At 40.3% G+C, this 287,400-nt stretch overlaps 14 protein-coding genes across 29 annotated transcripts in view; 3 read left to right on the forward strand and 11 right to left on the reverse strand.

Moving 5' to 3' along the window:
* tln1 (talin 1) overlaps positions 1–70,153 on the reverse strand; it is an 85,311-nt gene extending 15,158 nt beyond the window's left edge. The window contains exons 1-51 of one of the 3 annotated variants that reach the window (XM_040158436.1): positions 69,958–70,153; positions 50,282–50,355; positions 46,843–47,005; positions 44,613–44,710; positions 44,020–44,149; positions 43,633–43,785; positions 42,774–42,916; positions 41,704–41,831; positions 41,506–41,566; positions 40,974–41,078; positions 40,205–40,360; positions 39,427–39,528; positions 38,388–38,464; positions 37,834–38,014; positions 36,609–36,722; positions 36,387–36,495; positions 34,985–35,193; positions 34,788–34,886; positions 32,566–32,733; positions 32,095–32,389; positions 31,244–31,410; positions 31,000–31,128; positions 28,703–28,816; positions 27,978–28,091; positions 27,190–27,324; positions 25,695–25,823; positions 25,443–25,545; positions 24,075–24,283; positions 23,419–23,538; positions 20,089–20,286; positions 19,376–19,515; positions 19,187–19,280; positions 18,704–18,793; positions 17,800–17,922; positions 17,491–17,634; positions 17,230–17,391; positions 16,690–16,830; positions 16,115–16,296; positions 15,558–15,690; positions 15,262–15,363; positions 14,776–14,946; positions 11,222–11,470; positions 8,523–8,642; positions 8,276–8,422; positions 7,710–7,876; positions 7,277–7,460; positions 5,849–5,974; positions 5,407–5,523; positions 4,979–5,164; positions 4,184–4,291; positions 699–701 (exon numbers count right to left, since the gene is read on the reverse strand). In XM_040158436.1, coding sequence (XP_040014370.1) covers positions 699–701; positions 4,184–4,291; positions 4,979–5,164; positions 5,407–5,523; positions 5,849–5,974; positions 7,277–7,460; positions 7,710–7,876; positions 8,276–8,422; positions 8,523–8,642; positions 11,222–11,470; positions 14,776–14,946; positions 15,262–15,363; positions 15,558–15,690; positions 16,115–16,296; positions 16,690–16,830; positions 17,230–17,391; positions 17,491–17,634; positions 17,800–17,922; positions 18,704–18,793; positions 19,187–19,280; positions 19,376–19,515; positions 20,089–20,286; positions 23,419–23,538; positions 24,075–24,283; positions 25,443–25,545; positions 25,695–25,823; positions 27,190–27,324; positions 27,978–28,091; positions 28,703–28,816; positions 31,000–31,128; positions 31,244–31,410; positions 32,095–32,389; positions 32,566–32,733; positions 34,788–34,886; positions 34,985–35,193; positions 36,387–36,495; positions 36,609–36,722; positions 37,834–38,014; positions 38,388–38,464; positions 39,427–39,528; positions 40,205–40,360; positions 40,974–41,078; positions 41,506–41,566; positions 41,704–41,831; positions 42,774–42,916; positions 43,633–43,785; positions 44,020–44,149; positions 44,613–44,710; positions 46,843–46,972 — 6,765 coding nt within the window. In that variant the 5' untranslated portion in view covers positions 46,973–47,005; positions 50,282–50,355; positions 69,958–70,153. Of the gene's footprint in view, positions 1–698; positions 702–4,183; positions 4,292–4,978; positions 5,165–5,406; positions 5,524–5,848; positions 5,975–7,276; positions 7,461–7,709; positions 7,877–8,275; positions 8,423–8,522; positions 8,643–11,221; positions 11,471–14,775; positions 14,947–15,261; positions 15,364–15,557; positions 15,691–16,114; positions 16,297–16,689; positions 16,831–17,229; positions 17,392–17,490; positions 17,635–17,799; positions 17,923–18,703; positions 18,794–19,186; positions 19,281–19,375; positions 19,516–20,088; positions 20,287–23,418; positions 23,539–24,074; positions 24,284–25,442; positions 25,546–25,694; positions 25,824–27,189; positions 27,325–27,977; positions 28,092–28,702; positions 28,817–30,999; positions 31,129–31,243; positions 31,411–32,094; positions 32,390–32,565; positions 32,734–34,787; positions 34,887–34,984; positions 35,194–36,386; positions 36,496–36,608; positions 36,723–37,833; positions 38,015–38,387; positions 38,465–39,426; positions 39,529–40,204; positions 40,361–40,973; positions 41,079–41,505; positions 41,567–41,703; positions 41,832–42,773; positions 42,917–43,632; positions 43,786–44,019; positions 44,150–44,612; positions 44,711–46,842; positions 47,006–50,281; positions 50,356–69,645; positions 69,787–69,957 lie in introns of those variants that run through there. The other 2 variants (XM_040158437.1, XM_040158438.1) reach the window with 2 other exon arrangements.
* A 5,984-nt stretch (positions 70,154–76,137) lies between these two features.
* Positions 76,138–91,365, reverse strand: hmgcs1 (3-hydroxy-3-methylglutaryl-CoA synthase 1 (soluble)). Of its 6 annotated transcripts, none has more exons than XM_040157299.1 (11): positions 91,224–91,365; positions 89,349–89,806; positions 88,773–88,898; positions 88,237–88,401; positions 87,093–87,261; positions 86,028–86,198; positions 85,381–85,487; positions 85,130–85,255; positions 84,368–84,525; positions 82,317–82,418; positions 76,138–77,129 (listed from the first exon to the last, which is right to left on the reverse strand). In XM_040157299.1, exons 2-10 carry the CDS (start codon positions 89,794–89,796, stop codon positions 82,341–82,343), a joined length of 1,548 nt encoding a protein of 515 aa, XP_040013233.1. In that variant the 5' UTR covers positions 89,797–89,806; positions 91,224–91,365; the 3' UTR covers positions 76,138–77,129; positions 82,317–82,340. The 6 variants fall into 6 exon arrangements, with proteins under 6 accessions (XP_040013233.1, XP_040013231.1, XP_040013235.1 ...); XM_040157297.1 differs by lacking the exon at positions 76,138–77,129 and adding an exon at positions 78,120–78,160; XM_040157301.1 differs by lacking the exon at positions 76,138–77,129 and adding an exon at positions 90,057–90,078 and having other exon boundaries at positions 81,122–82,418.
* A 4,341-nt stretch (positions 91,366–95,706) lies between these two features.
* LOC120806526 (3'-5' RNA helicase YTHDC2) lies at positions 95,707–130,441 on the reverse strand. 5 transcript variants are annotated; one of them, XM_040157796.1, is made up of 33 exons: positions 130,099–130,440; positions 129,535–129,596; positions 128,060–128,225; positions 127,764–127,854; positions 126,236–126,432; positions 125,433–125,635; positions 125,142–125,308; positions 122,857–122,959; positions 122,298–122,454; positions 120,739–120,846; positions 120,498–120,646; positions 118,830–118,965; positions 118,016–118,142; positions 116,302–116,367; positions 115,795–115,973; positions 115,495–115,591; positions 115,006–115,093; positions 114,217–114,297; positions 114,037–114,119; positions 113,785–113,890; positions 111,585–111,704; positions 111,179–111,451; positions 109,526–109,652; positions 109,056–109,261; positions 107,482–107,671; positions 106,552–106,643; positions 105,708–105,827; positions 104,330–104,481; positions 101,973–102,144; positions 99,974–100,180; positions 99,606–99,788; positions 96,574–96,648; positions 95,739–96,409 (listed from the first exon to the last, which is right to left on the reverse strand). In XM_040157796.1, the coding sequence occupies exons 3-32, from the start codon at positions 128,217–128,219 to the stop codon at positions 96,577–96,579; spliced, it is 4,212 nt and encodes a 1,403-aa protein (XP_040013730.1). In that variant the 5' UTR covers positions 128,220–128,225; positions 129,535–129,596; positions 130,099–130,440; the 3' UTR covers positions 95,739–96,409; positions 96,574–96,576. The 5 variants fall into 5 exon arrangements, with proteins under 5 accessions (XP_040013729.1, XP_040013730.1, XP_040013731.1 ...); XM_040157797.1 differs by lacking the exon at positions 130,099–130,440 and adding an exon at positions 129,960–130,087; XM_040157795.1 differs by lacking the exon at positions 129,535–129,596 and having other exon boundaries at positions 95,707–95,806; positions 130,099–130,441.
* Positions 130,442–133,650: 3,209 nt separating this feature from the next.
* Positions 133,651–146,407, reverse strand: dcp2 (decapping mRNA 2). Of its 2 annotated transcripts, none has more exons than XM_040158233.1 (11): positions 146,132–146,407; positions 144,474–144,625; positions 143,459–143,586; positions 142,294–142,392; positions 142,034–142,186; positions 141,838–141,950; positions 141,302–141,406; positions 139,255–139,363; positions 137,289–137,378; positions 137,021–137,072; positions 133,651–134,535 (listed from the first exon to the last, which is right to left on the reverse strand). In XM_040158233.1, exons 1-11 carry the CDS (start codon positions 146,197–146,199, stop codon positions 134,405–134,407), a joined length of 1,200 nt encoding a protein of 399 aa, XP_040014167.1. In that variant the 5' UTR covers positions 146,200–146,407; the 3' UTR covers positions 133,651–134,404. The 2 variants fall into 2 exon arrangements, with proteins under 2 accessions (XP_040014167.1, XP_040014166.1); XM_040158232.1 differs by having other exon boundaries at positions 137,274–137,378; positions 146,132–146,405.
* Positions 146,408–149,255: 2,848 nt separating this feature from the next.
* LOC120806809 (histone H3.3) lies at positions 149,256–159,990 on the reverse strand. Of its 2 annotated transcripts, none has more exons than XM_040158270.1 (5): positions 159,884–159,990; positions 157,867–158,007; positions 156,251–156,377; positions 153,439–153,513; positions 149,256–149,410 (listed from the first exon to the last, which is right to left on the reverse strand). In XM_040158270.1, the coding sequence occupies exons 2-5, from the start codon at positions 157,938–157,940 to the stop codon at positions 149,282–149,284; spliced, it is 405 nt and encodes a 134-aa protein (XP_040014204.1). In that variant the 5' UTR covers positions 157,941–158,007; positions 159,884–159,990; the 3' UTR covers positions 149,256–149,281. The 2 variants fall into 2 exon arrangements, with proteins under 2 accessions (XP_040014204.1, XP_040014203.1); XM_040158269.1 differs by having other exon boundaries at positions 156,251–156,372; positions 157,814–158,007.
* A 3,842-nt stretch (positions 159,991–163,832) lies between these two features.
* psmb10 (proteasome 20S subunit beta 10) lies at positions 163,833–170,318 on the reverse strand. Its single transcript, XM_040158268.1, has 8 exons — positions 170,138–170,318; positions 169,104–169,197; positions 168,169–168,266; positions 166,998–167,138; positions 165,997–166,112; positions 165,680–165,738; positions 164,588–164,739; positions 163,833–164,099 (listed from the first exon to the last, which is right to left on the reverse strand). Exons 1-8 carry the CDS (start codon positions 170,200–170,202, stop codon positions 163,988–163,990), a joined length of 837 nt encoding a protein of 278 aa, XP_040014202.1. The 5' UTR covers positions 170,203–170,318; the 3' UTR covers positions 163,833–163,987.
* Positions 170,319–175,499: 5,181 nt separating this feature from the next.
* On the reverse strand, positions 175,500–177,240 carry LOC120806810 (histone H3). Its single transcript, XM_040158271.1, has one exon. The coding sequence runs from the start codon at positions 176,960–176,962 to the stop codon at positions 176,552–176,554; it is 411 nt and encodes a 136-aa protein (XP_040014205.1). The 5' UTR covers positions 176,963–177,240; the 3' UTR covers positions 175,500–176,551.
* A 21-nt stretch (positions 177,241–177,261) lies between these two features.
* On the forward strand, positions 177,262–178,578 carry LOC120806812 (histone H2A). Its single transcript, XM_040158272.1, has one exon. The coding sequence runs from the start codon at positions 177,322–177,324 to the stop codon at positions 177,706–177,708; it is 387 nt and encodes a 128-aa protein (XP_040014206.1). The 5' UTR covers positions 177,262–177,321; the 3' UTR covers positions 177,709–178,578.
* Positions 178,579–178,698: 120 nt separating this feature from the next.
* On the reverse strand, positions 178,699–179,582 carry LOC120806014 (histone H1-like). The gene has a single exon (XM_040156634.1). It carries the CDS (start codon positions 179,332–179,334, stop codon positions 178,732–178,734), a length of 603 nt encoding a protein of 200 aa, XP_040012568.1. The 5' UTR covers positions 179,335–179,582; the 3' UTR covers positions 178,699–178,731.
* A 2,239-nt stretch (positions 179,583–181,821) lies between these two features.
* Positions 181,822–182,297, reverse strand: LOC120806434 (histone H2B 1/2-like). The gene has a single exon (XM_040157629.1). The coding sequence runs from the start codon at positions 182,278–182,280 to the stop codon at positions 181,906–181,908; it is 375 nt and encodes a 124-aa protein (XP_040013563.1). The 5' UTR covers positions 182,281–182,297; the 3' UTR covers positions 181,822–181,905.
* Positions 182,298–183,647: 1,350 nt separating this feature from the next.
* LOC120806458 (histone H4) lies at positions 183,648–184,054 on the reverse strand. The gene has a single exon (XM_040157665.1). It carries the CDS (start codon positions 184,011–184,013, stop codon positions 183,702–183,704), a length of 312 nt encoding a protein of 103 aa, XP_040013599.1. The 5' UTR covers positions 184,014–184,054; the 3' UTR covers positions 183,648–183,701.
* A 12,211-nt stretch (positions 184,055–196,265) lies between these two features.
* Positions 196,266–212,846, forward strand: ndor1 (NADPH dependent diflavin oxidoreductase 1). Its single transcript, XM_040156509.1, has 15 exons — positions 196,266–196,387; positions 198,943–199,082; positions 199,290–199,367; positions 200,257–200,354; positions 200,441–200,539; positions 202,614–202,715; positions 202,892–203,095; positions 204,117–204,244; positions 204,861–205,072; positions 205,338–205,445; positions 205,616–205,730; positions 208,689–208,835; positions 208,952–209,070; positions 210,539–210,633; positions 212,015–212,846. Exons 2-15 carry the CDS (start codon positions 198,948–198,950, stop codon positions 212,157–212,159), a joined length of 1,785 nt encoding a protein of 594 aa, XP_040012443.1. The 5' UTR covers positions 196,266–196,387; positions 198,943–198,947; the 3' UTR covers positions 212,160–212,846.
* Positions 212,847–213,522: 676 nt separating this feature from the next.
* Positions 213,523–221,307, reverse strand: ntmt1 (N-terminal Xaa-Pro-Lys N-methyltransferase 1). Of its 3 annotated transcripts, XM_040158134.1 has the most exons (6): positions 221,149–221,232; positions 220,436–220,628; positions 218,706–218,869; positions 217,995–218,154; positions 216,167–216,419; positions 213,523–215,936 (listed from the first exon to the last, which is right to left on the reverse strand). In XM_040158134.1, the coding sequence occupies exons 4-6, from the start codon at positions 218,151–218,153 to the stop codon at positions 215,680–215,682; spliced, it is 669 nt and encodes a 222-aa protein (XP_040014068.1). In that variant the 5' UTR covers position 218,154; positions 218,706–218,869; positions 220,436–220,628; positions 221,149–221,232; the 3' UTR covers positions 213,523–215,679. The 3 variants fall into 3 exon arrangements, with proteins under 3 accessions (XP_040014068.1, XP_040014066.1, XP_040014067.1); XM_040158133.1 differs by lacking the exon at positions 218,706–218,869 and having other exon boundaries at positions 213,525–215,936; XM_040158132.1 differs by lacking the exons at positions 218,706–218,869; positions 220,436–220,628 and having other exon boundaries at positions 221,149–221,307.
* Positions 221,308–276,745: 55,438 nt separating this feature from the next.
* On the forward strand, positions 276,746–279,904 carry ier5l (immediate early response 5-like). Its single transcript, XM_040158421.1, has one exon. It carries the CDS (start codon positions 276,988–276,990, stop codon positions 277,864–277,866), a length of 879 nt encoding a protein of 292 aa, XP_040014355.1. The 5' UTR covers positions 276,746–276,987; the 3' UTR covers positions 277,867–279,904.
* The last annotated feature ends 7,496 nt before the right edge of the window (positions 279,905–287,400 follow it).

Consider the following 287,400-nt stretch of genomic DNA (forward strand, 5'->3'; position numbering starts at 1 on the left):
CTTTAAAAAGTGCATAGTATTGTTTCTTCACTTTTGATCAATGTTAAAAAGTTGTGTCCACTATGAACGAAAGCCTCAGGAATACTGGGCCGCGGCTTCACCTGAATGTTAAAGCAGAAAATTAACATTCATTTCAATGTTTGCTACAATTGTACCACACAATTTGCAATTTTGATATGTATAAATAACATTTCAAATTTGATCGCCAGGCCGCAAGCCTCAGCAGGTCGATTTGCTCTGAACCAGGCAACTCTGAAATACCATGCACAAAACAGACGCATGGAGTGTGGAAAATCTCTCACTGTAGCTGACTGAGAGGTCACCAAAACACCACCAAAACAGCAGTGGAGACCAACACACATACATGTAATCTGATCTTCCCAACCCCGGATGGTCAGAACAGAAAGACAATCAGCTGACAGTGTGACTGCACAGTCAAGTCTAACATCAGTCTAAATATATATGACCACTGGTGACTCAGAATGTGTTCAAATACCTCCAGCTGAGTCAGACTCCTTCAGTGTCTTGACACTGACAGCCTGTGCCTACCACTGCTGCCTTATAAAAAAATGCAGCTTATCCAAATATCCCCTTCCTGTCCATAAGCAGAGCTGGTCTGACATCTGCTAACATGCTGCTGACGGTGTTCAACCAGTGCATCCCCACACTTGTGCAGGTCAATCATGCAAGGTACTCACCGGCTTGCACCGACAGCAGTGAGCCACGAGTTTAAAAGAACATTGACAGAGCATTGGGAAAAAGAAAGAAAAGAGGTTATCAAACACGATAGCTAACATCAGATGCACAGAGGGGAGATTTGTGAGCATGCAGCCATCATGCTCTAAATCCTATCACTGCAAGCTCCAAAGGTTTTGTTGATTTTAGGGAAATGTCAGCCACGAGATTGTAAAAAGACATTTTAAAAGGCTTTAGCAAGTTATGGTTTTCACATTTTAAAATATTTTGCAGACGTTAACAGACATCCTGCAATAACCACACGTGCAAACAGTTTCATTCTTCAGTGACATGTTCAGGTAATTTAGGACTTGATATTATTCAAAACTTTGAGACTCTTGGCTAGAAGGTTCCCAGTTTGATGCCCGAACTAGTGGAATGAATTTGTACTAGTTATTGCCATTAGCACCACTGAGGTGCTGCTGAGCAAGGCACCCACACAGTGCTCAAGTGATACTCTTGACCACTTGCTAACAGATAAAGACAGCTGTAATACAGGACAGGGCTTTCGTGTGAATGTGTGTAGGTGTCAAATCGTAGTGCATGATGTTGCTGAAGAGAAAAAATAACTCAGGATATTAGGAAAAAGTGGTAAGGAAAAGTCGTGGCTGGATTTTTACCATATAGGTGTTTCTATACAACACTTTTGTTAGTGCTTTTAAAAGGTTCATTTATGGCACAATTGCAGTGACCAGCAAGAAGGTCATATGTGCAAGGTCAATGGCATTACTCATTTCAGACCCTTTGAACAGCTGTGCCAGTCAGTTTGGTATGCTACACTAGTAGTTGTGGTGAGCCCACAATGACTTCTCCCACTAAGTAATATAGCTGTCTGAGGTGCAGAGTGGCAAAATGTGAATACAGCGACAAACCCGAAGATGTGAGGTTTCAGTCACTATGATCAGCACAATAACCGATTTCTGACACTATAGTAAAATAAAATCTGAACAATCATGTGTTACACATTATTTTTCTGGGTAGGTGACGTAGTTTGTTTCAGTCATTTCGATGACAGGCTATAGAGATACATTTTCCAAAAAGCATGTTGTTTCTAAATGTCTGTTTTGAATTTTGTTGTTTTACCAAGTGATACAGTCAGTCAGACTGACTGACTGGCTGACTTACAGACAGACACCTGCCAAAGTACTCAAAACCACCTCTGTGGTAGTTCCCCCTATAGTAGGTGTCTCCAAGGCCACATTTTGCCACACATTTTTAAAATATATCCGCACACATACACCGTGCACAATGGCTTGTTTTTTCACACTTTATTGTGTCGTAGATTTAATTTTAAAAATACAGAAAGATCCTAGAACAAAACGTGCCCTGAGACTGGGGTGACAGTTCACCTTTCACTACGAAAATGAACCGAGGCATACAGCCAAGACAACTCTGGAGTGGCTTGAGGACAAGTCTCATGTCACCGAGTGTCCCAGCCAAAGCCCAGACATAAACCCTGTAGAACATGGCCCCACCATGTGGAGAGACCTGGTGATGGCAGTTCAGAGATGCTCCCCATCCATTCAGATGGAGCTTGAGAGGATCTGCCAGGAAGATTGGGGTAAACTGCCCAAATCAAGTGTGTAGAGCTTGAAGAGACTTACCCAAGAAGACTCGAAGCTGTAGCTGTGATTCTTTTGCTTCTTCTTCAAGAACTGAATTAAGGGTCTGAATACTTTTGTCAATCAGAGCTTTCAGTTTTTGATTTTTAATTAATCTGCATTAATGTATAAAAACATGTTTTGACTTTGTCATGCTGGGTTACTGGGTAGAGATTGACAGGCAAAAAAAAAAGCAATTTTATCCATTTACAATTAAATCAACAACATAGTAAAGTGTGCAAAAAGTAAAAGGGTCTGAATACTTTCTGAAGCCACTCTGACCCTTAGGAGGGGGCTTATCCAATACAGGTCACGCCCAACTTCCCACAGAAGACTGCCCTCAGACCCTTCAGGAAGAAGCATGTCCACTGAGCTACAATATTATTAAATTATTTTCTTTCTTCTTTCTCTGCATTGGTGGGGCAGCATGGGTGGAGACTCAGCTCTATCAGAGCCCACTTCACCTGATTCAACACAGGTGTGTTTGTTTATTTACTATGTTATAAGTATGGCTGATATCCACTAAGACACTACTGATCCTCTTATTGAGTGTTTTATGATGGAGGTGGTTCTCCATTGGATCCACTGACAGCTGGTTTGCATAAGACAGAGGACATTTACATGTATGGACCTCCATTATTATTTAGAAAGTAATTGCTTGATGCTCATTGCCAAAGAAATAATTTTCCATTCACACTGGGGTCATTCCACTGTTGAGTGTTCAGCGTCTTTTTTACCCTAATTTTCTGTTTATAGAGGCTGACTTTTGGAATGAGGTGCTTTTTATTTTTCAGGGCCGGCTCATAGCATAGGTAACATAGGTGGGTGCCTAGTGCACACAGAATCTCAGGACTGCGCCACAAGAGTGGAATATGCCACTAACACAATTTCATTAATCATCATTCCAGTCACAATATTATCAACAAAAACAGCCTTTTAATCACAATACTAAACATACTGCACCCGAACTGCCAGCCATTTGACACAGCGCACCACTGCACACTGAAAAGGTACCATTTGATGCACAATTCTGCATCAGTCAGCCCAAGTCCGGGATGTAACACTGACCCTCTGATGGCAAATGCTACACTGGATCAGCCAGAGGGACGCTTCAGTTATTGACAGCTCAAATTATTTCCTATTGAAAAGGTCCAAGCCTTTAGGTGCGCAAGGATGAAAACGGAGAAAAGAGGAGGAGGAAAAGAGAGCCCAATATAGAGGTATGTCGTCTTATGTTAACATTAAAATGTAGCAATGGTAGCAATTGCTACGAAGGCTGCTGAACTCAGATTGAAGGATATGAATCTGAACGGCCTAAAACAGCCTGTTTTAAACTTTGTGACAATGCATTTTCCAGCTAATCCAAGACGGTTTTTAAATAGTTTATTTAGCTTAAGAAGTAGGAGAATTTTCTCAGCCGATGCAGGAACAATTAATCTTTATCACAAACTTTCAAATCAACACATTTGGAGTTACATGGTTTGGAGTGGACAGGAAGGATATGAAAAATTGTAATCTGAAAAGTAACTAGTAACTGCAGCTGCTGTTTGCCAAATCCTAAGGGCACCAAAATGGCTAGAGCCGGCCGTCTTCTAAGTACCCAGTTCTCCATGTTTATTCCAACTACACTAGTAAATGATCCCTTAGTCACAATGGCCATGTCCACTCTGTGTTAGTGGTTGTGATATGGTTGCTGTCATGCGGGGCTGCAGAATTTCTACATTTCAACTACTCGTCTCCAAGTCAGGAAATGTTTTTAGGAACTGCTAGGACAAATGGGTAGCACTGTAAAGTCCTGAAAGTAAAGTGTTAGTGTGTATTTGTGTGTGTGGGTAATGATGTCTTACCACCAACACATGCTCCAGCAGTCCCAGATATCCAGAAGCACATTCATTGCCGTAGCGCAGAGCTCTCATCTGGACCTCTTTGCTGACCTCTGGGTGGTAGGCAGCTTGCTGAAAGAGCAAACAGACGGAAATCAACATCTGAACTAAACACTGAGAACTTAGGCAGTAGGGCATTTTGTATGTTAAAATGCATTTCTTAAATTGAAAAAGGGGGAAATAATTTGACCTTTCATTGGAAACATGACATTACTGAATGGTATTTTTGAGTTGATGAGATTTACAAGCTGGGAAGAAACCTTACCAACCTGACTTGTATTTGATAACGACAATTTAACAACAACAAAAAAACACTACAGTAATGTAAATCTTTGTTGGTTAGTTGGTCATTTGATGCAGAGACAGCTGCTTTTTCAAAGACAGATACCGTAATGACTGAATAGATGATTTTTCCTTCACAACCAAAGTAAGAATTCCTTATTGAAATTATAAAAATTAGCAACCAACAACTGCAAGAGAATGTGTGTTATAACCAGGGGTTACAGAGATGGCTGATATGTAATAATTATCCCTGCATTATCTTAATATCAAAACATTACAATATTTTAAAAATTATTCAGAATCACGGTCACTCAAATCGTCAACCCTGTACTATTTCTGAGTAATTTTTGTTCTCAAACATTCAAGATCTCAGACTGTGACGGATTTTGGGCTAATTGACTGTTAACAGTTTCTCTGATCGCCAGTTGTGTGGACCAACAGATAGAGTGTATCTCATGACATGAAGCTCCTGTGTACCTTGCAGGAGTGCAGCATGTCAGCGATGGCCCTTCTGCTGAGGTTGGCTGTGGCAATGATGTCTTCCTGACGACAAGAGTTCCCAGCAGCCACTGCCTTTGCTGTTGCCATAGTGATTCCTTTAGTCATGCGAATGAACTCCTCTGGTGTGGTTGTCTTTGGTGGTGGGTCAGAACTGCTGAACACCTGTATGGTAAAACCAAGGGACTGTAAGTGAACTAACATATAGCTAAGTGAATTTTATACTACAGAATTAGCCGCAGGATTAGCATTCTGAATATATCCTTCTTGCTAGAAGGAGCCTAGTTTCAGTTGGTACTAGGCTACAGCATCTGCTACTGGTTGGAGTAGTATAGAAACATTTATTCCAAATCTTGACAAAGATATTGATAACACAACATTTCCATTTCAAGATTCTAATTACTCACAGCTAGCTCCTGTTTGATGTGTTCAATAGTGGCCTCTAAAGCTCTGGTCCCCTTTGTGGCTTCATCCTCCACTGCCTTCACCGTCTTCAGGAGGGATGTTACATTGGTCACCATCACCTATAACAACAGGTCAGATCATATGACCGTAGATTAGACTGTTGGCAAGAATAAAAATGCTCACTGATAAATCTTATATTGATACAAACAGATCTTATCTGACAATTTTTCAAAGTTATAAGAGTTGTTCAGAGTTCCAAACTGACAATCCAGCCACCATGCCTACTGCACACAGTGATTGGTCAGCTGTGCATAGGTAAGAAAAGTCTGCAGGGTTTGAACCTTTCTCTCAGCTCTCATTTTTCATTCATACACCACCTTACGGGTAAAGCAGGGTGTTGCTATAGAGGATGAGTCTCATATGACTTTGTGTTTTGCATCTTACCTTAGCGGAGTTCTTAAGCTGCAGCATGCTGGGGTCGTCGTGAGGTTTGCCTGCAGCTGCTTTGGTGGTGCTGATGAGGTTAGCCAGAGCTTTGGCCACATCTTTCACTGCATTGATCAGGACCACCTGCAGAGTGCAGAACACAGTGCCTTACAGTTTTACTTGATGCCTTCACGTTGGAAGTGATTGTACCTAGGCACATCAAGAAGCAGCTGTCTGCTAGGTCAGGGGCTTCAAGAGTGTTTATAAAGTTGTGTCCTTTAGAGGACAGTGGTCTCTGCCTACCCCCACGTGAGACAGACTATAGAATTCACCATAGATAGCATCATTGTCAGTTCCCTCCCATAGCTTAAAGCAGTGGTTCTCAACCTGAGGGTCCCAACCCCCAAGGGGATTGTGAGAGTAATTCCAGGGGGTAGCCAAATGGTTGCGGAGAAAAAAATAAAATAACAGATTATAAACAAAATAACATATTTTAGACTGGGGAATGGTTTATACATTACATTGCCTGTATCAGTGGTATATATGTTTGTGAGAGTCAGTGAGTTTCTGATTGGACACACAAAAAAACTGTTTCATTTTGCTACTTTTGTGCCTCAGTATTGTGCTTAACCAAGCAGCTATAACCTGTTTTGCTAGCTATCATATGGAATGACTATGGAGCGATGGCTTCAAAGAAATAGTATTCAAGCTCAAGATTTGGGCTAACAGGAGTTGTCTTAAGGTGGGTTGCCTTAAAATCCCACAGCAGCACCACCGACTGAGAAATGCAAGGCAATAGTGCCAGTTCCAACAGAACCCTGAGCTCCCAACAAGCTTCAGAAATATCTGCCTGACTTTCCGCAATATTAATTTAGATGCATAGCCAAAAACAACATGGAACATCAACAGTGTGCTATTTGCTCAGAAGTGCTTGAACATGAAAGTTTAAAATCAGTTTAACTTGAGAAGGGGGTCATGAAAACCAACCTGATTATTCTGGGGGGTTTTTACCTTGAAAAGGTTGGGAACCCTGGCTTAAAGGAGAGCTAAATGAATGGTGTTTGATTTGTCTTTGAAAACGTATAAAATGGGGACTTAATAGGAACATCCACAATCCCATTTCTACTTTTTGTATATTTTGTTGTTTATTATTTCTCATTTTTATGCTTACTATTCATTTTCTTTATAAATGTATCTGTTGTTTCTATCACAGTACCCAAACCTAAATCTGTGTGAAAGTTGTTCTTGAACCAGCCATCTACTTATTGGCTGATCTTTGGTGCACAGTGATGTCACTCTATAGCTTTAGGTTTGGGTATTTGGTAATGAACATTGAGCTTTGGTACAAGAGGGATGTATTCAGTTGAAACCAGAGCCAGGATTTTCAAGCACTTTTTGTCAGTCAACATGCAACATGTTTTCTGAAGGCAGTTCTGCGGCCCATACCTGGGTCTCTGGATCTTCAGAACCAAGGCTGGCAGCTCCCAGTTTGACCACATCAGCCAGTTTGGTGATGGTGGTCACTGAGGACTGGGCAGCCTGGGCCAGTTTCTCCTGACTGGCTCCAGCACCGGACACCAGCAGCTTGGTGTCTTCCACTAGAGCCTTAGCTGTCTTCAAGATGCATTCTCTGCACACACAAAGGTAAAAAAGTCACCAGCTATCACTGATGAGCTTCAATAATGCTCAGTGCAATCTATCTTTTAAGCATTTCTGTCACTGGTCTTTCTGAAAAAATGAAGCTTGTTCCTGGAGTTTATTTTCCATATTTTATGACAACTACAGTGCAACTACAGCAGCTGCTATGAGAGGTCGAAACCTTCATGATATTGAGCACAGAAAAAAAAACCAAACAGAGGGTCTCTGCAGGGATTTGTACCTGTGGTCAGCGAATGTCTCTGCGTTCTCTCTGTTTAGAGTACCAGCAGTGGCAAACATGATGGTGGTGTCGAGGTCGGCGATGATTCCAGACACAGCGCTGGCTGCTGTGATGCAGGCCTGGGTGCCACGGTTTCCTGCCTGCAGGGACGCCAACACATGGGAGACCTGCAGCAAGAGGACAAATCTGTAATGAGTTGAAGTTGGACTTGTGCCCATTAAACCCCATGAATAGGCCAGGTCTACAAGTTTGAGAGGAAAAAAGTGAAATTTCAAAAACTTCTAATGAAATATATTCTAACAGTTGCAGTGAGCTAATGTGTATAAATTAAAAAATATCCACGGTGGATGGAGTAGGTGGAAGAGGTAAAGAGCCTGGAGGTGCACCCTTGGCCTAGTGGGTTAACATGCCAATCATCAATGGCAACGTCCCCTGCTAGATACCTTGGATGCATCTCTCACGCCCTTGTTTCCTGTCATCTATTCACTATTGATATTTAATCAAATTCCAGAAAAATAATTGAAAAAAAAAAAAAAAAGAAGTGAAGCGATTGGTTGTGGACCAACCTTCTCAGAGACTTTGCGGGCGCTTTCAATCAGTTCTTTCTTGGTGAACGAGTCGTTGGGACTGCACTGCAGAGCTCCAGCTTTGGTCACCAGACCTGTGCAGCTGAAACCCAGCTCACCCACCTGCTTCTTAATGTGAGAACCAATCTAGAAACAAAAAAAGACATAAAAATAATGGAAAGTGAGATATGCAGCACTGACATGGCCTGTAAAGACGACATTATGAGGTACGTTTGGTTTTATTTACTTCATCATTCTCTGCAGTCATGGCTGCATATTTAGCTTCATTTGCCAGATTTCCAAACTCATTAGTCAGCTGGTTGGCCAATCCTCCGAGGTCATCTGGGTTGGTGTTAGATTTTGTCACCTAAAGAGAGATGAGAAAATACATTTGTTGAGTAATAACTAGTTAATCTATCAGGTTTACACCAGGTAGATGATCAAAAAAACAAAAATACGCACTATAATGACAACACAAAACAAATACTGCAGATGTATAATTCACACTGAGTCAACAGCCAACTTCATGTCACTAAAGAAGGCAAGCTGCACTGTCAAAGGGGCGGGCCCTGACTTTGTCACAGTAGGCATGGCCTTGAACTGTCAGAGTGGTGGGACATGGTGGAGACAACAGGGGCGGGGCTTGGATAGTCATGGGGCAAGGCCTTATGCAGATGACAGGGGCAGAGTTTTGGTGCAGTCAGACTGAAATTCGCTTTCCATTCATTCGTTTTTTAAACGAGGCAAGACACATTTACTTCAGGTGGAAAACTCTCCTGCCTCCTTCACTTTGGTTTGAGAGGGAGGTGGGACTGACCTCTTATTCAGGAAATACTGTTTGTTTATATTCTTGTTTTATAACTCAAGGGTGAATGAGCAGCAGAGAGGAAGGGATGCTGTTTGTTGGTAGGGAGTGAAAGGACAATGACAGAGGTTATTGACGGTGAAATGTTTGATATAACACTGTATAATTAACAACTTTGTTAACTGCTGTTGCTAGTCCGCAAGCCATGCTAGTTCCTGCAGGCAATGGCAGAACCAGGGGGTGGCCTTGGATCTGGCTAATTCTGGCTAAGTCTGGCTAATTTTTTTTTCTTGCGCTTAACCATTTCTCTACTGCCGCAGCTCCACTGGGGACACATTTTTTAGCAGTGCACTTAACTGGTTGTGCCCCTCTCCCACCCACTATGTGTTCAACTCACTCACTGTTGTCGTCTGACACATGCTAAAAACACATGCTGTTGCTGGGTTTTGCTGATGTGGATAAAAACGAAGTCTCTGCTGTCAGTATAATTACCAGAAAGATGTTCACTGACAATAGATTTAACTGTTTCATGAATGGATTTATTTAAGTAAAAGGATGGGTTCAATCTTGCAAAGCATAAAATAGATATTTGGTTTTCATATGGCTGGGATACCTGCACTAATGTGCTGCACACACAATGCAAATTAGTTTTCCATAAAATTATAAAACAGCCTCGATGTGTTTGTTTCTTTTTCAAATTTTCCTGCCCATCATCATTAAAACTGATTCGCCTATAAAAAGTTCCCAACATGTCCATGTCTTGTTGTGCAAGAGAATTTTCTTTAATGTGAAGACACAGCAACAGGAAATGTTTGTTGGCTAGCATTAGCAACAACACTCCAGCATTAAGAGCTCTAGTGTTTGTAGAACACTAACCACAGTAGGATTCTCCTCCTCCAGTTAACTTGAGACTCAAATGGGAAGAAAAACTTCTATTCCTGATGATATATCACCTTTTTTTTTACTAGGCTTCCTTTTTACAAAGAGGAAGGGGAGTATGTAGACTAGGTCAAAACCTATTATGGCTGGACCGCCCTTTTATCCATCTGCCGTCCGGTCAATTGAATGAGACTCATAGAGAGATGTGCCTGCGAAGGGAAAGACCAGCCTCACACTTGCAGGGGCAATACTGGCAACACTATTCTACAGAAAGTAGGTAAGGTTTGTCCAAAAAGTTGCTAGATTTGTTCCTAGGTGCTTTTTTGAAAAAGGGGTCTGCAAAGTCTTTAAATCTAGCGACAAAGATTGTAAGTTGGCAGCACTGCCTGTAAATGCCCCCCTGATGACGTATTTGAAACTGTTTGTGCCAAATAAATTTGAAAGAACAACGGCTCATAATCCTCATCAGCAGTCATCAGCATTGATTGTTATGTGTATAGTGATGCTCAAATCTGTTGAAATCTGATGAAAGTAAGAACAGGAACCAAACTCCAAAGAGCAGAGATTCAGGTACAAGCTACAAAAGAACTGAAACCCACTAATAATATTATTAATAAAAATAATAATAGTAAATGTATAAACTGTTTCTATCTTATTGCATCCACAGACTTTTAGGGGCTTATTTTACATAACAACCTTTTGGCTATAAGCAAACATCTGTACAGCGCATGCAGAAAAAACCACCCCTGTGAAAATTGTCTGGCTCCACCACTGCCTGCAGGTTATATTTACAACCCTATCCACACTATTTCCTGTCCCCTTCTGCTTTTAGCAAGATCACAGGTGCAAATTTCACCAGGTTGATTTCGGTCTGATTGCACCATGACAGTGGCAATGCCTCATAATGGGGGCGCGATGGGACATGATACTGTCACAAGGGGTGAGGCGTGATTCGGGGGCAGGGCTGGTTGCAGATAATAGGGGGAAGGGTTGGATCTGCCACTGAAGAAATGTGGGAATGTATCACTGAAGCAGCTTCCCAGCTTTGCAGAACTTCAGGTAAAACTTTCTTATTGATGACTGGATGTTCTTAACCACTACATTATCTAGCTGCTGCGTTAACCACCTATTGTAACAGACTAGTTTCTTTTTTGGACCACTTAAAGTGAGAAGTGATGTAATTTAGTTACATGGTTTAGTATTTAGCTCGTCTTTAGTTTTTAAAAAAATTATCTTATTGGATAATTATCAAAATGCTTTACCATCTCCTGTACAGTGACAGCAATGGCCTTGGCTGTCTTAACCATGGTAGTCTGGTAATCCACGAAGGTGCCTTCAGGTTCAAGTGCAGGTGTGTCTTCCATTTTATTAATAGCATCATTGATGGAGTCAACCATGCCACCCACAGCTCCTGCTGCACTGGCAGCTTCAGCCAGAGTGGCGCCCAGGTCATCTACTGCTTCTTTCATCATCTGCACTGACTCCTCCAGGGCCTCCTGCATGTGTGCTGCCTGGAGAAAAGAAAACACATTTGAGTGGGTAATTCTGAAATATTTAACCGGACTGCTAAAACAACTCAGCACAACAATAAATAATATAAAAGGAAATGAAACGCAGCAAAGGGAATAGAATGAAATGCAATAATATAAGATAAAAAAGGTTAAATAAACAAAACACATAAAACATAATGAAACTGGAAAAATAAAACTCTGTGCTAACATTAATAAAAGGCTATTTTAAAAATATAAGTTTTAAGAAATAACCAGTGCAGAACAGAAGTGAAGTGATCTCTTTGAATTTGAGTACAGCAAATTGCAATGGTCAAAATGTGATGATATGAAAGCAGCATTTCCCCTATGTGCATTCCACCACTGTTGAATTTTGAGTGCCACAGCTGGAATTTTACATGGTTCACTAATATTCCACCTTCACTTTCGCTTTCTACACTGCACTGAGCTGACTGGGGATAGTATGACAGGAAGGGGACCCTATCACATACCCACAAACAAACACATGCACGCACAGTGAGGTCACTGTTTACCAGTCGAACACAGACTGTTGGCGAATACGCGTGCAGCAGTTGGCCAATTAACTTGGAAGAAGCAACATATGGTGACAAGATAAACCTACATACCTCTGCTAACAGAAAGCCTTTTACTGAGCTATGTTCTTTGGCAAAGGCTGTAGAAATATAACAGAAGTAACAGAATTGAGCTAAACAAAGTAAACGTTTCTGAATGTCAATGGTGAAGTGATTGTTACAAGCCAAGCTAAATGGTTACTAGTGGTTACTTCATCAAGTTAGCTTACTATGCCGTAATACCTGCACATTTCACATGAATTACTCAGGTTGGCAGTTTGATTAAACAGACAGTGTACCACATTACTGACGTCTGTACGGAATATTACTGAACCTTGTGCAATCATTGCAACCCCATATGATCAGGATATGAATAACTTTCAATTTGTTTGTGAATGTTTGTGCACACAAAGCAAACATTTTTGCTTGAACCATTTTTGAAAAAAATAAGTATTCGAATTTTAAGCATAGGACAATTATGTCAGCACCCCATTAATAACCAAGTAACTCCAATGTGGTCTCATTCTTTTATACATCCATTGTGGACCTTTGTGCAAACAATTCAAACATCTGTGATTCATTATTCTAAGTTCTAAGTTATTATAAGCTATCACAATTTATTTATTACCTCCACCCTGGAAGTTATATTTTCACCCATGTCTGTTTGTTTGTTTGTTTGTTTGTATATTAGTCAGCAGGATTACGCAAAAAGTACCGAACTGATTAGCACCAACCCTAACCCTTACCACTTGGTGGAAGGAGGGTTAGGGGCCAGGCAGCAACCCATTGCATTTTAGAGCAGATCCGGTTAATGGGGCGGATCAAGGAATTTTTTTTTTTTTTTTTTTTTTTTAAATCACTTTCCTTAACATTGCGATTTGGGACATTTTTCTCTACATTTTTGGCAATATTTGGGCTTGGCAGATGTATGCGCTCTACTGAGTGCCATTCTAGTCTGAAGTAACGCTCTTAACTGTTGCTGTGCAACAAAGATACAGCGTCTCATAACACATCCAATCAGACAGCTAGATAAGGCACCATAAAAATGTGTATTATTCAATTGTCCAATAACCTCTACATCTGTTCTACTTTGTATGACTATAGATCCACCTTTGTCAGATACTTCGACAATCTCCTGATTTGACTGTAGAGCCTTTTATTACGCTGATATTAGGGAAGAGCCAAATGCCTTGAACCTTCAAAGCTTTGACTGCTGCCATGCTATTCGACGTCCAAATCAGTATTCAAATGCTCAGTTTTTAAAAAAAAATTACTTTATGTGCATTACCACAAAACCCAAAATAGCATATGAAGTCAGAAATAATAATTCAACACTATTCATTATGCATCAACATTGATGATTATTAGTTATAGTCAGACAAGCACATTTAATTTTAGAGATAGCTTTGTACACCAGTTGTTCAATGAGCTATTAACTAACGTTACCAGCACTGTGACTGGGAGAGTGACACGTGACCACGTGACAGGCTTACAAGTTACAACTACACTAGCAAGATGTCGCAAAAGACAAACGTCTGGAATAACTTCCAAATTTGAGAAGATGACCCCAGAAATGTTGAGTGCCATATATGCCAAAGGAAACTGGCATATCACAAATCTACAGCAAATTTGCCAAATCACAAGAAAACTGTAAGTAACAGCTTAGCTGTCACTGATGTTAGTGCGACCCGCATGATAACAAAGCATGACTGTTGCATGCATTGTTATTACTGGTTTTTGTTGTATGTTGTCATTTGATAGGGACTGCTGTTTTGCTCCCTTCTTCTTTCTCCCTCTCCTTGTCCTTTTCTTTCTCTTGTGGATGGTTGATGCTTGTCTAAAAAAAACACCATGAATGGATGATTCACCTGTATGTCCTGGATCTCTAGTATCCTTTTCACTAGTCAGGAGATGGCTCTGTCTACTGCTTTGATTTTGGCTTTTCTGCCTTGGTAGTTGCCCGTTTATATTTTTGTCCAACTTGTTCCAGCTTCAGTTTTTTGTTATGTTGTGCACGTCTTTCAAAGCCGTTCCTCTTATAGTCGCACAGATTGTTCTCCATTTCTGCAAATGTAACATTTTCCAATTTGTTTTTTATTTGTTCCTGTACGGCCTCAATTTCTCTTTAAACTTGAGTGGCTATGTGCTTCATTTGTTCAATTATAAACAATATAAGATCAAAAGAGCATTTGTTGAGAAATTATTCCCATATCTGTAAAAAAAATTGTAATCTTTATTCACCAGCATGGGATTCTTATTTGTATGGCCTGCCAGTATTTCATCATGACAAAACAATCCCTTTCATTCATATTTTTTTTTGTTGTCAACTTTGATATCTTTCATTGTTGTATCATAAGACTCACTTTTATCAAACTGTGTTTGATGCATGACAATATCTTAGGCCACTGCATCACTGATAGCAGCATACCTTCTTAAGTCCAATTGTTCAATGAGACTATCAGGCTCATTTTACAGTGAGCAAGTCTGATGAAGCCTGTGGTGGAACCCAGTTTGCAAAGCTGCACTTGTGAATAAAATAATATATGACAAAGACACCAGCTTCTCAGTGTGTGACAACTTATTTTAGACTGCATTGTAAACTGCACCATTTTCTTGGTCTGTGCTTTGTTACACCCCCCAGGACCTAGTCTCAAGATTAAAGGGCTGTGTCATTTGACCAGGTTATTCTACCAACTTCTGTAGAGGACTTTGTTTGACGAGTGCCAGATTCATTACCTTGGGGTTTCCGCCAGCCTCCTTGGCAGTGTAGAGCATCTGCAGGGCTGACTCTGTGAGGGTTTTGGTCTGGTCTAAGACAGCCATCTGCTGCTGGCTGCTGAGGATCTTGGATGCTGTGCCAATGGCTGCCATGATCAGGGGCTCAAAGTAGCTGGCCATCTGAGATACCTGTTCAAGTGTATTGGGGAAGAAATTATACATAATGACAAATTCAAAACAGAGTTTCTGAAATAAAAGGAACAAGGACTGTCACTTTTTATTTGAAATTCAAGCATTCGCTTGAATGTGGGGGGAAAAAGTTAATATTCGAACCGTAATGACCTGCTCGAATTCAAAATTTGATCGAACTTGATTTTTGGAAAAAGTGAAAGCCCTAAAAGTAACATGTCACTGTAGCCCTAGTCTGTCTTTAGACTGACCACCAGCTGGTCAACATTCATGTTACACTGTGTCAGCTGCGTAGAGGGTTGTCAGGTGTTTTACCTTGTGTCCCAGCTGGGAGGCCTCCGAGCGAGCAGCCACAGCTACAGGATCAATCAAGTTACTGATTTCATGGACTGAAGCAGCCATCTGCTCATGGAGAGTCTGAAACATACACACATGTAAGATTAATTCTTATTAATGTATGGTAAATAGAGTTACATTACAGAGTTTTCCTTCATCATTTGATTGTCTGTATACACTTCTTAGAGTGTTAGAGAGTGTGTGTGTGTGTGTGTGTACACACATTCTTTGTGTCTTCGTGTGTGTGTGTGGGTGTGCACGCGTGTTTGTGTTACCTCCATGGAGATGTCTTCTCGGGGTGTTAGCTGCTGGCTTATGGCAGCCAGAGAAGCCTGATCAACCTCACGGATGCAGCCGTTCAGCACCTCAATAGCGTCATCACATTCTCTCTGGCCAGGAGCCTTTTCTCTACACAAATACACAGGGTGGAGGGTGTATACAGTGAATAGAAGCTACTATAAATGATAACTAAATAAGTAATAGGGCACTTTGAGACTCTTGTAACACACTTGAGCTTAGTATAGAAATGGATCTTACAGTTAGAATTAGTATGAAATGTTTTTTGTTCCTCAGCACTCTGGGTGCTCCAGTTATATTTAAACAACTACAGACCTTATTCTGAAGTGTCATGGCTGCTACATCTGTCTTTGTAATATTACAGAAGTCTATATTCATCGTGGTATAACAGAAACAATATATTGTATTCATATTAGACTTGTGATGTGATGACTGATGATGCAGAGATTTTTTCATCATGCATACACATAAAATTAAAGAGATGGGTGTAGGCAGCCCAGCCAGTAGTAGTAGTAGTAGTAGCAGCAGAGTTTACCTCATGTTGGTGATGAGTTTCTTGATGGAGTCAGATACAGTCCTGGAGTGTCCTGCCAGCACAGACCACTTAGGGGGGTCTTTGGGGTTGACAGCCAGAGAGCGGGCAGTTTGGATCAGGCCGGTCGAGCTCTCCAGCATCGTCTTTGCTGCTGCCACAATCGGTTCCATGGCTGCATGGCCCTGAGGAAGGTGAGAGGAAATCAGTATGAAAAGGACATACTAGAGTAAGAATGAGTTCAGTTGGGCTTAGAGACATAGAAAGGAATCAACAGAAATCAGCCTTAAGGTTAGTGGTGACCTCCGGGAACACACACTTAGTAGAGCTTTTCCCTTACTTACTGACTCAACTGCATTCAGTTAGCACAGAACAGAGAATTAAGTCTGCACAAAAAACTAGAAGTAGTAACACACTCAAATTGCTTCCATGCTATTTACTTCTTTAAGATAAGATCAGTGAGCTATCACGTCATGCTCTCAATTAATATCTGATTGAACCTACTTGCCCTTTTGTACCACATAATAATACCTACCATTAGCCATTCCAATGTAATGAGTGTTTAGGTGGGGACATACCTCAGGGCTGATCTGCGCAGGAATGCTTGCAAACTCTGGGTTGGACGCAAAGGCTGTCAAATTGTCCACAGCTTCTATCAGTGGACCAGTGGCAGCCTTACACTTCTCTCTGTTCTCCTGGTTAAAGGCTCCATCCAAAGCCTGCAGAGGGGACATGGCATTTTAGACAATGTTTACAGAGAGTATTGATATGAACCTGGGACTAAAGTGGCTCGATTAGAAGAGAGACTATGCTTCCAGATCTGCCCCACTACAATGGTGAACCAGGATTAAGGGGTCAGTATGCTTCAAAAGATGAGCTTGCCCAGTCACTCTCTATGACGACAGGCTTTTTGCCCCGCCTTCAAGTCTTGCCATTCAGAACAGCTAAAACCCTTTTACCTTTAGACATTAATACTGTATAGACTAGTTTGTTTGAGGCATTACACAGCTGTTATGCTAGCCCAGGGCTATTAAATGCAAACCGGACATTTGGCTTCACCCAAGACAGACTATTTGATTTTCATTTAATTGATGATGAATTTCAAAAGGATTACAAACCTTAATGGACTTGACCAGGTTGGCAGTAGTGTTGGCCACTTCTTTCGCTGACTGGACAAACTGCCTCTTGGCAACAGGGTTGGGAGTTTTGGAGGAGGCCAGGCGACAGGCGTTACACAGTGCAGAGGTGTGTTTGGCCACGATGGTGGCTGCAGAGAGCACCTGAGCAGAGAAATAGTGCACTGAGTTGAATCAAGGATCTATTCGACCACATGACAAAAGTGGCCATTAGCTTGATGTTGCAGAGAGCTCAGCATGTACCTGAGATTGTGTGCAGGCTGGATCCACCAGGTTCTGGCAGGCCATCTGAATAGACTGATTAGCCCGGGCAAACTGAGAGGGGTCCACCAGACCCTTCTGACCAGCTGAACTATTGGGGTCTGATACTCCCACCAGATAGGCAGCCTAGGAAGATCATCAGATCACAAGTCAGTTTACATTGTCTAAGTATTATAAGTGCACTTATTGCAAACATAAAGTTATCAGTCAACCCCATTTTTCTCTGAGCTGGTGTCCTTATGTGGTTTCAGTATACAGCAATAATAAAATAACCTTCAGTAATGATTTTACCTGTGCGGCTGCTTCAGTCAGACCACACAAGGCTTTGGAGCCAGCGCTGACTGAATCACCAAACTCTGGCAAATTGGAGTTCTTGGCATTGTGGGAAATTCCAGCCATGGACTCACCAAGGACCTGTCAAAGGAAATCAGACATTCACACAAGAGACATGGTTTAGTTTGGAGAATGTTTTCATTGTCTTTCTACGCTTCTAAAGATGAGTAATTCACTGGGCAAGAGCAAACAGTCTAGTACTCAAAGCTGGCATCAAATGTACGCTCAGATTAATTATTTGTTACCTAATGTTTTGATCATACAGCTCATGAGTTCAATCTAAAACTCTTCATTTTATTCAAGCAGTTCTTAAGTTTGTGTACACATGCTTGTATTTTGGCGTTTTGGTGTATTTTTAACATTTGAGAACTTTGCCTTCTTGTTCAATGAAAAAGAAAGTATTTGTAGAAAAAACATGTTTATATTTTTCAAAGTAAGGTTTTGGTATCAATGACAAAACTTTGGCATTATATCAGAACTGCTATCCTACCAATTTCAAAAGATACCCAGCCCGTCTTAAAACCACACAGCCCTGACAAACCACACACACTGCTGTACATGTTCTGCTTCAGAGCACAGTGACTGGAGGAAGGACAATGAGATATGGACCGAAAAAGGGTTAAATGCCTAGAAGATGACTGATGGAAAGTACTATCGTAACTTGAGACAGTCGTTCCTCTTATTAATAAATCCATACATTTTACACTGTGAGATAAAGTAAACTGTTCGAGCTTTTCACAGCACTGAATGCCTCCTTTTGCAAAGAAGTACAGAAAATAGAAAAGAAAAACAAGATGAGACCAAATGATGGGAAGGTAGAGAAACAAATGCAGGAGAAGAACAGCCGTGATGTGTGTTCTACCTTAGAGTTTTCCATGACACTGTCGATGCAGTCAAAGTACGACAGCTCACTGACGGCTTCTGTGGGGTTCTCCAGCATCCCCCTCACCGACTGCACACAGACACAACACAGTCATAACACACACACACTTTACCAGGACATATCAGCTGACTGAGACGTACTGTCTACGTGCCAGAATTAAGTCATTGTTTTATAATTTGCCCTATTCTTATTATCAATAATTTCCAAGTCCATTTTTTCTGATGGTATCCATGACCTGCGCAGTTCGAGCTGATTTAAAGCTAAACGCTACACAGGACATTATCAATCATCTCTAAAGTTGAGTTATCATATATGAACCAGCCCCAACCAGCCGCCTGCTCATGGATACAGGACTGATTTAAACTGGTGATTTTAGGAACAACATAGCCACATTTAAGGGAATAGGAGTTAAAACAGTAGAGAAATGACAGATTAATCAGTGGATGGTTGTACAATGGTTACCTCCAGCTCTCTGAGAGCATTGTCACACTCCTTTTGACCCGGGGCCTGCTGAGTGCACATGGTGATGAGCTGGTTGATACTGTCTGTAACCGCCCTGTGGACACAAAGGATCAGATGTAAAAGACAGATATAGTAAAAAAAAAAAAAAAAAGACTGGCAAACAAAGAGAGAGAGAGAAAGGATTCTTACCGAGCAGCAGCTGCCAGCTGGTTTTTGAGATTGGGGGAGCTGGGGTCAGTGGACAGAGCTTTGGCTGCCAGCAGCAGCTTGCTGGATGACATGGAAATTGTCTTTAGATTGGACACCACCTGTGTCTGGTCCTCTTTAGACTGGAAGAGAGGAGGAAGAACTTTACAGTTATAGTACCTACCATACAACTGCTGCTGCAGAATGTATTGAGAAACAGACTAACATGTTGATGGTTTGGGTCTGCACATGGGATTTGTTAAGAAAAAGATTCAATATCACCAGACCAGAACTTTAAGCACATACAATATATGGTCAAATGAATTCTGGAAAAATTCACGGGGACATGAAGGAGTTTTTATTCAGGTGTCATCTGTAAGTTTATGGCAAATGGAAATTATTTTGCAAATGTATCATGAAGTAGAGAAATCATACCCTCATTACTTATATTATCATTAATACTGTTTTTCTTTGATGTATTCTGTTACATTTTGAGATGCTGAGAATAAAAAACCTGTTATTTCACCCAATCAAATAATTCAGTGGTCTCCCTTGTTGAGTGGATAAGATGTCAGTGAAGTTAAAGAGTAACATAACAGCAGGTGAATAAGCAGTTTCACCACCCCCTCTGGTTGAAAGTTTCAAGCCTGTTTCACTTCTTGCCACAGCAGCATCACTGATGTATAAGTGTGCAAGTGTCCTCTCATCATACTGACCTGGGATGTTCCGGCCATGTCAACACCAGCTTCCAGGAAGTTACTGAAGTCCTGTCCAAACTTGCTGGTGGCCCTGGCCAGGTCCTGGGTTGTCCCTCTGGATGCCTGGACCACCTCATTGGCTGACTGGTTTAGACCGGCCGCTACCTCGTTAAGCTGAGCCTGAACCTCCTGGAAGCTCCTTCCACTGGATGGGAACTACAGCAGGAAGATGAGAATAATGAGAGCTGTAAGAAGCAACGTGGAAGGAAGTTCCAAGTGTAGCAGAGGAAAACAGAAATAAAATGAAAATGTAGGTAGTTACAATAACACCATGATCTGGGAAACCACTCTGAGAATTAAGACTGCAATGTTTTGGAGCATTTTTTTTGTTGTCATTCATGGAAAGGCTGTTTCTGACGAAATAAATGCTACAGTAAAAAAAGAAAATTCTGAAGGATGGGAAACATACAGTATAAACATATAAACAACTGGACAAAGAATTAAGATAAAATTCAATTCGATTATTTTAATTTATATTAAATTGTTTGCTCTTTTAATGATTTTAACACTTTTAATTCCCTTTCAAAATACTGAAACAATTATGGAACAATTACTTGTCCATGTCTAAAGATGTGATGTACAGCAATGTGGGTAAGTAAACATATTACTGACATATCACCTATTAAAGTTGAATTTTTTAGCATGTGTAGCCTATTTACACCCCCAGTAGGCACAGAGTAACATTATCCTTCATTTTGAGTTGTGTTGTCCCCACCTGACGAATCTAAGTCCAATATTCCCTCTCTTTTGGATCTGTTTTTGGTCTCTACCAACTCCTGAGGAAAATACCTGGCTCTTTAGCTGCCAAATGCTTCACTATGTTCACCAGCTGGCCTCCGACTGTGTCTGTCCACTGTTTGCTCCTGAGCAGTTAGTGTACAGTGGCTTTTTAGACATTTTCTCTGAAAATAGCTGCTTGCTGAAGCTGGAAAGCAGGCTGATGAAAGCGGTGAGACTGAACCAAACAGTAGAGGGTTGTAAAAACCAAAATAATGAGATAAACAAATTTTAAAAAGATCTGTAGGGCTGAGGGGAGCTGCAGAGTTTGAACAAACTCTGAATCTAACACTGAACTCTGAGTTGACTAACCTTGAGACAGCAAACAGCTGATGAGAGTTAGTTCAGTTATCTCTGAGTATTTCACTGTGAGTTAAGTGCATGGGTGGTGAATGAAAAAAGGAATCATCAACTGAGCTTTGATACCACAATTCACCATTGCAACGGGAAAATTAAGAGCCGAGCCTCCATTTTAATCTGGTGGAGGCACAAATATTAATGTGTGACATGAACGCGCATTTATCTCTTAAAAAACGGTGGCAGCAGTGAAAGAGCTTAAGTTGGAGAAAAGAGTCAATGAGTTAACACTATTATATTTCATTCAACATGGTCCACTCCTTCATCAATTAGCAGATGTAAATTTCTTAAATGAATTATAAAGCTGGAATCTTGCTGTTTGTTAGATTAAATATGCCTGCCCCCCGATCACCTACATTAACTTTTGTAACATTAACAAAAATAAACAGAAGGGGAGGTGTACACACAATCCTAATACAGATTAAGACCACCACTGCAGAAGTACAACAAAATAGGAGAATTAAATGTGGACTTAGACTTAAAACATTAGATCACTCCCATCTAAACCTTTATCAGTAAACAATCTAATATCAGATCATTATATTAACATATTTTGTCTTACTGAAACCTGGCTGTGTCATGATAAATATTTTAGCCTAAATGAATCCACTCCCCCCATCATATTAATACTAACATTCCTTGAGGGACCGGCCGAGGAGGTGGAGTTGCAGCCATTTTCAACTCAAGCCTAATAATCAGCCATTTATCAGCCTAAACTCAATTATAACTCATTCAAAAGCCTGGTTCTGAGTCTTACAAATCCATCATAGAAAACTTTAAAGCCTGTTCTATTTGTTATAGTGTACCACGCTCCTGGCCCATACTCTGAATTTTTATCTGAATTTCTCAGAGTTTTTAATCAAGTTTAGTCCTTAGTACAGATAAAGTAGTTATAGTATGTGATTTTAAATTTCATGTGAACGTTGATAATGAGCCTTAGAACTGCGTTTATCTCATTGTTAGACTCAATTGGCTTCGCTCAGGGTGTAAATAAACCCACCCACTGTTTTAACTGCACCCTCCACAATGTTCTGACTTATTGCATCGAAATTGAACATTTAATAGTCTTTCCACAGAATCCTCTTTTATCGGACCATTATTTAATACATTTTGAATTCCTGTTACTGGACTACGCACACACACGCAAAAATGTCTTTTTCTAGATGTCTATCTGATAGTGCTGTAGCTAAATTTTAGGAACTGATTCCATCAGCACTTAACTCACCGCCATTTTACAGTATATCAGAGGACTCCTATGCTAACTTTAGTCCCTCCCAAATTAATCATCTTGTTGATAGTGCTGCAGGCTCAATGAGAATGACACTCAACACTATAGCCCCTCTAAAAAAGAAGATAATAAAACAAAGGAGGTTAGCTCCATGGTTTAACTCCCAAACCTGCATATTAAAGCAAGCAACACAAAAAACTTGAAAGGATATGGCATTCTACCAAACTGGAAGAATCACGTTTAGCCTGGCAAGATAGTCTTAAAACATATAGGAAAGCCCTCTATAATGCCATAGTAGCCTATTACTCATCTATAACAGAGGAAAATAAAAACAACCCTCGGTTTCTTTTCAGCACTGTAGCCAGGCTGATGGAGAGTCATAGTTCTATTGATCCATGTATTCATATACATCATCCCATGATCCTGCTCAACACCCACTGCTTCATTTATTATGATTATCATTACTATTATTATATTTAGTTTTAGTAGTATTATTATTCATCCTATTGTAATAATTATTAGTTTTATCATTAGTCTCATTATTGTTACACATCTTTATGCATTTTGATATGGACTTTATGAATGAGGAAATGAGATGTTGTGACACACATCTCCTTCTGGCTCGGCAGGAGGAGACAGAGGGAAACTCAGGGTTTGCTGAAAAAAACCTGCCAGATTACTGTGGTAACTGACTCACATTTAAAGTTAAGTTTCTGGAACTGAAAACTCAGAGTTTCACTCAACAAAGGGTTAACACTCTCAAGCGTTTGCTCTAAACCTGCTTTCCAGAACATACCAAGACAGAGAATCTTCACCATGAAACCCACAAAACCAAGTAAAAAAATAGCATTCATCTGAGTTCTGAGTGCTTATACATCAGCAGTAATGCAATCTATCTTAGTACAGACAGGTACTGTTGTACTAACTGAATCAGCCAGGAGGGTCTTGCTGGCTTCGCCCACAGTGCGGATGGCGTTGTCCACATCCCTCTGGCCAGGAAGGCAGTTCACACATCTGTTCAGAGCCTGAGACACTGCCTTAGCCACCTACACACACACACACACACACACACACACACACACACACACACACACACACACACACACACACACACACACACACACACACACACACACACACACACACACACACACACACACACACACACACACACACACACACACACATGTTCAGAGTTGAATTACCTAAGTCAAACATGTTACAAGTCTGTGCAAGTTCATTTTTAACCTAGACTCTTATTACTAAACAGCCAACAGTCTGAATTCACAAACAGCTTCTCTTCATGTTCTCATGTCATGACTTGCCAAAAATCTCATGCTATCATCCACAGCATTTATAAACTCATTCTCTGATCCGACATGGTAGCAACAATAGTTAATTGACCAGCTAGAGACAGTACTATATTTTGATGACATTATCTAAATTAAGTCTGATGTAACTATCAATGACGGACTGATCAGTCAGGACTGAACCGCTGTAGCTGTCACCTAAAAGCCCTTGGCATTTCTGACCCCCCCCACACTTGTTACTGTCCCTCCCTGTCCCTGAGTCTCTGTCTGACCTGGGCCAGCCTCTGCTGACTCTCTGCGTCTCCTGGCTTAGCGATGGCCCTCTTGGTCTCTTCGATCAGGTTGGCTGACTTATCCATGACATCACCGGCACAGTCCAGCATGGCATTGCGCGCTGGTGAGTCATCGGTGTTGGCTGCAACTCCTCTGGCGGCCGAGGCCAGGGACTTCAGAGCCTGGGCCACATCTCTGGCTGCCATGCCTGGATCCAACAGGAGAGAAGAGACTAACTTCAGCGTGTGGTATGACATGATTCAGATGTTACATTTGGGTAGAATCAATGCACTTGTTACTATGATGACCCAAGACATTATGAAATAAATAACCATACAAATAAATACAGACAAAACATAGAACCTTTGAATTGAAGTCATCAAACACATTTTTAAAACTCAGCTCATTATGATGATATGGCATTTCATCCTGCTTCTTACACTGCATCTTCACAGAAGGCGTAGTATGAGCAGCCCGTTGGCATAGCAGCAGCTCTGGTGCACAGTAGTAGTGCTGATCACCCTTCTTTTGGTTGCACTCCAAGCTCGATACACAACTACTGTAGTTATCCGTGACCGAAGTGGTATGAAAGGTAAATAGACTTCGGGACACGTGTACAGGTGTTAAGCGCAAGTAAAATGCAAGCCATTATGCAGCCTGAGCAGACGGCTGGATTGAGTCAAATGACAGCGCATCTATTCTGTCCGATGAGTGTGAGCGGGACGAGTGAAAAATATTGCTCACGTGCTTTCTGTGTAGACATGACATAAGAGCAGGTAATTGTTTTCAGTGGTTGCTCATTCAGACAAAAGCAACATCTGTTTGTCCTGATTGGTGGAAAAAGACTGGGTCAGTGGGAAAATGGATATTCGGAAATAAAAACTGCTGGGATGAAAATAAAAATGACCTGCTCTAAACAATTTTCACAACAATATTTCATTATAATGAGCTGAGTTTTGAAAATGTAAATGAACATTTCAAAATTACATTGTTGAATTATGTATTTTGTCTGTATTTCTTCATATGATTTTATCATTTCATATTTAAGTATTAGTAGTAATTCGGAACACTTTGGATCTCTATATAAAACAACCTGGCACTAGCAGTAAGCTTGTGCATTTTTGGTTCTCTGTGTGGTCCATTTAACAGGGCCTAACAATGGATTTTATTGTTATTCACAAAAAACGCTATTTTAATTCCTGACACTTTGGTTGCAGTCGTTTGTAGGCTACTTTCATATATTAATATGGGTTTTTTTTGTGTGGAAAAACACATTTTGATGTACTGTGAACATCTGAGGATGTAAAGAGATAAGTGAAATTTCATTTTCTGTTGCTCTTGTCTATGTGTGTTAGTGTTAATCCCACCTGTGTAGTTCTCATTGCCCTGGGTGGCCTCACTCAGCAGCTGGGCGATGGCTGAGCTCACAGCCTTGGTGCTGGTACCCAGTTCCTGGGAGCATTTCTCAAGCTGAGGAAAAGAAACAAACTTATTCATACTGTTCTGAATACATTTCTTCAATTTGGCTATGGGAAATGGAGCTTTTTCTGCTGCGGATGTCCAAGCTGGTAAGGGATAAAGACTGTTCCTGAGTGTGTGTGTGTATGTGTGTGTCTCACCGTCTCTCCTGGCAGTGGTTTGAGTTTGCCCTCCTCAGCCGAAGCCTTGGCCTCCTGCATGTCCTTCTCCAGATCTCTCACCATTGACAGAGCATTGTCTATCTCCAATGGACCACACGCTTCCTGGGCCTACACATTATAACAAAGCAAATGTTTGAAAAGTCACCAAAATGTCAGTGTCTTGTTTTTTAGATTCATTTTACTTTTAATTATTGTGTAAAAAAAATAACACTATATGATTACCAAATTACAATATGATTCTTCTTAAAGTTAATAGATAACAATGCACCTGACATGAACCACTTGTACGAAAAGATTTGTCCTGAAGCGGCAAGTTTTGAGGGATTTAAAAGAATTTATAACATTCACCAATTTTCACTAAGAATTTTTTCCGAGATATGAACAAATTCATGATTGGTCCAGATGAGTCATGTTCAGATAGTCTGACTTTCTTCACAGGGGAAGAATCATAAAGGCTTAATCTGAACGAATTTAGAGTTTAAACATGATGAAATAACTAAATTAAATTTAGAACTAAAACAAAACATATTGCAAATTAATTCCCGGATCATCCTCTGTTGATCCTGACAGTGTAACTTCACCTTCTGTAGGCATTAGTATTCCCTCATCTAAAATATCTCCATGACAGTCACACGGCGCCTCTCATATTAGTCATGGCCTGCTTTGCTTTAGAGAGATGTTTTTAGATTCTAACTTAATTTAGTCCAAACCATTCCCTCTTTATGTCTGTGACTGTCAGAGTACAGTGCTGTTCTGATGACATGTCATTCACCACTGTATTATTCATATTATTGTAGTATTTCTTCATCTAAAACCACCACTGACACTGGTGCGTCTTTTCTTTTAGTTTGCTGATTTCTGGCTGTGGGACTTGAAGCTCTGCAGTGTAAAAATCGTCTTTTTACTCTTTGGCAACATTTTTGTGAATGAAACCTGCCCACAAACAGAGCAATTTTAGGAGCACAGATTTAATAATGATCAGCTACTCATGAACAGGTGACATTCATGAGGCTGAAAACAAGAGATTTATAACTAGTTTGTTCATTTAAGAGAGTTTGGTGAATCTGTCTTGGAGGACTCGTACATAAAAGCTCACAGAAAAAAGTCAGAGAGGTTTAAGAGAAGAATATGAAGATGTTCTTACAGGAGGCCCATTATTTACTTGTCACCCAGCCAACTTCTACACAATTCATATTAGTAATGTATCAGAAATCAGGTTTGTTGAATAAAGTATGAATCTAATGCTGATGCTTGTAGATCTGACTAGACCTAGACTTTTTCCACCAATCAGGACAAACAGATACTGACTGTATCAGTACAGTCACTACAGTGCTTGTAAACTCCTAGTAAAAATGACATAAGCTAGATAAACTTCTGGAGCTCTCGCTGTGTAATTACTGAAAGCATGTTAGTGAAGTTTGGGTTGAGTCCACATAATCCAGATATTATAATAAAGAATGTAGACGTGTAGTACCTTCTGTGAGGCGGTGCGGAGCTCAGCCAGGGCACTGGCCAGGTTCTTAGCACACTGGCTGAGCTGCATTGCTGAGGCCTGGTCACTGATAGTGGGAACAGTGGCCTTGGAGGCTGTAACCATTTTAGCACCAGGCTGGTAGAGGAGAAGAGGAGACAAACTCTTAGCACCGAGTTTCAATTAAATATACAGTATAAAAGTGCTGAACGGACACAGAACATACTGATGTTTTAGGTATTTTAGAGCCTTTACCAGGAACAAGTCTAAAGTATGTAATGCTTAACCTAAAAGTGGAACTAAAGGTAAGGTGAAAGAGTCTTTAGAATGTATCCCCTGGACCATGAATATCTACATTAGATTTTATGGAAATCTAGCCATTGCTGCATACATTTTCCAAAACATGTTTTTTTGATTGTTTTTTTTTTTTTTTTTTAATTCAGCTTCTTCAGCTCTCCACCCACACACTGATTTCAGGTTATTTAAGAACACTATAAAAATGAACTTGCAGAGACTCGAGGCTTTCTTGAATTGTGTAACCCATCACAGTAGATAACATTTCAGCATTTAAACTTTTCACTATTGGATTACTGTTGACTGGTAATGTGATATCACAGCAAAACAATTACAACTTAAAACACAAAATACTATACTGTGCTTTTCTGCCAGATGTATGTTCTGTTCTGTTACTTTACTACTGTATTACTATAGAAAGTTCTGCTTTATTGGGAAAATGTAGATGAGTTTCCCCAAGTTCGCTGAGTGCATGAAACTGGTAGTGTGACAGTCACCTGCAGGAAGTTCTGGCTGGCACTGATGAGGGCCAGCTGAGCGCTGGGGCTGTCAGGCTGAGACTGGCTGCCTCTGACTCCCTGTACCAGCTGAGGGATCTGCTCTGCCACTACCTGATTTCACACACACACACACACACACACACACACACACACACACACACACACACACACACACACACGCACACACGCACACAGACACAGACACAGACACACACACACACACACACACACACACACACAGACACACACACAGACACACACACACACACACACACAGAGAACATTACACCACATGAAAAAAATCTAATAGTTGACTATTCATCTCCAACTGAAATTAAAATGCCTGTTTATCTGGTTCAGCATATACAGAAGATATGCTTTGAAAATTAATGCCTTACGCTATATTTTGGGGGAAAAAAACAGGAACCAAAAGGGAGTTTTTTTTATTTTATGTAACAGTCAAAATGCTATTTATTTGTCTGTATTGTAATCCTGTGTAGCAGGTATGTAGAAAAACAAGTCAAATCACTGAATTTTTGACTGGAGGAGCTTTGTCATTCAAGATGGATTTAAAAGGATGCAAGCAAAAAGGATAACACATATAGCGAAATGAAATGAAAAAAGAGAGATAATATTTTTAAGACAAAGCCACTCTGTCTATAACTAGAACCTGTGCAGTGTGCTGAGATGACCAAACGGAAGCAGGTAGTGAGTGTGCTTACCTTGCAGCTCTGGACGAGCTGCTGCTGTGCAGCCTGGTTCCTGTTGGACGAGGCAGCGTGCTGGGCAGCAGCTATGGTCTGTGTGGCAGCTGCTGCTGCCTGTTTGGCTGCATTCTGACAGTAAACAGGAAAAAGAGTATATGTTTTAGCACTGTGCTTATATATGACTAGTGATCAATATCGTTTAAGTTGTATAACTGATTAAAGTAGCTAGCACAACATTAGCCGTTAATAGCAGAACGGATATGGGGATACTTGTTTAGATGATCCTTTAAATCACAAAAACAAAAGCCAATTGTCAAGTATTTCTGAGTAAAAGATTTGTCTTATAAAGCCCTACACTCACTTTTTGTACTTGTAAAGATAACACATGGGGCAACTGACTGAAGCTGCCACTTGATCCACACCAGTACAGTGGGCCCCTGTAGGGAAAGCCTGGTAAACATGTGGAAATGTAGGCTGCAGTTTAAGCCAGATGAATTTTGTGTCATGGGATTTTTTATGGCAGTTTTTATATGTAACACCATAGAACATGCCATACCAAAAAAAAACAGGATTTAAGATTAAATACATCCTAGCCAGTCAGCGTCATGTTACATATTTAAAAAGCACTGAAACGGATCTAAAGCTATCACTGTGACTCTTACAGTGTAGGTGTGTTTAATCATTTTTGTGAGTGGAATGTTCATTAATTTTACTCACTTTCATATTTTTCTTTTCTCTTTTATCCTAAAATAGTGAAATCTATCAATTTGTTGTTGGCAAATCTCTGCTTATTTCAGTAAAACCCGGCCTAAAAAAGCAATTCTTCATTCAGGCAGAGAATCTATACATTTTCCAGAGCTGAGAAAACATGGAAACTCAGTAAATATTGCAGAGATTGAAAAACGCTTGATGCCTAATAAAAGTGGACCAAAGCACATTTATTGGTAATCTGTCCACCTCAGCCAAACAGACCACACTACACTGTTTCTGTATTAATGGAGAATGGACCTTCAAAGTCCGATACAAACACATGAGGCCAGTGAGTGAAAAATGGATGAGATTTTTTTTTTTTTTTTTGTTAAACTGCAAAGGGGATGTTGTGGTAATGTGAGAATCATCTTAAAACCACTGGGTCTCAAAAACAGGACTCAAATCAAGACTGTCACAGACATATAAGCTAACCACATTTCTACAACTTCAGCTTCATTTAAAGGATAAGTCTGGAAATATTATTGTTGTATTATGGATGGTCAACATATCTCATGAAAAGACCAAAACCAACACTGAATTGTCTGTGTATTCCTTATTCCACTCTGTCACAGAGCTCCAATGTTACACACCTTCCTTCATTACCATGAACACACACACACACACACACACACACACACACACACACACACACACACACACACACACACACACACACACACACACACACACACACACACACACACACACACACACTGTAGTTTACTTTGACTCAGTCCCAAACATACCATCTTGCTGCTGCAAATACCCACAATGTGGATTAATCTGCTGCTGATAATAGTTCCCAGCAAATGCATTTACTCCTATTTTAGTAATGTTTGCTTAAAACTACGCTGACCAGCAGAGCCTTTTAAAAAAGAAACCATATAGTTGTGAGCTGTTTACTGAAGATTTACACCATCAGTAGTAACCAATGGGCTTTGAGCCAAAGACAGGGTAGGGAAGTGAGAAAGTCTTGCGAGACAGACTTGTTGACACATTGGTTTTGGTCTGCACATGAGCTTCCTTGAGAAACAAAACAGAAAACTGCAGAATAACAAAAGACTGATCCTTTCAAGAACTATATAGAGAGTTCCAAGCATGGCTGGATGTAGAATCGTTGCATCCGTCACTGGCAAATGATATACTCATTTTAAAAGCAGTTTGTTTTTTGTTAATTCTACCTGATAAGGACCTGTTAAACTAGCTTCCACTGGTCAATCCCGTAATTCTTTGTAGGCAACACAAAACACAATACAGGCATATACATACATAGCGCTTTTCTTATCGACCACTCAAAGCGCTTTACACTACATGCCACATTCACCCATTCACACACACATTCATACAGCGCTTTTCTATACATACAGTCCTTTCTACACATACACACAAACCTACTCACACACCAATGATAAAACAGGAACACTTTGACATATGGACTGGAGGAGCCGAGGGTCGAACCACCGACCCTTCGGTTAGTTGACGACCCGCTTTACCTCCTGAGCCACAGATGCCAGTGTCACTCAGATTTCTGTAGTTCTTTACTCTGCCTCTTTTCGTGTTACCTCAAGCTTGTTGACCAGCCGTTTCTTGATAGCATTCTGGGCGGCAGCATTGGTGGCCATGCGGAGACCCTCAGCAGCCTCACGCAACTTCTGCTGCTGCTCCTCACTGTCAGGGTTTGCTGCTGCACCCTGGGGTGAGAGGCAAAATGATCATTACACAGCAGATGAACAGACATACTGAAATGAAGAGGTTTGTTCATTGCGTTGAGCGCAGACATAATGGAATCCAAAGACAAAGGCAGACCTTAGCTGCCTCCACCATCTTGGCGGTGGCATCAGCCAGCAGCTTGGCAGCTGACAGCAGCTTGCGTGAGTTCTCCAGGTCTGATTCTCCCTCTGCATCCATCTTGATGGCATTGACCAGGTCAGATGTGGCCTGGGCGAGGATACGAGCCTGACGAACCATCTCACCTGGTGGGTTAAATGAGAGGGAAAGGAAGAAGTAGAGTTAAAAGGAAAATTCCACATGTGGGACTGGTATCAAAGTTAGATCAAATCAATCTGTAATGTTCAATTCACTTCAGGACCTATGTGTTTTATGATCAAATTTATGTGGTTAAGTGGGAATATATTTTCCTATCTTCTTGCATTAGCCTCTTCAACAACATTTTGAGAATACGATTTACCTTCATGGCCTTGCCTATAGAGGAATTTTTTCTTGACACTTAAGAACAGTTCACTGACTCACCAGATACTCAGCCATCACATTACGCAATAATTTTTACCAGTTAGTTACCATCTTTTCTTCGAGTCTGCTATCCAGGTTTGATAATACATCCATGATTCTTCCTCTGGACACCATGAAAATCCACAACACATTTTATGGAAATCGAGCCCTCAGATATCTTTTACACTAAGCTGACAGTTTGACCTAAGGTGGGTGTTAGAGGAAAGTGTCCAAAATGTCAAAAGTTTCTCCTTGATAGATAGCAAATTTTAGTGAAATCTGGCCAGTAGCTGTCAAAATGTGTTAATGTGGACAAAATGCTGGAGGGATGGACATATCAATGGCACCATTTGATGCCTTGCTGTTCACAAAAAAATAGTGTGATCTGTTTGCACCCTGTGGTCACGAATTTAGACCCCTTCACCTACCAGCGTCTCCCATTGAACTGAAGATGTTCTCTGTGACATCCAGAATGCGGTCGGTGGCTTCTCCGTGGCGTCCAATAGGATGGCCTCCACTGGCATACTGTTTGATGTGTTGAAGCAGCTCATTGAGGGCCTGAGTGACACCTGTGGCAGCCACGCCCACCTGTTTCAGGAGGCCTTCGTCATTGGTGGCCCCTTGTGATGCCTCTACACAGCCTTCTACTGACTTGGCCACCAGCTTGCCTGCCTCAATCAGCTGCTCCTGGCACACTGGGGAACTGATGGTTGGAGCCACCACCTTGACAAGGGATAAGATGGAGTGTATGGGGGTGAATAGAAGAATAAAAAGAGCTTAGGCTGCATTTACATACAACAGGAAAAAGTTATGAACCTCCTACAACAAAACTGTTCTCCTAAGTTTTCAGACAGTCAGTGTCCAGCTCTGAGTAGATATATGTCAGGTAGACTACTCACCCTGGTGCAAGCCACCAGCTGAGACGTGGACAGAGCACACTGAGTGGCTGCAGCAATCACCCGGTTCTGCTGGGCTGAGTCCTCTGTCTTCTGGGCCACATTCTTGGCTTTGAGCACCAGAGCTGCTGCAGCATTAGCTACAGCCTTAGCCAGCTGCATCAGCATGTCCTGCCAAAGACACACACACACGTCAGTTAGCATTACGTAGCACTGATCACTCATTACTCATGGGAAAAGGAGGGGCAGTTATTAATGATAATGTGTTGTACAAATTTGAATGATTGGAATTATGTGGATTATTTATGAAATTATTCACAATACATGATTAAAATCTGAAAGGAATAATAAATCTAGTGATATGGCAGGAAAGGGAAATTAAGGAAAAAGGATGATTGTTAATGTCCTATGGATTGTTCATTTAATCAAACTTGATTAGACTTTATCTCTTCGGAGCTGCCTCAGGTAGAAGTTGAAAGCTTCTGCAAAATGTCATCAAACTAAAACATGAGCAGGAAAGACATTCTAGGATTTGGCGGTGTTACTAACTATCTAAACAATAGAGTGTAGCTTTAGAGGACAGTTTCAGATTTTTAGGTCTATTTCAGTAGACCACTAAAATGGTCATACTACGCAAAGGCTCCAATGAATGAGTTATTGGTGGCTGTAATCATTCCTAATGTGCACACAGTCCGTGTTCTGTGAAAAACTCCTTTCTGAAGTTGAGATGAAGCTAATCTGAGGCTTCAGCAGTCTGAATTAGATGAATCAAGTTCCCTCTTAAGTTTCAGTCTTTTTAGAGAGAAATTTCCTCGTTTCCCCGTAAAGTGTTTCCTTGTTGAGCAGCAATGGAGAGATATTCACAGTAAGAGAGTCATTTCCAGTTTAGGACTGTAAGCCTGAAAAATACCCACTGGATTTGACTAACAAAGACTGCTGCCTATCAGCTTCAGCTGAACATCAGAATTTTTTTTTTTTTTTTTTATAAAACACAGTACCTGTTGTTTTCTGACCCACATCTTTCATATTGTGGTCATGGTTAGGGTTAGCGACACTCACTTTACAGCCAGTATAGAAACGGTTATAGGAATGGTTATAATCATGTTTAAATCTTTCAAAGTACAAATAGGCACGTGAGTATAGTATTGGGATAAACTTGTAACAATCTGAATTTATCATTTAACTTGAGAATCATGTATTTGAGGATAAATCTTTGAGTAAACATCCTACACACAGAGAACTACTGTCAGAGCTGTGTAATTGGTAATGGATGAAGTGTAATTAATTATTGATATGATCCATTAGAATTAAGGTACACACAACAGCAACCCCAACTGTTACCGTGGTGGGCGTTTTGAGACATACTGTTTGTGATACTGGGTTACACACCTGACCTGACATGAAATGATATTGATTATTTTGTACGAATGATTGAAAGAGTACAGAAGAATTAAATAGAAGCTACTACCCCACTCCTGATTGGCTACCTACTGTTTAAACTCTCTGGAGTCATCTGGTAGCAACTTGGATTTGAATTGTATTATGATTGACAGATTTAAGTATGATTACGTTGGACTGGATTATTTACTGTTGTTACCTTTTTGACAACAACATTTTTTTGATTGGCCCTTTAGAATGATGCATTTGTCTTATGGACACATTTGTTACCAGCATTTGACAATAAGTGGGGACTCTCCATCTGGCACCCCTGAAAGATCCTTTACCTAGAAACTGTCAAATATAGACATGACACAGGGGGATAATGGAGGAAACAGTTTTATAATACAGTCAAGACACCAGTCCTAATGAGTTTTGTGCTTTTAACTTTTATATTCTTTTTGTGTTAAGCACTGCATGAGAAGCCTGCTTCGGGGGGAAAAGTCCCTTACACATTTTTTTTTTGTTTCTCAGAGATCTGGAATACTTACACATTTCCTCCATTACTAAGAGAAAATTCTAGAAAGGTTTAACCGGGACATTTTCTTGAATCACTGATGAAGGTCATTTAAAAACTAATCTGATTTGAAAAATTGCTTCCTGGATGAGGCCAAGTAAAATTACGAACAACTACACATACATTGTACTCTCCCCACATTAAACATACACTACAGTATTTTCCCATGAAAGTGTTTCTTTGTAGTACTACAGAGTAACAATGCAGTAACACCAACAATGTAGTAAAAATCAATTCAAAACTGCATCAATTATAGTAAAGATTGACACACCTGGAACTGTGGATCAGTGTCTGTCTCTCCTATGTGAGACAGCAGCTCTCCGCTGGCCTGGCCCACATTTCCAGCAGCCTGCAGCAGGTTCTGACGGGGCTACAACAAAAAATATATTGTGAACACAAACAACAAAGAATAGAAACTAAAAAAAAAAAACCAACATATCTCCATCTCCTTGTAGTGTTGCTGTGTACCTCTGTGTTTGCAGGCTGAGCAGTCTTCAGCATGTCAGAGACAGCACAGGCCAGGTTCTTGGCAGCACCCAGAAGCTGCTGCCCATTTCCTCCCTCATCCTCCATGAGCGCTGCCAGCAGTTTCACACCCTTTGACATCTCTGTCAGGTTGGAGGAGATTGTGGTAACAGCACAGCCCACCGCTGTGTAGTCCGTCTCTGCTGGGTCACCTGAGGATGGGTAGATAGACAACTGTATTAACTATTAAATCCCAGAGAGAAAACTAGTTTGGCATTAGAGACACATTCAGGCAGAGAGTTGCTCAGGAGCCTGCAAAGATGGTAAGTTAAAAGGCAAAACAGCATTATCATTATCATTATTAGGCAAATTCAAAGGGATGCACATAAAACCAGAAAATGTACAACTCCAAATTAAAGCTGAATGTCCAAAATATATCTAATATCACAGGATACATCATTACAGTATATCACAATTTATTCATAAGGTTCACGGCTGTGGGTACAAAACACCATCTCCAACATTCTGAGCGTCGTTAACCAACCAACGTGTACTGAAAACACCTTCAACTGATGTATGGCGTCAGCGTTCCTCCACGTTGCTTTCTCCAAAACCTTTTCCAATGGATCAAGACCCAGTTTTATCAGGAGCAGTTATAAACCGGCCTCATCTTGTTAATCCCAGTCCTGTTTTTGGTTAAATCCTGTCACCCGAATATACTGACCACTCATTTACAGACATTACAGGTTCAAACTGAGTCCCACACCCTAGGGTGTCTCACAGGTTCTGTGAGACACCCTAGGGTGCACTGGGACACATAATTAGAGACATAACCTGGTATCATTGGGTGTTATATCTTCCTACCTCAGCCATGGTTTATTAGATCCTGGCTTGTGCCATCACCTGATGCCCAACATCAGAAGTGCTCCACACAGCGAGCATACCTTCTCATTAAACATGTTTGATATTACTTTCACTTTGGAAAATGAAATTTCAGCAGCCTATAATGCATAGAATCTTGCTTTATCTGTATCTTTAAATGTAATATGGACTCACTGAAAGGGGGCCGTGGTTTATGATAGAGATTCACATGGTTACTACTTAAGTGTGAAACCCTATAGGTTTGAGCCGTTATCAATTAATAATGGCCGACAAGTCAATTTAAAATTTTGTAAACTGAGCATGATGTCTACATGTTCTAAAATACTGTGGTCTAGAAAACCCTTCATCTAAATCCACGCAATTGTGCATCTGTGAGGGTTCACACTGATCAGTTTTGAGGCCATGATGTAAGGCTGAACTTTTTTAAAATTGGGGTCAAAAGCCTCCACTTATTCTTCTCAAGAGATTCAATGTGAACAAACAGCACCAATATGAAAACATGAAGATGTTGCAGTGACTCTACCTGCAGTGAGGTTGACCATAGAGGCGGTGCCTGCTGTGATGGCATCCACCTGGGAATGGATCTCATGTTTGGACTCATCCATCTTGTTTTTGCGCCAGGCTTGGGATGCCTTAAACAAAGAAAAAAAAAAATCAAACATGCAGAATGGTCTGCTTGGTACTTTTATCATATCAGCAGTCAAATCAATCCACTAGGAATCAGTGTACAGGAGTTCAATCTCACAGCGTCTGTTCCCAGTGGGGGTAGAGTATCAAAGTCATCCAGAGAGGCCTGGGCAGCCTGGACAGCCTGCATACTGGAGTTGATGGTTCCAGTCAGGGCTTGTTGTGCTGAAGTCTGTGGACACACAAAAATACTGTCACTAGTATGACCTAATTAATTCTGTTCTCTCGATATCAATATCAGTATTTTTGGACTTGGGTACTGTTTTATTATGTGTATTCAGCTGTTAATGGATGGAGCTGGAGTTATATTCTATATTCGTCTTATCGTCAGTAAATCCAATGAGAAGACCTAAACCAACCATGTGTTAGTCCTCTCATTATTTTCTGACTTCCGTACCGTGTCTTTGACTCTCAGTCCAAACCTGATTGGTTTCCACTGAAGATGTCAATCTTTAATGCATAGTCTCCTTTTTAAAAAGGGCCAGTAATTTCCTAAAACAGTTGCTTTCTGTAGTTTTAATCAAATGTTACTCAACAGGATGAGATATGCGTTTGTTGGGGACTATTTTGAGCGGTGGATTAATACACATTTGGTGCTATAGTGAGTGCAACACTGTGGCTAACTGATCTGTTTTTAATAGTTTTTGGACAACAATGGAGTTCTATGGCACAGACTGGTTTGGATAGGTACATGGGATTTGCGGACAATAAGAAAAATATAGATATCACCAGACCTATCATTTAAGACTGTTCTGATTCATGTAAACATAGCCTGAAACTAGTAAAAAAAATAAATCTATGAATTTTTCAAGCAAAGGATTTGTTCTGGGCTCAATCTCCCCTCAGACATTTCACTTTATTCTAAAACCTATAACTCTCATCCTTTTCCCATTCTGACCCAACACTCATTTATACCGTAAAAAATATTCATGTTGCTGCTGTAAAATGAATATGTAAAATGATTGTTGGCCTCCACTCAGAGACTACAGGTAATGATTCTGTTTGTGGTTGAATCGTATTTAGCCATCCTTGTAATAAAAAACAAAAACTCCTAATTATATCCACTATGAATCAGTTTGGTAAAACAAATAAATCTGTGAAAAGTCTGAGCAGGTTGGATACCTGGCCCACTGTACTTTCAAAGGCATCATAGGTTTCCTAAAATATATGTAAACTTGTTACAACCAAGTAATTACGAGAAAAGAACAGATGCAGAAAATGAAGATCACAGCTCAGTGTGAGTGACGTTCTACCAATTAAAGCCTTGGGTGATGTTGTTTTACCAGTGGGGGCATGTGTCCTCGGTGCATCTGTCCACTGGTGATGTGCTGCTTGGCCTGAGGCATGGAGCCCATCTGGAAGCTCTCCGGCCCTCCAGCTCCTGAGCGCATGATGGCTGGCAGGGCCACTGAGCCCGTCTCCACCTTGCCCACTTTATTGAACTGTTGCTGCAGCACTGTGGACCTGGAGTGATGGTAGAAAGAAAAGGAAAAGAAGAGATAAGTTACTTGAATCCTAAATACAGGATTTCCCCTCAAGAAACTGGGTAGTGGAAGTAGTCAGCACTAACCCAAGTCCCCCAAGCACTCACTGCTACTGATTGCAGTGACCTCATGCTATGCATTGAAGGATATCTTGATCAGTGTATTAGCATTTTTACCAACTTTTTGTGTCTCTCTGAATGATAATAACTTAACAGTAGGGGGACACTGTAATGAATATGTCTAAAACTACTGAAAACTAAAACCGGTTACGAGTGGAAAAATGTACAGTATATATATAAATGATTAACAATCATAGTATGCTGTATCAGTACCACACAAACACGCATACTTACTTTTTGGGTGACACAGAGTCTTCCAGCATGGTTGACTCTTCATCTCCTTCCAGGCCAAAGTGGTCTTTGCTCTTTTTCTGTGAAAAAGCAGTAATGACATAAGTGGGGATTAAACTGGACCATACAAAATGTCCTTTTAAAAAGATTCCTGATTTAAGAAGGGCTTGCCAACAAGCAGGCTACAACACCTGTATGGCACTTTGGAGACAGTGTGTAGGTTTTATCACTTATAACACAATGTATATTTCAATCAATAAACACATTTAAGGAGAGTAGATATTGTGAGATTTTTATCTAATAAATGGGTGAAAGAAATGAGAAAGAAGTAAACAGTAGGAGAGTTTCAATAACTGTTTTAAGCAGCAAGACATCATTACAACATAATAAGAAATACATTCGTGAGGCAAGATAAAGAGCTTGTGGCATCCTCATTTACGACATCGTCCTGAGAGTCTACTACATTACATTGAAGAGATATTCATCATTCATGTCCCTTGATTTAAACGCGTTAAGGGTAGATACCCAATAGGCTAAATGTTGTCTCAACAGACTCTATATTACTTTCCCTCTGTACAATTTAGACAGTTGTAATAAACAAAGTGTCTATTAAGGCTGAAGATCAAAAACAGTCTGACAGAAAGGGAGAGGGATTAAAGACATGATCATTGACATTTTTGTTTTCTTTGAAACATAAAGCGGTGTAATACAAAGATTCCCTGCTTGTGGGCTTCTGTATGGAGCAACATAGACAGTGTCACCTTGCTGTCTGTATGGCTTTTCATTGTTGCACAGTTGTTTCTGCTACATAGCTCCTAGATGCAGTTTCACTGACTGTTTTTCTACAATAGGGAATCTAGCTCATGTCACCCACACTAGGCAAAGGACATCGTGAGGTAAAGTTTTTGTCCACTCTCTGATCGGGGACTAAAGAAGAAGAGACTGGGGGGGGGGGTCCGGGATTAAAACATCAAGTTGGTAAGCTGATACATTTTAACGCAGTAGTGTATAATGTTGGTTCCATATCAAAGTGGGCTGTTACCTTCTTGAGGATGATGTCGATGTAACCGGCAATGAGCTGAGCTATCTGCTCTCCCTCAGTGGTCTGCACAGAGTAGTAACCATCCTGGTAGTCTCCGAAGTCCTGAAAGCAGAACAAAGAACAATATTACACATACAGTTCAATGTGTTGTAGCTACTGTCCAAATCATAATAAGGATGCACAGTGACAGCTGCCAGCACAGTGGTGTAGTAATGACAAAAGTGAATGTGAAATATCTCCACGTTTCCTCCCAATTTTTATTCCCACTTCGCCCCTGATTCACATAAATACAGTAGGATATGAAACCAATTAGGGCCGTGCAAGAAAGTCCAACCTAGTTTCTCAAACCGTCAAGGAATATACTGACACCAACACTTACTTTAACAGCGAAAAAGCACATGAAAGCTGAACACAGGAAGGATTTTAAGATGGTATTTTCTCACTAAAAACATGCATGACTACACATGTTGAGTCATTCAGTCTAAGACACGACAGGGATCACATGCAATTACAGGATATCATGCCTCAACACAGCTAGGGTCTAGGGTGCTGTACTTAGATGAGAGGAAAGCAGCAAGAGGGGGAGTCCAGACACACTGCAAGGTAAACTAATTTCAGCTGCTAAAATCCAATATGCCTGTTTTTTTTTTTTTTTTTTAATTTTTTTTTTAAACAATGCACAAACTTTTTTACCATAGGTGACGACTGGAAAGGAAACTGAGAGCTCTAAAGCAGTTCAGGGTCTGTGACATGCTCCGTCTTTCCGTGAAGAACTCACCAGGGTGAAGCTCTTGGGCGATGCAGCCCAACGTTTAATGTTGGTCAGGTTCCACTCCTGGATCACCTCCTTGGTCTTCTCGTCGACCCTCATCACACTCTCTTTGGTGATACCCAGCAGACGAGGCACCAATTTGTTCTTGCCCTTCATTTTCTCCTACAGGAAGTTTAAGGAAATAGTTGAAATGTCCTTTGGGACATAAACCAGCAATGTTGATACTTTTTTTTTAACTTTTTTTTTTTTTTTTTTTTACATGTCTACAATACCCACACACACCCTGCAAACTTCAAATGTGATTATCTACAAACTGAAACTTGTGTACAGTTCACTATTACTTTTTTATTTGTATTAGATTGTTATCCCTTCAACTACTGTATCGACACGTAGTGGTAATTAAAATGAGTAGATGATTATGTGTAGGATTCGATAGCTCCCAGCTCCCTATGCTGCAAAAAAAAAACAGATTAGATGTTCTGTATACTAGTCTGGTAGAGAGGAAAACATTAAATGTGACAAAATTGCATTTTACGTGTATTTTTATTTACAAAGCTTTATATTTCCTTCTGCCCTAAAGAAGTAATACCATCACTTTGTAACAGCCAATATTCCACTGAAGTGGCTAAAAACTCATGTAGTTTACTTCATATCTGTTCCAGTGGTGTCACTTAGCTGGACTAAGTACGTGACGCTTCTCAGTAGCTTCAAGTGTGTCCTGGTTGAGTTTTGCAATCCACCCAACAGAAATGCTGAGAGGTATCCTTCTCCTCACCTTGACCAGAAAGAATGATACTCCGTAGGTCTTCAGAGACCTGGCAAGCTTCACATAGCTGACTTTGGCCTCGATCTCTGTCATGTTCTGACAGTTTTTGTGTGCCTGCAGAGACAATAGACGCAATCAGAGGAATGTTTGCATTAATTAAGCAAACCCAAAAACAAGTCATCGCTGTGAGATTTGTTTCATCCCATGATTTATGGGCATTTGTCAACTAACAGTATATCCTGTTTTCACTAAGACTGTTACATTTTTGCTCAACTTCAGCTTAAGACGTTTTTCTAGACCACCATCAAATCTCAAAGCTCCCTCTATTCTCACTGCTGATGATGCTGAAAACAATATTGTGAGTTTTGTTTCAATATTAAAAATCAGAGAGTGTCATTAAGTAACTGTACTAAATGAATATTGTATCACCTGTGTGTACTCTTTTTCATCTATCCAGGATTAATGAAGAATCACATCAATAAGCAGGACAGTGGAATCAGAACCATCAGGCTCCTGTACCTCCACAGAGTCCTGTTCTTACCTGGAAGATCTTTTTCTCTCCTTTGTGCTTGATGTACTCTTTGGGAAGGAACTCCTTTAAACTGAGGAGGGAAAAGTTCAGCTAAAATCAAACAAGCCTGAAGACCATTTCAAGAAGCCAACTCGAAACAGAAATGTCAAATAATAATGGATGGGACCAAAAGAAAACAGCGAGTATGAATATGAAGGCAGTGCTCACTCTAAGAATCCAGACTTGTGTTTGGACTCGTTGTGGTCACCGAACTGAATTTGACACTGATAGCCTGCAAACTCACAGGCCTTGTCAAAGGAGACAGGATGAGATCCGTTCAGAATGTCATCACGGGCCTAAACACACACACACACACACACACACACACACACACACACACACACACACACACATTATCAAACATCAGTCAAGAGAACAAATGAAACTACTTTCATGAAAACAGCATAAACATCAACCTGAGCAGCACAACCAATGGCCATGGAGAATACTTGATTCTGATTGGCTGGAGGCTATGACAACTGCTGCTGCTTTCAGCTGTTACTCCTATTTGAAGGCGTGGTAGAGTCCAAGGTTAACAGAGACACTAGCAGCGCAAATGTTCCACTTAAATCCTACCGACCCTATGTAGGAATAAACAAGCACTCGAATGAAGGCAAGCATCTTCGTCTGCTTCGATACAGTATGTTTTGTAAACACTGTCACTATCCGTGGAGTTGAATTTTGAATTAAATAAGACTGTGGTGTGTTAGATACACATAGGAGACAACTTTTTGTTTCTGTGGTGCATTTGAGTTGAATTTCATTCATTACTGCATTTAGTTATGCTAGTACTGACTAGGTTGCAGTGGCCCTATTTGCCTGATTATTCCACCTTGAACCTGAGCCTATCTGTAAGCCTGCTCAAACCGTCGTGCTACATGTGCGTCCTTATGGAGACCTGAGGTCACGTCTGTCACAGATATTACATTGTATTAATATCAGCTTTTATTTGAGGAAAAACTACAGAGGGAAAAGTACTCCATGTCTATGTCCACCTGCCAAATAACAAGTTTCTAAAATGGGAGATGTGAGAAAACCGTACTACTTGTGAATAAAAAAATGTAACCCGGCAATTAGCGAATGTCAAACACAAAAGAAGGCTTCCTACTGATTAATGCAGATTTTTTTAAATCCTTTGAGCACTGGCAAATGACAGGTTCTGTCCAGGAGAAAGAGGAAAGGAGGAAACTGAAGCTTGCCAGTGAAAGTTATTAGGTCTGTGTGAGTAGTTTGCATACCTGGACATAGAGCAGGTTAAGCTGGACAGGGTCTCTGGAGTCCACGTTCTGGTCTGAGTAGAAGAACTTCCTCCTCAGCAGCAACATTTCTGTCTCCTCCACACCCTGTTCCCTCAACGTCCTGCCATGGTCCAACCAGTTCACTGAGGAAAAACACCACCCAAATAAACAGACTTAGGAATGGCAAAGAGTGACTGGTCCCTGGACTGTCTCTAAAATGTGTCGGTGATCAGGACAGGCGTTTGGCGGCAGCTGGTCAGTGCTGGAGGCTTTGCTGTTTGCATGTCAGGAATGTGTGTTCCTGGCAATATACAACATACGGTACATTGTACTGATGGTTTCAGCCACCAATCACTGCAGCTCTTGTTTTAGCTTTGCTCTCATCGTATTAGGAAATGACCTCTAACCTCCCTAACAGCTCATTCCTATGTATGTGACTGTGCTCCCAGACAGAGGCTCCACTCACACTTCAGTCTCACAGCAGCATCATTCAGTGGCGTAGATAAGAGAAGATGGAAGTGACATTTTGGTTAAAGTAAGCAAAAAGTGTAAGTCTCATTAGGTATCAGTATAATATTACAAGGACTGTTTGTATTGTATATTAATATATCATCTGGATTATTATTTATTTTGCCAATTCACCCTGCCCAGAGGCTAAGCAAAGGTGGAAAGATGTAGAGGCCAACTGTGTGTCACAGGTGGTGACAGCACAATATATATATATATATAATACATCACCACACTCAACAAAGCTGCATCATGCAGCACAATTAGAGGAGATTCGTCACTTCCACTTAAAATGACACACATCATTGAATGTGTTAAAGACAGTAGGTGTGAAGTCTTGTGTTGGTCATACACTCATCATCTGTGTGGAGCTTCTGCTTCAGCTTCTCCATCTTTTTGTCATCTCTCAGCAGAGTCTTGTCTCTCTTCAGGGTGCCGGTGGTCTCCTCCTTCTTCTCCTCACCAATGTCTCGCACCAGCGAGTACTCATCATAGTTTGTAATGCCTGATACACATACAGATTGAGGTCACTACATTTACATTTCATACACAAGCTGAGGACTATTTAAATTAATGGCAGCTTTCATGACACACTAAAAACCGTCATTAACCAGCAGCGTCAATATATCTTGTTCTGAAAGTGATGTACTTATGGACAGATTAGTAGAACGACATCAGGACAAAAATCAGCCAATCAGCAGGCAGTATTTCACCCGTGACAGAGTGTGACAGAGCTGACCTATTCTGGCACAGATGGTCATGAGCATGTCACTGACAATCTTGGAGTCATCCACCATGACGGTCTTCACTGTGCCATCCAGCATGCGGATTTTCAGAGGCCTCTGCTTCTTCTTGTAGTCCAAAGTGTCCTGACGAACAGAGGAGACAAGTCTTTGTTACGAGATGTCAAACATGCCTGACACATCTTTCAGGCTTGATTATCCATGATACTCCCCAATCCCCTGAACAAACCAGAACTCATTCTGATATTCCCAAAAGTGAATTTTGTCAGATCTTCTCCAAACAAGACATTGTATAGAGTCAAAGGGGAATGTGTTCATGGTGGCACAGCTCTGACTATTTGTTTTTCAGGTCTGTATGGTGTTTGTCTATTTAGTCAAAAGTCCCTGTAACTGTTTGTGTCGCCACGGTGTTCCTATACAGGAGGGGTGGTTTACAAAGGAATCTGTCCCCCGACACAGGGTTTAAACCAGGCTGGACGCATTCTGCAATCCTTCCATTGACTCTTGGTATGGGACGCTGTCATGTGCTAAAAGCTAAGTATTTGTACCAGTTAGTGGTGTTTGAGTGGTGTGTGTGAGAGTGACTCACCCCATTCCTCAACATGTAATAATCCAGGGCCTTTCCTGCCTCCAGCCAGATGCCTTTCTTGGGGTCTTCGTCAGACAGAAACAGTCCATAGTCATTGGCTGCAGAAGGAAACAGAAATACTGAGTGTGTCACTGGAAGTGTGTCTAGGTATACACGTACATGTGGACAAATAGTCACCAAGTCAGTGGATCACTGGATGATTATCGTCTGTTTCAACCCATACGTCTACTCTGAACATACCAGGTTACACATTCCAAACTGTGACCACTTGTCTTTTGAACGGAACACACAGAATTCAACCATTTAATATGCTGGAGAGTAGAAGCAAAGTCAGAAATACCGGCTTCAACACTTTGTCCTTCTAAACGTAAAATGACCTACAGGTTGGAACAAGTAAGGCATAGAGCTGCTGTCGAAATAGCTTACGTAACAAGACAGAACTCTGCATGCATGGCAGCTGATGTATCTGTGGAGGAGAGAGCTATTCTAAGTTTACAGCTGCGTTTTCAACGGCAGCTCTTCTGCAGAGCCTGTAATCAACTAGACAAAGGTAGCGAGGCCACAATTCATCTCCTGCATTCCACTCCCTTGTGTTGCTTTGTAGCAGTTCTTTAGGAACTTGTGTTGTGGTATCACACTTTTTGGACCCTAGACAATTTAAGGAGTTGACTGATTTTTGTTTTGTTTTTCTTAACATAGTTATTTACATGTCAAGAGAATCACTCATTATGTGACTCTGTTTGGCATACTGCTGTGTGACTACTGTATACTGTATGTGCTTGTTTACTTTAACCCCCAAGCCACTAGTAAAAGCCTTTAATGCACATGCTGTCCTAGATCAGAGCTCATTATTATCCACAAACAGCTTTAGAAGCCCTGAGCTGTGTTTTACAAGCTGAAGATAAGTACCCAGCTTCCATGTTAGAGAATATCCTAGTCGGATCCAAAACATTCAATGAATGACTAAAAAATGAAAATGCTTAAAGATCCCCTCCAGACATGTTCAAAGAATTACGGCATTTTTTGAATAATAATTTCTGTCTGATATGTTTTTTCCATAAAAAAGTGCAGAATATATGAATATGCAAATATAACTAACTGGATACGGGATGTCTCCTACATCACTGAACGACCATCTGTGATTCAAGCTTCAGGTTTCCACATGATGCTTGTGGAAGTTGCCTATCGGACCAGGATTGACTTTCAAATTGGTTATAATGTCACAAATCCTGCTTGCACGTACACATCTTAAACTCAGATTTCAGGTGAGCACAGAGAAACTTTACACTTTCAGCAGTTTAATTTAAAAACAGCCGCCATATGTTACACATCATTTCTGCGCAGTGAACATCAGCACGTGTAGGCTCCAAGGTTATGCAGTAGTTGATGTGTGACTCAATGAAGCCACGTGTCGGAGATATGGCGGTGACCGAGATACCACATGGAGATTACAAGAACTGCGACTGGCTGCTTGTCTTCTAGTCCTACCAGTTTCTGATGCCTACAGTGATTGTTAAGAGTGCGGACAACATTAAGGAAGACCCTTCTCCTTTTCCATAACACACATCTAGCAAAGCGATTACACCGTGAACCTTCTGCTCACCATGATCACTGCTTTGTAGGTGTGAATGACCTGAAACAGAGTGATAACACGGCAGTAGTCTCCTATTCAGTCGATGCAAGGAGAAATGACATCATAAATTACCTGATGTATCTCCAGTTCTGTGTGTATAATCCCACATTGCTCTGTATCACAAAGTATGGGCAATGATGTCAACACATTTAGTGTATGGGACATCATTAAAGCAAAAAACAATATAATCCTGTACTGTACATGCACCTAGCGTTGCAGTGGTGATATCAACCGGCAAAATACGATGCTCAAGCCTCTAAGATGGCCCTATCATCTGGGTGCATTTACAGTAAGAGTTTTAGACTTTTCAGATCGAGGACATTTTGAAGGTGTGTCAGGTGTGTCAGAAAGTGAGGACCAGCCCTCACTTTCCAACACACCTTCAAAGGGCTGTTTGAAGGTTAAGACTTGGCTTTAGGGTTCAGGTTAGAATTAGCTTCAGGTTAGGGTAAGGGGCTAGGGAATGCATTATGTCAATGACTGAGTGTCCCCGTGGGGATAGTGGTATATGTCTGTGCGTGTGTGTGTGTGTGTGTGTGTGTGTGTGTGTGTGTGTGTGTGTGTGTGTGGAGGGGGAGAGAGAGACAGAGGACTCACGCTGGCCGAGCTGTGCCTCAGGAACTCTCTCCCGGATGATGCGGCAGGCGTCGTACACCATGGTGGAGGGCTCAAACTGCATGGTCTTCACCACGTTCCCCACGCCGATCTTTAGTGACAGGGCCACCATGATTGCTGCTCTGCACCACCACCCAACTCACACCTGCATGATGCCCAATAAAGTAGTTAGTCAAGACAAGTCAATTGTATATGTAAGGCCCAATATCACATACAAAGTGTCAACAACATCAACCCTTCTGACCTGACCAAATCTCTTCAAAGACAAGGAAAAAACACACAACTGTTAACCAACCTTCTGAATCAATAAATTCAGTTTGTGAGCTTTAGAGGTGCTGGTAGCTAAATTTTATTTCCTCCAGAGAGAGTCGGGCTAGTTATTTCCCCCCGTCTCCAGTGTTTTTTTTGCTAAGCTAAGCTAAACTGCTGCTTTCAGTAGCTTCCCTCTACTGTACAAACAGCAGAGTGGTCTCAATGTACTCATTTAATCTCAGCAAATTTTCAAAAATGACAGACTATTCCTTTGACTTGAAAGCCAACATGGACGTGAAGTCCTATGGATGTCTTCATAACAGCATGGCAACAGATTTATCTCCATGACCACTGAGAAAATTCCAACTCAGCTAATGACATCTATGTAATATGGTTGAAAGCTCTGGAAAAGGCTAACAAGTGGACCTTTAGGTGGACGAGTGGTGTTAGTTTCTCTTGAAAATGGGGAAAAAAAAAAAAAAAAAGAAGAAAAAAAAAGCCCAGCTACTTGCTTAGATTATAGTCAGTATTCTGTTCGAGTTCCTGAAAATCTATTCTTTTTCTTATTACTGATATTATCATAGTTCTATCTTCTTTAGAAATCATCTGTACTGAATGGATTTCTAAATTCTTTTCTGTAATTTCACAGTACACAGTGTGAAGGAGAGATTAAAATGATGAACACCAGTTATATTTGCATGCACACAAGAAACCAGACAACTGTGAGAAACCCAGTTCAGATAGGAAACTGAGTTATAGTACATGCTTATATAAACAGCAAAATGATTACTATGAAAACAGATTTATATCCAGTTGTTCAGTGAACAGATTCCCCTTCTAATCTCTATTCTCTGTTGTAGCGCTACTGTGACCAGCTAAAAGTACACTGGTAATCTTATGCCTGACCCCTAACCATCTATGATTTGTCTAAATCTTGTCTCTAAGGATCCCACTGAAAAAGGAGAAGGGTGATAGAAAAGGCAGGACAACACACGCCGTGTTTCCTCACTCTGCTTTCTGCTTGCTCTGATGCCTGGCGCTGAATGCACCGGGGATAACAGTGTGCTCAAACTAAAACCCAGTGGTGGAAACTAACTAATTACAATGAATCATGAGCTATATTTAAGTAGAGCTCATTTACTGGCACTTTACTTGAGTATTTCTGTTATATGCTACTTTACACTTCTACTTCACTACATTAAAGAGGGATAGATAATACTTTTTACTGCTCTGCATTTATCTGAATAATATAATTATTGGTTACTTTGCAGATTATGATTTGTTACATACAAACATATGATCACTTATGTTAAATGATGTAAAACGTTAAACCAGCTCCACTCAACCAGCTCCAACATTTCAATGCACCTCATACATTAATGTATTAGTAGTAATAGTCAAATAAGATGATATGTATTACAACACTGTCAAGAACCGTTCTGCTGCTAATGCGTACTTTTACTTTTTTTTCCTGAGAAGACTTTTGTACTTTTACCTACAGTAAATAGAACTTTTACTTGTAAGGGAAGATTTTCACATTGTGGCATTCCTACTTTTACTTCTTCTTTATTCTGAACCACTGTTAGAATTAAAAATCCTCCATACAAACACAAACATAAAAATATCCCAAAACTAACAGCATGCAGTTATAATTTAGTCCTATTTACATCAGTCATTAGAAACCTGTCAGCACCCTGGACAGGAGGGGAGGGACTGGGAGAGAGGGAGAGAGGGGGAGAGGGGGAGAGGGAGAGAGGGAGAGAGGGAGAGAGCGAGACTTTACCAGGCTATCACTGCCTCTAATGCCAAAAGTTACAAGGAGAAATAATATATTACACTAAGCACTCAGCCTATTCCTATATAACTAATTTGTATCTGCTTGGAAAGGTCACTATGGCAAGATTTTTCCTGCATCCACTCTATTCAGCAATCCTGTTTTTGTGGCCAACTTAAAGGTGAAACCTGCTTCACAAATGTGTGTGCTCGGGAAGAGCAGTTCAGTCTTCACTGCACACTGACAGACTGAGGGGAACTCCGCTTTAATGCAGCTGAATTGAAAGTGCAAGAGGTGTGCTGCAGAATCTGGGGCTCCAATGGCCGAATTCAAACACACAGGTGTAAAAAACAAAGGAAAGCAGCTCATGAGTTATGATATATAACCAACAGCCTGCACATGTCCTGATCAATCATGTTACACACATTTTTGACAGGACGTAAAAATGAACTGTACTGAGCAGGATGAGGCTACAAAACATTTAAAGTGACTGCTGACAGGACATTAGATTTTATGTATTTCTAGTATCATTTATGGCAGCATTAGAAATGCAAGCTCAGACTTTTTACGTGCGTGTGTTGCTTTTGTCCACTAGGACGCAGTGTCACATTTAGCAAACCACAATGTAAAGAAAATAGAAAGGAAACAGAAAACAATTTCACCCCAGTGACACAAACAAATCACTACATCTGTGACACAGAGCTGAAAGAATTTGTTATTAACGTAAATGGTCATGACAACCACACGGTGGATGAACACAGTAAGTGCTAGGAAATAGAATTAAGTTTCCTCTGCTCTGCTAGAAAATCACTTGTTGTCGTAAGATACCTTTTGATTATTCAGTTGCACCAAAACTTTGCTTCACTTTACTGGCATTTATTGCAAAATAACGCAAATCTGGTTGCTAATTTTATTGCTAGTTTTTAGAAAATCAGGTGGAAAATGTGTCATTTTGGGTTGCAAAATGTGTATTATGACAAGGAGAAAGAGACAGAGTAAGCTGTTTGGAGGTGACATGTTAACTGCAGAGTGACAGCATGGAGACAGAAACCAGCATGGTATGTGTTGGCATCAGAACTCAGCGGCATTGGATTACACAACACGGACGCCCTGACACCCTCAGTCTCACATCCTGCTGACACTGTATCACTATCAGTTCCGCTTTATTTTTCTGGCTCCTTCTTTGATGACAGGCAGATGTAGCTTGGGTATGTAGCAGGGAGGGGATCAGATCTCAGGATACAGCTATCAAAATGAATGCTGGGTATTGTAGTAACCACAAAGAGGAGACTTATCTTGAAAATTTGCAATCCGGTTTGTTGTTTTGCTGCTCAATTTCAATTAAGATCCACTTTAGTGTACTTAAACCAGAAAGAAGGTGACTGCAGTAAATACCTGATGTAAACCAATGTTTGAGTGACGGCCCTCCTGCCCAGTCAGATGATCAACTCTGGGTTTCTTCTCCCTGGCTGTAGAAAAAGAAAGACACAGACCACCAGGTTACAATCCTTTTATTCATCCACACTTTTTACTGACATGACACATGGTCCTACATCTTTGTGACGAAGCACAACACAACAACCAAACATCTTCAGCGATCTCTGATCTGGTCATTTCGAGATTTCAAGCAAATTTAACCAATCCCCCCAAAAACTACAGAAAAGTCGCATCACACTCTTTTGTGTAGAAAATATTCAGATTCAGAACCTCTGTTGCAAGCCCAGGTAATATTAAGTCAGTTCTCATAAATATTTTACAGGCTGACTCTAGTCCTACACTCAGGCTAACTCTCATCTGCAGCAACATGTCTGGACTGACTTCAGGGCCTCCGTCTGTAAGAGTGCTTCTAGGGCCTCTATTTTTTGTTTTTTTTGTTTAGAGGCTCTGATATAGGATGAAATGACTTATTCATTCAGTCTGCTATTTTAGTTTGGAGTGTGTGTGTGTGTGTGTGTGTGTGTGTGTGTGTGTGTGTGTGTGTTTGTGGTGGGGTGGGGGGGGGGTCAGTCCTGTGTCAGTCAGTGGTTTCATCTCCAGGCAAACTTGGATCTTTCTCTACTCTGGAATGAAAGGGTTCTTGAGAGATCCCACTCAGATGTTCTGATGTCATTTCCTGTGTTAAAAAACCCTTGGATGCCATAAAAGGACATTTCAGCCATTTGTATCCTCCCAGCTGTGATTCAGCTGGGAGCACTGGATCCTGTCTGCAGCGAATGGAAGGACAGTTTGTTTGGCTCGAGGAGAGATAAGATGTGACTCATCTAAAGCTCATTCAGCTCTGTATGTTGCAGGTTATACAAAATGTTCCACCATCTTCAGTGGTTGTCTACTATATTATTATTAAAGATATTTAGGAGCTTTAAAGCATACAAGGCCCATAGACCAAACAGCCAAGGCTACTTCAATCTTCCCCTCTTCCAGTTTCATTAGTATCAAGTCAAAGACTGACAGATAATCTTGTTTCAAAACTCATAGTCTGGAGACAGAAAACGCGCTGTAAATGCTTCCCACTCCACCCTAACTAAAAGAGGAAGTGCCGAGTCACAACAGTAATTACTGCAGTTACTGAAAAATGAGGAAGAGTGCACTAAAGTCCACAGCAGCCAGTCACAATCAGTTTGGCAGGAAAAGACGTAAAAACGTGTCTTCATGTATTTTGTTAAATAATACGAAAATGTTACTAAATATATTCACTGTACAAGTTCATTAACATACACACACCGCAAACATACTCATAAATAATGATGATGAAAAGTGAGAGGAAATGATCAGCACATGAAGTAAAAATTTCAGCTGTGGCAACAAACACAGCCAGTGTCTTATTTCAAAAAAGTGAGGCCTTCGAACCTTGGCTGTGATTCTTTACCAAGTCAGTAAGTTCTTTTCACTTGAGTTCTTCAGATGTGAAATAATTTCAGAAGTTATGTAATGCATGTGTTGAAAATGCACAGCTCATCAAATCAAGTTGCTCAGAAACAGTTAGCTCCCATCATGCATTGCATTTGGGTTCCAATTCTTCACAGCCTTCTTGTTGTGTGTGTTTCTGCATGGTCTCCTCTATGTTCACATTTCAAGCATGAAACTGCTTCCTTGGTGAAACATACTGTAAATACTACTAGAAGTCTCGTCTACTGACTCTTGACAATGTAACTGGGAAGTTGCTGGCTTAATTTTCCAGTTTTAAGTTTGTCTACTTTAAATATTGAAGTTATCTAAACAAAATATCATCAGTTGTCAGAACTACAGCTGTGTAAAGTGAAGTTTTATAAACCTACTACAGAAGAAGGGTGGAGGTTCTTGAACTATGCTGACACAACTAGCATTAACATTGAGTAAACTCAACAAGACTTTTCAGCCAGTTGTTTATTGATTTTTTTTTTTTTAATTTTTTTCTTAACTCCTACATTTTTACAGTGTAGTATATAGTATTTCTGAGGTGAATATTCTAAACTGGGGGGCTTGACCAACACTGGATTTTTGAGGCCTATACCTGAAATTGATATTTGAAACTCTGTCTCTAAAAAGGACCTCAAACTGATCTTTAACACGTCTGTACTGACATTTTGTGTTTTTTGCCAACATATATACTGATGCCAATATACCTGTGATAAGCTAATATTAGCTGATATATCAGATAGGACTAATTCACATCTGAGAGCAAAGAGAAAGCTCCAAAAGTTTATAGGAAAATTACCATGAGAGGCTTTGAACATGGAGTAATGGCCTGAAGGTTTACACACTCAATGTTACATCTTTTATAGGGAGACATTCTCTTGTATAGATGACAACATGACCATCCAAACAATAGGAATCATTTCCACGCACCTGAAAAAACACATTTCACCCCTTCATGGATACTTCCTTTCATGTGGCCAAACAAGTGAGTATTCCTATTCAAAGGCAACATAACTGATCAAACACAGACATGCGTAACTACTAACGTGAACAATGTCTGAATTCCATGTGTATTCCAGTGCCCTGGTAGTGTACATGCCACTCACTGGCACACTTAAGGACAACTCCAGTTTATTCCAACTTAGGTCAAACGGTTTAGATCAACTGTTACTTTGTGTCCAACCTGTCTGACTGCTTGTGTTTCTTCACCCCTTCCCAGAACTCAGCAAAAACCTTGGATAGAACAATGTATGGACAAAAGACAAAAAGAAGACATACGTTTTAATAAACTGGAACTGCCTTTCAATGGAACGGAGCCATTATTTATGCTAGTGCAACAAAGGTCCACATACACTGTACATGAAGCATCAAATGTTGGCTCCTTACAGCTACATCACCAGTGCTTAAAAACCTCCCTTAGCTGACTTCGACTGTGAAGTGACAGCAGTCAACTGTCATGCTGAGGCCAAACATCCGCTCGGTCTGCAGCTGTCAGATACTGTACATCTCGTGTCCTCCAGGCCTCACCACACTCTGTTTTAAAGTGCTGGTCGAACTGTCCACCAACATCCCAAGGAGTATTACAATGACTTATCTTAGTATACCAGAACAACATATTTTTCTTTCACAACTGCACTCCAGGACTGATAAGTCCAACATATGATACTGTAGATCCTCTGCCTACAGTCTCGATTGCTAACATCAGCCAATTATCTGAAGCTTATAATAGTATATGTGAAAAAATAACCCTGTAAAGACATAAATATTGCTTTTTTCTTTTACTCACGGAATTAAGATCTGTTGATATACTCTGGAATACTGCACTGGATCCGGTTTGAAGTGGTAGAAGAGATGTGGTGCTCATGTCAGGTACAGTCACGCATGTGAGCAAAGATAGGAATCCACTGAAAGTGATAACATTTTTAACGGCGCTTGGCCCCTGTTGGTCTGAATTAAATATACTGCAGAATTCTTTATACCCAGTGTTTCACTCAGGCACAGTCAAAAATATCCTGCAGCACCAACACTGTCAAGCACTTTAACTGTGGATGTAACTGTGGATGTGGCTGAGTTATCAGTATTCCACAGACAAGATGTGAGTGGGACTAACGCACTTCCAGCCATGACAGCCATATCCAGCTGGCAAACACATCTGCTCCGCTATATCTGTAGAAGCTCTGGGCAGGACGTACATACTGACCTGGTGATGGTGAAACTGTAATATAAGCCAGGAGGATAATACACAAGTCACTCTAAATACTATAAACTCTCTAATAAGTCCAACATAATTAACCATGTTTAAATACCATTGAGTGACAGAGAAACAAACAAGGTACCTCTTGCTTATATTTCAGAATACTCCTAAACAAAAATAAGGTCTACATTAGAGATGAAAGATGATGATTTGCTGATTTTGTTGCTTCATGTGAAAAGAGAATTTATATATTCAGGGTGTGGAGAGTATTTATCAGGTCTCACAGACACTTGATAAATACTGCGCTGAACTACTTCATGTATCTGTGACATGAACTTTATCCAAAGCAATCTGAATCGGTGGGTTTATACGGTGCGACTGCATACTTCACAGAAACCAATGTACTGTGTCTCAAATTGATCCCCAGTTCAGCGGAAGGAGTACTCAAGTCCTTACGTATTAATACCCAGATAGCATAATACTCACATTCTAAAAATACTGCCTTCATAATTTCTCCTTTTAATTTCTCCTTTTTAGATGATATCATGCTGTTGTTATTCAGACCACGACTGTTACTTGGATAAATTAATTTTTCCGTTGTATCGCTTCTCTTTTCACTAAAAGTATATGTGTTGGAAGTAAAGCGTTGAGCATAAGTAAAAGCAGCTATGGTGAAGAACAGTTCACCATGAGTTCACAGTGCTGCAGAGTACATGCAGCTCTTTACAACCAATGAGTTCCACCTGTTTCTGTTCCCTGCTGCACTCAAGCTTCCTGTGCGATTGTGATCTTAACAAGCTTGCTTGCAGCCCTTGCTACCTGCAGCCCTGGTAGGCTTTTGTAAGTGGGCCCAAATTTACTAAAACAATTTTAGCGCTCATGTTTTACTGTCCAGTATGTGCACTGACGTCAAAAGCCACTTCAGAAAAAGGAGGCAGTCATTGTCATGCTACAGCCCTGATATTTGTACATATTGTTTTATAACATATGGCTGTAACAATGATTATATTTGAAAATAATATTTGGTCTGTCATCTTCCACACTGACATCACTCTGCTGCTAAGGGGAAGTCTTTTCACAGATGTGTCAAAGCATAGCAGACACAGCCTCAGCTCCTAAAATGAATATGCACTTGACAAGAAGCAACATTGTGCATCACTCTGTATTGATCTGTCCAAACCTTTTGATACAGTCGACCATATTTTAAAACTTAGACTATTTAACATAGGACTCAGAGCTAGAAGTTGGTTGGTTCTCAAACTACCTTAGTAGTACACCTCAGTGCATTAGATATGATGGTCTATGTTCTGATATTGTATCTGTCTAAAAGGGTGTAACACAGGGCTCTGTATTAGCTCTACTTTTATTTCTATAAACAGTGAATAACCTGGCTCAAAACATGTTAGTTGCATAATTTTCATTTTTATGCTGATGACAATTAGATACCGCCATGCACCCACTCTTGTACAGGCCAATGAACACTTGCAAAATGCTTTTACTGTTATCCAAAATACTCTACTTCAGCTAAAACACGTTCCTAATGTAGGTAAGAACAAACTTATGTTGTTTTCTGGCTCTAGGAATAGATCACAAAACATCCCCATGATGGAAGGGAAATTGAGGTAGTTAACTCTAATAAATATCTGGGTATTTTGATTGATGACTCCATTACTTTTAAGCCACATGTGCAGGACCTGGTGAAAAAGCTGAGGCTAAATCTGGGTTTTTGTTTCCAAAATAAGTTGTGTTTTTCTCTTAAATGTAAAAAAGCAACTTGTTGCTGCCACTTTTTTGACTGTGTGGGGCTATGGTGATATTTTATATATGCATACCTCTGCTCAGTATCTTCATATGGTTGACACAGCTTAACATGCTTCCCTGAGGTTCATTACCAAATGACTCACCACTGTGAGTAATACTCTCAGGTAGGATGGCCTGCTCTGGCCACATGAAGGCAATGTCATTTGTACACCTTTATATATAAGGCAATTCTGAGTCTGCTCCCATACTAACTATGGCCCTGTTTAGACCTGGCATTAAAATGCATCTCGGGTGAGCCGATTACAAGTGGACAACGTCAGTTCACACATGGCTTTACTGCGTCTTCACATGCGTCTCGAGTGACCACTTGTGATCGGCCCTCACTTTCCCGCTCTGTGTGCAAATAAACACATACATTATTTCAATTTGCCAAGAACCAAATGTGTTGTTGTTTTTAGCCAGTCCAACTATGACAGACTGGTCCATTGTAAATGTGTTTGTGTGTTTGTGTGTGTGTGTGTGGGTGAGTGAGAGAGTGAGTGAGCAAGAGAGAGAGAATGGAGCAAGGATTGGCTGAGACACTAATGTGCTGCACAATGAAATAAGATTTCACCAATTTGAAATAGTAAAATAAATAGAAAATCAATATGTCGTGCAATATTAATACTGTAACGGGTTGCCACAAATATAGTAATATATGCGAAAACTTGTGAGAAGTGTAATATTATTTTCGGTTCATTATGAAACTGTGGCAGGACGAGGACAACAGTTGAGTAGGCAGTCCAGGACACATCTACGTTCACACTCATAAAAGCATGTGGCCGTATGCGGCCCAGACCACCTGCGAATGTGGTCTGAGAGATTGGATCTCAAATGCGTCCTCAATTCGTCTTGGGTGCATTTACACCCGTACTTAGAGCGGCCCACTTGTGATCGGTTTACCCGAGGCACATGTTAATGCCAGGTATAAACATGGCCTTTGTGTCTGTATCTCAGAGAAAAGTGCTAGACAATACTCTCTGCATTCTCAGAACTTCTTCATGCTTTCCATCCCAAATGCCTGTATGGAAATTGGAAAAAGGGCTATTGTGTATTCTGCACCCGTGGCTTGGAATACACTGCAGGACTTGAAACCCATTGAAGTAATCTTGTTAAATGCTTTTAAATCCAAAGTGAAAATTTGAGGCAGATTCCTTAAAATGTCATTTTTAACTTATCTGGTTATGAAACTGACTCTCTCTCTCTCTGACATTCCACTCTTGAAATGTGAGTTCCCTAAGCCTGGGTTTTTACTTCTTTTTAGTTTTGTGTCCTATTGTGTTCTTCTGTCTGTAACTATGTTTTTTATTTATGCTGCTGCCTGTCTTGGACAGATGTCTCTTTAAAAAAAAAAAAAAGATTCTTAATCTCAATGGGACCTTTCATGGTTAAATAAAAGTTAAATAAAAAAGATTCCATTTGATGAAGGTGGGACAAAGAAAGTACAGACAGCAGTCCTTATTACAGCGCTCACTACCTTGCACACCTGAGCCATCTGTTTATGCAATTGGATGCAGCTGTGTTTACCAAGCTGCGAGCGACACTGTCAAAACGACCTGGTCAAGAAAAAGCAGAAACTCAGATTTACTCTTGGTCTTTAAATTACACTATATTCTTATCGTGTTACTAGATTCATCATCAGAATCATTTATAAATGAAAAAAGAATGGACAGATGCAGCCAACATACAGAGGTATCACAACTACAAAGGAAAATACAGTCATGTTTGGAAACCATGTTTTTCCATAACTGTCGTGTTCATCCCCTTGCCCTTATCACCAGGTAAGCTGTGAAATTTGTGTCTGTTCCCTCATTGAACCGGAGCTTACGACTAGAGTTGAAACTACTGGATGATCAACTGTGATTTATCGGTTTAATCAATTCTTCAAGTGATTTTTTTTAAGAAAATGCAAAAGTATTTACTGGCTTTTTATTCTTCTGTCAAGGTTAAGTGAATCTCTGTGGGTTTTTGACAGTGGGTTGAAAAAACATGTTATTTGAATACAGCATGGCAACTTGGTCTTTTCACTATGTGCTGACAATTTAAAGGCCATATAATCAATTAGTTAAGAAAATAATCAGCAAATTACAATGATAATCAAAATAACAGGCAGTTGCTGCTCTCCTTGCAAAAAGAATGAACTATATCAATACTTTTCCTGTCTTATACCACTAAAAAAGGAACAGATACATCACCTACTGTACAGTAGCATCATCAACCGAAAGTGAAGTGTCTACAATGTGATAAAAGCTGTGGATTTTGAGATAACTTAAATCTCCCATGGTTTTTTTTTTTTTAATTTTTTTACAACATTTTTCAAAAGTTGAGGGCATTCAAACTTTATTAAGTCCTACAAACCTTAACTTGCAAAAATCTGTACTGAAGTGGAGCCAAAAGTAACAGCAGTCTACAGCATCTGCACCGTATGTAAAAGAAAAATTGTAGCTGCTTCAGTTTCAGGCTCCTGGTATCGTTCATACTGGTTCACTGACACTGTCAAGACTTACTGGGACACTTGAATAGAACAGAGCTGCTGTTCATTTATTAGCAACACCTTTGCTTTTCCTGCTATGACAAGTCAAAATGTCTGCTGTGAAAAAGGAAAATGGGGCACAACTTTGCTGCAGCGTATTATAATGGAGATGCACTGCCTTGCACCCTTTTAATGTTGGAAGAAACGATTACACTTATATGAAGTATACACTCACCAAGCAGTTCATTAGGAACACCATAAAAATACTGGGTAGGGCCTCCCTTTGCTCTCACAAATACCCTCAGTTCTTCATGTTCCTGGATACCACAAAATGTTGGAAATATTCCTTTAAGACTGTGGTCCATGTTGACATGATTGCGTCAATTTATGCAGATTTATCAGCTGCACATTCTTGCGGCAAATCTCCTGTTCTACCAAGTCCCTAAGGTGTTCTTCTGGATTCAGATCTGGTGACTGGGGAGGCCATTGAAGTACACTGAACTCATTGTTATGTTAATGAAACTAGTTTCAGACAACATTTGCTTTGTGACATGGAGCATTATCATGCTGGAAGTAGCCATTAGAAAAAGGTAAATTGTGGCCATAAAGGGATGCACATGGTCAGCAACAATACTCAGATTGGCTGTGGCATTCAAACCATGATTGATTGGTATTAACGGGCCCAAACTGTGCCAAGCATTCCCCCACACCATTATACCACCACTACCACCAGCCTGGATTCCAGATTCTGATCCTACTATCTGCATGCCTCAGCAGGAAGCCAGATTATATCAGACCAGGCTTTGTTTTTTCCAGTCTTCTACTGTCCAGTTTTGGTGACCTTGCGCCCTCTGCAGCCTCAGATTTATGTTTTCGGCTGACAGGAGTGGAACCCGATGTGGTCTTCTGCTGTTGTAGCCCATCCACCTTAAAATCTGATGTTTTGTGCATCCTGAGATGCTTTTCTGCTCACCACAGTTGTAAAGAGTAGTTATCTGAGTTAGTGTAGCCTTTCTGTCAGCTCTAACCAGTCTAGCCATTCTCCTCTGACCTCTCTCATCAGCAAGGTGTTTCTGTCCGCAAAACTGCTGCTCACTGGATGTTTTTTGTTTTTCGCACCGTTCTGAGTAAACTCTAGAGACTGTTGTGCGTAAGAATCCAAGGCGATCAGCTGTTTCAGAAATACTCAAACCGGCCTGTCTGTTACCAACAACTATGCCACTGGGAACACATTTTTTCCTCCATTCTGATCTTTGATGTGAACATGAACTGAAGCTCTTGACCTGCATCTGCAGGCATTTATGCATTGCACTGCTGCCACAGGATTGGCTGATTGGCTTATTAATGCAATTATCCAAAGTACAGGTGTTCCTAAAAAAGTGCCTGGTTAGTGTATATTGCTACATCACACAGCAAAGACCACATAATTCTGAGTAAGGTGATTATTCAAACCCAAATCTAGTAAACTACTAGCAACTGTCTGCTACAGCTTAGCAGGGAATAAAGCAGGGTGGTATGTAAATATAAATTCACTATTTCTGTTGAACTTTAGTTGCCTTCAGCTAAAAATTGTCCTGTAGAATATTCAGAAGAGTTATGCCCAGTTTAGACTACACAATATTTTTGTCCAGTAGAACGGTTACTGTGTTAAATTAGGCAATTATAGAATCCTAAATTCTTGTCGTGACTTGGCAGAGATATGCCAGACCACATGTTGGTACCCAACAAATCATACCTTGCCCTCTTTCACAACTTGTGTGATGTCACCGGAAGGAGGTAACACGGACCGACTACCAGGAACAAGAATGTAAACAGAATGGAGCTGTGCAGCTACGCCAATATCATGTAGTCTTATTCACTACGTCGCGCCCATTACAGGATCAAATTTCAATCTCGATTTTCGCAACTAAACTAAATATTTGGAAAGCTGTCACAGTACAGAGACCGAGGACGCTGTAATTGCTGTTCCACTGTGACTTTAAAGAAACAAAAAAAACAAAACAAAACAAAAACAAACCACCGAACCACTGATGTCCTGTTACCACGTTTATCCACAACAGCTCTTCACATTGAAGAGCGCTGAGCCTTAAAGTTTTGTGCATGAAAAAATTTAAGTTTCCTCAGAAGGGGAGCTTGTCTGCTCTGGCCATGTATCTGACTTTTCTGATACCAGAACACCATCATATGGTGTGTTTACGTGTGTCTACGACCTCTTCCACACCTCATTTATGTAAGTATTTGAAGAACTGTGTGAGAGAGCCCTTTTTACACATAGTGCCTGAATTGCAAGGGTTCAAAAGTAATTGGACACTTGGCTGCTAAATGTTTCTTGGGCACTGTGTGTTGTTTCAATGTTGTTCATGCACAAAAAAGGTCAAAGTTGACTGAGAGTTGAGAGTAGCCATTTAGACCGAGGTGGAGTTGTCTGTCAATGAGGAGTGAAGATGTGACTGTTAAAGTGAGGAAGATAATTGCACATGTAATCAGTTTGCCACAGTCAGCGTTTACGTTACATTCTTTAAAAGCAGGCGTGTACAGGAAAACTAGAAAATGGCAAACGAGCTGGCAGACCGAGGAGCACAAGTTTTGTGGATGACCGGAAAATCATTTGCATGGTGAAGAAAATCCCCTTTATGACTGCACAGCAAGTCAAGAATGCTTGTGCCAGGATGTAGGCGGACATGTTTCCTTGTCAATTATCAGGAGAGGACTTAATGAGCATAACCTCAGAGGATTAATAACAAGATGCAAACCCCTGCTAAACCTTAAAAACAGACAGGCTAGACTGCAAGTCACAAAAACACGCAAAGAGAATCTGATAGAATTATGGAACAAAGTTCTATGGACCGATGAAACAAAAATCAACCTCTGTCAAAATTATGAAAAGAGGAAATTGTTTGAGAAAAAAAAGGAACAGCTGATGACCCAAAGCCACCACCTCATCTGTCAAACATGGCGGTGGTTCTGGTATGGCTTAGGCATGTATGGCTTCCAAAAGAACTGGAACACTGTCGTTTATTGATGATTTCACTGCTGACAGAAGCGACAGAATGAATGCAGAGGTATACAGGAGGATTCTGTGTGATCAGATTCATCAAAACTCATTGGATGACATTTCATCTTTCAGCAGGACGAAAATCCTAAAAACACGACTAAAGCAACCAAAGAGCTTTTCAGCGTGAAGAGGTGGAATATCATTGACTGGTCGAGTCAATCACCTAATCTCAGTCCGACTGAGCAGCATTTCACTTGGTGAAGACCAGATTGAAGACAGAGAGAACCCACAGCAAGCAAGAGCTGAAGGAGGCTGCAGTGAAGCTCTGGGAGAGCATCACTCGAGAAGATGCAGAGTGTCTGCTGATGTCTGTGGGTCAAAGACTTCAGGCAGTCATCGACTGCAAAGGATTTTCCACAAAATGTTATAATTTGATTCTGTTTGACTTCATGTGCATCTGTCAAATTAGTTTTGAACCCATTAAACTTTGCACGCTGTGTTGAATGAGCTATATCTCCCACACTTTCAACAATGACGTATACCTACTAGAATTATAGCTGAGACTTGGCACTTTAATGTAGTATCCATTCTTTTATTTCAATTGAATGTGCTGACACACAGCCTCTGAAGAACAATACAGTTATATCTGTCAGCATACATGGGTCTGGACTGTATCATTAGTCTCATATCTGTGAAACCTGCAGGTGGAAAGACATATTAAATGAAGACTTGAAGTAGAGATTTAAAGCACTTTTAAATGTACTTGACTGTTTGAATTTTGCACAATTTTAGATTTTTTCTCACTACATTACATAGGAAAATTTTATACCTTGGCATTTGTGCAGCTCTATAAATCTGATATCTGATATCTCCCCTGATATCTGAATCTGAAAAGAATGTGTATGCATATTTTGTAACCATATTTTTGTCTTTGTGTGTATACATTGCTTTAGTCGTGAATCTGTGCAAATAGTCCCTAGTCCTCGTGCATCCTTTAAACTAAGTACTGATACGTATTTAGCAGGGCAACATGAGCCCCAGCCTGTAGAGCTGCTCTGCTGCCTCCAGCCTGCAGAGGAATTCAACTGTGCATTCCTCTGGAATACCAGCATCAGAACATAGACACAGAGGGATAGAAGGGAAAAAAAAAAAAAAAAAAAAGAGGCTTTATTCAGCCTCATGTCACTGGCAGGCAGCGCAAGAACTAAATGCAGCCAATCCCAGTGGAATACAGGAATGTGAAGACGGAGAGATTCTGTGGCAGAGGGAAGATAACATCTCATCTCCAATTCGAAACCGTTTTCAACTGCAAGGAAGTCAACCCTCTAAAAACAAGATTGGTTGGAATATACAGTATACATGCCATTTCCTGTATTTATTTACATTTATTTAAACATAGCAATTCACACAGTGAAATGAAATGGGTTATAGTACTTTATATAGGATATATTATTCTTTCAGTTTGAATATATATATATATATATATATATATATATATATATATATATTTTTATTTTTATTTTTATTTGACTCAAGTTAAACTAGTGTTACTTTAAATGTATTTTACTTAAGTAACAGTGAAATTAGTTGTGTAAACATGTACTGTAGTTTATAGTAGTGAAAAGTAAAAAATAAATAAATAAAAACAATGATTGCAAAACGAAAGCTTGTCTCCCATTTTTTTCTCTAAAGCATCCTCAGCTAAATTTGATGGAGATGCTTTTCAATTTTCTGGGATTAATTGTACAGAAGGAAAAAATTAAGCTTTTCAGTTTGAATTTAAAGTGGATGTGATATAGTCATATAGTAATATAGTGTGGATCTGACAGATCCCAGGCTGGACAGGGAATCCTCATTCAGTGAACCTGCATGGTAGCATACAGTGTATAAAGCATAAACAAAATGTAGTTAATGTTCATATTTTGGGTCTATAGCAGCATTTTTTAAACAGACATTATATGGGATGCAAATTTCCAGAGCAGAGAGGAGCTCTGCATCTAATCTCAATGGGAAACCAGACCCTACGATTGGTTTTATAATACCAGCAGTGTACAGAGTTTCAGTCCTAGCACAGAGTGGTTGTCCCCCATTTTTGACAGAAGTGCCAGCTGTGTGGGGCTGGACACCTAGCATTGCACCCCACCCCTCACTCCCCAAAATAGGATAATATTTGAACAATGATGAAGACATGTACGCCCCAATACTGAGTCAAAATTACAACTCCCTTGGTAAAATTACACCATTTTGATACAATTCTAAACCCAACCCAGCCCGTTATTATATTGAGCGTAGTTCTATCCAAATGTAGAGATATTAGAGTGACATCAGCCCACAGTTTGTGGAGTGATTGTTGGAGTATGACACGCCATGCTGTATACATTCAGTGTGGAATAAAGTGAATGAAAGAACGTTGTTAGTCATCAGTGTTGACAGAGGAGACTTTTGAGGGCTGGTGTATAAACAGCAGTTCAGCTTAGGAAACACCATCCCCTCCTCAGGCCTTCTGAAGCACAGTCTGTACTCTACTTCTCTTACTCGGCAGTTCCATGTCCCTATGAAGTGGTCTGTAATCTCTTGTGCCCTACAAGAAAGAAAGTGAACAAGTCATTGCTGTAACACTAACGCCTTGCATGTGACCAGACGAGGAACCATTTTCAGTATCAGCTTTGAGACATTTCCAGTCTGTTGAAAAGGTAAATTAAATCATTGTTTTCTACCGCTTTCTACTCCACAGCCAGTTTCTGTCTGAATAAAGAAACCAAAAAAGCCCCTGAGCATGTCAGTGGTGCTGACAGGTCAAAATGTATCACTAGCATCCAAATCGATCTCACAAGTTCAGCAAGTCTCACCTCAAAGTTTAGCTTAGAAAAGAGCAGGGTCTCTTTAAGTCTACCACTGTGATTAAAACAATCAGTTCAAACATCAAGACCCCTAACTTCTTATAAATGTATCTAATTTCTCCAAACAAACTTACTGTTTCACATGATCTTTAAATACATCTGGAGAGTCCTCATCAATCTGACGGAACTCCCCAGGCATCTGACACGGGCCTCAGAATTGGCTCAAGTCTAAAACAAATGATTTCTAGTGCTGGAGGAGTGGCAGCACATGTTGTCTTGACCAAATATGGCTGAGTGAAATCACTACAGTCCGATCTCTGCAGCACACAGGAATGAAAAGCAGGTTTCCTTAACTGGTGTGAGAGTGGGCCATGACACAAATCACTGACACCCCTCCAACAGAGCTTTTACTCTACAGGCTGGATGTGTGTAGCAGGTGGATTAGCAGTCAGGTCACTAAAATACTATACTCATCACAGGTTCCACTGGAACTTTCATCCCTGTAGATTCATTTCAAAGGTGACCTAATACTGTGGCTGTTCTTAGTTACAGGTGAAATCCACATGTGGATTCACTGACACAGCCTGAATGTCAAACATGACTGAATAATTATTAGACATATTCAAACATGTTTGTTGATGAGACAATGTGCTACTAATTAAGTTTCACTCAGTGATTTTGTTATTACTAACACCTCCTTACATGTGGAGAGTTCAAACTACATGACATAAGTCCAATAATAACCTGATCTGAGAAACGTAGGGAGGATGGACCAAAAAATATGCATTGGACGCGACAACTGATCGTTTTCTACGGCAGCCAATGCCGAATCGGGGACACCTCACGACATCCCGAACACAAAGACCAACGTATCAGAATTTAATTTTTACCTTCTCTAGCCCAGTAAGACAACGTCCATGACTTGATGTTGTTGTTACTCATGCTGTTAGTCGGAACTGTGACACAGAAGAAAGGTTTGTGGAGCTATGGAAACGACAGCTCTGCCTTTTTGATATGTCCTCAAGACACTAAACAGCCAGTCTCATACATACCTCTTTGACCACCATTCTGTGTTCGCATTCTTGTTCCCGGACATCAGTCCCTGGCACGCCCTTCCGATGACATCACGCAAGTCGCAGAAGACGCTATGTTTTGATTATTTCAGGTACCAACTGTTTGTCGTATCTCTCGGCCAAGTCATGGCAAAAATTTATGACTAAAAAAATCAGCTAATATAACACAGTGACCGTCTTATCAGGCAAAAATATTCTGTAGTCTGAACACGGCATAACATGTACGCCTACAGTTTGTACTGCAGGGGTTGCTAAATGGAAAACCACTGAGGTCATTCAAACAGAAAAGCTACAGCAAACTTCCCCGCAGTCTGTCCATTAGATTACCAGACATGTAGCGCTGGGATAATATAAATGAGAGATAATATGTTGTATGAGATCAGTATTTGTTATACTTAAACCGTGTATGTATTCAGTGTATCAGTTTAAAGTAACAGTCTTACCCAAGTCAATTAATATCCCTACTTTATTTAAAATGAAGCCTCATGGATTTCAGATTCCCACTGTTTCTAAATGTTAAACATATTATTGGCATTCCTGTACAGTCGTTCCTCGTTCTTTATTGCCTGATAGAAAACACTAATATATCTTAAATAAGCCAATATCGCAAAATACCACTGCCTTGCTGATTTGAGGTTCCTCAAGAATCACTGAATATAATTATAACTGTCAACCTCTGCGTGTAGCGACACACCATGGAGTACACTTCTACGTCACTGCAGCAACGTGAAATAAGGTTTCATCTGGTGTTGAGTAGCTCTTTAACATTTATTAGCTACGGACAATCAGGTCTGCGGGCAACAGTCATCATTTCAGCTGACGGTAGCTGGCTTAAAAAGAACAAAGCCAATAACGCTACTCACTTCAGATATATTAAAATGTGACAAGGTAAATAACTAACACAGTAAAACATTGAATTGAGGTGAAAGCAGGTCTCAAATATTTATATATATATATATAAATATAATAATATCTTTGACTTTTTCTTCTATTTAATTTACAATATCAGACCAGCATGCAGAATCTTTTTCCCTCTACAAACAAAACAACTGCTGAGCTTATTATTCATTGTCAACATTTTAGAGTGACTGATAAATCAGTAATTGGTCCTAGCTAGGGGTGGGCAATATGGCCTTTAAAAGTATCACAAAACCAAAGTAAATTCAACTCAGTGCAGACCATTTTAGGGTAAAATGTTTGTCCATCTGGTGACTGTCAAACTAACTTCAGAATGGTGTCTGTCTGGCAGCTGTGTCTGCTCTCTTCTGCTTGTTTGGTGATTTTCAGTTCAGTTCAGTTCAGTTCAGTTCTCCTCCTTACTGAGCAACTGCACCATTTCCCTCCAATTTTGCAAACTTGTAAAAAACGCAGAAGGGGTTCCTTCTTTTTCCCCTCAACGTTGCAGTGTGTCATTACATTCGCTTTCAGCCATCCATGGTGCTGTACACAGTCACTGACGACACACACCCCTAGTCCAAAACTGCAGGAGGCTGCCTTGGGGGGGGGGGTTTGTTTTATGGTACTGGCAGGATGAATGAAATCTGATCCACAAGTCCAGCTGGAGCAAGAGATTAATGCATTTAAAAGTTTAGCAGACATCAAAATACTGCACAACGGTTTTTAATACTATTATAACTCTGTAAGATTGTATCAGCAATTACTTCCCTTCGTCACAATGATAACGAGGTAAAAAGCTGAACTACTCTGTTCATGTTACAAAATAATCTACAAGCCTGCACATTTTACAGGTATTGTTTCTCTGAGGGTCTTCAATTTGGGGTTTCGGGGTCTTAAGATGACTTTATTTCAATCTGAAAATCTTTTTTTGGCTGACCTCCTCTGCTTGAAGCGTTAATTGGGCTGCAGTGATGCAAAAGTTTTCTCATCATGTGTTCATTACCCTTGTTGCATTTGAATAATCAACATACGTGTCCTTCTTTACCTCCCTTTGGCACTTAGCGTTGGGTTTCACTTGAACAGAACTAGTTTGTACACGGCGCTGTCCAACCATGTCAGAAATCACAAGTGTTTATAGAATGGCACACTGGTAGGTGGAGTGAAAAGCCAGTTGTCATAGAGAGGACGGAGACATACGGTTTAAATATGGAGACATTTTCAGACAGACAGTCTCTCAGTCTCAGACAGACAGTCTCTCTCTGAAGACATTCATGGCGTTGACCTCAGTTGTTCACATGAAAAGCGAAAAGCTCAAACTCTGGCTCCTTTCTCATCTCTGCATGCGTGACCTAACACTGAGTGAAGTGAGTGTGAATGTCAGATTGGCAGTTTCAGAAGATTAAAGAAATGGTCGGACGCCTAAACAAAACCAAGAGGTGTCCTTAATGCTTTAGCCCCTGAAAAGTCAGCCTTAAAAAGGAGTTCACTTGAGTTTTTAGAGAGTCAGTGAAGAGGGTAGATGGGATTCCCTCAAATACTGAGGGATGACATTATTTCTTTACGCTCGGCAGCTGGTGATTGCACGTGTACTGAAGGAGATGCAGATCTGGCCACACTCTGCTGAGGCCAACAGTGGATCAAAATGTAGGGGAATTGGCTATGTAAACACAGGGGAGGGAAAAAAAAAAAACCCTCAACAAGCAAACTGCGACTACTTTCTTGTGCAACTGCAGCTTCAGATGAAACTGTGAAAAAAGAAAATGACTGCATTTCTGGCTATATTAATGCTGAAACAATTAATCCATTAGTCAATCCGAAGAAAAATAAACAACCATTTTGATCATCTTTTTATCACACTCTTCCAGCTTCTCCAGTGGTTTCTCTCTGTTTGATTTCATTGTAAGGCTTTTATTTTCAGATATTTTATAGACCAAACAATTAACCCAAATTTTAAACATCATGAACAATACAAACACCTTATGACTGCAACTGGTAATGTGATGTTTATTTTCACGGTAAATTATTTAATGATCAGAAAACTGTTAAAAACGGTATTTAACTGTTCCTAGTGCCAGAGGCCATGGTTTTAAAATGTGCTTGTTTTGTCTGACCAACAGTCCAAATAATGAATATATCCACTTTCCAATGTTATTAAAAACAGAGAAAAGCAGAAAAAAATCCTTATATTTGTGATGCTGGAACCATGGGACAGTTGGCTTCTTTTCTTCCAGACTTCCCTCTATGCTTCTGTCCAACTGAGAATGCAGTAACAGCAATTTATAGTAAGTCTAGTACAGTAAGTCCAGTGACTCTGGTAAAATAATCACTATTTCTTCCTTTAGGTCCAGTCTTCTCTGTGTTTAAAAGTCACCAAGAGCCAAAGGGGCAAGCTAGAGAAACTTAACAGCATCTGCTCTGGATGGGCAGCTTTCCTGTCCTCAGTACTGAAACCCCAAGCAGCATCGCTCACCAGTTTTAAACTGAACAGCCAACTGTTCAAATTTCACAGAAAGAAACAAGTGAATTTGGTGAGTTTCCATTGGCTGAAGCGACGACCGGACGGTGAACGACGAAAACCCCTGAAGACAGTCTCGTGGTCATACAAGTACAACACCCATGAACACTTGCACATTAGAAACAACACGCGTTTTGCCCTCAGGTAGTAACTCACGCTGTTGCATATAACCACTGCATCGCCACAGAGACACTTAAAAGAACAAAAAAAAAAGCATGCAAAAAACAGATGTAGCCCCACACACACACACACACACACACACACACACACACACACACACACACACACACACACAGAGCACATTACTTACATGTAGGTTCATTAATGACCACGGTCCAAATTCAAAAAAATGAGAGACTTGCAAGTCCAAGATTTAACTTTGACCTTCCCTAAAGAACTTAGGGACCCTGCCTGACAGACCTGAGACTTCAGTCACCCCCAAACATTTAAAACAGTTCAGGCTCCATCTCCATCTACAACACTGTAACAACACTGTGACAGTAGAATGCACTAACAGAAAGTAGACACACAAGGCTGTTACAATGACATTTAAGACGCTGGTGTTGGGTTTGGGACATAACCACCATGGAGTTCATATTTGTGTGGTCTTTGAAAAAGTCCGTATAGTAGACGGAGGCAGTCATGAGGGCAGCATGTAACATGCCCTGCAGCAGAGTGCAAACTGTTATTAGGCCTCAGACTCCTTCCTTACCAGGCTCACTGTGCTTCCTGGCATGTTCTCAAATACAAACCCGCCTGTTACAGGCAGCGGCTTACGGCGCAGAGTGAACGTGTCCCCATGCAAATACCGCCAGCCCGTCGCACACATCACGCCACAGCGGTGTGAGAATTCACACCCGGAGGCTACATTTTCTCCCTGGCTCGCCTGGTAGCCGGATAACACGCCCCAGCACTCGGCTTTGTTACACCAGAGGTGCTCAGCACGGTAACTCGTCTCAAATACGGAACTCTGCAAGAGCAACAAAGATTTCACGAAACACACACACACACACACACACACACACACACACACACACACACACACACCAGTCACCTCATCCAAACGCCCTAACTTACTGTACGGAAACTTGAACGGGTCTCTTGGTGGAGCAGTGATATAGCCCGTCCAGCCGGCTACTCGAGGGTAAGGGCATATTTCGCCACTTACTGAAAAACGCGTCGTTTCTTATTCGTGTTAACTGACCGGCCGTCTGTGCTGCCGCCGCCGCCGCGGCTGCCGCGGCTGCTGCGGCCGCTACACATTAGCAGGCCCGTGGCTGCGTACTTTTACCAAGTTTTTCTCGCTTCCACATCGAGCCCATGCTGACGTCAGGAACTCGTCGCTACAATGGTGGAAACTTTTCAAACTTAGAAAACATTCGGCCTGACCTGAGTGCGTCGATCCAGTCCCGCCGGCGGCCCCTCGAGCTCCGAAAACCAGAAATGTCAGTGGTCTTTGAATTATTCCCCGAGACGAAGCTAATTTTTGTTTAGCAAAGGGGGACAGGCCAGACAGCGACTTTCTCTCGGTTCCCCTCCCTATCCGCTCTCAGCAGTGCGGCTGCTGAAACTCCACCCTGGCTGGGTGCGTCGCCGTGCTGCGGGGCGGTGTCCCACTGCCGTGGAGCCTTTAGTGGTCTGCTGCCCGGTGGCAGGCGGGTCTTTCGTTTTTCGCCTTTTTTTTTTTTTTTTTTTTTCTTATTACACAAAATTCAACTGCAAACTCGCAAGACATAGTTCCGTTATACGGTGCTTCAGTACACAGTCGCGTCGAACAGTATTAAAGACAGGAAAAAGGGAGAAGCTGGACAGAAAGAAAACCTACGCGTAAAACCAAAAGCAAAGCCAGAGCGTTTCGGGCTCTTCTGTCCCTCATAAAGCTTGATTTAGTTCATTTCTTCCGTCTCTTCAGTTGGGGCTTAACCTTTACATATTTACATCTAAGTATGAATAAAATCCACAATCTAAAAAAAAACAAAAAAAACAGACGATATGAATAATTCATCCAAACGTTTAGTATCAAAACTAGAGTTAATACGATTAGTCGATTAATAGAGCGACAGAAAATTAGTTGGCAACTGTTGTGATAATCAATCAACCGTTCCAGCCAGTTTTCGAGCACTTTCTGGTTCCAGTCTCACCAATGTGACTGTGCTACTTTCCTTTGTCATAGATGACAGTAAACTGAATATGTTAAGGGTTCGGACCGTAAGTTGGACCAGACATGACCTCTGAGAAACCTCTGCGACGACTAAACGACGACTCGATTCACTGGCCAAACAACTGCCGGATTAACAGACGATGGACTTCATGGTAGGTTGCAGCCCTTATCAAAACAACGAAACAGTGGCTCACGCTGAGCGACAACGTGTAGCGTTTCAAAGTTCTTCACGTTGGCGCCACCTGGTGGTAGTGGAGGGGAGGTTGCCAGATGAGAGCAGCAGTTCTGCACCGTGTACACCGAATAATCCCGTCCCAGTTGTCATTTACGGACTCACAAGCGTCGTCCATGGAATTCTCCTTCCTGAATAGCGCTGAGCTCCACCGAAAGGCCTCTCCACCTCAGATGTTCCCCAGCCTCCAGATTTCCTTCACTGGGCTGCAGCTGCGACCCTCACCGAGTTTCACTGTCTTGTCCCAGTTGGGGATTTAAAAACGAACATCGATTATTCCAGAGAAAAGAGCTGCAAGGAAAGTTGTGGTGTGTTTTGGAACTTTTAGACTGTTTTGGAACTTTTTAGACTGTTACGTTACTGTTACGAGACGTATAACCTGGACTTGGGAAGGGGGGTTGATTCTTTTTAACACTGTTGTCAGGCCCAGCTTCATCATCTTGCAGTCATTATGCCCTGTGACTTTAACCGACCCACCCAAACCTGTCCACAGAACTGCCCCCTTCATGCAGCAGGTACCAAGTCCCATCAGAGGATACTCAGGAAGTCCAACGATGCCATGGTGCTTCTTGTCCCGCCATACAGACAGAAAAAATAAACTCGTCCTAGATGAAACCAAAATTTGTTCCTCCCTGGACAAGCAACAAGGTCATTTTCCAGTGCACTGACTGGAATACATTCAGTGCAGGTGCGAACCTATGCATTCTTACCAAGACTGTGAAAGGCTACAGCAGCAACAAACGCCGGGTCACAAAATACAAACAGCTCATACACAGGAAAAAGAACCCTGCTTTCACCAGCACAGACATGGAATAACACAGAAGAGCAACATATGAGTTGAGGAAAGCAAAATCTAATTACATAACCAAACTGGAACAACAGATTGCATCTAACAGCGCCAGGACCATCTGGAATAAACTCAAAATACCCTCACCTCCCATACCTGACAGTGATCTCGACCTCCCTGACAGGCTCAATCATTTCAATGGGAGATTCCAACAATGCCCTGTTTTAGCCCTCCACTCCCCCTTCTCTACACACACTGTGCAGATCAGTTTGTACCAGTGCTGACCAGTCTCCCAGTGTGCAGTTCCACAGTGCTTCAAAGACTCAATAACTTTTCCCGGACCGAAATCCACCGAGGTTTTCGGCCTCAGCGACTATTGAACAACTGCGTTACCATCGGTGATCATGAAGATGTTTGGGTGAATCAGGCTATCGTACCTGGAAGCCTGCACTACCCCTCTGATGGATGCACACCAGTTTGCCTATGGCATCAACAGATCTGCTGGGGACACCATCGACCTTGCTCCTCACCACGTTGGATACCGCACCTGCCTTTGATAAAACAAATTACAGATTGCTGTATAGATATCAAAATTTAATCACACAATCGGTGAAACTGGCAAAACACCTAAAGGCGCATTGTGTTACTTTGAGACTGAGTTTCTCATCATATATCTAATCTCCTCCTTATCGTCATCAATGCATCATTTACACAATCGGCCCCGGGAGGACCGGACACCTACAGCTGCATTCTGTTCATATATTTCGACATCATTAATCGTACCTTGCATTTCAGTGCCCTGGCGGACATTAGCATCAGCCCAGGCATATTGCAATGCCACTGGATTTGGTGCTTCCCGAGGGAAAGGAGACAGTGGGCTAAGGTGGACGACCTTTCATCTTGCCCTCAGCACTGGGGCCCCTCGGGGTGTGTCAGCGTTCACATCCCAGCACGGCTCAGCAACCGCCCCTAAGCGCGCTGAGGATACAGCTGTAACAGGGGGACATGGGGGCCATGCAGCATGTGTGAAGGCTGCACGCTTCCTCTGTGCTGTGAGACTGTAGCTTTGTGCAAGTGTGGCTCTGGTTTGCCAAACCTGTGGTTTTTGTCAACGTTTTCAAACTAATTTGAGTATTTTATTGTTTGGTTAATGTAAGGTCCAAACACCCTGACCTATTGCATTTTTTAAATAATTTTCTAAAGTGGGTCTGCCTGGAATTAGATGGTATGTAAGGTATTAATTTAGCAGTGCAAATGATCAGTTTAGCTTGCACCAAAACACCAGCACTCTGTTTGTATACAGGTAGAGCTGTATATTGTGTCAGTACAGGTTATTTTAGTCGTATTTATCTTATTGTTTTGAGTCATTTTGGGTCTGATTGGACATAGTTAAGGGTTTTAATTCAGTCCCCTTGTTCGCATTACTGCAGCTGGTGGAGGCCTCCGGTCAAAGCCCGTGGTCAGCGTGCTGGGGGGCCACTCACTTTCGATGGCTACATTTTTTTTTTTTTGGTGGGATGTTTTTATTCGAAGTGTGAATTTTGGATTTGTGTCATTTTTTTCTCAGGTGGAATACTCTCAGAGCTCCAACAGTGGGTGGTAAGAACCGTCGGTCTTCTCCGTCATTTTAAGAACATACACTAAAATAGGTTCCTGGTAATGACCAGTTATGACAGTTAACCAGCACTGACTGTTTTGGCCTCTTTATCGAAGCCCCTCAGTTCAACTATCAATTCCAGTGTATTTATCACTTCCGGCCAGTTACACAACTATAATAGGCCTCATATCCAGAAACAATGAGTTAGTAATGAAGTTATAGGAAGCAGGTAGCACAAGCAGTCATTGATCATTGAATTAATGATGAATTAAAGAGGTTTTAAAATGCATATCTCAGGCCTACCTGAGATATTAAAACCATCATAAACTCATTTAAATTTCTTGGCTTACATATCAGCAATATGCTAAAAGGGAATGCTCTCGTCTGTGGAGTTTATGTTTATACATCTCCACCTTTTCGGTTGCTTTATTCTACTGTTAACTCTATAAGAAGTGACAGCTATTTGATTTAAGTAGCTTAATATTGCTACATAGAGTCTATAGACAACCACCGTGTTATTCAGGTGTTTCTATTATTTTCAACACCTCATTTATATCCATGGAGGCAGGATAAATAACAGAAACACCTTCTCTGTATAATGTAATACAGCTCAGTGCACACATTACATCCCCCACAATGATCATACAGTTGTATCAACAACAATTTGAATAAAAACTGAACATTATAACCTTCACAATAAAACATTTTGAATCCTCCCTTCCTCTTGAGTAAAATTTCTTCTGGGTAACGGTACTTTAACTTGAGTACACTTTTCCAGTAGTCTCTCCACCCCTGTTTCCTCAGACAGTTGGTGAACACAGAATCCTCCAAATCGAAAGGGCAGGTACTATTATAGCTGACCCTTCCCAGCCTGCCCACCATCTGTTTCATACTCTGCCCTCTGGGAGGCGCTATAGCTGCCTGTCCACCAAAACAATCTGGTTTAAGAGCAGCTGTTTGGCTGCTGCAACAAAGTATGTATCTCGGCAGAGCAGGTTTACAGTGGTTTCAGAAAGTATTCAGACCACTTCCCTTTTTGCACACTTTATTGCGTTGAACATTTCATTTAAAATGGATGAAATGGGCATCTTTGCATATACACACATATACATTTAATGCTAATTTTGTGATATATCTCTCAAAATTAGCATTACATGTCATTCTGTATACTGACAGCCATTAAGTTCAGCAATGTGACCTTAAATATCTTATTTAGGTGATATTTAAGTTATAACAATAGTAGATAATAATGCCTTTTCTCTGCTTTTATTATGGGAACAGACATGTCTCGACAACATACAGAAGCTATGTCAATCCAACCATTTTACAGGTGAACAGGATCAGTATCAGACAACCACACACCCTCCCAACAAGAATTATAAAATTATGTTTTATCTGGTAAGCAATAAGAGAGAGTTTCCCATCTTCACATATACCAAAATACACTTCCATATCCATTTTATATGTATATTAACCCTACAGTTGAAGCTTTAAATTACTTTAAAAAATTGGAATATAGTGTCAGTGTGTGTGTGTCTCTCTTTGCTCACTCTTGTCTTTATATCGGACTCTTGAATTTCACCGTGCTTGTCTGTGCTGCAGGGGGTTGCACCGACACTGAGAGGGGACATGGATGCTCACTGTTGAATATGTCCCACTGCAGGAGACTGCTATACTGAGAGTAAAACAGTTTTCCAATAATGTTTTCTGGTGACTGTCAAATAGCATCTCTGTAAGCTAATGACATAACAGAAAACAAACACAAACATGGATGTTATGTTTCTGATGTTTGTGTAAAAAATGGCTAAGATTGAGAGACTGGTAAAATAAAGATTAAATAACAAAAAACAACCATATTCTACATACTCTGTAGTCTACCACACAGCTTGTAATCAGCTAAACTCTTCCTTTACACTAATTCTTTATTATTCCATTTTAGACCTTGTTAAATGGCTGCTAATAATATTTCCTAAATTATTTCAAAACATTAATCCTGTGAGTGAAATCACATTCAGTTCCAGTCTCTGCCTCTGCTCGTGTGGCCAGTGAAGTGACACTGTATTTTTAGGGTGAATATCTTGGTATTTTCTCGTAGTGGGCTGAATGTTCAGTTGTAAGTCAAAGCCACGTGAGTTACCGCAAGCACTTTTATTAAAACAGACTGTGATCAAAAAAAAAAAACAGGGGGTTCCTCTCTCTTTGAAAAATACAGCTGCAAAAAACAAAAAAAAAAAAAAAATAAAAAAAAAAATAATATAAAAAAAAAAAAAAACAGGCCTATCCAGTGTTTAGCACAAGTTGATTACTTGTGTGTGGTGGTGGGGGGGGCGTGCATGTCAATGTGCATGCATGTGCATGATGTTTAGGAGTTATGGGGAGTATGTAAACCAGATATTTTTTTTTTATTTAATTTACAGATGCCCTTAAACGCCTCACACTACATGCAGATGCCAATGCTTTTTTACTTTTTTTTTTTGTTCTTTTTTTCAGTTCTGTTGCCTCTGGCTTGGGCTTACACAACCTCAGTGAAACAGACACTGTGGGAGGCAATGATTTGATCTTATATGCAATTATGATAACATGACATGGAACAGTGTGCCCATGTGTTTTTTTTTGTCTGTTTTTTTCTTTTTTCTTGAAGCTTCCAGAGGGGTGGTGCCTGTATCCTTATTATTGAAACCTGTTAACTTCACGTACTCTGACACAGACTCTGACTATGATGACTAATGTATGACTGTTGAGTGGAATGCTACCTTTCCCTTCCTGACACTAGAATAGGGGTGTCTATACTTACTGGTGGTCCCAGTAGGGGCGGGATCCTACACTGTGCTCAGGTGGAGTCCATGCTTGGTAATACCAAGAAAAAAGGCTGGCCAGATGCATGTGAGGATAACCCACCACCAAATAGTTCAGTAAAGCTTTCCAAAGTATTGGATGTTGTGGACATTCCACTGTTTCAGAAGATACCACAGTGTCTTTGTGCAGAGGAAATTGGGCATTCCAAATTAGAAGGAAGACAGGGGAAAGTTCATAGATAGATATTAAAAAGTATATAAATGAACATGCAAAAGGTCTTTCGATGGTACTGAGCGCACGGTGTTCTGGTGGATGCACCTGGAAAGTTGTAACCAGCGAGATGTGCTTAAGAATGGGTTCTGTAGTCTCAGCTGCTGGGCAATGTTCCTGGGGGTGTTGGTAGTCCCTGAGTTTTGTTTTTCGTGGGGCTGGGTTACCTGTCCACAGCCAAGTGACACACATGTCCTCCTTGATTGTTTTAACCATAAAATAGAAATGTATCAAGGCTATTGATCCTGTAAAGGTTACAATCATCCTCGACAGAAAGCAATTCGGAGAAACACCGCAGCCATTACAAGTTAGAAAAGAGAGTGCAGCATAGCTGGGCGCACATGTGATACGGATAAGGAAAACGTGGTTGATATGTATTTCCGTTTCCTCTGACAATGGCAGAATATTTAAAAATAGCAGAGAAAGAAAAGCATTTCCTAGTGAACTGCTAAGAATGTTGTGAATCTTTGGTTTTAAAACAATATATTGTTCATTTTGATAATGAGTTGTCATTTGGTTTTCACTTCATTCTGCTACGAAAATGATCATATTTATTGATCTGAAGGATATAATTGAAACGAGCATTGGGTTTCAACCGTAACCCTAACCACAACTACCCAACCCTAACCCTAACGGTGATGTGTGATATGAGAGGTCTGGTGTCTTTGGCCTTGAGCTGACGACGAGAGAGGTAGGCTGTCTGTCATCTTTACAAATCCTGTGTGAAATAGAATAAAACACAACAGTAAGCAGGTGCAAACGGTCTACCGTCAGACAACCGAATGAGCAGAAACAGTTCTTTCAAATACTACATTCCTTTACTTTTTTTCATATTTTGTTTTGTCTTATGCTAAAATCGTTTAATTCATTTTTGCCCTCATCAATCCACACTCAATACCCCATAATGACGAAGCAGAAACAATTTTAGTAATGTTTGCAAATTTATTAAAAAGGAAAAACTGAAATATCACATTGACGTAAGTATTCAGACTCTTTGCTATGACACTTGAAATTTAGCTAATTTTTCCCATTTCTCTTGATCATATTTGCGCTCATTCTACACCTTGACTGGAGTCCATCTGTGGTAAATTCACTGTATTGGACATGGTTTGGAAAGACACACACCTCTCTATATAAGGTCTCACAGCTGACAATGCATATCAGAGCAAAAATGAAGCCATGAGTTCAAAGGAACTGTCTGCAGAGCTCAGAGACAGGATTGTGTTGAGCCACAGATCTGGGGAAGGCTATTAAAAAAAAAACCATTCTGCTGCATTGAAGGTTCCCAAGAGCACAGTAGCCTTGACATTTGGAATGACCAGGGCTGTTCCTAGAGCTGTCACCTAGGTAAGAGAGGTTAATGAGAACCCGATGGTCACTCTGGCTGAGCTCCAGAAGGAGAAGGACAACCATCAGTGCAGCACTCCACCGAACTGGGCTATATGGCACAATGGCCAGATGGAAGCCTCTCCTCTGTGAAGGCACGAGAGCCACTCGGAGTTTGCAAATAAGCAGCTAAAGGACTCTCAGACTGTGGGAAACAAGGTTCGCTGGTCTGTTGAAACCAAGATTGGACTGTTCAACCTCAATTCTTAACATTATGTCTTAGAATTTTCATGGAGGAAACCAGGCACCGCTCAACACCTGCCCAATACCATCCCGGTGGTGAAGCAGGGTGGTGGCAGCATCGTGGTGTGGGGGTGTTTTTCAGCAGCAGGGACAGGGAGACTGGTCAGGGTTGAGGGAAAGCTGAACAGAGCAAAGTAAAGAGACATCCTTAATGAAATCCTGGTCCAGAATGCTCAGGACTTCAGACTGGGCTGTAGGTCATTCTCCAGACTGGATTAAATACACATAAAAAATACCACCACGGGTCCAGCGGCTATGTAGCATCTTTCTGGCCCCTCTAACCCTCTCCATGATCACAGACTGAGGGTGTTGTTACTAAGCTGTATTTATGTCGATTGTGTCAGATGACTTCATGATTGCAACAGTGATTTACAGAAACCTGTCTCCTCAGAACGACAGTACAGAAGATTGTGTTTGCCTGTTAGCAGGTACTGTTATGCTAATGAGCTACGATGCCATCACTTTTTATGATCATTTGCCAAGTTGTTTATCTTTGCCATAGAACAGGAGGAGCTGGGTTCAGAGCTTTTTATGATTGTTAAATGTATGACAAGTCCTTTGTAGTTTTTATGTCTTTTTTTTTTTTTTTTGGTACTTGTTTTTAGATTATAGAGTGTGTGTGTGTGTGTGTGGTGGGGGGTTATGATATGTCACTGTGGCAGGAAGAATGGGGATACGCTGTGTGGCCAATATTTTGGCTTTCCTGCACCTTCACTGTGTGTGAGTGCTCTCAGCATTGGGATGAAAATCAAAATCTCTTTTGGATAAGTTACTTTAACCTCAGTACCATGTAAACACATGATAGTGGCATAAACATTTCAGAACATTCTTTCTAAATCATTTGTTGTTTTCATGATTATGATTTATTGGTGAAAAATATAATCATACACACACACACACACACACACACACACACACACACACAAACAACACTTGTTGAAAGTCCATTTATTCTGAATCTACACGTTTACACAAAGTGTCTGGATAAAATTCATCAGCTGAGACATCCATTCATTCATATCTGTACAGCATAAATAATCTTACAGTTTGTACTGTACATTACCATCAAAACAGGTAAAGATCATGTGACCTCTGAGACAGGCCCTACAAACATGTATTGTCACAGTCATACCAAGAACACTCACAGGAACACGGTGTGTGTTTGTGATGCTGGTGTGAGCAGGGCCTGACTCCAGAGGAACCAAGTCTGACTGTACAATTAAAAAGTATATCTGTACATTATTAGAGGAAAATCTTTGTCTGTTTACACTTCATACATGCTTGTTGTAAGGCTTCTCAAGAATGTAGTCACCTTGACATCGACTGTCCCAAACCCTCTGATCTCTGGTTGCCCGTTTACGAACTGGTTCAAACATTACACGGGAAAAGGAACACATCAACACTGTTATTTTAAGGCTAATGTCTTCTGCCTGAGCTCTCTGTTCCAACAGCTGTTTTGTCCCCCCCACTGCAGCCATTGTCAATCATTGTCACTGTTCAACAGGAAAAAACAACCACACTGATACCAAACCCACTGAGAACAAAATAAGAATTTGCTGTAATGATAAGACATGACACTGTTTGGTTGTATATGTTGCACTTCACTCTCCTGACCTCTAACCTGATCAAACAAAGCCCTGGGGCGTTAAGGCTTCAGTATGAATTCCTGTGTTTACACTGCAACACAGTGCAACACAGTGCAGTTCACATTCAAAGCAGCCGTGACACAGGTTGATGTGAATGTGCTGCAGTTTGGTGTAATGATGAGCGACGACTCAAACATAACGATCATTACCTGACAATGTGCTTTCAAAACATAAACAACTCTTGCATAAAAAAGGTCCGTAACTGTCTGATATAGCGTACATACCCTTAAAGGTGCAATCTCTACTATGTTACTGACTCTGTGCACAAAACAAACACATTGTATCGCTGGACCGCCGTGATTCAGTGGCTGCTTCAAAGCTATGAATGAGGCAGAGCCAGTACAGCTCATTATTTGCTGGGGATGCTCTGGATTCCCTGGTCCCTCAACTCTCCACCTCTGCCTGTGCAAACAGTTTAGTGTTTGGAAAACCAGAGTAAAAACTGGAGCAGTGCTGTATTATATTTTTAGGACAGGTGAGGAACAGATGAATGTTAATATGACACAGGTCATATTTACACTTTGTTTCAGATTATTGGCCCACCACTCTGAAACTAATGCAGTCCCTTCATCAGAGGGACTAGGGTTCAACCCATCTAGGGTTCAGTTTGTGCTGAAATTTCAGTTGTTATAGAAAGATGGCGATTCAACGTAATGGTCATACATTACACAGAGAAGTGTTTAACATGTAGTCTGCCCTCATTCGTATAAATGGGCTGAACAAAATGTTATAAACACCTGCAGTATAACAATTCTGCATTGCACAGCACCAAACAAATTATAAGCTTGATGAAGGGAGGATTTATTACAGGACTGTTGGATTAGCCTGCATTAGTTTTAGTTTGGTGGACTCTGGAGCCTGATTGTACTCAGCGCAGATGTGGGTACCTGCAGTGTGTCAGGTAGACTTCCTAAGCATTGCGATGATACGCAGCCCTACATCTTATCAATGAAGGACTTCATGTTTCCCAAATACTGGTGACTTTAAAATATGAGTCAAAGCCAAACATAAATCATATTTAAAGAGTCTAGCAATGTAATACTGTCACTACTAAAAACAGCCACATTTTGCGGATTGCACCTTTAAAGGATGACACTGGTGTACTGTATTTCTTTTAGTTGATGCCGGCTTAGAAAAGTCTAAACCCACCGATGTTGGCCACACTCTACTGTGCGTTCTACAGCCGAGTAACATTACAGGAAGAGGAACTCACAGACACGCTGCAGCGTGACAACTGCGGTAGACAATGCTGTCATGGCTATGTTTTCAACTAGCTTAATTTCTCCATGATGATAAACTGGGACTGTACATGTAACTACACATGTGGCGGTGATAAAGCAAAGACATTCCTTTTGGGAAAATTTGGGCTGCAACTGATAATTATATCCAATATAATCATGTAATCCCATCTGATCATCTGTAAAAACATAAAAAAAAAAAAAAAAAATATCCAGCTAAAGAATCCTAGGTGACATCTAGCTTTGCACGACCAACAGTCAAAACCCCAAAGAGATTCAGTTTACTATTATTTTAAATAGGCAGACTTTTTTTCTATTGAGAAGCTTAAACCAGAGAATGATGGACATTTTTTTGCCTGGTTAAATGATGAAACCATTATCAGACATATTCTGAGAAATTACTCATTGATGAAACAACTACTTGTTTCATCAACAGACAAAAATATAAAGTGTTACAGAGTGTGCTGCAACATTGGGGTTGCAGTGCATCTCCTCAAGCTGTTTTACTACAGACGTTGAAACAGTCAGAGTTGATGACTTTGGAAGGTGAAGCGAACCTGACCTAGAACAGCAGCAGCTACTCACTCAGTGGGTTTAGACATTTCTTGGCACTAAGAGGCAAATAGAAAAACTAACATGTATCTATGGAGCAGAACTGGTCCTCTGTTTAAATATGAGACTACATGAGCTCAGCTACAGCAGTCGACAGCAGTTTAAAGTGCCAGCTACTCCAACCAGTGTGTGCAGAAGCCTCCTGGGCGGAACATCACCTGTTCCTGATGTTTGGTCTCAGGCTCACGTGATGAAACTGCAAGTTTCCTGCAGAAAACTGACCAGATCTCTTCATAGAAAACGGAGGTATTGAACACAAACATCAGAGTGGGGGTACGAGCTCTGTCTCACACTGGCTAACCACGGCGGCGGCAGCAGCACTACTCTGATACAAAAACACAGTTGAGGCCCAATTCCCTTTGTTCTTTTACTCAGGAGGAGGCCTGAAGCCACATTAATGATGTTAATTTCCTCTTCCTGTCGATGGCTGCAAGCTGCCAGGAAGAAGTCTGCTTGTTTAACTCAAACATATGCCTGTGCTCATAAACAACTATCCATTTTGCAAAAATGCAAAACGATGAAAATAGTGATGATGATGAATGTGATGAAAATAGACAGAAAACTTCATATGTGACCACAGAGTCTGACAGTATTATAGGTGGACAACAGGGGGATGATGGGAAGGGTACAGGCAGGGCACAGGAGCATCTCCAGCTGTCCACAGGCCTCCACTCAACACTTTATTGACACACTGCTCCGACCTAATTAAGTTTAATGTACAAGGATTTGGGAGGTGATACTTCTGACCTCTAGAGTTTTCTAGTTAGTAGAGTTTGATACCTCTCAGAGGTAAGCTGAGTGCTCTCAGTTGCTGACGGCAGCCTCAGGGCTTGCGTTGGCTGCAGGGATGCGAGGCATCTTCTTGGCTGGACTCGGGATGTGCTAGAGGAGGAAAGCAGACCGTAAACATCACGACCGAACTCTTGATTTATAAAGCACCCGATACTTCAATTCTCATTTGCTGCTACGTTATGAACCGTCCAGACCTCCCAGATGATCTGAAAAGGTCTGCTTACTTATAGTCCATACTGAGCATGGAGAAGCGGCTCCGTGTTTATGTTCCACATATCTTTACAAACTCCAAGAAAACTTAAGAGCTGCTCCAACTCTCACTTCATTTCAGGTCAGGGCTGGACTTTTCTCTTTTTGTCTTTTATTAAATTAAATTTGGGACTATTTATTCATATTTCACACTGCACTGTAATTTCTAATTCTACTGTTTATTCTGTTTTATTCTATTTGAGCTTGTTTTTATCTTCTGTTTTACTTTACTCTTTTAAAATGTTATATGTCTTTATATTTTCTTGTGTTTCTTTTACATATTGTCTTATTGCCTCTCCGTCTTATGCAAAACACTTTGAATTGCCTTGCTGGAAGATGCTGTACCACTAAACTTGCCATAAATACGTGAGACAACACTGAAATACACAGTGAGTCATAGCAGCATTTAGACAGACAGTACTGGAAAGCAGACTGAAGGACTTCAGCTGCGAACCAAGGATGGATATAGTTTGATGTTTTTCAATGGCTTGTATTTACCTCAACTGTAGACAGAAGCAGACCTTTATTTGAAACAGGTTTATATTATAGACAGGCCTTTATTTCTTGTTAGTACTTAATATGAAGCCTCCCTGTTTTCTGACCTGGCTGATCCGGTTCGAAACTGCCTCCATGTTTACTTGTTGTTATAATAAAGTCGGTATAACGAACATTTCCACAGCACTAATTCCTTTAGTACAACAGCCATTTCATATTCACCACTCCGTCGCTTGCAGCTTCTTCTCGCTAACACAAATACTGTTTTCGTTTACTAAATATTTCCACTCGCTTCTACTTTGCCAGTTTGTGTCAGTCAATTAATGAAACGCAGCTTTTCCTTCCTGCAGCTGTTTCAAATTAAAAGCCTTTGGCAGCTCAAAGGGCATAATCCATCTTCTTTCTAACAGGCTCTTACTTTGAAACAAATGCAGGACATGTTGACTTTGATGGTAATTTGAAGGGGACATCCAGTGATTCTCCGCCTCAGTATGCGGTGTGAAAACAGTAGTATGAAACCTTTCGTGTCTCTAAAGTGTGATGTCAGATACACGTTCTCAAGGGATGTCACTTTAGTCAGTGTCGGTTGGGTCTGGAGACTACAAGTTTGCAAAGTAAAAATGATGACTGAATGAATACAGTATCTGAGTCAGAAAGAAAAACTCAGTACAACATGCTGATGGAATTAGTGCTGCAGAAATGTATATTATGAGTTCACCTTTTGACGTATTACAGTGCACGTAATTCAACGCCTCCTCAATCTTCCAGCTTTTGTATGAAAACTTTAGTTTCATCCTGAATGTCTGCCTTTGTTAACTATAAATAGTTAGAAAACATCGTTGATTTAACAATATAAGTAAAAAATTTCAAATGCATCAATGTATGACGTCTCAAAAGGATTATTCTGGTTTATTACACTAATTTTCTAGTTTGTCGATAATTTCTATCAGTAGCAATTTGATGTCTGATTGTCTGACTGCTCCTGTTTCTAGACCCGATTTCTTTTTAGTGATGTTACTTTGTTTCCAGATTTCAGCTATTAACTTGTTGAGTACAATGTTGATATTACTGATAGAAATAATGGACAAAGCTGTAATATATAAGACCAAAGTTGTTATGAGCCACAAATATAAGAAAACACAAAGTCGGATTACACCAGCTCATCATCACTTTGTACCACCTGCTGGTCATCCACTGTGCTTACGGATATAAAATCTGATTATGAATTCCTTTAATCTATATTAGTTATAATGATATAAAGTAGGAAACTGCCCTAATGTTTATTCCTCCTGTACCTCGGTGGCATTGCTGGAGCGAACAAGTTCTGGCTCTGCTGGCACGTCATGGTCCAGAGGCCTGCGGGCGTATTCCCTGCGGTGTTTGTCATCCACTCGCGTCAAGTACCATGTCCCTGGGAACAGCTCCTCCACTGAGCCTCGAGGGACGTAGCTGGCTGTACGGAGAGATTGGGAAAAAATGGTCACAGTGACAGCAAGCAGTGTGGAATGGAAGACACTAAATATTAGGTCAAGTCCCATTTGTGAGATGAACTCAGTGAGCGCCAACACCATCTCAAGGATCCTGTGGCCAGAGTTTAGGCCAGTGCACAGCCTTCTTAACTGGGACAGGACTCTTTGGGAAGTTTGACTGGATTAGACTTTGATGCTTGGGCTCGCAATTTGATTCAAATCCATTCTTGTTTCGATAACACGGATACCACTTCATCAGTGCTTTTATTATTAAATGTTTTCTAATGACTGCACTGTTCACAACACTGTAGAAGCTTAACACCATTATGTTTCTAATGATTCTAGTTACCTTCACTTTTCTCATGAAAAACTCTCCAACACACTTTTCTGTGCTTTACTTTTCTATGTTTGATGGCATTTTGAAAAAGGCCCAGCATTTACATTTTTGGACATAATGTGCATTCATGGCGTTGGAAACTTTTGGTAAGCTATGGTTTGGCCATTACCATTAACCCTGGTGTCTTTAAACTGTTTTTTGTTTTTTTTTTTCAGAATCAGACATGAGCAGCAGTGGCAGCAGGCTCATACCTAAGTGGTGAGTCTCCTCTCTCAGCTTCATGTTCTCAGAGAAGACGGCAGGTGAAACCTTCTTCCTTGAGTCCAGTCTGACCTGAAGGTCACTCAGACTGGACACAAGTTTGTCCAGACTAGATCCTGACACAAACAATAAACAAATCACATGGAAGAACGCACTATCATTTTTTTCTACAATTGTATAATATCTATATATTCTGATTTCATCCACATTACACAACTGAAGTGAACCATGGCTGACTTACCGGGTGTATGGTCCTGTGTGACTCGGAGAGAATAGAGAGTAGCAGCAAATCCTGAACCATAGGAGAAAACTCCAATCCTCTGTCCTGCTATCTGGGAAGGTGTGTGTCTACAACACAGAGGCAACAAAAATTCTCCTTACGTACTACTACATACTACAACACGGACATTCTGTTGTTTCAGGTTATTTCAATCAGCCATGCCAGCATCTTGGAGTGTGAGAGGGTCACTTTGCAGCCCAAGAGTAGATAGTTTGTAGTGACTTTGCTGAAAAATTGAGATTCAATGTCCTTTTTTGTTAAGTTACCGTAAGCTGCAGTAATACAATACTGTTGTGCAGGATATATTAAAAATAATCTTAAAATGTGTTCATCTTTAGATGTAATATGGGTATTAGGTAAACGTGAGAAGTTGGGGAGCATTTCTGTGCCAGCTGGTAGAATAGAACTAAATGAAGGACCAAAATAGAAATAAGTCTAGGACTTTCCTTTGACATTATGACATTTTTTTTCCAGGTAAGTTGGTATTCACAAATTCCTGAATAGAATGACTTTGACTTCCTGCCTCTTGAGCATGTGGTTTAATAACTTGCCGGGTTACAGTAAATGAATGGATGAAAGTCAGAGAAAACTCAGACACTGAGACATACTGTGCAATGAGTGATGTCAGGCAGCCGTAGACAGAAGGGGTGTACATGTTTCCGTTCTGGTTGGAGATCAGCAGGGACGGCTTGGTCTTCCTCTCAAACAGATCTGCACTGGCCTTCATGAAGGCCTTCTCCACATCGCGGTCAAAGTAGGTCTCTTCTGGCTGTACATCTCTGCCACACACACACACACACACACACACACACACACACACACACACACACACACACACACAAACACACACATACACGATTAGCGACAGAATCACAACAAATGTTTTGTTTGTGTTGCCATAGAATAACTGATTTGTACTTGGACATATTCCAAGGAGTTATGTCAAGGGTTTTGTATCTCCGTGCAGATAGTTGTGGTTTTATTTTATTCAGGTTCTGAGATACCTGTCACTGATTTTTCTCCCTCTACCACCAATGAGAGTTAAAAAAGTCAGCGGTAGTGCATCAACAATGTCCCAATTACTTTAAATCAATAGCACACACTACTGACAGTTTTCACAGGGACCATTTCTCTACTATAAAGTAATTGACATGTTTACACGGACACATTGTTAACTGCAATGTATAAATTCTTATCACTGAAATGGTAAACCTATGAACTGGACAGTACATCAAACTATCACCTCCTGATAATGATAAAAGTACTACCAGAGGGACATTTCAGGAAGTGAGCTCAAGCAGTAAAATATGTTTATCACCAGACTCCAGTTTAATGGCTGTTAACTGTAACGACAGCGTTCGACCATAGCTGGTAAGGAGCAGATTTAAAGTGGATGAGGCAGACTTGTTCACCATCATGGATCAACAACTGTCAAGATACTGACAGACCACATCAATACTGAAATTAGGCCTGTGACTGGGAGCATAACTTTACTTATCTCTTTACACACAGAGAGGAACTTTAGAATCTATCTTAAGACAGCAACTACTCTGCTTTCCAAAATGTGGGAGTGCTCCTTTACTGAGATCCTTTATTGTCCTTTAATCAAGAGGCTTGTTAAGTCAAAGGACCAAAACCCTGTCTGCTGTCCAGCGGTTTTATTTTGAGTGTACCTGAAGGCGTCAAGGCCTGTGAAGGGTCCTGTCTCCGTGTTGGGGCTGGGGTGGCTCAGAAAGTCGTTCAGCATCAGTCTGGCCAACGACTTTTGCACCAGCTTGCAGTACGGGGAGTGAAAGACTAGATAGCCAAAGTCCTCCAGGCTGAAGCGCTTCTCTGACCCCTCTGTCAAAAAGAAGAACGATTAGACTATATAAGCCTAGAAAACACAGTTTCCTGTTTTAAACGATTGTTACTTGCTTTTTCTGGTCTGAAGAATTCCTAACACACTTTTCTATTTCACTGGCACAGCTGGACAGTGCAGTGAGAACAATTTTCAACCCAACACCACCACTTGGCCTTGCTCTGCTTTGTCTGCATACAACTCCCATCTTGCTCCCCCTCTCCTCACCTCTGAACCATGCACACTGTGCCAGGTACAAAAATACCAAAGTAACAAAGCTCATTTCGAGGTCAAGAACACACCAACACGTCAAAGAGCTGATGCGCTTTGCCTTTGTGCTGTCATGGAAACACGGGCCATTATATCAACTCAAAAGTGTAGAGCTTGACATGTAGTGCTGTTTATGAATGGTTTATAATGTGTCTTTAATGGATTCATGTTCTCAGATAATGTACAAGTTGACAGATCAGGTTAAAGGCTCATCTCATTAAACTACTTTATGGTCACTGAATGTAAGTAAACCTCTTAGAACAGCATACAGGTAACATTCTAAACCCTCTTAACTAATTAGTTTATTATCCGGCCAGTCCCTCCACTACACTCCCTCCATATGCATGGCAGAAACAGCACCTTTCCAACAGAATGGTACTTTGACCATCAAATACAAATAGGTAAAGAAGATGCACTAGATCATTACTGTCAACTGTGATGTAACAACTGCTCTTATTATGTAGTAATATGAGGCATTTTTCTGCGGGAACCTTAGTTCTGTGTCTGTAGGTGTCTTAAAAAGTAAGATGAGTGAGCCATACACATGCACACCTTTCTTGTCCAGGTGCTGAGAAACCTGTGATACCTCTTCACCTGATGAACAGCTAATTTGGGCTCATAAAGGTTTTAATTTTTCTAACTTTAAGAAGAATATAAAACAAGACTACATGGAACAATGAAATGTTGGAGGATCAGTTTAAACCCACCTCTCTGCCACTGTGCGTGGATCTTGTTGCGATACACAGAGTAGCAGCGGTCCAAGGCACTCAAGTAGCACTCTATCGACAACTTGCCGTCCACCACAGGGTACTCCGACACCAGGTCTGGCTTGTAGAAGTCATATGCATGCTGCATGTGAGTTCCTCGCAGACCTGCACCATAGCCACAGTAGTTGTCAGCAATACACTGATACCACATTGAACACACACTCAATTGATGATTGCGCTGTCCGTATCTAGAAGCCAAAAACACATCTTTTCACAGTTTAATATTAACAAAAAACAAACTGAGAGCCTGGCTCTTATAGACAGGTTGCTTGCAAGTGTCTGGCAATTGTCATCTGAGTACTGAACAGTTAAGCAGATTAAATGCAAACTTGGGTGACTTGGTGCAAAAGTTAAGTGTCAGTAAACATCCAGATGATGGGATCAGGGAAATAACAGTGGGGTCAGTTGAGTCGGTCATTGAAGAGTGCTACCTGACAAACTGAGCACAAGAGACAAACAGCCGTCAGTTAACTGACCTCGTTCAAAGGCCAAAGGAGCATTAGGCCCAACCAGCATGGCCACTGCACCAGCACCCCCTGTAGGCCGGGCACTTCCTGTGGCGTACACGGCAATGTCTCCCGCTACCACCAAAGCATAACGCCCTGCAGAGAGGAAACATGAGGAATGGGAAAGAGTGGCTCATTTTTAAAAACAATACACACAAACCCCTTCCCTAAAATGGAATCATCAGCCCAGTGGCATTAATTAAATCAGAAACTATTTGATGATGAATTATTGTTTTGGGCATTTTTAAGTACAAATGCCAACATTTTGAAATGTATCAACTCCTAAAATATGAGGATTTGATGAATTTCTTTGTTGTGCATGACAGTAAACTAAATATTTTTGGGTATCGGACTGTTCGGACTGCAATTTGAAAACACTACATTGGATTGTTGGAAATTATAAACAGGGTTAGAGTTTTTTATGGATAAAACTAAATAACTAAATCAACAACTAAATATTCAGCAAATTAATTAATAATGAAAATAATTGTTAGTTGCAACTCTAGAAAAGACATCAACATATATTAACACAAGTTTGCTACTCACCATCCCATGAGCTTGACTCCACCCAGTTGACAGCATTGAAGAGTGCTGCTGTCCCACCATAGCAGGCATTTGTGGTGTCAATGCCCTCCACATCTGTATTGCCTGAGTCCTCAAACAGCTGCATGATGACTGTCTTGACAGACTTTGACTTGTCAATGATGGTCTCGGTGCCGACCTCCAGTCGACCCACGCTGTCGTAGGACAAGCCATTCCTCTCCATTAGTCTCTGGACCACAGTCAGGCACAGAGAGTTGATGTCTTCGCGGTCTGAGCAGAAGCCCATGCGAGCCTGGCCCAGGCCCACGGTGTATTTACCAGCTGACACCCCGTCAAACTTTTCCAGCTCAGCCTGGTCCACATACTGGGCCGGGAAGTACAGTTCCATTGCAATGATACCCACATCTTTGGGCCATGGTCCCAAGCAACTGATTGGGGCTGATCCAGGCATCCTGAACGGGCTGAGGGGGGGTGTCATATTCAGCATTATATTCATTTGACAAATGTACTGTATGTTGTTAGTGTTGCAGTACTAAAAATTTGAAATGTCCACATGAATTAATCAACTGCCTGCGACGTGCATTCTGAATTCAAGGGGTGGTGGTTACATACACACACAACGCTACTCAAAGCCGCACATGCACAGCCAACAGTTCCCAAAACGTAAACAACTGTAATAACATTAAGTAGGTCAAAGTGCATGCTACGTACTCTGCTTGAAGAATAGCAGCCACTAGTTACGTCCATCCAGACAGTTAAAAGTGACGCACCATACCGGAGCAGCAGCCACCCCAGGGTCGCATCAAAAAGGAGAACACCATCAAGCAAACTAGCTTTTTGTTTATTTGGACATATTTTATAAAACTGTAGTTTGATAACTCCCCAGTAAACGAGAACCAAGCTAATAGCACTGGAGCGTGAAAGCAATACGAACCGTTAGACATTAAGTTTGTGTTGTTGTGGCGTCATTTCGCTAGCTGATGTAAGGTTATAGCTATCTGGCAAGGTTACTGAGATCACTGACCACTTAGCATGTTAGCCAAGATTCGTTGCGCTAGAAGTATGACACTTAGTGCGGTGACTGAGATGCTGATTACCTGCCTGCTTTACTTGACGTTAACACACACACACCAAACACATGCCATCAGTTAACAAAACCGACAGCAAACAAATACAACGCTAGTCGCGTTAGCTAATTAAAAATACATAAGCGGGGAATTTTCAGAACTAACGCTAGCTAGGTTAATGTAGCATCTATAACGTAAAGTTTGACAGCTAGCTGTTGGCTGTCATACTAATTATTACACGTACCTGAACAGCTACATAAAGCTTGTGTTGGGGAAACAGACACCACATAAAAACACAGAAGAGTAAAACTGGGTGAAAGGTCAACGGGATTTCCTGGAACTTAAGTCGTTGACCGGTATCAAAATCTGTGACCTGTTAGACGGACACCCTGATGGGTAGGTTGGGCAAGGAAAAATTGGTTTATAGCTTAAAAGAGTAAGGCCACCGAATCTGGACACCGAAATTGATGGGTTATAATACGGAGTAATAGCATGATTTCAGCCACAGTGAGATGGCTACCCGGACCAAATAGCTGACGGACCCGCTTCCTATCCAACTCATGGAGCTAGGTTTTACCTCGAGCTACCGGGTTTAAAGCTAGCTGACTTGTGTCTTATGATGTTTCTCTAGCAGCAATCTGCTAGCTAACTTAACGAAAGCCCTGATCCAGCCTCTCTGATTCAAGTTAAACATTTCAAACAGAAAACCGAAACAAGCACAGTTAAAAACGAAACAAACACGACTTGACACTGATTTTCTTATTTGGAATCAAAAATCATGGCGCCGCAGGGCGCACATAATGTTTCTCACCTGTGTGTGAAGTTAACTGATGGTGACAGTTACTACTCCTGTGTTATTGGTGTCCAGCCCGGCACAAGTGTATTTATATATGACAATGACAGCGCAGTGTACACCCTGTACTACAGCACCTGGCCTCTTGTCCAATCACAGCTCACACACAACATGCGGCGCTACAAGGTCCCGCAGGTTTCCAGCCAATCGGGTTTTAAGAATCGCAACCACGCGCCACAGCCGTAACGGCGGTCCAATAGTGTTAGATGTACGATGTCTGGTGAGAGAGAAGGAGCCAATCAGACTGTGAAATTAATTCCTGGCGTGGCAGTGGTACAGGGCAGCGTGTCCATGGCAACATGCATCCATTCATACAGTCAGTGGCTGTGCTGTCAGGTACACACAGTGGTGGAGGAAGTATTCAGAGCTTTACCTCAAGTACAAGCACCAATACAACAGAGTAAGAACACTCCATTACAATTGTCATAAGTGTTAAGTAAACGTCCTTCATTCAAAATAATATTTAAGCAGCCTAAAAATATGAAAGTATTGTCAGCTAAATGTAATTAAATTACCACAGTCAAAGTACTTGTTTTTCAGGAAAACGTCTCTGACTCATGGATGGATTACTGAGTGGGCCTAATGGGCACCGGTCAAGGGCCCCAAGAGGTCAGGGTTCCCAAGGGCCAGAGCCTCTGTGTAGAGTGACTGTTAATATTTCTTTTTTGAAAGTCACAGAACTCAGTTACAAGACACACAACAACTACATAGAGATGTAAAACAATCCCAAAGAGATGTAAAACAACCCGAAGGAGACAAAAAATGACCACAGAGACACAAAACAATCCCAAACAGAGACGTAAAACAACCAAAAGAGAAGAAAAATGACCACAAAGAGACAGTGTAGGGGTCCTATATAGGAGGGGGGAGGGCCTTCTACTTGTCCGTGCCCAGGGGCCCCTGTTCTCATAATCAGTCCATGCTGTGACTGATATTTGATTTTATCTGACACTTTTAGCTGCTAGAGAGGGAGCTGCTTTTAAGTGGTTTCCAGCGGGTTCCAACCCAGGGGTTTGGCCTTTCCAGAGGGCCACTATATATGTAAATCGGAGGGGTCGTCAGATGGAACAGGAAAGAAGAAGAAGAAGAAGAAAAAAGTTCTCATATTCAAATTGGTTTTCAGTTTTTCGACTTTACTCCAATCTTCGTTTTTTTGTGGAATTTTGGATAATTTGACCTCTTTGGGCCTCAGTTATTTAAATCCCTGCCTTGTTTTAATTTCTCTTTGGTGGAACTGCTAACAACTCATAGACATCTGAGTCAGTTTTTACCAACCAGACACTTTTTTATAAAAGAGATCACAAGTCAAAAGGGTTGGAAAATTCTGGTTTAATGCTTAAAGTGCTCTGTATTTTATACATTTGAAATTTTTTCCTTTTAATGCAAAAAGTTAACCTGAAAAGTAGCTGTCAGATGCCCTCTGAAGTGTAGTGGAGTAGATATTATCTATAGTTACGTAAAAGTGAAATATTAACGTAAAGTACAAGTAACTCAAAATTGTATTTTAGTACAATGGGGGTAATTGTACTTAGTTACGTTCCACCACTGGGTACTAATACTGCAAGCACTCTGTTCCAAAGAGATGTTATCAAATTCCTGTTGAATCCTACAGTTGAATAGAATTACAAAGGAGGAGTTGCTCAGTGACTGCAAGGAAAGAGGGGAAGGAAAGAATGCAGTCTGGTGGTGCTTCTACAGCAAAAAATAGCACAAACTCCTGCGAATAGTGAGTCTAGATCAGTAAATATTTGAAAGTGAGGGCGGTTTCACAGAATCCCTCTCAGAGATAGGTTCTGGGGGAGGTGGGTTGCCCACCTCTGATTAGATGGCATCAGCATTCTTTTTTCTAACACACATTTCATGACGTAAAGTCCAAACGGTGGACTCTATGTCAGCATTGGCCTTGCAAGATTCAGAATGATTTAAAACAGTAGATGGCGCGTTGAGATATTTTTCAACCAATGAAATGCTGACTTTACAACCGTTATAACAAGTGTCTATAGCAACACCAGCATTGAGGTGTTGCATCACAGTACAGTCGTATCATTTAGTTTATAGCTCAAGAAACACGTTGAAGTGTGCAGTGACTCTTTAAAGAGAAGGCTGTCCCAAATGGCAGCCTGCCACAGATATGGTGCAACCTGACATTAAGCCATATTGTACTGCTTGTCCCACTGGCACTGTCATATCAATCGCAATATGTTTTCCTTGTTTTTGTTTGTGTAAATGTGAAACGGTAGTCGAGATGACATTTGACAAATTTCTTAAAATGTTGCATAAACCAAACAATATGAAATTTTCCAATAAATTTAGAGTAAGTATGATCATCTAAAGTATTATTTAAAGTCAAGTATGTAGAAATAACTTGTGAAACTCAAAAATATTAATAGCTGCTGTTTTACAGACAAACTGTATCAGGATTCTGCAACTGCATGGTACATTTCTCAACTCAGATTAGTTCAAAACTGATTCTGGTGGATAATTTAGGAGAGACTTGACAATTTGTCATTAACATTGCCTCCACAACAGAAAACGACAAACAGCAATATTTTTTTTTCCTAGTGTGAATCCAACACAAAGACCACTTAGAGCACAGCAAGTGGAGTGTTGGTCCAATCGAGACCAGGATGGTTGTATAGAGCCTATTATAAATGACTCATGATAATGACAAGTGCAGTTTCCATATGCATTTTTCTCGTTCATTCTTGGCTTCGCCAGATGAAAATATTGTGCTGGCTCTATTCAGCTAATGCTAAAATCCCAACAGCTAATCTGTTAGTGAATCAAATAACTTAATTTTATAAGAAGTTTGCTCCGATTGTTTTGCTGCAGTTGCTGCAATGGAGCCTTCACTAATATTATTAGTTCCACCTGTACTCTACCTGTCATGTCAAGTTAAATGTCTGCTGTGAAAAAGGTCAATGAATCTGAATCATGTTGGATCCATAAAGAAACAAAAGTGCTCTGATGCTGCACGTCTACCAATCTTCAGGTTATGAATGGGAGGGGGTGATAGACAGATGTTTGACAGGGAGGAGGAGAAAGATGCTCATTAGTCAATTTTAAAATGAGAAGACACTGACTGTCAGTCTAGCAGTTCTTTTGCGTGTAAAAACTCAGGCCATTTGGCCAAAGTTGATCTTAAAATTTGAATTGCACAACAGTAAGCAATGAGAACCATGTCCAAAAATAAACATGTTTGTTTTTTTTGTTAATGAACTTCTTTTTTTTGTAAATTCAACTTGATTTTTTTAGTTTCCCCACTACTGTTACTGGTTAATACAAATGAAATCAGTTCATATGTTAACCGTGTGTGTCCATTTTTTTCAGAATGTGCTGAGACAAACAGAAGATGTTTTAAAAAGCTGTCTTCTGCCAATTGTAATATTTGAATCCGTTAATAACACTTATTTAAAAATCAGCAACCCAAGGTACTAGTGTGAAAGAGAAAATCTTCCACAAGACTAGTTCTCTATATGTTCATTCATTATTCCAGAAAAGTACCAACGTCGCCCTTTTAGTGGGAATTGGGGGTGACTGACTCATACAGTACACAACATACAGGGAAAGAAAGGAGAAAAAAAAAAAGGTGCTGTCTAAACTGGTTTCCTCAGACTGCTGTCGTCATTGAGGCTGGATTACCAAGAACTGCCCCAGGTTCATCTTGCAGCAATTGGTTTGTTAGTTTGATGAATTCCAAATTAGTTTGATGATTTGCCAAACTAAAATACTATCTAAACTGAAAAGATAATGGCTTTGGCTGATCTACAGGCCCTGTCTTGCTGACAAGCTGACAAAATGTCTTTAATGTTTTTGCAACTATTTATTGGATTGACTTAACCTTTATTGGACATTTCACATTCAGTTTTGACCTCTATGATTTTCATATGCTGATTCTCTAAAATGTATTGTTAAAGTGCAGTGTGGAGGACAATGTATGCGTTTGATTACAAAGGAGTAAAACAAAGCTGGAGATGGAGAAAAGACCATCAGAGTAATCACATCGTAAGCTTCAGTGGTCTCTTGTGATGATGTTCTTACAGTGAGTTTCACTGACGCAAGCCTGATTGATCTGAATTAATAATCATGTAGTATTGACCATTGTCCTTTATTGATTTATTTTTGATGAATGTGCAGTTGGGAGATTGATAACACAATCCTGATTAAACTATTGATCTCTCCAAAAAGATTTACATTTTTTTTAAATTTTTTATTCAGCCCTTAGTCATGTCTTAGGAGCTCCCTGTCTTGTACAGCCCGAAAGGCAAAACTCAGGGCAAATCGTCCACAAAGTGATTGCTAATTATTGTGAGTGCATTATAATAATAATTGAAGGTGACTCAGATTAATGTATCAATATTTCCATCAGATCCCGTCTGTCTTCATGTGGACTGTGGCAGCTGGACAGTCACTGTTAAAGAGCACTGAGGACATCACACTGTTTTAAGAGGAAATGACTTTTTATTTCATCCCAGTAACACAATCATGACGATGCCTTTACTCAGCAGTCCAAAGTTCAATTTTCACCTCTCCTCACACAGCTGCAAAAATAAACACTTTTCAGTTTAAGGTTCAAATCCTAACACATAGTGGAGTTACTTTCTATCTGCACTCAAGAAACAGTTGCAAAAAGTGGACAAATGTGTTCCAAGGAGTCCCATAAATAGTCCCTGCCGATGCCCAGTAGAGCCCTAGGCACTCCGACATCATGAGAGCAAAGCTTTAACACATACACAACATTTACAATAAGTCTAACAAACACAATGTTGGTGGATTTACAGAGGTGTTTATGGACTGTAAATAATGTACACATGTCAGTCTGTCAAACATTAGCATAAAAACTAATCATCATTACATCTTTACAACCATCTGACTGAACTGTCAAAACTGGTGATACAAACATGTTCTAAATCATGTCAGAGTTGTTTTAATCCAGTTGAGAACATCCATAGAGCCACAGACATTTTACTGTTTAAGAACACGAGTACCATTTTGAATACAAGGAATACAAACTGGATGAGAACTTCCTTCTTAGATAGACTTAACCAGGGTGATAGAGAGCTGAACTTCTGCTTTCAGATGAACCAGTCTGATTGTCCTGCCATCTTACCTTCACTGGTAATGCAGTCTTGGATTGTTTAATGCTAAACAGAAATAACACATGTAATTTCTAAAAGATCTACCCCCTGACTGATAGAAAAATATATGTTTCTATCAATATACAATTTAATGCACGAGTTTGAGTCAGATTTGGTGAGGTAAGAAAAAAATTTGGTGACTGTGGTGCAAAGGTGTGTCCTGCTGATACCTCTTATAGAACCTGATTCCCAGAGTTTCTCTTCCACAGCAACAGTAGCTGGCTACCTGCCTGGGGCTCTAATTCCTACACGAGAAAAAAAGAGACGGGAACATGTTTCAAATGCAGTGATTACACTTATTAACATGAAAGCAACTGACTGAATTTCATCCAAGAGCAAAGGAAGTGCATCACGTACGGGCAGAGACACATAATGAAACACTGTATCATTTATATTGCCAAACTTTCTATGAACTGTTTCAGGAAGAGAAACAGAATGCAGACTGTAGAAAAATATGCATTACAGCTGAAATGATTTGTGCATTAATTGAACTGTGGATTGAGAAAATCAAACTGCCAACAATTTCGATAATAAATTAATTGTTAAAGTCAATTATCAACCAAAAACGCAAAATGTGAAAATGTTGCTTTTCTCTCAAATTTGAAATGAAACCTCTGACTCTGGGTCAAAAAAAAAGCAAAACATCACTATCAGAAATTGTTCCCTTTTTTCTAATGTTTAATTAATTGAAAAAATAACAGATTGATTAATCAAAAGCAAGATTAAATGTTAGTTGAGGCCCTAATAAGCATTTAGGACCCCATTTTAAATGCGACAACCAGCAAAAGTGGTAGGCCTTGGGTGCACGGACTGTGTGAGCGTCTCTATCTGCTTTTCGGGTTCATGTATGTGATGCAGTGCAAAGCGCAAAAGGGCTGAGTGAAGATGACTATAGATCAGAGGATGTGGCGATTAATAAATACACTCTCAGCCAATCACATCACCGCTCTCATAGCTCTGAGCAAATCACGGTGAAGCATGATGACAATAGCGCAACAAATGAAGAATCAGTTTCTCCAGGAATCATAATGTTGTCTGGATCGTGCAGAGCGGCTCCATGTGAACACATAAGACCGTAAATCTGCAGCCAGAGGCAGATGGTTTAGGGTAAACAGATAATTTGTACAATGTTGATAAAAGCAAATAAAAAAATAATTTGGTGAAGCTGTTTACATGATCACATCAATCAAAAGGAGGCTGTGATGCACAGGATTAATTAGCCCTGGTAATCAGATGCCTCCTGCAGAATATGGAGTTATAACTGACCAGTCTGATGTGCGGAGAGGTGTGTGTGGTTATTTGTGTCATTTACATGCTGAAAAAACTATAAAGAAAGGGGGCTGTGATACGGAGGATTAACGAGGCAAACACAGTGGGCAGTGTGTGTAATGGCACTGTGTTCCTTCACCAATCAGATGCTGCAGATTAATCCACATATGTGTCCTGCTGCTCTCATGATGCTGCAGCGATTTAATGAACTGAAGGAGAAACCTTTCATACAATATATAGCAGCTGTGGACAACAGATACTGTGACAATGACTCAGATTCATTTATAGATGAGTGCAGACTGATTTAGTGACGTTCCTGCTTTAGACACATTAAGTGTTGTTTCTGATGCCAATTTAAACTCATCCACTGGTTGGAGACTGATTAGTTAAAATGCTTTATTTGCATTTAAAATTATCCAATCAGCCAATCATGTGGCAGCAGTGCAGTGCATAAACTCCTGCAGATGCAGGTCAGGAGCTTCAGTTAATGTTCACGTCAAACATCAGATTGGAGAAAAATGGGATCTCGGTGACTTTGATCGTGGCATTATTGTTGGTGTCAGACGGGCTGGTTTGAGTATTTCTGAAAATGCTGATCTCCTGGGATTTTTCACACACAGCAGTCTCTAGAGTTTTTACTCAGAAAAAAACATCCAGCAAGTGGCACTGCAGACAGAATTACCTTGTTGATGAGAGAGGTCAGAGGAGAATGGCTAGACTAGTTAGACCTGAGATAAAGGCTACACTAACTCAGATAACTACTCTTTACAACTGTGGTGAGCAGAAAAGCATCTCAGGATGCACAAAACATCAGACTTTAAGGTGGATGGGCTACAACAGCTGGTGGTGGTGGTGGTGAAAGGGTGTGGTGAATGTTTCTTCGTACACTTTGGTCCCCTTAATACCAATCAATCGTGGTTTGAATGCCACAGCCAATCTGAGTATATTGTTGCTCACCATGTGCATCCCTTTATGGCCAAAGGTTACCATCTTCTAATGGCTACTTCCAGCATGATAATGCTCCATGTCACAAAGCAGAAGTCGTCTCAAACTGGTTTCATTAACATGACAATGAGTTCAGTGAACTTAAACGGCCTCCCCAGTCACCAGATCTGAATCCAATAGAACACCTTAGGGACTTGGTAGAACAGGAGATTTGCCGCAAGAATGTGCATCTGATAAATCTGCAGAAATCATGTGATGCAATCATGTCAACATGGAGCAGAATCTCAAAGGAATGTTTCCAACATCTTGTGGAATCCAGGCCACAAAGAACTGAAGCTGTTCTGAGAGCAAAGGGAGGTTCTACTGACTATTAGTATGGTGTTCCTAATAAAGTGCGGACAGTTCAGAATCTGAAAAATGTTATTGATCCCTGCAGGGAAATTGCTTTGTTACAATTGCACAAACAAGCAGTTAGGGAAGAGGAAGTAAATAAGTAAAAAAGTAAAAACTACTATATATCAGTAATAATAATAAATACACAGTAAGTGAATAGAAAAATGTACAAAGGTAAATGCACAAAAGTAATGTGCGAGGCAGAATCGCCAGGACTCTGTCACATACAGCAGGTCCAGGGTCCTGTCTCCTCTGGCTGAGACAGAATTTCAAATGCCACCCAGGGGCTGTGCGCAATGCTTTGAATAATTTTTGGAAGACTTTTGATCAATGCTCTTTCAATGGATGGCTACATTCAATGACAGACGGCTTCTAATGAGGAAGAGCAGACGTGTTTGACCGTTTTCCTGTATTTCCATTCTGATTTACTATTGACCGTCTTACCTAATGTGCTGGGAGCAGGATGACACTTGAACCATTCAAACAATTCATGTTGTGGGTGTTTCAGTGTATAACTGCTTGTATCCTGATGTGAAACAGCATGTGTGATATGAAGCAGACTTAGCTGCACCCTGTGTATGCACCATCCTATCACCTGTCCGTCCCTGCTGATCTGGACCTTCTTGTTGTCGTTCCATGGGTTAAGGATGTGTTGGGTGCACTGGAATGGAAGACTCTCCTTGTGGATCCACTCGACACTGAAAACCCCTCCCAGACCCATGAAGCCCCAATCCTGGCAGCTTTCCTGACTGATGACTGATGTCATGTGAGCGTAGCCCTGTGAAAAAGACGAAATACATCCATTTTATTTTATTAGTTATTTATTTATTTAAAGATCCTTATTTATATTGCACTTTCACAGTGGGTCAAGATTCAGGCACATATGGTATAAATTATTATTATAGATTGCATGTAGTATGATGCAGGTTTTAGAGAATTTGTTTTTCCATCTGTCAAAGTTACCTGGAAGTGTCCAGAGCCCTGAACAGAGAAGATGAGGATGATGAGGTTATTCTCCAGGAAGGCCTTGGTCAGTTTGCTCTCATTGCTTGGTGTGGTGGACCAGATACCCTTCTGCTGAGAAATTTCTATGTTCCTGACATTGCTGCTCTTCATGATGAAGTACCGGACTGATGAAAAGACCAGCTGAGGGGACACTGGCTTTGAAAACTGATGGGAACAAGGGAAGGAAAGTAACAACATAACTAAACAGACAAAAACATCCCTTTATCGAACTTCTCTTTGATTATTTGTTGATGAGATAGTAACTAGTAAAATTAAACATGTTCATTCAAACACTGAAGGCTCTCAGGATGACCTGCACCTCCTGTCCAAATGAGATGCTTTACAGGGATTCACCACAGTATCATCACAAGATCCTGTCCCTTGCTTCAGAGACCAAAACTAACATTGTCCTCTGCTGATTAAATCAGAAATGACCACAGGACAGTTGTCCACAAACAGCTGACAAAGTGCTTAATAGAGTGGTAAATTCAGGATTGTTCCAGGTTAAGTCTCATTTTTAGGGGACAAACACAGTTTTTGGGGTAGGGGGTGCTTACTAAGCCTAAAACAACCTGCCCCTAGTTTTTAGTTTAGGCAAATACTGCCTAATACTGAAAATGTAAATGAACACTGCTGCAGATGTACTGATTTGAATGAGGGGCACTAAATATTATCTGATATTGAGCTACTTAAGACGTCTTACTTATCTGGGTAGCAACGGAGCACAAAAGAAGGTGAACAGAAAGCTACTGCATTTGGAATACAGGTTAAACAAACTACTGAGCCACTGTAATCACACACTCTTCCCACAAGAAGTTAGGCTGTATGCAAAAAGGTATTAGTTAAATAATACGAATGACACAATGAAAACAGACAATGTTAAAGATATTTTGTAGTTTAAAAAAAAAGTAATCATCTTTGACTAGATCATTGCTGTTGCTGTAAAGGAAAAAGTAAAGCTGACTGCTTCAATCATAACACGCTGGACTGCTAAAGGCCAGTGAGAGAGGTAGTGAGGTAACATTAATGGGCAAAATACATATCTTGTTGATTTTTGAAGTAAAAATAAGTAAAATTTACCTCGGCAGCAAACACACATTACAAATGAGCCTTTCTTCAAATGTTAATGCACTGTTAATTTTTGTTAAATGACCAAAACATTTTTTTAATTAAAACAAAATAAAGAAATCAGTAATTGTGGCTCTAGGACTTGGGCGCAGTCCATTAGGTTTATAGAACACATGTTGAGACCAGAAACAGTCTAAATTGTCAATGTAGGTAAAGTTAAATTTGGAGCAAACGGTTTTCATCCATTTGTGCCGCGATAAGAGATGTGGGAAGCAGTTACAGCCTCTGGATGTTTAGTGGAATCCATTCTTCCCTCTGTCTGTGCAGTGTTTCCTGTGCCACTGGCTGCCACACAACGCCGCATTTCCACCCCCCTGCTTAACACCTGACAAAAGGGGAGGTTACTAAGCACCAAGTCCAAACTTTTGTACATGCCACAATTACTGATTCATTTTTTTCTGTTTCTTAAGTTCATGAAATAAAAAGTAACAGTACATTAGCATTTGAAGAAAAGCTTATTTTTAATGTATGTGTGCTGCAGGGGTTGTGTTTACTTCCTGTATTTAAAGGAAGAAGAATGTGTGGAATTAAAGAGGTATCTCTGGTTCAGTTGCATTAATTTCGAGCTTTTTGTTAAAAACTGTCCATCAAGAGTCTGAAAAAGTTACAGAGGTGCAGTGGTAAATAAATGGAGTACTCCTTTAAAGCCCCTATACGTAGGATTCAAAATTCTCTTAATCAAGCAACGTCAAACAAATTACAAACCAAAACATATGCATCGAAATAATTTGACAAATGTTATAAATACACAAAGATTATACATATAAAGCCTTTAAAAGGCCACAAAAGAAAAAAAAAAAATCAACAGTGCTCGGCAGACAGTGAATACCTTTCCTGAGGAGGAGGGAAAGGTGGTGTCAGAGGGACTGCCCGAGGTCACACAGCAGGAAGAAATACTGGAGTGAGGGTCATCAGAAAGCTGACTTATGGGCAGTGAGGCGTCATCCCTGCTGTGGGCTTTCATCTGAAGCAGGCCTGGGGCTGCTGGCATCCGCCAAGACCTGAGGAAAAGTGGTAGAATGGTGCAGTAGTATGAGTATGAGGTGAAACATGAAAATGTAACTATAATGATTATCCCACATTCTCAAACACCAGCCTGGGCCTAAACTACAGAGAGCATCAGGCCTTAATTTTCTCATTCCACCTGTTCTAAATTTTAAGTACATTTGTTATATTGTAGTACGATGTCTCCCTTTTTATCATCTGCTCCTGTTTTAATCTGCTGTTGATGCAAACCACATGTCATCTATGTTATCTATGTAACCTGTTGTTTTGTTATATTAGGTACAACGAAAGTCTCCACAGAACTAATTCTATCAGTACAACAGTCGTGTCATATTCAGCACTCTGCTGCTCTGTTTATATTTTTGACACAAATAATGTTTTCATTCAGTTATGAATTCAAATGGCTTCTACATTGCCTTTTTTTTCGAGCAGTGTTTCGAGCCTCCATCAATGAAACTCAACGCTTTCTGCAAGTTTCATATTAAAAGCCTACCAGGAACAGGAGGGATTATGCAATCACTTCTCACATCATGAAGTCCTGGAGAGGGTGGTCTTGGCCCACCTCAGACCTCATGTAAGCACATCACTGAACCCACTGCAGTTTGCCTATTACCCTCAGGTTGGAGTTGATGCCATCATCATCTTCCCACTAAAGTGAGCATACTCTCATCTGGGAAAAGCAAGCAGTACACTGAAGAACATGTTATTTGCTTTCTCCAGTGCCTTCAACACAATCCAGCTCGCCCTGCTGAGAGACGCCGTAGAGGTGCAGGCAGACGCCTCGACAACCTCCTGCATTACTGACTACCTGAGAAAAAGACCACAGTTTGTGTGTCTGAAGAGGTGGTGAGCGGTACAGCAACACTGCAGGGCCCAGTCCTCTCAACTTTCCTCTTCCCTTCTGACTTTTTTGCTCTGAGGAGCAAAGATTTAAAAACCCTATCTCCAGTTGTGGAGAGGAGGTGGAGGTGCTGGAGGGATGCAGACTTCAACTGAACAACAGACTGGACAGGAAATGCAGCACGGGGACAGAGCAGACTCTACATCTTGAGGATTAGGTCCTTTAATGTGTTCAGCAAGATGTTGCAAATCTTTACCAGTCTGTTATAGCAATATAGCAACATTATTCACTGCTATCTGCTGGGGCAGCAGCATCGGAACCAGTGACACCAACCAACTAAACAAACTGATCAGGCTGGCTCTGTGCTTCTCTGGACCTAGTTTCTGAGAGGAGGACACTGCACAACCTGTTACACATCATGTACAACATCTCTCATCATCTCCATGACCTACTGATCAAACAGCAGAGCACTGATTCAGTTCTGCTATGGGAAGTCATTCCTGCCAGCTGTCATCACACTATATAATGAGTCTTCTGTGTGTCAGGACCGAGGACTCCTCTGGCAGTGAAGCCTCAGCACACTTGCTCAATTAACAAGGACAGACAGCTCACCTGGACTTCTGCATTTATTCATCATATGTTTAAGGTTACTGATTCATCTGCTGCTAACCTTACCAATGCTGTCTGTGCTTGTTCAGACCCTCAACATAACCATCTGTATATACGTTGTGTAAATGATTCATATTCATTTATTATACATATATTCAATATACAGTTAATTCTGTTTAATATATGACAGTCCTGCACCTTAATGTACAGATCTAAGAAATATCCACCTGACTTGCACTAACGTACATTCTATATTACAGTACATTACTACCGTTGTACAGTGTATATTCACTACATACCAGAGTTAAGGTTATAGTTCTAGCTTAAGTCTCTATTCTCAGCTTTTAATGTCATTCTATTTTATATTTTTTTTAGTCTGTTTTAGTTATTGTAAATAATTTGGCCTGTTAATTGTACTTGTTTCTCACCTACTTCATTTGTTTTTATGATTTATGTGAAATGGCTGCTGTGACTCTGCATTTTCTCTTTAGGAGAGTACTTTGTCTGTCTGATTCTACAGAAATGACACAAAAAGACATAAATACTGGAGCGGCTGTTGTTTTAGAAAAATGTAACGGTGTAACCAGAAGTTAAAGGAGGAGGGCAGGGATATTTCCTCTTTTTGTCCTTTGATATGGATCTTTACTGCACTGCCAGGAAGGTTAGTCGGACAGTGTGAAACACCACAATACATTACACTGCTATCTAAATGTTTTGAGGCTACTTTATACTTGTCATGGGCGGTGTTGGTGGGTAGCTGGGGGCTGTTCTTGGAGTTCTTCACACAGGCCTGGGGCCCCTCTTCTGATGACATGGGCCGGGGCCGCTGGCCAATCCCTGAGGGCTGCTGCAGGCCTGCTCCCTGCTCCTCTGCTGCTAGTACCTGAGGGAAATCAGTTTGAACTCCAGTCATTAACTGGCATTCTGTTGTTTATGATGTAAACAAATTATAAACACCAAAATATTTATAATGAACACTAGAAAAATTCATGAATGGAATGTTTATAATGTTCAGGGTGCTCATGAATGGAAGTGTACTCATTAAGTATCAGTGTAGCATTGTGCGTCATTAAACACATGACATGACACACTCCTCAGCTGGTAATATACTTGTCAAACATACATTCCCATGTGAACTTTGATCCATTTTCATTCAAATGGATGGTGACCAAGATACACTGGTTTAAAGATTGGCTCTCAATTTCCAAACATCTTTATTATATGAGAGAAAATGATTTTCTGCTGTCTGATGCCAGTTCTGCTTTACAAAGAGCACAAAGAGTAAAGTTTTAATTGAGGTATGATAGTTATGGTATTTTCCCATACTTTGGTTCTTGCCTTGAGTTGTGGGTATTGGTTCAGATGTATTCTCAGTCAGAAATAAAGAAGAATAGTCGGAAATAAACTGTGCACCATTTTGTGCACTGTAAATTTAGAATATTAACCAATAGTTCAATTTCTTATGAAAATTTACTTTACCAAGTTACCCTTTGGTCTTGTATTACATACATTTTACACATTGACTTTTTTACAGATGTATTAAAACTGAAAAGTAAATGGATATAGTATTTAAAGATTCTATATCCATTTACTTTTGGAGTTGTTGGTGTTAATGAGTTGACTGCGCAAATTATGAAAAATATACCATAGTGAGATTTAGATAGATTTGTTAATTGGCTACAAGTTGCAGTGAGACAGACTTTTGTCAACTAAAGGGTTGGTAGAATCAAAAAAAAATTAATGTCTTTGGAAATATGGAACTTTTTTTTTTTTTTTTTAAAGGTTTCATTACAGCACCTAGTACTATGAATAAATAAAGAGATCCCTAATTTAGTGGCAGCATCTTACAATAACAACAACTGCAATGAATGCAATAGAATTATACACACAGCCATAAGATCCACAAAAAATATGTGCATGTAAAAATGTTTGTTGTAACAGTTCTGGTTGTGATTGAGGTGGGTGTGAGAGGAAGAGGACCAGCTGCTCACCCTAGATTTAACAACTTACTCTGGTGTTGTTTGATCTATGCTGTTATATTGTTGTTGTCGTTGTTACTTCTTTTGAAACCAAGTGAAACTTAGAGAAAGAAAAGAGAATAGGACATACAGAAACCAGGGTCCGGATGATGGCCTCGTCCTGTTGAGACCAGGGCTTTGAAGGACAACGGATCCTCTTGATGAACAAATTTTGCCACTTCTGCCTCAGTTCAAACACTAGTCCCGCAGCCTGACAACAACATACACAACGTCAGATAAAACTGCATGTAGCAGGAAAAGATTTAGCACAAAATATAGAGAAGGCAAGATGGAAACAAGCACAAGAGCAGCAGGGCAGAATTAGAAAAACAGAAATAATAGAACAAAAGAGCAAAAAAAAAAAATCAGTCAAGAAAAGTGAGGGAAATATAAGAAATGATAACTTTTTTGAGAATTTCAATTGACTGTAAGTTGAGAAATAAACTATTTTAAAGTGAAAGGGGCAAAGACAGCAAATTTAGTCTCCCTTCATTTTCAACTGAGCCCCTGGAACATCCAGTAGACACTGGTTAGCCAACCTGAACAAACTTTACATTACTATATGGACACAACAACTCAGATATGTACCCAGGGGGTATAGGATGTACAGCCCAATGGGTAATAACTCAAATCTGACAGCAACTTCTAAACTCCACTGTAGCAATGAGCTACCTGCTGCAGGATTTTGAACCATCTGCAGATGAGCCCCATCTTCTTAGCTGAGGAATGGTGATAATGACATAATGATATAGTCATAATGAAACAACAGCACAGATTAATTTCTCAGCCTTTTGGGTATGATCTTAATAATATTTCTGCACTGGCAAAAGCACGGCTGTACACATTTCTTATTATGATTAGAAAAATCACATTAAAATTCATAAACTAAGATTTAAAAGGTTGAAAGGAAAGTGTTTACAGCAATGTTTCCTCACCTCTCTGTCCAACTGGAAGACGAGCCAGTCGTCTATCCTCATTTCAGCTAGGTCCTCTGTCTCACTGTCACTGATGTCATCCAATGGACTTTCTGAAGAAAGGAGAGAACATGAAGACAAAGACTGAATCAGACAGGCTTCTAAATCAACTCCTGTCATAAGGAAAGAGTGCTTTGTAAAACACGTTTAAATTCAAAATATTCAATGTCTTAAAATGTGAGGAAAAAAAATGTAAAATATCACATGAAATATATTGTGACAAGTGAGTTTAATAATAGTCAGGACTTGAAGAATTTGGAAAGGCCATGCCTCCTTTTGATTGGCCTCAGAGAGGTTCTAGCGAAAGAAAAACATCGTTAGGAGTGGAGGTAATGTTGGAAGGCTCAAGGGAAACCATACTCATCTCCTACAGGGTGAATGCTGAAGTATCTGGATAGTAGCAGGATAACTTGGTTTACATGTAATTGAGTATGTTCCCTTGGAAAGCTTATGGGTGTTTGGTTCCATCAGGGCTGTGCATTCACCAGTAAGTTTGTGGACAGACTTTTTACTCAGAGCTTTGCGATGGAGAGCTTTCAGCAGATTATGCACAGTGCGCACTGTCTGGCAATGTTAGACTAAAAGTCTAAAGGTCAAGGAGTCAGTATCATCAGGAATGATACTAAATTTGTGGCGGTCTAGCCAATAGTAAAAATATCTCACTATGGACAAAGGTTCTGGGCTGACAGACAGAAAGAAAAGACCCTATTTAGCCCATGTTGCTAGCATGGTAAAAACATGACATCTTAATAACGACATACACATACTTTTCATCGTACAAAATGTTCACTGATGACTTGCTTGGCTCACCTAAGTGTTATTTTAGTTAAATTCAAATCTAATTGAGGTAACTTGACAAACACATGCAGTTTGTTCTTTTGACTTCTTTACCAGTTGCTTTCTGTACAGCAGGTTCTTGCAGGGAGGGGCTGGGTAGCTTGGCACAACCTCCAAAAATGGCCACAGTGATTGGAGTCACCATAGAGCAGCAGCGGACACTGGCCATCCTGTGGCCTCGGCTCATCTCATCGTAGATCAACCAGTCTGTGGGAAGGGCCTGGGCTGATTTGGCTGGGCTGTTCTAAACAACAAAAACACACACAGTCACGCAACTACAATGTACAACTACAATGATGACCTCTGATATCAAAAGACTGGTTTCTGCCGCTGAAGTGCCGGCCATAATAATATCTGCTGAGGGAGTTCAGTGATGTTGTTTTTGTAGCAGTCTACCTGCAAGTGCTGCATGGCAGCAACAGACATCAACAAACAGCATTACCGCTGGCGACTTCAATCAGGCAAATTCTGTTTTGCTGAAATTCCACCAACATGTCAAGTTTACTAAAGGGGGAGAAAATACACTGGACCTTGTTTACATCCCAGTTGTTGCTGGTAATCTATGAGGGCTCACTCTTACCATTAAGACTGTGTGTTGTCTTTAGTTGTTAATTTTTAGCTTAAAGTATTTTTAGGTATTAATTTGTTTTTTTTACACATATTTACTGTTTTGCACTGATCCTTAATGTCTGCTCTACGTGGCACTTAGTTCCACGAGGAACGACATTTCGTTTCCCTGTATGTATGTCATGCATATGTGTGGAAATGACAATAAAAATGAACCTGAAACATTAAAATCTTGAGGAAATACAGGAGTTTAGCTTGGTTTAGAAAAACACTGTATATATATCTATGCAACTGACGTGCTCAGTTTAACATTCATATATTGATGTTGACCTTTGCTACTTCTGTCATCTCAACAGTTCCTCCATCTGTTTCACATCAGAAGCCTTCCAGCTGTTTAATGGGAAGAATCCTTTTGCTTCCTGGAAGTTTTTTATTGTAAGACAACTGCAGAAAGTGGTGAGCTTCATTCAAACATTTTTTATCCAGCCTGTATTTGTTTAAACAGAAAGCACAGAGCATGTAACTGAGAAATACTCATTGTTCAGTACCAGCTCTTGCTTGGGAATTTATTCGATTTTTTAAGAAAGAAAAAATTCTGGCAGTGCTTTGTATGGGGGCCACCAAGAAAATCCATTTCATTCTAATTGCAGAGCAGTAAAGAAAATATGCACCCAACAAAAGGTTGAAGGGGTCCACGTGTACAAGTGGTGCTCTCTTCACTGGCTCACTACATAAAACAGGTAAGTGACCAACCCAGTGAGACAGCTAGTGCAACAAAAACCTGTTAAAATGAATTTTGATGATGTAATTGCTGGACCTGACAGGCCTGAAATCATACAGTCTGTACAAAGAATTTGTCCATAAGAGGAAAGTGGGAGGGATTTTTTTCATGGATTACGAGAAGTCAGAAGAAGAAAGACCACTGTACCATTTTACCACTGTAAAGGTTTGACTCCTCTGGGCACTGCTAATTAAGCAGAAGTCGAGTTAACATCCCTCTAGTTATAAGACCACAAGGTAAAGACAGAATTACGTATTCATGACATGATTTGCTTTTCTACCTCCTTGAACTGGGACTGGCTCAGGATAGAAGTGGGATGAAAATGGACCTTCTTCTCCCTGTTACTAGAGAGCAGGGAGGTCTCCTGGTTAACATGGACCAGGTTTGGATACATGCCAGCCACCAGGGCTGCCTTCACCACGGCCCAGTTCTCAGAATTCAGATTCACATCACGGATGTCACTGCCTCCACGGGCCCGCACAAAACCTGGGGGGACAAAGAGGCCGTTTCAAATTCATTTGTGTCATTTATTCATTAATTTGACAGAAACGGTTATAATTAGAAATGTCAAGTTTTTTCCATATTACGGGATATCGATTATTATTGTGAGGAATGTTTGGACTTTGTTGCAGCTTTCCTGTTAATGTGATAATGACAAAATAAAAGATAACAGCTGGGTGATGCTGGGTCATACCAAACACAGCTGGTGGAATGAGAATGGAATATAAAGGCAATGAAAGTGAAACTGACCAATAGCACGGAGCTGTCCCAGCAGCTGTGTCCTCATGCCAAGTATCATGTCCATGGTGGCCTGGGACAGGAAGTTCTTCTCGCAGAAGACTCTCTCCCAGCCATCACTGCGGGCCTTCTGCCATGCCTGAGACCACACAGGACAAACGTGAACATGCTGTTAAGTAGGGCAAGGGAATATGACTGTACTGTATGTCTATATCATGATAAACTGTTGCACATTATACTCGTAACAATACATTTAGTGATAATATGTTTTTTTTTTTTTTAAACAGAACACAATCATTCCTTTTTGTCCTTATTAATTACTATATGACCATCTGAAAATTCTGGGCTTCTAGATATTCTGTTCAAAAGGGATGAGAATAAATCATATGGGATTTAGATAATTTACTTACAGCAGAAGTCATAAGTTTATATACACCTTGGCCAAATACATTTAAACTAAGTTTTGCACAATTCCTGATATTTTATCCTGGTAAATATTCCCTGTCTTAGGTCAGTTAGAATCACTACTTTATTTCAAGAATGCATGTCAGAAAAAAGTAGAGAGACTTATTTATTTCAGGTTTTATTTCTTTCACATACCCAGTAGGTCAGAAGTTAACACACACTTTGCTAGCATTTGGTAGCATTGCCTTTAAATTGTTTAACTTGGGTCTAACGTTTTGGGTTTAGTTTTCGGGTTTCTGCCTTCCACAAGCTTCTCACAATAAGTTTCTGGAATTTTGGCCCTTTCCTCCTGACAGAACTGGTGTAACAAAGTCAGATTTGTAGAAATCCTTGCTTTGTTGCTTTTGTTTTCCTTAAGCTATTATGTCTTGAGATGTTGCTTCAATATATCTGCATAATTTTCCATAATTTTACCTCTCTTGTGAGGTGCACTAGTCCCTCATGCAGCAAAGAACCCCCAAAACATGATGTTGTTCTTTGGCTTGCAAGACTCACTCTTTTTCCTCCAAACATAATGATGGTCAATATGGCCAAACAGTTCAATTTTGGATTCATCAGACCAGAGGACATTTTTCCAAAAAGTGAGATCAATGCCCCCATGTGCAGTTGCAAACTGTAGTCTGGCTTGGTGGTTTTGGGGCAGTGGCTTCTTCCTTGCTGAGTGGCCTTTCATGTTATTTCTATATAGGACACATTTTACTGTGGATGTAGATACTTCTGTACCTGTTTCTTCCAGAACCTTTACAAGGTCCTTTGCTGCTGTTCTGGGATGGATTTGTACGTTTTCCACCAAAGTATGTTCATATCTAGGAGTCAAAATGCATCTCCTTCATCAGCGGTATGGCGGCATGGTGTTTATATTTGTGTATTTTTGTAAACTACTGTATCAGCCTACATGAATCTAAGACTCATGTTCTGATGTCTCTTTTCATCTTCTGTGATGTGGAAACATGAGATTTCCAAAGAGTCAGAGAAAGTAAAGTGTTGTGGTCATTCAGTTATTAAATCCTAGCGCTCCCCAGAGCGTCGCTCCTTCTGGGCTGCTGACAGTGCTATCAGCTGGACAATCAGCCACACTGGACGACAAGAGGGGAGGTTGTACCAGTTTCTCCAGGTTGGGAGCATCCGCGTGCATCCCCATAAAATCAATCGCTTCCTATATTCACATAAAAACGCACATTTTATATGGATCCTACCTACCTGGAAGGCTCTCAGCAGGGCCATGTGGTCACTGAAGGTGCTGGAAGTGAAACGCTTGCGGCAGTGTAGTGCAGCTCTTTTCTGAGAGCCCTGGGCGGGAAGGATGAAAGGGTCACGATAGGCCAGCGTACAGGCAATGGTTAGAATGGGGTCCAGACACTTGAGTACCACGGCGCACAGAACCATCTTGCCCAGGTGGGGCTCAATAGGTAGATCAGCCAGATGGTAGCCCAGATCAGTCAGGTCTTCATACTGGTCCATAGCATCTATTGTCTGAAGAGAAAGGTGCCTTACTGCTGGAATTATGTAGGTGGATGTGCAGGCGTGCGTGTGTGTGTGTGTCGTGGCTTGTGTCGGATATCAGAATTAAGTGAGGTATCCAGCAGGATTTGTTAGTACTTGTTACCTTAAGCATGTGCACAGCGTTCCTGATGGCATGTGCAGGAGGAGGCTGTGGAGCTTTGGACAAGAATTCAGCCACTGGACAGGATGAGGGAGCCAGCAGTTTGGTCTGCAGACACAGTTCCTTAAACACACAACATGACATATTATGAATATTACAGGCTATTAGTAAGTCTGCTGTATTTTTAAGTAGCACTCTGTTGGTGCTTATCAAGATTTACTTAATTTATGAGAATCCTCCAAAAAATACAAATTATTTTGATAGTGATAGCAGCCATTGTTTTTTCTCTTCCTATTATATGCTGACTCTCAAGTGAGGCAAACATACGCTGGGCCAGGACAACATGCTTCAGGGAGTGTAAAATGCAGTGCTATTGTATATAATATGAATCACATTAACTGATACAACACTTAGGACCCTATTTTATTTGTGCAAGTGTAACGACCAACACAAAGCCGTGTGACTTGGGTGCACGGACTGTGTGAGCGTCTCCATCTGCTATTCGGGTTCATGTATGTGCAGCAGTGCAAAGTGCAAAAGTGCTGAGTGAAGGTGAATAGAAGAAGATGTGGTGATTAATAAATACACTCTCAGCCAATTACATCACTGCTCTCATAGCTCTGAGCCAATCACAGTGAAGCATGATGACAATAGCGCAACAAATGAAGAATCAGCTTCTCCAAGAAATCGTATTTTTTTCTGGATTGTGCGGAGTGGCACAACGTGAACAAGGACCAAACGTGCTGTTTTTTTTCTAACAGTTAATAAAAATAATTATTATAGAAGCAAATAATAAAAATGATGTTTACATGATCTCATCTATACAGAGCCTGTTCTGTCTTAATTCTACTCTAATTCATGACAGCAGTGTTTGCACCGTCATGCATTTGAAGAATAAAACATGAAATGCTGAAAAAACTATAAAGAAAGGGGGCTGTGATACACAGGATTAACGAGGTAAACACAGTGGACAGTGTGTGTACTGGCACTGTGGTACTTCTACAATCAGATGCTACAGATTTATCAACATACAGTGATCAGCAACAGCATGAAAACCAGTTACTGGTTTTCCCGTTTTTGTGTCTGACGTTCCGGAGCAGCACGCCCTCAAAAATGTCTTAGAGCACATGTTCACATTTTTTCCAGCTCAGTCTTAAAACAACATTCACTTGTGCGTATGTACATTCAAACAGTTTTTGGTCACTGTAATCATTCCTCCTGTCCAAGCTGACCATGAAAAGATCTCTAATGTGATTCCAGTAACAGAGATGGGGTACAAAATCTAGTGTGCAACATTGCATTACTTCCCAATATCAGCCAGAGGGATGCAGGGGTTTTAAACATCAAAAAGTGACAGAGATAAATCAAAGGCGTGTTGTTCTTGTGTCCTACTACATAGTAAGTATGGCCCCATAATGTTACATTAACAGATGCCAGTCAGTCACAAGAATAGGATTTCACATGGGACGGTGATGCAATAATGATGCAGGCTGAAATCACCAAAATTGTCAAATCAATGTTGTTGTTGTTAATGTTGTTCATGTCATTATCTACACATTTCCTCAATAATGATTCCTTTACTTTTCAGTTCATGTTTATATCTTTTAAATGAATAGGTTTGAGATGCAGAAAATCACCAAAACATCCACTGATACTTATCAAACTACTCCAGCTGCATAATCCACTTCTCCACTGCTGACCACTATTTTAAGTATTTTTCAAACAATCATCGCTGTGCCAACAAGTCGCTAAATAACAATAAGCAGTGCATGTCGCTATGTTGTGTAAAAACTCGAAGAGTTAGGAGTAAATCTTCAAGTCTTGCTGTGCCTTGCTTAGGAAAAAAAAAAAAAAAAACCCCACATATTTGTGACAATTTTTCAGCTCAGGAGAAATAAGTACGTGCACTCAGTGGGGAAAAATTGGAAAAACTTGTTTGTAGACCAATTATTTAATTTTTTAAGATTCAAAACACATCTGTGGATCATATTTCCCAAAAATATGTATATAGTTCATATGATCTCTTAGGTTAATATTATTCTGGTATTTTAAACCGGTCACTGTACATTTTTAACTGCAGTAAAGTGTAAAAAATCCAGAGGTTATTTATCATCATCCTGTGTGAACTTATGTGAAGTCAGTGTTTAAGAAAAATAAAAAAAACTCTGCTTGATGCGGGATAAAAGTTGAAACGTGCGTCTACCTGCAGTGGCATCCGTAGCAGCTGTGGAACCTGGAATTCCAGCATGTTGTTGAACCTGAGTCGACTGAAGAGGTGGAAGCAAATCCCCGGTCTGCAGCGCCCAGCTCTGTGGACGCGTTACAAACTCAGTAGATTCTTTGGATGATTCAAACTTAGATTTATATCAGTCGGTTAAAACTGATATTAACAGCAACAGAGGCTTTCAAATTTACTTGCATAAAAACAACAGGATTTCGACATTGTTTATGTTACCTTCCTTTCCTTTGCAGAGCGCTGGCTTTCGAGATCCAAACTGTCTTCAACATAGATACATGACTGAGAGTGTCAAAGGACTTCTACAACAGGAAAAAAAAAAAACATTCGTTAGTTAATTACTAACCACATGTTTTTTACGCTTGTGTTGTAAATGTAATTCTTCGGCAGTGGCTGTACCTCTTTGACCTTTCCTGAATCAATGACAAACACCACATCGTTGATGGTAATGCTCGTCTCCGCAATGTTAGTGGAAAGAATCTGAAAAGAAAAAAATTTAAAGCTATAATCTAGTTTGAGTGAATATCCTAAAATTTCCTGTAAAATTATATTCAAAGGGAAAACCACATTATTGACATATGGTAAAAAGCAGCAGATCTCACCATCTGTATTTTGGCAATTCTTTCTGGACATATAAATAAAAGAAATGTAATTGAAAATATCTTTAGTTTCACTTGTTTTTCCTAGGAAAAATATTTTTTATGTGGTTGGAAAAAAACCCTATTAGTCACATCTTAGAAAAGCTTTTTTTGCATTTTGGGTGCAGAGTTACTGACCTAATTGCAACAGTGCAACACACAATAGCCACAATGTGTCATCTGATACTCTTAGCACATACAAGATAAAACACAAGGACAGAAGAAGTAGTCTGGGTACAACAGCTTGAATGCTGCTCAGCAGAGTGAATGTGATTAAATGCTGGACAGTTGACACATGTTGATGTAGGGAAAAAGGACAGTTAACCAGTTAGGAAGCATGTCAAGACACTGCTGGTGTGTTTTGCCCTTGAGTTACAAAAAATATCTTTGAGTGTCTTGACAAACAAAAGTTTTTCTTCATTAAGGTGAAAAACTCTATGTCATCTAAAGGCCCAAGTAAAGCTTAGCTGAAAGTCATGATTACTGTAGTGGATTGAAATGACACGTGAAAAAGCCAGCAGTATCACTATCAGTGACATCAGAGACTCACTATCTTCCTGACATCAGGAGGAGAGGTCTTCATGGCTTTCTTCTGGTCCAGAGTCTGCATGTCTGAATGTAGAGTGAACACCTGGAACCTGAAAGACAGTACACCTCTGTCAGAGACACACTACACAGTGTCCTGTGCCTATCCCAAAGCCACACCATGCTTAACACAATCGACTGACGTGCTGACACAAACAGCCCATATATACAGTGTTTGTTTAAGGCAAGATGTATCCAGTTCTGAATCTACATCTATGAATACAATATTTTTTATTATCTATTTGAATTATCTATAGATAATAGATGTCATCTATTTTAATGGTTTTTATACACACACGCACGCCTTTAAGAAACATCTATAACTTATCATGACTTTAAATGAACATAACCTACTCTTGCTTGAGTACTCATCATACTAAAAACATTCAGTTTTATAGATATTGCATGATGTTCAAATGTCGTCCATTTGCCTTAAGTACAGGCTACATTTTACCTCTCAGAGTGGGTGTAGAATCTCTTATCGTCGTACAGGATGCGGTCCCTGAGTGCTACTATCTCATCATATCCAGGAAGGAAAATCAGGACAGCACCTGAAGAACAACAGATAAAGTTTAAATTCTAATAATCCCGAAATATCACCCATATACTATGAAATCTGGCTGTGATTAATAGAAATGTTCACAAGGCAACAGGTCGACTTCATATTGTTAATCTTCTGTTGTAGCCTTGAAATACACTCCTCAGTCAGCAGCTACAGTATGTTGTTAAATTCTGGATGAGTGCTGAGGTTCACCGTCACAGGTGGTGGAGCAGATGTTATGCAGCAGATCCATAATGAGGTCCAGGTCCACCCACTCATCATCAAAGCTGTGGTGGTACAGTTTGAGCAGCTCCTGCTCTTCAGTGCTCAGCTCTGCACTGCCACACTGCACCAGAGTGGACTCATCCAGGCTACTCACCTCTCTCAAAGGACTGCACAGGAACAGGAATGCACATGAATGGGATTCTACATCCATATATACATTACATTTCACCATTAATAACTAAAAGAGTTCAAGCATAAAGAATTTAAAATGCTAAGCCAATTTAAATTGTTTTTAATGGAAAGAAAATGTCCATATAACAACCACTGCGCATGACAGAAAAGGAAACTCAGCAACTCCAAATTTGTGGCAAACCTGGGAAAAGGATGCACCTCTACACTGAAATTTCCAGACACAGTAGCCACTAAATAAACACTTATTAACACTGCCTAAGAACAAACAGATAACAACTATTCTGAGGTCAACATTACACTCACATGGAGGATTTGAGTAGATCCACAGCATCTGTCTGCTGGAAGTGTTTGGCAAAGTCTAAGGCTGTCCTGAAAGAGGTGAAAACACTGTTGCTTGATGCATTCAAAGCACGCACATGTCCTGCAGCTTCAAGGAATATAAAAACAAACAAATATAGTACATTTAGAAAGTATTCAGACACATTCACCTTTTCCAAATTTTGTTATGTTGCAGCCTTATGCTAAAATCATTTAATTTCATTTTTTCCCCTCATCAATCTACACTCAATACCCCATAATGACAAAGCAAAAAACAGAATTTTAGAAATTTTTGCAAATGTATTAAAAAGGAAAAACTTACATATCACATTGACACAAGTATTCAAACTCTTTGCTATGACACTTAAACTTTAGCTAAGGTGCCTCCTATTTCTCCTGATCATCTTTGAGATGTTATTACACCTTGACTGGAGTCCACCTTTGGTAAATTCAATTGACTGGACATGATTTGGAAAGGCACTCACCTGTCTATATAAGGTCTCACAATACATATCAGAGCAAAAACCAAGCCATGAGGTTGAAGAAACTATCTGCAGAGCTCAGAGACAGGATTGTGTCGAGACACAGATCTGGGAAAGGCCACAAAAAAAATACTGCTGCATTGAAGGTTGCCAAGAGCACAGTGGCATCCATAATTCTTAAATAGAAGAAGTTTGGAACAACCAGGACTCTTCCTAGAGCTGGCCGCCCAGCAAAAATGAGCAATCGGGGGAGAAGGGCCTTGCTAAAAGAGGTGACCAAGAACCTGATGGTCACTCTGGCTGAGCTCCAGAGATCCTGTGCGGAAATGGGAGAAACTTCCAGAAGGACAAACATCCGTGCAGCGCTCCACCAATCTGGGCTTTATCGCAGAGTGGAAGATGGAAGCCTTTCCTCAGTGAAAGACACATAGAAGCTACTTGGAATTTGCAAAAACATCAAACATCTAAAGGACTCTCAGACTGTGCGAAACAAGATTCTTTGGTCTGATGAAACCAAGATTGAACTGTTTGGCCTCAATTCTAAGTGTCATGTCTGGACAAACCAGACATGCAATACCATCCCAATGGTGAAGCAGGGTAATGGCAGCATCATTCTTTGGGTTTTTTTTCCATGTCAAGGGCAAGGAGAGTGGCCTTGGTTGAGGGAAAGCGGAAAAGAGCAAAGTACAAAGATATCCTTAATGAAAACCTGGTCCAGAGCTCTCAGGAAGGTTCACCTTCCAAATGGATAACGACCATAAGCACAAAGCCAAGACAAAGCAGGAATGGCTTAGAGACTACTCTATGAATGTTAGTGATTGGCCCAGCCAGAGCCCTGACTTAAACCCAATCGAACATCTCTGGAGATCTAAAAATGGCTGTCCACAAACGACTTTCTGAATACACTGTAAAACAACAATGTAATAAGTATAGGTTTAGAAGTGGAAAATGTAGTGGCTAGAGTATAACATTTGCAGTTGGTACAACCGCATTCCTGGTCATATTGTAGAGCCTGGAGGGATTAAATCCAACCTCACACTAACTGAATGTTGGGCTCCAATTTCACAAAACCTTACATGCCTCCTCCGTTTGTATGCACAATGAAAGGAAAACTAACTAAAATAGTAGTAATCATTGTAACTTTGGTGAGTCGTTGAAGACTGTGATGTGACGTCGTTTAACATCAGCTTGGTACTATAACATGATGGGTGTCCTACCATCCATTAGATGCTTTCATGTTGATATCAGCCCCCATTTTGAGCAGCTGCTCCATCTGCGTGAGGAACCCTCGACCTGCTGCCACCATCAAAGGCGTAGCCCCTGTTTCGCTGTGCGTGTAGTCCACTACGTACATAAATACAAGAATGAGGAAACAGTCAGAGGCTTCACATTAAATTTCATTTTCTGCACCTAGTTTTTATGTTCAGGACAGTACAAGGCCACAACTGAAATATTAATTGTTACAGAAACACTTGTTTGCAAAGAATTAGATGAGAATAACTGTTACCACTCTCATGTCTGTACAGTAAATATGAAGCTGGACCTCTAAAGCTCACTGATTAACATGATGTATCTTGTTTGTTAAGTTCGTACAAAAGCTAACAGTGAAAAACAAGTAGTGGTTTTAAGGGGAGTTATGCGGTATCTGCAGTTAGGGTTGGTATATGGATAAAATTGTCTATCACGATATATGTAATCTTATATTGAATTATCTATACAGTATATCATAATATATTAAAGTTTCTGGAAATCCAGTTAAAAAAAACAAACAGTAATGTCTAATCCAGTGAATTATATACCTGACAAATAAAGGTACATCATTAAATTGATGAAAGAATTCATAGATATTCTGTATCACGTGTATATACTGTACATCATCCACTAGAATTTTTAATCACTACAGTACCATGAACAAAATTATTCCCATTCTAATAGCGTTTAAATACCAAATTTTCTAATTTGTATAAAAGAGAAACATGGAATGATTCAGCCAAGGTGAATAAGAGCTGACATCAGCCCTGAGAGTCATACCGTTAACACTTTCATACAGGATGAGGTTGAAGAGCTGAATGAAAGCATCCTGCTCTTCACTGAGGAAAATGCTGGAAATGCAGGAGTCCATCTCCTTCAGCAGCCACGGCTCCAGCTGTTCTGAGTCATTCTCATTCTATGAACCAAAAATCACACACTGACTCAACCCAGTTAGCTTTCACATAACACACCTCCACTCAACATAATTACCGGACAGACGTTTGATAACACTGTTAAAGCTGTTGTGGACTTTAATTAAAACTAAGCTGTTCATTCCAGTATTGGCAAGTCTGAAATGGAGCAGGAAAAACACACTGCTGTATTTTGACACAAAAAAAATCTGTTAAAGTGTATGTACTAGGTTTTTCTAAACTTTCCAAACACATCTTAAAAAAACATGCATGCTCAATTCTGCAATGTTTAGCGAAATCTCTCAGTACCACAGGCCGGCAATATAATGTAAGGAACATTAGCCCTGGCTGTTTAAAGGCAGCAATATACTCCCTCAGATGTGCTAGTCACATGCTTCAATAGATTCGGAAACCTCTGCCACGAGACCTTTCCAATATCAGATTTTTGGGGGCAACCATTTCTCTAACTTTCTCAAACACACAATCTGACGCTCACACCTAATTTGGTAGTGATTGGTCAGGCATGCAGAGGTGAGAGAGGTGACAGAGTTTGAGCTTCTCTCTCTGCTCTGTTTTTTATTCTTGATGCAAATGGACTGATGCCTACAAGCTAGCTCAGGAAGTCAGCTTGACCTGCACTGCTACATGTCTCACAGTGCCTTTGTTCTGGAGGTGACTGAACTTTTGCTTTCTGATGTATCCACTACCGCCAGACGCACCAACAATTTGGCAATTTGTTTCCACGTCTTTCTTTGTTTACATGTCTCAATAATTCGTTACAGCGTGTTGTAGGGAATTGGGAGACCAGAGACCATGATGATCAGCTTTTCCTCAATTTGTTTAAAGTTAAAAAAGTTTGAAGTTCCCTCCTGTAGTGGAGTGGAGTAGTAAAAAACCCTGTGCTTCTGTTTCTGTTGCAATCAAGTTGATAGCGATTTGCCTGGCTGTCGCTGGCCATGTGTCAGAGGATATTTGCATAAAAAGGAGCCTTTCTAGGCTCTCCTCTGTGGTGTAGCTGGGTGCCTTTTGAGTCTGTAGAGCTCTCGGGGGGCACCGGGCTGCAAAGCAAGGTCTTAATTACAATGAATAGTAGCTGTCGCTGGCCCAGATTTTTGAATGCTCATGTGCGAATTATTCAGCCCCACCACCACCCCAGCAGGCTCCGACTTAAGTGCAAGGGAAGAAATCTACTCATCACTCCCTAATCTCTCTGTGCTCTCTCTGAGCCTAGTCGCCAGACAAAGATTACTGTGCTGTATTTGCATGTAAATAAACTTTTCCATGTAAGGTTGACTGACTGAACTATTGTTGTGTCATCTATTACAAAAGATTTATATACAATATAATATTAATCTTACTAACCTACAGGGAAAACAGGCAGTGGTGCTACGTCAGACAGCAAAGGCCATATATTTAATGAGTGAGGTGAAAGCATCATCTTGTTACTACAACTGGAGCAGTGCTTAGAGTGACGTGTGTGTGCGTGTGTGCATCTGTGTGCGTGTGTGCATGTGTGTGCGTGTGTGCATTGGTTTACCGGCTTGTTGAAAGTGCTGTCCTCTCTGTCCAATGAGCTGCTGTCCTGGAGAAAGCCTGGGACAGACACAGGGCTCCTCTGTTTCTCCTCAACACAACTGTTCTCCACTGCCTTACACCACTCTTTCAAACGTTTCTGCTTCTTCTCCTCTGACAACGAGAGCATGTCACACACACAAATGAGATGAAGACATTTATTTATTTTTTCATTCAGTCTGACTAAGTGGACTAATGAATCATACTTCTCTGTGTCTCTTCCTTGTATTTCCCCACGTCCTTATTGTTAAAGCCCGTCAGCCTCAGAATGTCCTCCAGAAAGAGATCCTGTACTTCAAACTGTCTTCCTTTGACTACAGAAAAAAAATAAACTCTTAATTTATTAATAATAAATGATTAACATCCCATTCCACATACAGATGACTCTCGCACCTGAGAGAAACAGTGAACTTGCATTGTTTCACTTAATAAAAGCTCATCTTTAAATTATTCCTGAAGTGACGTGTTCTAGATGTAACACTCTCACCCCAGTATTTATCCATTTATTTGCGTTAATTTATGGTAAACAATGTGTAAGTGATATTTCTGGATGGTACCATGCCCCTATTTATCTGTGTACTTTAAAAAGGTGTTATATGTAAGTTTTCTCTGCTGCTGAACGTGGTTTCTTGCTGGGAGCAGGTGGTGGTGATGGTTGCTTGCCAAGAGCCTCAGCATTTACAGAGTGGACGCTACAGTGACTCGCTATTGGAAAGTGAAGAGACGGGCCAGGGCTAGCTGGTAAGCATGCTAACTTCAGTAGAAGAAAACAAAGGATAGAAAGAGAAGCAAAACAAAAGAAAGCAGAACAAATATTCGTATATGAATGGACAGAGTAGAGTGTCAAGTTTTCTAGGAATGCAAAAAATATCTTGATGGGACATTCTGAGCATTACTAATGTCAACAAACATGTTGATCGTGCAACATAAAAACAGTTTGTCACTGCCATTGTTTCTCTTTTTCTTATTTATACTTGGGATAAACATGCTCTGAGTTTTAGAACAGCAGGCCCCATAATGCTTTGGATGATGCAAGCAACAAGTATAAAAGGGTTGAGTAAGCTTGAAATAAATTAGGTCATGTGAAGTGCCGTAAGACCAAATCTAAAGGCAAAGGTGTTTCTACTTGTTCAGAATGTCCAGTCAGAGTGAAAAGCCTGCCCTTATAGCCTCCTTTTGGCTGCATCCCACTGCCTCTGTGATTCCAGCACCGTGTATATGATGTCTGTGTGTTCAGATTTGACTGAGTGATGGGGGTATGGTGGTGACCTTGTGGTTACCTCTAATACCGTATACTGGGACTGCAACATCCCTGGTTCGATTCTGTTTCCTGTCATCTCTCTATTGTCCATGTGTTAAATACAGATGCCAAAAATATACTTAAAAAATAAATACACAAAAAAAGGCTGAACCACTTCAGTCAGTTAGTTGCACCAAGCAAACTATAAAAACAAGAAAATGAGCATATGCACTGGTCGTATTTCCTGTTTTCTCATTTTTTGAAGCACTGCATATCAGTAGATCATAATAGTTTGGTCTAATCAGCACCTCACATTTCTCTTCTAACCCTTTTTCATCTAAATACAAGACACTGCATTTACATTTACAGATGTTTTTTGTATCTTATCTGACTGTCACAGAGAAGCCAACATGGTGAAAAAAAACCAAAGAATAATTTAGTGTAGTGTGGGAGCAAACTTCTAGAGTAGTAACAGCTGATATGAGCATTCATTCATTTAAGGAACACAGAGTTAGTGGGACTTACGGTGGATAACAGGGCAGGAGCCGAAGTACTGAAGGAACAGAGCTGTATCCAGAGCTGCACTAGACAGGATCAGTTTCAGAGTGGGGATTTTTTGAAGCACATCCCGCATCTTAGTGAGCAGGAAGTCAGTCAGACCATCCCGCTCGTGCACCTCGTCCTGTTAAAACACAGCAAGTCACCTGAACATGATATGCTTTCTCTGTGAGTTCAAACCACTCAAACTGGAGGCTGATAAAGGTTTTAAAGAGGAACTTAACCCCCTCCCCTGACAAGCTTGTTTTTGCTGGCCTCCAGTGGTTTAACTTCCTGCCTTGCTGCAGTGATGCACATGTGTACTCCAGGACCTGGTGAAATCACTGCTTGGTGTGGTCAGAGGTGAACCAGGCTTGAAACTTTCAACCAGAGAGGGCAGCAAAACACTGGTTATCGGCCTGCATTTTAAGTTACTCTTTAAAGAACGATCCCAGCTTCAAATAGGTGTATTTTATAAAGCAGGATTACAGAGTTTACCACTCATCTGAGTCTGTATATCCTGTATATTTAGAGTCTTGATGCTCACCACAATGACATGTGTGACAGTTGTCAGGCTGGCATCCCCAGCCATCAGTGTTCTGAGGAACACTCCACTGGTGCAAAAGGTCAGCAATGTCTTCGGAGAGACCCTGAGGTTTCAAAGTCACAGTTACAAGAGTCACTTCAATATTAAGCAATGTAAGTGTTTTCCACAAGCTCGCAAATGCTACACTAAAAAGTTTGTTGTAATTCTAATTTTGCATAATACAGTTAAATATTTGGGTGAAGGGCCACGTCTCAACCACACCTCTAATCACCTGTCAATAGCCCCTTTCAGACATGGAATACCTAACATTGTGGGCCTCATCTACTCTCTCTGTTAAAGTGATGCATTCTGTCATTCAGAAAGAGTTAATGTTCCTAACTTTTACGTTAATGTTCCTAACAACTTTATTTAGACAGGACAGCATATTTGCAGAAAGAGCCACAATGCGCACGTGATATTTAGCACCAGGTGCAATATCATGTGCATGGGACACTCACCTCCTCTCACAGTTAATCCACTATTTTCAATATTACTTTTCACAATTTATGGTGATTACAGTGATTTCTGCTGCGTGCTTTATAATATCCGACAAGCACTTAATGACAGGATGTATTTCCTACAGTGATCTTCTCTTGCAATCTCTGCGCATGTTTCAGCTTGTGCTGCTTCAGCCTTAAGTTACACAGTCATCATACAGTTCGGATTTGTGCTATATCGAAAGTGTTACATAAATGTTACAGGTGCAACCTAGTAAGATTGCTGTCGAGACTTTTGCATAAAAGTCAATGTGTGCACATAAGAATTACAATATCTGAATGTTGAATCTTAACTGTACATGTATATGTGGAGAGGCTGTACGCCACTGCGACGCCCGCGCCTTCTCTTGAATGCCCAAAACAAATTTCTCCTAAGGGAGAAGATAACGGCTGATCCAAAACATACAATGTGTGTATCTGACACACACTGTACTGTATGTGCTATTAGCTGTTTAAATATAAAGTCTCTGGTAATTGAATTGTACAGTCTAGAAAATGACTATTATTTGAAAAATATTAAATTACACAATAACTTTGATCTAACAATGGGACAGCATGTGTCAGCAGTGTAGACTGTATGTGTGCCAGCTTTTACTGAATCTGAGATTCTGAATTTAAAACTTTAAAAAGAAAAATCTCCTCAGGTGGAACTGCTGAGGCACAACAAATTCCCAACAGGGTTCTTCAAATACAGATCCAGTTTTCAAAATTCTTCATCTCCTAATGATTCTGGTGTACTTTCTAAGACACTTTTAGAGACAGCAAATAAGCACAGAGTTTACCAGTTCAATCTACTGCATTTCAAATGGAAGTATTTTAAGAAATGGATGGATACAATGTCTAACAATGTCTAATACGCATTATTAGCATAATTGTGTTATGTGTGTGTTTTATGTGTATATTATATAAGTTTAAAAAATGTACTGTTTTTATTTCCCTCAGTGCAGTAACAAAAAATATTGCAATCTAGCATCTAGCGTCTCTAATCAAGATAATAACATAATTGGTAATTTTGAAATATTTATGGACCAATTGCCAGAAAAGCAGGACACTGAAACTAATGGAAACTAATATAATACAATAATACAATAATTAACTATCTAACATAGACCATGAGCATTCTGCTGCGTTTAAGTGTTGTAGGGATTTCACCACCAGCTAAATAAATTGCTTATTTTTTGCTGCACGTTGCTCTAACTTTATCTGAAGGCAAATTTGTTGTTGCACTGCTGCAGGTCACAAAATACAGTGGTAGGCTGAGGCTGAGCGCTCGACCTTCTCAAATTATCAAAAATAACACAGGTTCTTACTTTAAAATGTTGGAAGGTAGAAAAATGTTTAAACAAAGGACTTGCGGTTTCCCCTTCATCATTAGTACACTCTCAAAAATATTACATTTTGCAGTTGTTTCATTATCAAACTTTTGTATACATCATCAGTCTTTTTTTCTTTGCTGGTGCCTGTAGTGTCAGACAGAGAGGCCAAAGAGACCAACCAAGGGACGTGAACGAAAGATTCAATATGGGATTTAAATGCTGTGAAGTTTAATGAATCAGGTATATTGGAACCAGATCCAAAATGGACCCAGCTATCAGAACCCATTCCTATATCTGAATCAAGTTGGCTTGATTTGCTGATTGCCAGTGACCGCAGCTCATCCTTGAATGGCATTAGTTGCTCTGAGTGTAGATTAATAAAATGTTGGTTAGTGTCTTTCTATCACAGATAAAAGGCTCTGGTCTAATCTACCTGCTCTCCAGTCTGATGTGATAGCCAACAGTCTGGCCCACACTCTCTCCTCTCTCTGCTGCCACTCTTTCAGCAACAGCAATGGCAGCCAGGCGTCTGGGCTGAGTGCAGAAGATCCTACATGGCTCTCCATTCTTGCTGCACTCATCCAGCAGGAACTGTGGGATCTAGACAATGCACAGTGACCAGAGTGACTCAGGTTTATACTCTGGGGACCATAAATGTCTGAACCAATTTTCATCTCAATCTGTCCAGTAATTGCAGGACCGTTTGTCTGTCAGACAGACCCACCTGTGTAGTTTTTCCAGAGCCAGTCTCTCCCACCACCAGCACCACCCTGTTTCCACTGACGAGCTGAATGATCTCCTCCTGGCGTTCTTGAACAGGTAGGGAGCGTCGAAAACTGTCTAGTTCTGATGGATTCCTCCTCCGAGGCACCATGGGAATGCCATTGTTTAAGCGTCCGCTTGCCCTGTTTCTGTCACAACTGATGTCTGAGGGAAGGGCAGAAGAATATTATATGACCCGAAACAACATACCTGTTGACTCCACACTTCTGTGTTTTTTTCATCTTGAAATGCAGAGGAATGGGTGCATGGTATGTGGAAGTGGACTGGTTGGTGTCCTGACATTACTGTATACACTGGAATATTTACATTTCATCACTACTGAACAATTTGCTGACAATGAAAGAGTTAACAGTCAGGGTTTTTTTTTGTTTCAGCTCTGAATGACAACATCCGTGTTTATCACACTGTGTAAAAACAGTACATAGTGTATACACTGTATGTACTGTTTGTACTTTGTGAAATATTGTGTTTTGTGAAATTTTGTTGTGTTTTGACCTCTCAGGGCCACCATAGTATTATGACCTCCTTTTTCATCCAGCCACTCCACTCCGCTTCCTGCCCTGTCTGCAGTCTTTTGTAATGCACTTGTAAAAAGCAGAATAGAAACCCGGCTACATGTACACATGGCTGAGAAATCTGCATTCTCCAGAAGTCGTCTACCTGGGGAAATCAGGTTTCACCGACTGTAACCTGGTTGCATCAGTTCACATAAATTCACTTAGGTAACTGGTCACCGACACTCACCATGCTCTGCAGGCACAGACATGCCACTTTTGTTGCTGGGCTGCATGTCTGTGCGTTCCTTATTGCTGATGGGAAACCTCTGAAGCAGGCTGCGGATGAAATATAAGGAATTGTGGGAGAGTGTGAGGGGCATGGTAGGCCGAGGTTTGTCTGAACCATCCTTCTTCCTGATGGTGAGAAAGCGATTTGGTCCTTTCCTGAAATAGAAAGAGAGAAACGTCTCCCATTAACATACAGTTAGGTCCATAAGTATTTGGACAGTGACACAATTTTCGTAATTTTACTTCGGTACACCACCACAATGGATTTGAAACAAAGACATCAAGATGTTATTGAATTCTAGACTTTCCGCTTTAATTGAAGGAGTTTAACAAACATTTTGATTTAACCATTTAGGAATTACACCCATTTTTATACGTAATCCCTCATTTTCAGAGGCTCAAAAGTAATTGGACAAATCAACATAATTATAAATATAACGATTATTTCAAATACTTGGATGAAAATCCTTTGCGGCCAATGAATGCCTGAAGTCTGGAAGCCATGGACTTCACCAAATCCTGAGTTTCCTCCCTTGAGATGCTTTTCCAGGCCTTTACTGCAGCTGCCTTCAGCCGCTGCTTGGTTGTGGGTCTTTCTGCCCCTAAGTTTTGTCTTCAGTAAGTGAAAAGCTGCTCAATTGAGTTGAGGTCAGGTGACTGATTTGGCCATTGAAGAATTTTCTTAAGCATCCACCTTAGTTGTCTTCTGTGGTCTTCCAGGTCTTTTGGTGTTGCTGAGCTCACCAGTGCATTCTTTCTTTTTAAGAATGTACCAAATTGTTGATTTGGCCACTCCTAAAGTTTCTGCCATCTGTCTGATAGGTTTGTTTTGTTTTTTCAGCTTAATGATGGCGTCCTTCACATGCGTCAACACCTCTCTGGACCACATATTGAGAGTTCCAATGAATAGCTACCAAATGCAAATTCAACACTTGGCATCAACTCCAGAACTTTATCTGATTAATCTGTCATTAAATAATGAGTGAACAGGCCACACCTGGCCTGTTACTTTTGAGCCTGTGGAAACACTATTTAAGACTACTAAGAGAGTGGTGACTGCAGTGGTGTTTGCAGTGGCGCTCGCTTTTTTAGATGAGTTTTACTAAAAAGGATAAGCCTTTTGTCTTTCTACAGTTTCCTTAACGTTTTCTTTACTATCAATCTCCACCAGCAGCACAAAAGTGTCGGAGAGACACAAGCAGCCAGAGCTCACCAGTCACAATTCTTGCAGTTACTATGTGCTCTCTCTGTAGTGTGAGACGTGAAACTCCACAGTCAACACCACCTCAAGCATAGACAGGCACACCAAAGCTGCACCACAGCACTACAAAACCAACTTTATTGTAAAATAAATTCCACCCCTGTGTGCGAGTGAGTGGGTGTAACTTTGTAAATTACTCACGTCATTTTCAGCGCTAATTATTTTGTCAGCACAATTCCTCAGAATGACACTCAGATACTTGATGAACACTGGTGGAGGAACTTACCCTTTGCTCTTAGAAACGTAACCCAGGGACTGTGCCATTCGATGAATGAAAGCCCTCTCCGTACTGGACAAGGAGGAGGGAAATTCCATCTCTGTTCAGTCAGGGAAAGCAAAGGGCAAATATTAGGACACTCCACAAAACTCCACCATCATACCTTTCTGGGACAATAGTGAGCATGACAGTGGCGTACATCTGTCATGTGATTTAACAAAAAGTTATTTTTTTTACTGAAGCTGAGCCAAACGAAATGTTTGGCTTTTATTTTCTGATATAAAAACAATAACAACAGTTGAAACCTCTCTGGTCACTGTAGCGAAACCTCTCCAGAGAGAGGTTCACTGCTATCTTGACTTCTTCATCGATGTGAATTTCTTTGAGGCCGTTGGAGATGGAACCACGACATGATGCCTTCTGGCTCTTGGTTGGTTTCTGTGAGGCTGTACCAATATTCGACATGATGCACTGCAACACAACAACACTTTATCTTAACACAGTTCACCAAGTATGGGAAAAACACACATACAGGTCTTCATTTACTACAGCTTATCTGCTGAAAACCACTGAAATTTCTGATGAAACAATTTGCTGAAGGTTTTTTTGCAATTCCATGTCTCCTAAATGTATCCAGAATACAAGAAGTCAACTAATGAGAGCAGAGGGAACACTTAGAAAACACACTCTTTAATTGTGCATCAAGTGAAAGATCCATATTTTATTAGAGCAGACAGTTAAAGGTATGTTGGGAAATTTTCAATTCTAGGCCTTTTTTCTAATATATATTTGTGTGGCATTGTGTGCCTCTATCACAGAGACAGCAGAGAGATGCCATCCAACAAAGGAACCAGGCTGGACTTCGACCGGGGAACTTGTGATTCATAGTCAGCACCTTAACCCCTTGTCTACCAAGGCGCCCTTCAGTTCTATTTCTAATACTGTACATACACACTCACTGCTTTTGTAAGAACAGGGGGTTGATAAAACATCAACACCTGTAAAATGTAGTGCATAAGTACAGATGTTCATTTCTGAAGGTAACAGAGACAGCTTATATTATAATGCTGTATAACAGCAAGGGCAAGTATTTCATCATTTTAGTGGACAAAATAACACTTCACACTAAAACATTAGGGCTGAGAGGCTTAAGAGGCTTATTTATTTGAGAGGTTGGAGTGGTGAAATGGATAAAATCCTCTATCATGGTGTTTGTGATTTTATATTTTCATATTGATATATATCACACAGTGCATTTTGTCAAACACATATAAAAATATATATTTTACCATATATAATTTCTGCATATTGATTTACAATACTGTCCACATAAGCCTAATACAACCAGAAGGGTGTATGTTGTCATATTACCCTGACCAATTGAGAAGCTTGACTTGTTTAGCAACTGCTTGCTTGGCACCATATACTCATCCTATCACTGGCACCATAAATTGTCTCCGTCTAACGCATTACATGTGGATCATGTGAAGTGGATCCTATGGGGCTCCCATCTGAAGACATTCCTCCTCCTTCAGCTCAACCTTCCGCCCACTCATCTGTTATTAATATCAATGACTAAGAGGCTAAAAGGCTACATGGCAATACTGGGGACATTTCAGCAGTGCAGGGGTGCTAGTTAGCCATGTGAAAAACTTTTTCACGGTAACATTTATGGCCCCCTGATGCTACAGCACAGTACAGCGAGGAAATAGTTCAGATCCAGCGATGTGACACGACTTGTGCTTAACCGTACACAGTCTGTGCAGTGTGTCATCCTTACCGGACTGTGTGGATAGTATGGCTCAAAGCGAGGAAGGTCAGAGGAGAGGGAACACGGCTACTCTGTGAAACAACCACGGGAAGAGAAAAGAAAGTTGTGGATTTCTAAACATGTGCAACATTATTGTAGTGCCTTTTCAGTGGCTGGTAAATGACTGCTGGTGTTGTGTATTTTTCAACTGCTAGCAGAGCTGAAGACCTGAGACTTGTATGAGGTAACTACTGTAATCTTATTGTAGCCCCAGGGCTCGGGCTGACTTGTACTACTCAATATATTGGCAGCGAAGTGTCAACCGTCTCAAGCCGCTAGGTAGTTAAATTAGCGACTAGCGGGAAGAACAGTGGTGAAACGTTAGCTAAATCTGCTTTAAGCAGCCTCTCCACCAGTGCTTGTGTGTTTCATTTCACCGGTATCGAAACACATACCGTAGTCTTAGCTAGGTTAGCTGAACGGCTCGTAATAAGAAAACTGTAACTGGCCTTATGTCTAACTTCGTCATCGAATCAATGAACGCAGATACTGTGCCTCGGTAAGTGAAGAGCTCCGGAATCCGGCAGTACTCACAAACAAACGGCACCCGGTCATATCAGTGGGACGTAGTCAATTGAATTAGTCCCCGTGGTTTTCCTACGCGATTCCGCCGGCAGCGGCGACGCCAACAACCAAAATACATCCGGTCTTACCTCTTCAGAATCAAAGATTCATTACGACAAAACCTCATAAAATAATGACATGGACTACATTATTTGTAGGCTAATATCTAACAGGTAGCCTTTTTCTTTTTGTCGCTGCACGTAAATTTTTAAATATAGTGTCAGATAGATAGATATTTCATGCCAGTCGTAACGGTTTGCATTTCGGCATCAGGCTAACTTTTATATCCTTCTGATGTAAACATACTATGGGTTGTCAAAGTGAACACCTCTGACATTATGAGACAAAGACTGATCGGGATGAGGCTGAAAAGTTGACTTCCGGCTAGGTATTCAGCCTTCAAAATAAAACCACAGACGACCGTATACAGTTGTATGCAAAGTTTTGGGCACCCCTGGTCAAATTCAATATTTAGTTGATTTCTGAAGTGAAAAGAAGTATATGCAGCAAACAGACAGTAATAATGAGCCTTTCTTCAAATGTTAATGCACTGTTACCTTTTATTTCATGAAAAAATAAAATAGAAAGCTTGGGCACCCTAGTAGGTCACCACTTGGTAATCCCCCCTTTGGTAGATTTCACATCTTACGTACACTTTTTGTAGCAGCTAAGAGTCTTTCTACTCCTGATTTAGGAATTTTCAGCCACTCTTCCTGCAGATCACTTCAGCTTCTGACATACTTTTAGGCTGTCTTGCATACACAGCATGTTTAAGATCTACCCACAGATTTTCAATGATGATCAGGTCAGGGGACTGTGATGGCAGAATCTGGGGTCTGCTTTGGATCATCATCCTGATTTAGAAGCCAGAATCTTCTTCACCTTTTCTTTCTTGACCAATTTTCTTCTTTCTTCTTGACCTTAAAGCTAACAGTGCATTAACATTTGAAGGAAGGTCCATTAAAAATGGACCTTTAATGGATTTTTTAATTTGTTGCAGGGGTTCTATTTCATTCCCCCTGAAAAAAATCAACTAAATATGTAATGTGCTCATCAGTGCCCAAACCTTTGCTTACAACTGTATAAACAGTACACTGGCTGCAGAAAGTATTCAGACACCTTCACTTTTTGCAAACTTTGTGTTGTATACTTCCTTTTAAATGGATAAAATCTACACTCATAATCCATAGTGTCAAATTGAAAACATTTTTTAGAATTTTTTGCAAATTTATCAAAATCGAAAACAGTCCACTCCACCTGTTGCAACCTGAATTGATTGTACATGATTTAGGAAGCCACACACCTGTGTATATAAGGTCCCGCACCTTACGCTGCATGTCAGGACAAAAAAACAAGCCATGAAGTCCAAGAAACTCTCTGTAGACATTGACATCAGTTCTCTGACTGTCGTTGAGGAGCTCAGTCAAAGCCTTGACTTAAACCCCATAGAACATGTGTGGAGAAACCTGAAGATGGCGGTTCACAGACGCTTCCCTTCGAGTCTGCTGAAGCTTGAGAGGATCTGCCGGGAAGAACGGGATAAGCTGCACAATTCCAGCTGTGCAAAGCTTGTAGAGACTTGAGAAAGTTCCAGACCCAAGAAGACTGGAACCTGTAATTGCTGCCAAAGGGGCTTCTACAAAGTACTGAATACTTCTGTAAATAACAGATTTGTTTTTGATTTTTAATAAGTTATCAAAAATTTCTAAAAACATGTTTTCACTTTGTCATTATGGATTACTGAATGACTGTGTCTCGGTCCCCCTTTGCCAGCTTATTTAAAAATTCCTGGAATTGCCCGACTTTGAAAAATAATTTATACGAGTAAAATTTGTACTCTTGTTGAACATTTACTGTAGATATTCAGTGCTGGTGAAAAAAATTGGTCATCGGCATCATAATCTGGGGAACTTTAAAATCAAAAGTCATTTATTTCCATAGCTGTTGAGATATCTTGCTTCAACGAGTTGGACAGACAGAGCATCATTACAACTCTTTGGCCCCACTATTACTATCAAATCTTATTCTAAGTTTATTCTTAGACATGACACATAAAACATGTATCCTCTGTTCTCTTAAGTGCCATAATCATCCTTGCTTTCATGATTGGTGTGTAATGTGAAATGTAGGAAATAAATTATATTTATTATAGAAAACACATTTACAATATATACAAAATATATTATCAATGTACAGTCATCTCTTAGTTATCTTCTCCAGGAGAAAACCGACTGAAATATTTGATATAGTGCATATTTTTAACTCAGTCAACTGCCAAGAGTGAAAAAACATACTTTATTAATATTCACAGTTAAGTCAAAACTCTACTGAAGCCAAAGGACAACTTGAGATCACCATCTGTACAATCAAAAACAAAGAACCCTCCAGTGACAAACATCACAAGAAGAGGGCTCACATCCAGACTTAGTCCTCTCACATGTATACATATATGATAGTCCCTTGAGAAAATATAAATTGTTAGACTGTGGGTTGAACTTTAAATAATTCTGAAACAGTTACTAATTCTATGAAAATTGCCTTTGCTCACCTTATGCTTTCAGTTGTGGTGGCTAGAAATCCTTTAATGTGCCCTTTGTAACATTTTTGAGAATATGTTCACAGTAGTCCAACACTGTGGTCCTCCATCATGGTCCATAGCCCAAGAGTCTGAATGTGTTCATGCCAACTAAACACTACAGCAGCTATCTTAACAGGAATTTAAACCTGTAAACCTGACAGCCTGCAAGGAAAGAACAGCTACGAATTACAAGACTGGTAAAAAAATCAGACAGATAAACACAAGTGGGATGTGGTTCAGGCAAATAACGACAATATATGGAAGAGTGTGGCTGAAAATATCAAAATCTAACTATATACTTAAATCGAAACGTCATTTACCTTTTGTGTGTGCATGATGTATGACAAAATAAAAATGTTTGGTGGAAAATAAACAATTACTGCCAAAATGCAAAGGGAAAACTCCACTGATCAGTGATTCAGTGTGCTCTTGAGCAACACACTGCCACATTAAATAACTGAACATGAAAATGACTTTGTATTTTTCATTTTCAAATTGGCAAGCTAAAAACAACCTGGACTTGAAAATAAAACCAGTATTTCCTATTTGCATATAAATTGGAATTGAGTTTATCTCATTTCTGATGAAAATGAAAAAAAAGTAGCATTTTTTGTGGGCATTTTTTTTAATAATAGCAAATCTCACATATGTTGACTTCAACAATGTTCATAAAAGAGGCTTGCAAAAATTCAGCCATTTTGGAAATGTTTATTTGAGATGAATTAACATCAATTCCAATAGAAGGCCTGTTTGCACTTTCATTTAGGTTTCACACTGTCTGCCAATTTGATGAATTCTATTATCATTGTGCAGTAATATATTGTGGAGTACACTGAATAATGATTTGTCAGTGGAATTTTCCTTTTAATTTGTAAATTCCCTGGCCTTAATTATGGATTTTCAAACATTAATAGTATACATTATATATAATATTGGCAGCCATAAACTTCAATACAACAGAGTAACACATAAATTTAATGACATTCAACTTGTGAAGACAAAGTTGTTATGACCACTTGTTCTTCCTTTCTCAAGTCATTATTCTATAACATTCTACACTCCTGGATAAAATCTGAAATAATTTTGGTAATAAAGCCAGTAACACTATAAATACATCAAGCCAATAACACTGTTAATACCCATCTTTCTTCAGCATCTAAAACAGTTTTAGGACTCAACTGGAAGAATGGAGGAAATGCTCAACAACTAAATTATTACGACTTAAAAATCAACAGGACATGATAAATCTAACATTGATTCACTGGCCAAATTTACTAAGATGTCACGCCGGCATGTTAGACTTTTCACTGTCACTTCACATGTGCTTAAAATTGATTATGTTCTCAAAACTTTTGATCTTTTGCCTTTAAAAGACAAATGGTTAACCTGAGCAATCCTCTCCTTATAGTCAATGTGTTGTCTCCCGCAGAATGAATCATGAATTTTGGTATTCAAAGATAAAGTTATGTTTCTGTCTAATCACCTGTCTAAAAGGTCTGGAGAGGCAAACAACTCCAGTGAAGCTTACTGGATGTGTTCAATCACAAATAGGCAACTCCCCACTGTAAATGTGTGCTCATGACAAGCAAAGCAAGAAGGAAAGGGGCATGTTCAGCAACATCCGTTGCCTGGACTGTAAGGTAAAATTCTCAGAGGCCATAATTGGAAATTACGGGAGAGGCACAGTGCTTCACGATGTCAGTAGTCAAAACATTTCATGATGGCATCTCTGTCAAATCTGAAGTTGAGGAAAGCCGTGGAGGAGAGCAGGTGTTCACAGTCTCTGCTGTGGACTGTCTGGTGACCGTTGGAGCTGCATGGAGCTACATCTGTGAAAAGAAAGGCCCGTTTACATGTACCATTTGTGGAGTACGTTCACGTAGCCTTTCATCTCAGCAAATTCTCTGAATCTCAATTTTTTTCCCCTTATTTGGTTTGCTGTTGTCCCAGCATTCCATGAAATGTGCTCTTTCTGGTGCACAACTGGTGCTTCTCATTTAGCCGCTGGCATACCTGCAATTCATTAGGAGAAGCAGGCAACTGCTCAGAGTGCCCCGGGTTGTCTGTATGGCAATAACTTTGTGTTAATTTAATTGATTATAAAAAATAAAATAAATAATAAAACTTTGGTAATGTGGGACACAAGCATTGGGACACAATAAAACTGACATGGTAAATGTCTTTGGTGGCACCTGCATTTTTTCCTTGAGACTCTGTCTTAAAGAGGGGTCCTATGTCAAAATCTAGTTTTAATAACTAATATTTTAGATGATATTATGCTTACATAGTGTATATTCTTAAACAAACAATGAACTGATGAACATACAGCAGACCTGGGGCAGGGATAGTATTCTGGTGTAGAAATACTTAAAAAAAAAAAAAAAAAGGTTTATCTGTGGACACAGATAAACTTGTACATTGGAACCGGAAAAATTATTTGCAGAAACATTTAGTCAAGATACATTCATGATAAATCTCGAATAAGTAAGACACTGTGCGTCATTTACACGGTATGTGAGGATAAATTACAAGTCAGAGGGTGTATTTTGGGATATAATATGTGCTTCAGTAATGCTAAAAGGAATCACAGAATGGATGACGTGCGAAATCACTTATTGTATGTCTATTAACTGCAGCATACAGAAAATGACAGACTTTTAGAATGTGCTTTGATTTAGCAGGATTGACAAAATAATCAGTCACAAAATAAAATATAAAAGGGGAGCCTTAAAATTCTGTTCAGAAAAAGTGTTAGGGTTAAGTAATAAAGTAATAAATTATGGGCCCCATATTTTTCCTACGATGTCCTAAGAGCGAACTAATATGACACTCATAGTAAGAATCCAGAAAAGTATTCAAGTGGCACATTTCTATTTATAATAGGTCAGTGAATAGCAGGTCAGCTCATATTCACTTTGTCTACTAGTAAACGGTACAACATAATACATGCAAAATGAGTATTTGCTTGGCTTTAAATTGAGCAGCTCTCTGAAGGAAATTCCTCTGGCAATAAATAACTTGTTTTTTTAACCTAACATAACTACATACAGTGAGCTCCTATAGTGATATCCTGAGCAGACCCTAAGGATATCTGGGCCAATCGGGGATATTTTAAACGGATTGCCATTGGCTAAAATAAAGCTGATTAAAGTCTGATTCCTTCTTTACTGAACTCTACTGTTTTTTATTTACCTCACCTCCATGTGTTGCAGTGCTGCTCTCCTTTACCACAGCTGGCCTCTAATGTTAGACTGTGAGCATTTTCAGTGTGTGAATATGAAACATTATTTTGGCACACTCTGTGTTTACTCTGAGTTCAGACACTGAGTTTGGAAAAATGCACAGATTCATCAAGCTCTGACGCTAATAACCATGGTTACAACATTCAGGTAGCAGCTTCTCATGTTTAGCTGGTGCTGACGGTCACTTTCAAGGGTTCAAATGACAAACGTCTCCGGTGGTACGTTATATCAGCTGTCATTAAGTGACCTGATGACAGAATAAAATGAAATGTACCTATTGTTTAGTTAAAGTGCTCTCTGTACGCAATCCATGATTGTTTGTGAGGTAAAAAGAGGCTCCGTTCTGTAACAATATTATACAATCAGAGTGGACTGAGTGTTTCTGTAGTTCCAAAAAGTCCAACAGACTGACTTGTTTTCTCTCTAGTGGATCGCTTCACGTCAGTTTCAGGAGTCACATTCTCCAGATTAACTTTTGTTCTTATATCGTTAACTTGGACTTATAAACTTAGTATTTGGATCAAATAGCTCACAAATTTAAGGTCTGTCAACTTAAGTATCTACAGCTGTTAGTTCAGATTCATATTTAGAATCATTTAGGTATATACAAGTATCTGAGTGGACTCAGTATTGGCAGATACACATTATCAAAGGACATGAATTGGGGCCAATAAACCTAGGACATCTGTAATTAGAAATTATAATTTAAAATCATGTGCTACACTTCCTTTAAAATTTCTTCTTACATTTCGCAATTGTGCCCTCAGTTTAGCAATTTCCACAACACTATTTTTTTCTACCATATGACCCCTGGTATTTCACTCAGTAAGTGTTCTGGTAACTTAATGTGTCAAGTCTCATGTTCAAAATGGAACCAGCAATGTTTTTATGTAAGGATATCTGCTAATCTGCCAACCCTGGACTCAGTAACACATCTGTCACTTTTCCTAAACAATTCGTGTGTGAACTGAATGCGGTCACATTAGCAGATATAGTGCAGCAGTGAGCACATTTGATTTAGTTCATTTAGCTTAGACTTAAAGTTAGACATTGTAACTCTACAAAGCCATACCTCTCTCAAAACTGTCTTGAAGTCTTCTGGGTTGAAGTCTTTTATCTTCTTTCTGTAGAAATAGTATAAGAGTTAACTGTAGTGGTTTTAAAACTGGTCTAAGATCCACTAGCAAAAATAGGTGTGTAATGTTCAGAAATGTTGGTTTCACTGGTACTGAGGTTTGAACTTCTTTTTCTAAACTTCAGAATGATGGGATCTCTCTATACTTACTAAAAACAGCAATCTGAAACGTATATGGTTTTGCACTTACGAATATGGTTTTCACCTGCTGGCTGCTGGTTCCATTGTCACTGGCTCCTTTCTTCACGTAAGGCGAGTCCTGAAATTTTTTCCCATTGCCCTTCAAGGTTGGGTTCTACAGAGTAAAGAACAGAAGTTGTGAGGTAAATGTGGTTGTAGCAGCTTTGTCTCACACCACTGAAAATTCTATGTCCCATTTCAGGGGCTTTATCAGCAAAGCAGGCTGCCCTTGCACCAGTTCCCGTCCCCTCACAAAGACCAAAACTAACTGTGTGTGTAAAGATGGTCCTCATCAACTCATAATGTTCAAATATCTAAATTTACCACCAGGAAGTAGTAAGTGGTAAATAGATTTGGAAAGCTTTACCAAATTCCATGATACCTTAGTTTGCACCTCATTATCATATGACATGAGCAAAATGAAAATTGTAACTGTGGTGATGAAAATGGGAAACAGATAAGTTATTATACGTGTGCAAAGAAAAATAGGTTAACTGAGGAATAGAAAAATTAAATAAGCTAGTGATGGATAGATCACAATGATAGATAGATCATGATGAAGGGGTGCCATGGTTTAGAAAAGATTGGGAACCACTGAATTAGAAGTCAACAGCAAAGCATAAAGCATACTGTTTACTTTTAAAACTTTTGACATGTCTACAAACCTTTTACTGCTTCTTCTCAATTTTGAGCTCCATACACCTGAATGCAAAAGCCTGGCAAATACACCAGATCTTTTTTTTTTTAAACCTTTTTTAACAACTATATACAAACAATAAAAAATAAACTTGCAGCCGAGTCCACTTCATTTCTGATATAATCAATAAAAGGGACCCCAAATCTTAACAAATTTACAAAGTACCTAATCTCCTCCAAAAAGACAGGAAACCATATCACTGAGCCACTTCTTAAAACAAGGAAGGGGGGTAAATTTAATTCTTTCTGAATAATCATTTTTGCTACAAAATATAAAAGCCTGCTGGGTGTCATATGGCAGCTTCAAGGAGCTGTCAGAACAACTAACAGTAAGTACACAGTCTGGATCAGGGTTAGCACTATAAATCACCCAATTTATGACAAAACAAAACTTGCATAATAGTGAAATAATACAAACACAAAATGTAGCCCAGAGTACCAATGTGTACCAACGCTGGCTAGCTAAAACTCTTTAGACCATTGTTCAGTAGACAGAAGACTGGGCATATCTACTGTATCAATTAAGTTCATAATGTCTATGGTGGTAGCTGAGGACATAATAGGTATATGTGCTCATAATCATGCATAACTTAACTTAACATGCAAATACATCCAATCTTACCAAAGATCACCTGGACTGAAATAACAAGGAACGCAAAAGATATACTTTAATCGTCGATATGTTTTCAGTTTTGTAATGTGGACTCATGAGCGGTACATTTTAGCTATCTGTTCACTACAGAACCAGTCTTTTCTCTGAATGATGTGTCCATTGTTAGAAAAATCTCTCTCCACCACTTATGTGTACAGACAATAGTGTATACATCTGTAGCACATGGTGTAGTCCATAAACAGTCTACAGGGGGAAACTAGCAACATATACTATTTAGCTGTTATATCCTGCCACAACAGACTCCAGTAGTGAAAATATGAAGATGGTGATTCGTTAGTGTGAACACAAATTTAAACTATATGGCTTTTGATGGTACGGGTCCAGCAGTCCTGTGAGTGCAAACGTCACCTGTAGTGTCACACTGCAGATGATGTTAGCTAGTGGGTGACCACTCATGTGGATCTCTTCACTGACTTAGATTCCCAGGTTTCAACACAGGCCCATGCTCACAGTGATTATCAGGTATTGACAGACTTTATTGTGGAGTAATAGTAATAATTGCAGAATTCGGTCACTGTTTTCCTTAATCTCACAGACGTGTAGCTATTAACCGCAGCTGCATTCAGCCTAACTGGAAGATGCTAGTGTTAAATAATGGTTAACTGTGGTCAACTTTTCTAACCTGGTTCAGCTCATACTGGCTCAGCTGGCCCACAGCCTTCTGCTGCACATGTTTTGTCCAGCCGTTCCCAGTAAATGCATCAGTACCTGTGAGGCGGCGGGATTTTGACCTAGGAGACGGAAGAAAACAAAAAACAAAGTGGGTATTTTCTGTTGTACAGGATGGATGGTCAGCTATTGGTGGCCCAGCCCCCCCACTAAATTTTCTGCTAAAGGTTTATTATGATGGACATCATGCGCTCGGGAACTATCACTAATATACAGCTCCTCACACTTCTCCTTGTATGTTATTCTTATTAATAACAAATTACAAACAGTTTTTATTAGATGTGGCGCTTGTCCAAATATATGTTTATATAAAGTACTGTGCAAAAGTTTTAGGCACTTCAGATGTTTAGATTCTTATCCATCACGCAAACACAACAGGGAGGCGTCTGATTTGTCCCAAAGTGAGATTAGTTGGTTATCCAGGTTAACTCAGCTTTTCTGGGATCACAAAGCTTGAAAGCATGGAGTCATTAATTCTACAGGATCCGGAAATGGACAAAAGACTTTACAATAGTGACAAATAATAAAGTAACAGTATATGTATAAGTCAGTAGAATCCCTTTGCCGTTCCAGACTTTCCATTTGTCTGTTTGATTTTAAAGCAAACAGAAGGAGAGTTTATGACGCGATATACATAATGATGATTTCAGCTGTGTTTTAACATCTCTAAGTTTCTGCCATTCCTGATGGTATAGACAGTGTAGTGTGCTTTTACACTCTTACTCCATCACTGCAGCCCAGACATGAAGACTTTGTGATGATTGTTGGGGAAAAAAACAAAACAAAACAAAACAAAACCCCGCTAAGCCCTATGTTGTCTACTATTAGAAAAATAATCCACACACTATTAAATTTTCCCGATAATTATAAATGCAGTATCCCAGTCAGATAGACCTCATCAGACATTAACTGCTTTTCTCCTGCTCTCTGCTTTGGCAGCAGAAACAGTCTGATATTATACGTGGCTGTTTTGTGTGCATCACATACTGTATGTTTGTTCATCATCAGACAAACAACTATTTCTAGTTTTCAACAGCTTATTGTTCTATTCTAGTTACGTGATCCTTTTCTTTACATTTCCCCCAGTGGGATATTACTTTCGGCTGTTGCTATAAATGAATTTTCCTGCAGTTACCACTGGGTAATCTCATTTCATATTAGGGGCTGCGTTTGTGGTTCTGATGACGTTGCTTGTAATTAACAACTCCTCCTCTGTCTGACCTAACAGCGCCAGCTAATAATTAGCTTTATGAATCCAGTTCTCCAGGACCATTGATATTAGACTCAGTGAAACAGGTAACCCAAAGAGAGTCAGACTACAGTAAATTGAACTTGTTTTGTGGTACAGGACCCTGGTCCTGATTCTGCTAAACAAACAGCTGCTGCTGAGCATGGAAAGCCTACACTGTTTTGTATAGGTATTAAAAATGTGTTAATCAATATTTATTGTCCATTTGGGGGCATCAGAACAAGATGATAACACAATACTAACATATTATAACCTTATAAAGTTGTTATGATGAAAAAGTTGCCTATTTTCCACATCCACATCCAGCAGCTTCAGAGCAACATGATCATTCATTTGGAGTGGTGTTTGCATCCACCTGATGAATGTAAGTCCAATATTCCCTCTCTTATAGCTCTGTTTTTGGTCCCTTCCAACTCCTGAAAAATATCAGGCTCTTTAGCTGCTAAATGCTCCACTATGTTCACCAGCTGGTCTCTAACTATGTCTGTCTGTTGTTTACTGCTGAGAAGGTAGTAGAAAGTTGCTTTTTGGAGCTTTTTTCCCTGAAAACAGCTGCCTGCTGCTAAACCAAGCTGGAAAACCAAACCAATGAGCTGACAAAAGATACTGTATGAAGCTCTGTAGAAGTGCAGAGTTGGTGATAACTTTCTGTGGGACTTTCCCTTTTTCTGTTTTTAAAAAACGGAATCCCTGGCGGTTATTTGAGAATCAAGGGTAGTTCTACTGAGTACTGATGAAGTGTTTTTTTTACCGAGCGTTGTCTGAAGGTTTGCATGGAGTGTTGCTGTTGTTTGCAAAGTCCTCATCGCTATCTGTTGACTCGCCTTTCAGCCTGTTGATCCATTCTCGCAATGGTCTGTACAGGTGGAGCAGGAAGTGTGCCATCAATATCAGTCAAGGACTTTAATGAAACTAAATCACATTTTTCAAGTTGAAACATACACAAGTTCAACAACACTGAGGCAAGCACACATTGTCATTTTTACATTTCTGTTTGTACAAAAGTAACAAACGTGATAAAACATGTTATTTAGTGAGCTCTATAGGTGTTGGTAGGTATATTGTTGAACTCTGGACAGAGCCAGGCTAGCCATTTGCCCCTGTTTAAAGTCTTTATACTAAGCTAAGCTAACCATGTCCTGATTCCAGCTCTGTGCATTACACACAGATATGAGACTGATATTCATCTGCTGATCTCACTCTCAGAAAGAAAGCAAATATGTATATATTCCTTTAATGGATAATTCAATAATGAAAGTAACGAATGGCAGGCTTCTACACACGCACCTTATGAATGGAATGGCCATGAAAAACCTGTTGGGGGCAAGTCCAAGTTTAGACTTTGGGGTCATGTCATTTCTGTGACATGGCAGCTTCTCAATAGGAAACCATTCAATGTTCTACAACAAAAAGGAGAAGATCGTGAAATATGTGTGTCAGCTACAAAAGGCTGGAAACCAATTGTGTAAAAAGGAGTTCCTACCCTGATCTCTTTCCTTGTTTTGGGATTGAACTTGGTATCCTTTGACACGCCTGGTATAATGTACAGCCGCACCAGCTGGTCAGTGATTTTCTGCTCTATGTACATGTCTTTGCAGATGCGATTCTTGATGTCAAAGCCTGTCTCCTCCATCACCTGGAAAAGACACCGTATTTTCAACTATGAACTAAAAGCATTAATTATACATGGCTCTTAACGCTTTCATTTGGCTGAAGTTGAACAGTAAAGAACATGTGGCTCACTTCACGCACGGCACAGTCATGAGGAGCTTCATCCTCATTAACTTTCCCCTTTGGAAAGCCCCAGCCTGACTTCGCAAGGTAGCCCTGAACAAGCAGTACCTGAAGAGAAAAGATGCAGCAGTTAGCTGCAGCACATGGGATGGTTTAACACAATACCAGCAGTTGTACACCGGTGAAACATGCTTCATATCAAAAATAGTACTAGTCTTTCTGAAGCTAAAGGATAGTTCACGATTAAGTTAATCACTTTTCACCTTACCTTTAAGAGGTTATTTTCTATATTTTTATTATTGTCAACAAATCCCAAGAAACAACTCATTCATTACTGCCAACCAAGAAACAATCTATACTTCCAGTTCTACAAAGAAAAAAAAAAAAAGGGCAAGGACTGGCTGAGGACTGAATCGTATAGACATGTAAGTTTGCTCTCAATTGGGGCTTGGCTAGATGCAGCCCAGAGAAGCAAATTCCATCTTAACACATTGTTGGTTTTGGTCCTCTTTTTTCTGAGGTTTGTTGACAGTAAGAAAAATGTAAATAACACTAGGCTGATTCTTTCACAAGGCAAACTGAGCAGAAACAAAACAAAAAATATATCTTGCTCAAATATGATCAAAAATTACACACAGTATAAAACAGGAAAATGAATAAATGCCTATCTTTAATAATAGTCTATTATCATTTTATGAAATAGAGTCCCGGTTCTGTCTTCATTTGAGGTACCTAAAAGCTGTCATCTAAGCCAGGCAACATCAATAGAGTGGGGGGGGTTCAGTCTCTTCATGAGATTTGTTAAAAATGATAAAATTATAGAATAACACCATACTTATAATGGTAATCTGGTTTATTACAACCTGAGTTGTTGTTTTTGTAGTTTTTGCCAACATTTTTATCAGTTGTGATGACGCTGTCCGCACCAAACCACTTGCTGAGATTGGAGAACAAGATGTCAGCAGTTCTGAAGCATGATCAAGTTTCTTGACCCATCTGACTTCTGTTTAGCGATGTCACTGTTTCCAGATCGCAGCTAATAACTTGGCGAGTAAAATTTGGATATTATAATATAACAGCCAAGATGTAATACAGCAGAAATGTTGTTTATATGACTTTATAAAAAGATATGTCAGATATTGCTGCAGTGTGTGAGTGTGCAAATACAACTCACATTTTCTAATGATTCATCTAGAATGATTGCTCCATAAGTAGGTACACCCATCTTGTACTCCTTCCACTGTTCCAGGACTTTCTGCACATCCTCTCCATGAGGCAACAGAAAAGGGCAGTGATGGAAAAGTTTGCAGCTGTCAAGGAAAATAACTAAACCAACGTGAGCACCACATCTGACTTCTTGCTCTGAGGATGACCCTAAAGAGGTGCCACGAAAACCATACTGCTCGTGTTAGTTTGTAAGCAAAATCGTCATTCCTTTTTGGGTGGTTGTTATTATAACAAAACACTAAAAGCGGAATGCTTTGGAATGTGTGCAGTAGAGCACAGTGGATATGAATATCAGTGCACAATAATAAATTAAAACATGAACCAAAAAAATGATGAAGTTATTTAACATTACCATTCACATTAGCTCTGGAAAAATTGGCCAAAAATGACATTTGATTATTCCTTCTAAAAAAGCACATAGGTTCGAACTATTCGAATATCTATTTTTGCACATTATGTCCATAAGAGGGCAAACAAATTTAATGAGAGACATAACTACTTGGGTCCATATTTTTGGGATGTGTCCCCAGGATGCTAGGGCTGGAATACTAGGATAACCGTAGCTTAAATAGCTTGCTTACAACATTACCTTGAGGTTGGTCTGCTGACCAAAATCTAAGGTATGGTCCAAACGGGGTTTTTCAGACTGCTCGGAGTGCAAACCGCTCTCTGCCATCATTACCACACGTTTGTTGTAGAATGATTTGATCGTTTCAGCTTGACCTACATTTATTTTCAACGCCTGTAAGTGATGTTGTGTGATTCCTGTCTGTCATGCAGTGCATTCAGTGTAGCGGCCCAGGCCCACACGAGAACTTGCGAGGCAGGCAGCTGTGCAATGCTGCTTTTTTTTTTTTTTTTTTTTTTTTAACAATCAAATATTATTTTTCATAATCAAATGTCTGTATTTAATCAGAGATTAGAATATTTGTTGACAGCCGTAATTCACAAATAAAAGATATCAGCTTTGGCAAAGTCTCTTATCCCACAGTGAGGAGCTCCTGGAGTGTTCTGCACGCAGAAGTCCAGGTAGAACCAGTGGGCCAGCTCGATCTGGAAGCACACCCGGATGGCATTGTCCCTCTCCTCACTGGGGATGTGCAGGATGAACCGGCTGGAGAAACACAGGAGAAAGGGGATCAGGGCCAGATTAACATACTAAGGGGCTCTGGGCCAAAAATGAGTTGTGAGCTCGAATTGAGCCCCCATGTGTGTTACTCTCCGTTCACACATACGGACTCAAACATTGGACATACAACAGGATACAATTAATTGTGAATTAAAGCTCAAAAGACATCCTAGCAGAGATTCAGCTCTCGCCATGTGGCAGTGGATTAAAGTCATGTCAATGCCCTCTGATGGCGGGAGTGTCAACCAAGCGCAGGGCTGCTTTCTACTTCACTCAGCAAGTCAAATAACTTCAAACAAAACTAAAGAAAAGCTGTTCATCGCACTCAACAGCTTCCCGGTTCTCTGCAATATGTTTTTACTCGCTTGTGGAAACACTGCCTGGGAATTGAACAACTAGGCTTAATGTCCCCCTCCATATAATTTAACTTTTAGTTGGTTATCATGTCAACAAGGTAGATCGGTCCTATTGTTATCAACTTCACGTAAAAAATTAAAAAAAAAAATTCAGATAATTTTTATTGTTTACTGACTTGAAGACAGTTAGTTATGTTTCATTCGCACTAGAACTGCTTATTGTAACTGTCTCTTTACCTGCCTGAGAGGAAAAGCCCATCATATCTTCAAATTATACAGATTACTGCTGCAAGGCAGAAGAGATCACATAACCCCCATTTCAGGCTCTTTGCATTAGCTTCCAGAATTTATTTTAAGGCTTTACTCATTACGTTCAAAGCACTTCATATGTAGGTCCTTCATGCCTTTATAAACCTGCTTTTCTGAGTTTACTGTACTCATCATTTGGACCATATTATTATCATTATTCTCTGTTATTTGCTGGATTGTTGTTTTTTTGTTTTTGTGAAGCTGTTGAACTGTACGGCATTATAGAGAAAGGTGTTTCTGTTATTTAGCCTATCCTCGCTGATATAAATGGGGTAAACCAAATCACAGGGTCTGTACAATGCAATACAATTCAACAGCACCACAAACTGCAGTTGAAGTAGTTCAAGTTGAATCAACGTCTCTAAAACAGTTTCAGCAAGTGAGTGTATATTTTAATATTTTAATGTTTATATATATATATATATATATATATATATATATATGAACTGAATATCTTGAGGTTTTAGACTGTTGGTTGAAGAAAACAAGCACATTAAAAAGGCATGACTGTGGGGTACGATAAATTGTAAATGGTATATTTGAATATATATTAAAAAAAACATTTTATCGACGAAAGACCAATTGATGAATCGAGTAATAAGCTGCTTAACAGACAATGACCATAAAGGCTTGATGCAGCCCTAAATAACAGTCTGTGGGTCCACATGCAGTGTCCAACAGCTGCCGAACCAACAATAACCACAGACACGTCCTGAAGCGCAGAGAGCGGCAAAGTGGCTCTTGACTTTTTGCCTCGCGCAGTTTTGACCAGTGCACCCCTGAGAGTCACGGCAAGCAAACCACGGCGTCCAGTTAACATCGTTACCTGCAGAGGTCGTCCAGTACGCCGGAGGGTATCTCCACTCTTTTTGTTTCCATGTTGGTTGAAAACATCCCGACTCTGTCTCTCTCAGGTAAAGCGGGGACAAAAGCCTGAAGAGCAGCAAAGCTACACCCGCATTTCTCCGCTCACAGCCCCATCTCCAGCTTTATATTGTCTACACAAAACACCCATATCAGTTCATAAATAGGCTGCTTCCTCGTCGTCTCCTTCGTCTAGAACCCCTGTCTACTGTTTGTGCTGCGTTCATGTCACATGGGACGGACGGTAGAGATGTAAAATATAATAGCATACCCGATAAATGTGGGTTTAATTACACTGGACGGAGGACTTTGGCAAATGTGAGGCGTTTTCAGTTTATTATGAAGTGAATCTCGTCAGACATTACGAAACCATAAACCTCTTTCCAGTTTAAATTACGATCTGAATGCTAATTTGAACGGTGTTTACAACTTTGAAGTTCGTAATTACCACAACTCCTGTATAGATTGAACGCCACATCAGTTTACAACCGGAAGTTAATCACCCAATCACAAGTTTAGGATGAGGCTACGGGCTTGACTAGACAAAATACTATTGGTTCATCTTTCTGTTTATCAGTTGGCGGAGGGAGCAACATGAGCAAGTTAGTTTGAGTGGACATAGGTCTTACTTTGGGCTCACTTGAGACGAGCTGGGCCTGCGCAGTTCAATCACTCGCGGAGGTAGTCGCTTCTTCTTTTAAAAAAAACAAAACATGGTCATATACAAACTATAAGGTAAGATGTATTACAAAGTACACTACCCAAACTCTGAGCACATAACCAGAATAAACACAAAAAACAAAATAAACAAACCACAAAAGATACGTCTTTAAAAAGTTCCAAAGTCCTTTGCCACATTAAAGTCTTACTGCATGCTCTTCCCCATATAGTTCAGAGCAGAAATTAGACAGTTCCTTCTGGGAGATGATGAAGTTCGGAGTTGGTTTTAGAAATCTTGTTTTATGGGTGAAAAAAATTTCCCTTGAAAACAGCTGATTAAAAGATCAGTTTCTTTATTATCAAGAATACCACCAAAATAAGAGCATCACACATCAAAGAGGCTAAACCAATGCTAAACCATGTATTTTTGTTCTTAACTAGTTATGTTACACATCTCAAAAGGCTTTGCAATATTTGCAGGAGACAAATAAGTGGTCTACTGCTTCTATGTCATTGTTACAAAAAGTGCAAGTATTGTTATCAAAATGTAACTTAACAGTTCATTGCTGAGGTAGATATCACTGACCGCTTTGAAATGCGTTCTCTTTGCTTTTGGAGGAGCCAGGTGTCGAGTGTATTTTGTTCGTATGTTTTTAGTGGTAGTTTAATCAAATTCCAAAAGGATGGAAGTTTTATTAAAAAGGCCATAGTTTTAATTTTGCCGTTAAATGCTGACACATAACTTTATTTGGAATTTTACTTTCTCTGAAATTATTACCATTGATTGGGAAAGATGGGAAGTGTTGGATTGACGGAAGGGGTGTGCTTGTAAAGCGGTTCCTCATCAGTATTAAAAATGACTGTGGTATTATCCTTAATATAGGGTCAAATTCTTTTCTTTTTTTTTATTCAATTGAAAATCATATTTCATACAAAAATGATCAAAAGAGAGAATGACAGACCAAATACTCTTCCCCATCAATTGCTCAAATACAGGGATTTGTTTCTGTAGGCAACATATGTAACATGTTATTCCAGATAGATGCATGTGTGGATTAAGTTGTGGTTAAAGAATCCTTTCCAGTATGTATACTTGCTGATAAAAAAAAAGGTTTGATTGGGTATTTTTATATCATAAAATTACAATGCAAAACAAGTTCTATACCACCCAGCTTCTTGAACATTTCTTTGGGTTCACAGAACCAAAAACTGTTGCAATTAGAAAGAAACATTTTCAGCCAGTTTTCCTTTATACCATCTATGTAAAAGCCATCTTCTTGGCATATGGCTGGACCATGAATGAACAATATGTGAAATTGAAGACGTAGTTGAAAACTTTTGTGGAACCAATGTAAACAACTGCTTTCAATGGAAAGTAGCTAAAGCCTTCTTGAAAAGTCACTTAATGTTGCTAGATGACATAATACACTAATTAACATATTCATGATATCACCACGTTGTATTCACATTCTGCCTAGTGTCCTTCTGTAAGGCTGGCCTCGCTGTTGAAGTCCAGCCCAAAATGCTGTTTAATTTACAACTTTGTGGTCTGCTGTTGTTAGCCTGCTAACCATGCTAGCTCCTGCAGGTTATGTTTACAACCCTACCCATAATATTTCCTGTTGCCTCCTACTTTTGGCCACACCAAATGGGTATATTTCCTTTACTTCTGGGAGCACTGACCTGAGATCTTTGACCAATCACAGTTACCGCACAGAAACTGACTTCCTCCTGCCTCGCTAATTATCCTGAGTAGCTCAGAGTGCAGGTAAGAACAGATCTGATTGGCCGCTCATCTGCATCCTTGGGAACCAATTAAAAAAGAGACGCTGTTTAAAAAAGGACATCTATGGTTCGCACTCAAAGATGAAAAATTTCCCTTCATTCCTTCGGCTGTGGTAACGTCACACAAAGATTTGTAATGAGATCAAATCTTTGCTTGTGTCCAGACCAAAATAAAATATCAGGTACGTAATAGAAAAAAACTTGCTGTTTATTAACAAAATAAGTTTACTTAAGTGGAAAACGACATTTACAATCAATAATATATCAAAAAAATACAACACAGAGCATGGATCAAAAAATACAGCTTCTTGATGAGGATATTTTTACTTTAAAAAAAGAAAAAAAAGAAAAAAAGGAAAAATCTTTACTTGTTAGTGTACAAAAGTTAAAGATGATTTGAAGCAAACTCAGTGGACCTTAATTTGAACTTGTTATTCTTATGATAAATTGCCAAATGATGATAAATGTCTTTTTTGTCCAGAAATTTCTAACCCAAATTCCAAAAATGTAGCACGCAATCAAAGAAAATTTAAACAGGAAAAGAGCATAAACTGACTGAACACAGTAGCAAAGTATCAGAACAAACTGAAATGGAAGAATGTGCCATTACTGTTGCTGGTACTGTTTTGTCCACTCTGTAGTTTTTTTTTCTTCCTTTTTTTTTTTTTTAAAGGTTTTCCACTCCACGGATCCTCCTTGCTAGCTGAATGTCGCGGGGGAATACGGTTACCCGCTTGGCATGGATGGCACACAGGTTGGCGTCTGAGAACAACATGACGAGAAATGCCTCTGCAGCCTGGGAGGACAAGGAAGAGGAAGAACAACTGCTGAAGTTAGATAAAAGAAAAGGGACACTTTATTTTGGATGATGAATTTTTATTAATTTAAAAAATTATTTAACAAAACAAAGCATTGTTTTCTACAATTGACTGTGATGAATAGATAATTGTCTTTTTTCCCCCAACTTTTGTGAGATTATGTTAAAAGCCAGATATTATTTAGATGTGGCTTTGAGTTTCTACTTAAAATGAAAATAGACACCCCAATGTACAATCAGTAGGGGTTAAAAAAACATCATCAGGCACTGTGTCCATTACACAGATCATATGAATATCAATTTTGATTAAAATGCATCAAAAAATATAGTTTTTCTATTAGCACATTTCCTTCCATCTCATATGGTGTTATAATTTTGCGATACAGGAACAAGTAAAGCTAAAAACCTCAACAGAGATCAACTATGAGATATACACATTAAAGCTGCACTTATCTTTATTTTATAAATCGACCCTGGGTCAAATAACTTTGTGTAATGTGAATGTGTTTGGTGTGTAGTGAAGACAGGTCTGAATTCCACTACGAGATAAGACAGTGGGTTTGAATAAAACTTTTCTGACACTCCCAGAACTTGCCAAATGACCTTCTCAATTCCTACAAGACATGTGTGAAGATATGTATTGGCCTGGGAAAGTCCGGAGCCCGGAGAAGCTAATTTTCTGACATGATAACAAAATTAACAGGGGGCATAAACTCGCTTTACAAGCTATTGGCGGCAGCCTGGCTTTGCATCCCAGGAAGAGGACGGACAAGATAACTTACCATGGAATAGAAACTGATGTTTTACTCAACAAACTGAGATATATTTCACAAAGGAAAATAATCAGTAATTAAACAGTGATCTGCTCCCTCTCACTCTCTGTCTGAAACACACGACCATCCACATACTCCCCCCCCCTCTCTCACACTCCCTGAGTGAGCCTCTAAGATAATAGACCTGCCAGGTGCCTACCATAAATTGTGCATCCCCAAAGTGACATATCACAGGTATTTTCTCGGCTGTGGTCCCCCCAGAGGAGGAGATGAAGCGGGTCATCCACTAACCAGAGGTTCAGTGCTTCTTCAGTCCCCATGTCAAAGTGTCCTTGGGCAAGATACTGAACTGCAAATATTCTCCAATGTATCATCGTTGTGTGAATGTGTGTGTGTATAGAAAAGGCGGTTTGTATAGAAAAGGGGCTGTATGAATGTGTGTGTGAATGGCTGAATGTGGCAGTAAGGCTTTGAGTGGTCAATAAGACTAGAAAAGCGCTATATAAGTGCAGTCCATTTACCATCCTTGATTAAGCACGTCCCAATCCCACATCTGTGTGATATTAAATGGCCAAGTTACAAAATGCAAATGTATTGCATTGTTTACCATATGACCATGTGCTTAATGTAATGTAATCCATGTAATACACTGTTAAATACAGTTTATGTTTAGAATCACCGTTGATGGACCATAGTGATAAGGTAAGTGTATGATCTTTGTGCATAAAACTAAAATTCAATTAATCTTCCTTAAGTAAAGAAAAATTCCAAATCAACCCCCCCCATCTCTGGAATCAAAGGAGTTAATGCTCACTGGAGGCGAGGTACAGTTTTGGCGAAAAAAGCTGGTTCTCAACCCAGAATTCACAGTTGATAAAAAGATCTGGCCGCTTTGTTCAACTTCCTTTCTGGGTGCACGACACTTCTTTCTTTTGAGCACCTTTTGGCACTTTATCTCTCTTCCTTTTTGCAGTTGATCTTTTTACTTTTCTTTGAATATGCTTTGGTTTTTCCTTTTGCTTTTTGTCCTTCAAGATTTTCTTGTAACTGCTCACCAAGCCTCTTTTCTACTCTTATTTTACCTCTTCTAGACTGGTGTTTCTGCAAGATTTTTCTCCTCTACGTCAAGCTGGACACATTTTAATCTTCAGCTGAAACTAACCTCAGTTTGTAACTCAATACCAAACTCAATGAACTCAAGTTTTTATTATTTTTGTACTTTAGCAAGTCTTGCTTTGCTAGTATTTTGGATGTTTTGGCGTCCAGCCAACGGAATTACTTTCTAGACTATTCAGTCGTTAGGGAAGTGAATATATCAGAGTTCTGACTACCACAATGATGGACCAAGAAATCAGCTGTACATCCCAACAACTGCTGCTGGCTTGCAAAAGCCACCATCAGCTGCCACTCCAGTCCATTCACCCTGGAACGAGATTATTAGATCAGCTGAGCAGCCCCTCTACCCGACCTTCGTTGCTTGGCAACTGCTGCATCCCAGGGAGCGTCATCTCGCAGGGAGAGCCATGAGTAAGCTGACACAAATTCCCAAAGGTCAAACAAAATAGATTCAGCTGGGAGACAACGCTGCAAAAGTAGGCAAGAACTTTCCTTCTGCTGTCTGTGATAACAGTTGATGTTGGATAGTGTTTTGAATTATCCATTTTAAGTCTTAGAGAAGTTGATTGTTCCCCTGGCGCTCTGGTGTTCTCTGGTTATCCTGATCCACACAATTTATTTCACTCATCGCCCAACTAAAGTGATTCTTTCATTTTACCATTCAAGGATCAATTCCAGTCATCTTTTTGATCGTGACCTCTTTCTCATTTATTCATCATTAATGCCCCTTTATTCAGTTATTAATAGACATTTAGCTACAATAAATATACTCCATTTATCGGCAAGTCGTGGTCCTTTGTATTCCTTCCAAGCAGAGACAGAGATCCCTGAATCTATGGTTTACTACTTCTGTTTATAAGACTGATTAATTTGGTTCATCTATTTTTCCAATCAATTGAAGATGTTACTCCAATTTTTCAACAAGTGAAAATTTAAATTCAGAGTGCAATGGCCACTACAGCTGATAGTCGTGAATCCTTACCAAATTATCATCCTATTCTGTAGTTCCTCTGCCCCTTTACTGTCTGGGTGAGTCTCTGTTTCCAGCTGCAGCAGGCAGCTGTTTTCAGAGAAGAAACTCTAAAAAGCTACTGTACACAACTTCATCAGCAGCAAACAGAAGACAGACAGTTAGGGAGTAGCTGGTGAACATAATGCGGTTCTTTTATTTTTAAACAAAAAGGGAAAGTCCCACAGAAAGTTATCACCAACTCTGCACTTCTACAGAGCTTCATACAGTAACTTCTGTCAGCTCATTGGTTTTGTTTTCCAGATCAGAAACTCTGCTGTTTATCAGCCTGGTTTCAGGTAGCAGCAGGCAGCTGTTTTCAGTTAAAAAAAAGCTCTAAAGAGCCACTGTCCACTACCTGCTCATCAGTAAACAGCAGACAGACATAGTTAGAGACCAGCTGGTGAACATAGCTGAGCATTTAGCAGCGTAAGAGCAAGATATTTCCCTCAGGAGTTGGTAGAGACAAAAAACAGAGCTAAAGGTGAGTGAATATTGGACATTCAAGTCTAGCCATAGTACAAGAAATGGTCAGTTTACCTTGTGTATAGGCTGATGAATACAGCTGCACTTTTAACCTCTGCTTTTTAACATAACGGGTCTTTTTGGTGTTCTACATCATTGCCCAGCTATGGTATGGTCACTGTTATAAATCTTTGTATATTATAAACCTAATATTTGTAATATGTTTTTTATGTGTGTAAATGAATTGCCTATGTTTAGTTTTGTTTTGTTGCCTTTTGAGAGATGATTAAAGTATCATAAATGTAACTGACTTCTTCAAGTGGACACAAACATCACTCCAAATTAATGACAGTGATGATGCAAGTGACTCCCCAAAAAAAGGGGGAAAAAAAGCATTAATGCAGCTTCAATAACTAGTCAACATGGAAACATGGTTGTAGGTACAGTGAAAAGTACTCTTTAAAATTGTTTTATAATGGTTACATTAGCAGTTGTATTATGAAAAATGGTTAAAGCCAAATGACATGTCCGAGATGTTCTGAGTATGCTGACAAGACGTAACACTACATTTTTTCCACTGAATCATTTTTATTGCTAAGGAAAACAGCATGGTAGCTTGGTGGTGGAGGCAGTTGTTTGCTTACCTCCTGCAGGGCTAGAAGAGCGTAGACCTGCCACCGGAGAGCCTCTGTGGAGAAACTTTGGCACACCTCACGAACCTGACCCAAAGAGAGGGAGATGCTTTTTCAGACTGTGGGTGCATTCCCTAAATCTATGACTGGAGTTTATAGATTCAATTTAATTTGCAAAATCTTATATAAAAACTGTTAAATCCCTGCTCATCAAACATTTTCAATCAAATCTGTGTGCAGATTACTCTAAGTACTGACTTAGATGAAACCTGGTTCTGAATTGGAACCAGTTCTAAATTAAACAGAACCCTGGGAATTTTTAAGGTCGGTTCTTTTATCTGTACTTAAAAGAAACCAGAGTGGAAAGCATGGTTTGGTGTAATTTATGGTCAAAAGTCCATTCTCTACTCTGTCTGGCTCTGCTCCGTGTGTTTGTGTTTGAGTGACACACATGCAAAAACACAAACATAAGCATACACAAGCACACAAACACACGCACAAGCACAGTCTGAATTGAGTCCTACCGGGATATAAGAACATAGACACACACAAATCAGGTGAAGTTAAACATATTTCTCAAGTTTACAATAACTGTGCTCAATTCTGTAAGTCCAGTCTTTCCTCCTTTGTTACATGTCTTTTTCTCATCATTCTGATAGCAGTATACAGTACTACTTCCTGCAGTACAGTATTGTAACAAGGCATCAGCAGGTGTAGTACCACAGTTTGTTCCAACACTGCCTTTGTATAGTCAGAGGGGTTTTAAGTGATTGACAAAAGTTGGGGCATCTGTAAAAATAATAATAAACTTTATTTGTATAGCAATTTTCAAAACACAGTGACAAAGTGTTTTACAGAACAAGATAAAATAATACACAGTCAAAATAAAAACAAACAAAAATAAAAACATGAAACATAAGCCCTGATTAAACAGTGAATAATAAAAACAGGCAAAACAACAGTGGTGAAAGAGGTATAGAAACTATACATACAAAAGAATTTCTATCAAAAAAAATTCCTTCCTTTAAAAGTAAGTTTTGAGGAGTATTTTAAAAGAAAGAACTGAGGTTGCTAATCTAAATTCCTCAGGTAAAAAGTTCCACAGCTGTGGGGCTCTAACAGAAAACACCCAGTTTCCTTGTGTTGTGAGTCGGGCTGTGGGAACAGTTAGGAGGGTTCTACCTGAGGAGCGCAGGCAGCAGCTAAGCAATTAACTGCATGAAATAAAATCATGGGGTTTTGGCATCTACTAGCAATCAAATTGGAAAAATGAAAATACTTTGCTTCTTTAACTATGCACCGATAGAGAAAAATCAAGTTTTTTAGCATATCAAGAGATCCCTTGAGCCCGGTGGATGGAGGTATGTACACAGATATTGTGGTCTTCTGTTTCAAATACTATTAAAACGGCGAAAATAAGTAAAGTAAAAGCTCATTAAAATGGTAAAATAATTAAAAACAAGCCGGGGAGGACAGAGGCAATAGAGCTTGTGACAAAGAATGGTTTTTAGCAGGAAGTAACTTTAAAAGCTTAATTTACTTCCATTGCTGCAGGAAAGCTTTAAGTTAACCAATTTCTTAACCCATGAAAAAGGCCTGTATTCTATGAAATTTACATGATTTTTCAGTTTTGAGTGAGTCATTTTTTTTTTTTAAACTTTGAGAGTATACTGCTTACCTTTGTACCATCTAAAGTTATTCACTGGACTTGAACTGCTAAATTTCCATAAAGACTGGAAAAATGGCAGTGTTCTAAATCTTTTGACTGGTAGTGTATACAGAATGTATTCAGGCCTTCACTTTTTTGCAGATCTAATTTTAAAAATCTACAGTCATAGCCCTTAACGACAAAGTGAAAAAATGTTTTTAGAAATGTTTTTTTAAGTATTCAAACCCTTTGCTATGGCACTCCAATTTGTGGTCTTTTACATCCAGTTTGTTTTATTTATCTTTGAGATGTGTCTAGAACTTGTTTGGAGTCCACCAGTTATCAGACACTGCTCATCACCTGGCTACTACCAATGCAACAGTGAAGTATTGTGGTGGCAGCATCATGCTGTGGGGATGTTTCTCAGCGGAAGGGACAGGTAGACTGGTCAGAATATAGAGATAGATGAAGGCAGCCAAATTAAGAGAGATGTGCACAAAACCTGAGACTGGGGTGACGGTTCGGCTTGCCAAAGCACAGACGTAAAACCTCCTAGAACATCTGTGGAGAGACCTGAGGATGGCAGTTCACAGATGCTTCCCATCCAAACTTACAGAGCTTGTGAGGATGTGCCAGATAGAAAAGGATAAACCACCCAAATCCAGGTGTGCAAAGCTTACTTATGAAGACTCAAAGCTGTAATTACTGCCAAAGGGGCTTCTAGAATGTACTGAATTAAAAGTCTAAATAATTTTTTTAAATTGTCTTTCTGTGAAAATTTCTAAAAACATGTCTTCACTTTGTCGTTATGGGATATTGAGTGTAGAATGTCAGGAAGTCTTATCCATTTCAAATTAAATCTACAACACAAAAAGTGTTGACCTGGGGATGTGCGATTCATGGTCAATGCCATACCCCATGGCTACGGAGATGCCCTGGCCAAGAAGACTTTGAAAACTTTGGCTTTGCAAAGGAAAATTGCTGAGAATTTCACCAGTTTTCAAAGGGGCAATTTGCCACACTTCTCTTCAATGCTGAATCTTGTTTCCGTTCACACATGAAGGGGAACATAAAAATTTCCGCCAGAAGACTTCTGGGTTACATGTGTGAGAGAAGGTGCAGATATACAAGTACAGCTTTCAGATTCTACTCATGGTTTGCTGCTTTCTGACTCACCAGGCGAGAGAAGGGTCCCTTCCTGAGCAGAAGATCGGTGCTCTTCTGGTACTTGCGGATTTCCATTAAGGCCTTAGTTCCAGGTCGGAACCTTCTCTTTTTGGGAGACACAGGAGGCTGCACTGGAAAACAGATACAGAGTATTTGTTGTTTTGACAGGACAGGCAGGCTTTCCTTTAAAGAAATGAGGATGCTACTTGACAAACACCAGAGGGAATATTTTTTGTATGGATGGGATATATGAGTTTTAGCTTGTGGAGTACAGACATGTTTTGCTAAATATTTTAAAGGGGATCGAGTTTTTGCTATTAGGGATTGGAATGACCTGCATGACAACTTTGAAATCACTGTTTAAAGCTTAATTTTATCGAAAGGCTTTTGTTTATCTGTATATACAGTGGCTTTAGAAAGTATTCAGACCCCTTGTTGATTTAATTTTAAATGGATAAAATTGTCATTTTTGCCCAGCAATCTACACTCAATAACCCATTATAACAAAGTGAAACATATTTCTCGAAAATTTATTTAAAAAAAAAATTAAAAAAAATCTCTCCTTAATCCTCTGTAATTCAGTAATTTGTAGAAGCCCATTTGGCATTAGTTACAGCTTCTTGGGTAAGTCTCTACAAGCCTAGCACATCTAGATTTGGGGAGTTTTTCCCCATTCTTCCTAGCACATCCACATCCTCCTCCTCAGACTAGACGGGAAGCGCCTGTGAGCCGCCATCTTCAGGTTTCTCAACCGATGTTCCATGGGATATAAGTCTGGGCTTTGCCTGAGCCACTCACGGAAAGTCAGAGACTTGTGCCAAAGCCACCACAACAGTGTTGCTTCAGATCATTCTCACTCTGGAGCAGGTTTTCTTGGTTTCTTGGACCTGGTGATGCTGCCACCAGCATGCTTCACTGTTATGCTAGTAGCCAGGTGATGAGCAGTGCCTAGTGTTCGCCAGACATAGTGCTTGGAGTTCTGCTCAGAGAGTTAAATTTCGGTCTCACAAGACCAGAGAATCTTTTTCCTCATGGTATCATAGTCCTTTAAATGCTGTTTGGTGAACTCCGAGCAGCCTGCCATATGCTTTTTACTCACAGTGGCTTCTGTCTAGTCACCCTGCCATAAAGGTCTGATTGATGGAGTGCTGATGAGATGGTCGTCCATCTGGCAGGTTCTCCCATGCAGAGGACTTCTGAAGCTCTAAGAGTGACTGTTGGGCTTTTGGTGACATCCCTGATCAAGGCCCTTTTCGCCTAGTTACTCAGTTTGGACTGACAGCCAGATTAATGGGGGGAAAAAATGGCAGTTTTATCTATTTATAACTAAATCTACGACACAAGAAAGTGTGCAAAAAGTAAAGGGGTCTGAACACTGTCACTCTACACATGCATTCTTTATATGATGATGATGATGATGATGATGATGATGATGATGATTATTATTATATGAGCTGCCTTGTTTTTCAAAAATTTAATAATATTTAGTTTTGAAAAAGCAGTGATTTATTTCTGTGACTGGAACATAATCATGAGTTCAAATGTCAGCACCACCACTTCAATCATTCTCACTTGAAACTCTGGGCCGTCTTGGGGAACGGGGCGGTGAACCGGAAGTGGCTGGAGCTGGGGCTGGCACTGGCGCACGACGTTGAGGAGTTTTGCCCTTCCGGCGGCTGGTATTTGAACTATGACGCATCGCCTCCAATGCACAGGTCAGGACCACAAGAGGTAAGATACAGTAGCAAAGGTCTAACTGTGAAAGACTAAGGATATATATAAGGAAGGACACACACACACACACACACACACACACACACACACACACACACACACACACACACACACACACACACACACACACACACACACACCAAAATAAAGCAAAAACCTGAATGAATACGTGGAGAAACATGATGAATGTAGATGTTTCCGCACAGGTGTAATGCATGGTACATTTCGCAATTAACATCAGATCATCCTCAGTGGCATGTATCAAAATGCTGAGCAGGCCCAGGTGATTCTGATTTTGTATCAAGATGGCAAGAGGAAAAGATCTAAGTAGCTCTGAAAAAGGGTTCATTGTTGGGGCACAGACGACAGGAGCTGACTGCTCAAGTGTTTCAATAGGAACAGTGACTGAGTGTTGTCATGATACCAAAGTTATCGATACGATACATAATTACCTAAATATCTCATTATATGCACCTAAAATTGTAGTTTATGTGCTGTAAAGTGCTTTCTTGTTTGTTTTTGACTATAAATTAGTACATTTATAACCTTAATAACTGGATTTTTCTAAATAATTAGATAGAGGTCATAGTTATTAAAACTTTTACATGGAGTATGCAGTAATCTGATGTCCCCTATATTTGAGTTTATGTGATTTCTTTGATAGTTAACTTTATATTTTACACCAGATATCACATACAGTAGTAAACAGCATTAAGGAAAGACTCAATACACCTCCTTGGTAGAGGTCTGCGCTCTACTGAATTCATTTCAATAGAAAGGGCATTGTAATAGAAACAATTTTTGACAAAACGTATATGCCATGGATCCCATTACCAGTACTGATCGAGTATACACTGATCGTTTATAACTGGTGTTGCTGATCTGCTACATGGGCCAAAGAGCTGTGCCCTCTTTGGCCCATGTAGCAGATCAGCAACACCAGTTATAAATGATCACCAATTAGTTCATGAAAAAAAGCATTAAAAAAAAGAAAAGCTAAAGCTACCTTTTAAAGCGCTTGAAAAAAAATGTATGAAAAATTATTATTAGAAATAGACAAAGTACTAATATACAAAATAAAGGCTTGTGCCCTCTTTAGGCCATGCTATTACAAATTTTACAATAGATTGAAAACCCATGGATTATATGACATGAAAGCTATTAAAAAACATAATAATCATGAATAAATATTAATAAACAGACAAAATACTGATACACAATGTAAAGTGTTGTGCCCTCTTTGGGCCATGCAATTACACATTTTAGAATAGATTGTGAACCACTGGGTCACACGATGTGGAAGCTATTGAAAACAAATCACAATATTTATGAATAAACATTATTCATAAATACAGAAAGTTTTAATATACGATATAAATGATGCACCCTCTTCTTCAATAACTTTAAAGTCATGTGACCCAGTAGTTCACGATCATCATAAGATGTGTGGCTACGTGAGGACAGACCCCTTTCTATTGTACTATTGTACAAGAGGGTGTCAGTCCCCGAGGTCAACCCACAGAGGTAAAGCAGGAGGGCTGGGAGGTGAGCTAGCCGCCCGCTTACTGCAAACAAGTCTGTCGAATATCCAGCTTAAAACTAAGTTCACAGCGGTGCTGGGAAGTCTATTAAGTGACCTAGTCACGGAGTTATGTACGGAACACCGAGGTGACACTTGGGGGTTCCTAACGCCAAGCATAATATAAAATTGTAACGTTTTTTTGTTTTTTTTCACAAGATAGCGGCTGAATACTTTCATTCATCCACGTTAGATTTAACAGCTAGCGTTAGCTCCCTAGTTGCTTTAACGGTAGATTAACTTTTAGGTCATATTTTACATTTAGAGCGCCATATTATTGAGCTCTTTTTTAAAAAGCTTCCTAAGCTACAAAGTAATTGCATACGTACCTGTGGAGATGAAAAATATTCCCGAATTTTCCCGAGTTTAAAAAATACTGGAAACTGAAGTGACTATGAACAGCACAGCGTAGTCACCAAATACCACAACATCCAGCAGAAATTCAAATGAAGCCTCTTCACCGGCTCAGCCAATCAGGTTGGAACAAGTGGGCGGTACAAACTTTTTGGGAGCGCTTGGTGAGAAGTATCTAGACACACTCGTTCGGCGGGAACGTGAGCGTTAGGAGCTACATCCCAGGGTTCGGTGACAGTGTTTGCATTTACGGGCTCTCCTTGTCCGAGGCTGAAACGCACCGTGAAACTGGATGGAAACGGAAGCGAGATGATTGCAAGCCTGTTTAAAAAGCCAGTGAGACAGTTTACCATATCAGAATGAAACTATTGTTAAACAATTATAATAATCATTAATATTTGTATCTTATTTTGTCATGCACACAGAGAGCCCAACCCTCATGGATTCACTAGGCACCAAAAGTACAGTAGCACTGGTCAATCATTTCATTTCATTGCAAAATCACAGGTTATTTTAAAGCTTGGTCTTAAACAAAATATTCTGCCTTCTTTACGAAGCTTTTGCTCAGTTTGCATTTACCTTTTATATTTCCCCCTCTTCTATAGAAAAATTTACATTTGAAAAATATAAATGTTATTTAAATCAGATTCCATTGCCTCTTTTAAACTCGTTTAAAAAACAAACAAACAAACAAAAAAAACTTCATCAAATGAATTATTGCATTCAAAAAACAAATCTGCAAAGTCCTTTTCCCACTTTTGTAATACAACCTGTAAAACAACTACATTCACCATCATCTAGTTTTACCTCCATGGGTATTTCCCTAGACTTTCTGAGGCCCAGTGTATTAGTTTCATTCCTGAACAGTTGGGAATAATGAGTCTTTATGGACTCAACTTGCCTTGAAAGACCTCCCCAACTGATTCTTAATCATTTCTTTTATAATTCTGTTATAGAGCTCTAGCTCTTGGATACAGCCCTGCTTGCCAGTGCTCAATCCAATCCCTCTCTCTCTCTGCCCTGGCCCCGAAAACAGGTAGCAAAACGTTTATTTAAAAAGAAACGGTGGTACGTTGAATTCCCGGGTTGTTTTAAGCATGTACACTTTTATATATTTATATATACAGCAGGGTTTAATTACACGTCGCTGCTGATTGGGTAACATCTCTGACACACCCACCAAATGAGAGAAAATGTACCTCAAAGCCCATTGCACACCATTTCATGCCGTTTTGAGGAGCAGCGTTCAACCCGGCAACCATCTTAAAACGGTTCACACCATTTTCAGATTGAACATGCCCCTTAGACACACAAGAGCCACAAGGTCCCTGAGCTTGAGCCACAAGCTCAGGGCCCTGTTTCAGAAAGCGGGTGTAGTGAAAACTCAGAGTTAGTTGACTCAGATTTGAAAGAAACTCTGGGTTTTTGGTTTCACAAAGCCACTTCATCTTAACTGAATAAGTTACTATGGGAACATACTCCATGAAGCTAGCCTGCTCCCTGGCAGATTTTCTTCAACTAACCCTGAGTTTTTCCTCCTCTATCACTGACTGAAGGAAGTTTCAGACATGGCTTGCCTTTTCCTTGAAGAGCCAGTTGATATTGAAGCATCGCGTAAATGTTTAATCATTCTCTAATGATCATCTGTCTGAGCGATACTGTTTTTCTGAACAATCGATCATTTATCTGAACAATAATCTCAGTCCTCATATCGTTCATATGACACATCGTGGACATGCTCTCAGTTTAGAACAAATTCTTTGTGATGCACTTTGTTGTTTATTTTTTGCCAACTGTAGTTTTCTATATAACACCGTTGTTATATCGAAAACTGGGACTTTTTCCAAGGCAATCATCTGTTGGGCTGTGAGAAATGTGACTATTACACTGAAATGTTTATTGTGCACTTTTGTAGTGTTCCCAAGTCACAAACCCAAGACTTATCAATGAAGAAATCCACAATATTGCAGGTATCAGTCTAAGCAGTAATTAATTAATTTAGCATGAAGCTTTTCAGATCCGAAGCACTTATGGAAGACGTTCCATAGCATTAATGTGCAGGTAGGCCTCAATAGTAGCCTTTAACATTCCAGGATACTTCACAATACAGCTACTACAGCTAATTACTGTTCTGCACTGTGAAGATCACATGTGATGCAGCCCACATCATCAGCAATGTGGAAGCAAAGTGGCCTGGGTCTGTGCATGGCTCGCAGGTGTTCGTCGCGCGTACGCTGAGCGCTAGATTTGTCCACGGTGAGTATATATATATTATAATCAATATTTTGTTTTTCCTATTGCAACAGAAAATTTAAACTATGTCCTCGTATTATCATAGGAGAGTTTGATGGTTACCTGCTTGGTGACAGAGTGTCCTGAGCCTGGCCCGCAGCAACGTTATAACTTAGATCACTGCAGGACACGACCCAAGGTACAGACGACCATTCTGATGCTCAAGGTTCGGTTCCAGTGCCTCTGTTGGTTCAGGGTCATCTCAAAAAGTGGCATGTGACATTACTGTGGCGTTTGTGATTCTCCACAACATTTCCACAATTAACAACCTCAATAGGCCTCTCTGTATCTTCCCTCTCCGTGGCAGGTGACAACGTGTCTTCAGTATCCTCCTGTAATGAAAATGAACAATTTTTGTGTTCTACCCTAACAAATTGTGAAAAATCTCTGGAGTATTATGAGTACTTACAACTGCATGGAGGCCTCTTATGGCAGAAAGCTCCCCCAAACAGATTACACCATCAGTAACTGGTAGAGGATGAAGAAGATTAGACAGTTAAATTAGAACTTGACCCAGAATAGTGCCCCACCTAATTTGTTTTTGTCTAATTGTGTTTTTACAGCAGTGCGCAGGCCACATCGCAATTTTCCTGATATATAACTCTGAGTTACCTTTAAATAGATTATGATCTCTGAAGGACAACTAAGAATCTGAAAAAGTAACAGCAGTCAGTTACAGAGACTTTAACTGCTAGGAAGGGAATCAGTGTGCCAAGTTGTGTCTAAGATGGATGGGTGGACATCACTGAGCTGACACTTGCAAAAGGATGAATGTACATACAGTATATCATTAATTTGAATAACTAACCTCTTATGTAGGACCTTGTGTCCTGGGGGGTGGTCAGGTCAGATGAGCTTCCTCCAAAGATGCCTTCAGTCACCCAGTGTTTTGACTGGGGACCATCTCTTCAGCCTCTGTGAGTGGTATTGGTGGCGGACGCCCACCTGTTTTTTGGCCGAAGCTAAATTGTCTAAATGTCTGCAAGTCATCCATTGAATGTATGTGGCTTCAAATAGCCGTGTCTTTTTATATTGTAGAAACCTGCCACTACTGTTTTGCCTGGGCATTCTGTTCTTGTAAATTGTTTTATTTCCTTTTAAATGAAAGATTTACAGTATATTGTCTTTTAAATCTAGCTTTCTGTTTTAATTTTCCATCTGCCTTGGTTTAGTTGGTGCCTTGGATGGGCAGTTTTAAGCTGGTTGTCAAGTTCTTTCTAAATTCTTTTTCATCTTTTCTTCATATGGTGCTGCTGGTAGATCTCATGGAGTGGCTGCTGAATGAGTGTGGCTGTCCTCCCCCTGCACAGTGGTGGTAATTGCACATTCACCTCCATTTAGTTTGCTCTTTGTGTATTTTGGTGCTTATGCACTAATACATTTTTTTCTTCCTCTGCTGGCCCAATGCCATGAGGTCCATCTGCAACTGAGAAACTTCTATAGTTCATTATTATTATTATTATTATTATTATTACAATTAATATTATTATCATTGTTATTTTGGTATGTCAGTGTATGGTTCATGGGAAGGCAAGTTTTTAGTAAGAAAACAGAAAAACACAAGCTGCAGTAAAACTGCATTCTTCCAGTCCAATGTCCAGGCTCTGATCATTTAACAAACAAAGCGTTTTATTACAAAATGATTTTAACAGTCAATGATGCTTTACATACAATAAACAACCTTCCCTACATCCTGTCACCACGCTGGTGTTTCTTTACCAGTACACTGATATATTATTACCACATACTGACTAGATTTTATTCCAGCAGGAGCCCTTTATTCTGTTTTATTCAGTGTCCATGATGTGAACAGACTGGTCGACCACATGCAGGCCGAGCGGGGTCACAGTTTTGGTCAGGACGGCTGTGGTGCCGGGCTTATACCTATACTTTCCCTCTCTGGAAAAAGAAAAAAACACAGACAAGGAGGAGAAAAACATTAATTTTTTTCGCCTACAAAAATGAATGCCGCACATTCATCTCTAAGTGTACTAAATCGATTTTATTGTCTTTTTTTTAAAGTACTCTGAGGTTTACGGTGTACTCTGTGAGGTCAAGCAGCGCTGTAGCCAGGATTTTAATATTGAACTCCTGAGTCTTACATCTGGCATTTTGAATAAAAAGTTTCAGTTGAAGGATAATTGTACAGTTAATTGAACTGATTAAATATGGCAGCTGTGAAAATTTTATTTCAACCACATCATTAATAAATAAAGGAGCCAAGGCCTAAGTTCTAGTACTTCCGACTATGTTACCAGCAGCAAGATAGCTGTCTCGGAAATTATTTTTTCTTTTACACATTAATACAACAGAATATTGAAGGGAGAAGGACTGAAAGAGACGTGACTGGTTCTGCTCTGATAGAAGGTACGTGTATAAAAGCTCACCTCTTGCCCGCGATTGCGGGCTTGTCGTAGGCTCGCAGGTACTCCACTCCAGCCTCGGTGATAACACACAAGTCTACATTGCTGCCTGAGCCCAGGTCACAGAAAATTCCCGCAGCGATGGCGTCTCGTACGAGCTGCTTCCCCTCCTCCAGCTGAAATGGAAAAGAACGGGCGGATGATTCTTTTGAACAGATTCATTTTCAAGGTCAGGACACGTAGGGGAGGGCAGAGGTTCATACTGCAACTCAGCCATCAACTTTTAAAGTCCATCAAAGGCCCTACCCTTCTCCATTTGCTCATGTTTTTCTGCACGACAATGTCAACTATACACTGCCAAAGATTGTGATGGAGGTATTACAACCTTGATACAGCATAACAAGCTGACCCCATGCTGTTTGATTTATTGCGACACATTTTTTTCGGCAGCACTAAGACAGCCTTTTTACACTAGAAGGCAGAGCTTTTTGAATACAGCCTTCAGAGTGGAGGCCTCATGTTTTAGCGTGGACCCGCAAACCGAGCTTTTTAAGAACAGCAAAATTCGCCTGGTCGCATTTTCAAAGTCAGGTGACTAAGTGTGGGCTTAATCTATGTTGCACTGTGCTGACACCATTAAGTACTACTAGAAAACTAATATAATTAGAAAACTCACTCGACAATCATGCCAGTGATAGCAGTAGCTGCAGTACTCAATTCAGGATTTATGTCTCTCGACACCTAATTTCTAGTCACGTGTTACAGATTATTATAAATGGATCGGAAAAAAAAACCATTAACAGAAAAACAAACAAACCGATTTCTTTCTGGAATGGGTTTCTGTCACTGAATAAAAAAGATAATACAGTTTCACAGTGTAACACTTGTTCTCTGTTCCTGTATTTAGTGGTTGTTTATTCTACGTCTTTACTGCGGATTCACATTTTTCTTTGGGTCTTTTGGCTCTTTGTCTTGTTTTTGTATCCTTGATGGTGGATATAATACTAAAGGCCAACATGCCTTTAGTATCAACTTTATTCTCTTTTCTTTCTTAAAACATACATCACATTTTGTATTGGATTACCCCTGTCATGTAAGGAAAGCAGTCAGTCTCACCTCCATGTTTGGCTTGAATCTGTCCTCAAATACAGAGACAGCAGCTGCAGCTCCAGAACCTGAAACCAGAATCAATTAGAAAAGTTTTTTTTTATTTTTGCTTACTCAGGTTCTTTGTGGTCGGGTTTTAAAGCCTGGTAAAACTACATTCATTAAGCAGGATTTTTATCTTCGATAAAATAAATAAACTTGAAACTTGAACTTGAGCCTTGAGCCTGAGTTTTTTTTCTTTCAATCTCACCCTTCAGACATCTGCCAAACCTGGTGACCACCCATATACAGTACGTATACGATATACTAAACACGTGAACACGCACCCATGGTGATGAAAGGCAGTTTGTCATAGGAGCCATGTGGATAAACACCGTAGAGGTGAGCTCCGGTCATATCAACTCCTCCAACAATCAGAGATGAACCAATGTGACCCTGGTACCTGAAAAACCAGACAGACATAGTTACAACATGCTGCTTACTCTCTTTCAATGGGAGGATCAATGGATTTCATAGTCGCTAACGTGCATTTCCCCGTACTGAGTTCACTTTTTAAAAACTCTTCAGACAGTCAGAATAACAGCGGTCAATGGGGGCTAAACTGTGGGTCCCTTTTTTTTCATTGCGTCAACACAAAACTAATTCAACGACCACCTCTTTCAAAATTCATGAACTGTTGTCTCACTCTTACCTCTACCAAACCTGTTTATTTACACTTCAAAACTGTTAAATCTATGTTCAAAACTTAACATATCCAAAAAAAAAACAAAACCCAAAAAACACTGTAAAATACACGGACATTTGCTACATTCCGCTACATCTATATCTGAAAGATATAAAATAATAAAAATGCACAAAATTCTGTACAACACCGAGTGCCTGTTTTCATTCCTTAATGATCTATACGTACGACTTGTGCCAGATGAGAAAAGGTGACAGTTGAGGCTGAATCCAGAACATTTTTTAACTGTGTGGAACAATGTGGTTTTTCTCTTCCAGTGGCTTATAGCCCATCCCAGGATGGTGTCCCTTTTCCTTCCACCTTATTCTTCATTCCTCAGCCCCACAGAGGAATTGTTTTCCTCGTGGAGGTTGATGATTTATGATCAGATGTTTCTCAAATTTTGTCAGTGTTCTAGTACCTGAGATGTAGATCCAGTGTTTTGGTTCCATGAGAGCATTTTGAGAGATGAATTGCTGTGCTGAGCAGCACGTTGGTGAAAAGTTGTGTGAAGAGTTTTGAAAAAGTGAACTCTGTAGAGTAAAGGGTTTTACCAATTGTAAAAAAAATAAACTGTCATGAACACAGAAACCCAAAAAAACAAACCTAAACAGCATCTGTTTCAGCTGTCGGGTTACCATGGCGACAAGTGGAGGTCGCCCAGTGTTGAGCATGTGCAGTTCCACGTTGGACGCCATGATCTGTGTGGTGATCTCTGCGTCTGCAGCCACGCCGGCCCCACAGCAGCTACAAAACATGCAAGACACCGTTAAGCTTCATAAACATGGCTGAAGTACTTCTCTTTGGTCTTAGTGGTATAAAGCTCATTTTTGTTACTGCTGCTAACAACCCTTAGAAACCAACTGTGTGCGATCAGTTAGCCTATTACAATAACAATAATGGGCACAATAACGGCTAAAGAAGTGGTCAACATTTTGCCCGATATACAGTAAAAGTAGATCACAGTTATCTAGATCTTCCATCTGACAAGGGACTGTTTTTACTGTGTCAGAGGCCTCATAAATAAAAATAAATAGAAAAAAAAAATCCTCCATTATATACAAAAGAAGAGATGCACATTGGCAATTATAGTACACTTGCATGTTTTTGTTTTTTTTCGGAAAAAAGCATTTGTGTATTTCTATCATATGGCTAAAGAAAGGAGCGGGGTGAATGGTGAATACAAAGCAAATACAGCAAATACTCGCTCTCAAGGTCACTTTAACACTAGCAAAGGAAGAGCTGGGGACTGGACCACCAGTAGGTTCAGTAATGTCCAACCTGCTGCACCACTTGAGCTACAGCTACTTCACCCTTCCCTGCAAGGAGCAGGAGCAGGAGGGCTTAAACTGAGTCCTTAGGGGAGACTGTTTTAAAGTCCAGAATTAACAATGGCATGATTATGGACGTTTTAGTTTTCATCCTCTTTATAGATATTTCAATCTTTATAGAGGCGACAGTCTCCCATGTAGAGCCCTGAGGCACCTCACAGAGTTAAGATGCCACAACAGCTCCTTAAAATACAGAGGCTACTGATCAAATTTATTAAGCCTTGTGAGGCACAAGTAAAATTTCAAACCACTCCTACAGAATTTGTATTCTATGTATCTGTGGTCTTTCTTTACAGGACTCTGATACAAACACCTTGAACCAATCTATATAAAGAAAAATATATACTAATAGAAAAGGTCATCCTGTGGAATAGTGTAAAGAAAGAATGACACTGAGGACACAGCCAGAATTCTGCTGTAGAAACTGATTAAGTTGATTTACTCACTAGACCTTTGGAGCGATGTAGTGAATCTTCATGCAGTTTTTGTCAGCCACCACCATGTCGTCTGTAGCCCTGGTGTCGGCTCCCAGGATCACTCCATCCTGAGGGACAAGGACAGGAAACACTCACCACACCTGGCTGATGTCCACAGTTTACTTCCTGAACAGTAAAACAGCTGACCATTTTTTTTTTTTTTTTTTAACAATTGCTGACATTCATTTGTCCAATCTGTAGTTACATGGTCAAAACAAAATCCATCCATCTGTTGTGGAGCATACCATTAACACAATTCATGTTGTTTTCAATGAACGTGCAGTCAATTAACACGTTTTTAAAATGCTTAAATTTTCTTTACATACAAGCTTAGCCTATACCAAAGTGATGGATCTGTCTTGTCTTATTTGCAAATGTTTGCACACAGCCTGGCAGACATGAAAACCTACGGTTCAAAACCTTATTTATAGTATAAAGCCTGTACTTCTGCAACACCAGCAGCTCAAAAGCTATACTGAAACAGCTGATAAGCATTTTTGAACGAACGGACGATGGAATCATTGAGAAATAGCTGATTTAAGATGTGTCTGATCGGTGTATATTCTTGTTGGATAGAATATGTGCTGTTTTGCTTTTTTTTTAAATGATTTAATACTGAGTCGGGTTCGCTGTGTTTTGATAGAGTTCATTTATGTAGAGCAAGTTTTTTTGCATTTTGAAATGCTCTAAACCACATTTTGTTCATTAAATACCAACTATTTAATGAACAAAATGTGGTTTAGAGCCGAAAATTACCTACATGCCAAATCGTGTGATGTAGGTGTGTTGCTGTGTTCAGAGTTTAGAAAAACTGTAAAAAAACTGTAAAGACTGCTCCTTTAAGCACCTGGTGACTGCCAGTCTATACGTGTCTCTCAGTGAAAATACTGAAGACGGATCCTCACCTTGTAAACAATCCCAGCGATGGTGGTCCCTGTTTTCCTGGCACTGGGAGCTTTGTATCCGAGCTCTGACAAATTAGACTCCAACACTGCATTCCTGGAAAGGACGAATGAGCATGAGACAGACATGTGGACCGGAAGACAGTGTGGATCCACTGCAACCCTCCTACCTCCTATTATCCTAATCCGAATTAATTATTGCTGTTAAATGTTTACACAAGTAGCATTTGTAAAAAGAGCAGTTTGGTATACCAATGGTTTAATTTCTGTGTGCTTCAGTTGAAAATGGTTGTTTTCTATCTGTATTCAAACTCAATTATATATGAGAGCATTTTATTAATTATGCAATTTTCTCAACAAACAATTACTGGCTGTGCCTTCGCTCAGTATTAATGCATTATATTTTACGGGATTATCTTATGTTCTGCTTGAAAACTATTTGTTAAAAAGGACAAAGAGAAAGTAGAACGTTACCCAAAATTAAAACAATCTAGCGCCCAAACCTTTCCATTTTTCTGGAAAGTTGGGGGTGGTTAGCATCCTTGGGGAGAACTTACATTTTACAGTTAACTGGGTCTATATTTTACTGACTGTAGTATTTCTTATATTCAATTTATTTAAATTTGACCATTTTTTGGCCTATAAATTAAAAAAAAAAGTTAAGTCTTGGATTCAGTGTTTCCCCACCAGAATTTACTTCCACAGGCTTTGAAACAAAATCTAGATCTTCATTTTGGAAAAGAGAGTACAATCACAGACAGTATTGTTTTTCTGGGACTTGGATGTGGACTCTATATGAACTTGATTGTGTTGCTCTCTGTGTCACAGATTTACTTCAACTCCCTTTAGCAAGATCACAGAATGCCACAGGTTATAACAAGAGACAAAGAACGACCCCTAAACTTTGTAAACTCAGTATAAACAGTAGTATTGTGTACTAAAGACACACTATAGCACACGGCCCTCTATATGCGTAACAGTATTTCCTCCTGAGCACAATTTTAGCCTCAATGGCAACAGATGCAGTGTTTCCTTACCTGCGGCTGTTTTTAAAGCAGAAACCTCCGTTCTGCACGTCAAAGGGCTTCAGACAGTGGAGCATGTTCAGTGCGAACACAGAAGAGATGAAGACGAAGCCGAGAGCTGATTCTGGGAATAAAAACCATAAGCAAAAGTCCAGCCAGGCTGTGGGTCAGCGCCTTTCATGGGTTTTTACTTTTACTTTTACTTTCTCTTCTCCGGCACAAGCCAAGCCTTCCTGCTCCCCACTGCAAAAAATACCCACATTTACCACACATTTGTTCTCATATTGGTTTTGAAGGAGTGATTCTTCATCCGAAAAGCCTGGAAGTGCTGGTAGACTAGAGAAGAAACTCCACTTTTCTCACAGTTTAGTTCCTTTTAATATTTTTTTCTTCTGAAATAAGACCCTCAGATTTGGATTAAATGAGAGGTCTCCACTTGTCAGAAAAAAACAACCCTTCATTTGGCAACATTTACGGAATCAACTGATTTGTATGAGACATAACGGACATCTCTTTCTGCCCTCTGCCATTATGTGACTTGCTTTGAGAAGAGTAAATAATCTTGAGACCCCTGAGCCAGTCACATGAACTGCTGAATTATATTTACTGACATTTTTTGCAGTGTATTAAAATTTGGCAAATTGTCAAGATGGAACCAGGTTCCTGGCCTAAGATGTCTGCTCAGATGACAAACGTCAAAGTAAACAACCTTTAGTTTAAACATCTAGTTTCACTTTTTCTCCTTGCTTTAAGCTTTAACCCTCAGCCACAATTTATGCAGATATATATATATGTATATATATATATATATTTTTTTTTTTTTAAAGAAATCTGTCTACAATTACATCACATGCACTGTCAGATTTATTTTTAAAAAAACTTTAAAACACGGGTTACATCAGTACAGATATTGTCATATGTTGTTTATTTTGTGTATTACACCAATTGTTCTGTTTCACTGATGAAATAATTTCACTGCTGTAGGACAACGGAAGTACTAAAGCCAGATGTCATAATGCATTTCTGCACTATAACTCAGGTGGTTCCATTGATTTTCATTAAGGTTCATGTATGGTGTTACGTTTCTTGTGCATCCTGGGCAACCTGGAATTCTTCAAGGCGGTGTTCCAGTCATGGAAAAATCCTGAGGAATCACAAAATTGCACAAATTGCCCCCAAAACAATATGTTATCCTGGTTTTACTGTGCATCGCTGTAAAACCTTGACAATAGAGTCAGGGACTTGTTATTTCAAGCTTCCAAACTGTACCACAACAGCTAGCCGCTGTATCTGTAAAATGGTTGTGAAATGAGTGTGAATCCTGCTGAAACAAGGTTCTGTGTTGTTAAAATTAGAATAAAAGAAGGGTTTGTGTGCTCTTTGTAATGCAATTCAGCTGCATGTGTCAGCATCAATAGTAAATCATTGAGAAGGACCTGGAAAATGCTTTTATGAACAACGTGCAAACCCTGCTGCCTAATGGTGCAGCAGTATCTTGGTAGGTGGGTACATTGTGGCTTCAGCCGTGCAACCCCTCACCACTCCAGATAATCCCAATCGGCCACCCTTATGCTAAATGATTTTTTTGTTTAATTTAAAAGTGATGCAGTGTGGAATAAGTAAGTAAGTATATTTACTCAACTGCTGTACTTAAGTAAAAATTGAAGGTATTTGTACTTTGTGTTTCCAGTTTGCCCAACTTTATACCTCTGCTTCAACAATTCAGATGGAAATATTGTATGTTTTACATTTTAATTCTGATATATATATATGATTATTATATATAATATATACATATATAATAGGATAGCACTTACAGGACCATTTTTGTAAGTAAGAGATATTAAGAGATTACAGATAAATGAGCACATTTTGCAGACAATTTGAAAGCACAACTTTTACACGCAATGAAGTCTTTTTATATTGCAGTGTGGCTACTTTGAGGATCTGAATATTTCCACCAGTACTTATCAACACACCTCCCTTGGTGCTGTGGCTTTCGTGTAAAGACGATCTGTTTTGACCTCACTCTGACTGTCTACGGTCTAAATAGAATGATATCCTTCTCTCTGCCTATTCTCTAGACCATATGTAAACAAAGTCACCCCAGGAGCCGGAACTTCCACACCATAGAAGTGGGGTCAGCTTCCAGCTTGTCCTCTTTGCATTTCACGTCTCAGAGACCAGGCACATGGTTCATCACCCATTAGGTGCAGGTGCCTTGTGTTCCCGTGAATTGCGGTGATTTTTGTTGCATTGTATTATTGCATAGTAGTGTTAAGATAACCATTGATTGTATTCATTTATTAGCTTTATGCAGCCAGAAGCAAGTGTGTTAGCATGCTAGCTGTGGCTGTTTTGCTTCAGGTTATCTAACAGTGAAAGGTAAATGTACTCTCTAACAGAAACATTTTGGTAAGTATCGTGACCCCTATTGTGCCCTATATAATTGTTTGCAGTGGGTGGGGTCTCGTTTTGGGCCTGCTAGGTACATTTGCATACTGGTGTGGGCCATTTTCTATTTTGTGTGAGGGCTTTTTATACCATCCACTTCGCAGTCAGTGGGGGTTTGTGTTGTAGCCTTATCTTGCTCTGTCAGGTGCCATCATGGCTACACAGTGCTGCCGGTTTTGCCTCTCTGCGGTGGATTCCCGTGATGGACACTGAGAATGTCCCTTATACCTGGGGATTGCTCATTTGATGGAGAATGTGGATAATCCCTGTAGTGCAGCTTGTGACCTGCCTAGGGAGTAGAGGCTTCGCTGAGCTGGCAGGGGTCACGGCTCTGTGCCTGAGCATGGTAGAGAGAGGGAAAAATTGTGGGACGGGCAAAATCGCAAGCGCTCTCACAAGCACCCGTGTGGTCGCCACCACGATTCTAAACCGGACCTGAACCATGATTAGGTAATTCAGGCTCCTAAGCGGCCTGTTCCACCCACAGATGGAGGCAGCTCGGATACACAGCATCAAATTCTGACTGTTTTTCAGAGTCTGTGGGTGGAGAAGGAACATTGAGGCTGGCCATTCCTCCTCCTCGTCATCGCTACCTCTTCACCAGGAATGTGGTCCTCCACCTGAGCCTCAATGTTGGGAGAGGATGCTACAAATGAGGCCGACAAGCCGGCTCTTTTTGGCCCACACTCTCTTTTTGATGGTGTTCAGCAGTCAAAAGGGATCAGCCACGTGGTGGATCGCCATTCCAGATACTGGAGATTGTTGAGGAGTCAGCAGTGGTGGGGGCATTTCCCTTAAATGCCCTTATTCCTACAGTGCATGTTGTAGACGTTTGGCTAATGCACATTACCCGGTGGAAACTGGATTAGGGGACATGCCACTAGTGGAACAAGCAGTAACGTCTTCGACTGCTCTAGTGCCAGCTGGTGCTTCTGCCAACCCCAGATGCCCCAGGAAGGAGTGTGCCAAAACTGTTTGATTTTGTGCTGCTTCAACTCTGCTGTGTGTGCAGCCTGAATGGGAAATGCCCCGGCAATCCAATTAACGGGCCTATGGTAGACAATGAGTGCCAAGGATCAGGATACCAAAACTCTGATTTATTCTGCTTTGTCAGTCCATTCACAACTTATATGTGACATGGGGGAGGCTATATCTTCAACAGTGCTTCAGATTGGTGCTTTGGCATGAATGTCAACCCAGCATCTTGTTCTGTTCCACTCATTCTTCGCTTCCTGCAGTTTCAGTCAGACAAAGGCAAATCATTTTAATTAATATATATGCTTCTCCAATTTCAGAATTTCATGTGGGGCCATCCATTGGGTCAGCACTTATTGGTTTCTCAGTTTCTGAAGGGTGCTTGTTGCTTGTGTCTCAGTTCCGCCTTGCGAACACCAAGTTGAGATTTGCCCCTTGTGCTGAACCCTCTCACAAAGGCCCCATATGAGCCTATGACATGCAGACTTGAAAGCTCTGCTCCTTAAGACTGCAGGAAAAGTTGCTCACATTGTGTGCGGTCATTGTGTGCCTATGTGGCCCGCACTCAAGCACTATTGTCCATTTGGAATACCTTGGAGACCCTGGGTGTCCTGGATATGTATATTAGTCTTGCCCAACCCAACCCGTTAATTTAAGTCCCACGACCCGACCCAGAGCCATAATGTTAATTGAGCACATAGGGTACACACCCACTCTCTTTAAAACTGTATTTATGCAGGGCTTCCATAATTTAGTGTCCCACTCAGATGTGTAAAGCACTTGCTCAGTCAGCTCCCACTTGTTGATGTAGTGCAAAGTGACACAAAGATAACAAATTTTGCAGTAAATATCTGTCCACATAACCAAAGTGACTGCCATTTTAACATTGTTAAATTTTAACATGTTGGCAACATGTTTGAAAAAAGAATTAGAGTGATTTTTCTGTACAACTGTCTCTGGGAGTCAGACTCCCCTCTTCCTAAAGCAGGTGCAATAAAAAAAAAGTAGTTTTCGGAGGTCAATAGTGTGAACATAAACACTAAACATCGACGATTTGAGAAATCCAAAGTTTGTTTTGGCCCCACTGCAAAATGGAGGTAGAAGGACGGCAGAGGGGGTTTGGATGGAATAAGAAAGAGCAAGTGAATGAAAGTGCAAAAGATGAAGGAGGCAAAGGGAGTCACTCAGCATACACCCGTCTGCCAAAACATTAAAACTAGTTACCGGTTTTAATTTTTGGGCTGAATGGTGTATTTTAGTAATTGCTCACAACAGTAAATTTGAAATAGCAATGAATTCATTATATTTTAACTTTAATTTCAAAACCTCACTGATCTCAGTGGTTATCAATCCTGTGACTTATTCCTCCACTTATGTTTCTCTCCAGTGCCATCACATCACAGTGATTCTAAGTGAGCTGATCCAGGGTCACTTTTTTCAGCTTTAATATCCACAACTCCTACTGGGGCCTTTTCTATGTATGTCTTATACCTATAGGTACATTTTTCAGCATAAACCAGCCAACAGTATGTTCAGCACAAAGCCACAGCAGCGGCAAATATATATATATATATATATATATATATATAGTGTAAGTGCAATCCTCTTGTAATAAAGCTATGAGAATTAAACCTATACTTTTATGGTGTTAATTCAAGTAATCATCTTTATATTGTATTGTAGTCTGCATAAGGCTCTATACTCAGTATGTTCTCTTATTTATTCTACATGGAGACAACATTGTGCCAAACTTCCTTTAAACATGTATTCAGATGTGAATAGTTTACGATTTTCATATTCAAATGTACAGAGTTCAAAGTTGAAAAAAAAAAAGAATCTTGTCCTTTCATCAGCTCCAAAAATTTACTTCGGCTGGGCCTATAGTATCATATCTCTGTTTTATGTGTTGGACAGAAGGGCAAAAAGAATAATAAGAGATGAACAATGTAAATAACTTTTTTTATTAAAAGCCACATTGTCCATGTTGTTCCTCGTCTCTCTGGTACATTTAAAGTCCAGCAGCAGATGCTGCAGTGTCTCCTCTCTCTGACACTGACTTGGAACTTTTTTACCGGTGATGAAGCAGATCCATTCTAACAAGATGTCTGCTGGCTCACATGAGCCAAAAATGTTTTCAGACACTACTTTATCATAGATTTTTTTCCCTCACAGTTAGAGGCATTCATTCAACATTTCTCTCTCATTTGTCTTTGTGAAGAACATTGTACCAAACAGCATTTAAGAATGCGTTGATTCAGATTTAAATACTTTTCTACACTCATATGTTTCATTATGAGTGTAGTAAAGTATTTAAATCTGAATCAACACTAACTGTTGACTAGAATAAATATATTTTTTTTCTAAACTTTGTCTCATAACTGATGCACAAATGTGATTCTGCACCTGTACAAATACATAAATCAAGCAACCACATGCACCTATAGTGGGCATTAGAGTAATTAGTAACAAAGTGATAATACATATTAAAGTCTGCAAAATCCTCTCTGGTAATACTGTAGTTACTGTGTGAAGCTTTCATTAAGAACATTATGAAATGTGAAAGTTTTAGAAACTGAATATACCAGGGGCAAGAGAAAAGGGTGGACAGCAACATACTCTGGCCTCTGCAGTGAGGAAGAATTAGTGTCACTGATAAGGGAGGAAGATTTCACTGAAACCACGTTTAATTTGCAGGAATTTGGGGCAGAAACAGCCTCTCAGATGAATTATTCAGCAGGAATAATAAGGAAGCTTGAGGTTAATGCCATCCTTTTAGGTTGTTGGGCCCCTGGGGGCAGATTCCCTCACTACTCCCTTCCTGGCCAGTAAGTGAATATAACCATTTGTTAATCCTCATTTCAACCATGAAAGCCCTGATTTTGTTGATGTGATAATGGGCTTCAACGATTATTACATCTACCAACAGCGAAGGACTTTGCTCTTCAGGGCAGAGGGAGGTGGCTCTTAAAAGAGCCGTTGGTGGGGCAGCGGTAGAGCTTAAGCTCTCTCTCCGCGGATACGGCGAGCCAGCTGGATGTCCTTGGGCATGATGGTGACCCTCTTGGCGTGGATGGCGCACAGGTTGGTGTCCTCGAAGAGGCCGACCAGGTAGGCCTCACTGGCCTCCTGCAGAGCCATGACAGCGGAGCTCTGGAAGCGCAGGTCGGTCTTGAAATCCTGAGCGATCTCTCTCACCAGGCGCTGGAAGGGCAGCTTGCGGATCAGCAGCTCCGTGGATTTCTGGTAGCGACGGATCTCTCGGAGAGCCACGGTACCGGGCCTGTAACGGTGAGGCTTCTTCACGCCTCCAGTGGCCGGGGCGCTCTTACGGGCGGCCTTGGTGGCCAGCTGCTTTCTGGGGGCTTTGCCTCCGGTGGACTTACGAGCGGTCTGCTTGGTTCTTGCCATGTCTCTGCCTCTACCTCTGTATAGGACAAAAGTGTAGCAAACAGACGCGACACTCTGCTCTTAAACTGTAGGACGAGCTGTGAAGCGGTGACGCCGCTTCTGAGCTCTGAGCCATGATTGGTCGGGGGCTCCTCCTGGCGCTCAGCGCCGCCTATAGGAGCGACCCCCGCCTGATTCTCCGCAGCCTATTGGAGAAGAGTCGGCGGAAAACCAGAGCGGGCCGCTGCCCTGCTGAGAGCCTCTTTTCTGGTTGGTCCGGCAGGAATCTTCCCGCTCTCTCGGCGGACATATAAGGGTGAGTTTGCGCGTTTGCGCCACAGTTTCTGTGATCGCAGAGTCTAGAAAACGTACCTGAAAAAATGAGTGGACGTGGCAAAACCGGCGGAAAAGCCAGAGCTAAGGCAAAGACCCGCTCCTCCCGTGCCGGGCTCCAGTTCCCAGTCGGCCGTGTTCACAGGCTGCTGCGCAAAGGCAACTACGCCGAGCGTGTGGGTGCCGGCGCCCCCGTCTATCTGGCGGCTGTGCTGGAGTACCTGACCGCTGAGATCCTGGAGCTGGCTGGAAACGCCGCCCGCGACAACAAGAAGACCCGTATCATCCCCCGCCACCTGCAGCTGGCCGTCCGCAACGACGAGGAGCTCAACAAGCTCCTGGGCGGAGTCACCATCGCTCAGGGCGGCGTGCTGCCCAACATCCAGGCTGTCCTGCTGCCCAAGAAGACCGAGAAGCCCGCCAAGTCCAAGTAAAGCCCCTGGAGACCGCAAACACAAAGGCTCTTTTAAGAGCCACACACCGCCCTGATAAAGAACGCAGCTCCTCGTGTCTCTCAGGCACCTACCTCATCCATTAACTGATCAGATAGAAATACATAATGAAATAACTCACTCAAATGTAGTGTATTGTGTAGATGAGTAAACACATCGAGACTAGATGCAGTTTGTCTCACTAGTGTGAGAACAATATCCACCAATTCTGGAGACCTAGAGATCCCAGAATGACATCTAGATGTAGATCAAAGTACTAGTCCAGACTGCACTCATGCAAATAAAAGTACAATGTCTACATGTACTTACATGTGATATGTGTACTACATGTGTAGAACAGTCTGCAGTACATGTATTTATATATGTATCCCCCCGTGTTAAATGTAAATTTAGTTTGTTCTGTGTAATTATGTTAATCTCAAAGATTTTGCAGAGAAGCAAACTATATCAAACCTTTCCGTGTCTTCAGTCAGAGCTGAAAAGTTAATTAACATTTGGCACATGTAGGATCCTATGAGTGCATTTGATAAGAGACGTGGCGACACATAAACGAGGGGACAATATTAATGGAGTCTAAGGAAATAAAGGAAACAAGAAGTCTAATGAATAAGGGCAAAGAAAGCAGCAGAATTGTAGTTCAAGTACGTCGCTCCCCATCCTCCATTCAGAGGTGAAGGAGGACAAATGTTTGTACCAGTGACCCGATGCCTGTCAGTGTTTGATTTGTTGCAATAGGTCACCCACAGGTTGAGTAGTTCAGCAAGTAAAGTTGAAGTGTAATAAATAAGTAGCAAGCATGTCCTGGGCTGTCAGTTGGTGGTGTTTTGTTGGTGGTGCTGGTAAAGAGACTGGGCTGCTGTAGTGAGAGTGACTGTTCTTACTAGTAGTGATGCTGGTGAGTGAGTGAGTGAGTGAGTGAGGAGGAAGCAGCTCTTTGTGAAGAGATGTGTGCGGCTCTTAAAAGAGCCTTTGATCAGGATGAAGGTGTTTCAGAGTGAGTAGAGCTCACTTCTTCTTGGCTGCTGTCTTCTTGACCTTGGGCTTGGCGGTCTTCTTGGCAGGGGCTTTCTTGGGCGCCGGGGCCTTCTTGACCACCTTCTTGGGGCTCTTGGTGGGCTTCTTGGGGCTCTTGGCTGCTTTCTTGGCCGGCGCCGGCTTCTTGAGCTTCTTGGGGGATTTCTTGGCAGCTGCTGGCTTCTTAGCTGCCGCTGCCTTGGGCTTTTTGGCCGCTGCGGGTTTCTTGGCGGCGGGCTTCTTGGCTTTGGGGGCGGGCTTCTTGGCGGCGGGCTTCTTGGCCTTGGGTTCGGCCTTCTTGTTGATCTTGAAGGAGCCGGAGGCCCCGGTCCCCTTGGTCTGGACCAGAGTCTCCTTAGTCACCAGGCTCTTGATGGCGGTCTTGACGCGGGCCTTGTTCTTCTCCACATCGTAGCCCCCGGCAGCAAGCGCCTTCTTGAGGGCGGCCGCCGACACGCCGCTCCGCTCCTTGGATGCGGCCACGACATTCACGATGAGCTCACCGAGGCTGGGGCCGACCTTCTTCGGCTTGGAGACCTTCTTCTTGGCCGCCTTAGCAGGGGCGGCGGCTGGAGCGGGCGCTACTTCTGCCATGACTCCCTCTAAGCTGTCGACTGACTGACCGGACTGTTGAAAAGCCCGGAGCGAGAGGCGGCACTTAAACACGCCATGAGAACCGTGGAGACTCAGTCCAGCCGTGGCTCCTCTGTGCAGTCTGAGCGCCCGGACACTTGTGTTTTCTCCTCCCTGATAAAAGACCCAAAAGTCGCCGTGGGAGCGGTGCTGGAGCTCGACGGTGAAGGGGGTCGGTACCGGACCTGGGTCTCTTCATACTGAAGTCATGAAGAGCGCCGATGCTCTTTGCATTTTACTCGTGGAGCCTCCAAACCTCGCCTGTTCACCGAGGTGGCCAGCGCTGCTCAGTGGCTTCTCCCACTCATTTCTCCCCTAAAAGGATTTAAAATGCGCCAGAGCTCCACCAAAATCCGTTTTCCAGCCGCTCCACATGTTTGTTCAGAGACCCCAAGTAAAATCGAGCACCTGCTGATGATCGCTTTGTAATAAACTCAAGTTATTCTACGAGCAGCAAACACACCGCTGCTGGCCGAAGCCTGTGGCGCGGTTCAGAAAGACTTCCTATCAGAGCTGTGAACAGTTCTTGCTGAGGAGGCTGGATCTTACTGGACACATTGAGAAATCAAAATGATGTGTGAAAATTGTCACTTCAAATACTCTATACAGATGTTGCTGGGAGACAGCTGTGTGTCAGTCTGATAGGCCAGTGTTAACTCATCTGAAAGGCTCAACAGGAAGGGAAAGTACAGAGTATTTGCCCAGTGTCATAAAAATTCCACAACAGTCATGTAGTGTATTGCGTTCATGATAAGAACAGTAAACATATCCAGAGCAGACGTACCATTGATCTCACACAGTGATGGACAGTGACACATTCATCAAACAGGTTCTTTCTGTCCTGCAGAGGAGGAGAACCGTAGACACCGGGAAGATATCTAGATCTAGATCCACGTACTGGTCCAGACTGCGCTAATGGATGCAAATAGAGACATTGGTATATATGTACATGTACGTGTGCATGTGTGTGCAGCATGTACAGCAGTGTGCAGTACATGCATTTCTATGTGTAGATTTTTCTGTGCGTTAAATGTAAATTTCCTGTTGTTCTATGTTTAATTATCGTTTTAATCTCAGATTTGTGCTGAAAAGTGACTCTTGAAAAAGTGAATTTGAAAAATGGAACAGTGACTCGTTTCATACTTTTACTGGGGAAAAACATCACGATCACGAAGAGTAAATAACTTCTTTAGGTGAGTGTCTCCTCACAGTATTTCACAGCAGTTATTCTGAAATGGAATTCACATCAGCTTTTACAGTTCATTTATATCACACACACTGATCTTGCATCACTCATGCGCAAGATGTAATGTCCATTCATTCATTGAATATGGTGGGTTCACGTGTTGGGGGCATTTTAATAAACACTGATGTGATGATGATTTTAATTCCCTTGTATTCTGTTGGAAAGCTTCCTCCACAGCAAGGCATGCATCATACCTTATAAGACCATCAGGTTTGTGGCGTTGCTGTCCTGTCCGAACCAGCTCATCCCAGGAGGTTTTGAAATCCTTTATTTGGCTTAAGAAGTGGGATGGTTTTATACTTTTTCGTATACTTTTGAAACAAGGAGAAAAACATTTTTTCATACAAATGTCTGTTTCAATCACCCTCATCTATCCAGTTTGTTCTGAATTACAGTCCAGTGGCTGATGTTAGCTGTTGTGTCTTTGCTCTGCTACTGTTCGTCTCACATGAGCATTGCAGTGCTTTTAACACAACTGCAGAACAAGAAATAAACGCCACACCTCATCAGAAAGAAGACTGTTTTCTGCCTTTGTTCCCCTTCAACTGGCTGCCAGGCAGGACGCCTGGAGGCCCGGTCCCAACAGCAAAAGCAGACAATCAGTGGACCCGCTGTAGATCTCCTGCCAAAGTTTAACTTTGGTGGACTCTGACCTTTGAGGGAACGGAGAACTACCCAGTCCACAATGGAGGAAGCTCTCACGTCACCTTTGAATTTTACTTGAAACTCCCCTGTGGAGCTCAAGAAAAAAAAAAACTAAATCTCCAGGGAACGTCATCTGGCATTTTTTCCCCTGCACACGATTCAGTCACACTCCAGACTGTTTTCGTTTGTTGTCCCTCACTTGTAAGTTGCTTTGGGAAAGGGAATGTGGATCAGCACCTTGGACAGCAGCTGCATCTTTAATGTAGAATTATATCAACAGCTGTAGAGAAGAGAGTGTAGACTCCGTGAGTTAGCAACGTTTGTCAGAAATTGTTGATTTCTTTTTACACCTGTTCACTTTGTACTTCACCGATACCTTGTTGTGATTCTACCAGAGGGGACGAGTTAAAATTTATCTGAATTTTAAAGTCTAAGCATTTTTTAAAAAAAAAAAAAAGTTAAATAAAGATGAAGTTCATGGTGTTGCAGTGCTTTGTGGTTCAACCTGTAAGATGTTCTGCATTCATGTCTCTTTTAAACACTAGAGACCAGTGGAGAGTGCGGAACGGTTTGCGCTTTAAATGAAGTGTGTGGCTCTGAGAAGAGCCGTTGGGTTGGTGCGGGTAGAACAGCAGAACCGTTTACTTGGAGCTGGTGTACTTGGTGACGGCCTTGGTGCCCTCCGACACGGCGTGCTTGGCCAGCTCGCCGGGCAGCAGGAGACGCACGGCGGTCTGGATCTCCCGGGAGGTGATGGTGGAGCGCTTGTTGTAGTGAGCCAGGCGAGACGCCTCGGCAGCAATGCGCTCGAAGATGTCGTTCACAAAGGAGTTCATGATGCTCATGGCCTTGGACGAGATGCCAGTGTCGGGGTGGACCTGCTTCAACACCTTGTACACGTAGATGGCGTAGCTCTCCTTCCTGGTCTTTCTCTTCTTCTTGCCTCCCTTGCCGGCGGTCTTGGTCACGGCTTTCTTGGAGCCCTTCTTGGGCGCAGTCTTTGTGGGTTCTGGCATCCTGCTCGATTACTGCTCTACAGCAACGACTGATTGGCTTCCTTCAGGACCAACTGATCTTATCCAGGCTCCATGCAAATGTCACTGTGCCGTCCCCCTCCTGTGATTGGTTGAAATGTTCACTGGCCTGGTGGTAGAGGGGTCGTGTCTCCATGGTAACCCACCTTTGGCCGCGTGTCTTGAGCCAATTTGTGCACAAAGGAAAGGAAGAAAAGAGCCGGTTAAATCGATCACTGGAACGTGTGTCGAGAAGTCGCATAAGCTTCCGGCCTGTGGTTACGCCGAAGACGTCGCTTTCGTTATTAAAGACCAAGTCAGAAATGGACATTTGAATGAGTCTTTCGAATCAGTGTGAACAAGCATCAGGAACTAAATTAAATCACAATCAAACAAGAGTTTGGATCAGAGCGGAGAGTGACAGGCACCATATTCATATGAAACTGATGATTACAGGAAACTCTGGCTTTGACCATTAATAAAGACTACTGAGAGACATTGAGAAACTACACTGAAATCTAACAAAAGGTGAAAAGAGGGAAAAACAAAGATACTAATTACAAAACCAGAGTTGACGTTGTGAAAAACCTGCATCCTGCCCAAACTTCTCTTCCTATCAGATATTGACCACCTACCCAACAAAATCCTAACTAAGCTAAACGGAACGCAAACTCAATTTGGGGCTCAACCAGAGAAGTGATTAAAAGAGAATTGAAGTCTATAAGTGAAGAAAATGGGGGGTTTAAGGTGCAGTTTGCTTGGTAGCAGGTAAAAAGTAGCCTTTGTTGAAATGTTTGTCGCCATCTCTTGAAATTCTCTCTGGTTGGAGAAAACCACGAGACAAATCAAGATTCCATCCTCATCACTAGTTGGCATATGGAGATTTTCTGACCAAACATCAGCATCTATACATAGATTCAAGTGAATTACTTAAAAACAAATGTTGGTTTTGGAAACGGGGGATTATTTCCATGAAAAACAACTAACAGCAAAAGAAGAGGTTATGAAATGAGAAAAACCTTTGAGAGCATTAGAGAAGAAGTGTGTTGCTGATGTTTGCTGCTGCACTTTGTGTGAGAGCTGTAGTTTGAGTTGTTGTGTAACAGAACCAGATGTAAGTGTGTCATGATTGACTGTAGTCAAGATTCATGTTAACAGTGTTGGAGAGTCGTCGAGGTAGAGGACGTAGCAGTGGTGTCCGGACTTTGAGCTGAAGCGTGTAACTGTACCATGTGTTGTCTTGACCGGGACAAAACCCGTATGTTTTAGCAGGACGTGGATGTGAAGCGTTAGTGCAGAACATTTGAACAACGTATTGTAAATCGTGGGAAGGTTCGTGAGACGTGAGAGAACTTGAGCTCTTCCTGACTGAGTGTTTGGCTCTTAAAAGAGCCGTTGTGTCGTGTTGCTGCTGGTAAATGGGCTTAACCACCGAAGCCGTACAGAGTGCGGCCCTGCCTCTTGAGAGCATAGACCACGTCCATGGCGGTCACGGTCTTCCTCTTGGCGTGCTCGGTGTAGGTGACGGCATCGCGGATCACGTTCTCCAGGAACACCTTCAACACACCGCGGGTCTCCTCGTAGATGAGACCGGAGATACGCTTCACTCCGCCACGGCGGGCCAGGCGGCGGATGGCGGGCTTGGTGATTCCCTGGATGTTATCACGGAGAACTTTGCGGTGACGCTTGGCGCCTCCTTTCCCGAGTCCTTTTCCTCCTTTGCCTCTTCCACTCATCTTGACTGGTCACTGGCTGTTCACTCAATGCTGTTCCCTGCGGGACTCACAGCTATTCAAAGCACGACTGAGGACGTGATAGAAGACAGAGGCGGGCAGAGTCTGCTGTGGGTTAACGTGCTCGTCGATAATCAACTCCTTGGTGCATTAGCGCCACCACCTGGACCAGATCGTGAATCAGGGGCAGCGGGACTCCCGTTAGACTGTCTGAGCTCCACGGGAGTTTTTTCCAGGGGTGGAAAGGAAAAAGTGTTTCGATCCTTGACTTTAAATGTAGCAGAGCAACAATGTAAAAAAAAAAAATACAAGTCAAAGTCCTGCACTCACATTGTCACTGAAGTAAAAGTACAGAGGTATGAAAAGTAAAAGTACTCTTTATGCAGATGGTCCTTTTATAAAGTCTTATATGATCATATTGTCTCATCTGATCATTATTACTGATGCATTCATGTGTGAGCTGCATGTTAATGTTGCAGCTGGTGGAGGTGGAGCTCATTTATAAACCGTTTGGTTGTTGAATCTAAATGAGTGCATCATATTTAATAAGAGGATGTGAAGTGATATCCTGAGGCAGCTTCATGAACAAAAGAGATAGAATGGAGTTTTCTTCTTGTTGCTCCTAAGGACCAGCCAACGTTTTCATATAGTCCACAGTGATGAGTATGATATTTATATCCTGTGCTGAAACACAAAGTACAATGATTAACTGCATCACGTTGTTTTAAGGTGGAGCGAACAGCAGGAGAATAAAGAATATCTCCATTGCTGAGCACAGACATAATGGCTGACTCATTTACCAGTTCTCAAGACACAAATAGGGTTTATTCTGATATAATAATCCAATTTATTATTTTTAGTATATGTGCCAGTTAGTCCACAAGCTGTATAAAAGTCGGACTGCTATCAAGCCAAAGTCCATTGTATTTGTAGGATTGGACAGTTTTAATTTCTGTGCCATTAAGTGCATGGATGGCAGGGAGATTTGAACTGGAATTATGGGCTGTTGACAATATAACACATTTGTCTTCTCCACATTAAGTATAAGCTTGAGATTCTGCAGAGATGTCTGAAGAACATTAAAGGCAGATTGTTGAAATAACCTGATTTTGAGAGGATCCAAATACATACAAGTCTGTTTCATCCACATAAAAAACAGATATACGTCTCTGCTGGAGTTTCTTGTCCAGTGAGTATATGATATCATTTAATACAACCAGTAAGTGCATTGAATACTCCATAATTATTGAGGGACCTATAGGAAGAAGTGCTGTTTGTGGCAAATGGCAGAGCAGGTATAGGTCTTCCAGCTGGCTGAGGAGAGGAATGTGCTGCTGTGATATCAACACTCAGCTTATCAAATACGTGTCCAGCAGAGATAAAATGATGTTTAAAAACTTCAACATTATCAAGTTTGCTTATGATCAGACCAGTTTCACATTTAATCTGCAACGGTAGTGAGGTTGAGTGAGTCTTTTTAAGACTTTTTTGTATAGTTTTCCAGAATGAAGCTGGATCCCCCTAATACTTACTGAGCGTGGCAGGTAGTACTCTGATTTAGCAATTATTATCATGAGAACAACGTGGTTTCTTAGATGATGTTATTTCTGAAATGTATGGTTTGTGATTGTTAGTGAGTGAACCAAGGATATGTACTTTTTTTTTCTTCTTTTTATTCTGTGGTTCTTCAGTGCAAGTGCTCATCAGCAATCTGGGTAAATGTGTGAGAAAAATGATGAAGAATGAATTCAGCATCTAGGGCAGGGCAGTTACTAAGTATAGTTGAGTTGTATAGATCAAACAGTAACTTTCCTATGTACAATGTCTGATGTTATTTTTGGTGATTGTGCAGCCTTGAACAGTTTGAACTCTGACATTCCTAACACTGGCTACTGCACAGTGTTGGCTGGCGTTCTGATCCAAGAACCCAGCAGCTACATACCTGAGGTCTATTAATCAGAATGAGATCAATCAGAGTGGAGTTTGATGCATTCTGCAATACTTCTCTCTGAACTTTAGTGCAGTAGAAATATAAACGATCCTCAAGCTAAAATCATCAGTAAAGTTCAGTATCAAAGAAAGACACATCAAATCAAAGCAGATAAAATAGTAGAGTAGTAGTATCTTACCTGCTGTACTAGTATCTTTATGTAGTTGTTTCCTCAGCTCTCTCGTTGTATGTATTGATCTTCATTTATCTTGTAATTAATTATGAAGTGGGGAAACATTTACACACCCTTGCTTCATTTCTGGTGTATGTTAATAATGCATGAAATCAAGCCCAGAGTGATCAGCAGAATTAACTGAGTCACATTTTATTAGCTGAAATTAGCTGTGATTACTGTACTACTGTTTGTTGGTGGTGCTCTGCTGTAAATAGGTGGGCTTCTTCTGTAATGCAGCAGGATGCTTTGCGATTGGCCACAGCTGCGTCTCAGCTCTCCCAGGTGAGTGCAGGTGGAGCATCCTGGAGCTGGATTTGTGCATCACCATTCTATCAGTGCCTTGAAACGTATGCTGAACTCTAAGAACCTAAGAGTGTTCCCTGAGAAGGGCTCAGGTCAAGGAAGTCTGGTGATAACCATTGTGTCATGCAGGGCTTCGTTCAAATATCTCAAAGAAACTGTCTCTAAGACAGTTACAGTGGAAACTTGTTGTGTGTCTTTAATACATATTAAATTCAGTCACACTTGTTTCATTTCATAATTAAAAATGATAATGCAAACCTTGATGAAGGTCAGTAATGAATTCAGTCCCTACCCCCATACACTTATAGTTTAATAATGTCACATGGAACAGCCTCAAGTTGCCTTTGTACTGACTCTCGTAAAAAATGACTGAAAATGAAGAACTGACTATTTAAACTGAGAAAATGTAGAAAGAAAGCAAAGCTGTCTATAATGACAGTCTGTGTGACTAAACAGTCGATTCAACTTAATATCTTAAGTTAATATCTTGAGTTAAAATTGAATTTGTTTGCTCAAGTTCAGTTCATTTAAGGATGTGATCCTGGATCAGCTAGCTTAGAATCCCTCTGATGTGAGGACGGCACTGGGGAGAAACATGCTTGGTGAAATAAGTAAGAAATTTGACAACATTCAGATGGTCACTGAGAAAGTTTGGGAACAGAACTAAGTTGAGTTGTAATTTCCCAAATAATGGTTTTCAAAACAAAATTTAAGTTTATAAAAATGTGAGTTTGGATAAATATGGGCTAACGCTAAGGCTAGCGTGGTAGTATTTGTATTTGAGCGCATAGTTTCTGAAAACACAACAAAGGTGAATGAAAGATTGATATTTGAGGCTTTAGACCATCCAAACCCCGTTCTGCCCTCCCTCCACCTCCATTGTGCCCAAATGGCAGATCACACTTCTGCTAGGTGCTAGGCTATTGTCACTCATTAGCAAACACTAGCTGGCTAGCCGTAGCTACACCATGACTCAGGGAGTGTCCAATGCTCGCATGTCTCCTCCAGTCTCTCATTTCGCCGCTCATCTTTACTTTTTTTTCTGCCATAAACACATGCTCGCTGTGTGTTCATCAAATACCTCATACAGATGAGGTATTGGCACAGGGCAAGTTATGTTTTCTCCCATCTCCATTATTTTTCTCTGCCTTCTTTCGTGTGTGCCAGGTGCACAGGGGTTCACCTCATGGTACATCAGTGATGATCTTCCCAGGTTTTTTTTTATTACAAGACACACGTGTCATCTGTATTACAAGCCACATTGTCCATGTTGTTCATCGTCTCTCTGGTACATTTAAAGTCCAGCAGATGCTGCAGTGTCTCCTCTCTGTGACACTGACTCGGAACTTTTTTACTGGTGATGAAGCAGATCCATTGCACTGTGCTTCTAACAAGATGTCTGCTGGCTCACATGAGCCACAAATGTTTGCAGACACTACTTTATCATAGATTTTTTTTCCCCCTCAGTTAGAGGCATTCAATCAACATTTATCTCTCATTTGTCTTTGTGAAGAACATTGTGCCAAACAGTATTTAAAAGTGTGTTGATTCAGATTTAAATATTTTCTACAACGCTCATTTTGAAATGTATAGAGCGGTTGACTTAAAGCAGCTTCAATAAGCCACCTTTCTGGTGGGCTCCCATCACCAAGGTGGAAAGCTTCACAGAGCAATGCTTCCCACCCATTCCATTCCCTGGACACGAACACATCTTTGTTATGCGCCAAGACCAACATGCTTGGTAGATGGCACCCCACCCCGCCCTTCAGCAAGGGCCAGATGATGGTGAGATTCTCTCAATGATCTCGCCAGTGCGCCTTCCAGGCCTCATCTGCAAGAAACAACGTTGCTGTACTGGCTTATTCCATGATAAAGATGGCACCCGAACCTCGTGTCTAAACGGGCAGAGGAACGCTGTAAAGCCTCTTTTAGTGTCCTTAATCTGTGTGCACAGAAGCATCTGGCTACATCTCTTTTCCTCCATCCTGGACCCATGAAGAACGAGCTCCTGGGCGGCCCCATCAGCCCAGAGAGTTTGTTCAGCCCCATCTCCAGTCTGTGGTGGATCACATGCAGAAGACGTCAGAAGAGGCAGAAAGAATTATGACATGTAGCCTGTTCTCAGCCTGATGTGCACGCTCAGCTCTCCTCAAGCCACTGGCAGGACCGGGCCTCTTCAGCCAGCACTTCCAGCAGCGCAGCCAGCACCTCAGGGGGCTGCAAGAACCTCTGCATAGCCTACTCCTGGTCTAACCCTCCTCAGGAGCCGCTGAAAAAGAGAAACAGGAAGCAATGAATTCTTGGGAGGTTGTGTGTGATAAAGATGGGGGAAACATTCTTTTTCACAAACCTCTTTTAAGGGGCACAAATTCTGTTGTCTGTCCCCTTGTCTGCTGACCCGGATGCAGCTGTTAAACACACATCCCCCATTCTTTGTAAGCTGGTGGCCTTTAACCTCTCAATCAACAAACAGCAAAGACTTGTATAATCAAAGCAGCCCCATTCCTCTGTCACACATTCAGAGGTTTTCTCCACACGTTGATGGTCAAACTCATTTACCATCAGCAGAATACAACAACGGCTCTTTTAAGAGCCAAACACTGAGTCAGTAAGAGCTCACATTCTGGTGTCACAGAAACTCTCGGAGGGTAATGAATTTGTTGTTAAAATGTTCCAGAATAACACCTCACAACCGCTTACTGCATCAATGTAAATCATCAATGACTCTCTTTATGATTGTGATATCAACTGATTGAAATGACAGGACATAGACATCCCTGTTTTAGCTCTGTAAATAATGTGTGTTCAGAGAAGTGCTGGTCTCAGATCAGTGTCATCAAGTATGCACCAGGGAAGGCGATGACTTTTATCTAATCCTTCTAATCCTTCTCTTCCTCTGATGCCCCCTCCCACTCTGTTTGGGGCTCCTTATGTGTGTGTTTTTTCCTGTTCCTGCAGGATGCAGTCAGAGTGGCAGAGGTGTGTCCAGAAGGAGGATGAGCTACACCTGAAACAACTACTCCCGACTGCTAGTTTAGGAAAATCTAGATTGTGTCACGGCAATCAATTGAAGCCTTATTATGCCCGTGAGTTGTCGTTCGCTGGCTCCAAAGAGGGCCCATGTGTAAAACCTGCACTTTGCATAAATACAGAGGTGTCTTTGCCGGTGGGGACAGTTAATGGGGAGGGGGAATTGCCTACAGATGAAGGTGTTGCAAGTAAGCTTGGGCACCTAGATGAAGGTAAGCGCAATTAACTGGTTTCACTTATAAATAGCTAGCCAGCACTATTTTCAGATACGCCATTGCAAACACATCTCAATGAACACGACATAGATGTTGGTGATGCTCAACCAATTAAGCAACGCTTTTATCGTGTTACACCAGATAAGAGGGCACAGTTGGATAAAGAGGTTCAATATATGCTAGATAATAAAATAGCACAAACCAACAGATAAGTAAATTTGTGCATTGCATAATGTTAGTTAAATAAATTTGTTTTACTTTAATCCTTGATTATTGGTGCAGTCTCCCGTGATCTGTGTTGAATTTGAGCTGGTTCATGAAAAGAAAATGTTGGCTCATCCGTCTTAAATGGACTATTTTATTGGCTTTTTGGTTTAGTTTGTAGTGGCAGAGGATTTTGGAGTTTCGTGGTGAGTGACACTTGGGAAAGTTTATTTTGTGCCACATTTGATTGTGAAAGTATTCACCAGTGTAAATTGTGGGAGATTCACACAGGCATTTGGTTTTGGACTTGAGGCGGGAGACAGCTTAGTAGGTACCCAGTAGCTCATTTGGTGGATTAGTGCAGCAAAAGGAGCTTTTAATGATTAATCTGGAACATGAGGAAATGATACAGTATAAACAATTGGAATTGGAAGTGATAAAACAAAAAAATAAGCAAGCAAAAATGGAGCACACCTTATTTTTACAGTGTGTCCTCACAGATAAGGCACAGGAGGCCTATGCTTCTTTGACAGGGATAGAGAGTAAAAAATATGGTTAAGTCTACAGTGTTGTGGGCATATGAGTTCCTGAAGGAACCAATTTATAGAAGGAACAGCGGCAGAGGTGTGTCCAGAAGGGGGATGAGCTACACCTGAAACAATTCCTCCCGACTGCTAGTTTAGGAAAATCTAGATTGTGTCACGGCAATCAATTGAAGCCTTATTATGCCCGTGAGTTGTCGTTCGCTGGCTCCAAAGAGGGCCCATGTGTAAAACCTGCACTTTGCATAAATACAGAGGTGTCTTTGCCGGTGGGGACAGTTAATGGGGAGGGGGAATTGCCTACAGATGAAGGTGTTGCAAGTAAGCTTGGGCACCTAGATGAAGGTAAGCGCAATTAACTGGTTTCACTTATAAATAGCTAGCCAGCACTATTTTCAGATACGCCATTGCAAACACATCTCAATGAACACGACATAGATGTTGGTGATGCTCAACCAATTAAGCAACGCTTTTATCGTGTTACACCAGATAAGAGGGCACAGTTGGATAAAGAGGTTCAATATATGCTAGATAATAAAATAGCACAAACCAACAGATAAGTAAATTTGTGCATTGCATAATGTTAGTTAAATAAATTTGTTTTACTTTAATCCTTGATTATTGGTGCAGTCTCCCGTGATCTGTGTTGAATTTGAGCTGGTTCATGAAAAAAAAAATGTTGGCTCATCCGTCTTAAATGGACTATTTTATTGGCTTTTTGGTTTAGTTTGTAGTGGCAGAGGATTTTGGAGTTTCGTGGTGAGTGACACTTGGGAAAGTTTATTTTGTGCCACATTTGATTGTGAAAGTATTCACCAGTGTAAATTGTGGGAGATTCACACAGGCATTTGGTTTTGGACTTGAGGCGGGAGACAGCTTAGTAGGTACCCAGTAGCTCATTTGGTGGATTAGTGCAGCAAAAGGAGCTTTTAATGATTAATCTGGAACATGAGGAAATGATACAGTATAAACAATTGGAATTGGAAGTGATAAAACAAAAAAATAAGCAAGCAAAAATGAAGAGCACACCTTATTTTTACAGTGTGTCCTCACAGATAAGGCACAGGAGGCCTATGCTTCTTTGACAGGGATAGAGAGTAAAAAATATGGTTAAGTCTACAGTGTTGTGGGCATATGAGTTCCTGAAGGAACCAATTTATAGAAGGAACAGCGGCAGAGGTGTGTCCAGAAGGGGGATGAGCTACACCTGAAACAATTCCTCCTGATTGCTAGTTTATGTAACAGGGCTGGATATGCCAATTCTCTCTCTCTCTCCAGAGAGTCCAGCAGAATATGCTTCTGATCATGGGTGATATCAATGCTAAGGTTAGAGCTGATAATACCTTCTGTGAGAAAGCTATGGGATGACATGGATGTGGTGTGATGCATGTTTTGTTGACTTTTGCTTGAACAACTGTGTCATTGGTGTCAGCATCTTTCCACACAGAATAATCCACAAGCTCCCATGGACGTCACCTGATGGTTCCTCTACAAATCAGATCGACCACATCTTGATCAATGGAAAGTGGCAAATGTCTCTTCAAGATGTTCAAGTTTGCTGTGGAGCCAATGTCAACAGTGACCACTAGCTTCTAACAGCCACCATCAAGCTGAAACCAAGGAAAGACTCAAAGCAGAGTCAACACAGGAAACATCTGTGTATCTCAGAAAGGATGGCAACATCGTCATGACAGATTGTGAAAAGACCTCAAGATGGGTACAGCACTTTCACGAAGTACTCAACTACCCAGAACCAGATGATCCTGCTAACCCTCCATCAGCAGAGGATGTCCGTGACATCGACACCCATCCACCACCTAAGAAAGAGGTGAAGCATGTAGCCATGAAGTTTGGGAAAGCTGCCGGCATAGATGCTGAAAGCTGACCTTAATACCTCAGCCTAGGTGCTTGCAGACCTCTTCAGAAACATCTGGGAGAAGAAAACAATACCAGAAGACTGGGACAACGGCCTGATTGTTAAACTCCCCAAGAAAGGCATCCTCCAGAAATTGGACAATGTGCGGGGTATCCCACTTTTGTCATTACCTTCTAAGTCTTCTGCAGGATCTTACTGGGGAGAATTGATTCTGCTTTTGATTAGAAGTTGAGACAGCAACAGGCAGGATTCCGGAGAGAAAGAGGTTGCATAGATCAGATCTTTGCTCTGAAGAACATCATCGCGCATTGTATAGAATGGAAAACCCCACTATACATCAATTTCATCAACTTTCAGAAAGCCTTTGACAGCCGGCATCTTGACACCCTATGGATGATCATGAGAGCATATGGAGCCCCTCAAAAATTGTCAGATCAATGAAGGTGCTCTGTCGTCACTTTAACATCATTGTTAAAGGAAAACCGTGGAGTCTGGTGTGTGGTAGGGGTGTACAATGTCTCAAATTTTCCATCCTGATTGCCCTCGACTGGATTATGAGGAACGGTGGCGAACTGTGACAACTGTGCCAGTTAAAGGGTATGGACCTAACATGGGGCAACGCACAGCATGGAGCACAAGACAGGTCTCGATGGAAGCAGACTGTCAAAGCCTTGTCTCCCACCAGGGACGAAGAGGATTAAGTAGTTAAGTATTCTGCAGCAAAGACACAGCTGCTCCCAAAGGTACTGATCCAGAACCTGTTCTTGGCTCTAACCTCGGATTCTCTCTGCTCATATCAAACTATTGCACTGATTATAATATGCTGCCTGACTTGTCGACAGGACCAAACACAGTATGTAAGACAGAGAGAAATATGCTTCAGGAAAGGGATTTTAAGACATCTACTAGTTCACATCAGTGTTGATTATTAAAATGCACCCAACACGTGAACCCACCATATTCAATAAATGAATGGACATTACATCTTGCACATTACCACACTGTTACACATGAGTGATACAAGATCAGTGTGTTGAAGTAAATTGACTGCAAAACAGAATTATATCTGAGAGTTTGAAAGGAAATCCTGATGCGAATTCCACTTCAGAATAACTGCTGTGAAATACTGTGATGAGACACTCACCTAAAGAAGTTATTTACTCTTTGTGATCGTGATGTTTTTCCCCAGTGAAAGTATGAAATAAGTTACTGTTCCATTTTTCAAATTCACTTTCTTCAAGAGTCACTTTTCAGCTCTGACTGAAGCCATGAAGAGCTTGGATGTTTTTTTTTTTTTTTCTTAATTAATGTTTGAGTTTTTCACAAGCAAGATTGAAATGACAACGTTACACATACAATGCGCATAATTTACATGTTTAGCTAAATCGACACATGCATGTACTGCTCACGTGTGTAGTATGTACACACATATATATGCATATTTACACATGCAATCACACATACCCATACATACGCATATTATATATATATGTACATTTATATAAATACTGATGTCTCTATGTGCATCCTTGTGTGCAATCAGAGGTCCAGTACGTGCCAGGAAAGTAATTTATCTTTATACAAAGTACTCCTCCTCCGGAGGTCAAAAACTTGTTTGAGGACAATGTCCCTGTCAGTCACTGTTTTAGGACAATGGTACATCTCGTCTTACATAACTTCATACATTCGATACGATATTTGTTAGACTGGCTGTTGGACTGATATTTTCATACATCATTCAGTGTTTACAGTGAAGACACTGAAATTAAATACAAATGATCAAATAATGGAAGTGAGACATAGTGTTTGATTTTCTAAAAAGTATGAACAGTGTAATGCACTACTTTTTGTGTTTGTATTTGTATTCCCTCATACTACACACAAAAGCCGCCCTCTGACAGCAGGATATAGTGGGCCATGTCCAATGAGGCAGAGTGGGCTTTGGCCTGGGGAGCAATGAAACCTACCTGGCAAAAGGCTACTCCAACTGAACGCTGGTACATGCTGGTAGAGGAGGTGTGTCACCGACAAGAAGCAGTCAGGTGTGCCAAAGAAATATCCCAAGTTAAAAAAGGCTGATGGATGAGGTGGGATGGTGTAGAGAGGAGGAAAATCACATGGAGTCAAATTGGTTGAGCTTCATCACCAGTGCCACATTAGATGTCCTGCCCTCTCCCACAAACCTAAATCTTTGGCTGGGAGAGGAACCAACCTGTCCCCTGTGTGCAGTTCTGGCAACCCTGAAGCACATCTTGGCGGACTGTAAGACCAGCGTAACACAAGGGAGAGTGCTGAGGTGTCTCGCAGCTGAAATTCAGCGCAACTGAGTAATCATCACCAATGCCATTCCACTCAGTGTCCAGACAACTTTCCCACACCTACCATTCTTCATCCTGGAATGAGAGAAACTGGGGGCCCACCCCTTTACTCCCGACTCATGGTCACTGAACAGACACTTTTAAGTTGCATTATGGGAAATGTAGCATCCAGTGTATTTTGACCTTGATGCATACTAGGCACTAAAAGTCAGACATATCTCAGCATCTGCTGCATTGATTTTGACTTTTTTAGTTTTTTGACTTTTTAGTACTTCTTTTTAATGAAAATACAATAATGAATTGCTTCAGTATTCCTTTAACAATACATTTTGACACAGGAACCCTTTTTTTAGATAAGGTATTAAAGCAAGACCTACTTCATGCCCTTATCCTTTCAGTTGATATTATGCTTCAGTGGTGTATATATTCCTAATTCTCCAGACAAAGTTGCAATTAATTAAATGACCACAAACCAAGTGCCAAGCAGTCAAACTGGGGCTTTTGGAGACTCCTGGGGGTCTGGTGCTCCAAGGTAGTTGCTTGCTTACTTGGAAGGTAATCCGGCCTAAGACGTCACTTAAATCTCTCTCAGTTGTTCCTGACATGTTGTTTGATCCCACTCTAATTTAAATTGCTTTATATGGTTGTATGAACTAAAATCACCTGTTTCTAACACATGTAACAATCACTAATACTATTATACTCTTTCAAGTGCTCCCAACCTTGACATCCTGGTGTGTTTCAGGAAATGCCTTTACTTTATGTATATTACTCGATTAAATGTATTGTGTGAGATTACATTTCTATATAAATCTGACATTTCATATCACCAGACAATGTGATATGTAATAGATATGTCATTTTCCTGTACTCATGTTGTTGTGAATTTAGAAGCTTTGTGTTGCTGAAGAGATACATTGTTCACATGCAACAACATCTGGAAATGTACTGCAATATCCATTTTTAGAACTGAACCTGGAAACAGAGTAGTGTTGTTGAGTCTAAACCCAAATATGCATGTATATTTTATATAGATAGACACCCATTATTGTTTGGCATCTTAAAGTCCAGTTGAAAGATTAATTAAAGTGGCACTACAAAAATAATTTCCTCATTTAACTCTAGTGGTATCTAGATTTATTTATTTTTTATTTTTTTTTTTTTTTTTTTTGGGGGGGGCTTATCATACACAAAGTATTTTTCCTAACAGGAAAAATACAGAGTTTGCTGTGTTCACCAATAAACCATATGAATATGAATTTGATATGACCTTAGTGATGAGTTCTATTTGTGTGCACTTTGAAATCAACACAGTTTGGCCCAATGGACACCAAAGATGAGCTATAAAACAGTAAACAGATAGTCTATAAGACACAGAGACCAGTAGCCTATGTATTAGTACAAACTCGTTAAGTCCCTGAAAATGACAAGTGAACTGCAGATCTCACTCTCTATAGTGCTTGTAACTGTGATGTAAGCTGTTGTACGTACGATGATCTGCTGTATTTCTTTGGTTAACGTATTTTCAAGTTAAATTTGAAATTCCCGAGCTTCTTTGTATGGCCTTGAATGCAGCGTCACTACACGAGCCAATCACAACTCGAAACGCGCTTGCCGTAAAGTGTGGCGTTGGTGTTTAGAATGAGGAGGTACCTGCCTGACTTCGAGCAGTCATCTGTCAATTGTATCTACGTGTCAGGCTGTTGTTGACTAACAGAGCAGCGGTGGGTATCTCGTTTCCTTGCTGTTTTGCGATATGTGTCATTTATACACGGAGAAACAAATGCGTAAAACAAAACAATTGACAACATTTTCCAGCTAGCCAACTAGCCTGCTAGCGGAGGGCATATCCCAATACCTGCGCTTGCAGCAGTCGCATCTGCGCCCTTTTAGATGAGAGTTACGAAAGCCACGGGTGAAACGCATACCGGGTCAAATGTAGCTTCGAATCGTTCCAAGCGGGTGACTCACATCCATTGTTTTCCATAGGGAACAAGAGGATTTACCAGCAAACAAATACTTTTGATAACTTGTACATGTTGCAAACTAATTGTTTGTGACGGAAAATCATTGACTGATGTCTGAAATATTAATGTATCTTTTAATTAATTTACTTCAAATATCTTTGTGACTCTCAGATAACATTATTAATATCGATCCGTCCATTAAATTAAATTAACTAGTTGAGCACTAATATGAATATAGTCTGCGCACAAGGCCCTCATTCACACAGGTATTCTGATGTTCATGCTAGTCTCATACAATGTAACAAGTAGCTATACTGGATCAAATGGGAATCATTCAAAAACTTATATACTCAGACATTAAAACTATACTATTAGTAATTCTTAAAATGAATTGTAATGTAATTCAGTCATGCGGTATTAGCTTCACCAACCCTCCTGCTCTGTCTCTGTCATATATATATGCCAGCAGGATCGATAAACTGACAGCCATTAAGCTCAGCAATGTAGCCATGAGTTAATGTGACCTTAAAGATCTTATTTAGGTGATATTTAAGTTAGCTGGCTGTGGGTATAATAATAATAATGGATATAGATAATAATGTCAGTGTGTGTGTCTCTCTTTGCTCACTCTTGTCTTTATATCAGACTCTTGAATTTCACCGTGCTTGTCTGTGCTGCAGGGGGTTGCACCGACACTGAGAGGGGACATGGATGCTCACGGTTGAATATGTCCCACTGCAGGAGACTGCTATACTGAGAGTAGAACAGTTTTCCAATATTTTTTTTTCGTAAGGTTCTCTAAAGGTTCCACACAAAAAAACTTATAGAAAACTATCCAGAAATTCTGCTTCTCTGACGGTTATTTTTATAAAACTTTTAGAGGTAGAATTTCGTGGTTGACAAAAGAATATAATGAATATAATATTGCTGCACTATATCATATGCACTGTTTTTTTCCCCTTTTTTTAACATTACCCCCTCAGTATTATATCATAAGTGTGTATCACACAATCTATTATACATGGATATTTATATAATAAAGTATAATAAGAAAATAAAACACTGATTGAATTAATATTGCTTTCTGGGACAAAATACTTAAATCAAGGGATTCCCAATTAACTTTGTAACAATTTTATATTAGCTGCAGCAGTATTTAACCTGTTAATATTTGTCTATTAAATAGGTCGGAGAAATTACTATTATTGTCTGCTGTAAGAGATTAAAAAAGATCTTGTTATGTAAAAGATAGTGATTAAAATAATAAAGTGATATCCTTACACTAAGCATACTACAAACAGATCGATTACACCTGCTTTACTAAAAACAGTAGATACAACACTGTCTGAAAGTAAACATTATTCCATCACATGATGAAGTGAACATATGCAAAGAAACACACTATTACAATGATGAAAATAAATTCAAATCCTGTCACACAGCACCAATGCAGTCCCATCAACTGGACCTTTTAGATCTAATAATTAGATCGATCACAGGTCTAATTATTCATTTGTCTGAATTGGCACTTATATTCTCTTCTTAAGCGTGGGATTTCATGCTCTTTCATGTATTTAAGGCTCTAACCCCAAAGGGGTTTGTGTCGTTTTTTTTATAATTTGTTGTCTTCTCCTGCGGCTCAAATTGCTGTGAGTTGGTATGCGCTAGAAACATGAAACTTGGCCCAATAACTGGAAATGATGGGCAAGTGCTTCCCAAGAACCATGACCCCAATCGGCCAGATGATGGCGCTGTACCAAATACATGTACCTCAAAACCCAGTGGACAGAATTTCACCAATTTAGGTGTCGATGCTCTGGGAGCAAGTATTAAGTAAAATCTGAACTGCCATTTTTGATAGTTCGGTGTGGCCTATCACGTATTTGCTAATAACCCAAGATGCTTTCGAGCAATCCTGATTAAACTCACTGGAGACATCCTGCGCTGTCTCCTGAACATACACACCAAGAGGCGTTCGAATCCATTTGGGGGGAAAATGGCGGAACTTTGAGTGCACAATTATTGATATGGTGCAGGCTTTGATGGTGAAACAGGTGTGGGATTGGTCTCACTCCTTCTTTAAACAGAACTAGTACAGGACTTCAAACTAGCTGAAGTGACTTTGCTTGACTTTTACTGCTTGCAACTTTTATTTTGGGCAAATTAACTGCTTCCTTCTGTTGAGCTCAAAAGGGTTAGAACCTGCAAATTGCTGCTTGCCGCTATATTTTTTCACGTGTTTAACATCTTTCTAGAAGTTCATGCTCTTCTAAATTAACAGAGCATTTTGTGACTTTGTTTTTTTTTTTCAGTCACAATGTCCAAACCCACTCTTCTCATCCTGTATGGGAGCCAGACTGGGACTGCCCAGGACACAGCCCAGAGGATTGCACGACAGGCGAAGAGAAAGTGGCTGCAAGTTCAAGTGTTGCCTCTGGATAGCTACAACGTGGTGAGTGTGATGTTATGAAGTATTGCAAGGAGAGGGGATTATTATGGCTCTGCCCATTTCTAGTTACAGCACCAGATCTGGGGATTCAGCTTGGTTTCCCTGCAATGATGGGTGACAGCCTTTACCCCTCTACACAGATATTTTTTTAAAGTTGACATGAATCACACGAAAACACTGTGACCTTGCGTGTTTTCTTTCATCAAACAGGCCAACTTGATCTCAGAGTCTCTGGTTGTTTTCGTGTGTGCCACCACTGGCCAAGGGGACCCTCCAGACAATATGAAGGTAATAAAGAAATCTATATAAAACAGATGTGCAACATAAAAAAAAACAATAATAATAATGACAAAAAGACGTACAGTAAAAGGAAGAACTATTTAATTTAGCTTTTGGGTGACCTGTTTATATAATTGTTTATATAATTAGTCTGGAAGTCCTGACAAAGTTGTGTACTTTTTGTTGAGTCATTGATATGTTATAGCCATGATTGTTGAAATGACAGTTTTACATGCTGACATTGTCACAGAGAATAGAGTTTTTCCTTCTAGTTCTACATTTACATCTACATGCCACCAGAAAGTGGCACGGCAAAATTAATATGTACCTCTTTGTGAAATGCGACTCCAGAAATATGTGTTCTTGAAGCTTGATGACATGATGACTCCTCACAAAGCTTCTTGGGAAAGCAATGTAGCATTTGAGCAGAGGCTAACACACAAGCAAGCTGGGGACATGCTGATGCTAGTCAGTCACAACAGCTTTTCAAAGCTCAGCTCTTGCTAAGTATTGGTTAGCAAGCATATCAGTTTGGTTGGTAACAGGACAATAAGTTCACACAGTCTAATCAAAAGATGTGTTCTTGCCATCGACTCCTATCTCATGACTGCCTGCAAACCATTCCTCAATTGTAAAATTCCAACAGAAAAGGTAAAATAAAAGCGGATAATGCAACACAGCTAAGAAGCTGTGTTATCTTCCTCCATTTGTACTTGCAAATGTTTTCAATTTAAATATATCAATAGTTTTGTTCTGATTTTCTTATTCTATACCAGGCCTAATAGATATGTCAAAATAAGGACAAATACAGCGTAATAAGAAAACCCACAAATTTGCATGCTGTATGTCTGATTCTTTTATCTAATGTTTTTCTGTCCACGTATCACTTTCTTCAAAGAACTTCTGGAGGTTTCTTTTCAAGAAATCTCTACCTGTTGGATCTCTGAATCGTCTGGACTGTGCTGTACTGGGCCTGGGGGACTCCTCCTATCCAAAGTCAGTCCTTTTTACATTTATAGTTCTCACAGTACACATTCAGAATGACTCAGGGCCTTCAAAGCATCATCTGCTTTTGACCATAGGTTCAATTTTGTGGCTAAGAAGCTTCATAAGCGCCTTCTGCAGCTGGGTGCCAGTATACTGCTGCCTGTTGGGCTGGCAGATGACCAACATGACCTTGGGTAAGAAATGGGAAATTGGTCTGTAACTTTCTTATTTGTGTCTACTGTGTGTGTGTGTGTGTGTGTGTGTGTGTGTGTGTGTGTGTGTGTGTGTGTGTGTGTGTGTGTGTGTGTGTGTGTGTGGTTAGAATTAGTTTTTTCATTTATTTTTCCAACCCAGATTCCTTGGTTGAGGACAAATGTTTCCACCAACACATATATATTATGTAATTTCAAATTTTTTTCAAGTTTTTTTCACAACTAATTTAGTATTCAACAAATTATAATATATATTATACTATACTATAATATATTTGAATGTGCCAGAAAAAATCCTATATTCATTTGTTTATTTGATACAGTATTCAGTACTGCTTTACTGTAACTGGTTGCCATAGGTGTCTCCCATTTCACCTTAACTACCATAACTCTTTAATAAATTGTCTGATGCAGCCAAATTTACTGTTTTAGACTTGAATGTTCGCATCAACTCAGAGCTATCCTGTAAAATGGTGCCATTAACTGATAGATGGCACCCCCGAATTTTAAGTACAGAATTTAGAATATTTTCAGAAATAAATGCAAATTAACCAATTTTGTATAATCAGAATATTTAATAAAATGTCCAAAGTTACTGAACAAAAGAAAAAAAAAAAAAAAAAAAAAACTTGCATAATAGTGAAATAAAACACAAAATGTGGACCAGACACAATTATTGACACCTTTCGCTAGTCTTTGGTTGCAGAACCTTTGGCAACAATGACAGCCTCTAAACATTTCTTGTGGCCATCTAGAAGCTTCTTACAAACACAAAATTTACCACAGACACAATTAACCAATTAACAATGGAAGCCTCTAAACATTTCCTGTAACCGTCTGGAAACTTATTGCACGTTTCTGCTGGTAGTTTCTGCCACTCTTCTATTGCTATGCGTTTAAGGTCTTTTAAGTTTGCAGGATTCCTTTTTGCAATGATAGATTTCAGCTCTCTCAAAGGTTTTCAATGGGTCAGGACTCCTGGCCAGTTTAACAGTCCATCGTTTCCTTTTCAACCTTTCTTTTTTGCTGTTGGATCTGTGCTTTGTCCTGCTGAAAGAGCCAAGACCTTCACCTCAAAAACCTAGTTTTCTAACACTTGGTAACACATTTTGCCCTAAAATGCCGTGGTAATCTTCTGATTTCATCATTCCTTTCACTACTTCCAGTACCAGAGGCAGCAAAGCAGCCCCCCAGCATGATAAAACCTTCACCAGGTTAACTTTAGGTAGGGTGTTCTTTTCCTTATGGGCTTCATTTCGTTGCCTATACACAAACTGACTACATTCCCAAAGAGCTCTACTTCGGTTTCATCTTTCCATAGAACATTATCCCAGAAAGGCTGTGGCTCATCTATGAAAATTTTTGCAAACATTAGTTTTGCCTTTTAGTGCCCTTCTTTCAATAGTGGTCTCCTCTTTGGCCTTTGCCCATGGAGACCTACTTGGTTTAGTGTGCAGCGTATGGTACTGGCTGAAACCACCACTCCAGATTTTTCCAGGTCAGCCTGAACCTCTTTAGATGTCTTATGTGGTGTTTTTTCCACAATCAGTATCAACCTTTGCAGACCTCTCTCACTGAATTTCTTCTTGGCGCCTCATCCTAGAAATGTCTTAACAGTTTTATGACTGTGAAACATCTTGATAACATTAGGAACTAGTGAAACGGGGATTTCAAGATCTTTGGTGATTGCCTGGTGGCCTTTATTTTGTTTGAGGAACTATTTAAAATTAATCAAAAGGGTGCCAATAATTTCAACTAGGACTGAATCTTTGCTGTTTGCTAACGTTAGCTTCTGTTAGCAGTTTCTAGCTAGAGCAGTTTTCAAATATGGTTTTCATATACATAATTTTTTTTTGTGCTTACGGTTTTGGGTTCATGTTCATGATATTGTTAATACTTTTACAGAATGTATTTTTTTTAATTTATGGTGTTTTTTACATTTGCATTAAGCTGAGCTTGATTTGACACTATAGCCATGCCACAAAGGTTTTTATCTGGAATTAAACTGGGGACATTGCTGTATGCATGTGTTCACCTCAAAATCTGTTTGAAACAGGTCAGATGCTGTGATTGATCCTTGGCTTACAGCATTTTGGGAGAAAGTGTTTGCCCTGTACCCATCTTTGGCTGATGTGATACCACTCAGGGAAGATGAACCGTGAGTATCCACTTGATTTAAAAAATAGCATCTCATTCTGTGGCTATTTTGATTGAGACTTTGTTTTGTGTCCTTTAGAAGCCCATTATTAAGTCCAGTTTGGGTTTTAATTAGTCAGCTGCATACTGTACCGTGATTTTTCTTTTGTTTTTGTTTTTGCTTATTTCTCGTGGAAGACTTCCTCCAACGTACACTTTCCACTTCCTGGATGATGTGAAAGAGGAGACAGATGACAAGCTGAGGATATCCACAGAGCAAACTGTACACTCCCAGTCTCATTCCTTCCCTGCCAGACTGGTTTCCAATAGGAGAGTAACAGACCTGTCACACTTCCAGGATGTGAGGCACATAGAGTTTGACATCACTGGATCCAGTATCGAGTAAGTCGTAAGATGTGAAATGTCTGTTTTTAAAATAGGATTTCAGTCAGTTTAAAAAAATTTAAAAATTGAACTGAATTTTCTAACACTTCATTTTGTTCATTATATCAGTGCAAAATTAAAATGTGTGTATTGTTTTTTAAACGTTTGTAAAATGTCCATGACATGCTGGACAGACACAAGTTAAGCCAAGGCTCAGGGTCCATATAAAAACCAAAACTGTCAGTATTTCTTAGTAGCTAAGTGCCTACTACCACAGTGCCAAAGTGCATGCTAAGACCACAAGCACATGGAGGTTTATCAGAGGTGACTGGGACACCCTTGATTAAAGATGCCATCCGGTGGCTGGTGCAAATACATAGCCCGGTTTAGCTCAGATGCTTTGTTGGTTTACTGAATTTCCACATAATGAATAATCAATGGGATCAACCTTCAGGCCACAGGCATCAGAATTACAGTTAAATTCAGACGATGGTGAAAAATAACACTGGAGCTGAGAGAAGTAATACAGTTAATGTAATTAAAATTTAGGATGAATCCAGCATGTCATGAACTTAAACATCTTAATGTTTGTTGATTACTAAACCATAGGCACAGAGCTGCCAACAACTGGACTTGACTTGTGTTGTGTAGTAGACTGTGATGAGTTGCAGGACACACTTAGTTCTGAATACCGGTCCTACGTGGTATTAAGATAAATGGGCATCAAGTGTAGGTTATGTATATGCCTTCTTGGCATTTTTTAGACGTGTAGGACACTCACCTTCTGCCTGGCAGTGTGTGAACATGGCCCTAAGTGTTCAAAACAAATGTAGTAACTGGGACAGACCCTTAGTTATTCCCGTCATAGTCAACACACAGCACGAACAGGAATAAAAACTACTTAGATTTCCTAGTTTTTATCTCCCACTTTCAGTTTAAAAATGCAGAGGTAGAAAACATTTTTTTTTTTTTTAATGGAAAATTAAAGTGTTAAGTGTTATACAGGCTTCATATCATTACCTGTGATATTGTTGTGTAGGTTTGGTGCTGGTGACGTGGTGAGTATGCGTCCTTGCAACACACTAGAAGACGTACAACAATTCTGTCAACTGCTGAGATTAAATCCAGAGGTCAGATTCACTCTCAGGGCCGCAGACAACACTGCAGGTAGGTATGTGCGTTTGTCTTATCCATGACTTTGTCGCTTTTGACAGGTTTTGACAGTCTTGAGCCTTTATCATTTGGAGCCCCAAAGTGAAGACATGAAGTAAATAATCAACCCAATGAATTCTGTTCATTTGTATTTCATTATAGAAATTTCATTTCAAAATGCCCTTCAGAATTTTCCCAAATGACACTTTTCATAAGGTCATAATTTATTTCATAATTTCACTTTTCATGATAGTAGAATCAATTCCTGCATCCCAAGCTTTGAGCCAGTCACATGCTGTCCAGCCAACTCACTTACTGCCAGAGAGCTAGCACCCTCATGAGAGCGAGAGTGGATCGAAACAGTAAAGTTGCACGCCATAAAATAAAAGCAATGAGCCCAAAGAGGCTACAAGGAACTGCAGAGTTGAGGGGAAGGGCAGAGTCACGTGATTATTCTCCGTAGGTCTGTCACTACGAGCTACCCCTTTTACATTACACAGTTATTTGACCAATTGTTGTTCACATAAAAATAATGATCAGTGCAGCTTTCAAACAGAATTGTTGCCTTAAAATACATTGTTTCCTAGCCTTAATAGACCCTTTCTTTGTGCATGAACCATTGTCTACTCAGTTCCGGCCAGGCTTCCTCAGCCCTGCACTGTGCAACAACTTGTGGAGAGCTATTTGGACATCGCAGCTGTACCCCGCCGTTCCTTCTTTGAGCTGCTGTCTACCTTCGCCACCAATGAGCTGGAGCGGGATAAGCTGGTTGAGTTCAGCTCAGCGGCAGGCCAGGCCGAGCTGCACAGCTACTGCAACCTGCCCCGCCGCACCGCACTGGAGGTGACAGCTGAGGGTTAGAGTCAGTGGTGGGCTGCAGTCTAAACCTTAAAATAACATATTCTGCCTTACTTTTTATGTGTAAGATTTTCACGTGATTATAGCACCATTCAAATTGTTTTGATATGATGAGTCAATCCTGTCGAAAATCAGCGTCTTTTTGTTACTACCAGTAAGAGTCTTGTTTTTTTGTTTTTTTTAGGCTTTAAATATATAAACCTGTCTTTTGATCTGCCTATTGAGTGTGTTGGTGCTCTTTCCGCCGTAGGTCTTGGCAGATTTCCCCCACACTACAGCAGAAATCAAAGCAGACCATCTCCTGGATCTTTTCCCTGAGATCCAGCCTCGCTCATTCTCCATCGCTTCTTCTCTCCAGGTAGCTCATCATTCACAACAATGATTTAACTGCTATGAAAAAATATGCTGTGTTTCATCTGGATATCTTAAGCAAAGCTGTAAATTCACTAGTAGTAGTAAAGACGGATCGAGGAGAAATCACAGTGAAATCTTGCAGACGTATTATAGAGAAGCATTCTCTCCACACAGGCTCACCCACACAGGCTTCAAATCCTGGTAGCTGTTGTCCGGTACAAAAGCAAGTTGTATAAACCAAGAAAAGGCCTCTGCTCCACCTGGTTAGCCTCCCTGGACCCTGCACAAGGTCTTTCACTACATGTTATATCCTTCAAATTAAATCTGCTTGTACTGTAGCAATAAAAATAACTTTATTCTGATTGGCTGATGGTTGTATGCTAATTTCAGCCATACATTCAGTGCATTTAGAAATTATTCATACCCCTTCACTTTTTTCATATTTTGTTGCAGTCTTGTTGCAGCTAAAAACGTTTAAATTCATTTTTTTCCGTCATCAATCTACACCCCATAATGACAAAGTGAAAACTGAATTTTACAAATGTTTGCAAATTTATTAAAAAGGAAAAACTGACATATCAGACTGACACAAGTATTCAGACTCTTTGCTATGTCACTTAAACTTTAGCTCAGGTGCCTCCTATTTCTCCTGATCATCTTTGAGATGTTTTTACACCTTGACTGGAGTCCACCTTTGGTAAATTCAATTGGCTGGACATGGTTTGGAAAGGCACTCACCTGTCTATATAGGATCTCACAGCATATCAATGCATATCAGAGCGAAAACCAAGCCATGACGTCGAAGGAACTGCCTGCAAGGTTCAAAGACAGGATTGTGTAGAAGCACAGATCTGGCTAAGGCTACAGAAAACACTCTCCTGCACTCAAGGTTGCCAAGACTACAGTGGCCTCCATAATTCTTCAATGGAAGAAGTTTGGAACAACCAGGACTCTTCCTAGAACTGGCTGCATTGCCAAACTGAGCAATCGGTCTCGAAAAGGGTCTTGGCAAGAGAGGTGACCAAGAACCTGATGGTCACTCTGGCTGAGCTCCAGAAATCTTGTGTGGAGATGGGAGAAACTTCCAGAAGAACAACCATCAGTGCAGCACTCCACCGAACTGGGCTTTATGGCACAATGACCAGACGGAAGCCTCTCCTCTGTGAAAGACACATGAAAGCCGCTTGGAGTTTGCAAATAAGCAGCTAAAGGACTCTCAGACTGTGGGAAACAAGATTCTCTGGTCTGTCGAAACCAAGATTGGACTGTTCAGCCTCAATTACAAACATTATGTCTTAGAATTGTCATGGAGGAAACCAGGCGCCGCTCAACACCTGCCCAATACCATCCCAGTGGTAAAGCAGGGTGGTGGCAGCATCATGCTGTGGGGGTGTTTTTCAGCAGCAGGGACAGGGAGACTGGTCAGGGTTGAGGGAAAGCTGAACAGAGCAAAGTAAAGAGACATCCTTAATGAAATCCTGGTCCAGAATGCTCAGGACTTCAGACTGGGCTGTAGGTTCACCCTCCAACAGGATAATGACCCTAAACACATTGCCAAGAAAACGCAGGAATGACTAAGAAGAGAACCCTTTGTGAATGTCCTAGAGTGGCCCTGCCAGAGCCCTGACTAAAACCCAATCGAACATCTCTGGTGACCTGAAAATGGCTGTCCGCTGATGGTCCCCATCCAACCTGACAGAGCTTGAGAGGATCTGCAAAGAAGAATGGCAGAGAATCTCCAAATCCAGGTGTGCAAAGCTTGTCACGTCACACCCAAGAAGACTCAACGCGGTGATCGCTGCAAAAGGTGCTTCAACTGAATACTGAGTAAATCGTCTGAATACTTATGTCAAAGTGATATATGTGTTTTTCCTTTTTATGAATTTGCAAAAATTTCTAAAATTCTGTTTTTTGCTTTGTCATTATGGTGTATTGAATGTAGATCGATGAGGGGAAAAAATGAATTTAAATGATTTTAACATAAGGCTGCAACATACCAAATTTGAAAAAAGTTAAGGAGTCTGAATACTTTCTGAATACCCTGTATAATATTAATTTTGTTGTTTTGTTGTTAATAATGTGCAGTTTTCCTGCTTGTTGAAAAAGATGTGTATCCATTTTTAGAGTTTATTGCCCCAAAAATGAACATTTCCCATCCCAATAAATCCTCAAATAGAAGCCAATACTCAAACACTTACACAATCTTAGTTAACAACAAACAAATAAAGGCCAGTTGCTAACAAAGTTTAGATAAAAAAAATATTAAGGCGGGTTTATTTAACTGTTCTGCAATAGTTTATGCGGTAAATTACGCATAATGTTTATTTCCACGGTACTAATTCCAACAGTACAACAACAAAGTCATGTCATGCTTACCACTCTGCTGCACTGTTTTTCATTTTCACAGAAATACTAAAATAGCAAAAACCCACATACTCACTTATTTACTTAAATTTGATCAACAAAGCTGAAGAAGTATTCCAAATATTTCCTGTATGTTTCAGACAGCAAAAAATGGATTTGGGCTGGGAGTCTGAAAAAGGCCTTTGACTCTCACAAACACACTCAATAAAATCTATTCTAAGGAAAGTGATATCACTAGTGCAGGGAATGTAATGTAAAAAAAACATTCCCCAGTCTAAAATATGTAATTTAATTTTACGATGTTATTGTATTATTTTTTTTCTCCACAACCATCTGGCTACCCTCTGAAATTTTCAGAAATTAACCCCCAGGTTGAGAACCACTGGTTTAAAACCAAATGGAAAGACAGCAAAGTGGAACCAACTGCAATTAATTAATGCATAACAACGATATTTCTTTTTAAAATAGAAAAACTCAGCAGAGTGATGGGTATGATATGACTCTGTTGCTGAACTTATGGAATTAGTGCTGTGGAAATATACATTATACTGAATTTAACAAGACATTACGTAACGTAGAGGTAAGCAGCAAACAGCACTGACAAGATCAGAAAATACAGTTTTAAAAAATCTTGCTAAAATCTGATAGAATATATTCATAAAAATGGGAAATTGGGAATAAAGACATGTCCCTAGGCCTGGTTTTCGCCCCAACTGAGGAAAGTAAAGGCTGCTATTTGAGATGTCTTGAAGTCTTGCAGGTTAAAAAAAAATAGCACATAACTTCGGGAATAAATACCTCCTGTTGCAAAAAATGTTGATTATCTGTTACATTACATTACAAAACCCTGACCTTGGGTGTGTTTTACTGAACGGTGCTGCAGGGGAGGTGTTTGTGCCTCTGTGGGTGAAGAAGGGAAGTATGAAGTTCCCTAAAGAGACGGACACCCCTGTGATAATGGTTGGACCTGGAACAGGAGTGGCACCGTTCAGGTCAGCTTTACAAGAGAGGATTGCTGAAGGAAAAACTGGTGAGATCTTTACCTCTCTGACTTTGTCTCTTCTCTTCTGTAAATGAATTTCGTTAGTCCACATCATGTCACAACTCCGACATGAGACACCACCTCCTTGTCTTCCTGCTCTTTAGCCAACGTCCTGTTCTTTGGATGTCGCTCGGAGTCAAAAGACTTCTACTTCAGGTCAGAGTGGGAGGAGATGATGAGGGCCGGACACCTGACCCTTTTCACAGCCTTCTCACGAGACCAGGTCAGACACACACACACACACACACACACACACACACACACTCAGAATGCATGTTAACAATCACGTGAAGTGACAAAAACTCAACAATTCATACTGTATACACAGATAAACACCAACACTCTACTGCCATGCAACCGATACATAACATTGACACTGAAGGAACACAAGAAATAAAAAAAAAAAGGACTAAGAGAGAGTTCAGCCATGCTAGCAGCCCAGTGAGGCTGTAATGGACATTGTAAAGAAAACCAGTGTTGGCAAGATAAACCAAAAAAGTCAAATTTGCAAAGACCATTATTTTCATGATTGTCCATCCAAAGCTATTTATATATAGCATTAGCATGCATCTGTGTTTTTGATACTACCACTGTTGGCTTAATGTCAAGCATCAACTGATGAATTAATTAAATTTTGTGAGGGGCTGTTTTGGTGCAGCAGCAACCCTTACAGTCATAACATTATTTCAGTGTCAGTGCGTTACTGGACTGTTTAATCGTCCTGGGGAAACAGCTAAATGAACCTGAACACCAGTGACCTGCATATCAGTGAATAAAATCAAATGCTGAATTTTCTATCCGTAGTCAAACCTGCACCACGTGTCTAACTTGAATTATGACTAACAGCTACTGTAACATACACGGCCTGTCAATAAGCATTGACCACAGAGCCTGTTTGTTACACACTTACACATGCAAAATGAGCACCCACCACCACTAAAATCCAAGGCTGACTCATGCCAGACTTGGGCTGTTTTTTCTTGGTTCTGTTGGTCTTCAGTTTATTGTTAATGTCTGAGCTTGAAAAAACAGGCACTCTCCCTCACACTTTGAGTAGACAGTTAGTTTTTTAAAAACTAACTGGACTAGAGAAGAAAAGGTGTGCACACAGCTAACTTACACAGGCTATCCTATTCATTCTTTCCATGCCGCCTGTTTATACTGGATTTATGTGAGAAACACCCAGAGCCCTGCTGGCACAAGGTCACTGGGCACCAGCCCAGTAGGCTCGCTTTACTATATGCATACTGGCCCACACAGAAAAGTTGGCACAAACTCTCATGCCAATGTATGGCCAAATACACTGCCCTTCCAGTATGAAGTCCCTGGCATAGATTAATAATTGTAGATACCCGGCCATGCATATAACCTGTGTTAAAAAGTCTTGTTTTGTTGAGGCTGGAACAGTAGTCAGATGAGGGGCCTGGCCCCCAGGTGCCTGCCCACAGACCACTTTTAACGAGCCATTTCATTACTCATGTTAAGAAGAGGAATTACTTTTTTTTTTTTTTTGCCTAAAGCCAGAACCCTCTCAACCTTTCCTACAATAGCCAGGGACCATTGGTAACGCTGCCCCCATGCATCGACTTCACCTAGCTACCTGCCCCAACCAGCACATCGAATGTAGCTCTTTGTAGCTGATGTCCGCTGTGGATAATAATGAAACTGACTAAATATTTGTGTTTGTTCAGGAGGAAAAAGTGTATGTCCAGCATCGTGTGAAGGAGAACGCTGGGCTCCTGTGGGACCTGATTGCGAATAAAAGTGCCTGCTTTTACATCGCTGGGTGAGTCCAAAGCGCCGAAACTAAACCTGTCCTTCGTTCAAATCTGGGTATTCATTCTAATTGTCACCGTGAACAAAAAACAGCATTCTAGTGATCCCATTAATTCGTACATCATATCACCTCATTAGTGTGTGTGTGTGTGTGTGTGTGTGTGTTTGTGTGTGTGTGCATGTACCCGCTGCCTTGCAGCAGTATTCACTACCGATAAACTGGCAACATCAAAATCTGTTTCTTTTCTATACTAACAATATACTCTGTGACTACCTCCAGTCCATGTTAAAGGAATACTTTTGAGAAATACTCGTTTTCTTTTTTCCAAGATTGAGTTGAGACAATTATGTCAGTGTCATGTCTGTGTATTAAGAACGAAGTACTGAGCTGGACTCCGGATGTGGTTAGCATAACTTAGCATAAAGACTGGAAGCAGAGGGAAACAGTTAGCCTGGTTCTGACTGAAGTTCAAAAATACATGTACCAGCCCCTTTAAAACTCAATAATTACCACATTGTATCTTTTATGTTGCATTGGTACTAAAACAGAAATGAAAAAATGACATTCTGCAGTGTTAGAGGGAGTTACTATTTCTTGATGAATAATAATGTATCCATCCTCCCAGTACTTCTGTATAGGTCTCTGAATATAGTGTAGTTTGCCAGATATGATCAGCCTTTGGTTTTGGTCTCTGTACAGGCACGATGGTACCAAACCGGGGAACCTCACTTCGATGAGAGGAAGGCCAAAACTCTGTCTAAAACTACAAATTGTCCGTTTTGAAGTTTAGCCATTACACAAAGACGAAAGACATTTACCGGAGAGACTGATCCGTGGGTTAACCAGCTAACTGTGTATTTAACCTTGTCTCTGTCGTAAATGCCCTAACGCCTCTTCCACTATTTTCCTCAACTCGTTGACTAATTGTTTTGACAGAAAATTAACAATTTTGATCATCGATTAATCATATCTATCAAATTAAGAGTATCCAGCTTCTCACGTGTGATGATTAACTGCTTTCTTGTGTTTTATATAATTGTAAGTTGAATATCTTTGGGTTTGGAAAGTTGGTCAGACAAAAGAAGTCAATCTAAGAAATAAGCAATAGACAAATCAGTGATCAAAATAATCAAAAGTTGCAGGCCTAATTTCATACCTTTTGAAAAAGTGGTTTCCACTGATTTTTGGATGTAACATTTCTGAAACCTTCATCTAGGTTTCTTTTCATCACATCTTCTCATTAAGAAGAAATATTAGATATCAATTTCTTTCCTTTACTGATTTTGTCTACATGTGCACTCACGGTATATTCTGTATCTTACCCCTGCTGAATTGTAACAGTGAGCAGCTGTGAACATACAGCGCTGACCTTGTTTTCTTATCGATGCAGCAATGCTAAACAGATGCCAGCCAGTGTGAGTGACGCTTTGAAGGAGGTGTTCCAGCAGGAAGGAGGCATGTCCGCCGAGGAAGCCGAGGAAATGTTTGCGGCCATGGAGAGGACAGGCCGACTCCAGAGCGAGACTTGGTCCTGATGACATGATTTCAACCCACCGCTCCTCAAAGTTCACATTCAGCTGCTGCTGCCATGTTGACTGCGTTATACAGTTACCGCTTTGGAAAGTGTAATCAAGGTGGTTTCATTCATGTTCATATTTGTGCATGAAAGTTTGTTCTTGACTTTTGGGAACAATATTGTGTCAAACTAAATTAAGCTAAATGGTCCACTTCCAGCTTCTTTTCAGCTTTCAACCACATCCCACTGAGGTGTTTGTACTGAGACGCTGGAGTTAACACCACAGCCTCCCCACTGGCTAGCAGAATACACGCTCTCCTTGGTCCTGCTGGCCCTGAAATACATTATTACAGGCTGCCGAGGTAGTCTCACTTAAGATAGTCAAAGAAATTGGTCAATATGCCAGACACGTGTGAAAAAGCTGCACACACATAGCAACCCAAACCCAGAGTTGAAGGACTAGTTTGACATTTGGGAAATACACTTATTTGCTTCCTTGAGAGTTAGATGAGAAGACTGATACCACTCTCTTGTCTAGTTGTCACTTTAACATTGCCAGGCAACCGGCAAAAACTCCAGGAAGTCACTGGGTCCACCAAGAAATAGTCTGGCACACAACCCCTTGGTAAACCACAACTTGTTCTTTTGTTGGTTGGTTCTTTTGGTTTTTGTACTGTTGAAATAAACATTATATAACATGTTAATTAATGGCCTTTAAAGGTGCTGGTAGGTGGATTTTTTTTTCCTTTCACCCTGTTTCCAGTAGTTATGATTATGATTTAGTTTTTATTTCAATTTTTCATGACCTCAGCCGTGTACTGTAGGGAAAAAAAGTTCACCAGGTGACTAACATTAAATCCAGCTGTAGCCAAAGACAGGTTGCATGTGGATACATGCTACTATTTTTCAGCATGTAAAACATTATAGGCGTCACAGCCATGGATTTACATGTAATGACTGATTTATGAAATGGAAATTAATTAGTCTTAGTGAACATTTGAACCTATATCATTTTGTCACATATTTCAACATAGTTGTGTTGATAGACAGGTATGTGAACAACTTTAAATTTTACCTTATTTAACCGGGATCTTAATAGATCCAGCAAAATGTAATTTATTTTTCTAACAAAGCTCAGCCTACATTTCTTCAAATTAGAAGTGTAGAATATTTGCTTCATTTACCTGCACAATTAAGATGCAGTTGTTGAGATGAGATTATTTAACCTTTGCTTAACAGCTGCCACTATGATCACAAATTTATCACATTTATCACATTTATCACATTTGACATTGTAACACTGTCAAAAAGTCCTAAAGTCAGGGAAGATTCTCAGTAATGTCAGAACACAGCAATATCTGTCTGAAGTTTGCTAACATTAGCTAACATTAGCCACCAGTGTGATCAGAAGCTACTGATCATACCAGACCAAGTATCCTGTAGCTTCAAAACTCAAGGTCGAACTGAATTGAGCAAAGGTGTGTTTTATTGCTTATAAAATCAACATCTCATGTAAAGGGAAGATTGTTATCTCTTCTTCCTAAAGTTACATAGTTACACTTTTAAGTTTAAAGTAAAATCAAAAATCATCTCTTCCCATAGAGGGTCCAGTTCCAGTGGGGTTTACCAAGTCAGTTTGCATTAATGATGCCATTAGAGAAATTAATTAAGTACTGCACTCTATTGTTGTGTTCTGATTGGACCTTAGGGACCAAGGCTTATATTTGCAACTAAGTATTTATTGCACTTACTAAGCATGATAGACACAGTCTGTTTGTGTGTCACTGGTTTACAAATGCCAGACTGCCTAGTAGAAAATGAAAATGTAAAATATACTACATAACAAAGGAAAATGCATTACCTAAAGGTAGCTGTAAACGTAACCAGTTGACACACACAGTGTAATGGACCAGAGGTGCAGCAGCAAACAATGTGTGAGATATAATTGTGACTATTTGTATAAATAATGTCATAATTAACTATTAATCTGTAAACTACACCAGACTGCTGTGAGAATTCAGTACTGTCTTACTTAAAATGAAAAACAATCCAATGAGGATCAATTTACGGTTAATGTGAAATTTCACGTAAAATAGGTGTCAGACTGGGTCTAAAATTTTGTCTAAAGCCCTCACACTATAGCTACTTGTCTAAAAAGTGTGAAAGTCTGTAGCTGCCAATAGGAAGATGAAGTCTGTAATTACGTTACCAAAAACATGTCTGTCTGAACCTGGCTGTTTCAAATTCTCTGCTAGATCCACAGGTATCTCAATCTTTTCCAACTCCTGTTGTGGAATACCAGACTAAATTTGAGGCAATGTTAAGATAAGATGATGTAAAATAATTTAAAATATGTCCATTTGACAAACCAGTGCAGGCATAAAATAAAGCTTCCTGGGTTTCCCAGAACAAAACAGATATAGACTATGAATATGATATTGTCAGACAGTGGAATTTGAGAACTGGAGAAAAGGAAAACGCACTACACTGTCTCAATTTCATTGTTTGTTTCCTTTATCGTTGAGCTTCCCTGAGGTAAAAGTCCACTTACTCCCCCATTCACTGCTACTATCACTCTAACTCCCAGTGTCCACTGGATGCGACTGTGTCGTTGCTCCACCAACATTCTAGCTGGTGTGCCAATGCTGGATTCATGACTAGAGTGTCACGCATCTCATAAGCTCTACTACGGTTTTCCTTCTGCTAACATACACTATTAAGGAAATGCAGTCAGAACAGAACGATGAGACAGCATGTGGTATTATAGTAATTAAATCAGTATTTGTTACCACACTGATAATAAACAAGCTGCAAGTGTGTTTTCATTATGCATTACATCAAAAATGCAAACGCAAAACAACTTTTAATATTGTAAATTTGTCTGCCACAGAACAGACTGCTTAAAGATGTTCCCCTTCTCAAATACTTAGAGTAGAGAGTCGAACTAGACATCAACGCAACAGACTCCACACCCCGTTGACAATGGGGTAAGGGTACAGTCACATTAGTCTTCTATTCAATGAAAGTGCCCTGCACTCAGCTCTCCTCTTGCACTCCTCCTGTAAAGGATGCAATGTCATAGTTCCACTGTGGGTATTAATAAATGTTGAATAAACTCTAAACAGTCTGTAAGAGTGATGCTGCAGTTTGTTGTATGTTGATGAAACAACACTACAGTAAATCCACACAGCCATAGTTGGACCAACGTGACCTCTGACCTGTAAGCTTGCTGGAGATCACACAATAAGGGGAAAAACATACTCAAATATGTTCAACTTGAATGGGAGATGGAGTGACTATTCACAAGAAAGAGGTGTAATTTGACCTGGAATCCCAGAAAAGATTACTCTGAAATAAGCACTGGGCAGGGCACTAACGTTTGCAGTTAGCAACAGACACGCTCCACAAACACATCATACTGCGGATCACTTCCAAACAGATTACGATTTGATTGCTGACTCGAGAAACACCATTTCCACATTAGAAAAACTTTGTATACAAGGCTGCCCTTCTTCCTGTCACATGGAGGGAACAGTCCTCTATCTCAGAGCCAGCGTGTGGACTTGGTAGATCTCCTTAGGGAAGTTCATTTGTTGCTCCTCATGGACGATGCGAAGGCCCGCTCTGCCCACCAGACTGCGAACTATTTCCAGATCGCGGCAGACGCTGCTGTCCACCTCATCAGGAACCACGCCCTCATACGACACATTGTCCTTGATGATAATGAGGCCGTTGGGCCGCAGGGCTCTCTGGCAGCGTCGCAAGAACTCCACCAGGTGGTCGTCTGTCAGGTGGCCTGAGAGAAAAAAGACAGTAAAGGGGAAAATAAATTGTATTCTTTGACCATATAGCACTGACTAACTTAACTACCAAGCTGCCATGACTCTACTGATGCAGCAGCAACGCTCAGACTATGTTTGAGCAAGCCCAGAGAGGATGCTGCATGGATACTTGTGTACTCTGATCGAGGACTTTGGGTCATCCCTCAGACCTTTGACCTCACAGCAACCAACGAGGCAGACTCACCAATGACCCACTGGATCCAGATGACATCATAGCGTTCACTCTCCGGTACAAAGTCTTGCAGGCCGCTGCAGAAGTAGTTCCCCACTCTCTTGCCCTCCTCTCCCAGGTAAGGCTTGGCTTTGTCCAAGAATTCCTGTGTCACGTCAACCAGGTCCACAGTGCTGAACAGAGGCAGCAGCAAACGCTTGGTGATCCTCCCGATGCCTGCTCCACAGTCCAGAGCACAGCCCGTACCCGTCTTCCCCTCCCCGTCCTTCAATGGCAAAACACACAAGAGCACACTAGTGAATAAAAAAAGCTGTGGCACAAGCTGCTTCTGTCTGGTGACAAGGCCTTGAAACAGAAGACAAAAAAAACTGAACAAAAGTATTACTGTTACTAAAAATGTTTATTTTGTTCAATACAATTAAAATGAGCTCTTTAAATTGGGGCTGGGCAACATGGCTGAAATCAATATTTCCATATAATTTGAAGATTTTTCCAGTAATAGTATAGAGTATATCATATGGCAAATGTATAACCATTCATCTACTGCACCTATACCCTCCTATCCATGATTGCAGGAGGCGGCTGCCAGTTTTGCAAACGGACATGAAGTAAAATAAAAATATATAAAAAATAAAATAAAAAATTCTACATTGTAAGATGTATGTAATCCAAGGTATTTGCACACTTACTGGATATAAATATTATTTTGAAGGTATTTTGAATAAGAGTAAAAGGTAATGCTATTTCAGTGGCAGAGAACTAGACTACATGTCTTTATTAAATATTTATGAATGTTCTATGCATCATTGTTCTGCAACTCACAAGTATTGGCAATGAATTCTCGATTCAAAGCCCTTCACCAAATGTAATGCCATTTTTACATTTTTAACAGGCTAACAATTAGCATAGTAAATGTACTGATTACTTCCAAGGCAGTTCCCCGCTCATGATTTTAGCAGTCTAACTGTGAGCGGTGGACAGCAGCATCACCCCGATCGTAACTTGAATCATGCAAACTTAAAGAGTGTGTTGCAAAATCTTCACGAACATGCCAAGTTTGCTACAAGAGGAGAAAATACACTGGACCTTGATTGGGTGCAAGTTGTTGCTGCTAATGTAAGAGTGCTCACTCTTACCATTAAGACCGTGCAGTGTTTGTATGTCTGTTCTAATCTGCACTGAGTTCCGTGAGCGATAACATTTCATTTCTCTGTATGTATGTCAAACACGTGTGGAAAGGACAATAAACGTGAACCTGAACCTCAAATAAACTTTGTAACATTTTTTAATTATAATGATCAGGTGTGCCTGTGACAAAATTAAAATTACTTGTAATTTCTGAGTTGAATGTTTTGCATATGGTCTATTTTTTGTTGACCACGGCAGAGTCTTACGTAATAGTCTAAGGTTTCATTTGTTGTCTCTCTGTACAGTTAAACACTTAATTAAAAAGTCAAAAAAGTTCAAGTTGAGTTGGAAGACTTTTTATTTTCTGATTAAGTCAACAGATTCAGAGCTCCACTTTGGTTTGTGTCCAAGTCATGTGACTTGTGTCCACATATCTACATCAAACCTTAATAAAGATCACTACATCTTCAGGCAGGTCAGGAACAGATGATGCACTCTTCTTTTTCTAGGTTACTATGCAGAAAAAGACCATAAAAGGTGTTTTGCCTCCTACTTAGCACACTGTAGGCTTGTTAACATCCACGTAAAAATGAAGTGGAAATGGTCATTAGTGAGTTATACAGTAAAATAAAACATGACAGAGAGACATATACTCTTTTGATTCAATGCGCTCATCGTTAAACCAGGATAACATCTTCAAAGAGTTTCTTACACCGAGGAACTTGTGCAGGAATGCCTTGGATCCATTGATATCAATACTGGAGATGCTGCCGTAACCTCCCAGCATGCCGTCCACTGTGGGGGAAACCTCCTTCCAGTAGTCCTCAGCATGGGAGTAGAAGTTCGCCTCATCTTGTGCTATGTCACCCATCCTGTCATAGTCCACAGATAGCATGGTTTGGTCAAAGAAAGATGTGCACAAACTAATAATCAAGTCAAATGTTATTTTTATAGCCCAATAGCCCAAATCACAAATTTGCCTCAAGGGGCTTTAAAATCTGTACAGCATTACAAGCATCACTGCTTTGATGATGAAAAGACAAGACTAATTCCAATCATGATTTTTCAATAGTTTTTATATTAATTTGAAGTCTGATTTTCCACGTATTCGTACTCAAAGTGTGAACGATGTGAAGTTTTACACTCAATGACCAGAATTACAGAAGCCTTGCTCAGTATGCATCACCTCTGTCCCCAATAGGAGCTGTCATATATCATCATATCAGTATATCATATGTCAAATATCAACATGTCATTAAGGCCAACCTGCCAGTGGTTGATAGGACAGTCCTTTCTATGGATCCTGCATCCCAGTACATCCCAAGGGTGTTCAGTAAGGCTGATCTCGGGCTACTGTGGTGGTCAATTCATAAACATAACAACACCAGAATGTTTTCGAACAACTCAAGGATGATTCTCGTACTATGACTGGGAGCATAATACTCTCGGAGGCACATCATGTCCATGAATGGATGAGCCGGGGTCCTGTTTTCCGAAAGCATCTTCAGGCTAGGATGATAGTAAAGAATCCATCTTATGTATCATCTTAAGCTTAAGCTTAAGGGGTGTTTCCCAAAGGTATAGTTGCTTAAGACAGAAAAATAAATAGATTAAGAACTATTAATTTTATTATATTAAATGGCTCTAGAACCAGCAGGAAGAACCAACATTTACATGTTTCAGTTTAGATTTTTATTAGCATTTTTAGGTATATACACTATAATGACCACCAAAACACTCTCAAAGGTGCTCTGTGGAGTTTTCTCATAAACAAACAAAAGTTATGTTTAATCGTATGAGGAGAAGCCCTGGTCTGTTTGAATGTTAAGATATATATATCTGACATCATGGTGGTGCAGTTGGAACCAGGATTTGTCAGACCAGACCACCTTTTCCCAGTGCAATGCATTGTGTGTTCGTAAGTTTTAACTGAGACATACCTAGATGTTTTGCTATTGTTGACTAACAGCAGACTCCACTGGAAGTCATTTAATTATTCACATCGCAAGTTATGCTGCAAATGAATTCTGTGACGTCTCTGTAGTTACTAGGCTACTTATTGTTTCATGTGATCTGTAATCCACCAATTCTGCAAGATCCATTCAACTTTGTAACTGAAGGGCAGCCATCAATATGCATTCAGCTCTGTACAGGCTGTGTTTAAAAAAGGATGTTTATATTAAACTCCACACTTCAATAATGTTTTTAGTGCATTGGAGGTCAATCACATGCTCAGAATGTAAGATGAACACACACACACACACACACACACACACACACACACACACACACACACACACACACACACAATCCTGTGGCAGCCAAATCTGGCTACGCTGGGCAGCAGTTCAGCTGTCAGCGCACATCTTGTGACCAGGGCAGAGGGCATGCATTTGCTGTGAGGCTCTGACCAACATCACAGACAATACAGTCAGAATGAATGAGACTGAGGATTGAAACACACTTTAAAAAGCAGGCCATACCAGCTTGCTTTATAATTACCATTTCATAATTTCATACACACAGTTAATTGGCGTGGTACAGAGGTGTTATTAACCCACTTGACTAGGAAGTCCCTGTTAAAGATCACTCAACTGAGAGACTTTTCAATACAACACTCCAGCCCATTTTGTAGTGATGAAATAACACAAATGCAGGTGCCCTAAACATACACAATAGAATGAATATGACGCTCATAGGCTCACAGAAGCTATTAAATGTGTTATACACGCAGTTACAAAAAAAAATGTAAACACACCGATAGTAATAAGGTGGCTATAGCTGCCTCACGACCACTTCATGCATAAAATTAAAAGTTTAGGGGAACAGTTGTAAATTCAGCCGAACCTTGGAAATATGAGTCATTTGGCTAATTTGAGCACTAGCTAGTAAATAACACATTTTTATTATCAGATTTAACTTTACACATCATTGCTGTTTCGACTGATGACAACGTAGTTTATAAATTCATTTCCATAAATGTGTTCATTACAGTGTCAGTGATACTAATAAGGCCCTGCACGTGTGGCATAAGACAGTGTACTTTTAGCCAAACCAGCTAGTTAGCCACCGAGAGCCCGGTGTCCTGTGCAAGACTAGTAACTCTGGTATTTTCTAAACTTGATAAAAGTGATTCTTTAAAATAACACCAACCTCGTGTTGTGTCAGCACCAGCTCCGACACCCCCCCTCTACCTCTCATATACCCGGTCCCGGTGTCTGTGCTCCAGTTTCCTATTTGAGACCATAGCTCCTCATGGAGGACGTCATTTCCTTATTTGGCTTCATGGGCGAAGCGGTGACAATAGCACCCCTACTGGCCACAGCTGATCATCTCTTCACACACACTGATCGTATCAAGATCACACACACAATTTAATTATGAAAACGTGAAAAAAATGGGGCTTATAAAGTTTATATTCATGTCTATTGAGGTAAATGTACATTTAAAAATGACATAAAACAAACAAAGAAGCAGGGATTATACTTCATAAGTGTTCGTACTTAAATTTACCAATTATTAAAATTCTCTTTCAAAGCTCTCTGGAATACAGGGCCAATCACTTGTTCGTTTATTTATTTCACTTTTGATTTTAGTTTCAATGCAGTTGTAAATGCAGACTTCCTTGACAAATCTGCCCTAGCACACTGGGACCGTGGAGATGAATGGAAAGGCATTCTGAAACCCACTGAAAATGAAAATACTGATATACTTTGGAAAACAGATGATTTGTAGCAAATGATTTAAACATACCAAACAATGTCTTGGTCCTTTGAATTTAAACTTTTAAGTAAACACAGTTTAGTTTATTCATTTAGCTTGTTAAATTTCTGGGTGGCAGTGGTTAGCCATAAAGCTCTGGGTACCTGCGTGGATTTTGCGTATTCTCCCTGTGCCTGCGTGGGTTTCCTCCCGGTACTCTTACTTCCTCCCCAAGTCCAAAAGACATGCAGGTTAACTCGCGACCATAAGCTGCCTGTAGGTGTGGACGGTTGTTGCGAGTGGTTGCCTGTCTCGTAGTGTCAGCCCGGTGACAGACTGCCGACCCCTCCAGGGGCCACCCTGTCTCTCGCCCAGTGTCAGCTGGGATTGGCTCAAGCCCACCCACCTCCCCCAGCCATTTTTACACCTCTCATACTTAGTGGCCGGACAACTTAGAATTACTGTTATTGTTTTATTCATCTGTATGGTTTTATCCACAGATAGTACCTGTTAACAAACATAAGGATCTACAGCTTTCTTTGCAGTTTCAAGAATGATTTCAATATTTTCAGTCAAGGGAATGATTGGTAGTTCGGGGGAGAGAGCGTCACCTCACTGTTGCTGAATTAAAACTCATGACCTACATATTTCTAAAATCCTGGCTATGGCCCTATGTATGAGTGCAGGTCCCTCTGATGCATGGCCACCCCACCTATGCCCCCAAGAATTATCCTACCGAAAGGAGAGTCTCTATAAAAAAAATGTAAAAAAGAAAGGTCTGAATTTTATATTTCACTTATTCAACTCTTAGATTATAATTTCTGTAAATACGAAGCTCTAAATTCTGTTTCAAAGCCTTCTCCACAAAGCCAGGAATCATACTGGTAGGGAGATAGCAAAATAAATACATGAGCATTTCACTGACAAGTAGTAGCGAATGAATGAACCAATCAATTAGATACAATTAGATAGATATGTGTCACTTTTCAATTCAATTCAAAGCGCTTTGAGCTCATCATCATTTGTCATTTTACAACCCTTAGCAAAGAACCTGATCACCCCAACGATGGCCACAAGCCGAAACCCTTTTGGCCCGACAATGGAGTTCTTAATTGTTGGAGAACTTAAAGTGTTGCTGGAGTTTCCACCCTTCAGGAATGCTTTCCCATCTGTGCGCACCTTGCAAGGAAAGTAGCCCTAGAGTGTAAAACTCCCCTCAGGCTGGTAAAAAGAAATTCACAGAAAAAACTGTAGAGCACATGGTCTCAGTGCCCCCAGTGGCAGCGCCAGCCCTGCACAGACACTATTTGTTAACTGATACTACACTGACACTTTATGATTAGTTGGTTAGTTACACGACACTTGTGTTTTAGAAAATGCAACTTCCATATAAATGTTGTTATAAAGTGTAAAAAGGAAAAAAAGAATTGTCTGACAGTCCATTCTCAGTGTGAACTTTGCAGCTTTATGAGCAACCAGAGCATCAGCATCAGCTCCAGCAAAAGTAGCCTTTCTATCCTCACTACCGGATTCTCTGTGTCCCCTGTAAAAGCTCCCTAGTTAACAGCTCCACCTGGTAAAACCTTGAGACCTAACTGACAATATAAAGTACATTTACCTTACAAGAAATAAACCCATGTGAGAAAACATTCACATTATAACACATATACAAAAACAAAAAGGCACAAGAATCTATATTTTCTGCCGTGGGTCTTCCTGCATCAATACTACTATTCTTCCTTCTACAATAGACAATCATTTCCAACCTGTCATTCAACCGTCATTCCATCTTGAAATGGACCTATTTCCATGTGTAATCATCAGACCTCCTCTGTTGAAGACAGTTAACGTCCCTGTTTTCAGGTCATTGTCCCCTCCCCCGGCAGTATGCGAGTCTGTGGTTGTTCCAAGCAGCTGTTAGGTTTGAATGAGTGTGTGAGAGGGACGTTGAAGTGACCTCAATGCTCGCTTGAACTCGTTCTGTGCGCTATTGCCGACACTGGCATTACAAAGAGGCGCAGCTGCGTGATGGGGATTCTGACACTCCAGCTGCAGTGCGGCAAACGAACCACAGGGGGGCAGTGCAGTATAGCGCTAACGATGATCAGCTTCCATCCCGTCTGCGGCGTTACCGTGGTCGCCACGTTGATGCCATGACGATTTCTGTACATGTGCATCCACCGTGGCGCTTTATCCTTATCGATTATTCATATTTTATTAGTCTTTACTAATGCCAATGTATCCCAAGAGTAAATCCTCCACTATAACGTGAAAACGATGTCATCTGGAAATTAGATTTCACATAGTAGCAGTGGATGTGCAGGCCTGGTTAACTACCAGGTTCAAAGGCTGGTGGGCATCAGAAACACATGCGCAGGGTGAAACTGGAAATGAGAGGGGACCGTCTTGACCCCGGTCAGAGGTGCTCGGTTTTTTACACCTGCCCATCTGCCCGTTTCTCCTGCATCCAACGTGCTGACTGGGAGAACTAACTCTTGGTTCGCCGTCTGCTGTATCCCAGACCTTGACGTGTGCTGTCAGTCGAGATAATCACCGTTTGCTCCCTCTGTGAGTGGACAGACTGCTTTGGCTCCTCACTTTATGGTACAACTATGTTCACACCTGCGCTGTAGGCTGAGACAGTGAACATGCTTTAACCACTATAGAGTAAAGATGTAAATTATGAATCGCCTAACCGAACACACACATTTCATTCAACTCAATGATTTGCGGTCAGAGACTGCGTTTCCATGACAACCGAGCGAAATCCATCTACTGATGAAAACTAGGAGATGCAATTGAAAACTCCAGAAAAAGCTAGCATGTAGACCTTGAGTTGCCATTCTTTTGTCTAACTAACTGTGTAGTTAGAGTCATATATTTCTAAAAGCCACTATGTGTAGATGTGCTGTTATCTGTGGGTTATTTGATGCCGATAGACAATCCAACAAGCCCTTTCGTCTGAGTGGCACTAAGGCTTCAGTTCAGTCATGGATTCTAATTTTGTTCAGTCTGTTCCTGGCTTCATTTAGTCCAGTAAGTACATGTAACCCCTCTTTCAAACGGTTAAGACCTCAACAAGCCTATCTGCATCACAAGCTTACGGTCATGATTGTGTCTGCAATTTTTGAAATATTTCAGTAAGCTCTCAACCAGTAAGTGACATACTAGACATCATGGCTAAACTGTCTGCTGAATGTCAGTGCCTTTGGTCACCAGTGAGGGGAGCTTTAGTGCAAACAACTGTGTTTTCGCCAGTGACGCTGGAAATTCAGCATGAGGTTTTTTTCCATTCTGTTCATTCGTGTACTGAACACACAGAATGTTCCTTGTAGGTAAAGGAGCAAACCAACCAGCACATGTAAAACTATGAGAATATTGTACATGTTTATATGTGCAGCATATAAATGAAAATGCATTGTCAGGTCTTTGTGGGCTCATGAAAGAGATACAGTGCATAAAAATAACAGATAAAAAATGAAAGATACATTGAACATCAAAACAGTGAAAAAGTAGAGGGGATTGTCATTCAGGTGGAGGAAGAATATGATCCAAATAGACAGGGATTAAAATAGCTGTGTTCCTCTACTATAATACTTACGTATTATATACAGAATGTATTCTATGCTAGTTACTAGAGTGTACTGTTTTTGCAGATAGTATATGAGAAATCAACTTACTTTCCTGCATTGTATTAGTAATATAACCAGCAGTTATACAATACAATACATGCACCAACAGACAGAGACTGTCCTCCTGTAGAAATGACCCCATAGGTCTGTGCAAGCAGCTTATTACAACCCATAGTTACGGTTTACGTTTAGGTGACCTCTAGTGACTGCAGTAATTATGACAGGAGCAAAGAGGAAAGTCAGATGACATAGTTTAAGTCCACATTAGGAGGAGGTTTGGGTGGATGGCTCAGCAAAACACGAGACATTCATAGAGCAGACCCCCGCTCGTTTCCCGTGTGAATCCTTTAGTCACCGTAACCGTTCCTTAAGCTTAATTGGCGTTTATTATTGGAACCATGATGACGAAGGTCCGGTGCGCCTGCTGCTGGTACGCCCCTATGGGTCTATGTGGGAGACGTGCTTGTTCTCTAAGTCAACGTGGTAAGGTATTTCATTCCATATGTCATCATAGCAACAATACCAATCTTTCACAATAGTTAACTTACTGTTAACGCAAACCTAACCAGGGGTTAGACTGACTAAAAGCACACTTTAAGAGATGGATGACAATGTCTGTCTTGTTCTTTTTCCAAGTAGCCTCGGAATGGACCTAATGTACAATGACTTGTCCCAATCATGTACTATGTATAGTAAGGTGGGAAAATGTAATGTGGATGTCAGAGTGCTAAATTCAACGAGCCACAAAATACAGAGATTCTGGTTTTGTAATAGACCTGAGAACATGTCTGCAATGAGGTCATGTCCTCTGTATTGCTTGTGAGAATTTACTGACCCTGAGAGGGAGTGAGGTTTGAGGACAGTGTCCTGTAAAACCGAGCCGCTGGTATATCCTATACGTTGTTTAGGTTGGAGGACTTGTTGGTCTTGAGGGCTGATTGTGACACCATTTAGACCAGCAATCTTTCAATTTGACTGTCTTTAATAAAAAATAAATAAATTAGATTAAAATATAGTAATATTTCTCCACATGACTAACATGTAGAAACTAATCGTGTTCTCTGTAACTTTACAAAGTTAAATGAATAAATAAAATGCAAAATGTTGTGTTGTGCTTTTTTAAATACTAAAAAACAGGGTCATGGGCGCCCAAGGCTCACTCTTGTCGTCTGGTCCAATCCCACAGAAGAACTACTGTAGCAGAAATTCTGAAAAAGTTAATGCCGGCTATGATTAGAAAGCTGTCACAACACACAGTGCATCAGAGATTGCTGCGTATGGGGCTGCGTAGCCACAGATTGGTCAGAGTGCCCATGCTGACCCCTGTCCACTGCCAAAATCGCCTACAATGGGCATGTGAGCGTCAGAACTGGAACATGGAGCAATGGAGGAAGGTGGATGATATTTTCTTTTACATCATGTGGACGGCCAGGTGCGTGTGCATCGTTTACCTGGGGAAGAAATAGCAGCAGGATGCACTATGGGAAGAGGGCAAGCCGGCGGAGGCAGTGTGATGCTCTGGGCAATGTTCTGCTGGAAAACCTCGGGTCCTGGCATTCATGTGGATGTTCCTTTGACACGTAGCACCTTCCTAAACGCTGTTGCAGACCAAGTACACGGCAACGGTATTCCCTGATGGCAGTGGCCTCTTTCAGCAGGATAATGCTTCCTGCCACACTGCAAAAATTGTTCAGGAATGGTTTGAGGAACATGACAAAGAGTTCAAGGTGTTGACTTGGCCTCCAAATTCCCCAAATCCCAGTCCGATCGAGCATCTGTGGGATGTGCTGGAGAAAGAAGTCTTATCCATGGAGGCCCCAACTCACAACTTACAGGACTTAAAGGATCTGATGCTAATGTCTTGGTGCCTGATACCACAGGACACCTTCAGAGGTCTTGTGGAGTACATGCCTCGACAGGCCAGAGCTGTTTTAGCGGCACGAAGGGGACCCACACATTATTAGGCAGATGGTTCTAATGCTGTGGCTGATCGGTGTATTTCCAAGTTCTTTGTTTACTATGTAATACGTAATGAGTTAAGTTCCTCTTTGACAAATATAAGTCAATATGGGCTTAACACTTGTGCGTGAGATAACTACAACTACTAGTACACGTATTACACAGCTGCTAATGGAACATGTTCCTATCAAAACTCACATAATGAAGGGTCTGAGTATGAGACTAAGCTTGACTGGTGTGATGTAGTAAGGGGAGATCGCCTGTTGTTTATACAAGTGAGCTCATCCCTGGTGTTTCTAAGTTGGGTGAAAAAAAAATGTACAAAACCATGGAAGGAGAAGGTTAAGAAAAAAAAAAGAAAATAAAACAAAAAAAAGGTACAGAAAACAAGGCAAAGACAATTGACTGTGAGAGTTGAGCAACAATTTCTGAAGGGACAAGATAAGAGGAGTCAGAGGAAGAGAACTATAGCCTCACAGTTGTGGCTGCTGCACAGTCGGTTGGTGCATTTTCTCATAAATATTTCAGGGAGTTGAAATCCCCCTCAACACCTCCATCCTGCACGCACTGCTGTGATTTGAACTGCAGACAGACAAAGAAAATAAATTGACCTTACCATTACCTCAACTCTGACACGATGTACAAGAGACAACAGCTTCTGTGGAGGAGTGGAAAATCACTCATTTTTTTTTCCACTTTGCTTAACTACTTCAGGGGGGGTAAGTGGAACCAACATTGCTGGTTGTACTTTTGGGCCAGGGAGTTTAAAAGATAAAGCTGCTGTTATTCTATAATTCTAATTATTTTCAACAAATCACATAAAAAGACCAAAATTAATACTTTCTGACTTCCCTGCCCTGTCCATGGCAAAAGCTTTGAAAGCAGCTCATAAATATATAGTTTCATTTTTAAAAAGGGCTCAGTAATTTCCTAAAACAGCTGGTCACTAGTTTCATCATATGTTACTCAAACAGGAGGAAATGCATTTGAGGGGGAACATTTCCAGTGGTGGATTAATCCACATTGGGTGCTCTAGTGAGTATTTCTGCCCGCAGGACGCTGTGTGTGGGACTGAGTAAAGATGACTTACAGTGTGCATTCATGGTAATGAAGGAACTTGTCACCCAGTAGTGCATTGTGGTTCACTGATGTGGTTTGAATAGTTCATGGGTAATAGTCGAGTAGAGGTGGGAATCATGAATCACTTCACTTATTCAACCAACTTCAGTTAAACACAAATACTTGTGGTCACTGACTATGTAGTATGTTCATTTTTTTCCTGAGTAAGCAACTGCATCACCGTTCAAATGCACATCGGTACGTACAACAGCTGGTAAATGCACTACTGTTCACACATGTTCACCACCTAACTGTTCATTTCAGTAGTACATTCAGTCTGTTGCTAGTCCAAGCAACGTTAGGTTCAGTACAAAACTAGCCTATAGCTACAGGCACTGTACATGGCTCAGCAGCCTATTTACAAGTGACTATGATTGTTTCTGTGCCTTTTGTAGTCTTTTAATGAGGGAGTAAGCCTTAACATCTCGTGAATCACAGCTGAGCTGACAATGGTGCTCTCTGTCACCAGTCAGTAGAGCTCCACTGCCGAAAGCTACTGATTCAGTCCGCGACAATAGTCATTTAGTATCGTCAGTTGACTTTGAAAATTCTTTGATAAAGATTTGTTTGTACACGTACTGAACACCTCTACAATGGCGCTCTATGGCACAGAAATAAAATACATCAGGCTTTGGACACACACAAACACACGCACGCACACACACGCGCACACAATATTTGTTAGTATGATAGATTCACTGTTGATTTGGATCTGCCCATGGGATTTTTTGTTGAAAAATATAGAAGATCACCAGACGTATCCTTTAAAATACTAAATGGGGAAACGTCTCGGGACATCTTGTGGATGGATGGAGAAGGGTAAATCTGAAAGGGATGAAAGAAATGAATAGAGGCTGGAGACAGGTGGCCAAGGGGAACAGATGGGGCACACCATGACAGTAGCACAATTACCAGGGGACCATAATGGGAATGAGGGAAGTATGACCCCAAAAAAAAATGAAATTATTTCTTCTTTTTTTTTTTTGTCTTTAATCTTAATCCTTTGATTCAAATGACTAGTTTTATTTGTCAGGCTGGCAAAAACGAGCTCCTGACCCACTATCAAGCCCTTGTTCCTCCCACTCTCTGTCAAATGTGCACGTTTTTTTTTTTTTATGCTATAATACTACCCGGTCCCTGATTTGCTGTGTGGAAATCAGATTACACTTTTCCATTTAGGAATATAAAACTTAGAAACAAAATACTCAAATAACAAAGGTCTTTAAACTAGATTTCAACAAAGGAACCCTGTTCAAGCAGGACATCAAGACCACATAATAATGCAGGACCCACACTGAAGGACCATGTGGCAGATTTTCCACATAAAGATCAGTTTACTAGTTATGGTGAGTACCACTCAGCCTATGAAAATAGTTTTTTGATATCTTCTTGAGGAACTTTTACAGTCTGAGAAAATAACCCTGGTGACATCACTATGACATCATCCGGGTTATCTCGCCAGGCTAGGAGAATACAAATTAATAACAGAGAAGCCTGCATCACAAACTGGCTGTGTTGAGTTTGAAAGATGTCGCTATTTACCAGTCAGGAGCGGTGTAATGAGAATATGTCATCCAGTTGCAGGATGGGAAATGTAGGATCCAGTAGCTTGACCAGTACTATAGACTAAAAGTTAGGCTCTGCTGCTTCAATTCTGACCATTCTTTGTCATTTAAATTAACCCCCAACAAGCTTTGGGTAAAGTTTTTGCATCCACAGAGCAGTTATATCCCATTCTGACCAACACAGTGACGCAGGTTAAATGCCTGTTCTGTATGAGTCAATCTGCATCAGCCAACCCTCTTTCATAACCCTCCTCTACACTTTGGTTGGACGTGGGTTGGACGCCGCCCAGCTTTGGTGAACTGGTATTGCTACCAGGAATTGAAATTAAATGTCATTTAACCCACCCACCAAAACAAAGAGAAAAATGGACAGAGAGAGAGAAATAGAAAGCGTAGACGTGGGTGATCAAGAGAGGGGGCGTGTAGACGGACAGACAGACTTGTGAAACTGAAACCTAACTTTTATCTGGTAAATTATTTAGTGTAATTCAGTGTAAGTCTAAGGTTTATCAGTGAAGTGTTTGAGACTATACTGCAGACCAGAGGCCAGTCTGAATGGGTCCAGTACAGGTCAGATGCAGGTCTACTGTCTGAAAGTGGTATTGGTAATACTGTCCTTTTTAAGTAAGGGTTCTATACCTCTACTGGTGATGCACCCACACTTACTGTAATTAAATTGGTCATAAGTACAGTAGATGCCACTTATTCTTTAGGAATGACTTTGCATCTTGGCTAAGCAGTGGACACAGGGACAGATGGAGCTGTGGTTCACCCATGAGGCTACAGAGACGGAGACAGGCAGAGGGAAAAAGAAAGACAGCAAGAGAGAGAGAGTTGCACAGAGAGACAGACAGAGATACACAGCTATTCAAACTTTTGTGTTCTATCCCAGCCTTATTGGGAAACCGTCCACAGTGAGCTCAGCACTGAAATTAGATATTGATCCTTCCATCTCCTCCCCAGCCTCCCCCCTCTCTTCATCTCTCCCTCCCTAGCTATGGGACTGCACATATTCCCTTCTGGTGATCCCTTCTCTTTTATTTAGTCTTCCTCTTTCTCTCTGTCACTCTTGGGATTTTTCTCAGCTTGGATTATTGCCATGTATGCATCCTTGCTTTGCATCTGGCACTCAAGACATTTGGAGAGAAGTGAGAAATAAATTCAAATTTATTTGCATTATTTTGTATAATCAGAGTATTTAATAAAATGTACAAAGTTACTGTGTGCTTAATTTTCAGTGTTTACATGACCTGACTTAACCAATGAATGATGGTTTTACTGCATAAAAAGGGGCTGACTGTTCCCAGTTTCTTTGTCACAATGGTGAAGACAAGAGAGCTGTCTGAGAACACCATTAGCAGCTTGTCATTATCAAAAAACATAACACTTCCAAAGGCTACAAGGCAATAACCAAAGATCTTGAAATCCCTGTTCTAACAGTTCGTAATGTTGTCAGCAGACATGTGCAAGAAGCTTCAAGATGTCTACAAGAAACTTTTAGAGGCTTTCAATGTTGCCAAAGATTCTGCAACCAAAGACCAGTGAAGGGTGCCAATAATTGTGTCTGGGCTACATTTTGTGTTTGTTTTATTTCACCATTATGCAAGTTTTGTTTTTTTTGCTTTTTTTTTTCAGTAACGTTGGACATTTTATGAAATATTCTGATTGTACAAAATTGGTTCATTTGCATTTATTTCTGAAGATATTCTAAATTCTATTCTTAATATTCAGGGGTGCCAATAATTCCTACCAGGCCTGTATTAGTTCAAGCTAAACAAAGCAGTGGTTGTTCAAGAAACTGAGAGTAACCCACACCTCTGCCCTCTGTCTGATACATGCTGGGATTCATCCACCCGTAACCCCTGTAAGGAAAAGGGGTAAACAGGTATCTAAAATAAATCAATATAACGCTCTACTACTATGTGTAAATTACAAAGTAATTTGAGGTCCAAACAGGATTCTAATCATTGACTACATCAGTTTGTTTTTTTCTTTGTTTTTTTTTTTCGGTTCCAGTATATGATACAACTCCTTAGGTGTCTATGGTAGTTTTAAGTTTTTTCTTTTCTGGGTGTGGTTGAAAGCAAACTCTCGCAGATGCTATATCTGATTATTAAAATTTATTTTACATTTGTTGTTACCATTACATGACAAAATTAAGATTTTTAGTCATTTTTTAATCAAACATTGCAATAATTAATAATTACATAATGAGTTCAGAGAGCAAAAAAATAGAAGGAAAAACGCTCCGCCAAGTAAGAAGAAAAAAAACACCTTCGCAGAATACAGCCATGTGCTTTGAAACAACAAATATATTCAGTGCAGATGGCCATTGAAAGTTTAAAATGGAAAATTTTCTTTCTTTCCAAGAGTTCAGTGAAAAGATATGTCATTTTCATATCTATGTTTTTGTATTTGTTTATTTTTATTTTTTTTAATTGTGCATGTGCACTGACTGTGCATGCAGCCGGTTGCAGCTGCTCCTGTTTATTTCCTTATTTTTCCAACTTTTCTAACCTTTTGTCAGACTTGTTTAAATGTTTACTAGCAACTTATTAAAGCTATGCCATCTCTACACATGCTAGTAGGGAGAGTTGTAGTCTGTTTTTTTCCATCGCGGAATTACTTTGTAGTGAGTGTAGTCTTACGTGTTTACATTCAGCTACGCTACCGTTGCGCGTAAACTCTATGGTCACATTGTGTACAACAGGGACCATCTTGATCGCGCTGCAACTGGACAGCATGGCGACCAGAACAACGGATATCCCTGCAGAAAGGATGACGTCAGTTTGGAGGTCACACAAAGGATGCAGAGGAGGAACGAAGAGACGAGGGAAGGGAGCTGGGTCCAGACATCAGATTGATGGAGAGGAGTGTCTCTCCCCTCTGTCATCGTGGGCTAAGTGAGATCACTAATAAGATGGACAAGCTACCAGCCCTTGTGAGAAATTGGAGGGACTTCTGTGAATGTAGTGTTTTGCGTTTCACAGAGAAATAGCTATAGGAAGGTACTCCGGATCCCATCGCTACCATCGATGGCTTTCAGGCAGTTCGGGCAGACAGGAATAAATCCGAGAGCGGAAAGAAAAGAGTGGCAGGCTTATCGCGTTTTGTTAACAACAGATGGCGACACCTTGGTCACATTACTGTCAAGGAACTTTTCTGCAGGCCGTACATTGAACTGTTAGCCATTGGGTTAAGTCCATACTACATTCCCAGCGAGTTCCCATACGCCATCTTGGTTGTTCACCCTCTCCCTCTGCTAACACCTTAACTGCGTGTAGTGTCATCCACTCTGTTCCCGTGAGACTCCAGACTCTGCACCCCAGTGCTTCTACATGAAATCCGGGGGTATCCATTGTTTTTCCAACTCAGTCTAGATGAGACCACGTCCACTTCCATTTGACGAAAGGCTCAACAGAACAACCAAGGCCGTGACCCTAACCCTAACCCCATACGGAAGTTGGTTTTTCATCTAAACTTGGTTGGAAAAACGACACAAGCAATCCAGGAACTGCAATCAAGTGACACTGGACACACTACTTTTTGCACATTTTTCTGTTCACTTACTGTGTTTTTATAATATTACTATTTTACAGTTGTTTTTACTGTTATACTTTTTACTTCCTCTTTCCTAGAGACTCAAGACTTAAACAGCAAGTTTGGTTCTGTCCAAAGTTCAGAAAAATGTCTACCAACAACTCTAACAGTCACTAATTAACACAAACCTTCTTTGTTTAACCTGTACACAAACAGAAATGTAAAAACAACACACATTGTGGGTTCACCCAGTACTTCTGTGCAGCGTCTCTGCTGGTTGCCTGGCAATTTCACTGTGAGGAGGTCACCCCTCCCAGCAGTTGTTTGTCAAGAAAAAGTTCTAGCATGGAAGTTCGGCTTACAGTCTTTATGCTAAGCTAAAAAAGTTGCCTCCCAGCTCCAGCTCCGTAGTAAGCAGACAGATTATGAGACTGACATCGATTTTCCTCTCAGCAAGAAAGTGAATAAGCACATTTCCCAAAATGTTGGATTGTTCCCTTACTCATCATGATCATGCAACACTTAGGTAAAGGCTCAGATTTTCATGTTATCACTTGCTGGCCATAAGACAATATCAGATTAATGAAAGAAGGCACTGCCAGCGTAACTCCCTTCCTCCTACATCACTGGCCACTAAATTGTTTAAAAGAAATACCCTGCACATGTCAATCATGTTTTACAATAAATACACTTACATTTTATTATGACTCCCTATAGCTTTCATTTTTGAGTACTTGTTAGCAAAACTAGATTATCCTGGACATTGGACCTCATAGAGGTATAACATCTAATTAATATTCAACCATCTTTGTTTGCTAACAACTGTGTGCTGAGCTAGCTAACATTAGTTAGCATCTTACCTTGGAGCAAACAAAGGAGTTTCTGTTGATCTTTGATGGATTCAGTTGTGATTGAGGTCTTCCATGCTGTTTAATTCATATCCGACATCTCTCCTCTTGCATTTCTGGCTTCAAAAAAGCGAAAAAATATAATGTCTTGGTATACTCTGAGTATACCTTCTGTCGGACTTGCAGATTCCATATGCACACCGTTTCAGCATTTACCCTTGTTTAATTAGACTTTATGAATTTCTTTTATCTTTCATTGTAGCATTAAAATGGTTTTCTATCAGTTTTTTTAGGGGTTAGGGGAAAGCTGTCTTCTGTATTTGATCACAAGTTCACATCTATATCATACTTAATGTCCTCTCATGCAATACACCTGGAAAATAATCTTTTTGCATGTCTGATTCATCTCTGGATAACTTCTGCAGCTATGTCCAGATATCTAGCACTCATTGTATCTGAGAGAGATATCTGATCGTAAACTTTCCACCTCTGTGAAGAAAATAAGTCTTCAATAGGGCTGAGGAATGCCGGGTAAAGTGGAAGGAACAGTGACACCATCCTGGGAAGCGCTGCAACCCATTGAATGAGAACAGTGAAAAACCATGTCCCATACAGTTACAAACGTTAAGCCTCACCTGCCCCCTTTCCTCACCTGGCACAATTCATTCATAAAGGTCATCAAGAAAAGTAGGCACTCAGTGTTTATGGGTTTAAACTTAATCCTTATGAGGCCAAATCAAGCATATAAGCTGTAGTATATGGGGGAGAGGAACCCCAAACATACTGTACAGTATTTCCAAGAAGCCATCATATCCAAGTTTTTCCATACCCAGATTTTTAATAAGGAATAGGAGTCTTGTTGGTAATTCTTGCAAAGATGAAAGAACAACTTTTAAGATGTTTGAAATATATGTAAGATCCAATAGAGAAAAAATGTATATGTTTAAAATCTTATAGGAATCCTAAAAAAATCTATTGGACGAGGTTAAAATCATATAGGAGTTTTTGAGTAGGGAATCTATCAATTTACAAAATTAAAGACAAGAAAAATACAACAAAATCTAATATAATTAATACTGATGAGACCTTATTTCATACACTGTGGAGGATTTTTTATTCCCATTTGTGCTTAAATAAGACATTAAATCCACATTCTGACATATATTCACCATTTAGTTTTTTATCTTGCATTCAGCAGCAAATCACCTGTTGTTATTTGCTTTAAAAGGAATGTAACAGAACAGAAATGGTAGAATCTATGAAAGCTTGCATGGAAGAAAAAACAACCAGGCATATACTCCCTTTCCATCACTTCCCTTTCTCTTTCCTCTCCGCCTATCTCCCTTGGGTTCACCTTCACTCATCACCTCAACTATCTTTCCCCTTCTGTTGCCAGGCAACAGACAGGAACAGCATCACTTGGAGACATCAAAACCACAGGAAGAGCTTGCAGGGAGACACATCCTGTAGATGTTCCATGGAAGAACCAGGGTCTATCTGTATAGATTTAAAAAACCTTCTTTTTGGCTGTACCACAACAGCGGGGCCATCCACACAGTCTCTGTCACTGACTGACTTATGTTACACCACTGGTCCGCCAGCCGAGTATTGGAGTTTCCCCAATGGCCGTTCCTCCGTCAAAATGAATTGGCACAAATAGTTTCTAATACATCATCGGGGGGCGTTTAGGTAGTGTTTCCAAATTAGTACCTTTGTCACTTTACCAACTTTTCAGTCCTCTTAGCGACTTTTTTTTTTTCAAAAAAGCACCTAGAGACAAATTTAGTGAGTTTTGAACAAACCTTAGTTACTTTCCATAGAAGAGAGTCACCAGTGTTGCCCCATGAGTGCAAGCTCGGGCTTTCTCTCCGCTAGCCCAACTCTCTGTGTCTCATTCAACTGACCACATAACAGCTGACACCGACGTGAAGGAGCCTCTAGATTTCTCTCTGACTGATCATTTTAGAAGTAAATATAGACAAAAACACAGCACAGTTGTTGTGTTTCACTTATGTGTGTGGTGATTTTGTCAGAGGACGTTGCAGAAATAAGATCAGGATTTTAGCAGAGCAGAGCAGCAGCTTGGAAACGATTTGGAAGTGACTGCTGGTTAACATGTGGTCTTCATGGGCCGTGTTTCAGTCACTATTTCATACTTGTTCTGTTGTCTGACAACAGAAACCAAAAAACATGTAAATGAGAACAGCTTTTACTGGGAATTCAGCTTTATTAGATTACTGTATATGTGAGAGTAGGAGAGAAGAAAACAGATAAAGGGTTGAAACGGACAGACACTAAGCAGAATGAAAATACGACGTGATGATGTCATGAATATGCTAATAGCGTATTAGGTCATCGACGAAGTTTAGCAACTTTTCCAACAGGTTTTAGCTACTTTCCATTGAAAGTAGTTGTTTACAGCAGTTACACAACAGTTTTCAACTATGTCCTCAATTTTACACATTGACCATACACTGTCCAGCCATATACTTGGTTTTGACATAGTCTTTCTCACCACTGTTCCTTGATGGAAAATGTCTTGGAAAAATGTCAAGGAGAATGCCTGAGCAGTTGGAAAAGCTTTAATGAGTCATCTACAACAGATTGTATACAGTCCAGACCATTTGAAAAGTTACACATCTTTTGTTCTTCAGAGTCTGTGATTCAGCACATTCAATTGGAATTAAAAGGATGGATACTACATTAAAGTGCCAAGTCTCAGCTATAATTCTAGTAGGTACACGTCATTGTTGAAAGTGTGGGAGATATAGCTCATTCAACACATAGCGTGCAAAGTTTAATGGGTTCAAAGCTAATTTGACAGATGCACATGAAGTCAAACAGAATCAAATTATAACATTTTGTGGAAAATCCTTTGCAGTCGATGACTGCCTGAAGTCTTTGACCCACAGACATCAGCAGACACTCTGCATCTTCTCGAGTGATGCTCTCCCAGAGCTTCACTGCAGCCTCCTTCAGCTCTTGCTTGCTGTGGGTTCTCTCTGTCTTCAATCTGGTCTTCACCAAGTGAAATGCTGCTCAGTCGGACTGAGATTAGGTGATTGAATCGACCAGTCAATGATATTCCACCTCTTCACCCTGAAAAGCTCTTTGGTTGCTTTGGTCATTTTTTTGTCCTGCTGAAAGATTAAATTAGTTTTGATGAATCTGATCACACAGAATGCTCCTGTATACCTCTGCATTCATCCTGTAGCTTCTGTTAGCAGTGAAATCATCAATAAACGACAGTGTTCCAGTTCCTTTGGCAGCCAGTGTAAAGCGCTTTGAGTGGTCGATGAGACTAGAAAGTTGCGATATAAGTGCGCACCCTTTACCCTTTTTTTTAAGGATTAGCAGGGGTTTGCATCTTGTGATGAATCCTCTGAGGTTATGGTCATTAAGTCCTCTCCTGATCATTGACAAGGAAACATGTCCGCCTACATCCTGGCACAAGCATTCTTGACTGTGCAGTCATAAAGGGGATTTTCTTTACCATGGAAATGATTTTCTGATCAACCACAAGACTTGTGCTCCTCGGTCTACCAGGTTGACTGCCATTTCTAGTCTTCCTGTCCACACCTGCTTTCTAAAAATGTACCTGCTGATTTTGGCAAACCAACAACCTTTCATATCTCTTTGATACATTTTACCTCATTGTTATCTTCTTCACTTACATCATGACCTCTTTACCTCTCCACCACAATCTAAATGAAAACGCTCAAGGTTAAAGTTTTTAAATAAACAAAACTAGCATATTAAGACTCCCCAGTATGCATTGTTGGAGAGTTAAAGGTCTCCAGAGGCGTTTGCAGTTTGACGTTGTTGTAGTTTGAAGAACCCATTGTGTGTCTTTAATGTATGTTGAATTTAATTATGGTTGTTTCTTTTTATAATAATAAAAAAAATGCCAATTATGATGAAAGTTAGTGTTGAATTCAGTCTTTACCCCATACACTTATAATATGTATTATATGTATATAGTACTATGGATTAAAATGGCTGTAATTCCTAAATGGGTTAAGCTGAAAGTCTACACCTTAATCACATCTTGATGGCTTCATTTCAAATCCATTGTGGTGGAGGCAAAAATCCATTGTACAGAGGCAAAATTACAACTACGTTACTGTCCTGTACCTAACTGTATCTTTTATCACTGCAACAATTAAAGGCAAGTGCACCATGACGGCACCCGTGGGCTACAGAGCTGCTGACGAAGGTGCACAAGTGTGGTGACAGTAGGCAATTACAAAAGTGAGCCATCCAGTGCATTGTTTTGTCTGCTGAGGTTTGGACAGGATAAATTTAGGGATAGCTAGCGGGACTTTGATACAGTATCTGACACAACCCAGACTGAATCGCCTCGTATCTTAAATGACCTGGTGTCATCACCTGACTTCATCTTTTGCTCCCTATATAATTACTATGGCTACCAGAGATCACCTAACAATAAAACGTGACTATGGGTCATAATGAGCTGCTTGCAAAGACGACCTATTGGGTCATTTTTTACAGGAGGACAGACTCTCTTTCTCTAATGTAAAGAAGAAGAATCCTTTATTGTCCACATACACACAGGAAATTTGACCTCTGCATCTAACCCATCTGTAAGTAGTGAACACACACACTAGAAGCAGTGAGCACACACATCTGTAGCAGCGGGCAGCCGCACTGTGGCACCTGGGGGGCAGTTTCAGGGTTAGGTGCCTTGCTCAAGGGCACTTCAGTCATGGATGTTGAGGGGGTGCTGTTCATTTGCTCCCATCTTTCTTCCTGAAAATTTTGAACAGGTGCTATATAAATAATAATAATAATAATAATAATAATAATAATGAATAATACTATTTAGTGTCTCAACTACATACACATGGCATGTAGTGCAGGATTTGATTGCCACTTGGAATATGTGTGTAGTGTGTGTGCGTGGCCATGTGTGAACCCAGCCCACTGCTCATCAGTAGTTGTGTGGTGTTTGCTGCTGCTAAGAAAATGTCCACATATGATTTATCTTCAGTCGGTAATGTGGCTCCTTTTCATGCAAGTAAAATTCATCCTTATCTCGGTGCAGCTCTCTTTCTCTCTGCTCTGCTGTGCTTTTGATTCTTTTTTTCTTCCTTGTGGCAAGCACAGCAGCAGCATTTCCCTCTCCTCTGTGTCACCTCCACTCCCTCCATCTCCTGCTGCTTCCATCCTCCCTTTTTTGCTATGTGTTTGCAGATGAAACGGGCAGCCTGCCAGTTTTTCATATTTCTTGGCAGTAAAGTGGCTAACCAACTTCCTGGGGAAGGGGAGTGTGTGTGTGTGTGTGTGTGTGTGTGTGTGGGGGGGTGCTTGTAAAAGGTTACATTTGCACAATGTGTCTGTGAAAAAACAGCAAAGAAGAGGAAAGAAAGGAGGGAGGGAGTGAAGAAAGAAAGAAAGAGAGGAAAAGCTGGCCTGGATCAGCTAAACGACTTCACTGTTCTGGGGTAATGGAAAAAACCCTCTGGGGGAATATTCAGTATGCAAGAGTATCATTACAATGATGTCTGTCTCTCTCTGTTTCTCTTTTTGTCTACCATCTCTGGAATGTTCCCTCCCTCCAGCACACACACAGAAACTCACACACACACACACACACGCACACACTTCACCTTCCCTCCCCTTCTCTCTGTCTATGTGAAAGTGTTCCGTGAGATGATAGCTTTGGGATGGGGGAGCTGGTCGAATCATAGCAGTTTGACAGGTTTCTCTGTGTACGTGTGTGTTGGGGGGGGCAGTACTGCTGCAGATTATATCCCAACAAATATCCACCACAGAATAACTGTATGCTCTGCTGTGCTGTCAGGATTCACTGAATGTGGTTGGACAGTGTGAGACAGGGGAAGTTAAACAGTTAAAGAGAGAGACTGAGCGGGAGAAAATTCAGTTGTTTACCTTTACATTTCATGTCGCCATCCACATGTCTCTGAGGAGAAAGCTGAGGAGAAAGACGCTACAATAAAATATGCAGGAGTGGTGAAAGTGCCTTTAATGATGCTACTGAAATGTCTTTAGGTTGACAAGGTAAAACTGATTAACATTCAGAGTTTGACTGACCCACTCCCCGTTTTAGATTTGATCTACTGTACCCACTGTAGTTGTCCAATTGGGGGGTAATACCAGTGGTAATGGTGGTGGTTATGTCCATGTCATTGTCTCCCTCAGGAGATGCTTTGACCTCTGTCTCATGATTGTTGTTGCTATCATCATTATCAGATTTTAACCATGTCAGGTCTGTAAACCACTCCGAACTCAAACGTCTCAGCAACAATTGGATGGATTGCCACAGAATTTTGAACAGATGTTTATAGTTCCCACAGTATGAAATCCTACTGACCTTGGTGATCCCCTGAACTTTTCTGTGGCACTATGAGGTTGAAATTTGTGGTTTTGAGTAAAAACTCTGAATAATTACTGGGTTGATGAAAATTGGTACAGACATTAGTGTCCCCCTCAGGATGAAATGTAATAACTTTGGTGATCCCTTAAAGTTTCACCTATCGCCATCCTCAGGTCAGAATTTTAATTTTTCCAGTACTTTGATTTTTGAACAAATACCTATAAAGCTAATGACATTTCCATCAGCCTCAGCTGTACTTTGGGGTGGCTTCGGCTCAGGAGGTAGAGTGGGTCGTTCACTAACCAGAAGGTTGATGGTTCAATCCCCAGCTCCTCTAGTCTGCATGTCAAAGTGTCCTTGGGCAAGATACTGAACCCCAAATTGCCCCCGATGTATCATCGGTGTGCAAATGTGTATAGAAAAGTGCTGTTTGTATAGAAAAAGTGCTGTATGAATGGGTGAATGTGGCAGAAGTGTAAAGCGCTTTGAGTGGTCAATAAGATTAGAAAAGCGCTATATAAGTGCAGTCCATTTACTTTGTGTTTAGTGCTAATAACCAATGTTAACATGCTACCATGATAAACTAAGATGATGAACATGATTCATCATCTAGATAGTTTGGCATGTACCTTTACCACTTCTGCAGTAGTGTCCTGCTTCCAGTAAATCAGCCTCATACTTTCAGACCAACGACAGCTCTTTTTAACTAAATGACCCTGTATCCTCGGCGCTTCTGTACATTACCAAATCAACTTCCCAAACTGATAACAATACAACCAGTACTAATTCCATTAATATAAAGAAAAAGTCACTTTATTTATCCATACTTTGAGTAACAATAGAGTGCTTCGGAGGTAGAATATTTCCCCTCCACAAATCCTCTGTGTTGAGACTGTTAAGTAATCCTGGTGAACCTGTATACTGAAAACTTTACTGGACGTAGTACAGAACACTGAAGATACATGTTTTTTGTGACTTGCTTTTCATCAAATTTTGTTGAAAGAATCACAACTAAGTGCTCATCTCTTGACAGAACACACAGAGATAGTTGTACAATACTACATACAAATGAAAACATTCATATTCCAATAATTTTGTCTTAGAATACCTCTAGTCTATGATTTGTTACAAAAAAATAATTTACAGTATTGTTTAATAATGGGGATAACAGCAGATATTTCAATCTCTCTAGGGAGACATATCTATCTGACGATCCAATATGCAATTTGGAAGGAGTATAAACCCTACATAATCAAATGCAGAGGTTGTGCAAGTGCAGTGAACTGACATCATTGTGGTTAACCTGTCCCTGAATTGCTGGTGGTTACACATCTGTCATATCTAATAAAAGGGTTCGAATCCTGGCGGGAGTGTCTTTACAATACTGTCTTGGCAAATTTTATATCTTAAGTACTGTAAAGAGTAGCCACATCTACAGACATAACCATACAGCCATAGCAATAGCTGTAGTTACAGCCATAGCAATAGCTGTAGTTGCACCCATAGCGAAAGCAGTAGCCATGGAAATAGCTACAGATGTAGCCATAGCAGTAAACATAACCTTAACCACAATCACAGCCCCATAGCTTCAACCATAGCCATAGCCATAGCCCTTATAGCACCCAGCCAGAGCCCGCCATATCTAAGAGGGGGAAGGGGAGTAGAAGGGCTGAGTTTCTGGGTAGCAGAGCTCAAGCACTGATAAAACAAATACTATGGCTGTTTCATGAACTCTGTGCAACTCTGTGCACCTTAGACAAGACGTACATTCTGGTATGTGCAGAAAACATAGGTTTGATAAGCTTTCCATCAGTGGATTTTCTTTGACAGGTTTGATGCGGGTCACATGAAACTTGGGATGCGTCCTCCTGGTTTTGGGGAGTTTGAGATGAACAGTCACAGGATTGATAACCTTGGAAATGGGGCAAATTGGAGGCCCAAATTACATGACTCCACCTGCAAGGGAAGGTCCTGAGTTGACAACCGGACCCTCAAACAAACACCCTGTCAAACACCCTGTCTGTACTGTTATGATTTCCTATTCTTTTAATTTCCGGCAGACTAGGCACAGAAAGTGCATTGCTGCCATCCGCTGGTTAATAACTACTTGGTCTTTGCTAACGGAATTGATGGTAAATGGACTGTACTTATATAGCGTTTTTCTAGTCTTATCGACCACACATTCACTCATTTACACACAAGTTCACAAAGCGCCTCTTCTATACATACAGAACATTTTGTTATACATACACAAACACACCCTCACACACTGATGATACATCGTGGGGCAATTTTGGGTTCAGTATCTTGCCAAAGGACACTTCAACATGCGGACTGGAGGAGCCGGGGATCGAACCACCAACCTTCCAACTAGTGAATGACCCTCCTGAGCCACAGCCACCCTGGTGATGTACGGTGATGTACATTTTTCTTTGCATATCGAGGTGAGATCCGATCGAAAGTGGTCACTTGAGACACATGTGGAGCCAATGCAAGCTGAACGTTGCAAATTACAGCGATATCCTTAATGAAAACTTGGTCCAGAGCATTCAGGACCTCAGACTGGGCCGAAGGTTACCTGCAACCAAGACAATGCAGGAGTGGCTTAGGGACAATTCTGTGAATGTCCTCGAGTGGCCCAGCCAGAGCCTTGCCTTGAACCTAAATCGAATATCTCTAGAGAGACCTGAAAATTGTTGTCCCCCGGCGGTCCCCATTTAACCTGAAAGAGCTTGAGAGGGTCTGCCAGAATTGCAAGAAATCACCAAATCCAGATGTGCAAATCTTGTCATATCATACCCAAGATGAGTCAAGACAGCCATGGCTACAGCTCCAATCATGACAGCAATCAAAAGTATATCATATATAGTCATTATCACAGCTACAGTCTCACAGAATCAGTCACATCAGCAGCTGATTATTATAACACAGTGTAGACAGCCAGGTTAACAAGCTTGGTTAACTTTCTCTGCTAATTATCTATCTAGCTGCAATGATACGTAAGTTGTGTGCGCCTGAACAAGCCACAACTGGGGATGTGTCCACTTGTACTTTGGACATCCAGGGGCAGTCTAATACATGATACACAATACTGTGATAATACAAATATGCAAATAGTAGTCTCCAGTGTCAGCCACTTTGTACACTCCTCTGTAAGAGCTTTTGAAGTGCAATAACAACATCCCACCGCTTGTGCCTTTACTTCTGAGAGAGAACAGTGATTATATGCATGTTAAGCATTTGAAAAAAGAACTGATGCTGTCATTTTTCTGGTGAAAACAGTCTATGGATGTCACTACCATGCTGTTTTCTGAAAATAATGCAAATGCTCTGGCCAGTCATCATAGAGTATTCTCCATGGCTATATATAGTAGTTGTGTGTTTTAGAATACTTTAAAGCTGCACTAATCAATATTTTCATATTAACAACGGATCAGATGACAACATGTGACTCTACAGTTCCCCTCAGCTCTACGGAGATTTTAGCCAAGTGCACACACTTCGGTATGTTCGTGGCCAGCTGCACCTGGTGCACCTGTGGCACACTTGGAAATGGTGTGGTTTCAGAGGAAATACGTTAACATATATTATAGGAGGCTGTGACAATCATGGCTAATCACATAAACTACTTTGATCCCCTGCAAACACATGACTCTCCCTGTCATGATGCACTGACAGTTTGGGAATCCTATGGAAAGATTTTCGCAGGGGAAACTTCTTGTTGTTTGGGGCATGCAGAGTTTCAAAATATCAATACAGCAGCTCAAATCTATCGTCAGCAGCAGATGATGTCCCTTTTAAACTGAATTCACAATTGAGTTCACTTTGGACATGTTGACAGTCTTACAGTCATCATGTTTTATGAGCATAATAGTGCGCCATTTTATTTCTTATACAACCATATTTCCACAACGATCTGCTTTTAAATACTAATTTAGTGTCATATGCACAGTGAGAGTAAAGGTAAAAATGCAGTAGTTTTTTTATGTTGTATTTCTTTATTTCTGAAATTATTTTTTATGTTAAATTAGTCTAGAATGGAGAGACGATTGCCTACAATCTGATAATGAAATAATTGTCTGCTTAAACATCATATTGTGACCAAAACATGATCCTGGTATGATACATAAATAAATTAGATTTTTAAAAATAATATTTTGGTGATTGCAGCTACATGTCTACCTACTGTATATTGTATTTTAAAATGTGGCGCTCCAGGTGTTATTTTGGCCAGCAAAAAAAGATGGAGTGCGCCGTTGTTGCCCTGGTTACCCCATGTTTTGAATTAGTCACTGTGAGAGGAATTATTATTATCGTGTTCGATAAGACTAGAAAAGCGCTATATAAGTGCATTCCGTATACCAATAGCAGAGAGAGACGTTCTAAATGATCTAAGATTTGTCATTAGACTTAAACTGTTTTAAGTATGTCAGTATCCAAAACATTTGCATTTGATTTGCAGGAGAAAATGTAGAATAATTAATCCAAATGCCAAATTTCATGTACACAACAGAGTGGTGCTGCCTGCACAAAATTCAGCCACGGATAATGTGTAATTGTGGCATGTCAGTGCGCAACATAACTCCTGTTAGAGACTGCAGATGGATGTAAAGAGAGTCACCAAAGTAAAGGAAAGGCCTTCAGTGTAGGGTTCCTAACTGTTGTGGATTACAAAGCTGGAAAGAATGACTCATTAATTATGATTCTGTCTGGCTGGCAATTTTGGGATTTAGCATGTTGTTGTCCATTTATCCCAGAATAATAACATTGCTTTGATAACAATATAAGTAGTCATAATGTACACTCTGATGGATTATTTAACTCAAGCAAGTTTCAAGTCTCTGTAAATTGATTTTCATAGTTTTCTGTAATAAACTGAAGCCAATTGAGACCTGGGGGGAAGCAAAGCCACATGCATAAATTCTAGAAAACTAAATTGGTTCAGTTTGAAAGAACTATCGAATTGAATGCCCAGAGGTTGGATGCTAGTAACTAAGGTGAGCCCCAGACTTTTTCTTTAGCGCCACCATGAGATTGACATTTTTGGTTCAGGCTGAAATGACTCAACAACTACTGGATGGATTTCCATCAAATCTGATTCAGGCATTCATGTTCCCCTCGGAATGAATTGTAATAACTTCGATGATCCTTTAACTTCCCAACTAGCACCATCATCATGTGAAAATGTGTCTAATACTTTGGTTTTCGACCAAATACCTGCAAACATACATGACATTCCCATCAGCCTCATGTTGTACTTTGTGTTTAGTGCTATTCGACAAATGTTAAAATACCAACATGCTAAACTGACATAGTGACCAAGATAAACATTATCTGTCAAACATCAGCATATTAATGTACAAGGAGTTTTTGTTATTTGGACTATTTAGGTTTGTTTCACTATGTCTTCAGAATTTTCACAATGTGGTTTGAGAGTTTTGAAACACACATTCAGAATTGCACTGTATATTGTACTGAACACATTTAGGTCTTATACATTTTACTCCTCATTATGGCAGGGTGAGAAGAAGACAGTTCCAAACGTGCTTTTCAACAATGCCTTTGAAATAACAGCTTCCACTGCTGAAATAATTCCATCTCTCTCTTTCTCTGTTTCCCTGCCACACAGAAACAGATGCACATACACAAACGTGCACACCACACACACTGACACCCCCCCCGCTCCCTCTCCTCTCTGCTGTGCTGCTTCTATAATTCAAATTCTGTCATGCTTGTTCCAGACTGCTGGCTCCAGACTCTCTCTCTTCCCCTCTCTCTTGCTCTCTCTCTTTTTAGGAAAAGAAAAGCAAGGGGAAAAAAGGAGAGGGAAAAAAAGCTCTTTGAGGGACAAAGCTGACAGAACCACACACAGACAAATGCACCAAGCTGAACTAAGCACCAAATGTGAAAAAGCCTGCTGTGCATTTGGATTCTTACAGGAACACTGAGCATCATCTGCACTCTCTATTCAACTCTTTCTTCTACTTTTTGTATCTGTCATCCCTGATTTTAGTGGTAGAAGAGAGTATTTTTTTTGATCACTTCCTTTCATCCAGTTAAAGGGGAACTCGACTGCACTTCACTAAAGTGGGGGACTTCAGCGAAATAGAGATGATCATGACAAGGATCAAAATCGAAGCAGCAGAGTTCAGGATATTCAGATTTTAGTCTGCAGGAAGGGTGAAGCTACAAAAAGATTGCATTCTACATTTACCCATGATGCAACTTGATAGAATATTTTTGTGACCACCTCCATGTCTCGTAAACATCCTTAATGAACAGCAGTCTCCTGTGTTTAAAGAACCAGTGTGTAGGATTAATTGGCATCAAGCCGTGAGTTTGCAGATTGCAACCAACTGAATACCTCTCCCTTTCCAAGTGTGTAGGAGAACCTCCGATAGCCTTAACGTGAAAACGCGATAGGCCCTCTCTCGAGCCAGTGTTTTTTTGTCTGTTCTGATTCTTAGTTTCAGGTGCTTATACATTAGTTAAAACTTAATTATGAATATTATATTCAATTTCTGCCACTAGATGCCCCTAAATCCTACACACCGGTCCTTTAAGTCCAATGTCTTTGTCGACTCATCCATCCTCCCTGACCTGCTCCCTATGTGGATTTTGTCGCTATAACAATGCCATCTCACTACCTCCTTCATAATGACCATGGCTGCTAGAGGACTTAAACATAAACATATGTAGTTTTAGGGCACTTGCTGAAATGACTGATTGTGTTGTTCTTCTTGGAAGTCCAGTCTCATAAAGACTAAGCTGAAATGAAACAAGAGTCTACAGCCACCATAGCAGCTCTGTGAGACTAAATGCTAAATGCTAATGTCAGCATGCTAACATGCGTACAGTGACAATGATAACATGATTAAAAGCTAATATTTGAAAATGTCACCATTTTATTTTAGTGTGGTAGCATACTAACATTAGTTAATTAGGACTAAACAGAGTAAAGGCTGAAGGGAATGTCAATAGTTTGGTCATAAATCTAACTATTGGATAAATTGAATTTTGGACCTGATGATGGCACTAGATAAAAATTCAGGGCTTCACCAAAGTGACTGGGATCCTCTGTTGAACATTGATGCCGCTGAGATATTTAATTCTTGAAACAAAGTTCTGAACCAATGGACCAACCTTGCCATCCCTAGTGTTGCTAATAAAAATATGGACACAAATTGTAAAAACTGGAAAATGTGGAGGTTCGACATCAAGAAAAAGACAACACATTTTATACAAAAATGTTTTTTTAAAACATATTGTGTGGGAAGCACTGTGCATTTAGCAATAGAATAGCCTCTGTTGATAAATACAATATAGTGCCCCTTGAATTTGCATTTCAAGGGTAAATGTATTGATCTCACATGTGGGAGTACATTAAATTCTAACTTTTTATAGAATATAATTTTTTGGAAAATTATATAATTAACATATAAATCTGAAGTTCAGAATACATTCTTGACCTTGGAAAGTTGAGGAAATGGTCTAATCAAAAGGTCCATTTTGCAGTTGTTCTGGGGGTTTCAATCATATCACAAGATCTTCTTCAACAGATTCTGAATCAACATGGATAATAAGTCTATATTAGAAGAACATTTTTTATTTAAACATTTACAATTCATTGACAAGTGGGCAAAATCTATCTTGTGATTATGATCAATGTGAAGTCTGGATTCTGAAAGACATGGATGTTTATCAGCCGGTTAGGGTCCACAGAAACACTTTATTGAGTTGCTTTGTGGGAAGTGCAGGAACCGGTGTTTTTGCAGCTTTATCTGTATTAGGGACTAAGTCAAAATATCAAACTTTATAGAAATGCAATACAAAATGTACCATTATGAATATAGGGTTTGTTTCTGGCTTTTAATAGGTAGTAACAGATATTACAGGTCAGTTAGCATTTGCTCGATTGCTGATATTCCAGCCAAACACAGTGCAATTAACAGAGAAAGTATTCTTTCCCCCTCTATATTGGTGGTAGTTTAACTATAAGAGAGTAAATCTGCCCCTGTATTCTCTTTTCCTTGAAGGTATTATTCTGTGTAGGGACCTGAATTTCTTTGGAGACAGAGAGCTGATGGACATCTTTCTTGTCTGATAACCTCCACACCTGATTAGCAGGAGGGTAAACATACAGCGGCTAACCAGTGTTGGCCTCTCAGGATAATTGTATCATAATGAAACATTTTCTAAATTCACACACATTGGATGAATTGTCCTGCATGTAATGGCTTTTCACACCCCATTAGTGACTTTTCTTCACAAGAGCACTTAGTGAACAACTTAGCGACTTTTTGGACAAGCCTTAGCTACGTTGAAGAGAGCCACCAGTATTGCACCACGAGTGTGAGTTTGGGCTTTCCCTCCACAGGATCACCTCTCTTTACGTCTCATTCAATTGACCACCCGGAAGCTGACACAGACGTGAATGAGCTTCTAACTTTCATTCTGAGTGATCATTTTAAAAGTAAAGTTAGCCGAAACGACAGCACACCCGTTATCTTTCACGTATGTGTATGATGATTTTGTCAGAGGACGTCGCGGTTATAAAATCGGGATTTTAGCAGAGCAGAGCAGCAGCTTGGAAATGGCTTGGAAGTGACTGCTAGTTAACATGGAGTCTTAATGGGATGCGTTTCAGCAACTATTTCAGATGTATTAAAATACTGTATATGTTGGAGTAGGAGAGAAGCAAACAGAAAAAGTGAGGCCCAGCGACATACCAGGTTTTGACCTATTCTTGTTATTTGTCTTCTTCCCCTTTGCACCAGCTCTAAGGTGCAATTCCAGATATAACTCTTTAATCCACAAAAAGATCATGTACTTTTTGTGGGACATGACTTCACAGGCATGGCAAGGGAAAGTCCAAAACTTGCAGCTGGTTTGAAGGATAATTCAAATTCAAATTTATTTGTATAGCCATTTATTTGTATATACCATCTCATACAAAAGCAGTTCAAATCGCTTTTACAGAGAAACAGAATAAAAAAGCAAAAATATACACAGAAACAACCTTGCAGACACACACATAAATACACACATACAAAGACATATATTGTGCAAATACAATGTGTTCTTTAAGGAAAAAGCTCGATTAAATAGGAAGATTTTTAGTTTGTATTTAAAAGGACACAGTGTTGGAGCAAGTCTAAGATTAGCAGGCAAATTGTTTAATTCTTTAGGTGCATAAATACTAAAAGCCATCTTACCAGACTTAGAATGTGCTCTAGGCAAATGGGGGAGATTTCCACTTTGTGACTTGAGAGATCTGTTGGGATGGTATACTGACAGCATGTCAGATATGTACTGTTGAGCCAGACCATGAAGTTTTTTTGTAAACCAAGAAGAGAATTTTTAACTGTATTCTGAAGACAACAGGTAGCCAAAGAAGGTTCCCAAGAACAGGAGTAATGTGGTCTGATTTTTTTGTCCTGGTTAAAACTTGTGAAGTTTTTGATAAATTGTAATCTATGGATAGTTTTGTTTGGAAGGCCCATAAATAGAGCAATAGTCTAGCCTGCTCATGAGCTCCTCTGAGTCAGCCTGGGAAAGAGAGCTTCTGATTCTGAAAATATGCCTGAGTTGGAAAAAGGCAAAGCTGTTGATATGGTCCTTAAACAGCATTCGCAATCCATGGCTACCCCTAGGTTTTTAATCTGCTCAATTGTTTTGAGTAATCTGGACTCCAGGCACTCATAGGCCAGCTGTCTCTGGTCCTTGGTCTCTTTAGCATCCACAACCAAAATTTCAGTTTTCTGCCATCCAGTGGTTGATTTCTTCCAGGCAGCTGATTAGGGAGTTTATGGGTTGGAAGTCATCAGCGGATAACGAGATGAGAATCTGTGTGCCATCGGGAAAGTTATGGTAGCTAACGTTATGTTTGCTGATATAGCCAAGGGGAAGCATGTAAAAGTTAAAAAGAGGAGAGTCCAGGATGGAACCCTGTGGGACCCCACACACTAGTTCATATTTGTTTGAGTGTAAGTCTCCAAGTGTTGCAATTAAATTTTGTACAGGTAGGATTCAAACCACCGGAGAACAGTACCAGACAGACCATCCCAGTTTCAGAGCCTTTTCAGCTGTATCCCATGATTCATTGTGTTGAATACCAAGCTTAGTATCCAGAGTATTAGGACCAAGGTATTTTTTTTATTGTCACTGTTGATCTTCATGTCATTAACAACTTTTGAAAGGGCAGTTTCTGTGCTGTGAGATGTGTGGAAGCGAGACTGGAATTTATTATAGATATTATTGTCTGTAATATAGCAGTTCAGTTGCTGATATACAACCTTTTCAATTATCTTGCTCAGGAAGGTGAGTTTGGAGATTGGCCTGTAGTTGCTGAGTGAATGTTGGGTTCAGGTTGTTCTTTATTATAAGGGGTGTTATAGCAGTAGGTCTCATGCAAAGATACTAGTCTGGGAAGAAGTTAACTAAAGACAAAATGTCAGCTGTTAAGTAGTTAGGAGATTTAAAAAAAGGTCACTGGGAGTGGATAAAAGGGGCTGGTAGAGGACTTAAGTCAATATATAGAGTCAGTGAGATAACTGGAGTCTACAGTGGAGAAATGCATGAGGCTGTCAACCTGCAATGGTAGAGGTATGTCATCTCAAGCTGTATAATTTCAAGTTGGGATATGTTGTCTGATGTTAACAATTTTGTCATAGAAAAATTATGCAATTCATTGCATTACACAGGTGAAAAATATCAGAGGAAACAACAGGAGAGGGGCTAATGAGTTTATCAATGGTTGAGATAAGGTGTTTTGGATCATTTTTATGGGTGTTGATAAGAGTTGAGAAGAATTATTTTCTGGCCTGTTTCAAGCTTCTATTGTAGTTCCTGAGGGTATTTTTGAATGTGTTCCGGTCAATTTGCAGTTTTGATTTTCTCCACCTTCTATCAGCTTTTCGGCATTCCCTTTTGACCTGTGTTACAGTTTCGGTATTTCTCCCCAGGGTTTTACATTTGCTAGACATTTTTTGGATCTCATTGGTGCAGCAGTATTAATATTGTCTAACAGAAGAGAATTAAAGAATTCATCCAGTTAGTTACAATTTCTGCTCTCAGAAAAAGGCAAGAAGGAGGACTTTTCAATAAGAAAGTGAGACTGAAAAGACTGCAGTGATGTTTTGCAGAAGTAACATTTCTTGACATGACTACTGGTATTAACTGGTATTGCATTAAAAGAAACACTAATGGTCTCACAGTGCAACATCATTGACAGCGGTAATGAGTTGGCTCCATAACATGTTGGGTCAAATCAAACGAGTGTAAGAGCTCACTAAAACAGACTGTGGTGGACGCTGTGGAATTATCTATGTGAATGTTGAAATCACCAGAAATAATTTCTTTGGAGTAGTCAATACAAATATTTGATAGCAGCTCTGCAACATTACTCATGAAGTCAGAGTTGTATTTAGGTGGTCAGTACATTATCAGAAGCAGGACTGACATGTCACACTATAGATTTAGTGAGATATTCAAAGCTCTGATATTCTCCTAGTGAGACTTGAAAAAATGGCTGCTGCTCCCCCACCTTGTTTTCCCTTGCAGTGTGTAGAAAGTTATAACTGGGGGAGATGCCTCATACAGCGTGAATACATAATTTGTATCTAGCCATGTTTCATTATCCCTTATAGGTTTGCTGACTATAAATGACATATTGTCCAGTGAATGGACATTCAATAAAGAAAAATTAAGAGCATGTGAGGTAGCATGACTGAGAATGATGGTGCTAAGGTTATCAAAGTTAGCTTTGGAAGTACCTCTTTTTATGTTAACTGACCTATCAGAGATCAAAACAGAAATAGCAGGTGGGAGTGCAGAGAAGAGCTTACAGGGAATTTGGCTTAAAATAGGTTGATTTGGGCTGTTACAGTAGGTGGGGTCAAATGTACAGGCAGGACTGTCCACCGCTAGTTTGTTGTCCTGATGCCAATATTTACTGTCGAACAAGGGGACACGTTTGTGGTGAAGACAGCACAGGATGTTGCTTGTCAGCACATGACCAAGGTGCACTGAGGTGAAGATCGTCTTTTGCATTAAGTTCATCATGAAGAGATTAGAGTTGTCAATATAGTTATTGTCGTTCTTGGTACAGACTGAGGACAACCAAATGTAAATACTCAGTAGCCTAGTGAAATGCTCTATGCCACGACGAGATACAGGATTAGGAACAGAAATGAAAACCTGACCAGCATGAGGGGCTCAAATAACATTAAAAAGAAGAACAACATCAGCCTTTCATCAATTCCGATTGACGACATGAGGTATCATTCGTTCCCGCATGAATGATGAGTTGTTTCACAGTAGGGTGCCTTTTAAGGATAGATTGCACCTTTTGTGCTATATTTAGAATTCTGACACCTAGATAACAGTACGATTTTAACCATCCTGGAACTGATGTTTCCACTGATCGAGTCATTGATAGCCAGGATTTGTGGATCTACTGTTTACTCTAGCAAACTAAATTTTACCTGGGAATGCACCACCAAGTCAAGTCAAGAACATTTTATATATATAGCACCAAATCATGACAGAAGTTATCTCAGGGCAATTTTCATATTATTATGTCTTTATTTAAAACTCAAAAATCATTGAAAATAATAGAGATGCAAGATAAAAGAAGAACAATCAATTAAAAAAAACATAAATACGATTAATACATAATGTAACATAAACAAAATCAATTAAAACGGGTACAAACAGAAGTTAAAAAGTTTAAGATTATTGATTTAAAATGACCAAAAGTTACCAACAAATTATTTTTTAACGTTATCTGTAGTGAGTTCCAGGTGGAAGGTGCAACGAAGCCAAAAGCAGATCTTCCAAGTTTTGTGTGAACACAAGGGACACGGAGCGTAAACTAGTCATTAATCCTTGTGTAATGTGGTCCATTGGACCAATCTAGCATGGAAGTAATATATGACGGCAACTTTCCAATAACGACCTTATAAATAAACAAATATGTATGCAAATCAAACCTCTCAGATAGAGAGGACCACCCAACCTTTTTATATAGGATGCAGTGTGATTGTTGAGTGAGTGTTATAAGCATCACGGCAATGAAACTGATGTCAGAATGGTACACAGCATCAAGGGGCTTTTGAGTCGCAGCTGAACCATCCCTGTACAAATTGTGACTATAATCTAAAACTTATCAAAAAGTAGCCTCAATAAGTGTTTTTCTACAATGCAATGGGAAGCAGGATTTATTCCTAAAGAAAAAAAGCTAATGTTTTGCCTTAGTTTACTCACCAACTTTGCACGATTTTTGAAAGATCTCTTTCCAAGGTCTTTTATATACCATGACTCTTTCAATACTGGTGCCTCTTTTAGGGGTGATGATGAGGTTATCCAAATGTATATGTTAGGCTCTAGAGAAAAACACACATTTAGTTTTGTCTGCATTTACAACTAACTTATGGTTATTGACTACAACTTCTAAATCAGCAAAGCAGTACTGGAGAGATTCTACAGAAGACTGCACAGTATCAGCAATGCAATACAAAATAGTATCATCAGTGTAAAGATGAATATTACACCCAGTTACAGCAGAAACACAAATCAGGGACTTGATTTATCTTGCACCCTCTGTTTTTTAAAGATTACATGCTTAACGACTACAGAGTTAGTCTTATATTAGTGGTCAAGAGCTAAATCAACATGAGGGATTTTAGCAGTATCATGAATGTCACTTTCATAAAAAATCACACAGGAGGGCTTGCTCAGCAAAATGTTTAAAATTCCTACTAATCACCATGCAAGGACATTGTTTTTTCAGCTTTGTATTTATAATACAACCTATCAGACAATGATCACTAAAACCAAGCTAAAATATTCCAGATTCGGAAATGTAAAATTAAGTCAATCAAAGTCAACTTAGAAGAGTCTTTTAAGTTGAGTTCTTTTTAAGTTCTTAGAAGCCTGTTAGGATCATTAATTAACTGTGAGAGATTTCCACAGACTTCTTTGAGATAATTAGAGGCAGAGCTAATCCAGTTTAAATTAAACCATGTAAAATTATCATCTCTAAATGTTTAAACAGAACTAAAAATCAGCTAGTTTATCAATAGCTGAGAAGGAAACAGAAGGGGTTCTGTACACTGCAACCACAGTAATTGACTCATTATGTGCAATATTCACTTTTAGATCCAAAAACTCAAAACATTTTTCAACTGTGATTGCATTAAGAACAGTGCAGGTAAAAGAAGCTCTTGCCACATCAACTCTACTTGAGTTTCGATCCATTCTAAAAAGGTTATAATCATCCAAGGCAACCTCAGGGTCACTCACAGAGCATTTTAACCAGGTTTCATTTAAGACGAAAATATCAGAATTTGTTTGAGCCACCAGGATTTTCAGCTGGTCCAATTTTTCATGCTGAATTATGCTCCTGATATTGAAGTGAATGAAACCTTAACCTTTCCTATTCTTAAGGCATAAAGGACTAAGAATAGGGTGTGAAGTAGACTTAGATAATTGGGTTTTTATAGGTGGTTGGAATGACAGAGCGGGGTTGACCTTGTTGCAAGTGGACCTAGTGCCTGACCAAAAATATGTTTAAACCGTCATGTGGTGAATGCCTTACATTAAAGCAGAGTAAATTAAATATTCAAAGTTGAAAGACAGGAACCTGCATGATTAGGGTGTAGATGATCATACTTGAAAAGGTCTGAGTAAAAAATAAAAGCAAAAAATGACAAGGTCTTAAAAAGTGTATCATAAAATTATTGCTTAAAACTGTAAAAAATGTCAAATTATGATAGAGCTTCTGCCAGGCAGAGCAGGTCTAGACTCTACTCTTTACAATATTATAATATTATATTATATACAATATATATTATAATATATTATTTATAATATTATTTACAGAGGCCCAACATTATATAATATAAAACTTCATGTACAACATGTACACAAACACAGCATCCAAAACTAATCAGAGTGAGAGTTAGTTGTTTAGATTGTTTTTACAAAACTACAGTGACAGAAGAGAGGACCGTAGGTTTGTAGTTAAGCTAACAAGGAAGGTAACATTACCTTGCATAGCATTTCAAATTATGCATCAATCCAAATACTCCCACTCTGCTAGCAAACTGGTGTTTTTAGGTCTTCGAGGCTATAAAACCCTTCCCACATTATACAGACAAATACCCTGCTATAGAGCAAATAACGAGACAGCAAGCAATGCAACTAATGTTAGCGAAGTTGCAGGTTAGCAAACTGTAAATACAGTTGCTGTGAAGCTAACATGCAGAGAGGACGAGGCGGATTCCCATAGTCAGCACACGCTCTCGTGGTCCTATAGCTAACATCCCAACAACATATCGTGGCAAACTGGAAACTAAAGCTGAATGTCCATGAGCAAGTAATTTAACGTTACTGGACAACGGTACCTGCTCGCTAACCAGTTTGGATTAGCTATCACAAACATTAGCAAACGAGAAATAACAATATTGACCTTTTGGCCCTGTGAAACATAGCAAAACTAATGTTATACACCTGTCAAGCAGAAACAGAGGAACCTCTGCATCCGTCTTCATCCTTTCAACTCCTGGAGGTCTCTCCACAGTTTCCTCACCAATGTTAATGCGGCTCTACGCCCTTGCCTGATCATTTCAATTTTTGTTCTTCTGACTTTTTCCTCTTTGGCTGTTTTCTCAGCCATCTCTCCTTCTTAACAATGTGATTATGTTGTGGAGTTCAGCACGTAAGCATGTACCACATTTACCGTCTCTCACTCCCACTGCCCCCTTTCCCCAATCTCCCCTCTTCTTATTCTTCTTCTTTCCCTTGTCATATGCATGAGCATGAACAACCCCTGTTGCTGATTGGCTGGAATAGTGCTGTGTGGCTTGGTCTGAGCCACTTTGTTTGTTTCCCATTTACAGAGCCAGGGCTGACTAGGAACACTGGATTTTTTTTCAGTAAACACACAGAACGGACAGCTAGTGGACCATGAGAAGATATTCACTGAATTTGACAAAAAGTCTAGTGGATTAGAATTTCTGATTATACATTTAAATAAAAGTTCGACAAAAGAGGATTCTTTGGAGAGACAATTCAATGCCATATGCCAGAACAAGGTCAAGGGTGTGATTAAAAGAGTGAGTAGTTTTATTTGCACTCTGAGAGAAGCTAATTGATTCTAATAATAAGATAAACACAGTGCTAAGGCTATCATTACTGACGTCCACATGAATATTAAAATCATGTATGATAATTACTTTATCTTTACTAAGAACTTAACTTAATAAAAACTCTGAGAATTCAGATAAAAATTCAGACTATGGGCCAGTAACGTGGTACTCTATAACAAATAGAAGTGACTGTAATGTTTTCCAGGTTGGGTATGAAAGACTAAGAACAAGGCTTTAAAATAAGTTATGACTGAGTTTAGGTGCAGGGTTGATTAATAGGCTTGAGTCGAAAACAGCCGCAACTCAACCTCCTTGGCCAGTTCCAAGATCACGGCACCAATGTGTCCTCTTTGCCGTGGTTTAAGAACCTCATAGCACATCCTTAGAAGCTGCCCAAAGGCATTGGAAAAAGGTTGGTAATGCTGGCAACGATGGCAATGTGCTGAAGGAATGACAGAGGACAATTCATCAGCCATCAACAACAGCAACAGCAATCTCTACTCTACATAGGAAGCATTTCACCTAGTTCTTACAAGCATGTGAACAGCCCCAACCACAGTCCACAGTGCCAACAGGACCTGTACAGTCAGCTCAAGCTCCCTGACACCATTACACCAATATAAGTGAGACCTGACGTGGTCCTACTGTCAGAAGACTCAAAGTAGCTGACTGTGCCCTGGAGAGATCAGATAGCGTAGGCCCAGAAGAGAAAGAGGGCAAAATATCAGAAGCTGATAGAGCAGTGTCTGAGGCAGGGAGACCATACAGCGATACAGGGATAGCCTGTTCTTACCATTATAGAGATGGGAGGATGAGTTGTTGGCCGCTTGCTCTGCTACAGAACCATCAGAGCAGACCCATCAGAACTACATAACAGGATGTGCATCAAAGAGCCTCAACATGTCTATGTAGTCTGATAAACGTTAGCTGGGTTGACCCTAAGTCATGTCAATGATGTGTCTAAGTGGGTTGTCAGATGGTTGAATTGCTGGAAATGGGATTTTTAAAATCAGATTAATGAGTTATGTTGAATTCATATTCATGGAGGGTATAATAGTCATATTTTAGGGGGAAGTAGGTTTGCTAAAAGACATAGAATTGTTTAATCATCACTTTTACATTCGACAATTTTGGCATTGTTCAAATCAAAATTTGTCAAAACTAAATAGAGGTGAACAAATAAACAAATCTGGCAGGTTGATTAACAAGCTGTGTTACATTTTTCCTTTGGCTGTACTGAGATTTACTAATTTCCCAAAGACAGTTGTGTTATGAGCCTCTTCACTGTTTACCTCCACCTAGCATAGTACAAGTACACAAACTAGAAAAGGCTGTCAAAAAGTTGCCAACTAATGCCTTCAGTGGTCTCTGTTGGTCACATGACCCTCCAGTTTCTTCTTGCTGCTGCCACCTACCTCGATCAATTGAGTCAGTGGTGACAACCACCTGAAAGTAACTTCTATACAGCAAACCATTACTATGTTGTTTATTCCATCCAACACTTTCGTGTTGTGGGGTGTTATGAGCCTTGCAGCCCGTATAGGCCATTACTTATGTTTAGATTTTAAAGCCCCCGCGCTACATCTGTTAAGACAGGACACCTCACACCTTTATGATTTTCTTTAAGCTTAACTAATCAATATTTTTTATATTAACAATAAATCAAATTACTCTGTATAATGTGTGAACCCATCACCTTGCACCACCAACTTTACAACTTGAATATGAATTTTAACCCATTGTTTGACTCATTGTTTTTAGCAAACAAGCTCTGATAAACCGGCTGTATGCAGCCGACACAGCAGAAAACACAAAGTTAGTGACCAGGTAATGAAGAAACATCTAGATGCTAAAGAGCCATCCTCAGAAGCAAAATTATTCTGCCAAATACTTGGGCCACATATTGGTGTTTCTTCTGGCCCATTATATGCCCAGTTACTTGGTCCAGGTCCAGCACAGATACAGCATGACTGTCATATGCTACTTCCACATCTGGACCAATGCTGGCGCACACACAGAAAATCTTCCCGGCTGTTAACCAGCTCTGGAGGATGACAGCAGGAATCAGCCCAGATGTGGAAGTAAATGGAATAGACCCAGGCCCGGGAACCAGGCATTTGTTGGGCATGAAGTTTCATTTTGCTATCTGGGCACCAGTTAATGGTTAACAGTTAACAGTTAATGCAGCTATAAAAAGGGCTAGTTTGGTAACCCCATAGCTTTTCCAAATAGACATTTTTTTCCCGACAGACATTTTGCCTTGTCATAGCAGGAAAAACACAGGCATATCAAATGACATTAAAGATGGCTCAGTTGCGCTTCGTGCTATAGGTGTACCGGCAAGGCATGTTACTGATTTCAGCACAATACCAGGACGCTCGAACTGACACACTTGGATAGAATACAGCCATTATTATTTAAGTTATTAATTACACCTGTGTTTGAAAAGTCCAAATGTTACATGAGTATACACTGAGACCTCTCTCTCCAAGTAACATAGTTTATTTTCTTAAAATATATCCTCATTGCTATCCCTAATATTTCCACACATATATTTTCAGACATTCAGGTCTCTGTCTCCATCTGAAGGAGAGAAGCAGCTGTCGAAACATAACAGTGACTGTCCTGACTTAGTTTGGGAATGTTTTATGTCTTAGGCAGTTTCACAGGTAATCTGATAAAAGTCTTGCTCACACGGCAGAGCAGAGTACAATCCTCAAGACACTCGATTCTTTAGTCAAGCAAACAATAGTATGAAAATAAAATTGGCGAGCCAGCCAGGAGTGTTGCAGATCTGTATAGGGTTAGAGACAAGAGACCACCAGAGGTCACTTGGTGTAGACATCGAGGTGCCTACACAAGATTTGATCAGGCCTGATGTGCTCCAACCTGTCATCCGTGTTAATAGGCATCAACGCTTTGGATGTCCTTTATCAGCAGTATGCAGACATTGCACCTCAGAGTTACCAGTCACTGCCAAATGGCTACAAAGTTGTCTTAAAGACCACTGAAGCCAGAAAAAGACAATCTTTTGATTCTAGCTTGGGAAGGTTGAGATTGCACATTTTGAGGCTATGGGACTCTTGCTGCTGCTCGGACCAAAGTTTTTGAAGGATCAGTGAGCTGATCTGTGAGCTGGATTCCAGCAAATGCTGGAAAGCGGGTTACTGATTGTTTAGCAAGTCTTAAATCCAAGCTACCACACTGCATACCAGTTATCCTTAAGAATTAATCTGACCATGATATCACTCTCTCACCAAAAACAGTGATAGCAAAAATACACATCATCCAGTCAGTGCAGTCGATCAACTCTCATGACTCTGACACTCCAACCAAACCTGACCACAAACCGAAACTCAACCGTGACTCTGGAAACTCTCCAGCAATCCATGGGTGGGAAGAGAGAATAACTGAAAAATTGAATTTCATGACAGAATGGAGCAGCATTTGCACAGCACAATCTTGACTTTAGCCACGCTGACAAAATAAAACACCACATAAACCCCAGTGATAAAACAGCATTAAAACACAGAGCAAGTTTTGCGCAACCATTTCCAGCAACTCCTTGATGCAGAAGTCATCAATGAATGTGAATCACCTTTCAATTCACCAATTGTAGTTGTCAGAAAAATGAATGGTGATGTCAGACTCTGCCGAGATGCATTGATTTTCTCACCCTGGACCTACACTCCAGTAACACCAAAGAAATCGTGGTTATCACTGTCCAATTTACAATAAATGTAGAAGCCTTTCCCCCACCAAACCAAAAAGCACAGACTGCTGCCAGATGCTTATCATCCACTATGGTATTCCAGAGAGGCTCCACAGCGATCATACTTCCAGTCTTGCACTATAAAAGAACTGTGTAAGATAGCTGGTAATCAAATAATGAAGAACACTCCATATCGCTCAAAGGGGAATCCTGTTGAGCATTTCAACTGTACAAGAAATTAAGTCACTGCGTTTACCCCGTTTGAAGTTACTGTATGTTTGGGTGACTACCGAGACTGCTTGTCACAACGCAGGAAAGCCAAAAAAATAGTAGACAAGTAGTAGTAACAAAACAAGGGTCAACAAACATGTTGTTGATTCCAGCTTGAAAGAAAGTGACAGAATCTTGGTTAGAAATGTGCTCCTTTGAGGTAAACATAAGTTAGTCCAATCAACTTTTTTAAACCTGTAAAATGCATCTAAATGAGAAATGCCAGTTTGTACACGTCTAGAAAAGATTTGGATTTGTAGAAAAGATTTATATTGGAAAAATTGTGCATGTGCAGAAAAGATTTTTTTTTTAAAAAGAGTGTGAAAAAAATGTATTAGCAAATTATATCAGTGCTGGGGTTACACAAAGACACTGTGAGGAATTAAGTGCTTTTGTAAACATCTGTGTAAAGATACAAAGTAGAAAACTGCACTTAAAACTCAGCGCTCAAAGTTCCCACACTGTGTGTGACACTGATATAAACGTACCACTATTGACCCTGTTTTTTACACATGAATCTGATTGGACAATGACAATCCAAACACAAAGCAGAGTCCAATCAGAGGACAGGTGGTTCCGTTACTTTCAACTCCACCACAGGTCTGGAAAGGTGTAGTAGATTTTCAAGATGGACAACGGCGCTTGCCCCTCTGTGAGCCAGGTGGGTTTGCATACATAAATAGCATATTAAATGTTTACCATTATTTCCTACAGCATCATGAAATATAATTAAACCATTAAACCTGGGTCACAGAGGGAGCACACCGTCGTCCATCTTGAAAATCTACTATACATTTCAAGAGCCCATAGAAATATTCCAGTTTATGAGACCTGAAACAAGAAATGGTCCAGTGCGAACCCTCCACTGAAACCTATTACTTCCGTACTGTGGACCCGGATGTTCTGGTTTGACTTTTGCTCTCCACATCTTTGGTAGAAAGTAGTTCAAAGGAAAATTCTTGTGTCTTTTGTGGATTGCCTTGACTAACCGGGACATTTCTTGTGGAAAGAGGCTTTTGACCATTGCTTTCAAATTTTTTAATAGATTTGCTCAATGCTGTGAGCACCACAATCTAAATCCCATTCACCTCCACTGTACTGGGATGGAGGAAGAAATCTCACATGCAGATATCTCAAAACCTGGACAAATAAAACCAAAACTAGCTGCATTGCCAGATACCACCAGAGGTATGTGAGAGAACATGATTTTTCATTACTTGGCTGAACCTATCGTTTAAAAATAGACTGATTCTATGGGCTTCACTAGTCTCACTGCAGAAAAAGCAAGATAAGCCTAAAGAAGGCAAGCTTACAAAACAGCAAGGAGCCAGGGCAACTCATGAATGGGAATTATTCCATTTGTAATAAACACACACACACACAAAGGATTAGTTTTAAAAATCCTACATGTATATGATTTTCCACCTCCTGATTAGATTTCATAAATGCCAACAAAACCGTTAGAACAGTTTCTAAAAGGCTGCTGAAATAAACCAACAGCAGCCCACAATCAGACACAGAAGGCAAGCAAGAAAAGGAGACAAAGCTGGAGGGCTGTGAGCAGAATGTTTGCAGGCTTTCCTTCTGTTCCACTGCTCCCCTCCCTCATTCCCTCCACCCCAGTTAGCTGGAGACACAGAAAAACAGAGGCTGTTTAGGGGGGGAAAAATAGAGGCAAAACGGAGCTACACAAAGGCAGCGCTTGCTTTCTCCTCCGCTAGCTTACTAATCGGCGTCTTTGCTGTGCTCGATCTATGCCTGTCGCCCGTTACACGGCAGCATTGCCATGGCGACCGGGGTCTGAGTAATCATTTGTGCAATGACCCCTATTCTCCAGAGGAAAGGCGGAGGGTTGGAAGAGCTGAGGGGGGAGGAGGCTGGAATGAAAGCAGAGCCAGCAAAAGCAGAGAAAGGGAGGGAGGAGGGGACAGAGGAGGGAGGGGTTGCGAGCAGCAGAGCAAAGCAGTAGGGACCCAGACAGAAGGAAAGAAAATAGATTTTCTTTCTACTAGCAGCAGGGAAAGAACCTTTTATGTTTTTATATAACGAACAGAACTCACCCTCAAAGTAGGGGACAGGGAGAACGCACGTTTAAGAATATAGCTGTAAGTTGCAAGAGGCAGGGTCCAGGATCATGTTTGACATATATGCATTATACGACAAGTGTCAACATGTGTGACAAGATGGTTGACAACACAGTGGAGAGAAACGGGATGCACACAGCAAGTTTGCCTAGCTGGATTCAAACCAGTGATACGTGCAGTAGGCTGTGAAATTTGAGTGGATCTGGACTGAGTTGAATGCTTCCTCTCATAGACATCCATAACAAGATTATGCTCTTTAAAAATCACTACCAAATAAGTGTAATATGCCACAAACACAAAAGGTAATAGCAACAGTCTCCTCAATAAGCTGCACATTTCGATGTTTGAATGATGCTTATAGCATAAACCGTACAGGACTAGTTTTGTGCTATAAGAATAACTAGACTTGCAGGCAAGTATAACAGGGTCCAAGCACCCTGGCACAATTCAAACCCAGAGCCTCACCAACCCAAGACACTCAAGAAGCTAAGAGCATTGACCAACAGGGTTTAACAGATTGTCTTCTTTCCAAAATCATCTGCCAAATCTGCTATTGCGCTCTGCTGCCTTAGTGTTACAGCTGTTGTTCATGTCATCTGGTTTTTTTTGTCCATAACACCTAAGTATTTCTTGGGGTTTTTTTTCGGCCTGCCTGCTTGCACCCCATTTGATATTATTTAGTTTTGTGTTATTGTGGCCTCTGAATAAGCCTTCATAAGGTCATAATCCTGTAAAATAATAATTTGAAGATGGGATTGAACTCTATCAAATCGGTGTTAAGATGTTACAATATTGTGTGTTCCATGAATACATTTATGCTATGGTTTTATTACAAAATCCACTGTAAAAATCCTCAGCCCTCAAAACACTACAAAACCCACTCAGGAATAAAGATTATTATTATATATTAGATAGATATTAATATCTGAGCTGCTTGTAGCCCTCAGCAGGAACCATTACACTGAAGTGTAAGAGTTTGGTAAAATCATATAACCTGTCAAATGTACGTGGATTATAAGTGGTATAAAAAGAAATTGATTTTCACAACGAAACTGAGGTGAGATCTGTCACTATGAAATAAGGAAGTTGTTTCTTTTTTTCCTAATTTCTCCTTTTAAAACAGAAAATAAATATAAACCCAGTGACCAGGTTTTGAATTCAAACTGAAACAAAATTAAGCCAAATAAATAAGGGGATCAAAATAAGATAATCATGGTATCTACATTAAGTAGAAAAGAATTAATGGTAGTGGTATTGACTTGCTTGATATAAATAATAATAAATAAAAAACTAAACTGCAGCTAAGTCAGCTGTCTGAGACAATGGCAGACGGTTGGTCTGATTACTAACCAGCAAGCACTGGGGCAATGGACTTATTGTTGTTATCATTTTATCAGTGCTGCTGCGCTGCTGTTCTGGTGACATGGTGCAGCAGTTTGTGTTACCACTGAATCCGATAAGGATTCTTACATTTCTTTATACTATTTCTATATACCTTACGTGATTTGACTGCTAGGTTAGGTGAAAGACCCAGATAGATAGATAGATAGATAGATAGATAGATAGATAGATAGATAGATAGATAGATAGATAGATAGATAGATGCAACTGGAGTTTGAGAGTGCTTGTGTAACTGATAAGTGTGCAGAGAGAAGGGGAAGCTTTTATTGATTTTTATTTAGAAATAAAGGTTTATTCACTGTTTTTGGGACTTTTTTTGACATAGCCTACCTCCCCTGCCTTGGTGAAAACTCTTACACAATGGCAGCGAAGGCTGTTGTATACAGAAACTGTATACATGAGCAACAAGTCACAAAATCAGTAATTTAGTAGTTGCTTTCAGGAAACCAAGAGTTTTGAACCTTGGGTAAAATGATCACATTATTTTGCCGAAACCAAGGCCTCGGTTGTCATTGACCATGTGATTCTATGTAAAATGATGCAAGTCTCGATACAAGGCTTCAGGAGAAACTGTTGTACATACTCAACAGACTTACGAGCCTCGGTGTAATACATAACATCATTACTATCTGAAAACCTTATCATGACAGAAGACTATCATTACAATAAAGTAATACTATTCCGAATATTTAATTAATGAAATGATCTGAGCCATATAAATCTGTCCTTGTACTGAACCTTCTTAACTTTAACCTCCATTAAACCATGTCTGCAGCAGGTTTAAGTTAAACCTCAGAAATAGTGACCTCTACATGGGTTTGATTTCTACATGACATAGCAACCCGGTTCAGACTGGACTGTAGTGTAAATCATTGGTTCTCACCCAATTGGAGTCACGACCCCCCCAGGATAATCACCCTCCATAACCATCTGCTATCACCTGGAAATTATCTCGCAACCCCCTTTGGGGTCAGGACTCCAAGGCTGAGAACCACTGGTTTAAACCACAGTTTCAAGTGATCATGTGACTTTGACCCCAACAGCACAGGTTTAAACCCATCCTAAACCTCAAACTGTGAACGACAGAGCAACAGCCCCAGGGTTTTCAGACAGTGAGAGTACTAATGGCCAACGTTCACTACACCCCACAACATGGAGGTGTTATTGATAGAGGGGATACAAATAAAAGTTTTGTCCTGAGGGTGGTGGTAGGGGAAAGGTCAGGGTTCATCCCTTGGGAAGCAGGATGTGCTCAATGAATTGACATGAATGATTGTCTGAGATATAGAAATGTGTTGGATACCAGAGGAAATTTTGGACTGATGGTAGTGTTACAGGAATTACCAATAGGAATCATCCTCTGAAGACCTTGATTACTGTAGAGCCACAGTATTGGCTCTACAGTATGAGGCTGTACTTAGGCACAGTGGTGCTTTTAGCTAAATGCAAATGTAATTAAAGCTGAGAGCAGCGTTGATTGGGCCCCCACGCCGTGGTGCATGTCAGGATGCTGGCAGGATGCCGGTTGACGCAGATATGCACTTTCACAACAACTGGAGACTGCGTGAACGAGTAAGATGTTATTTCCTTCATGGAGTGCGTGGCAATGGACATGAGGTATTGCACATTACGTATTAATTCCCTTGTCCAGAATATGGCACTAGAGAACATGCAACAAACATGCAATATGTTGATATATATCAAGTGTATACAAGATCATTAAACTTTTATGTAAATAAAATAATAATTGTCACAAAAGGCTTACTTCCTGTTGCCAGTAGGTGGTGCTATTGCTATGATTCAGTATAGGCTGTAGATGTCTTCAGACCGAGACTCTTATTAAACGTATTAAGTTTGTGAAAGATCTAATGACGTGGATTCAAGTTACAGCTGTTTCTTTTTTCATTCTAAAACATCTAAATTTGCCACCACGCCATTGAAACACTGTTCAAAGAAAACTCATAAATTCCACAATAAAGCATAATCAAGGTCTTAATTGTTTTTTGATCCCATCTGAGGTGGATCTGGTCAACCCACTAGGAGGAGTACGTCAAAGTATAAAACGTGTCATTTCCTGTTGCCAGGTGTAACATGTACCCGGTTTTGTGCATTTTTGACCATCCTTAACACCTAAACAACAACTTCCTGTCACTACCTGGGCCCTAAATATGCTAACATGCTCACAATGACAATACTAAATTCAGATGTTTAGCAGATAGTATTCACAATGGTCACCTATGTTTAGCATGCTAACATTTGCTAGTTAGCTTTAAAAACAAAGTCTAGTTGAGGAGAATATCATTAGTTTTGTAGGTAATTGGTCACATACCAAAGTAATGGACCAATTAAAGTTTTGACCTGGTGAGGACATTGGAAGAAAATTCAGGGGTTATTAGAATACTTGGATTTCATGACGCTGCTTCTTGTAACACACATCGAGATTTTCTATGAGACCAACAACGCCTGCCTGCTCCGTCTCCCACTTGTTTCTGTTTAATCTCTTCACTTTTCTCAATCTCTACTCTTAAAACTACTCTACTCTTCCGCTACTTACTGTGTGCTTACTCATATCATTTAGGACTTGCTACTTTTTACTTTGACACAATCTTAGTGTTAGCAGGTAGCCCATGACTGGCCTGTTAGTTAAGTTCCCAGTCTAGCCTACCAGTTTAACCCCTAATTACTCACAGCTAACGCTAACCCACTAACTGTTACGATGGTGTGTGTCAGCTGTCTCTGCTAGAGAGATGTGTCCGTCACTTAGAACAGCTCCACTCTCATACCTTAGATGTCAGGGGCTCTCCAGAAAGGGTCAGCCAAAAGCTTGATAGTCAACCTGTTAGTCTAAGCACTAGAATAACTTCATAGCAGGTGTAGAGTTTGTTTGCTGGCGAGGAAAGGCTTGCATGAGCAAGCAACCGGTTGTGTGGCCTGGTCTGCAGTCACCCCTCTTGACTGCAAACTGTTTTTCAGCCCTTGCCAGCCCTAATAGTAGTCCTGTTGATCTTCGATAATATGTCCAGCCAATGAAATCCTCAGAGTGCAGACTATCAGACTGATAGCCTGGTCTATAACATTTAGACTGTCTCCCTTCCCTGCCATAATACTCTTAAGTTCCCTAAATATGTGAATCACAATAGCACAAAACACATGATAAAATCCTTCAAAACAAAATTTCTCAGGAAATCACAATTGTATCTCCACACTGTTGCATGCGCAGGCCACCAAAATTTTCTACCAAAAACACAAGATGGCTTATTCCAACAATACACCATCTACTAGTAGCTCTATAGATTGGACAATTACTGAAAACTCCAGCCTCAATAAGACCCTCAAATTTGGTTTGACAAATATCAGATAATCTACTAAAGCCTTAATGATTAATTATTTGATTATTGAGCTTAATCTGAATATGATTGTTTTATGTTTTATGTGAAATATAGCTTAAAGGCGGTAGATGTAAGTTTTTGCTATGCTACATAGCCAGCGTTAGAATTATCAGCTGTTTAATACCACTTGGTGATAGTGAGTCACTGTAGCATTCAGTCTGCCCTCAGATCAACATTAGAGGATAAGTAAGTAGCACGTAAAGGAATGATGCTGAACTTGCAATGTTTCTTTTAGACTGTTAAGTAAATGTTAATGGTAATGTTAGCTATGTAACGATAGCAAAAACTTACATATAGCACCTCCAAACCTAATGTTTTCATAACATTAAATGAAGCTTCCCCCTGAGTACACAAACGCCTGTGTTGCTCGGGGGGAAGTGGGGGTGTTGCCTTGATCTACTATTTTCAAACTGGATATTGCATTTAACTCTTTTAAGGCTCTTGTATGAACTATTTATTATCTGCATTATCTTTGTCCAGGACATCATACTGGGCATTACACCTTGTGATACTCAACAAGACCACCTGGCCCTTACTCACAATTTTTAGAATTTGGAGAATTTCTCTCAGACCTTGTTACTCATTCTGATGAAATTCTATTTGAAAAAAGCCTCTGATCCTCTAAGTAAAGCCTTTCTGGCATTAACTGATACTTTTGGTTTCAGCCGGTTTGTACATGAACCTACTCACTGCAGTGGTACCTCACTTAACTTGATTCTATCTCATGGGATAGCGGTTTCCAATCTGACTGTGTCTCCTATCACATTTGTTATGTCAGATCACTACCTTCTTCAAAACGACGTGCCCTTAAGAAGGCCTGCAGGAGACTGGATTGCAAATGGCAAAAATTTAAACTGGATGTCTTCTAACTCCAGTGGGAAGTGTGCTCTGTGCACTTTTAGAGAAGCATATTTCTCTGACTTAATCAGTAACAATAAACATAATCGTGGACTTCATTTTTACACTGTAGCCAAACTTACTCAAAAGCAGCCATCTCCTACCTGCTCACCCTTTACAGCTCATGATCTCTTAGTCTTTTTCTGAACTAAAATAGATGAGAGTAGATACAAAACTAGTTCCAGATCTCCAGCTTTTTCTGCAGAACCAATTGAGCATTACACTGAATCCCAGATACTCTCTGTTTAAACAAATTTTGAGACTATATCTCTGGAATTATTGTTTAAGTTGGTGTTGGCTTCGAAACCAACCTGATCCACCCTCTGCCGGCTACACTTTTATGGGACCTACCATCCTAAATATGGTTCATTTATCACTAACATCTGGCATTGTCCCCACTAGCTTTAAAACTGCTGTGGTTAAACTGTTACTTAAGAAACCACACATTGATTAAGGGTCTAATTATCAACCGGTATCTAACCTTCCCTTTTTTTCAAAAGCACTAGAAGGAGTTGTGTTTTAGCAGCTTTCAGCCCACACATCTAACAGTAATCTTTCTTAACCTTTCTAGTCTGCCTTCAGGGCCTGTCACTCCACTGAAATTGCACTTACAAAAATGGTGAATGATCTTTTACTTACTATGGGTTCAGATTCCCCCTCTGTACTTCTCTTACTCAATCTCAGTGCAGCTTTTGATACCATAGATTGGAGTATGCAGTGATCTGTGGTTCAGGCTGGGTGTAGTTACTCTTTCAAATTGGAATATGTAGATACAATCACACAATTTGATAGCTCTGCTAGCAGAAACTGGTGGCCAGGATTAAGCCTAAAGAATAATGGTTGTCTCCATTCAGAGTCCAGTAGGTACAGACTCCCACTTTGAAAATGCTTTCAAAAAGAAACTTAACAGTCAATCTTGTATCTAGAGAAAGTACTGACCTCTTTGAATGTGTTGCATTTTGAGCACACTCCGCATCACAGTTGGGTGTGGTCAGGTGTGAATGGTTACATTTTAGACCACACCTAGCTGTGACATTGTGCCCTCTGAGGTGTTGTAGTTAGGGTGTGGCAGTGAATGCAGAAACCGCTAAATGGCAGCATGAACGGGGTTGTAAGGCCGGGTTTAGTTACTCTCTCAAAGGGGATTACAGGAGTTGATGTGATTGGCCTTTACTAAAGCTCACTATTATTACAACTCCACCTGCTGATACTGCAGTTTTACTAATATTTCTGTTCAACCTCGTTTTCAGCCTGTGCCATTCTGCAACATGATTATGGTTGTGCCACGACGTCCACTGCACCCAAGGGTTTGCACCGGTTGTTGTTGTGATTAGGAAATATTACTGAAAATGCTAAATTCCTAAAAAATACATATACATACTGCATATGTTGAATTATCACCATTTAGCAGATATTAAAGTTGCCCCAATCACTTATTAACATGATTGATGGATCAAAAAACTGTGTGTAATGTGAAAGGTATAGCTTTTAGTGATGAACCCACAGAGAATTATGACCAAACGCTCTAATTCACCTGTTCTACACATGTACAAACTGCCTCAGTTCTACATAGTGTTTTAGTATCTTTCAGCTCATTGTTTTGGTTTTACACAACTTTACAGTTCTGGTTCACTCTCACTGCTCCCATCAACCTCATTTCCAAGAGCAGTAGGCAGCTGTTTTCAGTGTAAAAATCTGATAAACCACTGTACACTACTTGCTCCTCACCACTTAGCAGACAGGCACAGTTAGGCCTCGTTCAGATTGCAAACCCAAATCCCTTTTTCGGCATATCCAGATTGCATCTGGATTGATTTTAGGAAGTCTGGACAGCAAAAAATTCAACATGATGTGATTTTTGCTAATCGGATCAAAACCACATTTGGAGTTGGTTTAAAATTTGATTCTATTCGGTTTTCTACAGATGCATCTAAGTTCCAACCCTTCACCGCTCAAATCGGATTTCAAAATGTCTCTTCTGTCATCTCGCAATGTCATCAAATCCACATTGACGGAGTGACCAGAAGAATCCATGCCACTGCTAGCTGGCGCTATCAGAGAGTATAGTTTTTTGGCCCTATAGAGGACAACGACGGAGGAGCTCTGCACCATTACTTGACTCCATTTCTCATGCTTCTGCATTGGAGAGCAGCGTCACCAGCGTAGCTACGCCTTTGGCGTTACCACAGCAACCCAAGCAGATAGGTAGGTGATGTCAGGACATACAAATCCAATCTGATCACTCGCCAATAACAGCTTGGACAATCTTCCCTGAAGATCTGATTTAAGAAAGAAATCAGATTTGCCTGCAGTCTGACCAAAGCCTTAGAGACTAGTTGGTGAATATAGAGGATAATTTGGTTGCTAAAAAGATGAATATTTCCCAAAAGAGTTGGTGAAGACCAAAAAAGTGCTTTGTTGGGTGGCAAGCAACACAACCCCAAGATGAATGCTAATGTTGCTCTGTGTCAGCTGAATGTGTAAGTAGGCAATTGTTGGCTAGAATGTTGGCCATATCAACTCTATATGGTGAATGTAGTCAGATGTTGTGTTTATAGCTTGGTCTGCTTCCCTCAAGTGCCCAAAAAAAAAAGAAAAAAGAACCTTACATTATATCATCTACTACTTTTTGTAATCAGGAGTAACAACCTACTCCCTTTGCTTGCGTTTCTGAGCACTTAGTTTTCATTGAAATATCTTGGGCCCTTTATAGAATAAGCTACTTAAATGATCAGTTTACCCACATAAAATTTGTGTTTCTGCTGAAAAAAACTGTCTTTATGAAAACTGTTCACAGCAAGGTATGTTGATAGTCAAGGATAACAGAGACACTGAGATGTTTATTTGGAATTTTTAAACTTTTCTATTTACTTTTTTTCTTTTTAATGAAATTTCATTCACCTCTATTGTATCGGGGAGGAAATAGAAATCTTAGAAGAACAAAAAAACTGCATGGCTAGAGATGAATTTGTAATTTGGGTGAACCAACCCTTTACGTATTTATATTGATTTTAATAGCGATTTTACTGTGATTGGCAGCTGCTTATAATCAATAAACACATCATCCAACATAAAATGACAGAGACTTATAGTGGAGTACTACGCAGATATATTGCCCAATCATTTATGATTATATGCGTCAGTCAAACATTGTTTCTCCGCTTAGGCCAACCACTCACATACATTATTCCCCAAAGATTCATTATAATCCAATCAACAGCATCTGATATATTTTGCGTGAAAGACATACAGGATTGGATGGAGAAATCAGGCATTATGCTCCCTCCCAAGCTTCCCTGTGGTAGAAACTGACACAAGTCCTCATCAATCAATCATCATGCTCCCAATTTTTACAGTTCATTACCTTCTTCTTTGGAATATATTGCTAGAATGTAATTGATTCTGCTCTTCTACACTTAAAAAATTCAAACAAGTAGAGGGGCATGGGTGTAATAACTATGGGTAAGGATGTAGGATTGTGGCAGCAGCACAGACAGATACCTCTATGGTCTCCAGTCCTGACCATGCGTGCAAAGAAAGCAGAGAGAAAACAGCATTTGCTTTGCTGACATCTGCAACTGTGCTGCAATGCTGCACTCCCTGTCTGAGGCGCAGGGAAAGAAATAAACATGCTTAAGAAGAAACAGAGGGGTGAAAAATAAGAGGATGTCAGTAGAGTAAGCATAGGAGTGGTAAAATAAGCAAGATACTATTGAGCAGTGAAGCTGAAAAGATGAGGGGAGAACGGAGAGAAATGGACGAGGGTGGGGGGACGGCTATGAACAGGGGAGTGCAGATGCAATGTGGAAAGACTGAAAATAGAAAGAGACTGCAATGTAATGGAAGAATATGTAAGGAGGATTTTTTTTAATGAAAATGAATGATACAAAAAAAATCCATGTCATGTGGCCTTGAGGGTGTACTTTTTTGGGATTAACAGTATTAACACTATATACTGATATGTATTCACTGGTAGGATGAAATATGTAAGAGTAAGCCTATAGGTACGCTATCCTAATTAAAATAATTCCTTTTTGTTACAGAACAAAAACTGCATAACTGCACTCACACCAGCCAAAACGTAATTAATTGTGATTGATTTAATCAAGATATAGTATACTGTATATCCATATATAATATCATTCTCATGTTTACATTAAGTATGTGGGTGGGGTAAAGATGTGATTAGCTTAACTCAGCATAAAGACTGGAGGAAGCAGGAAACAGCTAGTCTGGATCCATCCAAAGTTAAAAAATACACTCAACAACACCTCTAAAGGTGTGATAAGACAGAATGCAAAGCAATTTTTAGATACAGCGCAGCTGCATACAAAGTCATTGGAGAAATGCAGAGGCAAATTCACCCCGGGCAGTGTGAAATGAGGCAGTGACAGAACCACAGCACAAGTTAAAAATGTTTCATCATGAGCAGGGAATTTGTGGCTAACCTGGGGATTTAGAATCTACTTCATAAATGTACACAGATGAGTGAAAAAAGGAGGGAGACTGGGCTGACTGAGCTGTCACATGAACACACAGAAGCACACTAGGCACACAGACGTGCACACAGCCATTGAGTAAGCGGGTAGTTGCCTTCCATGTGTGCAGTCGGTACACAGGCAATTTAGGGCAAATAAACACAGACGGCACAAATATTTGACATTTGTTTGACGTTTAAATCGTTAGTGTAGTGTGTACACTAACACAGATATAAAAACAACAATCCGTAGTTGTAGTGGGAGTTACATGCTAGAAGTCTTTCTTGAACAACAGATTAAACACGTGAGATACGGTGTGTTAATCAGTGAGCTTTAGAGGTGTCACTGGTGTATTTTTGAACTTTGGACAGAGCCAAGCTAGCTGTTTCCCCCTGTTTCAAGTCTTTATGCTAAGCTAGGCTAACCACATCCTGACTCCAGCTCTGTACTAATCACACAGGCACGAGAGTGGTATCAATTATCTAATCTCACTCATGGATTGAAAACAAATAAGTATATTTACCGAAATGTGGAACTATTCATTTTCTCACCCCCTTTATCCGTATTTATCTTGTAGCTCTGCTCTGGAAAAATAAAACCAAAACTGTCCGTATGGCTATTGCCACTTGATGTGCTGTCAGTGAGAAAATGTGTTTCTTTGTAATGTGGCCTGACCCTTTAATTTGAACAATGACACAGTCTCTCAGCAAATGTCTACTTGAATTAAGAGAGTATGGAGTTCCCAAGTTGCTCCAGATGCCATCCATCACTCTGCTGGTAGACTCATAACTAGGGATTCCTATGGTACACACTTTGTCATAATGTAGCTACATATTATTACAATGCATTACTATGCATTATGTATTCGGTTATTTTCATTGTCTGTTGTTAAATTTGTGTTCTTTTTCTATTAACTCACTGTACTCGAAAAAGAGGGGTGTTGTTCTTAAATGTGTCATTTCAGTCCAACATTTAAAACTATACTATGCTTGAAGAACTCTCCAGACCCAAAGCTTCCCTCATTTACTGAACAGAACACTGGAGTGTGTGAGTGCTCTTCCTTTCATTACACACTGCGTCTCAGCTACATCACCTCCAACAAACCTTTATCTACTGAGCGGTGATCTTTATATATTAAATTGGAAGAAACTTGTTGCATCACAGGGACCCTCTGCGGCACACTCCTCTTTGCAAACAGCTACCCCCTCTGGAAGAAAAGATGAGCCTGTGTCCTGCTCCGCATCAGACATTCATCATTCATAGAGCACATTACAATCAGACGTCCTCCAGACATCCCTCAGTGTGGCCGCAGTCGTATCCTGAGAGGAGTTTCACGTTGTCATGACGTCTGGTTCATCCTGCATGAAAATAATTATCTTGTTAGACTCTGCCGGCTGTAGAAGCACTGTCCCACCTCAGAGGGAAAATTTGGAAACAGGAACAAAACAATAATCACACAGGGCAGAAAACTAGTGCTGCACTGGCCTCTACAGGTTCAACACAGGTTATTGCACTCACTTGGCAAGCATTTGAACCTGTGATTAATCTGTAGAGGCCACTGCAGTGCTGGTTTCCCGCACTATATGACTAAGTGGGTTTTAGTGTGGTATTACTCAGACACATACACAAAACCTGGTCAACGTGTGTTTTCTTTCATTCACATTTTACCATCCTTTATTCCTTCCAGGGGTTCAGCTGTCTTTAGAATTCGATAGTGTCACAGACAGTGTTAATGATAGAAATTTGTATTATTAAATCAAATGTTATTACCTTATTGTTTCTTCCTTCTGGGACACGGGTGACTGAGAGGAAGCAGAACTAATTTGTAACTATTTTAGACATATCCATCTACTGTGATGAAAAGAACAAACATTTACCTACACCTACAGCCAGTAAAGCTTAATTTGGACGAGCATGGGGAAAACCCCATGGGGGTGCACATGCCCCCAAAACATACTTCTCTTAAAGCTAAACTTGATATGGTGAACCGCTTGCCTATTTCCCAGGGGTATAAAGGTTCATTGATGTGTCTCAGAAAACTGGTACAAGACTCGGAGATTCAGCTTCATCGCTTCACAACCGTTGGTCCAGCCCGAATCCACAATGAATGTAATTTTGAAAAAATAAATAAACTGATAATGATATGTCAGTCAGTCTCCTCCTGCTAGCTCTCCACATTCTCTGCTGCCTAAAATCTGTACACTGCATTGGCTGTTTGCAGAACCTGCAACTGAGTCATAAAATCTGAACCACAAACCTTGCAACTAATTTAAGAAGCAGACTTGTGTGCTAACAGCAAAGTTATTCACAGGAGTAGTCAACATAAGGCACGTAACCCTAACGTCAGCAGCTAATGCTACTTCCAACTGCCCCCTGACTCCTCACGGTTCATGAAGCCATGTCCTCTTTTATTTATAGGAACATATGCACATACAGTATTATTGAATAGGCCGATACAAAATTTAGAAAGTTGGCATTGATACAGCAAGCGAGGTAAAACAATAAAATGTTACCCAGCGTATCAGTGCCTGTGTTTATTGCTCTTGGTGTGGTAGAGGACCTTATTTTAGAGGTATTTAGTATCTGAAATAATAAAATGTGGAAATAACTGATTTATTCCAGTAACAGTGCTGATGCAAGTGGTGAGACTGAACCAAAACAGAAAAGCTAGCGGCGATAACACCAAAACCATGAGCTGAAGGATGCTGAAACACTCCGTAGAGGTGAGGGTAACTGCAGAGTTGAAGATAATTCTCTGTGGGTTGTTCACTAAGAGTGACCCCTTTCATATCACGCAGTCATTTTTTTCCATCACTAATATAAAACTATTGATTAGTGCATGAAGTGCTTTAAGCCTCATCTTCAGAATGCCACCGTTACACAGAGGAAGTGAACTCAGAGCCTCAATAGAATTCTGACCTCCTATGTTAAAAACATACCGTCAACTGTATTTCAAGAGAGAAGTTGCAGTATTTTGATTGCAATCCTGTGCAGTTGGAGATTATTTTGGAGCCACCATCTAGTGGCCATCAGTGGCATTCTGATGATGGTGTCTGCTCCAGAAAAATAATGCAGGTCAGGCTTTGGTGACAGTTTTTTTTACTTGTCCAGGTTTTGGGATATGTATCTCTGAGAGGTCTGTCTCCACCCCAATACAATGGATGTGAATGGAATTTTGTGTGCCAATAATTTTATAATTGAAAAACTATTTCGTAGCAACTTTTTCTTTTTGTAGAAAGTAGCTCCAATTAAAACCGTTGACGATGAAGTATGGGAATCGTCCTGAGTAGCAGTTTCTGGAAAGACACACTTTTTGAATTTTGGAATGTCATTTTTCAGTGTTGTGAGCACCACAAATGCAATTCCACTCACCTTTGGGGTAGAGGCAGAAATCCCAGTGACTGATGTCTCTAAATACAACTACATGTAGGTGAGAAAATGTTTTTCTATGTGTCATTTGGATGAACTGGCCCTTTAAATAAAGGAAGAAAATAACTGCTTTGTGTCAAAAGCCTTTGTGCTTCTATCTTCTGGATACAAAACGTTTGTAACATAATCTCTTGCTGTGCTCTAGAGCTAATGTGCTAGACAACTGAGCATTCCCTAGACATAGAGGATGACATCAACAGATCCCCCATATACCTTATTTTGACTGATAACTTGCTCTCAACTGTTTGTACATGGACCCACTATTTCAGCCTTGTCCTCTTCATATTGCAGGTAGTTTTTTATTCTCAAAATAGTGTTGGCGTTACTGTATATTTTGCTTATATACAGTCAACAAATCCCATTCAATGACCAAATATTTTCACAAATTTAACTAGTACGTGCGTTGAATTAAACACTCAAATAGAAGACCAATGAAATACTGACACAAAAGCAACACATTTTAATGCAATACATCAAAATGAAATGATTTATTGGGTTTATAAAGACTATTATTTTACACAGATCTCCCTTTTTGCCTCAGGAGATCGACAGAATTTCTTTACAGTTGCAATGTTGACATGATGTGGATGCTATAATTTAATTTTTCTATTTGTTTGTTTCTTGTCTTGTATGTCTTAGTGGTTCAGTTAGGGGACAAACTCAACTCCACAGTTACGCTCTAGCCATCTTTGTCGAAAAGGTTAAAATATGCATATTTACTCGGAAAACTGAAATATAAGCTGTGAGAACTGTGTCTGTTGGATTTTTTGGAGTTCCCAGCTGTGGGACAACTGAAATATGGACACTCCTGTGACATAGCCTGGGTGGAATTTGAATAGTACAGAGGAACCGCCTAACGCTGATTGGCTGAGAACAAAATATTTCCAGCGCGCCTGCTTGTCTCTCAACAGATCTCGGGCAGCTGATTGGCTCCTCCGGAAGAGGGTGGTCGCACCGCCTTCACTATATACATATCGTGGTTTCAGGGCATCTGCAAATGATCGCTGGCTTTCGAAGGGAGGTAGAGCATTGTGTCCAATGTTTCTCCACAGAGCTGACTTGAACCTCTCTCTTCGAACAAAACCATCCCCAGCGAAACAGCTGCGAGTCGGATTTCCCCTCCCGGACAGGAGCTGGGGTGGTCCGGGGGAACATTTTAGTGATCACCACCATGGAATGCGCAGTGGACGCGCAAAGCCTGATCTCCATTTCCTTAATGAAGATCCACAACTCCAGGACGCAGAGAGGGGGGATCAAGCTGCACAAAAACCTGCTGGTGTCCTATGTGCTGAGGAACGCCAGGCAGGTCTACATCAAGGAGAAGTACGCGGAGATCTACAGGATGCAGCAGTACGAGGAGGTGATGACGGTCTGCAACGAGATCCAGGAGCTCAACCCGCTGGATCTGGACGCGGAGGACGCCGACGATGAAGAGCCGGCGCGGGCTGCTTGCTGCGGCGACGAGACGAATCTGTGCGACTCTGCGTGCCACAGAGGCGCGGCGCAGCCAGCGGCGCACGTCCGGGCAGCGAGCACTCTCCTCGGCTGCTCCCCTTTCGAGGACGGCAGCAAAGAACCGGAGCCGTCCGACTATCGAAGCTGCTGCATGGAGGCTCCCCCCGTGTCCCACTCCGACCCGTTTTCTGCAGACAACAGCAGACACTGCAACAAAACCACGGTGCTCGATTTGGACACGCATGTGGTGACCACGGTGGAGAACGGCTACCTCCACCAAGACTGCTGCTGCGACGCGCTCCAGTTCGGCCAGGGCGCGCAGTCGCCGGCCAAGAAACGGAAGGTTGAGTTCGGCTGTTGCATATCCGACGTGGAGGAAGTATCCGAAACAGCAGCTCGCAAGAGAGCGAAACGCGAGGACTGCTCCTACTCCAGCCCGGACTACACGGACACTTCCAATATCTCCAACCTGATCTCCATCTTCGGCTCGGGGTTTTCGGGGCTGCTGAGCCGACAGGCGGACTTGGAACAGATCTGTAGCAAACAGGCCCTGGCCAGCCTCGGGGCATGGACCCGGGCGATTGTGGCATTTTGAATCGAACACTTTATCTTACGGGAGACCGGGGCCGGTTGTGATGCGTTTTCCCTCAAAGCATTAGGCCTAGAAAGACAAAAACCAAACGGAGAACTGACTGTTCTCTACTGCCAGTGTCCGGGGACACGGTTCTAAGCTTAGGGATATGTCCCTGAACGTTAACAAAGAAATTCCCCTATTCGGTTCCCTCGGACAGTTCAGCCCACAACGTTCCCGTGTAGAAAACCGTGTCGTTTGGGGAACTTTTGGCATTGTTGCCCGGTAAGGGGACTCTCGGCAGAGGCTCTGCGGAGCGTTTTTTGGAATTGGTGAAGGTTCCCTGGCGGTATTTACATAACCGTGACAAAAAGTTATTTGAAACCTTCCAGAAATGTCCTTTGAACAAGTAGCCCATGGCAAACCAGAACTTTCTTGGGAGGTTACCGCAAATATTACCAGATGGAAACGTTATGGAAACATTAGGATATAGATTGAGTGGGGAAACTCGCCGTTTTTCCAAACGACTATTTCACCTCTTTCCTTATGTGCAACTAGTACGAGATGCATTGCCGAACATGTATTTGTTCAATCAGAAAGTCTGCGTTGCCACGAATAGAGCCCGTGCGTGGGGTCAGTTGTAACACTGCAAAAACACCCCCTTTTTCTGGTGACCCGTATCCGCTTGGGTCAGTGAGACAACCTCATTTAACGGCCCGGTCCTGTCAAAACCCGGTTGAGTAGCGAAATGACCACGTAGATTGCAGAGGTACTTGTACAGATACGCGACAGTATCAGAATCGGGCGAATCTTTACTCCCCGAGCTGCATTTCAAAATGTACAATGACAAGCTTAAAGCACACTTGGCTCTTACAAATCAATAACATGTGACTGCTTTATTGGCGGGCGCAGGCTGACATCACACCCACTTGCTTTTTCTGATTGGAGGAAATGCAGGTGTTACAACTGAACCCGGTCTCCCCTCTAATGTATGAATCGACTTTATTTTTGCAAGAAAAAGGAAAAGCTATTTAAAATTGAGCGATTTGATTACACCAGTTTTGACAGGGAGAGTAAAGAGTTTGTGCCATACCTATGATGTGCAGGCTTCCCTGTTTTCAGAATAGCAGACACGTGTCTAAAGAATACACTTTGGTGACTTAAATCTGATGAAATGGATTTACATTCCTTGCCTTAAATCCAATGCACTCCACTTCTAGCTACTGTCACAACTGAAAGTACATTGAAAGTGACCGAATGCCTCCGCTGTCTCCCCTGTCTTGGGCCGAGGAGTCCTTTGGGGAACACGCTTTCTCCATTCCTAAATGGACCTTCCGCATTCTGAGCAGTTCCTTGTCACGTGAAACACCACGCTCAAGACTCCCCAAAACACCTGTGAGGTACATGGACAAACCAGTTTATATCACTTGATGGAGTGCCAGCAGTTCAATTCTCTAACACTTTTCGGGGTATTACTGTGGTCATCACTACACCTTCGCTCCCAGTGTGTGGTAGTAAACAGTCCGGGTGATTTTGGCAGTTTGACATCCTCTCTTAATCGTGTTCGTTGCTCAAAGCCTTCACAGAAAATCAGAAATCCAACATGTCTCAGTTTTGTGAGTTTTACTTTGTTTTGTAAAAGAATGCTCTTAGTCCTTTTGTTTTAAAAAGGCAAACTCATGACTTAGCCATAACCTGAGAATCCATGCATTAGCTTTATGAGCACTATGTGTACCAAAATAAAGAGAGTATTCAGTCATTCTCTACATATTTTGTTGTTATTCTTGTATTTTTATGTTTAAGAAATTGTAGCTCTCCGGGTAAAACTGTTTCAGAAGATATTTGTAAAAAATTTATAATCTTAATAAAAAACGAACACCTTAATTTTAATTGTCTTGTTTGACTGGCAGTGCTTCTGTTAAGATATCGACCTACAGCTACTGATTGCAGCGACTGTAACAAACCCAAGCAAGTGACCATACTGTATTAGTTGTAAGTAATGGCTTTATTAATAGTCAATAAATCATTGACTAATGCTTTATTAATTGCTATAAAGACAATTTCCAAGTACAACTTTCTTCGGATAGCGTTTCCCCTCTCTGTTTGGTAATGGTGTAGTTCTAAATTTTAATAAATCAATATTAGGGGGTTTTTTTGTTGAATTTTTTTTTTTTTTTACAATAATCTTGTGCAGTGGTAAATGTTAGATAAATAATTTTGACATTTTGGGGAAAGGGTTATTCGCTTTCTGACAGAGAGTGAAATGAGAAAGTAATATTAAATGCGAATCCGCAGCACGCAGCCAGCTAACTTAGCTTAGCGCCAAGACTGGACAAAAGGTTACGCGGCTCTACATGCCTTATTCAGATAGTATTTTTTACAAACTGGCAACCTAATAGTCGTTTTGACTTATAACTGATTCATAAAGTATTAGTGAATGATTTAACATTGATAGAGGCATTAGTTACATCATAGAAATCCTTTGAAAGTGGGACATTACTGTAAAGTGTAATGTAATACAATGCTGCCCATTCCAACACGACCTAAGCTTCTTGATCGTTGAAACAGTAGTTTGACAGAAAAAAGTCAGAACAAAAACTTAACTCAACATCCTCTTACGAGCTTTTTCTAGGGCATTGAACTGCATCTCATGGTCTCTCTCAGTTGACGGAGTCTGCATTGCACCCTAAAGATGGGATTATTGCAGGGCTGTTGTAATGGACTTTGTTAGATTGTACTGGGTTCTATCCTTCTTTGCTCGCACAGTGTATATAACAGGTGCCAGATACTGCATTTAGTCGCCACAGTGTGTAATTTTAGAGGTTTTACAGGTAATGAATCACCTAATACTTGATGATGTAATGATATAGGTTAAGTTTGTCATATAATATATTTGCTAAAAGTTGTAAAAAGTTGTAAGGCCAAATGTGACTTAGCCTGCACTTCTCATCTCAGCCCGGAATTTCCTCCCCCTAGCAAAACCTTGAGTCCTGTTATCTCTGCTCTGTGCCACTTGGTGGTGTTCTTTAAAATCAATGAATGAAGATAACAGTAGGGCTGTGTATGCAGAGCAGAGCCACATCAAGCTGACCCTGCCTCAAACTCTCCACTCATTCTCCTCACACCCCTCCTCCTCCTGCCTTTCGTCCGCCTCCTCTTCCTGTCTGGCTCGTTTTTCTGCCTCTCGCGGTGAAGCATCGCTCTGCCCCACCACATCACATCCATCGCTGCTGCTCGTTCGCTCCTCCAGCTCTGCGGGCTTCTTGCATCTGCTGGTACCCATAATAACTTGCAGTAGGTAGGTCGTAATGGAAATGATGAGGCAATGTGAACAATCCATTGTGTAATGATGAAGAAATGCGGTGCAGGGGGATTTAATATCTGAATATTCACAGGCAGCGTCTATCTCCTGCATTAAGAAACCAATCCTCTGCTAGGAAATAAAGATTACTACAAAACAAAAGCATGAACTGATAGCAGATACAAACCATGGTTCAGCCCTTGGCACTACTGACAAATGCTGTAGACAATGGTTTTAATTCACGGTGTATACACAGCTCCTCCATCTGGTTTGGGAAAGACTGACACCCATGTGAACACAAACAATTAAATCTTTGATATCCTATTTGGCATCAATGATTTTTTTTTAAAATTTATTTAATTTCCCTTTTTTGTGATTTAGATATGCATTTATGTTTTTTGTTTCATTTTATTCAGTCCTAAAACACGAAAAAAAACATACTTGAAATATGTGCATAATACACAAAACAAAGAGCACTGATTCAATACTATAACATATGGATATGTGAGGGCAATACAATAAAAAATAGTTTCAAATAAAACAAGTAAAAATACAATAAAAGGTATGAATTTGCTTGACACTGAGTAAAATACTAAAAGTTAACTTATTTCCAGAGCATTCTTGTTTATTTAACCAGTGATCACCTGATCCACATTTAAAGACAATACCAGGTGGCGGGGGTGTCATGAGAGACGTGGGGTGAGTGTGGTGACTAGCGTTTTTGTGTAGAGGTACTAGGAGGAGGAGGAGGAGGGGAAGACAACAGAGGGAGGGGGAGAGGTGCAGTCTGGAGGGGGGTTAGCAGTGGGGCAGGGAGGCATGCTTTGTCAGGAGAGGGGGTAGATGTGTTGGGGGTTTGCGGAGGGGGAGGGAGGAGGCCACATGTGACAGCAGAAGGGAGGGGTGTTGGGGTGTACTGTAGGGAATCGGTCTTTTGGGAGGGGGAGGCAGACTGTGGAGACAGCGATTGCACAGGTCAGCCAGGTTGCAGAGAGGTCCGCGGGGGGAGGGCAGGGGTAGTGGCGGATTTTTGTCTGTAGGTTCTGACGCAGACCAGGTCCAGGCCAACATGGACCAATCCGAAAAGTCTCCACTTTTTTCAAGAGTTCTGGTCTAGCATGCAAACTAAGCCAGTGTTCTCTGCTATTATGACATTTTTTACAAAAGTATTTTCTCACTTTCCTTTAGTGGTATCTAGCCGTGGAGATCATTTTGGCATTTTGTTGGATGGTGCTCACTGTATTAAAAAAGGACATTTGAACAAAATTAGGAGTCTACAGTCATGCTACCTGCTCTGTACTGTACTTTGACACTGCAATGCTTTAAGCCAAATGCTAACACGCTCGCCATGAAAATGCTTACATGCTGATGATTAGCAGGTAATTTTTTTTACCAAGTTCACCATCTTAAGTTAACTTAAAATACACACAAAGTGAAGGCTGCAGGTTCTATTTGATCGTAAACCAAGAAAGTATTGGACAAACGGAACTTTTTGACCTGCCGTTGGCACCGGAGGAATAGTTAAGGGATCGCCAAAGTTATTTAGCATATATTCAGTGGGGACCATGGAAGTCTGTACCAGATTTCATGGCAATCCATTCAGTAGTTGTTGGGATATTTCAGCCTGGACCGAGAGGACCGGCCAACCGACATGGCCGTCCCTAGAGGCTCGCCTCTAGTGTGTCTAATAAAAATTCAGCAGCAACAATGTCAAGGTCACTCTGGATAATTCAAAGACTGCAGACAATTTTAACTGGAACGATTTCTACTAAAGAAATAGTCTACCTGTTGAAAGTGGGGTAGTGTGTGTAGATGCAGTACTGTACCACTGAATTTATCCTTTAAGCTAAGTTTCTGTCGACTGGGATTTTCTGTACTCTCTCATTTTGACTGCAAACATAGTCGATAACACAATTTCTTATCATTGACATACTGTGTGTTTCTGTCTTCAGATGCACCAGAATAAAACAGTGATCATAGATCAGAAGACCACTTATTTGTTGAAGGAAGTCACTGCAGGAGCCCAAGACTGACTGTTAGCCTTGGCTAATTTATGGCCACAAGTCACTATACTGGTTTTGTTGTTGTTGTATCTCCGTTGTGTTTTTATGTTGTGGTCACTTCTGTTTAGAAAATTGCTCTCTAATGAATATTATTATCATAAGAAAAACACGATTTTCTGGGAATAAAGTTGCTAAAGCTTTCAGGCAGACTCAGCATGAATAAAACATGTAATCCAACCTGGTTTCAGAGTGGTGCTCCTGATGCAGACTTAAACCACACACTGACACGGTTCTGCTTATACACCAGTTTTTGCCACAACATACCCAAATTATTTACAAGGGGTCAAACAGTTAAACTGATTTTCATACATTCAACACCTTTGTTTTCTGCTACGAGACGACACTGCTTGTCACAGTGTATACTTAACAAGGCCCTCTTGCTTCTGGAGATTAGAAGTGAGAGGGAAAACTCGAAGAACACAAATGAGCTGCTGATTATGCAACAAAGGGATGATAGAAATTAAAAACTGTAACATGGGTATGGGCTGCAAAGGGGGTTTGGCATCATAGGTCCAGTTCTCTGCATTATTTACATATTTAAGTAAAATGAGGCAACGGAACTATTTGCATATTTAATGAAAAGTAGGCCACGCCCCCAGTCCCGTATCAAAAAATGACATAGATTAACCAACCCAAACAAGGTTGTACTCAGATTTGCATACTGTAAAAATAGACCACACCCCAGTTTTCATACACACATATTTGCCGAATAACTGAATTTCTTACCACACCCAATTTACATAACAAAACGGGCCACACCCTTATTTTATCTGCATAATGTAGGATTAGACTATTTGCATATACTTTGCATGTCCCAAATGGCGAAATCCTTATTTGCATAAGGTAATAAGGCAGAAACAGTCCACATGCATGTCTTGTGCAAGCTCGTGGAATCTGTCACACATCCAAACCACACCCCTGTTTAACATTTAAAGAAACAGGACACACCCCTGTTTGAATATTAAACAGCCCATCGCTGACGATCTTACTGTATTGAAAACTGAAAACTAGGTCAAGTCCTTTTTTGAATATTTGCATATTTAAGACGAACTACAATATTTTATATGTATATCATAATAAAAACAAACTGGGTCAATCTTACTCATACTAAAAGGAAAAAATAAAAAATAATAAAATCACAAGATTTTTCAATGTAACTTGAGTAGAGTGGCACTACATTTAACGAACAAAATATCTGATCAAGTAATGTCTTAATATGATTATTTTCATAACTGGTTTTTTCTTTCATTTATATATTTCCTATCCATTTTGGACCTCCCTACCTTTTGGTCTCATTGCAGTGAAGCGCTGAACCAGAACTGATTGACCAATGACGGGGCTGAGTTCGATCGTAACCCTTTTGTGTACACACTGACTGTAGCTCTTTGGCCAATAACTATCCCTGCTGTGGTTTAACCTTTTACCAAAGTAAAGTAGCAGTAGTTCGGTCGGTCAGCCATTCTTCACAGGTTTGATGGTTCCACATGTCCGATTTCCATTTCTATTCCAAGTAAAAGTACATCTTTTCCTACTTACGTGAAAGGACAGAAGGATTATCAGCAAAATGTACCTAAAAGGATCAAAGTAAAAGTACTTGGTCTGCAGAAAAATAGCCCCTGTGAGAGTTATTTTATAAAATACTATACTATAAAATTATTACTAATGCATTCATGTGCATACTAAATAGTGGTAGTATTTTACTAGAACAGCTGGTTGGGGTGGGACTAGTTTTAACTTTACAATCAGTTTTTGTAGGTAGTTTAATCCAGTGGTCCCTAACCTAGGTGTTGGCCCCCCTCCAAAGGATCACAATATAAATCTGAGGGGTTGTGAGATGATTAATGTGAGAGGAAAGAAGAAAAAACGAAGTTTTGATATACAAATATGTATTCATTTTTCTTCTCTATAATCCTTGCTTTTTTGTGAAAGATTGTATAATTTTTTAGCCTTGAACGGTTATTTAAAGGAAACCATCTCAGTTGTTAAGAAGGAAAATCTCTCTTTGGTGGAACTGCTCACAACGCATAGAATTCTGAAACATTTTAGGGACCTGAAGTAAGAGGTCATGAGCCAAAATGGTTTGGAACAACTGGTTTAATATATAATAATGCATTGTATTGTAAGCTTTAATTTTTTATATGTATAATCTTAACCTAGAAAGCAACTATATCTTTCAGGTAAATAGAGGTCTTAGTAGAGGCATTAAAAAGGAATGCTGAAGTAAAGTACAAGTTCCTAAAATCTTACTCAAATACAGTACTTAAATAAATGTACCTAGTTACTTTCCTCCTCTGCTCTCCACTCTCTTAAGTCTCTAGCTGCATTCCATTTCAGAAACTGCCTCCACTGAAGTCGACATTTCAAGCCCAAACGTGTCAGAACGGGTCGAAACAGCTGTCCCATTCCAAACATTCTTCCCAATGTTTGGCCAAGAAATTGAGCCCCCCCTCAGATTTGTACCCCAAATGCATCATGTCAACTCACATGTTAATAGAGAATTTAGGCAGTCGGGATTATATCATAAAGTCGGCATTTTCCACGTTCAGAATTCAGGTAAATGTGCTTACAAGGGAATGCCTGAGTGATAAACCTCAGATGTAGACAGGTTGTGTGATAACCCAAGTTTACTAATTGTGATATTTCACTTCAACTTGATGGAAGACTGGCAAGCAATTGTCAGTATTATTTCAATTTCTGTATCAAAATTTGTGTATAGGATTTTAAAGCTAAGCTAGCAAATTACTATGGTAGCAAATCCACCAATTTGCTTGTGAGAACATGTCAAATTGATCAGCTGAAGTTGCTGAGAATAGACTACTGGTTAAACAGCCCACATGTTGTGTTAAGCAACATATTCAGGCCGTTAAAAAACAAACAGTGGAGTTAGTGCCTGGCTTCCAGTTTTTTTGGTGTCTTTTTTTTTACGATGGCTTTTTCAGTAGACCAGTTCATGTGATATTTACTGCTGACTGAACACCAAGACTCGGTACCTTGCGAGTTAAAGAGGATCACCTGAATGCACCAGTGCTTTCTCTCTTTGTGAGTCAAGGGGCAGAAGCTCATGATAGCACATTGATTCATCTGTAGAATGTCTCATCTGGGGAGCTTTCAGTCCTCTGAAGGACAAACCTCAAGGGCTACGTCCTACAACAGAGGCTTCATCTGAAATGGGACACAGCTGCTATTCTGGTTGAACAACGTTTGTACCGAGTCCTTCTGTCGCCTTTGAACTGCTGTGCTTTATGCCGTCACTCTCAGCTCCGCAGTCCAACATCGTGTATGTGAGGGGAATTCCACAGCAGTCCTTACGACTTGCGGTAGTACTTTAAAAAAAAAAAAAAAAAAAAGCTGTGTTGCACATTGTTTTGGAATTATAAATTTGAAATGAATCAGCATTCCCCTACTTCTATTAACCACATCTGCTAAAATAAAAATCATCCTTCACATGAAGGATTAGTATAAAGTATCCGAACTCATGCAATATTCAACACTTTTTCCTCATCTCAGAATCCATCTGGCTCACTGCTGGGTTCATCTCTGGGTCACAAGAAAAAAAGTCTATTTCCAATAAAACATTTGGCTTCATGCAAGAATCACTCCTACGTACAGGTATGTTCTTAAGTGGCATGTAAAAGTCATTCACAATAGTTTTCTCTTAGAAACAAACAAAATTTACAAGTGGTCTAGCCCAATCATACGAGTCATGCACAGATTATCCAGTGGGAAAAAAACCCCCCACTTATTTTACTTAAGAACTATAATGCCTTAATCTGCACAAATTGAGAGTTTAAATATGATTCCAAAAATCAACTAAAATCCAACATACAAATTTTATAATTTGTATATTTCAGCAAAGCAAGTGAGTTGTTGAAAAATTCTCATCTGACAGCCGACTGTCCAGGATCAACTTGTGGCACCCAACAGAGTAACATCACCCGCTGTAGGTTATAATATCCTCTTATCTAATATCTCTGTTACTGTGACATGACCACCTTTCATATTAGTCATGGATGTCTTTGCTTTAAAAAGATGTTTTTTAGCATCAAAATTCATGCAACCTAAACCATTCCCTCTTCATTTCTACAACAGTACAACTCTGCTCTGATAACACGCCATTGACAGCTTTATTACTCATATTTCCTAACTGTTTCGGGTCCTCTACTGACGCTACTAAATTTTTTATGTTTTAGTCTG

Source organism: Xiphias gladius, chromosome 20 (genome assembly GCF_016859285.1).
Source record: "Xiphias gladius isolate SHS-SW01 ecotype Sanya breed wild chromosome 20, ASM1685928v1, whole genome shotgun sequence".
Lineage (NCBI taxonomy): Eukaryota > Metazoa > Chordata > Actinopteri > Istiophoriformes > Xiphiidae > Xiphias > Xiphias gladius.

What these genes read in the sequence shown, in the direction of transcription:
- hmgcs1 (XM_040157299.1), bottom strand. Translation starts at nt 89,796, where the DNA reads ATGCCTGGATCAGCCCCAATCAGTTGCTTGGGACCATGGCCCAAAGAT. An exon ending in CCACGCACAGTGGCAGAGAG is followed by an intron (nt 87,262 to 88,236) that starts GTGGGTTTAAAC and finishes TCTTTTTGACAG; the next exon opens with AGGGGTCAGAGAAGCGCTTC. An exon ending in ACAGGCCTTGACGCCTTCAG is followed by an intron (nt 86,199 to 87,092) that starts GTACACTCAAAA and finishes TGTGTGTGGCAG; the next exon opens with AGATGTACAGCCAGAAGAGA.
- LOC120806526 (XM_040157795.1), bottom strand. Translation starts at nt 130,119, where the DNA reads ATGACCGGGTGCCGTTTGTTT. An exon ending in ATTCAGGAAAGGTCAAAGAG is followed by an intron (nt 114,120 to 114,216) that starts GTACAGCCACTG and finishes TTCCTGTTGTAG; the next exon opens with AAGTCCTTTGACACTCTCAG. An exon ending in CCCTGCTGAGAGCCTTCCAG is followed by an intron (nt 109,653 to 111,178) that starts GTAGGTAGGATC and finishes GTGTGGTCTCAG; the next exon opens with GCATGGCAGAAGGCCCGCAG.
- dcp2 (XM_040158232.1), bottom strand. Translation starts at nt 146,199, where the DNA reads ATGTTTTCAACCAACATGGAAACAAAAAGAGTGGAGATACCCTCCGGC. An exon ending in AAACAAGGAAAGAGATCAGG is followed by an intron (nt 141,951 to 142,033) that starts GTAGGAACTCCT and finishes TTTTTGTTGTAG; the next exon opens with AACATTGAATGGTTTCCTAT. An exon ending in ATGGCCATTCCATTCATAAG is followed by an intron (nt 141,407 to 141,837) that starts GTGCGTGTGTAG and finishes CCACCTGTACAG; the next exon opens with ACCATTGCGAGAATGGATCA.
- LOC120806809 (XM_040158269.1), bottom strand. Translation starts at nt 157,940, where the DNA reads ATGCGTCATAGTTCAAATACCAGCCGCCGGAAGGGCAAAACTCCTCAA. An exon ending in AGGGACCCTTCTCTCGCCTG is followed by an intron (nt 153,514 to 156,250) that starts GTGAGTCAGAAA and finishes TCTTTGGGTCAG; the next exon opens with GTTCGTGAGGTGTGCCAAAG. An exon ending in CTCTTCTAGCCCTGCAGGAG is followed by an intron (nt 149,411 to 153,438) that starts GTAAGCAAACAA and finishes TTGTCCTCCCAG; the next exon opens with GCTGCAGAGGCATTTCTCGT.
- psmb10 (XM_040158268.1), bottom strand. Translation starts at nt 170,202, where the DNA reads ATGCTCCACTGTCTGAAGCCCTTTGACGTGCAGAACGGAGGTTTCTGC. An exon ending in TCGCTGGGATTGTTTACAAG is followed by an intron (nt 168,267 to 169,103) that starts GTGAGGATCCGT and finishes CTTGTCCCTCAG; the next exon opens with GATGGAGTGATCCTGGGAGC. An exon ending in TACATCGCTCCAAAGGTCTA is followed by an intron (nt 167,139 to 168,168) that starts GTGAGTAAATCA and finishes CATGTTTTGTAG; the next exon opens with CTGCTGTGGGGCCGGCGTGG.
- LOC120806810 (XM_040158271.1), bottom strand. Translation starts at nt 176,962, where the DNA reads ATGGCAAGAACCAAGCAGACCGCTCGTAAGTCCACCGGAGGCAAAGCC.
- LOC120806812 (XM_040158272.1), top strand. Translation starts at nt 177,322, where the DNA reads ATGAGTGGACGTGGCAAAACCGGCGGAAAAGCCAGAGCTAAGGCAAAG.
- LOC120806014 (XM_040156634.1), bottom strand. Translation starts at nt 179,334, where the DNA reads ATGGCAGAAGTAGCGCCCGCTCCAGCCGCCGCCCCTGCTAAGGCGGCC.
- LOC120806434 (XM_040157629.1), bottom strand. Translation starts at nt 182,280, where the DNA reads ATGCCAGAACCCACAAAGACTGCGCCCAAGAAGGGCTCCAAGAAAGCC.
- LOC120806458 (XM_040157665.1), bottom strand. Translation starts at nt 184,013, where the DNA reads ATGAGTGGAAGAGGCAAAGGAGGAAAAGGACTCGGGAAAGGAGGCGCC.
- ndor1 (XM_040156509.1), top strand. Translation starts at nt 198,948, where the DNA reads ATGTCCAAACCCACTCTTCTCATCCTGTATGGGAGCCAGACTGGGACT. An exon ending in CCACTCAGGGAAGATGAACC is followed by an intron (nt 202,716 to 202,891) that starts GTGAGTATCCAC and finishes TTCTCGTGGAAG; the next exon opens with ACTTCCTCCAACGTACACTT. An exon ending in GCCTGCTTTTACATCGCTGG is followed by an intron (nt 210,634 to 212,014) that starts GTGAGTCCAAAG and finishes TTATCGATGCAG; the next exon opens with CAATGCTAAACAGATGCCAG.
- ntmt1 (XM_040158132.1), bottom strand. Translation starts at nt 221,231, where the DNA reads ATGTCTTTTGGACTTGGGGAGGAAGTAAGAGTACCGGGAGGAAACCCA. An exon ending in TCCTGCACAAGTTCCTCGGT is followed by an intron (nt 216,420 to 217,994) that starts GTAAGAAACTCT and finishes TTGCCATTGAAG; the next exon opens with GACGGGGAGGGGAAGACGGG. An exon ending in CTGGATCCAGTGGGTCATTG is followed by an intron (nt 215,937 to 216,166) that starts GTGAGTCTGCCT and finishes TTTTTCTCTCAG; the next exon opens with GCCACCTGACAGACGACCAC.
- ier5l (XM_040158421.1), top strand. Translation starts at nt 276,988, where the DNA reads ATGGAATGCGCAGTGGACGCGCAAAGCCTGATCTCCATTTCCTTAATG.